Source organism: Pararge aegeria, chromosome 17, assembly GCF_905163445.1.
Source record: "Pararge aegeria chromosome 17, ilParAegt1.1, whole genome shotgun sequence".
Lineage (NCBI taxonomy): Eukaryota > Metazoa > Arthropoda > Insecta > Lepidoptera > Nymphalidae > Pararge > Pararge aegeria.
Window position 1 is genome coordinate 4,339,494 of NC_053196.1, and position 220,391 is coordinate 4,559,884.

Below are 220,391 nucleotides of genomic sequence, written 5' to 3' on the forward strand. Positions count from 1 at the left end.
GCCAAGTGCGAGTCGGACTTGCGCATGAAGGTTTCCTTACTATATATATCTATGAAAACGGCCAAAAGAATCATGTCTGTTGTTTAGGAGCCCCCTTTTATATATTTTTATTCTGTTATTAGTTGTTATAGTGGCAACAGAAATACATCCTGATATACTCGTACTATGGGCCTTATAAGAAGGCTCAGAGTCACTCAGCGGGCGATGGAGAGAACTATGCTCGGAGTATCTCTTCGCGATCAAATCAGAAATGTGGAGATTCGTAGAAGAACCAGAGTTACCGACATAGCTCAACGAGTCGCGAAGCTGAAGTGGCAATGGGCCGGGAACATAGTTCGGAGAAAGGATGAACGTTAGGGTCCCAAGGTGCTGGAATGGCAGCCCCGAACTGGTAAGCGCAGCGTTGGTCGGCCCCCAACGAGGTGGACAGACGACATTAAGCGCGTCGCAGGTAGCCGCTGGATCCAAGCGGCTCAGAACCGTGGAACTCGGAACTCCCTACAAAAGACCTATGTCCAGCAGTGGACGTCTATCGGTTGATGTGATGATGATACTCGTGGAGCCTGGTCATAGACGGATAAACGGACAGACGGACGGACGGAGCGGAGTCTTAGTAATATGTCCCGTTCCCTCTTATTTCAAACTGTTTAACGGTTTCCGATGGACTTCTTTTACTCTTTCTGATTGCAGCTACATAAGTTGCAATTTCTTTTAATCTTGAGATCAGAGAATCTTTATTTTAAATAGAAAGATTTCAGCATAAAAGCTGAAAAACATTCATGCTCATCACACAAACATCTTCTAGTTGTGGGAATCGAACCCACGGCCTTAAGCTCAAAAAGCAGGGTCGCTGCAAACTGCGCCAATCAGCCGTCGAATGATAATTAAAAATGTTTATTAAGAAATGTAACCTGCTCTATCTCTCGATATGTTCTCTTACGCCTCCGCTTGCCTGAAAAAGTTTGCCATGTAGCGATAGGGCCACCATTTTGTAACCTCTAGCTTACTCTAATGTATTAATATTTTCTGATATTTTTTTCTGTACATTAGCAAATCTCATACGAACCAAGCGTTAACTTGATCGCTGAACCTCACAAACTGAAATTTAACACTAAATTTATTGGTAATTTTTGGTTTTTTCTAAGTGGAAAAACATGCCTTTTTTTATAGACGAAATATGATAGAAAAGAACAAGCAAACAAACCCCGTTCCCGGTCCCAAAAAAATCCCGTTTTACCCATTGGGTGCGGAACCCTAAACCTTGGTGTCGTCGGACTCGTATATTCGTAACCTCTCATGATATAAGGTATAAGCAGTAGGTATTTTTTCTTTACTAAAAAATCTTATGATAAAATGAGATAAAAAATTTAACAAAAGCTCGAAATGTCAATACGCAGCTCAGTAATAAACGTAACCTAATAAGGCATGCTTTATTGGAAACGAGGAAGTTATAAGACACGAGGTAAAACCCGTGACTTTATGCGTGTTACATTTCGTGCGATTTTAGTAGTAGTAGGAGGTTTTATTTTCGTTTGCCTCGGCAGGTTCTTCTTGGTGAGGTGGCGCATGCTAAAAGGCCAGCGGGCCGAGACTGTGCCAAGAGGGACATGACCGAATTCAACATCGACCATAGACATTGGGAGCAGTGGCGTGCACTACATACATGCACAAAAGTAATGCCTACCCTAAAATTCTTCCCATTTTATGGCATCTTCCTTCTTTATGCATACCCTGATCAAAAACCCGTGCACGCCACTGATTGGGAGAGGCTTGCGGAAGAGATGAATGGAGCAAGAGCATTAATGGAGATGCCGTATTTGTGACGAAGATGGCTTGGTGTTCTTGCTCAAAAAAGGATACAAGGGCATAAGGCCGTAAATGTCGCTCGCGCATCGGATTTTTTAGCCATACAAAGATGTGTCGCTTAGACAGTGTTTGAAACGTCTCTCAAGACGTACAGGCCATTGAGGGGGTTTTTTCTTTGTGCTCTTCGGAGGAAGTACTACCATGCCTATTATTGTCGCTAAGCAGTACTGTTTTCCGATCAGAACGGCGTGGTCGCCTGCGTAGAAGGCATGTTTCTGTTAATAGACACATACTACTACCTACTACCTACGCCTCAGATTGATGTACAAAATGGAAACTACTGCGTTAGGGATGTTATACTTTCTGGCGCATTGGTCAGCGCTGTGGTCTTATAAGTGGAAGGTCCCGAGTTCAAACCTCAACCGGGACAATTTAAGTCATATCTGGTAGAAGGCTTTGCTTCGGGCATGGCTTATTACCACGACAAAAAGATTTGCTTCCAAACGATTTAGCGTTCCAGTACGATGTCACTTAGAAACGGTAGGGGTATGGGTATATTATAAAACCTAAAACTTCACACACATCATCAAGTGAGATTGCAGTCAAGGACTTTTAGTGGAATAAAAAAAAACATAATGCTAATTTCCGTCGCGTTGTCTATCAGACACAGCCAGTCGGAAAACTGTTTTATATGTATATTTATAAAAATGTTACATCGCAACCGTTCTTATTTCTCACTCAGTCAAGGTTGATTTGAGAGTAAATAAAAAATAATAAGGACATTAAGGCCGAGTGACATATTAAACCTTTAAAGCAATACGCTGACATATATTATGTAGGTACTAAAAATGTACTTAAAGATTAAAGGAAAAACCTTTAAGTTTGCCCTTTGTACTTACTTAGCTTTTGTATTATTCATTACTAGCTTCTTCCCGCGACTTCATCTGCGTGGACTTCAGAATTGGGTCTAAAGCTTCGCTCGTAAAAAATGTTTAATCCTCCCGCGGGAATTATTTGAAAGATCGGTATAGAAAGTACATGCCCATTTCCATATCATATGTTACATGCATACGAAATATCAAAGCTGTCTGCCCGCGGCTTATCTCGTAAAAAAATTTCAATATTACCTCGGGAACTACTTAAGGAATCGGGATAAAAGGTAGCCTATGTTATTTTCAAAGACAAATTTCATCCAAATCCGTTCAGCCGTTTTTGTGTGATTGAGTGACAAACATCCAAACATCCACACTTTCACATATATTAATAGGATTATATGTTTCACTTTATTTCTTAATTGTTGTACTTATTTATCGAATTAGGTTAAGCCTGTAAATAAATAAAGTTTTGTTACAAAATAAATGTTTTTCTTCCGTTTTTTTTCTCTAGATCTTTAAGATTTAATTGCGGTTTTTGGAACAGGCTTATGGATTATAGTAGCTCGATGGGTCTTATCCATATTTCCCTCTTCCCTATACCTCTTTCTTATGCCCAGCTCTGGATATAAGAATGATCATAAGAAAACAATTAAAGACCAAATACTTCGCAAAATATTTTATACCTAACTAGCCGTTTCCAGCCCGCTTCGCTGGGCGAATTGAAAAAGGAAATAAATTACATTTTATGTTTCATTTTTATTTATTTTTTTCATATTTTTATTATTCTCCTTTTTTTTATTTTTGTATGAACATAAATAGGCCCCGCGGATAGAACTGTAAGCATCGATATTGTTTAGACTTACTCAAATTCCAAATTCCATCGATTTAGCCTGTATCTTTCATCCAGGTGATTTTTCTCACTAATATTTATTGTAACTTTCAATGTGCAATCATTTCCGTGCCTTTCTTCCAAAAATTAATAATAATTGACATGAAGAAAAAAATTTGAAATGAGCATTGAAAGTTTAAGTTAAAGTCATTGCAAGTCTCATATGTGAAGTTGAAATCTGTCTAGGTTCAAATGCGACGAATTTTCTGTTAACTAAAATTTTCTCCGTGACATCAATTTTTATAGAAAATTAATTGTGCATGTTTTTTATGAATTCTATTGGAATAAGTAACTAAATTTCTTTTCCACATCTCATGTGCTTGGAAAATGCATTCATTTTAATCTGTTACATTTCCGCGATCCCGCAATAAAAGAATTCATCGGTTATGTAGTCTGCAAAAGTAAAATGAATGTAAAATTCTTAGTCCGTTGATTGGATAGCTACATGTAAAGTTAAGTTTTTGAAACCTCTCAATGACTTTTTCTCCGCTGCCAAAAATACGATTGTTGTAAGGAAATACACAAATATCCCTACATACACGAAGATCCCCACCAAATTTGGAGTCTGTAGAAGATACAGGTTAGAAATAAAAATTTTAGATTTTAACACCCACCCCCGCAATTCCTGTCGGAAGTAGACTTTATTGAAATCCATTTTGAGATGTTCTTTATGTGAATAATAAAAGATTCCTACCATATTTAGAATGTTTAGAAGCTATATTTCGAAATTGAAATTTTTTATTGTTAACCTAACCTAACCTTATTCATTGTAAAATCCGCTCGAAGATCATTTTTATATTGCATATAGAACACTCCCACTAAATTTGGAGTCTATAGGAGCTATCGCTTGGAAATTGAAAATTTTCATTGTTAACGCCCCCGCAATCTTCTTTGGGGTGGGATGTCGTAAAATTTGTTCATAAATCATTTTTACATCACTTATAGAAAATTCCTACAAAATTTGGAGCTTTAGCTGGAAAATTAAAAATATTAATTGTTAATACCCACCCCCGCAACTCCCTGTGGGGTGAGCTATCGTAAAATTCGTTCATAGCCTATTTCTACACCTCTTACAGAAGATTCCTACCAAATTTGAAGTCTATAGGAGCTATACTTTAAAAACGGGAATTGTTCATTGTTAACGCCCCCGCAATCCCCTTTGGGGAATGAATTTCTTAAAATCTATTCATAGCTGACCTCTACATAGCAAAAGTAATATTCCTACCAAGTTTCACGTTTCTAAATCTTATGGTTCCCAAGATTTCGTGGTGAGTGACTATATAGATGGGAATTCTTCGATTATCATCGAAATTTTTAACTTTTTATCGGGCTTTTTTAAAATTTTCTTACATACAAAACTTTCTCCTGACAATTCTGAAGATAAAAAAAAGCCCAATTGGTCCAGCCGTTCTCCACTACCGTGAGTAGATTCTTAGCTGAATGTAAAAAACCATAATCCGTTTAATACACTCTGTTGAAATCCATGAAAACAAAAGAATCAAGAGAAAATGCTTATCTTTTGTTTTTATTAGCGGGATAAATGTTCATAAAAGTAAAACAGCAATAAAAAAATGAAGGAATGTTGGAATTCAAAAAATAGATAGCCATAAACCATCTAGGAAAAATTTCGCATCGAATGGTGGTAGTTTCATGTCGATACGATCAGTGGTTTAGGCGTGATTGAGCCTCAAACGAAGACCATTTTCATTATATATATATAGATTATATTTTTTTCAAAGTAAAAACTTCGGGCTTATTTTCAAGTAGATAGAGATCGATTCCGGCCTATAACATTTCTGAGTTAAGTGCGTTTAAAGCAAAGACTTCAATTACACTGGTCTGCAAAAAAAAAAAAAATTTTTTTTCTCCTTGTTTTCATGCATGAATTCTTCATATTTTGTGCTCTATACACGGAATCTGACATCCAATTAAGTACCACACTTAGATTTCCAATATAATATTTATTGAATTAACAAATAATATAATTAAAACATCAATTATTATAGCGAAATGATTAAATTTACAGTCCAAGTTTTATATCGAAAAATCCTAAATTATAGTCACAAAATGAACAAATATTGGTCAGCTATCTCATTATATGGTGAGAAAATTTGAAAATTTGAGGTGAAAAGACGTGGCGATCGGCCAACGGTATCCCCGTTGGCCGATTTTTTCCATCATTTCAGATTCAGAAGATGCAGAACATTTGAATCGTCGAATATTTATGTAAATTTTTTTTAAAGGAGGATTTCATTGCAGACCAGTGTTCTTTATTATCGATGGTTTATTCTTACACTTGCATGCCTGAGAGTTCTCTATAATGCGTGTAAAGTCTACCGATCCACACTAGCCAAGTGTGTTGTGGACGACGGCCATTCTGAGTTAATAATTGTGAAGAAATTTCTAACGAAAAGTTGCTTCAATTTCCAACCTTTTTAGTTTTTTTTCGAGAAAGCGACCTCAAGTAGAACTCAAATGAAGTGAAAACGTTAGATAACAATCAAAAATGTACCTACTTATTGCAATATTGTTTTACGTAATTACTTTATAACTAAGAAGGTAAATTGATTAAATCTTTTGAAATTAAGTTTCTTTGCGGTCAACGTAAATAATTGTTACCGTGAAATCTTTGCTTAATTCGCAGCTGATTAGGTTAATGTTGAATTACATAAGGTTTTATTGAGGCTTACAGTTTTTATGTATCTGAGTACTTACTTATTTAAGTTTAAATAAAAGTTGCAAGTTTGATCCACTTTCGAGATTTCTTTTTGTATTTTAGTGTTTTTTTTGTTTGTTTACCTATTTATAGAGTTTATCTGTATCCCATCAACTCTGAGTTTCTTAACCTACTCAGAATGACCAGTATGGTGTGATCCTATTTCTAGACCATTTTCAGATCCCTTATTGCAAATATTGATGTGACTGAATGATTGATTGTCTCTTTATTTATTAAACTTAGAATTTCAGCTGTATTATACCACCTTTATATGTTTTCTTTAATGTGCTGCCATTTTATTTATTACGCTACAAGTTAGCCCTCGATCTCTCAATCTCAAAACGATAATGCAGTCTAACCTGTATAGCAGATATATTTAACTCATACCTTTAATCTTTTTCTACGTTACATAATACCGTAACGCTAAATCGCCTTAGCGGCACGTCTTTGCCTGGAAGCCCAGACCAGACCGGAGGAAATTTTTAAATAATTAATTCCCTGTTGGGAATCGTATGCGGGACCTCCAACTTAAGACCGCAGCTCCAACTATTGCGCCAGGGAGGTCGGTCTGCCTTTCCTCGGATCTGCTGATTACACGTGCGGTTAAACGTTTGCAACGCTCAGATAGACAAAAGGATATGGTGTAACTGTTAGATAGATAAATATCTTAAGTACTTACATAATTGCAGATAAGTGTTTTGAAATTTTTATTTTTTACACTCAGGTATCTAATGTTCAACGGTCTTTGAATCCGTTTTGTTATACGTCCTCCATCAGGCCTCACCCTTAGGTTTGCTGATAACAATAATAATGATAATTATAAAGCCTTTTATTTCTAACCTTTTTTTATAACAAAGGTACTCATATCATAAAGAGATATTAATTTAACAAATAAAAAATCATCATTTTCCTTTTTAATTTAATTTTAGTTTGAATTAAATAAAAATATGTATATATTTTGTGTGATTGTATAATCACCATCACTTTCACGCATGTTAGTGGCTCTGACGTTATTAAAGCCTTTAAATTATTAATTAATAAAAAAACAAATGATCTGTGGGGCATTTCCGTAAACGTTGTCAAATCATTAATTGATATTGTTGCACCCGATTTATAATATTTAATAATTGTATAGATTGTGGTGTGTTTCCTGACTTAATGAAACTTAGTAAAATAGTTCCATTGTTTAAATCGGGTAGTACTTCTGACCCCACTAACTTTAGACCAGTATCCGTACTACCCACTTTCAGTAAAATCTTTGAAAAACTCATTTTAAATCAATTACTTTACCATTTTCATAAGTATAATTTACTTCATATTAAGCAATTTGGTTTCACACGGGGTCGCTCAACAATCGACGCAGGTGTTGAGCTAATACAAAACATATTAGAAGCCTGGGAGGAGTCACGTGATGCACTTGGTGTGTTCTGTGACTTATCTAAGGCGTTTGATTGTGTTCAACACGAAACGTTAGTTAGGAAACTACACCACTATGGAATTCAGGGTGTAGCTCTAGACTTAATGAGTAACTATCTACGCGATAGAATTCAGAAAGTCGACGTGAATGGAAAACGGTCTAATGGATCTGTTATGAAAATAGGTGTCCCACAGGGGTCTATATTAGGACCATTTCTGTTCCTTATTTACATTAATGACCTTCCTTACCTTGCCAAGGACAAACACGGGATAGTTCTGTTTGCCGATGATACATCACTGACTTTTAAAATAAATCGACGTGAACTAGCTTTTGACGACGTAAACAACTCTCTCGCTAAAGTGGTACAGTGGTTTGAAGCTAATAATTTGGTTCTTAACGGAAAAAAAACCAAGTGTATAAAATTCACTTTACCTAATGTTAAACACGTGAAAACCACTGTACTACTTAATAATGAGGAACTGAAACTGGAGGATACGACAGTTTTTTAGGAATAACGTTAGATTCTAAACTTCAATGGGGCCCTCATGTAAATAATTTATCGAACAGGCTTAGTTCTGCTGCCTATGCGGTAAAGAAGATACGCCATATGACCGACGTAGAAACTGCGAGACTGGTATATTTTAGTTACTTTCACAGCATTATGTCATATGGAATTTTACTTTGGGGTAATGCTGCTGATATTAGCACTATTTTCGTGCTGCAGAAGAGGGCTGTTCGTTCTATCTATAAAATGGGTCCGAGAGAGTCATTGAGAGATAAATTTAAAGATTTTAAAATAATGACAGTGTATAGTCAGTACATATTTGAAAATTTAATGTACGTTCATAAAAACATTTCTAAATTTAAGAAAAAATGTGACTGCAATAATTTAAACATTAGAAGTAAGAATAAACTTACAGTGCAATATACTAGGTTACATAAAATTCATAATTCGTTTAAAGGAAATTGCATACAATTCTACAATAAACTACCAATTGTCATCTTGGAGATGTCTCTTAAAAAGTTCAAAGTTTGTATTAAACGTAAGCTTATAGAAAAGTCCTATTATAGTATAAAGGACTACGTAAACGATAAAAAAGCTTGGGTGTAAATTATTGCTCTAACCAGGTTGCTCTTCTAATAATTTAAAATGACATTGTGAGATGGTGATAACAAAAAAAAAAAAAAAAAACCTCCGGCTAAGTTTGTTGTGGGCTTCTTCTTAGACCAGGACGCGTTTGGAACCCTCGTAGCTTTAGTTTTAAGTTTACGAATGTGGTTATCGCCATCATCTCACTACCGTGTGGTTCTTATGTACGCATCAAAAGTGCCACCTGTGGGCCTACTTGAATAAAGATATTTTTGACTTTGACTTTGACTTTTGACCACTCAAATCCAAATTTAGAAATGTACCTATTTTACTTAGATATTTAACAAAGGATGTGCGAAGTCTCAATTTTAACTGAGAGGTACTTAAAATAATTTATTGAGCTCAAGTTATTTTAGTTTTGTTTCAAAGAAAGTTAATTAATAAAAACTTATCATACTAAATTCTTAATTTCTATCATTTATTTATAAACTTTTTTTTTAAATTTTCAACAGTGTAAATTATAAAACAAAAAACACTATTAAAAATTTATAAAAAATAAAACCATTTCGCCGCTTGCGGGGCATTTTAGCCTACCCAAGCAACAGGCGCGGCGGTCAGGTCTCCAGATTGAAGATCCATTTCACAATGATGTTCAAGTATTTCCATACTCGAAAACGAACCCTCGATTGTAGGCAAGAAAACCTTGTAGTTTGGACTATGGTACTGCTTGCAATCGGTAGCTGCGACAAGTCGCCCGTGAATGGAGCCCTCAGTTCCGGGAACATTATGCTATAGAAAACCTTGAACGTAAATAAACTCGTATCTGTTAATTACATCTATGTCGGGCACGTACCTAGTTACCAATACAATTAACTGTAGTTACCTTATTATTATTTTTACATAATAATATATCAACTCAGAAACAATTATAATAGAACTACTATAACTATCGAATACACAACACCGGCAATAAGTAACCTTTTGCAGATAAAATAGTTTGACAAGAAGGGTCCTAAAAGTAGTAGAGCCGTTCAGTATCGGATATATTAGAGACATAGAATAGAAAAAGAATAGAATTTTATTGTTCACTGTTTCCACATAGAAAGGCAGTTGACAAAGCCTACAAAAGCATTACACATACACATACACAGTGGCGTGCTCATCATAGATGCACAAAAGCACTGCATACCCAAATTATTTTATATAGCTCGTATCGGAGGGGAATCTTTCTATTTTATGTTATATATCTGCTTTATGCATACCCTGGATGAAGACCCTGTGCACGCCACTGCACATACACACAGCCGGGCTTACTATTATAGTATTAAATAAGTATAAAAAAGTCTAAGTAAGTATACTTACAATGTAGAATCAATATATCATTTATATGATTATTAATTAATACAAAAATGTAGATGTATTTATCGTTACTTAGTATTATAAATGGAAGTGTGTTTGTTCGCTTGTTTGTTTATTTGTCCTTCCTTCTCGCCCTTACCAAGAAACCAATTCACAGGTTTTTCTGGCAGAGAGCTAATTGAAAGGACGGAGAGTAACATTGCTATAGGCTACTCTTTGTACCAGCATGCCGAGTGTCAGATTTTCTAAATACAAATGGTTCCCATAGGATTTGAAAAAAAACTGTAATAAACGTAGTCTTTTTAAGAGCCTAGAGATCTATTATATTGCTGACGCTGTATTCCATATCTGGGCAAAAGCACTACAGTCTCACAACTACCTATTTCAGTCGATTAAATAATGACTCCAAGAAGTTTTGGTATTAAATATAGATTTATGTATTCAATTGGTACAATCATCAAATTCATCATGTCAGCCGATGGACGTCCTCTCATGGAATAACCTAGTACAGGGTTTTACTCGGTTTCATTGACCAATGTCCTTTATGCACGTTAAGTACGTTTCGTATACAGGAAGCATGTGACTTTTATGCAAGTATAGTACGTCTCGTATACAGGAAGCATGTGACTTTTATGCAAGTATAGTACGTCTCGTATACAGGAAGCATGTGACTTTTATGCAAGTATAGTACGTCTCGTATACAGGAAGCATGTGACTTTTATGCAAGTATAGTACGTCTCGTATACAGGAAGCATGTGACTTTTATGCAAGTATAGTACGTCTCGTATACAGGAAGCATGTGACTTTTATGCAAGTATAGTACGTCTCGTATACAGGAAGCATGTGACTTTTATGCAAGTATAGTACGTCTCGTATACAGGAAGCATGTGACTTTTATGCAAGTACAGTACGTCTAGTATACAGGAAGCAAGCGTCTTTTAAGCAAGTTTAGTACAACTCATATACATCTTGTATAAGAGTTGTACTAAACTGGAAGTATCTCTTATGCAAGTTTAGTACGTGTCGTATACAAGACACAAGTGTATTTTATAAAAGTTAAGCGTCCAGTATACGACACGTACTAGTGTCGTATACTGGACGCTAGTCTCCTTTATGTAAGTTCAGTTCGGCTCTCATACAGGATTTAGAGTCTTTTATGCAAGATTCGTATGTCTAATATACAGGAAGCAAGTGTATTTTATACAAGCTTAGCACGTGTCGTGTACAGGACACAAGTGTCTTTTATGCAAGTTTAGTACGTCTCTTATACAGTCGCAAGTGTCCTTTATGCAAGTGTAGTACGTGTCGTGTACAGGACGCAAGTATCTTCAATCGCCTTAATCGGATGCCTAGTTATAACTCCAATAAAAAAATATTTGTAATTAGTGATTAAGGTGATTGGTAGAAAAAAGGCGCCATCTAAAGTTACGTCACCGATTCGGCTTAAAAAGTCTAGCGGACTTAAAAACTGACACTTGACAGACGAAAAAATATAAATTTGGTTTTTTTCAAATAACCTTAAATCACTACGAAAGATGAAAAATATGATAATACAGACGCAAAATACCAGACCTTGTGGCAAGAACCATAGACAAGTTAGGTTACTTGAGTTGCTCACTGAAAATCGATTGGTGAAAGGTAAATGTCTACCTAGAATTTGCCTTGTCCGACGGTAGTGAAAAGAGGTATTAGATTATAGGGTATTCATTTTAAACGCAAGCAATTTTTAAATTGTCAAGCAATTCGGACTGAAAAATCACAATCCAAAAGTGGGATTGTGATTAGATACAAAATATTTGTAATTTTCCTCTACTATGTATTTTGAACAAGCTGTTGGTGTTCCTTTAATAAATAAATAAATAAGAGCTTCATTACTCTCTTAATAGAATTATATGGTAACTACTAACTAGCTGTTGCTTTCTTTTGGGGACCATTTGTAAAAAAACCTGGTCATCATCATCATCATCATCACATCAACCGATAGACGTCCACTGCTGGACATAGGTCTTTTGTAGGGAGTTCCAAGTTCCACGATTCTGAGCCGCTTGGATCCAACGGCTACCTGCGACGCGCTTAATGTCGTCTGTCCACCTCGTTGGGGGTCGACCAACGCTGCGCTTACCAGTACGGGGCTGCCATTCCAGCACCTTGGGACCCCAACGTCCATCCTTTCTCCGAACTATGTGCCCGGCCCATTGCCACTTAAGCTTCGCGACTCGTTGAGCTATGTCGGTAACTTTGGTTCTTCTACGAATCTCCACATTTCTGATTCGATCGCGTAGAGATACTCCGAGCATAGCTCTCTCCATCGCCCGCTGAGTGACTCTAAGCCTTCTTATGAGGCCCATAGTTAACGACCATGTTTCAGAGCCATAGGTCATCACTGGCAACACGCACTGTTCGAAGACTTTCGTCTTCAGGCACTGAGGGATTTCTGACGAAAAGATGGCACGGAGTTTCCCGAACGCTGCCCATCCGAGTTGGATTCGGCGGTTCACCTCCTTCTCGAAATTGGACCTACCTAACTGGATCGTGTGTCCTAGGTATACGTATTCGTCAACAATTTCGAGTGCAGTGTTCTCAACGATTACTGGTTGAAGCGGAACATGAGCATTAGACATAATCTTCGTCTTGCTCATGTTCATTCGTAGGCCAACCTGTTGAGAAGCTCTGCTGAGGCCATCGAGCATCGTATTTAGGTCTCCCAGAGTCTCTGCCATTATGACTACATCGTCGGCAAACCGAAGTTGAGTGATGTACTCGCCGTTAATGTTGATGCCAAGTCCGTTCCATTCCAGAAGCTTAAAGACGTCCTCCAACGCAGCGGTAAATAGTTTCGGGGAGATAACATCTCCCTGTCGCACGCCTCGCTGCAATTGGATTGGTCTCGTAGTCTGATCCTGTATACGAACTGACATAGTGGCGTTTTTGTACAAACACTGCAACACTTGGATATACCGGTAGTCAATTCGGCATCTCTGCAGTGACCTAAACACAGCCCAAGTTTCCACCGAATCAAAGGCTTTTTCATAGTCCACAAACGCTAAGCAAAGTGGCCGGTTATACTCTTCAGTCTTCTGTATAACCTGCCGCAGCGTATGAATGTGGTCTATGGTACTAAAGCCCTTACGGAAACCGGCTTGTTCGGGAGGCTGGAAGTCATCAAACCTACGAGCGAGACGATTCGTAATGACTCTCGAAAACAGCTTGTAGATATGACTCAGCAGCGAGATGGGTCTGTAATTCTTCAACAAGGTATTATCACCTTTTTTGAAGAACAGAACCACCACACTCCTGTGCCATGCCTCTGGCGTTGTGCCTTGGTGAATAACGGAATCAAACAATCGCTGAAGGACTTTCAGTATCGGTTTTCCACCTGCCTTCAGGAGTTCTGCCGTTATTCCGTCATCACCCGGCGCCTTGCCATTTTTAAGCTGCTTGAGAGCCACACTAATCTCGTATAGGCTGACGTCTGGGATATCTTCGGTATAGTGTCGAGTTAATTTGGCTCTAGGATCCTTAGCCAAATCTTCAACAGGCGTCTGTACTGTGGTGTACAACTGTCCATAAAAGTTCTCAACCTCACCCAAGATCTCAGGTTTGGAAGAGACAAGACTACCATTATTGGTCTTCAGTCGCATCAACTGGCTCTGACCGATAGACAGATCTCTAGCGAACACTTTAGAGCCTCTGTTTTGCTCGATGGCATTTTTAATACGCTCTGTATTGAAGTGCCGCATATCACGAGTCTGTGATTTAGAGATCTGCCTATTAATCCGCCGGTAAGCGGACGCGTCTGCTATAGACTGTAGTCTCATCTCTTGCCTCTCCGTCATAAGCTTGAGTGTATTGGTTGAGAACCTATTGGCCTTGTTTCTACGGTGGGCCTTGTAGAATTTGGACCCGACTGTTTGGACAGTTTCCACCAGCCTGTTGTTCAAATCGTCCACAGTGTCGCAATTTGCTAGGCAACCGAACCGGTTCTGTAGTTCTAGTTGAAAGCTCTCGGGGTTTTGAATATGGGCACGAGTAGGCCGGAGTGTAGACTTCACCAGTCTGACTCTTTCAAGTTGAACGTTTATACTCAATGTGCCTCTTACCATACGGTGATCACTTCCGGTTTTAACCCTGTTGATCACAGAGACATCATTGAATACATGCCGTTTGGTCGACATGATGAAGTCGATCTCGTTTCTCGTGGAACCATCGGGGCTTATCCAGGTCCATTTCCTGTGTGGCCGCTTCTTGAAGAAGGAGTTCATCATATAAAGGCCCTCCTTCTCCATGAAGTCAGCCAACATTTGACCCCTGTGGTTCCGTTGCCCATACCCAAATTGCCCCACCCTCAACTCTGAACCAGTTCGCTCGCCAAGCTTCGCGTTGAAATCCCCCATCACAATATTGTAGTAGGTGTTCGAGGCATGTATGGCTTTTGAAATGTCCTCATACAAAACCTCTACATCCTCGTCTGTATCGGTCCTCAACGTGCGTGCGTTGTATGTTGCCAGGTCAAGTCGTCGGGGTTGGCAGCGGAATCTCTGCCGGAGATTCTTAACACCCCTTGCCCCGCCGTTACCATAACCGCTGCCAGAGCCAGGAATAGCGGGGCCGCCGGGAACTAGGGGCTGTGGTTTTTTTCTCCTTCCCATTAAAGATATGCCCGATAATGACCACGCTGGGCAGGCGGGTTGGTCATCGCAGGGCTAGACTGATCGCCCCGGCGTCGCTGCTGCCCGACACCGGTCTGTGCCATTTGTTCAGCCTAGCCAATTCGAAGTGGTTATACCGCCACTTGTCGGTCGCCAGAGCCTCGTCGGTTAAACGGCAGGGTGCACCACGTGCAGGTGAGGTTGGCAATTTGGGAGGCTGACTGGTACTAGCCACACCCACTTACACCCCCTGGTACTCTATGCTAAAAAACCTGGTACTCTATGCTAAAAATTAAATTGATTTGTGCTCAGTTAGGGCGTAAAAGAAGAACAAACAATCTAAATAATCATTTGTGTCTATTTGAGGAGCATTTTTTTGTAGTTAATTTTATTATCATTACCAGATCCTCCTAAATTGTAGCAACGTTAACTAAAAGGCCGCAAATGACAAAAAATGATGCAACGAATTACGCGCTATTTGAACAACACACCGCTAGAATGTGCAGGAGACAATTTTTTCCCCGGGGAAAAGAGACTTTGTTAGCTTGTATTTTTAAAACTGTTTAATTATTTTTTTTTTAATAGGGTAGTATGGTTAGTAAATATATCTTTTTAAAACATTTCTTTTTATTTCTTTAGTCAAAAATGAAAAATTTGGGAATTAAAAATCAGTTCAAAGCTTTTACGACCCAGTTATTTAAAAATTATAGATATTCCTATAGATGCTTTCTTTTCAGAGTTAAGTGCATTTGTAATCAGTTCATTTAAAAATCACTTGCATTAACGGTAAAGGAAAACATCGTGAGGAAACCCTGGCCTGTCTAGTCTATCAACTCGCACTTGGCCAGCGTGGTTGACTACGGCCTAAACCCTTTTCATTCCGAGAGGAGACCCGTGCCCGATAGAGGGCCGGTATTGGGTTGATAATTATATTATCTAACACTTTACTTGTACACCACTATGAAGTTAGGAAAATAAAAAAAAACAATAGAAATACAAAGACAGAAGTAGAATACAAAAGGCGGCCTTATCGCTAATTATAGATGTTTTACCGGCAATTAAAACTGATGTACCTAATTCTGATCAAAGTCAAAGTCAAAAATATCTTTATTCAAGTAGGCCCCATAGGTGGCACTTTTGATGCGTACCTACATAAGAATTACACGGTAGTGAGATGATGGCGGTAACCACATTCGTAAACTTGAAACTAAAGTTACGAGGGTTCCAAGCGCGTCCTGGTCTAAGAAGCCCACAACAAACTTAGCAGAGTGTTTTTTTTGCTATCACCATCTCACAATGTCATTTAAAATTATTTGAAGAGCAACCTGGTTAGAGCAATAATTCACACCCAAGCTTTTTTATCGATTACGTAGTCCTTTATACTATATTTTCTATAAGGTTACATTTAATACAAACTTTGAACTTTTTAAGAGACATCTCCAAGATGTCAATGGGTAGTTTATTGTAGAATTGTATGCAATTTCCTTTAAACGAATTATCGATCGAAAACCTTACTCAATTTAAATTTTAAAAAGTTTTCAGTAGTGGTTTTTTTTAAATTACAAGATAGACTTTGACTACAATGTTACCTGGTAATTAATAAGTGATGATGCAGTCCATAGAATAGCCAAAGCCAAAAACTCCCACCTGGGCAGCACAGGGAAAATTTAGAAATTATAGATTCCTAAATTACCCTTTCCGGGAATCGAACCCGGGACTTCTTACTTAAAATGACAGCGGTCACAGCTGGGAACTTTTAGTTGTTTTATTGACGGTACGATACCGTCGATAATGTGAACTAGCCACGACCGAAGCCTCCCACAAAAGCCTTTCTTACAGGCCAAACTACAGCCCTCCTGTTGCACGCCTCATAAGCGAAGCGTTGAGGTTGTGCTCTACTCTCGACATTTCAAAAAAAGCAGTTTTCTCGAAACTGAAATTGATTTTTTGTTATTTATATTGCACTTACAGGTTAATTTGAGTACACTAATATCAAGTCAAATAATTTGTCAGGCACATAAAATACATTTCAATAACAATTTTTTTGTTTAACATAGTAAATAATAACATTAAACATAATCTTTTCTGGACGTCCGTGTATGGACGGGTGTATGTGGCATCAAAATTGGTCGAAAAAATGATCGTATCGGAATAATTTTTTTTTAATTATCTAAAGAAACACACGAAGTAATTTCTTAGTTAATATGAGCGTTCAATTCACTGTCGTTAAATTTCCATGTAATTATTCTAGCTAATATTAATTGTAACTTTCAATGTGCAATCATTATGACATTCCCGTGTCTTGTTTACAAAAAATGAATAATAATTAATATGAAAAAAAAAATTTGTAATGCGCATTGAAAGTTTCAGTTAAAAAAAAAAACAATTTTATTGTGAAAAAAATGAGATTATGAGGCGTGCACTTTTGGATTTTCCAAATTTTTATTTAATATCAGGGGTTGCCTTTGTACCTTTAAAGGCGTAAAAAAGTAGATCACGTTCGACTGGGCCAGTAGAACTAGAAAGTGAAACTTTGAAAGGTTGCTATAAAAATTGTTGCGGCAGCTACGTGCAGTTCAGTGCGGGCACAGCCCTGTTGTGAAGTGGTTCCACGCGAAACATGGTCAGTTTTGGTTTTGTGATATTTTTTTAAAGATTTCTCGTGAAAATTTCGTAAGTGATTAAGTTTAGGAACGTGTCTTTGTTTTGTTTAAAGTAACATTTTGTTTAAAAAAGATAGCTTGTTAATGGAAAATGTCTGAAATTCTGATATTTATTGCTTAAATGGAATTTTTAAAACACAATCTTATTTTTCCGACTTATCCTTTTGCTTTTTTCTTGACAAGACAAGTGACATTCCAAAAGATACTTTACCAGCCATTTACATTTTCAAAATAGATTTTACTCTACAATTAAACATTACTAAAAACTTAAGAAGGCAAGTCAATAATTTAGATCAATTAAACATGACTACTTAATATATTTTTTATCTATTTAAAACCACTTGCGGATACTATTTTTTATTTAATGAAATATTGTGACCCATTATTTTTAGATAATTTTTTTTTCTAGATCTTTTTTTAATTTAAAACTTACAGCAGAATATGTAAAACATGTCCTTTGGAATGTTGGCAAGAATGCTTTCTGTATTTCCACGCTGAACAGCCAGGCTGATCCTCTGTGATCCTTTGTCAGTCACTAATAATAAACGTCCTGAGGTAGCCGGAAGAGATCTCTTTTAGAGATAAGCTTTCCTTTGTACACTTCATGTTCACATGTTCACAGTCACAATTTATGGTTTATACATAATAAATAAATACATAAATAAAATAAATGGCAATGAGTCATATTTAACTTAGAGATTTGTATACCTAACTGTCTTAAAAACTACTCATTCGTCAGACTTAAGTCTAACTATCTTTATGCCCTTTGTCACTAAGCCTACGAATCGCCTTAATTAATCGCTTTAGGCGAAGTCTAAAAAAAAAAATTACACCAACTCTCAGGTGATAAACTATTAGTTACCTTGTTCTTAGTGAAATGACTTGGGCATTAGTTAGTTTGCACAATTTGATTTGCTAACTTCCTGCTGCCTACGGAGAGAAAAGTAAAATTTTCAGAGTAGGACCAAACCAGAATAAAGTATTATGAAATGTACAAAATTACGCTTCCTATATAATATTTGCAAGATAATTTAAAAACGAAAGTTACTGAAATCAACACATTAGCTTGTGTAAATAATGCATAAATTTAAATAATATCATCACGCATCAAAAGCAATTGTCTAAGTTCAATTAAATATTGCTATTAAAACTAACAAACGCGTAATTTTTAGAGCGTAAACCAATTAGTTCACAAGGCCAATGTGTATTTTCTTTCATAACTGAAATTAGGTGAAGTAGTTTGTACAAAAAAGAACAATAAACTAATTAGCAATATTATATGATTCTAGGTGGTAGAGTCACACAAACATGCATACTTGACGTGTCAAAAGTGCTTATAAAGTAGGCCTACTTGAAATAAATGAATTTGAATTTGAATTTGAATTTGAATCTAGAGGCCTGCGAAAAGCTTTGTGAGAAATCATTGTGGGGCAGGAAGGAGCCTTCTTAAATTCTAGCCTAGGGTACGAGATTTACAAATTATTGGGCACATATAAATTAGAGAAGAAAGCAGAAAAAAAAACATTTTTTTTTCATATTTAAATATTGTGTTTTATTGTATTCATTTATTGTTATCTTATCATCCATCAAACAATCTATACTAACACAAAAATGCTAAAGAGTCCTATTTGTTGAATACGCTAATCTCAGGAATTACTGATTCGAGTTTTATTTTTATAGTTTACATAGCACTACAAACAATAGGAGCACCAATGGAAAATGCTACAAAAACGGAAAAAAATATCCTTTTGAGAGCTTTCGAGGCGTGCGCTTCATAAACGGTTACACTGTGCAAAAATGTGTAGGCATATAAAGCAGACTATGTTTTAAGGTGGATAAAAACGCGGACGAAGTCGTAGGCAACCGTTATTAACAATATAATTTCAAATTCAAGGAGGCCCTCCTTAAGAGCTATAGGTCCGAAAGGCACGTTCAAGAAGAAACCGGAGAGAAACTTGGCGATTGGCCATTCTCGACGTTCATGTCTTTTACTATCTTTCGCGAGATAATTACATTCTTCTTCCAAGCAATGTTATCACTAAGAAATTTATGAAGTGTGTATTATTTAACTATGAAAAAAAAACCTTGATCTTCCATTTTCAGTAAACAAATAATACTGACGAAGGAAAACCCCTTATTTTCACATCAGCCTTTTTTCTTGGTCCAGTATAAGATTTGATGGCGTTAGCTTTTGAGGCCAAATAGTTTTACACAAATAACTATTTTACAAATATTTTCTCGATTATTAAACAAATTATAACTTAATTTGTTTATTGGTAAATTGATTTAATATGTTACTCTTGGTAAAGGTGAATTGGTAAATAATATGAAAGTGTACTTTCTAGCCCCTAAATAATTGAATTCCAAGGTTCGTACGGCTTCTACTTATATAATTAAAAATTTAAGAATCATAAGAAGAAATCAAATAACTAAAAGCAAACCTAAAAAAGAGCAGAATATAAAATTGCCAAAGTTTAAGTCAATTTGAAAACTAAGGGATTAGACGTTAGGAGGTTATTTATTTTCTAAACTTGCAATCCACAAAATTCCCATAAATTGGACGAAAACATATTTTCTTAACCGACAAGCAATGAAGCCTTTCGCAAATAGCCTTGAGACATAATGGCATAGAATAAATAGGATATAATGGTAGCCATGCGAACAAGAAATTCCATAATGCGAAGTAAATTGCCTTCAAACCACTGTGACTATAATCCACGGTAAGTAGATATGATCGATGTTCTACGACAATGAAATTTCAGTTGTGACACATAAGAGTAGACCCGCAACCTCTATCGTTGTTTCATTGCTCATTTTTTAATACTACTACAAGTTACCTGGTGGTAAGTAATGATGCGATCTAAGACGGAAGCGGGGTAACCTGTGGGGAGTATGGCATTTACATTAAACCGTACACCTAATCGGTTACTAAGCGACATCGTATCGGAACGCTAAATTGCTTTGCGGCTCGTCTTTGCCGGTAGGTTGGTAACTAGCTACGGCCAAAGCCCTCCAGACAAATGGAACGTGCATGAAATGTTATTGTTCTTACGACGATGACGCTATCAACCCGTCAACCAACTGATCAACCCGTCGCACGACGTATCCCATAAGTAAAGCAATCCCTGTAGGCACGTAAATAAAACTGGAAAACAAAAGTATCTGCTTAATTTAAACAAACAAACCTAACTACTTACCGAATACTTACGTATAAAAACATTTAGTTGCATTGTCACGATTCGGTATAAATGTAGTATAAAAGTAAAAGTGATTTGGCAATGGACCTTGATTTTGTTACCGACTTAAATGTTTCATTGTAGGAATAGGTACGTGAGTTTTACTCTCGATCGGTCACCAACCAAGCAGCATTGAAGCCTTTCACTTACACGGAACCTTTCGAAGGTTAACCGGGTTGGGCGGACAGCCCGAGGCGGTTCTCTGTTGATATATCTTTGAAATTCAAAATGTTAATTGCTCCCAATACGTAATGCCAGCTGCTATAATACGTAAGAGTATATACAGTTGCAGTTACTTTTGCTTTCTTTGTTTGTGGCTGACTCGTTCAGAAAGCTGTGATACGCAACATTTGTAAACCTTGCCTTGGCCAATCTTATGACGAAGGAATTAAACACCTATTAGGTTTAATAAAATATCTTAAGCGATACTAATATGCTATACCACTGGACCGATCTAGACAAGATTGGCTTGCATCCGGGATACAAGTTCCAATGCATAAGTTTTAAGATTATGTTACATTTATAACAGCGAGGTTACTATACAATTGATGAATTTCTTAATGACAAGGTTGCTTGGAAGCATCCGGCTCCGCGTTCATCTCTCACAATATAGATAAATGAATGTTAAAATTTAAAATGTAAATTGTTGATGTTGGAAAAGAGCAACTGCTGAGTTTCTTGCCGGCATGTTCGCGGTAGAATCTGCCTTCCGAACCTGTGGTAGAGTCACTACAAACAGACAGAGTTTACGTTTCGAAAGTGCTTATATTAGGCCTGCTTGAAATAAATGAATTTTGAATTTTGTATTTTGAGTCGACGTACAAAGATTACTTTTTCCCGTGGCATTTATTTAATAAAACTTTGTCACCTATGTATGTTTGTATCTATGTATGTATGTTTTCATTGCGAAAGGAGACCTGTGCCCTGGGTTTATGATGAGGACTTTTTTATTGAGGATAGAAAAGATGAAAACTTTGCTTCCCTCAATTAAAACAGGTCCTAAAGACGAAACAACGTGGATGATAAAAAGTTTATATGTGTTTAAAAATTTATTTAGTTGCCAAAATAAATCTTTAACTTCAAATTTAATGGATACATAAGTAATCAGATAAGAGCATTTTATTGAATGGCATGAGATTAAAACTGTACCTATTGGTATGCCGTGTCGAATTGCTTCAATCCTTTTTACTTTCTAAAATAATGAGCGCAAGTAACGTAACGTCCGATCCGATTTCAAAAACAACTGCTTCGATTAGGGCTGTCTACCTGAAACAACCAGACCTATGGATAACATTCTTTTTTTTTTTGTAAAGCGCTGGCTGTCTATTATATAGTCCCTGTCAGAGAGACCGAGTTCAAACCCCGGCATGCACGTCTAACTTTTCAGAGTTATGTGAGTTTTTTAATTTGAGAAATTAAATGTCACTTGCATTAAAGAAACGATCGCGAGGTGCCTGCATACCTGAGAGTTCTGCATAATGTTTTCAAGGGCGCATTAAGTCTAAAAATCTGCACTTGACCACCGTGGTAGACTACGGCCTATACCCTTCTCATTCTGAAAGGAACACGTGCCCTTTAGTGGGCATTTAATGGGATAAAGATGACGACAGATTATAATATAATAGATTTTCATGATGATATAGGGAGTCATCCCTATAGAATAGCAGAATATTAGAAAAGGGATTCATCATCTTCATATCAACCTCTTAACGGCCCACTACAGGGTCAGTCAGTTTGGTGACTTGGGATTACCACTACACAAAAAATTTATGTCCGATATGTGACAACCCTAACTAGTCTAACAAAGCGTTTAGTGCCAAACGTGGGGTACAAACGGTTGCATAACAAATTTCGCTTTTTCGTACTTACCCGATAATTCGGAAGGTGAAATAATAACACTTTGATAATAGTTTTGACACGTATGTAATAGATACCTGTTATATTATATACATATTGCTTATGACTCAGTTTTTTCGTTTTCATTTTTATAAATACCTCAGTGTTATTAAGTTTGTTTGTTGTTTGTTTTAAGTCTTTATTTCACACATTTACAGAAGAAACTTAAAAAAAAAAAGTAAGTATATTCGTACATAATTTAACCACGCAATTGAAATTTTACAAAAAGCGCTTTCATTTGATACCCACATTGAAGGAGTTTTGAATGAAAAAAAAGCTGAAATTTCCCTACACAAGTCAGACAAATTAGAAACAAATCAGATAGAGAGAAACATATTGAAATTAATCAACACAAATTATAAAAACATGATTTGCGACTCTAAAACGAGTCAAATTAGCTCCATTTTACTTTGACAATACTCGAAAACGACTGCAAGTATTCAAGCTTTTAAAATTTTGTGTAACACGAACGTACGAGACTAGTCTTACAAGTAATAATAGTAACTCTCACTACTGAGTTCGAGTAGGTAGGAACCTCATGAACTACTGACATAATCCGATGAATCTCCATGCTACCTGAGCCTTGTACCTGATCGTTCTGTCACGCATTGCTTATTTAACATTAAAATCTTTATTAAATATTTATTAGTTTAGTGGTGAGGACTTCGGTTTTACTTTCGGGGTGCGAATGAAATTAAAATATCACTTGCTACAACGATTAAGGTTAGCCAAAACAATCTATCACGGAATTCTTCCTCTTTAGAAATTATATAAAAAGTCCGCGATAGCATATGTTTATCTTTTGAGGTTGACTCATACGCGAACGAAGTCGCAGGGGACCGCTAGTTAAATATACACGGGGTTACCTAACCGTATCTTAATACTGAGTAATAGGTTTCAGAGGATTTCCGAGTCGTGCTTAGCTGTCCGATCGCTCAGTCACGCATTGTGGCTAACGAATTACAATGCTATAAAGTATAAATAGAGTGTAAACATAGGAATTGAAAAGCTATAAATATATTATTGCACAGTAACACGATTTATATCGATATTAGCGATCCCCCGAGGTTTTGTCTGCGTAAGAATTGACCGTTTACGCATCGCCCGCATCGGTAGCTCTCAAAAGGAATATATTCAGTTTTACAGCATTTTTCATTGATGCTCCGCTCCTATTTTTTCAATAGGGAGCTTGCCTGTTAGCAATATGACAGTTTTATTAAACCCCATAACCCATTATCGGTTTCACGCGAAATCTGACCAGTGCTAAATTACTTAGCGGTAACTAGCCACGGCCGAAGCGACCAGACCAGAGAAAATTCACAAATTATAAATTGCCCCTACCGCAGATCGAAAGCCTAACGTCACACTTAAAACAGCATCACACTGCGCCTGGGAGGTCGTCAAAAATTATCTTTAATTAACGTATTACTTTCCTTCGTTACAGCATATCATAATCTTCACAGCATCGCTAGCCATGGTGTACGCCATGCCATCCTACATAGCGGTGCCCGCAGACCAAATAGCCTTCGTAGACCTCACAGAATTGAGAGCTAGAAGAGTCACAAGGCAGGCCCTATCTGAACCTCCGTATGAAGTAAACTACCATCCAATACCGTTGCAAAATTATCAACAAGGAAGTAAGTGCTAATTCACTATTCAAACTAAGTTGGATCCAGTTCATTCTTCAAATATGGCATTTAATTTTATTATAATGTCTTATAAATAAACAAATAAATATACTACTACATTATAAAAACATTAATTGAATAAACACTTTTATCGGAATCATTCCAAATATAGTTATATCTATTTTCTTTTTTGGAAGCAGATCCCTGCTTCAAATCAAAATTAAAATTGTGTTTGTTAACAAACAAAATTTAAGAAAATATCGCCAACGTAAAAGTAGTTGTTATTGGCAAAATAATTTCTGAATAAAAAAACAAGTAAGTTTAATTAATTATTCTTTATCAATTATTCGTTAATGGTTTGGGGTTCTTTGCCATTTTTTAATCTTTGCTCTTTAGCCGGCGATTGCGAACAAGGTTCAGGATATTTTTTTAAAGTCTTTCACAGATGATGATGACGAAACTTTACAACACTGTTAGAAAAAGTAGTTACCAGAAGAAGTATAATATCATAGTTTTCTTACCCAAGATTTCATTTTATGTAGTCTATTACTTTTTAGTATGAATGTCTACCGTTTTAACAGATGTTTAAATGATGAAATGATAAAATATATTCAATTCATGAAGTCCGAAGAGCATGCATTACCTAAATGTCAAAGAAAGCCCAACACTAGAACCGAGGGCTATCAATCGTCGATTACTTTCACTAAGTAAAGGATTAACTTTCTAAAATGGAGTAACTAGTTTCATATTCATATTGAATAACCTATTTGTAAAGCCACGTTTTGCAATTGTAACTTTCTTCAATTGTTATCGATTACATAACGTATTTAAAACATTCCTCCATAGAATTTTACATAGGGTTATGCAAAAGAGGTCTTGTTTGATGCAACGTTTCTACGATGGTGTAAACCACTTTCAATTTGATGTCGACAGTAATAATTATAGAATGTACGAGTACCTTTGCAGTAGATTTATTACCTTCCGCAACATTCCAAGTAAATTATGTACGAATATTTAAGCATTTCAATTATATGGTTGGGATAGATTATAATCCGAGAACAATGTAGCTGCAATACTTATTAGATAATCTATTTTCGAATAACTGCCACGGCTTCATTGTGAATGCGTACCTTAATTGTTAAATTTCAATGTAGTTAATGAGAATTCTCTCACAATAAAGGTGATATTATAATTAGATCATTGCGAGATAATGTGATTTAGCGTCATTGCTGTGATCTACATATCTTTGTTATCTGCGTCGGGGAAGCCCAACAATTTTTTTTTATACATTACAAATATCCTGCTCCTTTTATATTCTCTTACACACAATCTCTTAGCTCTTCTTTGGTTATACCTTTACTTTTTCTCCTTTCACATAAATATTTAACATTCTGCTGCTAACATGATTGCCGTACCATGCCAGTCTACTCCCATATTTTCTGTCACTGTGTGTTGCTTTTAAACTGCCGCTAATTTATTCATTAATCATTACTGTGATCTAATATACCTATTTGTAAGTTAAGTTTAAAAGATGATCATGACATATTATGTAATGCAATTCTTCAGATAACTCTTTCCAATGTTATTCCAATATTTATGTTTTGAGACTCCTGAGTGTATGACCCGATGATTACGCCAAAAATCAAGTTGGTTGGTTCGTAAGGGCATGAAACAAAGACAAACAAACAACCTTAGAAGTTTTTTCCCCAGGAAAACAAACGCTTCCTACGGGATTTGTGAATAAATGTGGACGAAGAAAGCGGGCAACAGCTAGTAATTAATATTGATGTTTGATGAGTTCTAAAATGAAAAAATGATTCTTTGAAAGTGTTAAAACTCTACTACTTTTGTTTCAGCTGTAGCTCTCGCCCCACCTCCTGCGCCAAAAGCTAGGTTGCAAGCTAAACAACAAATCGAAGAGTCAAGTCCAGCAAATCTAGGTGCGGTTGCACAAATTGCAGAAAGAACACCAGACTTCGGAGAATATGTAGACTTTGGGGCCCATACTGGAGACAATGGTGCTTTCGGGTGGTACGCAGACTACCCTGTAAGGAAATAAAGATCACAAATCCTTTTTGAATGTTAGTGCCCTTAAGTCCTAAATATGTTTGGAATGGACATCTAATGTTAAACAGTTTAGGGAAAAGTGATCAAATACTATATTGTTTTGAATGTTTCTTGCCGATATATTTATTTGGCGTATAGGTTAAACTCGTGTTACCAAAGAATTATCCTTGAAAGTTCTAGAAATTAAAATATGTTTCAATAAATCAAAGCCGAATTACCGCACATTTGTTTAAGACGGTGAATTCCGCTACGCACGTTTTCATTAAAATAATGAAGTTCCTTAAAAACCTAAACGTTTAAGTTAACAAAGTACACTGTGATATATGGCACTAAGGTAGTTCATACTACAAACACGTCTTCTTTAGATTTATGTACTGTTAAGTTTCGCCTTGTTATGTATGTATAACATGATCTCTACATTTCGCACTTTTATTATCTTCTCTTGATCTATCTATCTATATATTTTTCTTCTATATTATTTATGCCTACTCTTCTATTGCTTCTGCTTTATTCTATTCTGCTTTAATCTTTATTTTCAACTATTTCTTTTTCTACTTGGATATTATTAAATGTTTAATATTTTAAATACTTAAAATATTATTCTTGTCAATAGAAGACAATGAACTGACCGGTAACCTAAATTTAAGGGAATACTTAATGGCAGTTTTATAAGCATAATAGTTATACTATATAGGTAACAATTTTTACATAATTTCTCATTTCCTTTTTATTTAATATTATTCCACCACTATCTTTAAAAAATATCTATGTACTATTCACCCAGAATTAATCTGTCACTAAAGTTAACAGTATATTGTTACCGCACCAATCCAATCATTACTCTATCTTTTCTTGAACTTTGACTTAAAAAAAAAATTTCGTTATCTTTCATAACTTAATTCTATCTACTTGCTTGTATATATGCTATTCAATTTATTTATTTATATTTAAGACCTATATGTTTATTTGTTATTAGTGTACATTCCTTATTTGTTTTCCTTTCTTTTTCATTTTCTTATATCCTACATCTATTTGTTCTTAGTTTCTGGTTTCTATAAAATACTTGTTCCTATGTTATCCCGTCTATTTCTTATAAGAACTCATATTATATCTGCGTTCATTGTTTGCATCTGTCTCACTTCTCTTATTTAATTCAAATAATTTCTTAAATCTTATCCTTTCTTTATTAACCGACCATTCTGTAATGTAGCAAATTTTTCTGTATTTATTATCTTCATCTTTTCATATACTATAGGAAACAAAATCTTATCTGCGTACTTTATTTGCTTTTTCAGATAGTTTTCTGTGATATTAAGAAAGTTTTCTAAATGACATTTCTACTACTAGACTATCTTTGACTCTATCACAATTACGCTTACATTTCTATCGTAGTTAACTTTACTAGTATTTTATATTTATATTTCTTTTTAAATCAAAACTCACTATTTAACTATCCATTTAATATTTCTAAATGAGCATCTAATCATAATATTATTACTTCTCTATTAGCTATTCTGCACTTCTTATTTCATCTTTCACTTTTTATTTCATTTCTTGTTTTATACAGTTAAAATAATATTCCAATTAAATCTTATGCTATAACAATCTATCAATGTGATTTTGTTTCCATTCAATTTCATTATCATTTAATTTACCTACTTTTATATTTCACTTTTATCACTTTTCCTATAAATTTCCTTCCTAAACTATCGTTATACTAAATCTATGTTTTTCTTTGCTGTAATCTTCTATAAAAGAATATTTGTTTATTCGATTTTCGTCACATCATCACTATGTTATCATCATATTTTCATGTTCTATCTGTCATCATAATGAGAAACTAATGTCCTATGTAATCTAAACTACTTACTTAACATATTTTTCATAAATTTCCATGTCATATCAATAATGTTATTGTTTATTTTATCTTCATCACATCATTGTTATGCCATCTGTTTAATTTGCAGTTTAATTTTGCATCGAAACTTAACAACTCCACGGAGTTTTCTATTACTATGAAATGCTTATTATTTCTTCTCCTCAAACCTTTCTTACCTATCTCTAAAATCCTTAAGCAATCTGATTCTTCGACTCACTGCTTTCTGTCCATGTCATATTTGTGTATCTTCGAATATGTATACCACTTTCTTTTTAAATTTTTTCTTCTTTTCCTTTTTACTATCACAAATGTTTGCGACTTTTCGACTATACATTATCAAGTTTATTATACTTTATATAACCTATGAAGTACTTGATTTTTTCCATATCTATTTATATTATGTTACTATTATTTCTTACACAACTTTATCATTCATCCACTAAAACATATGAATACATATGCAACTCACCATGTTTTTGTACTTTTATTCTTAGAATTATATTTGAAATGTTTTTTTGGTGTAAAATAATTTAACGCATGATGCGTTTAATTTTTTTCGTTAGTGTGATAATTTTTGGGTTTACTTGAAACCAACAATATTATTTATATTTACTGCGTATTATTCAATGCTTATTTATTTATTGTTTATGTACTTCTTATAATTTCTTATGATTAATTATTTTAATATTAACACCACATGGTTCATAGGGTTCGATCTCAAGAAATCTATCTACATTTCACGAACATTTTTAGTTACAATAAAGTTCTTCTTCGTGTTCTTCATTCATTATTCATTCTTAGTATATATTATATTATTTCATAGTCTATTTATATTTTTCATCAAGAACCATTTAATTTCACACCATATTCTATTTTCTTTATCATAACTTTCGAAAACTTTAATACACAGCGAAATCAAATATTTTATTTTAAAGTATTTTCTAGCGTCTTCGTTTATCCAACTCCTCATCTGTAATTTGCTTTAATTTAATTTATCTTCATCTATAAACTTTACTGCCTTATAATTTTTAGTGAGTTAATACTCTTGCCTTCTTATAAAATCGTATAAATTTCACTTGTTTCAATTTTCGTAAATCTTTTTTTTCTTCTCATATGACTTTCCGATTCTATATTCTTCTTCTCACTTCCACTTCTTCTTCATTATTCCTTCTTTAAGAATATTATAAAATCGTATAATTTTTTCATTTGTTATTTTGTTAAATCTTAATCTTGCACTCCATGCATTCTTTTTCTATACTATCTTATTCTCTTAGTTTTTAATCTTGTTATCTTTTCTTCTCTTGTCTTCTCAACTATTATTAGATCATAAAAATATCTTGAGTTTTCGTAAACCTTTTGATCTTCCTTTCTTATCAAAAATTTGACTTGGATATATTTCTTAACTCGTTCCTTCTATTGTTAAATTCGTCAAAGTTTTACTTATTTATACCTTCTAATTCGTTTTTCTTTCTTCATATTACCTTATTTACTATATTAGCCTTCTTCTCTACTATTACAAAATCGCAAGAGATTTTTCATGACAGTTTGCTTAAATCTTAATCTTGCGTTTTCCTTTTTTTATATTTCCTTCTATTTTCCTATCCTGTATAATATTTACTTTAACTTTGTTATTATTATTTCTTCCTCCTACTGTAAAATCGTTAATGATCTTCCTTCAAATCTGAATCTTGAAATCTTTATATCTTCCCTAACTTATATTCCTTTTACTACCTTCTTCTTATTTTCCTTTTATCTACACTTTTATTTGAAGATTTTTTAAAAGACTTTCACACAATTACTTATCTTAAGCTTGATCTCCAGATCTAGATTCTCTTTACTTATTAATTTAACTGTTATAATTTTTGCCTTCTTCTCTATTAAAGATTTAGAAGTTTTATTTTACTTATACTTTTGTAAAATTCTAATCTTTATATCTAGATATAGATTCCCTATTCTATTTACTTATTAACTTAACTTTATTATTGATATCGCCTTCTCTTCTACTATCATACATATTAAAGTTCTCTTTCCTTGACTTTACTTGAATCATTATATCTACTTCATACTTAACTCACTTGTCCTTCCTTCTTATTACTTTGTTTTTTTTTATATACACCTTACAATTAGAACTATTAGAAATAGTTCTTAGTACATATTATAATACTTTGAAATAGTCCACCAATCCGCACTGGGCCAGCGTGGTGGACTACGGCCTAAGCCTATCAATGTGGAAGGAAACCCGAGTATGGGTCTTGATCTCCCACTATTTCTAAATATTTTATTTGGGGCAAAACTAGACAGCGTGCTGCTTGGTGGGCCTAAGCTCAATAGCTATAACTCGCTTACGCTCGAGGAGGTCTTTACCCAGCAATAGGAAATTACCTAGAATTCTAATAAAGTTTTTTATTCGTCTTAACTTATTACCTATACTCACTTTCGTTTTTCATTTAATTACTTTATAAGTTTCATTCGCCTCTATGCTTTGTATCTTCTACTATCTTTTACAATATCTCATCTTTACTGTATCTTTCTATGTATCTGCTTCTTACCTTTTCTTTCTTCTCATATTTTTTCTGCTATATTTCTTATCTATTTTTCTCATGAACTACCTGGTGATCTTAAGAACAAATTAAGACAACACACAAATGTTGTTATTTGTTATTGTTATTAAATGAATGTTGTTTTTACTAATGCTGTGTTTTTATTTCCACCATCATTTAGTTATAATTAGCTATCCAACACCAGTTTAGCTCTTCCATTGTATCGAACATATAGTAACAATTTTATTTGGAAATTTGAACATTACAGGTTTGCTTTTTTTTATTCTTCTACAAGCCCTTGACTGCAATCTCACGTTCTGGTAAGTGATGATGCAGTAGAAGATGGTAATGGGCTAACAATTAGTGGAATGGCAGTTATATTAAACCCATTTCTCTCAATGGTTTCTAATACCATTCTAGGCACGATCCTTGAGTGACAGCCTGTGGCCACCAAATTGTAGAGAAAAATATGTACGATTTTTGATACAGCAAAAATGCACGACCATTTTCTGAGAACGTACTTCTTTGAAGGTTTAGTTTGTTTTATTCTCGAAAATTTATAGAAAAATATTATATGTATGTATTTATTACAGTTATATTATCGCCTAAAAGCCTTGTGGATGATGAGCAATGTAGCACACTAGTATCATAATCTACTATTAATGCGGATGGTAAATAATGAACTCGCTTAATTTCACTGTTTATTATCATACAGTTAACATATATTCTTACGAGTATATAATTATATTTAAAATAGATTTCTTTTTATGTTTTATAACAGATTTTCATGATTGTGTAAGTATGAGTTCTATAATATTTAAAGTGAACTGATTATTACTATTTAAATGCGATACAATAAATTAGACATTTTAATGAAAATATTACATATCAATTTACATAATGAAAAACAAAATGATAAGCCAGTCATTTGGCACCTTCATTTGAACACAGAATTAGCTTTAATACTTGCATCGCTGATTTACACATTTTAAAATTCTGTATTAACAAATAACCTACACTAATATTATTAACATCGATTATTTAAACATATTACTTTGTGCTACACAATTATTCAACTATAAGTAATAAAAAAACATCTAAGTACTTCATTTTTTTAAATAAAATCTTTTGTTTATACCACCATGTGTCTGAATACCATATATGGTATCAGCTAAACGGTTATATTTGCTGAAAACATCTGGCTGCCATAGTGGTCTGAGAGACCGTGCAGGTTAAAAGCGTAACATTAACTAAAAGCAGGAATATTTACATCGATATTTACCAAAAAGATCTATTGATTTAGTTTCTTATGAATAATTTTCTCATTGCCTACGGATTACTTTAGCCATTATGTGTATTTTATAATTTACATAAAAATATCCATTTTTTATTTTAACACTGCAGATACTTTGGAATAAAAAGGTATAGATAAAAACACCGCTTAATCTTTGTACACTGAAATTTAATATTATTTTATTTGTAAATATTTAATAAGTTTTTGGGGTTTATGCGAATGACTTTATCTTAAAACTAATAAGACGACTAAAAATAAAATAACAATAAAGTGTACTTAAATAATTATTGATCAAATCAATTTTTGTAAAGACATTAGAGCATTTAAAAAATATATTAGTAGGTTTTTAATTTATAAATTCATGTCTCTTTTAAATATAATTTAGATGGGTTCATTAATAGGTTCGTTAAAAAACTATACAACGTGTAACCGAATTACGAAATAATGTTAAAGGAGGCATAAGTATATTTCATAAGAAATCACCCTGTAAAAATAATAAATCAAAGGAACCATTGTTATTTTTCCATACAAACTAATTCAAAACATCCCTAGTGTTAACTTATGGCAACCCTATTGTAAATAAAAGACATGCACGCGCATAGTAAATACGCTACGCGTCGCGTCCCTATTCAAGGGACGGGAGCCACATCATTTCAATTTTGCATGTGATGTTAAACATTATCTGATTTCTTCAAAAATTGTGGTTTACTCAAAAAATAATAGGTTTTCGGTTTCACAGATAAGTCTCAGAGACAGTACATAATATACCTCTAAAGGCCATGAAGTTTTAACGGTGTAGGAAAATACCCTAGCCTTTTATTAGAAACATAACAAATAAGTAATATAAGTTAATTATTTATTTAATTGCTACGACGTTGTCTGTACATTAGTCGATTAAATTTCGTTTTAATAAAATAAATTTTCATTAAATTTAATTTAATAAGGACCACAAAAATAAGGAAGTAATTATTGATTTCATGCACACTGTGGTAGTACATGCATTGTTTTAGTTTTAACTAAAAGGTATATAGAAAACTCACTATTGAAAATTTTAATTCTAAATCAAAATATATAAAAAAATGTCCTCAAGATCATTGCTCGGGGATGCCCCTTAAATACCTACTACGTCCGATATATTTTCACTGTCAATATGCTTACGAACTACTTATGGTTAAACCTTTGGTTCCTATTGCCTTTAATACAACCATTTAACAATCATACTGTATTTATCTATTTAATACGCTTACTGAGGGAAAATCGGAAACTTTTTTTTTATTCCATACGAGCCATTAGGCCCTAGACCACAGTCTCACCCTGAGGTTATTGGATGATGCAGTCTAGGATGGTAGCCCTGTCTACGAGTATGGCAGATATTACCCCTAACCGGTTTTTAGGAGACATCGTACCGGAACGCTAAAACGCTTAGAGGCGCATCTTTGTTTGTAGGGTGGTAGTAACCACCCTACCAACAAAGATGCGCCTGTAAATGTGTTACGTAGACAGTAGACATATACCTTTCGATTTACCCATTTCCTATTTGCAATTCCTTTAATTTGCTCATTCATTTTCTCATATTCAATTCCATTAAATCACTTTCTTAGTTATCCGCCTTTCTTTATTTTTCACGCTCGCAATTGTAGTCGTTTCTTAATATCGAAACATTATAGTTTCAAAGTAATAGTTTTGAAGTCGTTATTTTTGAGAAACCAACAAAAATGTGGTTAAAAAGCTGAAATAACATTATAATTTTATCAAAGGCGGCCTTATTGTGCATGCAATCTCTTCCAGACAACCCTTGGTTATTTTGACTGTAACTTGAGAGTTTTGATTTTAAATTAGACTAACAGCGAAGGCCACTTCAAGGCATCCAACATATGTACTAATTGGCGTTTATAATTGCGTCTTGCGTGCGACCAATCACAGGACGCCTGCTCAAACAGGCGCGCGTTATTGGTCGAACGCAGGCCGCAAACTTGAGAGCTGCGTAGGAGGCGCAGATTGGAAGTCACGGTTTAGCCTTCGCTTTAGACTATACGATTGCAAACGTGAAAATTAACATCTGCCCGTTTAACTAACTCTTCCTATAGTTGCTAAGCGGTGGCCATGGCCACCTGTTTTCCTTATACAAAAAAATGTGGTGAGTTGACAGCTGTAGTTTTAAAAAATTCCCTTTTATATGGAGACGACGAGTTGGCAATTTGTTGAAAAAATTTGTTAATCAGGCAGCTGGACGTACTTGGGAACCAACCTGCCTCGAATTAACTGTGATTACTATTTTTGCATAGTAATACTAAAGTAGGTAATAATTTTACAATTAAAAAATGACACTAATACATAATTCACGATTAAGTATCTATGTATGTTTTTTTTTAATTTTCGAAAAACTAGCAAAAGACTTTTTATTTATGCACTCGTACTATGTACGTATGCGCCTAATTAAAATACATTTAGAACGTACAATACATCATCAGAAAATACATTTTGCTAAACAGCTTATTTATGCGTAGGTAGAGTTGGATGATATGGAAATTGAAAAAAAGGTAACTATTTCGAAGCCACCAATAAAAAATTCATCTAAAACACTTTACATAGTTCTGGGAGAAATTCTAAAACCCGTATGTCATAATAATTACCAAGATCCCGTAAAAAATAATAAATAAGCAGCTGCTTTTTCTAGGTCCTATAAGAACATCGAATGCTGTCAAAACATAATACTTAGAGTACGATAAATATTCGATTTATATTATGTACTGATAAAATATTCCAAATCGATAAATAAAAAAAATAGTTGTCTGAAAAGTAGTATATATCGATAGTTAAACGTGACAACGTCGTAAGAAAATACTGATGGAATGGATGCATTTTTCAAAAGAAAATTTAATTTTAATTGTTTGATAGATATTATCGTTGCTATAAACAATTGACACCACATTCACTTTTCACTGCACTTCATCCTTGCCGAAAACATGTAAATGTATTATTGTATAGAAGCTGTCCACGCAGACGCATCGCTTACTCAAGTAGGAGAGAGACAGATGTCGAACGCGGAGGCCGACTGTGCCTCTTTGTCGCTCGTTCCGCGCTCTCCCTTGCACTTCAAGCCTTGAATGGAACGCCTCAGAGCGAGGTAACGCCGCATGCGTCATGTTTGCTTCATGCGTGCAGCCGGCTCCATCGAATTATAAGACGTTGTCACGTCAAAAACCAAAATAGATAAAAGAGATTGATCAAAATGTATAAAATATCAACCAAAAATGAGAGCACCATAATTATTTAGAAGAGGAGTGACACTTATAATAATTTATATATTATTAGATAATATGCATAATTACAAACAACATTAATTGCACATAGTTTTAGTTCTTAAGCCTAATACTTCACTAAAATACGCAGTTTATCTTTATTTCCCTTATTACCTTTATATGTTAAGCTAATACGAAGGAAAAGGGAAAGAGATAAGATGAAGGAAGATTCAAAATATATTTATACAGATGTACTTACCTTATTTTTTTAGTTAATATGTATTATAATACACTTTTTTTCCATTTTCATACGTTAGACTAACATGAATCTAATAAAAATCTAAATTTTGAATCTACCCGCATTAGACACTTCCAGGCATAAGTTTATACACACAATATACTATGTATATAACTAGCCTACACAGTACATGTAACTATTAATCACACAGTTAAAAGTCCACTTAAGAAACTTTACAAAGAGTATAAGATCTCTACCAAAAAGAAACTATTCGTAATAAAAAAAACGTTGCATCCGGAAGATTTTGCCTGTTTAAATGTTATTACAAAATACGTACAATCAATATTGCTATTGGATTTAAGTGCCGTGTGGTAGGCAGATAAGAATACAGTTGTCACCACCCCTCTCCTTTCACGTATTTTAACGCAGGCGTCTTCCAAGAATGTAATGGAGAACGGGCCCCAGCGTCCTCTTTGATCGAAAACGACCCCACGATTGCGAAAGAGCAGATCTCTTACTATATTTATATTATTCTGGGTATCGCTGGAGGCTTTTCTTTTACAAAAAATTACTTCTACTGATAAGTGGATGTATATAATATTCTATTATATCGTTATAAAAAATCCTACTCAGAACTGTTAAAAAAATTTATAGTTATAAAGTGAATTCTATGCTAACTGAAATACTCGCGGCTTATTTGTTTTATCAAAAATAAACTTTTAACACAAAAGCAGGACATTTTTTTTTTAGTAAATCTGCTTTCGTTTCTTTTTATTTCTATTAAAGAAGAACTCCTTAGGTTATCGATACATCATCTGTGAATGGACTACAAATTATTTAATCGAATATGGGTAGTGAAAAATTCCACCGTATTTTATAAAGTTCACTTTGGTATTCAGTTCCTCATAAATTCCATCGTTATTAAATCACTCATCAGAAACTTCATATTTCTTATTAATTTAAACCGTAAGTCACGTAACACATTTTAACAACTTTAGTTTTTATTAGGCCCTTTTTATTATACCGTCACTGAACATAAGTATAAACACTGTATAGTTTTTTTTATATAAATTTTTTACACAAACATATAACATTCACGTTTTGGAAGTAATATTCAATATTTTTATATAACGGTCCTTCGCGCGGGATCTTTAAAAAGTATTCATTTTTAATTGGCCCATGCCATTACAACTTTAGAAAACGGCACGAACAATGCAGTATGTTGTGGTGGCGTTAGGAAATATCTCCTTCCATGGTAAGTGCCGTCGTTTCGGGGAATGCCCGGGTATTGGAGCATGGAAAACTCTGCACCAATCATGACACCACTTTTAGCGGCCGTACCACCCGCTAGGCCAACGTACCTTAAAAGTAAATATGATCTGAAATTTATTTTTTCTGTAAGCAATGTATACATTTAAATTAATCAAACTAACCTACAGAGTTAGCACTAAAATATAAACATTTAAAGCTTCTTAATATTTAAAATTACTCCTGTAAAAGTACCTCACTCTTCCTACAGCGAGTCTTCCCTGCGGCGTGATAAGTTTGACTGCATGTCCTAAGCGCAATTGCCTAGCTTCAGCAGGTATATATGGATGTCCTGTCCTATCGTCACCACCGTCTGTAAAGGAAAGGGCTGCATTAAAAATGGACTTAGTTACCTGAAAGTCAACATTTGAAATATTTCAGTTATTCAATTACCTAATGGCAGTGTAGTTCTCTACCGACAATGTCCTAATTGAATCATATGCATATTTTTTAAGGCCGTGTGGTGACGGCAGATCAGAATATAGTTAGCACCAACCCTCCTCTTTTCGCGGGTCTTTTACGAGGCGACTAAGAGAATAACCCTCCCATTAGGAGAGGCATTTAGTCCAGTTTAGAACTGTATAGGCTTTCGATCTTATCATCATCATGATGATAAGATTTTGATAATGTCTGATAAGAAAAAACTTTTAACAATATCTCTAAAAATAATGTAACATAACTTCTTAGTATCGTAAGTTTTTATTTTTGCCACACCCACACTCGTTTTTCTCGCCCGACCAAAAGTTGGCTAGTAAGGCAAGTCCGCCTTTGTAAGCCGGTTATTGCTAAGCAATGAAAAAAAAACAAATTTTAACTGAAGGGGTGCCATTGTCGGTGATGATTTTCTTAGATCAACCGAAACGTTTTTTTTAAACAAGCTAATTTTTAGGTGACTACACATTCGAAATAACAGATAATTAGCGTGCTTCCGATAAACACACCATATATAACAGCAATACAAACCATGAAAATCAGATGTCTGTAAGTTGTCGATTGACCTTCGCAGAAAAGCCTCTGTTTCCTGTAGTAACTGATCGGTGTCATCTCGGCGAACATCTGGTAATGATCCTCGCCATGGTACACCTTGACATAAGTATCATATCAATCACCAATTTGTAACAACAACAAAATTCATATGGTTAAAATTATTATTACCTCTATTAGACGATGCATTGCTTTGTTGAAACCAGTCATTACTCCGGTCTACGCTTACACACGGCGAACGATAACGGTACCTGTCGATCACAAAAATTGCGACATAATGAGAATGTCCAGGAGCTTTCGACCTAAATACTTGAACTATTTTAATTGCTTTAGGAAAGTCAAAAAAAGCTGTCCAGCATTAGATAAGAAAGGAATAATTGAAGAGGAGTTTGAGCGTAGAAGGTTGTTAAAATATTCCAGAATAATGATTGATGAATTGATAAAAGATTCACCATCAAATTACAGCCAAACTTACCGCGATAATGGTGAATGTGGCGTCTCAGGAACTGGTGCGGGAGTAGCACGGCGTAATGTCCACAGCGGTTCGGCTGAACGGGACAGCTCAGGTACCATGGATGTGAAACCTGCACCCGTCACTCATAAAGTTACAAAGAATTAACGTAAAGTTCATAATCGTGTGTGAATGTAACTTAACGTGTCACAACACAAAAAAGTAATTCTGAGAAAAGGCATGACTCTGAACGTTTCTTGATAGGTACAATGTTACACTTTTTAGAATATTCGGGAAACGAAGACTCTAGGTCTCCGAAGCCGAAGCGGATGTCCGACGCAACCGAGTGGAGTATCATGTCAGTGATATTTTAGTGAGATATGAGTAAATGGTGAAATATATTGACCTCGGCTACCATTATGGACTACAAGCGACCTACAATTGGAAGTGTGTTCTGGAACTTTGTACCTAAGAAAGGATTAAAGTATTACAAGAATCATCAGGTGTTTTTATTCAAAATCAACGAACCTAAGTGCTTAAAAATATTGTTCATTTTCAATAACAATATAAATCTTTAAAAAAATTGGAGGAAGTTCTCTTGTAGGCACTTACCAATATCACTGAGAAGGACCCTTCGAGCCTCATCGGTGCGTCGTTGTAAAGGCGTTGGCCGTGCATCAGGAACCGTTAGCCGTCGCGTGGCTGCCGTGCGCTGAGGTAATGTTGGCACCACTGTAGGCGTAGTTGATGTCATCTGAGATAAATATAAGACTACTGAGGATATACTAAAAACTAAGAAATTAAGTGTGTGTGTTGATAAAACTATAAATCTTCAAACCTTTAAAGCACTTGTTGGACATGTGATTAGTGAAACTAATGTCCCATCAAAAGTAGTCAGAAACAGATTTTTCTCCCAACACAAAACTTGCAAATGTTTTCATTTCTATATGAATTCTAATTCGAGTCTCATCACCAATCCAACAACTTCTAGATTCTCCGAAATATTCCAGTTCGTTATGCAGCCACTACTTCAGACCAATGGCATTATCATCAGTTTCTTATTATGCATAGTTCGTGATAGAAGCGTGATAGAGATCACTGAAATCTTAGCATTCAAGTTCTATTCTGTTGTTTATAAAATACTTTGAATTTAAATATCTATTAACGAAATTCAGGTCCATTAATACTTAGAAAAAATAGTTAAATATTAGATCCTAATAATTTGCTAATTAGCAAGAAAGTTACTGAACTTAAACCTATTTAATTATCTGATACTTATAAGCTAGTCAACCAAATCAAAACTGGCAAAGCTCTCCAAAACTCATCGATTAAGACTCATCTTTTTTTAAGTATACATCTAAAGTAAATATCTAGGATCGTCAAAAATTATAATTCTAATTCCGGAGGATCTGAACGAGCATGCCACAAAGATTTTCATCCAATGGATGTTGTGTGGTCACACTCTACGTTTGTAATAGGAACCAGATTTTAGTCTTATATAACAGGCTCGGTTCCACCCGTAATGGAGAAATGTTTTGATTTCCCTTGGCACTGATGATAGAACGCAAGTTCATTTTATGTCTCCTTACCTTATAAGCAAGGTATCCATCTGAAGTCCAACGAGGGGGCAAGGCAGATACGTCAGTCTGTGCGGCGCTCTCTCGTCGAGGCCCGTACCCTTGGTATATGACGGGACGTGGCCGAGATGTGGGCTTGTTAGCAGTACGAGGAACGCAACGGGCAAGAGGCCTAAATAAAATATTAGAATAACTGTTAAGGCATGGCGAAACCAACGCATCTAACCCACATCCCAAGTGTCATGCTCGTATTTGCGTCCTACACTTGTCCTTGAAGTCCAAATCACAGAAATCTGATTAAAACCAGCTTATTATGATCAAGTATTAGTAAATTTTCGTGCGGGTAGTGGCTGTTCGCGTTAGTTTGACCTAAGCAATATCTGTAGTTATATTAATACTTTAACAGGTCTAATTCGGCATTTTGAAGATATTTTGAAAATTGTTTTTGGATATTTTTGAGGCTCGATTTCTGAGATGTATCAGGAGATATACAATTAGTTGATCTTTTAAAGCCCAATTGATATGTAGGTGTGTACTATTATTCCGAACTAGCTGTATTCTTTTAGAATTTTCAATTTGATTTAAAATAAAAACATTTTACAAAAAAAAACTGACTTTGTTATATAACTAAAAATCAAGAAATAAATATTTTCTCCAACATTTTTAATTCTGTGCCAAGACAATGTTGAAAATTACTATCATAACCTTCGTATTCCCTTTTACATAGTACGTAGCAAGGAAAGTACCAGTAATATATCATTTCCTACATTTTTTTTTATCTGTCCATAATGAGTTCTAAGGTAACAACCAAAAAAAATACAACAGAATTGATAACCTCTCCTTTTTGTAGTTTTTTAATAAAAAAATACACATAGCAAGATATAATAAAGAGTTTTCAAGTCATCTATTGATGGTCATCTTATGGCCTACAGAATGAAAAAACATTATTGACTGTAAGTTGTTGCAATTTACCTGTATGCAAAGGGGTTTGGACAAGTATTCCTTCTCACATTCAAGTTACTAGCAAGGTCGTCCTCAGAAATTCCACACTTTGATATATCGGTCTCCGCAAACACTGAAAACCTGTGACCCATTCTTGTTTTATGAAAACTGTCTACACTTTCCTCTCTATGCAAAACATCTAAGCTAGAGCCAAGTTCAAAACTAGAGGACTTTGTATTGTCAAAACTAAGCCCTTTATAATTATATTCTCCAGTTAGACTATCAACACTGTCTAATCTTCTTGAACTATTGTTAGGACTTCTTCTGTATAGCATGTTATCAGATTTATTATCACAGCTTTTAAGAATACCTCGACTTGGCAAATCTAGGCTCCCCTTTTCCGTAAAACCAACATGCCTGATCTCCTTATCATTTGGAAGCGATACTCTTTTAATTCTTAGGGAGGACTCCGATATTTTAGGGTTATTCTCTTGGTTCTCCTTTGTGGCATCAAGTAATTCCCTCCTTGTTTGGAAATCCGGGTCTAACGTATGGAATTTGATTAGTACAGGTGTCGAATGGGTTGTGGATGCAGATGCTGGGGCCCAATGTTCTGTCTCTCGAATCGAAACCAGGTCTTCCTGCAAAATAAAATAAAATGGGTAGCCGTAAATCTAAATAACCTAAAAAAACTTAAATTTAGTTTAAGATTTGAAATGTGATGATGAATGAATGATCATTCCATTCCATCATTCCATTATTTCAAAATCTCACAATTATCTTTGAATGTGTCCTTTTCTTTTAAACATAACTTTTGAACAGGGTACGGAATTAATTTTGGGCCACTTCCTTACTCCCTAGAACCTAATCTAAAAAACTAAACAGCTAACTTAACTTTGCTACAATAGCAGTTTTTAACGAAAGATTTGAATGAATTTTATTTTGCATGTTTAGTAAGCCTTAGAATCGGTCGTTGTCTATATTTTCAACCCCTAGCAGATAAGAGTGGCCAACCGAAATATTATTTTCTTTATGATTCAGCATTTTTGGGTTCAAATCATAGCGAATGAAGTCGCGTCAAACAGCCAGTAGTCGTATATTTGTATGTTCCAACTTGTAAACGAGGCGGAAAGTTCCTGGATGACGAAGCACAGTGGGCCCAGTGGCCAAAACACGACCACTTACCTTCGCCAACCAGTCAAACCAAAAACACACACAAAATACAATTTTAAGTATTTTGTGTCATCATAAATAATCAAATTGATGATAAAGAAGTGTAATTTTGACTTATTTGTTTATAAATAAAAAAAACAATATAAACTCCAAACTAAGCTCCTGTTAAAATGAAAATTGTTCACAACAGTTTCTCTAAACTCCACCCAAATTCAACGGGGAATCCCTGGATGTCGAATGCTAGGGGCCAAAGCACGGGTATCAGCGTTAGAACCCAGAGTGTACCGGTGCTGTCAAAAGCAGCATCGCTACAGTGAATTAAATAAATTCATGATAACATATTGATAAGGAATAACATATACGATCAAATAAAATTAGAAAGTATGCTAAACGCAGTAAATATCCATTAAATTAATAGTATACAATCGATAGCCGTTACCTACCTATGGTTGCCAGATCGATCATTCCTGCTATCGGGATCAATAACCGATTTTTCGGGATTTTAGGGCTTTGGTCGGGAGAAAAAAAAATAAGTAAATAATATTAATTATACATAATATATTAAGTAATCAAACATTTTATTTTTGCATAGCACTGTAGATATAGAAAAAAAAAACATAGTAGTTATTTGTGACACATAAGATAAGAACCGAATGAGCATGTTTATTGTTTTGGTTCTTGCCATAAGTATTTGTAATTTATTTTTGTGTGTTGTTTGCAAGTTTCGTTTGACGAAAATATGAACTTAAAATTATCGACTCTTGTTTTTCGGGAGATTATTTGCTTTGTCGGGAGTCGGGAGGACATACAAAAATTCGGGAGAATCCCGCTAATTCCCGACCGCCTGGCAACCCTATACCTACCTCCCGGTACAGTCGGATAGTCCCTGGATGTCGAAAGCTAGTGGCCAAAGCACGGTCACCCACCTGGATGGCAGAGTCTCCTCGTGCCATCCAGGTGGGTGATAGAAAACATATTGTAGCTGATAACTACGACGACGCACTAAATAAGATTGATATTTTTCGAAATAAATATTGTTGGACACTATAAATAATAATAAATATACTACGACAATATACACATCGCCATCTAGTCCCAAAGTAAGCATAGCTTGTGTTATGGGTACTGAGATGACTGATGAATATTTTTATGAATAACTAGCTGTTGCCCGCGACTTCGTCTGCGTTTGTATTTGTTTTTTGATATGGCATTCAATTTAGTAGTAGTTCTAAAAAAAATTAAAGTATTCAGTATGGCTAAGCCTTAAATGAGGGGTTTGCTGCTGTCCGCTGAGGAGTTCTGTCCGCTATCTCCAACCACATTCATCAGATCTACACAAAGTTTGGGCAAAATTAAATACATATTGTAACCTCTATAGTACAAATATAATTATTTAAATCGGTTATAATTTGTCGGAGTTATCCCCCTCCCAAAGGAACCAAGCTTAATATCGGGATAAAAATTATCCTATATTACTTCTAACACTTTCAGGAATATGTGTACAAAGTTTCATGAAGATCGGTTAAGTAATTTTTGAGTGAAAGCGTAACAAACAAACTTACATTGACATTTATAATATTAGAAGGGATAGGGATATACATAAATACTTATAATATACATATAAACACCCAGACACTGAAAAACATTTAAGTTCATCACACAAATATTTTCCAGTTGAGGGAATGGAACCCACAGCCTTGACTCAGAAAGCAGGGTCGCTGCCCACTGCGCCAATCGGCCGTCGTTACACTATACAAACTATAACGCTATAATTACACGATTAGTTACAAAAACTCCATCTACAGTAGCGGGGAGTCCCTGGTTATCAAAATATTCATTGTTAGATATAAAAATGTCTTCACTACACACACACTCTATAAGTAACATCACATAATAAAAAAAAATTTAATCAAATTGTTAACGAAATCTAAAAACCAAAATAAGAACTAATATTACACAGGATAAGGCTTATAGTTACAATTAAGGTGACAACGACCTTACTTTGATTCATATTTATTAAGTAAACAGTTTATGAAGATTCCATCAAAATAGTCTGTCTTAAATAATAATGCATTAAAAACTTACAATTCACTTGAAAGCTTGATTAAATATGAATAATTAACGAAATTTAAGAAGGACTAAAACTGTACACATCAAATTAAATTTAAGCGTTAACATTGCATTACCTTTACCTTCCAATGTAGTTAGGTAAAAAGCAGCGGGGAATCCCTGGATGTCAAATGCTAGTAGCCAAATCGCGGATACCAGCATTCGACACCCAGAGTCTCCTCGTGCAGCCACCAAGCAGCAGCATGGTGTCAGTAGACATGCGATAAACATTATGATAACGACTTTAATGAGTTATGAAATAACATATGTACAATCAGATAAAAATAAAATAGTAAGCCGAACACAGTTTATATTATATCTATTAAATCGGAACTCTAGATTGTCCTTTGACAACAAATTATTAATATATAAAACCATCATGGACATATAGCCTCCAGTTATGGGGCTCGGCGTGTGACACAAGCACACATAATACAAAGGGCACAAAATTACACCCTAAAGCAACTTTCTAACGCTCCATGGTATCTTAAAATAAGTGAGATACATGAACATCTAAATATCAAAACCATTAAGGAGGAAATAAAATATAACAGTTTTAATTACAAAACCAGACTTGCTAACCACCCGAATCACCTAGCGGTGCAACTTACCATGACTGAAGTGGTTCGCAGATAAAAAGACGGCATATATTAGATAACCAAATGTGGCACATGGGGGATCTTCCCAATGGGGAAGCAATCTTACCTTATCGCCATAACCACTTACAAAACATCTGCTCATAGTCCACCGACTGATTGCATGATAAACACAAAAAAAAAATATCTATTAAATGCAGGATACCCTCGAAAACATTCGACCTCGAACTCCTTCCATTGCAGTCAGGCAAAAAGCAGCGGGGAGTCCCTATATGTCGAATGCTAGTAGACAAAGCACGGATACAAGCGTTCGACACCCAGAGTCTCCTCGTGCTACCCAGCAACAGCATGGTGACAGAAGACAATCTTGCGGGCACACTAAATATGATAGAAGATCATTGGAGATTTATTATCAACACAGTTCCATTTTCATAAACTCCAACAACGCAACGGGGAGTCTCGGGTTGTCGAATACTATTGGCCAAGGCACGGGCACCAGTATTCGGCACCCAGAGTCACCTCGTGCTTCCCAGCAGCGGCAGGATGACAGACGACAATCTTGCGGGCACACTCAAATACGATGGATTTCAGCTTTCGATGTATGTTGTAAATTATTTACAACAGTTTCCATACATATATTCAGTTTTCCCTCGAAAAACTATGACCTCGAACTCCTTCCAGTCAGGCAAAAAGCAGTGGAGAGTCCCTTGATGTCGAATGCTAATGCCCAAAAAATGGGCATTAGCGGTCGGCACCGAGACTCTCCTCGAGCTAGCCAGCAGCAGCATTGAGTCGGTAAAATATCTTGTGGCACATTAAAATACAGTGGACTGTAGCTTTCGATGTAAAATGGAAAATTGTCCAATACAGTTTGCGTAAACTCCAACAACGCAACGGAGAGTCTCTGGTTGTTGATTACTGTATGGATCTGGTTTCCTCCTGCAGCAGTTTGGTGACAGTAGACAATCTTGTTTAAACATTAAATACGATCGACGATTTTTTGAGAATTGTTCACAACACAGTTCCCTTCTCATAAACTCCATCCAATGCAACGGGAAGTCCCTGGTTGTCGAATCCTAGTGGCCGAGGGACGGGGACCAAGATTCGACAGCCTGAGTCTCCTCGTGCTTCCCAACAGCAGTAGGATGACAGACGACAATCTTGCGGGCACATTAAAATACGGTGGACTTTTGCTTTCGGTGAAAAACGGAAAATTATCCAAAACACTTTCTATACAGTATATCCTCGAAAACCTTTGACCTCGAACTCCTTCCGTTGCAGTCAAGCAAAATACAGCGGAGAGCCCGTGGTTGTTGAAAACTAGTGACAAAGGCACGGACGCCAGTATTTAAAACCCAGAGTCTCCTCGTGCTATCTATTAACAGCATGATGACAGTTGAAAATCTTGCAAGAACATTTAAATATGCTGAATTGTAGATTATGATATAAAATGGAAAATTGTGCACAACAGTTTCCGAAACTCAAACAAACGCATCGTGGAGTCCCTGGATGTCAAATGCTAGTTGCCAGCGTTATGCACGGAGGATCTGTCGTACTTTTCAAAAGCAGCATATTTAAAGTAGACAATCGGTGTGTAGGAATTAATATGATGACCATGATAAGATAAATTATAAAATTCATGAAAATACGGTAAATGGTCGCTTATTAAATAGCATCAAATAAAAAGAAAATTGTTTGTGGGTATGCAATGCAATGCATTTAATGTACACTTCACATGATGTACATTAAATGCATTGCTTACCCTCGAATCCAATTTAGTCGGGTATAAAGCAGCGGGGAGTCCCTGGATGTCGAATGCTAGTAGACAAAACAAAGGCACCAGTGTTTGGCACCCAGAGTCTCCTCGTGCTACCAGCAGCAGCTTGGTGACAGAAGACAATCTCACGGGCACATTAAAATAGGGTGGGTTGTAGCTTTCGATGTAAAATTGAAAATTATGCACAACACAATTCCCTCTTCATTAACTTTATCCAATGCACCAGGGCGTCCCTGGTTTTCGATTCCTAGTGGCCAAAGCACCGTTACTAGCATCCGGCACCAAGAGCAACCAAAACCAGTATAAACCAAAAGACAATCGATGTTTGGTCATTATTACGATGACGATTTTGATAAACTCATGAAAATACGATAGATGCCTAAGAAAGAACATACTTATTGGTACAATCATATAAAATTAAATTATGTGCTATATAGTTAACATTATCTTTGCTGAATGCAGTGCTTACCCTGGAATACCATGGCCTGCCTTGCGGTGTGGTCGGGTAAAAAGCAGCGGGGAGTCTCGAGATATCGAAAGCAAGTAGCCAAAGCACGGGTACCAGCGTACGGCACCCAGAGTCTCCTCGTGCTACCCTGCAGCTGCATGGTGACAGTAGCCAATTTTGTGGTCACGTTAAAATACAATAGATTGTAGTCTTCGAAGTAAAATGAAAACTTGTTCACAAAACGGTTCTCTCCCCATACCCTACATCCAATGCAACGAAGAATCCCTGGATGCCGAACGCTACTGGCCAAAGCACGGGCACCAGCGTTAGGGACCCAGAGTCTCTTCGTGCCATTCAGCAGATTAGTAGCGATCGGTAGTTGACGATGACGAATTTGATGAATTTATTAAAATACACAACACATTTGAAGCACATATAAAAAATAAAATAGGTTCAATGAACACTTACAAATCACGCATTTTTTTTTATGTAAAAAATCTATGGCGGCAAATCTGATTGTTGGCGTGGCGATACAGGCTGCGGCGACACTTCGCCACGCTATATGATGTAATATATGTACTATACGTAGTCTATATGTCATAATTTTTAATTCCGATAAACATAAGTGACCATTTATTTTGGCTGGGGATTTTAATGTTAATTAAAAAAAAAAAAACGCATTCATTACATTTCTACAAGAATAATTTCAACTGAAAATTAATAACAATCCAGAAGAAAGTACGACAAGATATGGAACAACAATAGATGCTGAGTCGATATCTTCATAATGTTTTGTCTAATACTTTTGTAACATGTAATATTTCAGCTATGATCGACAATCTTGTGAGTCAAGTAAATACACATAAAAAAAAATATTGATGTGTATTTACTTGACTCACAAGATTATTATTTATTATGTGATTTAAGACCGTAGCGGGCACCCTTAATGTTCGATGGCTTTAAGTACCTATGTCACATTTCAGTTCGAAAATAAAGCCAACTATTATAAAAAGTCAAACGTCTAATCTATACTGAATTTGTTTCAAGCTTTAAGTTGCTGTTAAAAAATCTATAACGTGATTAACTGACTTGACGTGACTTAGTTGAAAACAGTTCAGGCATTAGAAGTTGCAAATTTCCAACTTCAATAAATAAAGCCTTTTGGATATGAAGTGTAGGTACTCGAATGCAGAACGAATGCAGCGTCGACACGCAATAAACTTGAACGGTATCTATTTACCTGAATAACATCGTGTTTGCGAATTGCTCTTTCCCATAGTTCCATCCCACTCGAGGAATTGAATATATTAAGTGAACAAGGACATTAGGTCACGCCCTTTTGTTTATAAGCTATAGGTTTATGATTCGGGAACGACTGGCCTGGTGGTTTAACGAGGGATCATACGTTCTACTTCTCACAATAAACAACTTAATAGACAAAATCTTAAGCAAAACAGCCAAAAGTCAAACATTAAGTAACAATAAGAAAACAATAAATAAGACCTGTTCTGGATTTCTGTACCTTTCTAACCTCTATAATCGAGACTTATCTACTCTTAACTAATTGACAGATTTTTGAATACAATATACAAAGAAAATGCTGACTGAGGTGGTTGTATATGGGGGAGCTAAATTTCTGATAAAAAATATTCTACACCTACCTGCAAATTGCTCATGTCCTTGGACTCATCCGTCGTGAATATAAGTTCTATATCGTCCACTTCCTCTGACTCATTGCCGCTCGCGTTTTCCTGATCTTGTTTCTCATCAGAGGTCGCATTATGTTCTATTGGCGTTGTTCCACCTTCGGAAAATACCGAGTTGTCGCCGTCGGAGAGTGAGCTAAAAATTTTTGTGAGCGGTATTCTTTTTGTAAATTTTCAGGGTTAAAAAACTATATTGCGCAAAATCTGTTCTAGAATGTTGTAGTAAAATCCTTTTAATTGATACCTCATTTGGTCTAGATACCTATTACACCTTATAATTCGATTTTAACTCCTTATAAAAGATAATAACAAGCTGCCGAGGGTCGTGGAACTCTCTGCAAAAGTCCTTTGTCCAGCAATGGTAGTGAATCGGTTGTTGATAAATTGTTGTTGTCGGTGATGATAAAACATGAAATAGACGAATGTTTAAATAACGAGGTTGCTTTAAAGAGGATGTTTTAAGCAACCTCACCTCGCTTTCATCACTCCCAAGATAGGAAAATGATTATTAAATTGTAAATGTTAATAATGTTGGAAAAGCGTAACTGCTGAAATTCTTGTCTTGCTTCCTCTTTAGAGTCCGACATTTTAAGAACATCTATAGTTAAAGTACCTAATTTAAGCTAAAAAATATCACCCATAAGCAGCTTTCGGTTGTCACATAAATCTTAACTTATCGAAAAAAATATATAATGTAAAAAATAACTTTCCTATCCGAACATCTTAACAATTAATTGACTTAACAATTATTCATTGTAAAGTCAACATCTCCTTAGGATGCTCCAGTTTCGGAGCGAAACGTCCGTAGAGAAGATCTGTTGCCGAAGATCTGTTTGGTGTGGAGTTGGTAAGGATTGAAAATATTATAAATTACACTATAATATAACTATAATATAATTTCTATCCAATATCTGAACATCATAAACAAGATAGAGACAAGATAATTATATATTAGTTTTGCTAGACTTGTCTGGCATTTGATTGGATTGCTCATAGATACATTTTGAAATAAATGACACATCTAAAAATGAAATGCATGGTTCTAAAACTACTTGGTTTCCTTTTCCCATAAAAATAGTAGAGCACTGCTTGAAAAGTCTTCTGCCTACCTCATTTAAGAAGTTCTGTCGCAATCTTTTATTGCTGCGCTAAAAAGAGGCTAAGAATATTAACCGACAGAAAGACAGCTAAGAAATAAGCAGATAATCAGACAAAAATTTTAAAAAGTGTGTTTAAAAGTTTAAAATAATCATAAATTATAAGAGTTTATTGGGAGGTATCAAAACAAAGATAAAATCTCGCAATGCCACAGTTAAATGTTAATCAGAGAAGAAAGGCCCTTTAAATCATTTATGAATTTAATTAATAACATTGCAATGCATCAAATGTATAACAATGGCACTTTTTATGCAAACGTGTTGAATTTTAAAATCCGACATTGCGCTTGAAATTGTATAAGGCGTACCTGTTGCATTGATCGTAAGCGACTTTACTGCTATACGTTAGGATAACTCTCTTTCATCTACGATAATCTTCATTATATTTGATAAAATTTATCCTGTTTTATTTATAACATTTAGCTTTAAATTTGACAAACTTACAAACACATTTATTGGCCGAAAAATAAATAAAATATTAGGTTTCGTATTTTTTGTAGTCTTTTCATATAAGTCCATGATGTATCGTGAATAATGGATAATCATTAAATTTTGTTCCGATCTCGTCATCAAATTTAAAAATGAATGGAATGATTGTGCTTTTAAAAAAATATGGAGATGGAAGTAAAAACGCAAGCTGTGAAATTTAACTTACCGAAGACTTAAATTGTCGACATCCAAATTAAGTGTGTCTTTCCTTCGTGTTCCCTCTGCAGTTTCTTTGACGACCAGATTCTCTTCGGATGTTATACGTACTTGTACGTCAAATTTATCCGCTTTGGATTTCACCTCTGCTTCATTGGGTACCGCCATTTTGATATTCTCACTTGATGCAGATTTAAAATTTATTGTATCGCCTTTAGGATTTTTAAATTTTTCAAAGTGTTCTCTTTTTTCTTCAAACTGAACACTAGATCTCGTTTCACCAGATTTCTCAAGAACCGTCTCTTTTTTATCTTCCAGAGTAGAGTCACTGTCTGAAGTTGTGTTTGATATTACACTTCCTTCTTTAATAGTCCTTACTTTAATTTTTACGTCAAATTTCGATAGCAGTTCTAATCTAGTTTTAAAATTGTGACAATTTATGTCAGGATTATCTTTGGAAATAGGAACTTCACCAACAGGTTCCGGCTCTTCAAAATTCTGAACTGGACTACTTGTTGCATTAGGAGAATTTATTTTTTCTGATACAATTGACTCTGACTTTGATTCTTCAAGGATTTCTTCTAATCTTTCAGCTGGTTCTTCAAAGGGGGACTGTATGTCTTCAAATGTTTTATTTTTTTCAGTCGAAGCAGTTTTAATTATAACTTCACTATCACAATACTCATCAATGCGACCTGTTCTGGGAGTATTTAAAGAGACCTCAAAATTTATATTTTGGTAAGGGTCACTGTTAACACCTGAATCTATTATTTTACGTCTCAGAATGTGATTCTCTAGAGAAAGTTTTTCTATAATATCAGTGTAATCTATGCAGCGTGAATGTTCTTGATACTTCTCTTTTAATTCCTTCAGTTCATTCTTGGATATTTCGAGAGCAGTTCTCAGAGATACTACGGTTTGATGCAGCGTTCTCACTGTATCCAAATGCACAGTCCCAGGAGGGACCGTTTCAAGCTTACCGTTTTCCATTCCACCTTGTTTCCTTCATTCCATCCAACATTCAACCCATACATGACTGTTGCTCTTTCAGACACACCCTAATTATTCACAATCACATTCTTCGTTGAAGAAATAAAAGCAATCCTATAAATGAGAATTCTAAATTCAAATATTTATTGACATAAAGTAAAAAATATTTAGAATATATCATTTACCGATCAGTGGTTCCTTTGTAGCTACTGGCACTCGCAGCTAATACGCCGTGCATTTTCAGATCACTATCGAATTACAAGCGAGACAACGGGCGCGGCGGCGCGGCGCAGCAGGGATGTGCAATCGATATAGCGACCCGGGCCCCGGAGGGTAATTAAGCTTTTAAGCCCCTTTAAAACTTTGCTCGAGTCGAAGCTAAACTAGCACGATTCACTGATAAACACGTCGGCACGTAAAGAAGCAATTAAGTTGGAATATTATCTTGATCGTTTCTACAAGGTTTTAGGACCTACATAATATTTTAATATGCGTGACCTACGAACACCTGAGAATCTATGAATTCGCTGGGGTTCCTTAAAAACAAATCAATACTCGAGGATTTGATGTTCGCGGGGGTGCTGAAATTTGAATACGCATCATATAGCTGTCCCTGTCTTTGCTGGTCAGAAATAACTAATTCTTAACATTGAAAAATTCAAAACATATTTTACTTGAAGCTATATGAATTTAGGAACACATTTAATATTTTGTAAAATGCTATGATTTATTAATTTGCTAATTAATATCTTTCAGAACTTCTTCAAAAGAAAGCTAACTGTCAACTGTCAATTCTGTCAAAGGCAGTTGTCAATAACCCCAATGTCAACATAACCTTAATGTATCCTTAATGCTAAAAATCATAAAAACTTTCATATAACATTTAATTTGTAACAATGATAACAATTTCAAATATATGGAGGAGTGCACCATCAAATACCGTTTTAATTTTGCAAGCAAGATATAAATCGAAGACCCACTGGGTAAGAAAAATGGAACTTTAAATTCAATTTAAACGTATTATTTTATACTATTGACCACTTATGGATGGATTTTTATCCCTAGGCTAAATTAAAAAAGAAGAATAGTCCAAAATACAAGGCGTTAAATCATTTCGATGAGTTCTACGGCTCAGTTTTCGGTAATAAATGGGTATCGATGAAGGAAGCCCTTTTGCGTAGGTCCAAGTATGTAGCTGTAGTCAACAATTACGGCGACGCAGAACAGACCATGGAGTATCTTTCTAATAGAGGTAATTTTATGGATACTCCTTTTTTTTGTCACTAACAGTAAATTGTTTTATTTAAGGGTTTAAAATGTCACTGTTCTAACTGTGAAAGATAACATAGTGAGGAATCCTGCATGCCTGAGAGTTCTACATACCGTTCTCAAAGGTGTGTAAAGTCTACCAATCCTTACTTGGCCAGCATGGTGGACTTTGGTCAAGATGTGAGGAGACCTGCACCTTGTAGTGCATTAGCTCTTGGCTGCAATAAATGTATTTAATAAACACAGCCTAAGTAGGAGCGTGTTTACCTAGAAGAAGCCTATTCACTCTTAATTTGAAGGTTTCATAAAAAGGAAAGGTATTATTCATAATAACATTCATCTGTCATCTTAGTACCCATAACACAAGCAACACTTACTAGGTAACACTCGCTGAACTTATGACAAATCTTAAAAAATCCTTTATTTCAAGGACTTATTGTCTTAAAAAAAGAGTTTTACAACCAATCATCCCATCAACCCATTACCAGCCCACTACAGGGCACAGGTCTCCTCCCACAATGCTTAAATGGCTAAAAGCTTAAGTCCACCATGCTGGCCCAGTGTGTATTGGTGGGCTTCACACACATTTATTAACATTATGGAGAACTCTCCGGCATACAGGTTTCCTCACAATATTTTCCATTACCATTGAAGCATTATATTTTAATTACTTAATACTCAAATAACTTAGAAAAGTTAGTGGTGCATCAAATAAAAATTCAAATTTTCTTTATTCATGTAGGCCTATCACAGGCACTTATGAAGCGTTCATACATACTTGTTTACATAATTGTAAGGGGATGGTGATAACTTCTTTCGCCAACTTAAATCTAAAGCTACGAGGGTTCCAAACGCGCCCTGGTCTAAGAAGAGCTTACAACAAACTTAGCTGGGTAATTTTTTTTTTTGTTATCACGGGGCTATCGGGTAGCCCGATAGGCTTCAACAGACAAATATTGAAAAAAAAACTTTTTTCCAGGAGCTCATTGTCTGAAAAATTTAATGTCAATACAAAAGGAGTTTCACAACCAATACAACCCACAAACTGAAACTCCTCCAACAGAGAACACAAAGCAAAACAACTTGGATAATTATATAGCCAAGTTGCAAAGTGAGGAGATATCTAGTATTTATCCACAAGGGGAAGATGTTCCAGATAATATAGAATATAGTGATAAAAAGTTTTTAAGAAATAGTATTCAAAAGGACGCTAAGGAAAAACAGTAAGTAATAATAAATCCCTATCCCTACTAATATTATAAATGTCAATGTAAGTTTGTTTGTTACGCCTCATGAAACTTTGTACACATATTCTTGGAAGTGTTTGAAGTAATATAGGATACTTTTTATCCCGACATTAAGCTCGGTTCCTCTGCGAGTGGGGATGAAAGTGTTTGATGATTTTACACCATAACTCCGACAAATTATAACAGACTTAAATAATTATTTTTGTAATATAGAGGTTATAATATGTGTTTAATTTTGTGTAGATCCACTGAATGTGGTTGGTGATAGAGGACAAAATTCCTCAGGGGACAGCAGCAAACCCCTCATTTAAGGCTTAGCGATGAATACTTTTTTGAAACTACAACAAAATTGAATGCAACATCAAAAAACAAAATCAAACGCAGACGAAGTCGCGGGCGACAGCTAGTAAATTGTATAATCATCAACTTACAACACATTAACAACCATCTACAGCCTACAGGGCTAGGCTCTCACACCATAATGAGAAGGGTTTAGGCTGTAGTCCACTAAGCTGGCCCAGTGTGGATTGGTGGACTCCACATGCCTTTGAGAATATTATGGAGAACTCTCAGCGTGGCGGTCTCAGCATGCAGGTTTCCTCACGATGTTTTCCTTCACCATTGGCAAGTGATATCTTAAGTTCTAACTCTGCCTCCCAAAGATAAGCCAAAGTCCTGCTATCAACGCTTTATGTTTTTGTAGTTGACACAAAGAAAATTCTCACAAAATGTTTTAGTAAATTCTCAGAAAATATTCCAATAAATTCTCCGTCATTTTTAATAACGACGTTTTTGATAGGGATGGACAGACTTACACCATAAATAACCTACACTTTTAATATCTCCTGGGAGTATGGAGTGTTCCAAGGCTGGGTATGATTTTCACAACTGGAAAATGTTTGTGTGATGAACATGAATATTTTTCAGTGTCTGGGTGTTTATATGCATAGTATAAGTATTTATGTACATTATTCATAAAAATATTCATCAGGCATCTTAGCACCCATAACACAAGCTACTCTTACTTTGAGGATGGATGAAGATGTGTGTGTATTTATTTATAAACACAGCGTAAGTGGCCCCCCAACGAGGTGGACAGATGACATCAGGCAAGTCGCTGGGAGCCGCTGGAGGCAAGCGGCCCAGGACCCTAGATTATAAAACTCCCTACAAAAGTCCTATGTCCAGCAGTGGAAGTCAATTGGTTGAAATGATGATGAGGATGGTGATTTATCTATTTATTCACTATTGCACTTGGATAGTTTTTAAATACACAATTCTTCCACAGAGTACGATCCACCTCCCTCAACCAAGCAATAGAAGAAGCTCAGATAGATCATTCGAGAATCATTGAACCATCAATGGGCTTAACATCGGAAGCTTTATATCAGTACGTGCCAGCAACAAAACTTAAAGGATTAGATGAATGGGTGCCAGAATCTCTGCATTACTCCTTTATGACCAACAGTATGTATGTTATTTAAAGTTGGTTAGATTCAAATATGTATCTATTATATATTAAAATTATAAAGAGGAAAGACTTGTTTGTTTGTAATATAAGGAGGCCAGGAAAACCAGAGAATTACGCTCTCAGTTGACGTTTATATCACTTAAATTTTGTTAAATGAGTCAGTTTATTGACAGGTGTCAATAATCTAACTATTTCATTACAAATCATCAAAATTATGTCTATAATGTGTAAATAATACTAATATTCATAAATAATTTAATTAATTTTGTCAATTAAATATAACTTTTACGTACCCAAATATATTTATAATATTTAAAAATAGAACAGAGAGAGAGTGTTTGATACTATTGTGAATTTTTAATTTAGGGAATTATGACGCAATTTATTATAACTAATTTACACAGTTCGTTATAGTAACGAATAGGCACCGAAGCTAATGGACCGATTTTAAAATTTTTTTCATCATTAGAAAACTTGATTATCAGGAAGTAACATAGGTTATAATTTAATTTTGTAAAAGTAGGGATCCTTAAGAAAATTGCAATAATTTGACATTGAGAACGCGGGCAACAGCTGGTACGAATTAATTAAAGTTTTATTTTCGTAGATGTGGACTTCCCATTGGCGATTGAACCGGAGACAACATTTTCATACCCCGAGCATCTGAAAGTGATGTCATATGAAATGAATAGCGACTACGACAGGTTTCCGGAACCGAAGAGATGTAATACAGGTAAGGTACTGTGTATGAACTCTCTGGCGCAACGGTGACCGCTGTGAATTTATGTAGGAGGTCCCGGGTTCGATCCCGGCTGGGGCTATAGAATAGAATAGAATAGAAAAACATTATTGCAACACGACACAATAGAAAAAATACAAGGACAACACTAATAGTATTTAGTGCTAGGGTGCAAAGGCAGCCTTATCACTAAAAGTGATATTTTAAAGGCAACCTGAGCGTGCGAGGCCGATAAAAAAGTGGAAAGTTGGTGGTGCATAAAGTATGTTACAAAAAAAAATAATAAAATAAACTTACATGAACATACATACTCCATTTACATATTAACTACAAAAATAACGATATAAAATTATAAATACTATGATAGATATTTATTTATTGATTATTTGATTTTGACGGCCGATTGGCGCAGTGGGCAGCGACCCCGCTTTCTGAGTCCAAGGCCGTGGGTTCGATTCCCACAACTGGAAAATGTTTGTGTGATCAACATGAGTGTTTTTCAGTGTCTGGGTGTTTATATTAAATATATTATAAGTATTTATGTATATTATTCATCTAAATATTAATCAGTCATCTAAGTACCCACACAAGCTACGCTTACTTTGGGGCTAGATGGCGATGTGTACATGAAGCGATTTTACCTTTGGCCGTGGCTAGTTACCGAAAAATACATGAAGCGATTTAGTGCTCCGTTGCGATGTCGCTTGGAAACAGATTAGGGGTATTGACAGTGGCGGATTTGTAGTCCTAGCCGCTCTAGGCCCCAGGCCATGTGCCGCCATTTCTCAGCAACATCATTATAGACTAGATACTTAATTGTCCAGTAAAATTTACCACTGTTTTTTTTTTCGCGCGATTCGCCCTTCATATCTGGCCGCCCTAGGACCGGGCCTACTGGGCCTCAGGGCAAATCCGCCACTGGGTATTGACTACCATACTCCCTATCAGGTGTGATTGCAGTCAAGCGCTCTTCTACAGGCTCATATAAAATACCAGAATACTCTATGCCCTGTAGGTTCCTATCATTACAACTTTATTTCTACGACTTTTAAAAATTAATAAATTCTGTTATTTCTGTAAAGTGACATTACACTGTGCAACGATGCGACAACGTCGCGTATTCGGGTCAGTGACCGCACCATAGAGTCGTGGTTCGCGCGCTGTTGTTGATGTTACATTGCAGAGTAGTAACAAGCACAGTATCTATGTAAAATATTGAATAATGAATATTTAACCCTATAAACAAAGTGTAAATAAAAACGCGTTTTAGGTACGCGTCGCGTAGCGTAGGTACTATGCACGTGTCGGCCTTTTATCTTCATTAGGGTTGTCATAAGTAAATACTTAGAATGTGTTGAATTCGTTTATATGGAATATAAATATGCTTCTTTTAAGTTAATATTATTATATGGTTATTATTTGTGAAATATACTTATGGACCCTTCAATAGCATTTCGTAATTCCGTTACACGTTGTATGTAAAAATATCATTGCAGGAGTATTCAACTATTACCCGATGGACTGTGGCAGTGTGCTATCCGTTTTGGCGCTTTGCCTGTCCCCTGGAGACAGGGTGCTTGACCTGTGCTCGGCGCCTGGAGGCAAAGCCCTAGTCGCACTGCAGACCCTGCTACCAGATGTTCTGGTGTGTAATGACGTATCCATATCCAGGTGTAACAGGTAACTTTCTTATAACTTTATCAGGTATTTATACTTGAGTGTTGCTCATCAAAAGTTTCAGGAGTGTCTTATTGTAATATAGAACTTTGGAAAGTAGATCGAAACGACAATATTTTCTACTAGATGGCGCTACAGTCACATAACATAAAAAAGGCAAATATACTAATTTCAGGCATCGGCGTTATGAGATACGTAGCTTAGTGGGAAAACGCTCATTTCCATTATTCAATTAAAGCAATATAAGATTTTTGTTAATTTATATGATTTTCATCTATTAATAGTCGATAATAGTTTAAGAGAAACTAAAAACCACGCTTTTATAAATAAACTAAACTAAAAGGTAGAAATTAGTTTGGTTTTTTTTAAGTATTTTGAGCTATTTTTTATGTTATATCAGGATGGACAGGATATTCCGGGATTACTTGATGGACTTTGAAACCGGCAACAAATGGCACGAACGAGTTTTGATCACCAGGCGCGACGGCAGAGATTTCACAGATGATCATGGATTTGATAAGGTATACTTTGCACGCCTCGCTCGTCTATACTCCATTTTTAGTTAGTTCCGTACCCAAAAAGTACTTAAAGGAGGAAAGGCAAGCGTGATTAGCGTGTGTTACAACGCATCACGAGGCCATGGGTTCGAATCCCGATATTCAGTTCTTCTTTTAAAGAGTTCTCCGTACCGAGGCAGAGTTAGAAAATTGGTGGTTAAACCGGCGGTGGCTCAGAGAAAACTTGACAACCTCCATGGTGCAGTGGTGAGCGCTGCGGTCTTATAATCACAGGTCCCGTGTTCGTTCCCCAATTTAGGAATCTTTAATTTCTGAAGCTGCTCTGGCGTGGTCTAATGGAAAGTTTTAGGCAGCGGCAAAAACCATGTCGAAAAAGTCGTGCCGCCACACGATTAAACGTTGGCCTCCAACTTCGCGTGGAAAATTGTTAGGGGTAATATAACGGCCGTAGCCCTAACATATTACCTCCTTACCATCTTATGATCCATGACCATCTAACATGATGATAAGTGATAAACGCTTACCACCAGATGAGATTGCAGGCTAACTGTAGTGGAATAAAAAAAACGTTAAACCACTTGCGGGGAATCCCCAAGTAATTGGTGAATAACACAAACGTTTTAGGGGAACTCCTGGAAGCATGAAAAAGTTATCAATTAAAATACGCCCTTTCCTATTAAAGTCATGATTTATCATGAAACACTATGGTTCTATGGTGGTATACAAATCAGTGATAGCCTAGTGGCTAGGATTTCGGCTTCAATTTCGGGGGGCCGAGTCTATCCTAGCAAGCACCTCTTAACTTTTCCAAGTTATGTGCGTTCTAATCAATCAAAATATCACTTGCCTTAACGGTGAAGCAAAAACCTCGTGCGGAAACCTGCTTGCCTGAGAGTGTTCGTAATGTTCTTAAAAGGGCGTGTGAAGTCCACCAATCAGCACCGGCCCAGCGTGGTGGACCTAAACCCTTGTCACTGTGCGAGGAGACCCGTGACCTGTGTGCCGAGTGCGAGATTTCTCTCTCTTTCCCTCTATATCTATCTCTCTCTCTCTCTCTCTCTCTCCCCATCTCTCTCTCTCTATCTCTCTGGTGCCTAGATGCCGCTTATTCGACGCCCTACAAATCGTAATTAACTGTTACGTGATCGAATAAATAAAAAATCTCGCACTCAGCACACTGGAGTGGGCCGGTAATGCGTTAACTATGGCAGTTTGAGTTTATATAACGACTATGGTAATATTTTAGGTGTTGGTAGACGTACCGTGCACAACAGACAGACATTCGGTGATGGAAGATGAGAACAACATCTTCAGAGCTGACAGACTCAAGGAAAGACTGAGGATACCAGAACTCCAATCGCAATTGTTGCTGTAAGTAAAAAATCAAACCTGTGTCGATTATTAGCCGTCAAATCGACGTCCACTGCTGGACATAGGTCTTTTGTAGGGAGTTCCACAATACACGGTCCTGGGTCGCTTGCGTCCAGCGGCTCCCAGCGACTCGCTTGATGTCATCTGTCCACCTCGTTGGGGACCGACCTACGCTGCGATTATCGCCATTCCAGCACCTTAAGACCCCAACGTCCATCGGTTCTCCGAGCTATGTGCCCCGCCCATTGCCACTTCAGCTTCGCGACTCGCTGAGCTATGTCGGTAACTCTAGTTCTTCTACGGATCTCCTCATTTCTGATTTGATCAAGTAGAGATACTCCTAGCATAGCTCTCTCCATTGCCCGCTGAGTGACTCTGAGCCTTCTTAGGAGGCCCATAGTTTCGTATCCTCGTTAACGGGTACAGTGGGACTTAATAAACTTGTAAAAAAATGGTCCAATCTTCCCCGTTTCGTATCCTCGTAAGCGGTTTCAAAGGTGTTCTGGAGAAATGTTTAAAAGTAGTCCCTTCGTCCCCGCTATCTATCAACGTTAACGGGGACAGTGGGATATGAATAAAATTGTTAAAAAAATGGTCACGTCGTCTCCGTAATCCATCCATGTTAACCGGGACAATGGGAAATAAATAAAATTGATACAAAACGGTCCCGGTTTCTCCCAGGAAATTTATTATTATGACTAGCGTAATATACGCGTAGATGGGCCATTTTCTTGTCCCGTCAATTATGATTTTTTTTAAAAACCGATATCTGCTCCAAGTTCTTGGATATATTTAAAGTAACTTACTATTAGTTTTACTCTTTCAGCAACGCACTCCGTGTGGTTAAAGTGGGCGGGGCGGTGGTTTATTCTACGTGTTCGCTGAGCCCCGCACAAAACGACGGGGTAGTGCATTCTGCTCTCAAGATGGCGTTCCAGAGCAATGGCATTATAGCCACTATCAGGTATAACGAAAAACGCAAAATAGTATCATCTCCCACAGCTTTCTTAAATCTGTAATATTATTAACTATCATTTATTGATTTTCATTTTTAATTAAAATTTTTAACAATGTTAAATAATTTACATAAAAACGGAACTATTAAAAGATATTTTAAAAAGCATCCTTTTCTCCGCTTTCGGGGTTTTCAAACGGCGGCCAGGGCTCCAGAGTGAGAAACCTCCTCACAATACGCGCCGTTTCCATGGACTACTGCCTTCTGCATTTGACCCTTGATCCAACAACCAAGCTACAGCGTCCTAAGATGTTGGTCGAAGCTTTTCGTGAGAAGACCATTGACTGAAACTACTATCGGAACAAAATCGGTCAACTCTACACTCCACATGGCGGTAATCTCGTGAGCAAGGTCCGAGATACTTTTCCATTTTCAGCTTTCACCAGATCATTGTCATGTGGATGTCAACGTTTAAATGAAAACCGATATAATACTTCACAGGTTTTAGAGGTACATTATGTACTGTCTTTAAGATTTATCTGTGAAACCGAAAACCAAACAGTTTTTGAGAAATCATTGCCATAGTTTTTACTGAAACGTTAGCAAAGTTAAAACTTAAAATTAAGTGACTCCTGGCACTTTATTTGGTACGCGTCGCGTCGCGTAGGTACTATTCGCGTTATCTCTTATTTTATGCATATAACTATAATGCATATAATAAATAAAAAAAAAAAATTTATTTCAGTTCGGGGACCCATATACAAAATTGAGGGATTAACATAAAATTAATATAAAAGATTTAAAAAATAAATTAAAAAAAACGATAATTAATTGAAAGCAAAATTAAAATTAGAATAAATTAAATTATAATTAAAATTCAACTATTTTATATTATTTAATATTTGGAATCTGGTGCACTTTTTGTATTATAAATTTCGATGTTGCCAGGCGTCTTTTGCCGGCTCACACATTTTTCTATATTCTTGTTAAAAATATACTTTTGTGTTCCAGGGACATATCGGCTCCATTCAGAGCTTTAAGCAGCACATTAAACCTCGGATCAGGGGTCGTCAAACCGAAGTACGGTCAGCTCATAGTACCGGATATAGCTGCCAATTTTGGACCTGCCTACGTTTCAAGACTTGTTAGGATCAAGTAGAGTCACGACACAACAACTAATGGTTAAATTATATTAACAAAAAATTTATAATTTTTGGTTAATATGTTATTACCAAAAATGTATTGATTATATATAATACAACTCTATGAACATATTGACAAAAAAAAAAAAAATACAAACTAACATAATTATTTACAAAAAGATATAAGCTGTCTAACTGTTCACTTATGGGCATGGTACCCAAAATCCTGGCAAATTGCCTCTTTGCTTTTGTTTTTAGCTACACTTGGAGGAAATATCTAATTTTGAATATTTAAAATGCATGTTAAAATTTTGAAACCGACAGGATTTGAACTTGCGACTCTCTGGCTATCGCGGCCTGAGCGCTTACTCGCTAATCTACGGGTCTCATACCGCATCCTAATTTAAACAAAGCATATATAAGTATAGCATTGACTTGTGACTTAATATTGTCTATTAAGGAGATCCGTCATTTTTATGTGATCTCTGTTTTGTTCGTTTTTAAACAGATTTATCACAATCACTAAGTATTATATGTTCCAAAAGTGTTGTTTAAAGATTTGTAAATACAAATCTTTAAACTTTTTTAAGTAAAATATAGATGTATAAAATGAATTTATTATTTTATTTATAAATATATATATATGTATTTCTGACGAATACATTTCAAACCTGTGATGTGTAATTCCTTCAAATTAAGGCAACTATTTTTTCTTTTTTCATGAAATAATATTTTTTTTTAAATTTTGAGACTCAACTGCTGCACAGATTTTCAATCAATTAATTAAATTTTATTTGGAAAGATTTGTACAAATATAGATCTTAAGTATATATTGAGTTAGTACATTCATAACTGTTCGTTACCGACGTTCAAATATTTAAAATGTTTAAAAGAAACACTAAAAATGAAGGATTATTAGAATGAATTATTAATTTTTCAGCTATTACTTCACATTTAAACGGCGTAGTTTACAATTAGAATTACAATTCGAATCATAAAATATATTAGATCAATTTATGTGTCTAAAATATTCTTTTATCGAGTAATAACAATGGTCAAGGAGGTGTATTACACGGGTATTTTAAAATTGCGTTAATTTATTACATTTCGTGAAAATGTAATAGCAATTCCGTTGTAGAGTTGCTTGATGAAATTTGGCACATAAATACGAGTAGCTTGCCGCCTGAAGATGGGATACTATTATCCCCGAAAAGCTACTCGAAATCATAACCATGGTCTTTATGGAGGACATATTTTTTTCGTGTGATATCGAACGATTCCCGCTGGATTTACCAATAAAGAATTGAAAGCCGGAGTTGTGGGAGAAAGCCACAACTCCGGAAGTTAAATAAAGCCTTCTCCATAGTTAGCAAAACGTTATCGTTCTGCTAACTATGGAGAAGGCTTTTACCGAAATAATTAAAGTAGCTTTATTTAACCGAATATATTTATTTTACGTTTCCGCGAATTCGACTCAATCTTGGTTGGATTCATTTTGGTAATAATTACTTCTTATTAAAAGCGTGGCGTGGTGATGGCAGATCAGAATACAGTTCTCACCACCCCTCCTCTCCCAGCGGTTGTCGTACGAGGCGACTAAGGGAATATAACAGTGTATACATTGACGGCCGATTGGCGCAGTGGGCAGCGAACCTGCTCTCTGAGTCCAAGGCTGTAGGTTCGATTCCCACAACTGGAAAATGTGTGTGTGATGAACCTGAATGTTATTTAGCGTCTGGGTGTTTATATGTATATTATAAGTATTTATGTATATTATTCTTAAAATGTTCATCAGTTATCTTAGTACCCATAACACAAGCTACGCTTACTTTTGGACTAGATTGAGGTGTGTACTGTCGTAGTATATTTATTTATTATTATTATTTGGAAGTGTTTGTATTTCTCAGCTCTTGGCTGGTTTTAACTGCATTTACGGGCCTTAACCAAGTAAATGCAGTGGTGTGTTTTTATGTTAAACCTATGCTTTCGTCAACCTGCAAAAACTTTCTTACATGTATTTAAAATGGCAGCTTTTTGCAAACCGATGTAGAGAGATTCTTCCAGACCTATTATTTTTAAGCTATGTAGAAGATTATTGGGAATAACCCCTGTAGTAGAGGTAACAATAGGTACCACATACACTTTGGCTTGCTTGACGTGACGTCTATGAAAAAGGCCTTTAGTCCAGCTGTGTATATGGTAATGATGAAGAATATAATAAAAGATTCACCATAGCGTATAAAATACACATTTATTAAATCAAAAATAAACAGTTCATAAGTACAGTGGTTTTTAACACTATATACTTGAGCATTGATATAAAATATAAAAAAATATAAAATTTTGGTAAGTACTGTAAAATCTATAAAATAATTAAGACATTTATGAATTTTCGTTATACAACGTGTAACAGAATTACGAAATAATATTGAAAGATGCATAAGTATATTTCATAAGGAATCGCCCTGTAAAATATTAAATCAAAAGAAGTATATTTAATTTTCCATACAAAGTATTTCAAATCATTTTAAGTATTCACTTATGACAACCCTGTTGAAGATAAAAGACCAACACAGGCATAGTACCTACGCTACGCATCGCGTTCCTAATAAAGTGATAAGAGACACTTGATTTTAATTTTGTATGTGATGTTAGGGCTGTATCTGATTTCTTTCAATAAAAACTTTGGCAGTAGTTCACTCAAAATCTATTAGGTTATCGGTTTCAGAGATAAGTCTCAGAGACAGTACATAATGTACCTCTAAAGCCTGTGAAGTATTATTTCGGTTTTCTTTTACACATTGTATACATTTTTAATATGAGAAAAAATTGTAAATGCAAACAAAATGCTTTTCAAGCTTCACGATATCGAATGTTATAAATAAAATTAATTTACGCTCATATTAGAGATTCACGGCTCATAAAGTTTTATTTTAGTTATTAATTAGGTAAATAAATATATTTAGGTAAATAATTAATGTTTATCTACTTATCCTAATAATAAAGCTGTATAGTTTGTTTGTTGTGTACCGCGCTAATCTCAGGAACTATTTATGACTCGATTTGAAAAAAATCACTTTTGAAAGACCAAGTTGAGAAAGGTCGTCACGCTACGACTCTTCGGAGCATAGCACGGACGTGCAACGCGACGCAGTGGGTCAGGGTAAATTGTGTAAAACAGTAGATAAAAGTTTGTATGAGAAAATTTACTCAACAGAAGTCGCATACGGACATCCCCTAGTTCATACATAGTATAGTTATTTATTATCTAAGTACTGGCAGACATTGACTATATTATAATAATATCAAAAATACATATATAATTGTTACGACTATAGTTTAAAACATACTTAAGTATCGCTTATTAAGGTGGTATTATTTTTTTTTTTTCGAGAATTAATTGAGCCCCCAGCACGGTTAGCGTGGGCAGGAGACAATTATCTCCCCGGGAAAGGATAAAATAGTTGGAAAATCCAAAAGTGCACGCCGGTGATTATTTGTAAATTTGTTAAAGTATATGTCTATATATATATACGAGTAAAAGAGAAAGTGTGTGGGTATGTTCCGTATAGGCTCCGAGACGGCTGGACCGATTTCAATGAAACTTTCAGGGAATCTCCGGATTGACCTGGCGAGTAATCCTGTAAAGTTTGGTGACGATCGGAGCACTCCTATTTTTGAACTGTCAAATACAGCTTTTATTTACTATGATGATATTCTATTGTTGGGTGTACATGGTTGTAAATAATGACCTTAGAATAGAAAAGAATGAATACGGAGAGAAATAAATGATTTAATATATTATGAGACTTAAATTAAAAATTTAATGATGTAAGTTTATAGTTTAAATAAAATAAAGAAAATCTAGCCCGGCGAAGCGGACTGGGTAAGCTAGTATGATATAAATTTGTAGATACAAACGTTTTCATATATAGATATACCACATTACTAAAAAAAACAGTCGATATTTAATTGCACGACTCATGATGCGAAGCATCAGAGAGTGCTTTACGATCGAAAAATTTTTTTCGCCTCATTTCGGCGGCTATTTTTATTATTATAGCCTTGTTAGTTCACGGAATCAAGATATTTTGCATACTATTGTCGAGATAATTTAATGGAGATTAATTCCATACTTCTAAAAAATTGATTTACTGCAGAATTGGAAAAAAACACCAAAATAGGTCAAAAAAATTTCCTGTCCGTCATGTGTAAAACCCGAAAACACTCTAACTTGTGAAAAAATCCATCTTATCGATAATTTTTTTTTTTTAAATTCTAATCGACGATTGTAGGTCACTGAATGCGAATGATTAATTAATTCAGTATAGTTTAATTGCAATTAATAAAAAACGAAAACTGCAAGACTGTATATCTATATTTATCCATGTAAAATTAACATGGATGGTGATATATCTATATCTATAGATATTATGTACATTTTATTCCACCAGCGGCGCCTGTGCATCACTTTCCTAGTTAAAAAAAGTTGTTTTAAAATTATTATTTTTTTTTTTCAATATTTGATAATTAAATGAGCATTGAGTCGTGCACTTTAGGATTTTCCAAATTTTTATTACATAATAATTAAACTACATCTAATTATACCGTGAAAAGTTATAGGTTTCTATTTCGCTCGTTATCGTGACCACAAGATACGGGATCCGCACATACAGACACACGGACGCCCAAGACAAAACTTTTTTAAACAATTTTTTAATTAGTCTAAATAATAAAAAGGATTTAAAAATATCATGAGTGTTAAAAATAGTGTTTTTTTCTCAACATTTGTCTATTTATATTCACTTATAAAAGCAATAAAGAATAAAAAAGTGACATTTTAAGTTGGAGAATCACTAGTGTGCGTAAACTGACAGTAATACCCACCTCAACGCTTCGCTCATGAGGCGTGCAAATGTATTTTCTCCCACAGCTTTATCAACTCTCAGAGCATTGGCGCACAAGTGGAAATAATATCAAAATCCCTACTAATATTATAAATGTAAGTTTGTTTGTTACGCTTTCACGCAAAAACTAATTAACCGATCCTCATTAAACTTTGTACACATATTCTTGGAAGTGTTAGAAGTAATATAGGATACTTTTTATCTCGACATTAAGCTCGGTTCCTTTGGGAGAGGGCATAAGTGTTTGACGCTTTTACAACTTTACTGCGACAAATTATAACCGATTTAAATAATTATTTTTGTACTATAGAGGTTAGAATTGCCCAAACTGTGGTTGGAGATAGAGGACACAACTCCTCCGCAGACAGCAGCAAACCCCTCATTTAAGACTTAGCGATACTGAATATTTTAAATTTTATTAGATCTACAACTAAATTTAATGCCAGATCAAGAAACAAAATCAAACGCAGACGAAGTCGCGGGCAATATATATATATATATATATATATATATGTGTTTAATAATAAACGGGGGTAAACTTCTCGTATTCCTTGTTAACGTGCTTTAGCAGGTGGACTTGTTAATTATATCCCCTGTCAGGGGATGTAAACGGGGGATCGGGGGATATAATTTTGGTCCTTTGCCTGTACTAGCCGGAGTACGTGATACAAAGAGCCGCCCTGTATCCAACCGGAGGCGTAGGTGTTAAGCCTCAGGTGCCGTAATTACACCGGAAACCATGCCCTTCAAACCGGTACACAGTAATGCAACATCGCTGGTTGCCGGTAGAAATAAATATGGCGGAAGTGCTTTCCCGGAAGAGCTCCGTCACAAAAACCTCTAATACTAAAAGCCTAGGTATACAAAATAGAATTTTAGCTTAGCTACGAGTATGAGTATATTATCTGTACTATAATTATTAGTAAGCTGCAATTCGATTAATCTCGACAGGTGGGCCTTCGTATGAACATGAGCAAGACGAAAATTATGTCTAACGCTCATGTTCCGCTCCACCCAATTACTGTTGGGAGCTCTGCACTCGAAATTGTTGACGAGTATATATACCTAGGACACACGATCCAGTTAGGTAGGTCCAATTTCGAGAAAGAGGTAAACCGCCGAATCCAACTCGGATGGGCAGCGTTCGGGAAACTTCGTGACATCTTCTCGTCCAAAATCCCTCAGTGCCTGAAGACTAAAGTCTTCGAACAGTGCGTGTTGTCAGTGATGACTTACGGATCAGAGACATGGTCGCTAACTATGGGCCTCATAAGAAGGCTCAGAGTCACTCAGCGGGCGATGGAGAGAGCTATGTTAGGAGTGTCTCTACGTGATCAAATCAGAAATGAGGAGATCCGTAGAAGAACTAGAGTTACCGACATAGCTCAGCGAGTTGCGAAGCTGAAGTGGCAATGGGCGGGGCACATAGCTCGGAGAACCGATGGACGTTGGGGTCTTAAGGTGCTGGAATGGCGACCCCGCACCGGTAAACGCAGCGTAGGTCGGCCCCAAACGAGGTGGACAGATGACATCAGGAGAGTAGCTGGGAGCCGTTGGAGGCAAGCGGCCCAGGACCGTGCATTGTGGAACTCCCTACAAAAGACCTATGTCCAGCAGTGGACGTCAATTGGTTGAGATGATGATGATGATGAATTCGATTAATTATATTAAAATGTAGGGTAGGCAGTTCTTTAACGCTTGTATGCACGCCACTTTTTATGATAAACTTAAGCAAAAGTAACTGTGAAGTATAAAAAAAAAAAATCCTACGACAGTACACACATCGCCATCTAGCCCCAAAGTAAGCGTAGCTTGTGTTATGGGTACTAAGATAACTGATGAATATTTTTATGAATGATATACATAAATACTTAGAATATATTTTTCAGTGTCTGGGTGTTTATCTGTATATTATAAGTATTTATGTACATTATTTCTAAAATATTCATCAGTCATCTTAGTACCCATAACACAAGCTACGCTTACTTTGAGACTAGATAGCAATTTTATATTCTATTTAATATTTAAAAATTATAAAAATAATCAGTGGCGTGCACAGGGTTTCTTACCAGGATATGCATAAGGCAGGAAAATTGCATAAAACGACAAAAATCCTCCTATACGACCTATATTTAAATTTTTGGGTAAGCAGTGCTTTTGTGCATGTATGAAGTGCACGCCACTGAAAATATTAAATATATAGTACGCTAGGTCTTAAACTGCAACTTGGTCATTTTTGTCAGTCTCGTTCTTAAGCGGTTTCTCCTCATGGTTTTCGCCGTCGTTCTGCGGCACGTTGTTCCAGGGCTGTTGTTCGCCGGAACCGAATATTGTATACACAACTATCTCGATGACGTACAGACCGATTGTGACGAAGAAGATCACCCGCCACGCCGATATCGTTTGCTGTGAACACGAATAAGAAATTAGAATAATAAAACGGTTGTTAAAAGATTCAAATGAATAAAAATCAGTCAAACAATGATTTATGCACGTATCCGGCTCGAAGGACCAAAATGATCTACCTAGAGACCTAGCTTGTTATTTTACATTACGCTTTAAGAACATTACGTATTGAGGTGTTTTAATTTTATATATATATCGGCGCAACGACATATGAAGTTGCTAAATTGATTACCCTAAAAACTAAATTGATTAAAGATAAATTGTAATTGTTATTCTCATAATTAAAGATCATTAGCTAATTGATGTACACCACCTGTAAACAATAGATTGCTTATCACCCCACCTGGGTGTTCTTTATAAATACAGAGTGTTCAGTGTCTTGCGGATCATTCTGGCACGAGTAGCCAAACCGAGCAGAGCTCTATATTGTTGTGATAACTTTATTTAAGTGAAATAAACAATTATTTGGAAAAACTTATTTTTATTGCTGACGTCATTGTTTTTAAAAATAATATCGCGTCAGAGGCGCCGTCATATATATTTTTTTAATATAAATTACTTAAAGATACTGAAATGGTTTCTTTCTCGCTACTTACATTGCCATGGGTCAGGACGCCTACGAATATGGGTACAACGATCCCGGGAATTGTTGCCACTGTATTTGTCATGGCCATGAGGGTACCTGGAAACAATCAACAAACACTTACCATCAGGCAGGTATGCAGATGATATCCATTAAAGAAAATCTGCAGTACAAATTAAAAAAAAACTTAAGAATAGGCATTATAAGAGTTATAAAAAGTCTATCCTCAAGTATTCATAACTCGTACGGGAGAGTTTCTTCATTTAATATCATCTGTATACCCTGTGAGTATATTAATTATCTGTACTATAATTATTAAAATGCTGCAGTGCGATTAATTATATTAAAATTTAGGGTAGGCAGTGCTTTTACGCTTGTATGCACGCCACTGTTTATGATAAACTTAAGCAAAAGTAACTGTGAAATATAAAACAATAAATAAAATAAATAAATATCCTCCGACAATACACACATCGCCATCCAGCCCCAAAGTACGCGTAGCTCGTGTTATACACTCTACGCACGCTACTGCCATCAGGTGAGATCGCAGTCAATTGTCTATACTATTTCAAAGTTTGTATTAAAAGTCAGCTTATAGAAAAGTCCTATTGTAGTATAAAGGACTACGTAATCGATAAAAAAGCTTGGGTGGAAACTTTTAACAGGTTGCTCTTCTAATCATTTTAAATGACAATGAGAGAGTTACACGGTAGAGAGATGATGGCGATAACCATATTCGTAAACTTACTACTAAAGCTACGAGGTTTTCAAACGCGTCCTGGTCTAAGAAGAAGCCCACAACAAACTAAGCCGGGTGTTTTTTTTTTGTTATAACCATCTCACATTGTCATTTAAAATTATTAGAAGAGCAATAATTCACACCCAAGCTTTTTTATCGATTACGTAGTCCTTTATACTATAATAGGACTTTTCTATAAGCTTATGTTTAATACAAAATTTTGAACTTTTTAAGAGACATCTCCAAGATGTCAATGGTTAGTTTATTGTAGAATTGTATGCAATTTCCTTCAAACGAATTATGAATGATGACGATCAGTCGCGTGCATAGAGGGTATGCACAGGGTATGCAGATGATATAAAATGAAGAAAATCTCCAGTACGAGTTACAAATACGGGTAAGTTTTTTATAACTTTTACAATGCCTATCCTCAAGTTTTTTATAACTCGTACTGGAGATTTTCTTCATTAAAAATCATCTGCATACCCTGTGCATACCCTCTATGCACGCCGCTGATAATGATGTTATAGTTTTATAAATTAAAAATGCATATAAAAATTTTCGGAACCGACAGGATTTGAACCTGCGACTCTCGCAATCGTGGCTGAGCGCTTTCTCCAATTAAGCTACGGCTCTCCTACGTGGATGCCGAAATTAGTATATGCCTTTCACATCAGTTTTATAGTGACTGTAGCGTCATCTAGTAGGAAACGTTGCAGTTTCGATCTACTTTTTCAAAGGTCCATATTACAATGAGACACGTTTGAAACAAGAGATGACCCATTGCTTTTTTATAATTTTTATTAGTGTTTTTACCATTTAGTGTTTATCCAAGTCTAGATAAAAACACAAATAAAAATTATAAAGATGTTATAGTTACCGGCGAAGTTGGGCGCGATGTCGATGTGGTTGGACAGAAAGCCACAGAACATCCCCCCGATGGCGGTGACGCCTAGCGCCGTGAGAGCCACGGCCAGCCCGCGATTGCAGCCCACGTAGCACAGACCGAGCAGACAAACAGCCGGCACCGCAGACGCTGTACCACACCACAGAAGTTTATTACTTATTTATAATCTGCATTTGCACAATACAAGTTAGGGGGCGCCCATTCAAAATTCATTTATTTCAAGTAGGCCTAATATAAGCACTTTTGAAAGGTCAAGTCTGTCTGTGTGTAGTGACTCTACCACCGGTTCGGAAGGCAGATTCTACCGAGAAGAAGCCGGCAAGAAATTCGGATGGATGGATGGATGGATGGATGGATGGATGGATTTATGGATTGGATGGATGGATGTATGGATTGATAGATGGATGGATTTATGGATTGGATGGATGGATGAGCGTAACAACGCTTTAACGCCACAACCAATGAACCAACGAAAGATCTGGTAGGTGGCGCTGCAATTAGTTTCTTGATTTTTTTTTTAAGATATTAAAACCGATCATAACTGATTCGATGCAGACGAAGTTGTGTGGGTCAGCTAGTACTATAAACTTACCAAACAGCGTGCCGACCTTCCTAGCAGTGGTGGTGGTGATGTAGGACTTGCCGCGCAGCCAGTCCAAGCTCTTGCTGAGCGCTAGGCTGAAGAACCACAGCGAGAGAAACGGCAGCGCCGTGGCCACGGCATTCTGCAGATTACACAGTTTTTGACGTGACAATGTCTTATAATTCGATGGAGCCGGCTGCACGCACGAAAAAACATGACTCATGCGGCGTTATCTCGCTCTGAGGCGTTCCATTTAAGGCTTGAAGTGCAAGCGGTACGGCTTTCGTCGTAATCGACGAAGGATCTTTTAGTGTATGCCACTCACATCTGGACCATTGGCAAACGTGGTGAAGCGCTAGCCGTTTCCCTTGACGTATCAAAGGCTTTTGACCGGGTCTGGCATGAAGGCCTTTTAAGCCCAGCTACGGGATACCCACTAGTCTCATCAACTGGATATCAGATTTCCTGAGTGGACGACCTTTTCGAGTTGTCTTAGATGGCTGCTCGTCAGATCAAATAGTGGCGCTGAAATTTTAGGACATAGAGAGGCTTTGGTAGAACGCATTAATTTGACCTTAAATGAGGTGTCAGATTGGGGAGACGCCAATCTGGTCAAATTTAATGCTACCAAAACGAAAGCGTAAATTAAATTTAAATTTTTAAATTTACTGACTATCTGGCTATTATCTACTGACTTTCCGAGGTCTATCTTTATCTATTGCCGTCAGTGTAGAGATTTATCGCTTACCATCAGGTGTGATTGTGGTCAAGCGCTCGTCTATAAACATAAAAAAAGCAAGAGCGCGGAACGAGCGACTCGACGAATCGGCTTCCGCGTTCGGCAGCGTTCGACATCCCTACAAGTTAGTCATTGACTGCAATCTCATTGATGATGCAGTCTAAGAATGTAGCGGGCTAACCTGTTAGGGAGTATGGCAGTCATACCCCTAATCAGTTTCTACGCGACATCGCACCGGAACACTAAATCGCTTAGCCGCATGTCTTTGTCGCACCAGAGAGCATTCAGAATAAACTTATGCATCCTTCAATTTATTTCGTAATTCAGTTACACGTAGTATATGTAGATATGTTCTCAACTATGTACTTGAGTTAAAACTCAAATTTGCCTACAACTCTTTAGCTCGGGCTTTTGACTAAAAAGTTTATCAAACAAAAGTACTGGATTTGCGACTGTAACACTAGTGGCATTAGGTCCATTTTCCTTTGACGATACAGCGTTTAACACTCGAAAACGACTCTTCGCTTGCGAGCGAGCAAATTCAGTACTAAGGCTACATGAACTCGTGGTTGGTTGCGATCGTGCCTCTTACCTCCGACATGTTGAACTTGAGCACCTGCTTCATATAAAAAGGCAGCTCTATGAGCAGCATGTACCAGCCCCAGTTGGAGCACGCGTGCGCGACCAGGATGGCCAGGAACGGACCTGAAGTCAGCACAGCTTTCCATGGCACCGGCAGTTTCTGACACAAAAACATGTACTGACACAACTCCAATGTAATACTAAGTAACTAGAGGACAGACAAGAAAAAGACTAATGGGTCTGCCTGGTAGACTATCGCCTGAACCCTTCTTATTGCGGGAGTAGACGTGCCCTGTAGTGGGCACGATAAAGATGAGATAAAGATAAATGGGCCAGATTTGTGAACTTTGGCCTAAACCCTTCTCATTGTAGGAGGAGACGTGCCCAGTAGTTGGCACGATAAAGATAATATAGATTTATGGGTCAGCCTGGTAGACTATGGCCTAAACCCTTCTCATTGTGGGAGGAGACGTGCCCTGTAGTGGGCACGTTAAAGATAAGATATGCATAAGTGGGCCAGATTTGTGAACTATGGCCTAAACCCTTCTCACTGTGTGAGGAGACGTGCCCTGTAGTGGGCACGATAAAGATGAGATAAAGATAAATGGGCCAGCAATTTTTACGTGCCCTGCGTGGGCACGATAAAGATAAGATATACATAAATGGGCCAGCGTTTTGGATTATGGCCTAAACCCTTCTCATTGAGGCGGGAGACGTGCGCTGTCGTGGGCACAATAAAGATGAGATAACCAGCCTGGTAGACTATGACCTAAACCCTTTTCACTGTAGGAGGAGACGTGCCCTGTAGTGGGCCGGTTGTGCGATGAGGATGAGATGAAGATTAATTATTATTCCTACCTTATGTTCATGATCGTCGGCCTTCCCCCCCAGGGAAGTGACGATCAGTTCCCGCTCCTCCTTGCTGATGAGCGGCTGCTGTTGGGGGGAGTCCTGTACCAGCCACACCCACAGCACGCACCACAGACACGACAGGCCACCCATAACGTAGAACACGCTCTCCCATCCTGAACACATGGAGATTCACCGTCAACCCATTACCGGTAACTACTAACGATAGGCCAGACGCTAGACGACAATTATGCCTGTTAGAAAGCAATGCGGTCTAGATTGCAGCAAGCTTGCCTAGAAAAAGCCCATTCACTCTTATTGGATAGAAGCAGGCGTTACTTTGCGGAAATCCATGATATATTATACAAATTAAGCTATACTCCGCAAAAAGCAGGAGAAACCGTATGGTATAATTAATAAACTCTTCAAATATTTTCGGCAATGTACCCTCTACGCATGTTTCGCTACGAAACTGGAGCATCCTCAGGAGATGTTGACTTTACAACTAATAATTTTGAATAAAATAATTATTCATTGTAAACAACAATTATTCAAGATGTTGACTTTAAAATGAATAATTGTTAAGACGAATTTGATTATAAATTACACCATACAGATTCTCCTGCTTTTCGCGGAAAATAGCAAATTAAGCTTAATTTTCATACTATTCACTATTGCCTTGAAAGTACTCAAGTTACCGGGAGGCCGTTCCACATTCTAGCGCTACGTAACAGAAACGTGAATTAAAAAACGTTTCGTGCGTGTTGATGGAATATCAACCACATAAGGATGCCTCCTTCATTTGACTTGTCAGGGTTTATTTTATTTATTTATTTATTTATACTCTTTATTTGTACACCACTCAGAAAAACGAGACAAAAAAAAGAATAAACACATGAAGGATGAAACAGGATACAAAAGGCGGCCTTATCGCTAAGTAGCGATCTCTGCCAGGCAACCTTAGGATTAGGAAAACGAAAAAGAAAAACGAATAGGTAGGGTACACAATTTAGTTCATACATACAAAAATCTACATACTAATACATAAACAGCATACAGACCAGGGTTGGGCGTATTCCACTACGCTAGCCCATGGAGAGTGCGGATTGGTAGATTTTACAAGCCTTTGAGGACGTTATGAAGAACTATCAGGGATAGAGAACTATCAGATAGGCCTTCCTCATCAAAAATGCTCACACAAAAATAAACAACTCTGGCCTCGAAGACTTTTATACACAATCTGTAATCACCAAAACGAGTAACTAAATTGTCTTCTCAGGCAGCTTTTACCTACAGGTTCAGTTTACACGGTAATGGGTTGATATAATAATGATCATTCCGCAACTTACCAAGGTTGGCTGTCAGTACTCCAGCCATCAGCATAGAAATGACGGTCCCCAGGGAAGTCCCCGCGTATACTAGCGCTGCCATCACACTCCGCTCAGCTGGCGGTGCCCATTTCGATAACAGAACGTGCATTGCCGGAAATGTTACACCCTATTAGAAACAAAGTGTTGTGATGTGACAGCAGTTTACGTAACTCGTGTCCGAAAAGAATTAAACTCCATCTAACTTGTCTTATAATGTAATAGTGGATTGTTCTAGGGGGTAAAGCAATTTCTTACGCTCCGGGGGCTGGGATAAATCACAAGCGAACGACGGATTTTAGAGTAAATCCCCAGTGTAGCGATGGTGTTGCATTTAGAATTCTGAGCGTAGCGAGAGTTTCAGGGCGCGAAGGCAGCTATCGAATGAGTCGAATCTAGTTTTCACACCTTGCGAGGCAATAAAAACAAGTCTTGGAAGGATTTTTTTTTACAATCTTTAATGACAAGGTTGCTTGGAAGCATCCGGCTCCGCTTTCATCTCTCACAAGATAGAAAAATGAATGTTAAAATATAAAATGTAAATTTTTGATGTTGGAAAAGAGCAACTGCTGAGTTTCTTGCCGGCTTCTTCTCGGTAGAATCTGCCTTCCGAACCGGTGGTAGAGTCACTACACACGGACAGACTTGACGTTTCAAAAGTGCTTGTATTAGGCCTACTTGAAATAAATGAATTTTGAATTTTGAATTTTTTGAATCTACCGCGTACCTGACCGTACCACATTTTTTCATATGCCTTTGGTAACCTGGAAGAGATCGCGATAAGGCCGCCAAATTGTACCTTCTACCTCTATTGTATCTGTATCTCTATGAATTTGCAATGAAAAAAATCATTCAATCTATATTCTATGGTTCGAGTTTCATAGGCTCTGATGAGTGACAGGGACGCTATACACGCTTGAGTGAGATAGCAATATTAGAATGAACAGATTTTATTCTGATACGCCGTGCGCGATGTTCCTTATTCAAATCATAAAAGCCCCTAGGGACTCCAGTACAACGTTACTTACCCGCTAAAACTATAGGATGTATCGACGTAAGTTCTTGAAATTTCGATACTAGGCTATGGTATAAGGCATTGTCGAGATAGTAATAATATTTTCATTACATTTTAGTGTAAAGTATGTTTTAAAAATAAACTAGTAAAACAACGAAACGAATAAATAATAACAAACTCGAGTCAAATGAGATATTCTTTAAATATAGGTGTGTTTTAATTTTCCTTTCAAAGTAGGAAATAAACTGTAGGTACACTAAAGATAACAAAAATATAACGGTTTACATTATAAGACAAGACTTTAGAACAACATAGGATAAGCCAGCAATTGTAAGGTTTTTTTCTAGAATTAAAACGCTGTTACGGTAGAGTAAAATGGAACTTATCTCCCTAGTTTTAAAGCTCAAATTTGTTACAGAGTTATAGGATAGGGTCTCGATCGTCGATTAGGAACGTAGAATACAAGGGATTTTTTTACCAGAGGCGTGGTTTAACCTCCGTAAACCTCTGTAAATCCTTCTACAATATTCATAAAACAACTTACCCCTCCAATCCCTTCTCCAATTCTCATAATAATCACGGCGACATAATGAGCTTTGGCCATCACTGGTGTAAAAAGCGTGCACACAACGTTGATTGACACGCTGAAGAACATAACCCATTTTGCAGAGAACAACTCTGATATGCGGGCACCTTAAAAATCATTTGATTTTATGAAGCTGGCTTAATTTGCGGAATTGTATGATATACAATGAACATAAAGCTTAACAATAAAAAATAATTTTTTTTTATAAATTTTTAATAGTTTTTTTATTTATTTTTAAGCATTGTTTATAATTTAAAAAAAAAAAAGAAAAATAATAAATGATAGTAGTAAAGAATAATAAAAAAAAAACGTATGATCTAATTGGGCGTAAGAACGGCCTCATCACTGGAAGTGATCTCTTTCAGGCAACCCCTAAAGGTGAACTGGTACACAGATGTTAAAAAGAAAAACGATATATAAATTTTAAAACATACAATATTTTTACATAAAATGAAATACATCGCTTTATTTGCTATACTCCGCGAAAAGCAGGAGAATCTGTACGATGCAATATATAATTTTCTTAATCTTTGTACTCCACACCAAACATATTTTCGGCAAAGGAACTTCTTTCTGCGCACGTTACGCTCCGACACACAGGAGCATCCTCAGATGTTAACTTTACAATGTATATTTTTTTTTTTTTTCTTGCCTGTGTATGTTTCATTGATGCACTGTCCCTCTTGTTTTCTATTATTACTTTCACCAAGGGTTGTCTGTAAGAGATTGCTTTTGCAATAAGGCCGCCTGTGCACACAACTGTATTTAACTTTTTTATTATTATTTTCTTTAAATTGTTTTTAATTTTACTTATTTTTTTTTGTTTTCTTGTGTGTGTTTTTGTATTGTTTCTAAGTTTGTGCAATAAAGTATTCTAAATAATAAAAAAAAATGAACGATTCTTAAGTTAACAATCGTTCATTGCTTAAGTCATTATCCTCATCATCGTCAAGCCACTACCGGTCCACTACAGGTCTCATCTCAGTGAGAAGGGTGAGGACTGGCCCAGTGCGTATTGTTGGACTTCTTGAGAACATTCTTCCTTGCGAACATTATGGAGAACTCTCAGTCATGTAGGTTTCCTCAAGATGATTTCCTACCCCGTTCGAGAAATAACTCAAAGTACTTAAAGGGTAAAAAATTCTAAGGCTCCGGGACAGGGGCGTAGGGCAGCCACGACTGCAAATCCACCAACGCAATTAAGGCTTAACAATATGATCAAGTAAAAATAATCGTTTATCTTATCTTACCGGGAATCTGCGAGACGAAATATCCCCAGAAATAACAGCTGAGTATGATTCCCTGTATTTCGGATGACCAGAGAAATGGACCATCTGCCTCCTGGAAAGAAACAGTAAGTAAATATTAGCTATATATCGTACAGTCTCAGTTGACACTAATAACGCAAGTGCCTATCCTTATGATCGTACTCCGACTGGTATTTCCGAGGACGTTTAGACAAATAAAAAACTTTTCAGCTTTATTATTAGTTCATTTACGGATTATTCGACCATCGTAAATATCTTGAATGGAACAGAAATGTGTTCTATAAATAAACAATCACGCAAATCACGCCAGGCTGCGTGAATAACAAATCTGTGCTCGAATTTGCGACAACAGAGTTGTTATTCTCTAATCGAGTTCGTCGTTGCATTCGCCATAAAAACTTTTATTCGTAGATAGTCCCAAACATAATCCATAAAATATTTGTACGCTCTCAATCGTGTAGTTGTTTTCGCATATGCGTAAAACGTAAACAGCACAATCCTAGTTCCGGTTTCCAAAAGCCTATGGATTCATAATTTTTTATTTCCTGAATAACAGACACTTTTCGGAATTTCTGTTTTTGAAAATAACGAATTAGAAAATATCTTGTGTAACCATTAAAGTACCAGTATACATTTTGTTTTATCCGTTTAGCTGCATTGCTTGCCTGAAACTCAAAGTCAAAGTCAAATATTTCTTTATTCAATAGGCACTTATATATGGCACTGTTGATGCGTACATTGCATGACAAATATAACATAGAAGTGAGTTGATGGCGATAACTAAATTCGTCATTCGAAAACTAAAGCTACGAGGGTTCTAAACGCGCCCTGGTCTAAGAAGAAGCCCACAACAAACTAAGCCTTTTGTTTTTTTTACTTGTCACTTAAAACTATTAAAGTAGAAACCTAGTTAGAGCAATAATTTACACCCAAGCATTTTTATCGTTTTATTGTGCGTTTTTCACGTAGTCATTAATATGAATAATAGGACTTTTCTATAAACTCTGAAAAAACATCCATACATCTAAACATCGTTAACAGTCACACTCGTTAATTTAGAGAATAATATTTCTGACCACCATCATTGTGATTGAAAATGATTGTAAAATAATCAAACTCAATAAAAATCACTTCCGAATACATTGACCTGAATGGATCAAATTAAGGCTAACGCCACTATATTAATATAGATGCAAAATGAAAAATAATGATCCAAGCGATAGCAGCTTACGGCTAGAATAGGTAACCTTAAATACACGTCCGCCAGTGGAGTGCATTTCATACATGCACAAAAGCACTGCCTACCCAAACTGTTTTATATAGCTCGTATTGGAGGGGAATTTTTCCATTTTATGCTATATAGCTGCTTTATAGCTGCGTCCGCAATGCCTGTATCAAGACGATGTTATTCTTAGTTAACATTTAGGCCTCCTATTAGGGTCTTTAGGTTTACGTCCGATTTCTTGGCGCACATATTTGGGTCGCTCTAAAAATAGTATTATAAGGTTGAACTGTAGCGTTATTAAGTTACAAAACTCGGTCAAAAAAACAGAGGCCCAAGGGAAAGAAAGTCCTTTACATTGTATAATCTTATCGTTACAATGATGACGGTTAAATTGTCAGTGATTTCCCTAGGGCCATAAGGTATTAATTAGTTACTTTGAACTACTATACCTAGGGAGCTGAAAATATGTTAAAGTAATGAAATGTTTTAATGCTGTTAACTTCATTTTGTGCTAAGCCTTATAGTTTTAATTCCCAAACACAAAATCACAATGCAAATTGAGATTTGGAATCGATCCAAAATTCCATTAAGAATTTTAAATACACACCGAAATCCATTTGAAGTTTATTTGAATGACAACTACCTCTGACAAGTATGAAAGTCGGTATACATATAACGGAATCAGTATATTTTGTCCTACCGTTCCCCCCGATGTCACGCCCTGGGGCTCTTCTCATGGCGAGCTTTTGCATCTCGCCGGTTGCAACCCTTAAAGCTACTATCTTACTACTTCCAAAAAATTAAGTATATTGACGTGACAACGTCTTATAATTCGATGGAGCCGGCTGCACGCATGAAGCAAACATGAAGTATGCGGCGTTACCTCGCTCTGAGGCGTTCCATTCAAGGCTTGAAGTCCAAGCGAGAGCGTGGAACGAGCGACGAAGGGGCACAGTCGGCCTCCGCGTTCGACATCTGTCTCTCTCCTACTTGAGTGAGCGATGCGTCCGCGTGGACAGCTTCTATACAATAATACATTCACATGTTTTCGGCAGGATGAAGTGCAGTGAAAAGTGAATTTGGTGGCAATTGTTTATAGCAACGATAATATCTATCAAACAAATAAAATAAAAATTTTCTTTTTAAAAATGCAACCATTCCAACAGTATTTTTTTACGACGTTGTCACGTTCAACTATCGTCAGTAAGCCGACTTTACAGACAACCAATTTTTTTTTTTGTTGAATTTAGGTATACCTAAGTACTTCTTGTCCATTTATATACGTTCTTAAGTAACGCCTTTTCAAAGAAGACTCCCAGTCCCATGCATACATTACCCTTCACCAATCGATTTTCACTAGGCAGCTCATATAACCTAACTTGTCTATAATATCATTTTGGTTGATTCTTTCCAAAATGTGTGATTTTTTGTGTTTGTATTGTCATATTTTTAATTTTTTGTAACAACTAACAGAAACGAATTCGATTTTTACTAAGCTTATTCCTTACACCTTGAAGAGCGAGTACGTTACATGTTTGTATAGTCTGGAATAGTTACATAGTTAGTTAAAGAATATTTTTAATTGCGAAAGAACTTTTTCCGTGTGATAAATAAATAAATAATAAATAAATATACTACGACAATACACTCATCGCCATCTAGCCCCAAAGTAAGCGTAGCTTGTGTTATGGGTACTCAGATAGCTGATGAATATTTTTTATGAATATAATACATATAAATACTTATAATATGCAGATAAACACCCAGACACTGAAAAACATTCATGTTCATCACACAAACATTTTCCAGCTGTGGGAATCGAACCCATGACCTTGGACTCAGAAAGCAGGTTCGCTGCCCACTGCGCCACTCGGCCGTCATAGATAGATTTGTTTTTGTTTTTCACGAAGCAAAGGATAGACATGTATTATAGTGCCGTGGTAGTTCGGGGGCCAGAGAATAGCGTAGCAATGCACGTCATAATATCGGGCAACAACAAGTATTTGGATATAACCTCCATTGGTCTCCCCGTTTTATTGATACAAATAAACGTACGTTTCAGCAATTTACGATCGTCCCATATCGCTATATAAAGATTTGCGTGTTATTTTGCGCATGCCAGACATTATAATGTAGATATTTAAATGGAAAAGCCCCTGGGAAATGCGAAAAGTATGTTGTTTTTGTGCCGATGTCACGAAAATTATTTTGTAGTCGGAGCTTGTCGGAGGGTACGCAAATCTGTCAGCTTTACGATCGTGTCGAACTATGAGAGCGAGGAAAAAGAGTGCACCACACACACATTCGTGCGTGTTGTGCGTTTTCGCACACATTCGTGCGTATGGTGCGTTTTCGCACGCATTCGTGAGTGTGGTGCGTTTTCGCACACATTCGTGCACTTTAATATAGACGGCCGATTGGCACAGTGGGCAGCGACACTGCTTTCTGAGTCCAAGCCCGTGGGTTCGATTCCCACAACTGAAAAATGTTTGTGTGATGAACAGGTATGTTTTTCAGGGTCCTGGGTGTTTATATTTGTGTATTATAATTTATGTACATTATTCATAAAAATATTCATCAGTCATCTTAGCACCCGTAACACAAGCTGCGCTTACTTTGGGGCTAGATGGCGATGTGTGTAGTGTCGTATTTTTTTTTTTAATATCTCCCGCGTAGTAGGAAAATCTCCCTGCACGGCTATCATGGGCAGGATACAATTTTATCCCCGGAGAAAGAATAACAATTGATCTCCTCCCACAGCTTTATCAACCCTCAGAGCACTGGCGCACAAGTAGAAATAATATCCAAATAATATATGCGTCATAATAAACGGGAGTAAACTTCTCCTGTTCGTGCCCCTCGCTTTAGCAGGTGGACACGTTAATTAAATACCTTGTCAGTGGATATAATCGGGGTATATCATTTTTGTCTCCTGCCCGTGCTAACCCTGCTGGAGATTGACATACGTAGCTGAAATAGGTCAGAGAAACTATGTAAACTGTGTATACTTCCGACATCATTCACATAACCAAACCGGATGCTATGAACAATGAACTCTAAAATAACTCTACTGTAGCCAGTCTACCTAGTAAAGTCGATCGCTTTTTGCAAGATTTGTAACAGTTAAATCAGACGTGTTGTATCTATAACTTACCTTAGCATGCCCAGAGCTTGTTGGAGGTTCGCATTCCACTTCAGCACGCACTGTAACATTATGACTGCCATGGTCAGACTTCTGTTCATTCATCTTAATGGCTGTATGGTTCAGCATGCCCACCAAAGCGACCGATAGGTTAACTTTCAACCCATACACTATCGCCATGCCGATAGAACCCAGCACCGCGAGAATGTAGCGGGCTGAGACGAAACCTGAAAAAAGAAAATTTAAGAAAATATTTGAGTACCTAATAAATAAAATTAAAACATCATATTTTGTATATGCGAGAGAACCGTCTTCTTAAACTGATTAGTAAATTACGAATCCACTACCCTATTGAACTAATATACCTATAAAGCTATCTATCGGGAAAAACACTGCCAAGGTAACAGGTCTTCAAAAATTCTAAATTCATTTATTTCAAGTTTATAAGCACTTTTGAAGCGTCAAGTCAGTCTGTTTGTAGTGACTCTACCACCGGTTCGAAGATTGCTCTTTTTCAACATCATTTTACAGTTTACAATCTATACTTATAATAAAACTGTAACTGGAAGATTTCTGTACATTTAATATATTTTAAAAATTTTGACCGGGGGATGCTTCATTATCGACACTGAGTCCAAAACAGATTTTTATTTAATTTTTGTCTGTCTGTCTGTCTGTCTGTCCGGGCATCACGTGAAAACTACTGAACGGATTTAAATAAAATTTGGTATAGTTTTAGCTTATATACCGGGTCAACATATAGGATATTTTTTATCCCATATAAACAATAAGTTTCCTCCGGGAAATGGGCTGTAATTTTTTATAAATTTCACTTCATAGCTCTGTTAAATTTCGACCGATTTTTATAATTCTTTTTTATTTAAAAATGTATACTATCAAGTGAAACGCGAACTAAATATAATATGTCACATTTTTACTTGATATGTAGTAAACAGATAAAAGGCCTTGCACATCAATGTGGCATAACGTCGCAATCATTATTTTGTGACTCTTCAACCGACAACACCTTATAAATGTCAAAGCGTGAAAAAACACTACATAACTATGCCATGTTTTTAACGTTAGACCGTAGTTACGTCTCTATAAATTGCGATATTATTATTATTATGTAGGCAAGTACCTATTTATTGCGTAATAAGTATATCAATTGATTTCTCACAACAGGAGACAATAAGGAAAAAACATAGTAAACTAATACTTATATATACACTACAACTTATTTACTATTATTATCTTAGAATTACTACGCAATTACGTGGTTAAGGTACCTAATATATTCACTTAGCTGTAATATAAATACATGGTATGTGTAAAATTTCTCTGTTGGAACATATTCAGGCAGTTGGGCACTTTCATTAAAATCATGAGCATTTTGGCTGTATATTTTGCAAAGAGGTTATAAATTGGATCCATGAAGTCTGTCGATTAAGTCTTATATCCACCTGAACGGGCGAAATCCCAAAAAACAGTTTGTTAAACCTCTATTAGCAAGAGGGCGGTCGCCTACTCGTTGGATAGGTACGGTGAAATTGTTGACTAAGACAGCTGTGGTGGAATGCTTCCGACACGCTACCAACCGCTAAAAGTGGAGAAGACTCCCGCGGGAAGCCGTACAATCTCATGATACCTTACGCCATATGAATATATAAATTTTACACCTAAACTTTTTCAAAGAATCTGCAATGAAAATTGACTTTAAAGTATCAATAATTTCTTTAAGTCATCATCATCACGTGTTATCATGCGATGTTGATGAAGATGACTGCACACTACAATGTACGGGTCTTCTCCCACACTGAGAAGGGGTTAAGGCCGTAGTCAGGTTCGGCGTGGCACCAGTGCGGATAGGTGGACTCCATACACCTTTGAGAACATTATGGAGAACTCTCAAACATGTAGGTTCCCTCAAGATGTTTTCCTTCACCGTTCAAAGCAAATGATTAAATTGCACCTCTAACTTTATTTAAACACATGACTTAGAAAAGTTTGAAGTGCGTGCTGGGATTAGAAACTCGTCCCCCCCAATTTGAAGTCGAAGTCCGACCTACTGGGCTATTACCGCTTTTAGTACCCGTTTTCGTAAATTTTTTCTCACATTCAAGGACTTCTGGAAGAAATCTCTTTTGAGATTTAAAGTTGTCGTTGTGCACTTCCTGTTCCATTTCATGTTAAATTTAATTTAATCTTTGGAACTAAATAAAAGGACAAATAAACATCCAGTAATCTATCCTCATGGGCACACATAGGATTTAGATGTATTTACTCTATTTTTTCTAAATTTAAACTCTACGATAAGGGACAGATGTTTAATAGTAGTGACCGGTTTTCGGGGCTATTGAACTTTTGTGGACGTCACACATTCTTGGAATTAAGCAAATAACCATGACACATATTTAGGTAGATTTTACGTTAATGCATATTCTATATATAGATCTCACGCTATGATGAATAATACAAGGAAGAAATTGTGTAAATACCTAAGTCAAATATACAACGTGTAAATAAAACCCGAAATAATATTTCTTATCTGTGAAACCGAAAACCTAATAGTTAAGTAAAGTATAAGGAAATCAGATAGAGCCCTAACATCACATGCAAAATTAACTGTCACTTTATTAGGTACCTACGCGTCGCGTAGCGTAGGTACTATGCGCGTATCGCTCTTCTCATATGTAAACACTTGAATTCGTTTGTAGGGCACAATAAATAAGCTTCTGTTGATTTTATATTTATGCAGGATGATTCCTTATGAAGTATACTCATGCATCCTTCAACGTTATTTCGTAATTCGGTTACACGTTGTATAATTATTGCTTGACCACAGCATATGAATGACATTCATATTAACAACAAATATTGTGAGACGGACATTTTTAATGTCAAAATTGGCACGTTTAGAAAATTTATTTTGACAAAATAAGTACTATAGCTTTAAAGTTTTTATTTTTCATTTTTGTTTTACTTACATTATCATTATTTTTTCTTTTTTTTGTATAATAATTGCTTGCTAGGTACTTACTCCTAAGCAATTGTGGTTAATGTTATCGTGTTATATGTATAACCAAGTTGTGGAAACTTTATTGGTCTATGTGATACAAAAGTACGGCATTACTTTTATGTATAATTATACTGTTTGTTTCCCTTGAAAAGCTAATAAATAAATAAAAATAAATAAAATAGTACTACAAAAGATGAAAGTTTCGAGATTAAACCGTTTTTGAGTTAGAACTCAGGACAAATACCTCTAAAAATTGGTAACCAGGTCAGTGTACCAAATCATCTACCCACTTTTAAGCCCTCCGAATCGTCAAATGATTACCTATTGCAGTAGGTACAGGTAAGTGATGATGCAGTTAAAGCTCGTAGCGGGCTAACCTTGGGTATGGCAGTTATAATAAATCCATACGCCCATCATGCGCCGCTCCGACATTCACGGCGTATCGAAACGAAACTCTAAATCGCTTGCCGGCACCTCACAGTCGCAGGGGGTGGTTACTAGTCACGGCCGAATCTACCCAAAAAATCAGGAGTAGAATAGAGGAGCTTTTTGAAAAAGAACTCATGCCGGTACAATAAATAAATGAATATACTACGGAATACTAATAAAATAAATATAAACATACAGACACTGAAAAACATTCATGTTCATCACACAAACATTTTACAGTTGTGGGAATGGAACCCACGGCCTTGGAGTCAGAAAGATTCCGAGGACCTGGATTCAAATCCTGCGTCGGGCCATAAATTGTCAGGTACTTTTTAGTACCAACCTGCAGTTAGGAAATTGGCGGTGTCAACACCCGTGGCTCGGGCACAATTTTGAGTCCCGGTTATTATCAATCACTTTTGATAATAACAGTCGTTAAACCCACAAACCCATATTAAAGCAGCGTGGTGGTTCTATGTTTTTAAACCGTCTCTCCTGTCCAGCAGTGGAACGTTACTGGGCTGCGGATGATGATAGAGTTTTAACTCTTATGTTTGTGTCAATTAATATAGAGTTTAAACTATGATGTTTCGATTTGACAAATTCAAATTCATTTATTTCAAGTAGGCCTACTTTATAAGCGCTTTTGAATCAAGTATGTTTTTAGTGACTCTACCACCGCGCCGGTTCGGAAAGCAGATTCTACAGAGAAGAGCCGGCAAGAAACTCAGTAGTAACTCTTTTCCAACATCAACACAATATATACTCATTTGTTAGTATTTAAAATTATTACATTAGGTTTGGTCATTGATTATATTAGGGATCATAAACTACAGATATATATTTTTTAAACGAAATACCTATATACAATGTCAGAACAAACCAGTTTTTTTCAAAAAATATATTGTTATTTTCCCATTGTGTGAAAGTGTGTTTGTTTGTTTTTACTTTATGCCGTAACTAAGAAACCAATCGACCTGATTCTTAGCAAAGAGTTACTTGAAATGATGGAGAGTAACATAGGCAACTTTTTATCCAAGAAAACGACCCACGGGATTTGTAAAAACCGTTATAACGCCGACGAAGAACGAAGGCAACTGCTAATTTTGAAATATAGGTACCTACCTAAAAAGCTTAGGTATATTTTTTTCAGAAGTAACACTTAAATAAATCGCTATTTTATCTCTAATGCACATTGCAAATTGAAAGAAAAGAAGAGAGAAAGAAAAATCGACTTTATTTGACAATAAAGTCGATTTTTGTAAGATTGTTAAGATTGTGCAGTTGTGTAAGATTGTTACATTTTAATATCATTAATTTGTTAAATTTAAAATAAAAGCTACAACTACGGGCGTGTTGAATAATTTAACGGGGTCGCTGTTGTGTGCGAAAGCGTTTTCGTGGCACAGTAAGTATATAAGGTAGATTTTTACTGTAATTTATATAAGCTATATATTCACTATTTCGTGGCTTCAGGCTTCAGGCGGTATGTCGGACCACTGCACCGTGGGGTTTTAGCCAGTCGCCATAACCAAGGAGGTATCTATAGTCTACACTTACCTAAGTTGTGGAAAATTCATTGGTGTATATGATATAAAAATACGGCATTACATTTATGCGTAATATAGTGCTACTGTTTGTTTTCCTTGAAAAGCTACTAAATAAATAAAAAAATCTATGAGAATTTCGCAACAGAGAAATAAGAAGGTATTGCTTTAAAAATTAACAACTCCATCCACGAATATTACTAATCTTACATCTTAACACAGCCACAACAAATAATAGCAGTCTAGTATAGGCTGCTATTATCTAGTCGAAAATTAAAAAAAATATATATATTTTTTCTTAGGAATGTTCCTAGTGTTTACTGTACTTTTAAAACGACTCTTTGTAGGTATGTTTCTACTGTTTACTAATTAATAATCACAAATGTGAGCGATATTCCTGTTAAAGAAGTTCCATTTTTCATCTCTGAAGACTACTATTAACAGAGAAATTTGAGGTAAGTATGAAGTGACATTACAAAGACAGAAGTTAACAGTAGATCTAACCCTCCACCGCATAAAACTTATAAAAATAAGGATAATAAAATTTACCATTCATAAATATCAATAATAGAAATACATATTCAAAAAACACTTACGCCCCAAAATATTTCCTTTCGCCGGCACATCCATTTCCACTAATAATTGCGCAAAACTTTAAAAACAATCAATGTTATTAGATAAATTACACTACAATAGTTCAATGCACGCGTCCAATCTTGAGCGTGAACGGAAAATTCTGAATTTAAAATATCTACGGGAACAGTCACTGGCAAAGACTATTCCAGTTAAAACGCACGCAACATTATGAAATCCTTTTTATCGCTTCTCTTATATTTACGCGGTGCAACGTGCCAGCGTGCATGCACCCAAAATCATGCTTACGATTTCAGTCGCCTGTTTGAGCTTTCCCGCTCTTTCAAGGTGACCTTCAGAACTTATCAGGATCAATGAAATTGGGCGGTGAAAATACCTGTTTGTGGTATGAAAAGATTTCTATTAAATGAAACAAACTATTCTAATTTATATGAATTCATACATCAAAATTTCTTTATAAATATTTGAAATAATAATATCGATACTCGGTAGTTATTAACATCATTTACTTTTGTTTGTTTAATTAAGAACGTCCTTTGACTTTTCTTTGTTCATTTTCATATTTTTAGTGGTAACATATAGGTACAATGATCTTAGAGTATACCTAGATCGGTAGTCTGCAGTGCGTTCTGAACAAAGAGGAATCAAAAACTAAGAATAAAAAATCCACTAATTTTAAAACAATAAACTAACAGAGGTTTGCGCTACATACATCTTTTGGTAGCGTTTTTACCTATTAATGTCCCACTCATGGGTACAGGCATTCTGTCTCGTAGAAGAAAGATGATTATAGAGCTTCAAGGAAAGTTGTTGAGTTTTATATTATTTCTCTGTAGTTATTATAACCGGCGATGGTTTGGAACTAGTTTACCAACTCCGGTTTTTAGATTTTTTCTGATACTATTGTTCTAAGTGTTAAAAGTATTACCAGTATACAAACATTTCCCATTATTAGGGTAATTAAACGAAACAGCAATTATATTTTACATAGTGTGTTGTAATATGAACGATATTTAATTTTTTAAAGTTGACCCTTGACTGCAATCTCATCTAGCCACGGTCAAAGCTTCTCACCAGATCAGACCAGAGAAAAGGTAAATTCCCTGATTGCCCCTGCCGGGAATCGAACGGGAAATTCATATTATTTATACATCTTATTAGATGGCTAGTTTCCTTGCAACTCTTAAGAAAAATAACTTAAATTATACTCTTTGCTGTGAAAAATAACTTAAATTATACTCTTTGCCTAAAGGTTATAAAGAAAACGTAGCACAAAACCAGACCCTGAAAATACCGTGTATTAGTATAATTGACTTTGATGAAAATCTCTTTTTAATTTAATATTTTACTAAAATCCACCAGTAAAACTTTGAAAGCCTAGATCTCAGAAACACGACATGACATGAGATGATATATGTATATACAACGTGTAAATTTCGAAAAAATGTTCACGGATGCATAATACTTCATTAAGGAATCACCCTCTAAAATATTTAATCTCTGGTTAGAGCAATAATTTACACCCAAGCATTTTTATAATGGACGTAGTCCTTAGTATTATAATAGGACTTTTCTATAAGCTTACGGTTAACACAAACATTGAACTTTTTCAGAGACATCTCCAAGATATCAACTGGTAGTTTATTGTAAAATTGTATTCCTTTAAATGAATTACTGATTTTATGTAAGTAGTCTTGTATATTGCACTGCAAGTTTATTTTTGCTCCTAATGTTTAAATAATTGCAGTCACATTTTCTCTTAAATTTAGATATATATTGTATTTAACTTATGACAACCCTATTGAAGATACCATACCAACATGCGCATAGTATGTAAGCTACCCAACGCGTACCTAATCAAGTGAGAACGAAGACAGGACATATGATATATTTAACATATAATTTTGCATGTAAAATATGGCAGTGCTTAACTCAAAAACTATTAGCGTTTCGGTTTCACAGATAAGTCTCAAAGACAGTACTAAAACCTTTGAAGTATTATTTCGGTTTTCATTTACAAGTAATATATTTAAATATGTATATCTTCTAAGAATAAGAAATTTATTATCTATCCCGTTGGAATATTGTTAGCAAACAGTGAAAAATGTGCATCTACACAAGACTTGTTACATTTTTTGTCAAATTAAGTTTACATGAAGCTTTGTCAAAGCTATGTGCACTTGTAGTTGACGTGCATATTAGTCCATGTTTTTGTGTTTGTGCTATGTTCAAAAACGTGTAATATGCATGTTGTTAGTGCTCGTAATAAATAAATAAATAAATAAGACCTTAACGTTAAAAGGTAAATTTTATTCAGAAAGCGACAACACAACCTCTCTCATGATACGTTGACATTTGACAGTAGACGTCAGTTAGCCGTCAGAGTTTAATGCCGACAGTGTGGATGTTGGAATGTTGATATTTTATTCATAAACTAATTTAATGTAAGCGAAAGTGTATTTGTAATTACTGTAACAAAACTGCAAATATTCTAAAAAGTGCTTTGGAATAGACTATAAAGCAACAAACAATCTCTTATTTTTCGTTTGGACGTCGTGACGTCATTTAAAGTTTGTGATGACCGTTCGAAGAAAGTTTTGTTTGCAATAATCAGAGGTGAAAGTTTGTTTAAAATGTTGCGTGCCAAATCGTGAAGAAATGTCCCAACGCCCAACGATTCGTCCGTAATTAATGTTAATTAAGTAGGTGACCGACGATAGTCATATATCTCGAAATTCCACGAAGTTTTAGAAAGGGTCAAGTTTAAAGATAGTTTGCATTGTTGTATAGTCTAACAAAATAGCACTTAAAAATGGCTTTAAAAATGGAACCAAAGAACGACCTCGATTTTATACTCAAGAATTTATTGGCTGGCGGTAAGTTCACTTTTTTAAATAAATTGCTTTTTAACACATAACTGACACTATAACATGAAATAGTCGTTTTTCTATTTTAACTTATAACATTGACTATTTCATAGACCTTATTACTAGAAAATTATACTAATACCAGACCAGAATAAAAATTTTTGTTTTATTTCCTGAAACTAAAAGTTAAATTTAAGTTCATTATCAGTTTACCTTGTAATACAGTGATACAAAGACTGTAGACTGACTGAGTAAATTTCTAGTAAATTTATTACTAGATATTTACTAAAACCTAATATTTGATACACAATTAAGTAAAAATAAAATAATGATTAAGAAAGAAATCACTCATATACAAGTTAAGCACATGATAAAATAAAGCGTGTAAAACTGAAAGTCCTGTTGGATACTCAGTACTGTAACTCACTTGGACCTGTTTGATGTTGTTGATCCACCTACTCAGGGATCTCACCTACTCAGGATCTCACCTACCCATGCTGTGTTTACTAATTGGGTTGCCAGGCCCGGGGAAATATGCAATGTGCTCTTTGCCATTTTAGCTGTGTAACTTTTTAAAATGGCTTTTCTCCCAAATCTCTTTTAATTCCTAATTAATAATGTAGAGGCACTCTAAGCATAAGTCTCTCCATGGACCGCTAAGGAACTGAGCTTGTTAACGAGGCACATATTTAGCAACCAAGTTTACTCGGCATATCATCATCAACAGCCCCTAAGTGACAAGGTCTATTGTCAGCATCCATTTTCTACTCCATATGTCATCACAGGTAGGTAACATATACCTTATTATATACCTGTAGGCATTGGGGTCTAGATTACTTGAACAACTGTCTAGGCAACTGACAAACCCAGCTTTCTTTTCAAATTTATTTCTACCAAGCTTGACCTAGGTGGTAATAGTATTGAACAACTTCAACGGTAACAAAAATTGGGATGACATAAAAATTCAAAATTCATTTATTTCAAGTAGGCCTAATTAATAAGCACTTTTGAAACTTCAAGTCAGTCTGTTTGTAGTGACTCCACCACCGGTTTGGTAGGCAGATTACACTGAAAAGAGCTGGCAAGAAACTCAGCAGATTGCTCTTTTCCAACTACATTCTCCATAAGACATGATTTTTGTTTTTTTCCTGTTCATCTTGAGACATATTTAACATATAGAAGTCATCTTTGTATCAACAGGTGTAGCAGGTATGTGTGCAAAGACTACGGTTGCACCCCTTGACCGCATCAAGATTCTCCTCCAAGCGCAATCATCCCATTACAAACACCATGGTGTGCTTGGAGGTCTCATGGCAATAGTCAAGCAGGAGTCCCTCATAGCATTATACAAAGGCAATGGAGCGCAAATGGTCAGGATATTTCCTTATGCTGCGACGCAGTTCACAAGCTTTGAGATTTATAAAAGGGTATGATGATTTGAATATTTTGTTTCTCTACCATTAAATGTATACTTGTGGTTCTAGGGAAAAACTATTTTTATTAATTAAGGTATGCATGGGGTTGCCGGGGCGATCAATCGATAGCTAGGTTTTATTTTAAGAAAGAGTGTTTTTATCAATGTTTTCAGACAGTGAAAATCTGCTACAATATCATTATAATACGAAGGTGAATTTTGCAGTTAGGTTGGGCGGTCCCGAGACCAGAATTTTCAGTTTCTAGTCCAGATGCATATTTTGTGACTTACTTAATTATTTTTTTTTATATTTAATTCGTTTTTGTAGTTAAATTAAACTTCATCACCTCAAACCATTATTGGCCCACTATAGGGGCACGGGTCCCACAGTGAAAAGGCTTGTTCGGTGGGGATTTGTGGGCCTTTCAGAACATTATTGAGGACTCCCGGGCATGCAGGTTTCCTCACGATGTTTTCCTTCACTGTTAAATTGCTTATTACGCACATAACTTAGAAAAGTTAAAGGTGCATGCTGGTATTCAAACTCGGCTCCTCGAAAGTGAAGCCCCAGTTCCAACCACGAGGCTATCACTGCGTTTTTTATTTTAACGTGTATGTATGACAGTAATTCATATGAATATCCGTCCCGCGGTTTCAACCGCGTTAGTTTGGATACCGCGGGAATGTTAGGGAAAAAAGAAACAGTACCTATAAAATGAAGCGATCGGTTCACTAATAAAACTAGCTATTTGAATAAGAATTAATGCCACGATACTACACAATATTATTTTTTTGGAAAAGAACAGCTGCTTCTTCGATTTTATGCATCGGCCGGACTGTTCTTCCGAAACACATTGATAAACTAAAACTATAGAATTTACACACTTATAATATTTATAACTAAAAATTGATAATCTACTAAGTATTGTTAAATTGCTTGAGGCAATTCAGGATGAAGTTTACAAAGTTGGTGTAAGATTGCAAGGCAGTTCTTTTTTGCATCAGAGACCGCAGATCATAGAGGGACGCCCCAAGGTGCCTGCAAAGGAACTAATCATCCATATAATCATGTAGTAGGTACATTATTTATGTAAAAGATTCATAGTATTCTCAGCCAAATAAATAATTTTATAGGCAAATTTTTGCTTCTTGGTCTACATTATTGTAAGTTTCTCAAGGATATCTAGTTTATTTGTTAATCAGTTATAGCCAAGGTATGTGACTTCCTAATAACTAAGCGGTCTATTGATAAAAAATGGTTAAAATCAGTCTATATTATGAAAATTTTGCTTAAATTGCTATACTCAACGAAAAGCAGGAGAATCTTCATGGTGTAATTTATAATTTCTTCAATCCTTATCGTCCACACCAATCAGATCTTCTGCAATGTACCCTCTACGCACGTTTCGCTCTGAAACCGGATTATCCTCAGGTGATGTTGACTTTACAATGAATAATTGTTAAGAATCCAATATATCCAATATTTCAAATCAGTAGTAGTTTTGATACAAACAAAAAAAGTATATCTATAATCTTTATTATATTAAGTATAGAAAACATTAGTTACAAGAAAAAATGTTAGGTAGGTACTTTATATAATGTTAATACCTACTAGCGCTATACCAAATATAATTATTTTTTCATGCAAATACCCAGTTTTATATATAAACTGCATGAGAGTTTAATCTCGTAAAATATTATTTGATAAATGATAATATTTCCATGTCAGCTTACCATTGGATTTTATGGTTACTGCGGTATATACATTGTATGGTTACCTAATCATTGTTTTAAGACTGTAGTTTAATCTCAGAAGCGTGTCCTAAGGGGCTTTCACTTTATCCGAGCCAAGTAGAACTAATAATTTTTTTTATAAAAATACTGTATTTTTGAATGTTTACTTGCAAAGCTATGGTTGATTTAAAAAAATTAAAAATCATCTTGATATTGAATATAGGTTAATATCACTTTGACTTAAAAGCTGTACAAAAACTATTACATCTATACATTGTATAAATAAACTACGACAATACACACATCGCCATATAGCCCCAAAGTAAGCATAGCTTTAGTTATGGGTACTAAGGTGACTGATCAATATTTTAATGAATAATATACATAAATACTTATAATACACCCAGATACTGAAAAACATTCATGTTCATCACACCAACATTTTTCCAGTTGTGGGAATCGAACACACGGCCAGAAAGCAGGGTCGTTGCCCACTGCGCCAATCGACGGTCAGTATATAGTACCGTCAGTGTATAGTAAAATAATAAGTAATTTGCAAATATATTACAACGTTAGTTGATTGCAAGGTTACTTACTCCACAACCCTAGTAATAATATAACATTACATTTGAAAGAAAAACAAATCGAGATATTTTTCTCTAAGTGCTATACCATTTGATACACATTTAGTTAAGGACCTAGTTTCCAATCGCCAGAAAATATTAATAAGATAACCTAAATCAGACATTCACATCTTACACATTTAATAAAAATCGCTCAGTCGTATATTATGGTAAAACTTGAATCCCTTGTCTCTTACAACTCCTACTCTCTTGCAACTCCCGGGAACATGTAAGTACTATATGGTTCCCAAAATCGGATCGGAGCCAAGCGACGGTATCGTATCGTATGATGTGGAAAGGCTGTAACAGTATATTGTAACGGCAAGAGTGACGAAACGTAACGTTTCAGTCACGGTATAAGAACTCCTCGTATCGCATCCATAAACATTAAGAAGTAATCATTCTAGATAAAATAATCCACAGAATTAAAAACATAAAGAATCCTCATTCAGCCATTATTGTATGCATTGTGTCCAAAAACAGTAAAAACGTGCCTCCACTTTGACAAACTCTTTTTTTTCCCATTTTATGGTAAACGTTTAGAACATTAGAGGTAAAATAAATTCTTTCAACTGCTAAATGGCAACAAGTGACTCACCGATTCAATATTAGTCGTGTACCGTTTTCTCTAAGTTCTTACTTTTTAACACGCTTTTATTAGCTTCACCTGTATGTTTGTATGTATGTTTGTAACCGACTTCTTTAGACGCTATTTTGACCCACTTTAAACGCCCAGATTTCGTTCAAACTTTGTAGACATATCGAGGACCGATGACAATACACTAATTTGAGAAGAATATTTCCGAGATATAAAAAATAAGATTTTTTATTTTTTTTTATTTAGCGCGACGTTGAGCGCTGTTAATTTAAGTAGGAGGTCCCGGGTTCGATTCCCGGGCGGGGAAAATTCGGGACTTTATAATTTCTGAATTTTCTCTGGTCTTTACCACCCTATCGACACAGAAGTGCCGCTAAGCAATTTAGTGTTCAGGTGCGATGTCGCTTAGAAACCGATTAGAGGTATGACTACCGTACTCCGTAACAGGGTTGCCCGCTAACATCTTAAGACTGCATCATCACCAGGTGAGATTGCAGTGAAGAGCTAATCTATAGTGGAATAAAAAAAAAACTAAAATAATCATTAACCTACTTATTTAACATCCCACTGCAATGGTAGCATAGGCATTATACAAAAATTATATCCCCCGACAAGGGATAAAAATAACCCGTCTGTCTCTACTTGCCAAGAACAGGGCATAGGAGCAGTTTAACCGTTTATTAATGAATAAATAATAAATAAATAAATATACTACCACAATACACACATCGCCATCAAGCCCCAAAGTAAGCTTAGCTTGTGTTATGGGTACTACGATGACTGATGAATTTTTTTATGAATAATATACATAAAATACTTATAATATACAGATAAACACCCAGACACTGTAAAACATTCATGTTCATCACACAAACATTTTCCAGTCGTGGGTATCGAATCCACGGCCTTTGACTCAGAAAGCAGGGTCGCTGCAAACTGCGCCAATGGGCCGTGTAACTAGGTCTATCTAGGTACACTTATTTTACTTGGACATTATTTCGTGAGATTATAAAGCTGTGAGAATAGAATACTTTATTTGCTGGAGTGTGCTATATATTTTGATCTTACAATAATTATTTGTGACTTCTAAACATTAGACTAATTTAATAGTATGCAGAAATTCAAATCAAACTGAATTATAATAGAAAGAAGATGTTAAATTAAATGCTTCCCTCAAGGCCAGGGAAAAATGTCCCCTGCCGGTTCTATTCGTGCTGGACTAAAGTACTCTCCCAACAGTAGGATTTGCAACTACGTTAGACAGACGAGTCACAGAGATCACAGTAGATGGTAATAGCCATATGACCCACGTAGAAACTGCTAGACGGTATATTTTAGTTACTTTCACAGCATTATGTCATATGGAATTTTACTTTGGGGTAATGCTGCTGATATTATCACTATTTTCGTGCTGCAGAAGAGGGCTGTTCGTTCGATCTACAAAATGGGTCCGAGAGAGTCATTGAGAGATAAATTTAAAGATTTTAAAATAATGACAGTGTATGGTCAGTACATATTTGAAAATTTAATGTACGTTCATAAAAACATTTCTTAATTTAAGAAATAATGTGACTGCAATAATTTAAACATTAGAAGTAAGAATAAACAGTGCAATATACTAGGTTACATAAAATTCATAATTCGTTTAAAGGAAATTGCATACTATTCTACAATAAACTACCAATTGACATCTTGGAAATGTCTCTTAAAAAGTTCAAAGTTTTTATTAAACGTAAGCTTATAGAAAAGTCCTATTATAGTATAAAGGACTACGTAATCGACAAAAAGCTTGGGTGTAAATTATTGCTCAAACCAGGTTGCTCTTCTAATAATTTAAAATGACATTGTGAGATGGTAATAACAAAAAAAAAACACCCGGCTAAGTTAGTTGTGGGCTTCTTCTTAGACCAGGACGCGTTTGGAACCCTCGTAGCTTTAGTTTTAAGTTTACGAATGTGGTTATCGCCATCATCTCACTACCTTGTAATTGCGTACGCATCAAAAGTGCCACCTATGGGCCTACTTGAATAAAGATATTTTTGACTTTGACTTTGACTTTATAGTAGCACAGAGAACGCTGCTGGCCGTGCTCCGTTATATGTCCTTGGCCGCCTCGTATGACACCCGTGGTAAGAGGAGGGGTTGTGAAAACTATATTCTGATCCGTCACCAATTAGCAAACACGGTTTATTGCTGTCGCTCAACAAAAATAGAATGCGAGTTCTTTGCCTATACTATAGACGCGGTTTCCACATATGGAAATTTGTTTCTACATATGGAAATGAGTCGGAATATCCGGATCTCAAACATGTCTAACATAAACCAGTTACACCAATATATACCATACGGCTGCGCCTCTGAAAACAGTGTCAGTGTGCCAATTGAGCCCAACAAGCACTCAAGCTCGACCTCCATGGCTCAGCGAAGAGCGCTGTTGTTTTAAGTGGGAGGTTTCGGGTTCAAACCCCGGCAGGGGGGAATTTATAATTTCTGATTTCCATGGTTTGGTCTGGCTTCGGCCGTGGCTATTTACCACCTTACCGACCAAGGAAGTGTATCTTAGTGATTTAGCGTTCCGGTACGATGTCGCGTGGAAACTGGGTATGGAATTAATCATTGAATCAAGAAAATCCGGAATCCTCATTCAACCATTATTGTATACAGTGTATTGTGTCCAAAAACAGTAAAACGCCCCGCGCAAGTCTCACTTTACACCCGCGGAATGTTGCTAACTCACAAACTTTCCCATTTTATAGAACATCAGAGGTCAACTATCAGGTATTACTGTCAACTGCTAAATGGCATGAAGTTACTAACAGTTTGTTCGAGAAACCATTCTAAGGTGGAGTTGTTTTTGATGCTTCAATAAAAGTCGTGTACACGGTTTCCAATTAGCAAACACGGTTTATTGCTGTCGCTCAACAAAAATAGACCTGCCAACCCATGTACCGGTCCTTATTAAGAAACCTAAGCATGCCACGCATGATTACGTAGCCTCATAAGTACCGAGGTACCTAATCTGATGAATAAAGGTTTTTTTTTTTTATTTGCGGTCGTGACATTTATATCTTAACATATAATCATCATTATATTACTTACTTACCGACTTACATACTAAATTAATGTTATAAAACAATAGTTTACTCAGCTTCTTCAAATCCAAAAGTAACGTTGATGAATCCAAGAAAATGTCTTGAGTATGAGAATAAAGAAAACGATACAAATTATCCAATGCCGGTTTTAATGTTTGCCTTTTTTGCAATTCTCTCAAATTAATCCAATCCATCTAATATTGGACCCAATCCAATACTGGATCTCTTTTTTTTGTCAAAATTCATTTCAATATAAGCACTTTTGAAACGTCAAGTCTGTCTATGTGTAGTGACTCTACCACCGATTCGGAAGGTAGATTCTACCGACAAGAAGCCGGCAGGAAACTCTGCTGCACTTTGAATTTATGACTATTAAACATTGATGGTGATTATGGGAAAACCCTGCCATTGGGAAAGGCCTTTAGTCCAGCTGTGGACTGTTGCATGCAATTGGTGTTGATTAATCAGAATAGAACCGGTTTTTATTTTTAATAAAACAAATATAAATAAATATACTACGAAAATACGCACATCGCCATGTAGCCCCCAAAGTAAGCGTAGCTTGTGTTTTGGGTACTAAGATAGCTGATGAATATTTTTATGAATAATAAACATAAATACTAAGAATATACATATAGACACCCAGCCATTGAAAAACAGTAATGCTCATCACGCAAACGTTTTCCAGTTGTGGGAATCGAACCCACGGCCTTGCTCATAAAGTAGTGTCGCTGCAAACTGCGCCAATCGGCCGTCACCTGTAGACATTGATAGAAACTGATATAAGTTCAGCTCGGAGCAGCCTAGAAAGTAAAAATAAATTTATGACAAGCGATCGTTGAAAGATAAATAAATCCTTGTCAAAATAGAATTGTATTTGCATGACAAAACCAGACGAACAATATTACTCTAATAGATGTTTCCTTTGTTGAATCCGTATGAATATTATAAACTTGCCGTTGCCCACGTCTTTGTGTGTTTTTTTTTTAATTTGTAGTGAAGAAGAAGCAGCTTAGTGGCAAGTGACTCACTATCTAACAACCTTTTTCGTATGAGAGGCTTATCAGTGGTTCGTGAGCTATGGTGATACGCTCGAACGTAACAATAGGAAGATCTTCTCTTCTTTTTCTCTTAATTTTTCTGAACACTTCTTTAGCGCGATGCAGGATCTTTGTGCCGCCATCTAGTTTGGTAATGTGGAAACATATTACGATTACGTCGTACTGAGTACTGAGGATTCTGATAAAATTGAGTTAAATGGTTCATCCCTCTTTAGCGCAGAAACGCACGTACAACATTAGTAAGGAAGTACATATAATTAAGATGCAATTATACAGAACCGTGTATAAGTAAGTTACTAATGAATGATCATGTAAATCATATTATCAGATTAAGACTTCCATGTCAAAATACCGATAAATTATGATCAATCACAGCTTAATGACAGTTGCAAATTGGTCTAAATCGCAGGCCACTTCAGAATTCACCGCCGGCGCGCCGCCGCCAGTCAACGACCTTGGCCACTTGTATTTTGTTGTTTTGATATGCACATGATCTTTACTATTTATTAGGTACCAAATAAGAAATGAGATACGTAGAAGAACCAGAGTTCCATTGCTTTTAATGACAGACCACCGGTGTCGCGCCATCAAATGAAAGTTTTCTGTTGCTTTAGTAATCATAAACATGACCTTTAACTATAAGCCTGATGGCAAGACTCAGATTCAGATAATGGAGAGAGATATACCCGGGAGTATCTATCGGTGATCTCAGAGTAAGAGTACTATGAGCCTGATGACAAAGCTCAGATACAGACAATGGAGAATGCTATACTCGGGAGTAGGAATCAAATAAGAAATGGGATGCGAAGAAGAACTACACCTCCATTGGTCTAAATCTCAGGCCACTTCTAAATTAACCGAGGGTGCGACATCCAATGGAAGTATTTATTGCTTTGGTAATCAATAACATAATCTTATACTGCCTGATGGGAAAGCTCTTCACGCGATGGAGCGAGTTATACTCCGAATGGTATCAAATCAAATATGAGACGCGTACCAGAGTCACCAAACTGGTATAAATCACAAGTTACCTCTGAAGCGTCGCGCCATGAAATGACCTTGGCCATTTGTGTTTTGTTCCTTTGTTATGCACTAACAATGGAATCGTTTACTATAAGCCGGATGGGAAAACTCAGAAGTAAGCCTATGAACAGAAAACCACACCTTTTTCGGGACTGGTTTAGGTATAAAGTTGGTACCTGTACTAATTAACAAAGTTAGTGGTCTCCTGAAGAACTGAAAACGCGTGTAATCGTAGGCTAAGGGCACTGAAGATGCTAACTAAGCCAAACCAAACTTTAGTAGTTGCAGAGCTTTACATGCCAAAGCTCGTGCGGGAAAGAACGAAGCCATTCTTATTCCTGCCGCTAAGTAACATTGATGAAATGAAATGAAAATAACTTTATGGTACACCTAACAGAAATTAAATTATAAACAAAAACAACACAATAAAACATTGGTACAATGGGCGGCCTTATCGCTTAAAAGCGATCTCTCGATCTCTCTCTGATAGATGGTCATGTGGAAACAAGAAGGATATTAGGTAAAAAACTAATTGTGCCACGAAAACGGAATTATTTTGGTGGTTAGACAATGAAGTTTCTCCGTCTCAGTCTGTTTAACGAACTTCCTGCTAAGTTTAGGAAAACAAATGTCTCTGCATTTCTTGCAGGAAGGCTTTAAAAATAATCCTATAAAATAGGCTTAGAGATTATATGTGACGGACCTGTAAATACTATTAAGGTAACCATTATTTGCAGCTCCATTATGAAACCATTCATAAAATATCATTGTTCTTAAACACTATCTACTCACCTATTTATAAGTCGAAATAATTTTAGCATCTAAACATATTACTACGTTAAATTATAAGAGAGCTGATCCTGTTAACCAGTGGCGTACATAGAGGGTATGCACAGGGCAGTGGCGTGCACTTCATACATGCAGAAAAGCACTGCATACCCAAATTATTTTATATAACTCGTTTTGGAGGGGATTTTTTTCCATTTTGTGCCATGTACCTGCTTTATGCATACCCTGGTCAAAAACCCTGTGCACGCCACTGGCACAGGGTATGATAACTATAAGTGATAAGGCCGACTTTGTTACACAAATTTAATTGACTTGTACCATTGTTGTGTTTGTCTCTTTTTTTTTTCTTGTGTGCAATAAAGTATTTTTGATTGATTGATGATATAATTTAAAGAAAATCTTTAGTACGAGTTATAGAAAACTTAAGGATAGGCATTGTAAGAGTTATAAAAAGCCTACCCTTAAGCAGTGGCGTGCACAGGTTCTTCGGCCAGGGTATGCATAAAGCAGATATATAGCTTAAAATAGAAACATTCCCCTCCTATACGAGCTATATAAAATAATTTGGGTATGCAATGCTTTTGTGCTTGTTTCTAATGCACGCCACTGCCCTTAAGTATTTAAAACTCGTACTGGAGATTTTCTTCATTTTATATCATCTGCATACCCTGTGCATACCTTCTATACACGCCAGTGCCGTCAACAAACTGTTCTACAGTTTGACGGAATGTAGTTGTAAGTAAAAAAAAAAGCAGCTTTGCTGTATTTCAGTCTAAAGTAAATGCACTTGTAATAACAGGCATATAAGCCTTAACACCTACGCCTTAAGTTCATGGACATAGGACCTTTGCAGGACGTGTTGCTCGCATAGGTACCCTGCGGAATGTTGATCTGTTTATAGGCAATGGGCCTCTTACCATAAGGTGGGATATCTCATTGGTCCGTCAATAATTACTATAAAAAAGTATTATTATTATTATAATAATAGTTATATTAAATAATGATATCTGAACTTAATCTTGGTTTACTTAATGTTAAACGTGACTGGAATCCTTTATTCAGCTTAACACACAATTGTATACCGTATCCCTTCAAAAATAAAGATAAAAACTGCATACGGAAAAAGATAAATCTCTGTATTGTTTAACATTGTATGCTCTAAGCTCAAACGTCACAGATTTTTTAAACACTTCATTTAAATTTCAAAGACTAGTCCCTGAATATAAAAGAACCAAAAAACAATGTGTGTCTCAAGTCTTGGTATCGAAGGATCTTGTAGTTATGGGTGTCTGCAACAATTGTTATAACTGTAGCCTTAGTACGAAATTAGCTCACTCGCAATCGAGGAGTCGTTTTCGAGTATTTAAATACTGTAACGCCAAAGTAAGATAGATTATATGCTCAACAAAGCATATCATATCAAAGCTAGAGCTTTTGGCAGAACAATAAATACTTAAAAATCAGAGGTATGGGATTTTTCAACTCTTATTCTGCTCGCTCGGCTCTTTTATTAAACTACTTATTCTGCTTGTTTTTTTTTATATAAAACTCAATAAAGTTTGATATACGAAAATCACTCCTCAATTGCGAGAGAGCACATCTTGTACTAAGGCAACTGAGTTGCGCACGTCCTGTCCTTACTTTAGACTTAGTTATATTTACTTAGTGGCTGGCATTATCTTCTCGAGATCACCATGTTTGGGATAAATTTATTTTTAATTTTACTTTAAACTATCCTTGACTTCTGACGTCATCCGGCTCGTAGGCTCACACCGTCACCGCGTAATCACCGTCCGAAACCCTTTCACTGCAATCATCGCCTGAGCCTAGGTTCAGCGTCACATGAGGCGCCCTCAGGCCTTCGATCCCTTCGCTTCTTCGGGCCCTAGTGTTCCCACTCTCCCTGGCAGAGCCCCTTTTAGAGGCACGCCACCAAGCCCCGTTACACTGCTAAAATCATCAGGGTAAATCAGCTTTACGCAATGCAAAAAAAAACTAACTCTTGACGGCAAATGATATATGGCTGTTATAAGCCATAAGTTTTTGAAGCCATGAGGAGAAAAGCCCCCTCAAAGGACGACAACAAATACTCTCGAAGGAAGACGTGAATTCTTGGATCCAAAGCAGCTCAATGTCGCAAGACGTGGTAGATATTGAAGGAGTTTGTATATAATCAACGCATCAAAAGTGCCATTTTTGTGCCTGTTTGAATAAAGAAATATTTGACTTTGACTTTGACTTTGGAGGCCTACACCAATATGGTTGAAAAAGGCTGCAGTCTTCTTCCAGCCATGAGAAGAGAAGCCATATCCGTGAAAATCAGTTTCTACACGGCATCGTACCGGAACGCTTGTTGGCGGCACGTCGTCTGTAATAAGCGACACACTACCAGAACCTCCCACCAGACCAGACCAGACAAAAATTCGGACCACCTGGACCCCCTTTTAAGACCACTGCGCCAGGGAGGTCGAAAAAGATGATCTCCCTGTCTCTACAAAGACCTCGGGAAATTTATGTTGTCCACCTCCGTGGTTCGGCGAGCACGTTAAGCCGTCGACGGTCCTGATTCTTATTTCTAACACATTGTTATTATAATCGTTAAAGCGCTGCAAAGGGAGAAGAAAATTTTAGTAGTATACAAATTCAAATTTCATTTATTCCAAGTAGGCCCAGTATATAAGCACTTTTAAACGTCAAGTCAGTATGTTTGTAGTGACTCTACCACCTAGTAAGATTCCACCTAGATTTGCAAGTTTATGTCGCTGCCCCTGCTCTCAATGTTTCTGAAGCAATCTTTCAGTTAAATAATGACCTGCGCAGTATCTACACATGGAGCAATTCACATGGACTTTGCGTAAATCCGCATAAGTCTCAGGTTATTATTATAGGCAGCCGTCAGCAGTTAGCTAAGGTGAATTTCTGTACCTTGCCCTCTGTCCAGTTTAACAACACAAATTTGATTCCGAGTACTTTTGTAAAAAATCTTGGCCTCGTCATAGACAATAATCTGTCGTGGTCCCCACAGGTAGCTGAGGTGAGTCGAAAAATCTTTGCTTTGATTGGGTACTTAAATCGTTGGAAAAATTTCCTTCCTATTAAAACTAAAATTTCTCTTGCCCAATCTCTTCTTCTTCCTATACTGGATTATGCAGACTCATGCTATCCTGACCTTACCGAAGAACTTCTTAATAAGCTCGAGCGCCTTCAAAATTTATGCATCCGGTTTGTGTTTGGACTGCGTAAATTTGATCACATATCGGAGTACCGAGCTAGACTAAAATGGTTGCCTATCCGTTTACGCCGTGAAGTTCATCTACTTTCCTTCTTTTATTCTATTCTTTATAGTCATTTATCTCCCTCTTATTTAAGGGATCGTTTTCGCTTTATTTCTGACTCATCTTCTCATTCCAACCTTCGATCCCGCCTTGGTAACCGTCTGGTACTCCCTTTTAGTAAAACGAAGTTCTTCAGTAATTCTTTCACCTTTAAAGCAGTTATGCTCTGGAACAATCTGCCTGCTGAAATCCGTGGAAGTAGTTCCCTTCCGATATTTAAGAGTCGTCTGAAGGACTACTACCTCTCTTTGAGTGATGAAATTTGAAGTAGATTCTTTATATTCTTATTTTTTTTTTTTTTTTTTTTTTTAACTGTGTGTTAAAATCTACTAATATATATTATGTTTGTTATATATTTATTATATATATTATGTATATTTTCTATTTATATATCATGTAGGTATATTTTATATATTACGTATATTTATTTAAATTATATATGTATTTGTATCTTTACATTTTGGTATTTATGTATATCTATCAACACTCTTGGCACTATCCCGTTCTCTTGCTGTAAGTCCTATCTACAAAGGTTGCCTGTAAGAGATTGCTTGCAGCAATAAGGCCGCCTTTGCATGTCTACATTGTGTACTGTATACTCCTTACTGTTTCTTTTCCTGTATGTTATACGTGCAATAAAGTGTTTCTTCTTCTTCTTCTTCTAGTACATAGTAATAAATGTAACAAATTAATAAATATACTACAGGAATACAAACATCGCCGTCTAGCCCCAAAGTAAGCGTACCTTGTGTTATGGGTACTAAGATGACTGATATAATAATATAAACACCCAGACACTGAAAAACATTCATGTTAATCACACAAAACACTATTTTTTTTTCTTTTGGTAATTTTAAGAGCTATTGTTGTAATATGTAATTGTTTTCTGTCCCAAATTAATAAAAAAAAAAAAAAAAAAACTGCGCAAATCGGCCGTCAATAGTAGAGATTTCATTGACAGAGCTCGTCAGGGCAAGTAGGTACTACTTGCCCTGACGAGCAACTACTACTACTTGCCCTGCGTATTTTTGTCGTGAAGTCGCACTGCTACGTTGATAATGATGAAGAAGAAGAGGAAGAAGAAAAAGTCTTTACTGCACATACAAATATAAAGCCAGGTTAACAAAAAAAAACGATAATAAACATATGCGCAAAGGCGGCCTTATCGCTTTAAGCGATCTCCTCCAGACAACCTTTGGTTGAATAAACATATTAGAGAAAACGGTAACGGTTGATGATAATCTGAGGCTTTCTTTTCCAGTACCTAAATGGTTTAAGCATTCCGATGATCCAGCACGGCGATAAGTTCCTGGCGGGGGCGGCGGCGGGGGTCACAGCGGTCACTCTGACCTACCCGCTGGACACCATCCGCGCCCGGCTCGCCTTCCAAGTCACCGGCGAACACCGCTACACAGGCATCGTGCATGCCGCCACAACCATATTCAAGACTGTGAGTACAAATTATTCATTTACCAAGGACACTAACAATATACATATAGAGGGCTAGGTAAATAAAAAAATCGTGTGTTTACTTATGTTTACGCTTTAGAAGTTATACTTCTTTGGCGTAACAAGATCAAAGCAAAAAAAAAAAACAAAAAATCTTTTCAAAAATTTCATCTTGTTCTACGTTTGTAGAGAAAACGACACTAACAATAGAAAAAAGGTATTTAATACATTGAAATCTTTATTATAACGCATTATCTAGTTATCTCATTATCGGACTACCAAGTTTCACTGAACGAACGAAAAGATTTTTGTAAAATTGAATCAATTAAATCACCGGAATGAGCCCGTAGACTTTGATAATTTAAACTGTACACTGTCAAACCTTTCTCTGAAAATCTAAAATGTCGAAACTCAGGAGATATTGACTTAATAATTATTAAGTACCATTATTAATTGTTAAGTCAACATCTCCTGAGTATGCTCCGGTTTCGTAGCGAAACGTGCGTAGAGGGTACATTGCCGAAAATCTGTTTTTTGTGACTATAATGGAATATAAGGATTGAAGGAATTATAAATAACACCATACAGATTCTCCTGCTGCTCGCGGTGTATAGCAAATTAAGCTTAATTTTCATAATATTTCATGGATTTTCCCAAAGTAACGCCCGATTCTATCCAATACCATATATAATATAAATAGATACAATATGTACAACATTTAACACATTCACTTTTATTTATATCGATAAAAAGTGATCATGACATTCACAATTAAAATAAAACCTATCTAAAAAACCTATCTTAAATGAAAACTCACTGATAGATAATCGATGACCTTTTTTAAATAACATGTAAGTATTTTGCTTCTGAAATCTGGTTTTGGTCTTGTGATAGGTTTCGGCCGCGGCTAGTTACCACACTACCGACACTAGTAACAAATAAAACAAAAAATGATCAACACGTCCAACCCAATCATCCTCATTGGAGTTTAACTTACGACCAATCGCTGTTGTCTATTTAGCGATAAGGCCACCTATTATATTTTGTTTTTCATGATACACGACTAACACACCGGGATCACCCGTATCTTTGCATCGTTCGAGTCAATGTAGGAGTGGAATATAAATGAATGAATAAATATACTTTTATAGCACACATCAAAAAGTACATAGAACAAAAAGAAAAGTAAAACAATACAACGTATACAATTTGGCGGCCTTATCGCTACATAGCGATTTCTTCCAGGCAATCAATGGCGAAGATAAAAAACAGTTACAGAAAATAGTTAGGTAGTGCGTATATACATCTTCTTAATATATATAAATCTCCTGTCACGATGTTTGTCCGCGATGGACTCCTAAACTACTGAACCGATTTTAAATTAAATTGGTACACCGTGAGCAGTCTGGTCCAACTTAAGAGATAGGATAGCTTAGATCTTTAAGTAAAGTCACAATTTTATTTTATTGCAAATTATTTGTCTATAATTAATTGACAGTCACATGTTATATGTATATACAACTATACTCATTTAAGGCTTAGCGATACTGAATACTTTAAAAACAAAATCAAACGCAGACGAAGTCGCGGGCAACAGCTAGTACACCTATAAAATACATATCGATAATGCAGTTTTATTTGTATCAAAATACCTACCAATTCAATGTCATGAACATTGGTTATTAGTATTAGTAACATTTAACATGAGGTGTACAAAAAAGCCCTTCATTTAATTACTTGGCTTTGTTCCCAGGAGGGTGGTACCCGGGCGCTGTACCGAGGTTTCGTACCCACCATGGTGGGCATGGTGCCGTACGCGGGCTTCAGCTTCTACTGCTTCGAGTCCCTCAAGTTTCTGTGTATGAAGTACCTGCCCAATGCACTGTGCCGGAAGTGCGACAGGAATACTGGTAAGTTATAAGCTGTTCTCCTTGAACTTATGATGAAATAATTGGAACCTTTATTGGATCAATCCGCTGACTTATTTTAAAAAAAAGCTAAGATTTACCTTCCATCTCAACAATGCATATGCACCGCCTTTATGCATATGTTCTGTATTACCGTTTATTTTGTTAAGGCTTTCTATTTATATGTGCAATAAAGATTTGTTCTTCTTCTTATTTTTTCAAAATTCAAAATTCAAAAAAAAAACAAAGTAGCAGTAGTAGTTGGGCTTTTTGTGACAGAGTTCGTCTGAAGAAGTACTAATGCCATGCTTATTTCTGCCGCTAAGCAACATTGTTGCAATGCTGTGTTCCGGTCTGAAGGGCGTGGGTGCCGGTGTAGTCACGTCGCAGGACGTGTGCCTAGCATGCCCTGCGAAGTGCTGCTATGTTTATAGGCGAGGGTTTTCACTTAACATCAGGTGCTCCATTTGCCTGATCCGTCATGCAATACAATACATAAAATCATTTCGGCGGATCGTAAAGTTTAGGGGACCCGTAAACTGACACTTGACATATTATGACCGATATAAATTAATTAATTTTTTCGTATAGACCGATATACGAAAAAAAAAAAACGTGTGAGCCGTCACGGGATGCCTGGCAATGTGAAAAATCGAAATTGTTTTCTGTAAGTTATTGCAGATATGCCTAATGAAAAGATAAAGCATTACAAATTTGTCCCACAGATAAAAAAAAAATAAACAACCAAATGGATAACCACTCCTTTTTGTAAGTCGGTTAATAATGTATGTTTTATTAAAAAATTAATATTCATTTTTATTGTTACATACGAAATACAAAAATTCAATCATATAGCGTGGCGAAGCTTCGCAAAGGCCTGTGTTGCCACGCCAAAAATCAGGTTTACCTTCCGCCTATATAAATGTTTACCATCAAAATGAAAATTTAGAAAAAGCAAACACAAAATGTAAACAATTTACAACAAAACAGTTTTTATGTGTAAAAAGAACAAAAAAAACAGTAAAGCTATGAAGATCATTTTGTATGGTACAACTCTTAGCCTTGTGGCAAGAACCATAGACAAGTTATGTTATATGTAAGTCTAGGAATCTTCTTACTTTTATTAATTATTCATTCCAGGTGGTCTAGTGCTGACGGTGCCCGGCAAGCTGGTCTGCGGCGGGCTGGCGGGCGCGGTCGCTCAGTCAGTATCGTACCCCCTCGACGTAACTCGGCGCCGCATGCAGCTCGCATGCATGACGCCAGAGACGGCGAAGTTTGGGTGAGCCTTTATACACTGATGCTAGTATACCTCACGTGACTAACATTTCTCTAAATTTTCTTCACTTGTTGATTGCCATTTGCGCAGGGGACAGCGACTATGCTTTCTGAGTCCTAGGCTGTTGGTTCGACTCCCAAAAATAGAAAATGTTTGTGTTATAAACTTGATTTTTTATCAGTGTCCGGGTGTTTTTATCTGTATATTATAAGTATGAGAGTATATTTGTTATAAAAAAATCATTTTTTTTTTTGATGAATGTTATATTTTAATACTTATTATCCTATTCAGGTCTTGGAGGAATCCAAAAAATTAAATATCATAAAAATTGGTCATTTAAATTGGTCATAAAATTCAATATATATATATATAGATATTCATCAGTCATCTTAGTACCCATAGCACAAGATACGCTTAATTTGAAACTAGATGGCGTTGTGTTTATTGTCGTAGTATATATATTTTTTTGAATTATTTTTGGTTGTACTTGAGCTTTTTGCGACAGAGCTCGTCCGGGGAAGCTTATTTCTAAATATTTCACCATGCTTATTTCTACCTCTAAGCAGCATTCCAATGCTGTATTCCACTCTAAAGGGCGTGGTTGCCGGTGTAATTACGTTTACAAGAGTTAACACATACGTCGACATGTTGCAAAAAGCGGCATGTTGCCAGACGCGTTCCTTTCAAACCCTGCGAACGGTTGCTCTATTTTATTGACAATAGTTTTTCACTAACCATCAGGTGGATCATATGCTTGGACCGTCACTTAGTACCATAAAAAAAAGGTAGCTATAGCTGGCGTGAGACTTTTGCTTGTCAGGCCCAGTCTGTATCTTGGTGAATATGAAACTATGTTGGAATCTTTGGAAAGTTGCCTTAATTACTGTTCTCTAAATGCTATATGCTATATACTAGTAAAATTTACTAACATTTCTCTGCACTCAGTAAATAACTATTTATTTTTATATCTATATCTATATTAATTATATTATGAAATAATATCTCTGTTTCTATTACATATTTCTTGCACTGGTGTTGGCAACACTGATAGAAGGTTGGTATTATATATTTTTTTAAGTTTCCGTTTTATGTGTTATTATTTAATTTATTATTTTTTATTCCCAGTTTTGTAACTAAATTCTATTCAAATCGTAGTTAACTTTAACGCGATCGAATAGAAAATCTGACTCAAGCTGTTAAAGAACTCTTTCTCCAAATAAATAATGACCAAAAGTAGGTACTCATAAAATACCCAAGCCTTTTTGGCCTAAAACCTATTCAAATAGTGAACTTACTTTTCGATTGAATACCGTATGTTTTTTCACAATAAATTATTTATATATAAAAAAAAAACATGCAAATACACTTCTTTTAGTATTCGTTGTAAACAATTTATTATAAGAATGTTATAAATGCAAAAGTGCGATGCGTTGCTTTTTTTTGGGAATTTATAGTTATTTATGGGAATTTATAGTTTCTGAATTTTCTCTGGTCTGGTGGGAGGCTCTTAGGCCGTGGCTAGTTACCTACCTAGCTACCGTGATAGACATGTTGATTTGTTGTTTGGGAGTTATTTTTATTTTTATTTAACTATTTATTCCTAAAGTGTACACCTTAATATTCTGTGAGTATTTGTAACTAATATTCTGTGAATATATATAAAATACAACTTAATATTCTGTGAATATCACAAGCATCTCACCCGTCGCCTTTATCAATATCTAGGAAAAAGAGCAAAAAATAAAGTTTGTTGCATCAGAATCAGCATAAATATTTATTTATTCTGTTTTGTATGTGCATTTGAGGTTATAGCGGCAACTATCACGGTTCATGGGATACATCCTGGTGACGGACGGACAGACGGACAGCGGAGTCTCAGTAATAAGGTGCCGTTGAGCCCTTTGGGTACGGAACACAATAAAACTGAAACAAAGTCGCAGAACAGCTGTTTCATCATCATCATCACATCAACCCATTATCGGCCCACTACAGAGCACGGGTCTCTTCCCACAATGTGAAGGGGTAAGGCCGTATTCCACCTCGCTGGCCGAGTGCGGATTGGTGGACTCCACACACCTTTGAGGACATTATGTAGAACTATCAGGCATGCAGGTTTCCTCACGATGTTTTCCTTCACCGTTGAAGCAAGTGATATTCTTATAACTTAAAACGCACATAACTTAAAAAAGTTAGAGGTGCGTACTGGGATTCGAACTCCCTCCCCCCGAAAGCGAAGTCGAGCTCGTGTCCAATGCGCTATCACCGCTTTAAAAAATTCAAATTCAAAATTTCTTAATTCATGTAGGCCTATCACAGGCACTTGTGAAGCGTTCATACATATATGTTTACATAATTGTAAGGGGATGGTGATAAATTCGTACGCCAACTTGAAACTAAAGCTCCGAGGGTTCCAAACGCGCCCTGGTCTAAGAAGAGCAACAACAGCGGAACAGCTGTTTAATCCCTACTAATATTATAAATGTTAATGTAAGTTTGTTTGTTACGCTTTCACGTAAAAACTACTTAACCGATCCTCATGAAACTTTGTTCACATATTCTTGGAAGTGTTAGAAGTAATATAGGATACTTTTTATCCCGACATTAAGCTCAGTTCCTTTGGGAGAGGGGATGAGTGTTTGACGATTTTACACAATAACTTCGACAAATTATAACCGATTTAAATAATTATTTTTGTACTATAGAGGTTATAATATGTGTTTAATTTTGTCCAACCTATGGTTGGAGATGGAGGACAGCGAACAGCAGCAAACCCCTCATTTAAGGCTTAGCGATACTAAATTTTTTTTAGAACTACAACTAAATTTAATGTCACATAAAAAAACGAACGCAGACGAAGTCGCGGGCAACAGCTAGTATTATATAATGATTGTTTCAGGATGGGCATGGTGCAAACTCTTACCCTCATTTACCGTGAGAACGGCATAACGAAGGGTTTGTACCGAGGCATGACTGTCAACTATATACGAGCGATTCCCATGGTCGCCACCTCCTTCTCCACATACGAGCTGATGAAGCAACTTCTCAACCTCGACACTGGAATGAAGATCTCATAATGGGGTACGGATTTCGTTATCTGGTGGGAGGCATCGGTCGTGGCTAGATACCACCCTAATGACAAATACGTGCGTTCCGATATGATGCCGCGTTTAAACAGATTAGGGGTTACGGGTTTATCATAACTGCTGTACCCCAAACAGATTAGCCCGTTACCATGTTAGACTGCATCATCACATACCAGGCGATAAGGCGGTGGTGACATAGCGTAGTGGTACAAAAGGTTGCTTTATCATCATAATCCTCAGACCATAAGTATACCACTGATGTAAACAAGTATGCTCTTGATGGAGATAGTATTTTTGAGCTAAAACCCCCATTCTGCTCTAATGCGGCTTCGCGGGCTTTATTTCACCGGTTAGTAATAAAAACTGGTACCGACGTTTTAAATTGCTGTCCCTTAAGGTAGACCCAAAATAAATTTGCGCGACCCGATATCAAACCCAAAATCTTGCAAGAGTTTCGAACCCTGTAGTCCTCATATTTTTTTTTATTTGGAATACTTTATTGCACAAACTTAGATACAAAACAAGAAACACACAAGAACAGTTGTGTGCAAAGGCGGTCTTATTACAGACAACCCTTGGTGATAGTAATAATAGAATACACGAAAGTGAGACAGTGCAAACAATAAAACATGCACAGGCGAGGAAAAAAAAAGAAAACTACAATAGAAATAGAAATAAATTATATCTTATAAACCAACGTGGCAGTTTTAAAAAGAAGTGCAAATATGAAGATTTTATATCGGAGCGGGTGCCAATAAATATTCACTAACGAAGGTTCGTGAATATCTATTTATTTATATTTTTAGGTTCTGCCCCCATGTAAACCACTCTACATACGTTTTGGTTGACAACAAAACAGTTTTTGTGTAAAAGAAAAGAAAAATAAACAGTATTTTGTATGGTGTGTACCAACTCTCAAATGTTACATCTGCACCCATCCTTCTCCTGTAATGTTGGTATTCCTTATCTGTCACCCGAGAGAGCGCCATGTGGAGAAATTGCCTTATAGGGATAACATTTACTTTTCAACCCGCCAAAGCACGGCAATAATAATATAATATAATGGAGAAGTTTGCTCCCGTTTAATATGACACGTTTATTATTTGCATATTGTTTGCCCATGCTCGAGAGATGATGGTAAAAGTTTTGTCTCTTCCCCATGAATAAAATGTCTCCGTAGCCGTGGAGTGCCTAAATCGAGGTCCCTTAATGCAGCCTTTTCAGTATTATGAATTTACGAGTACATATATATTAAACAACGTTCCGCTTAATCTTATTTTATATGTTTTTTTGACTCGCGGTAATACGACAGCAGTTTTGATTACCTATTTGTATCAGTCCTGTAGACCCTTGATAATGTTAAGGGGGAATTAAAAGGACCCGCCGGGTGATTACCGGACTCACAACAGTCTTGCGACAGGCGAAAATATCGAGGTCTTAGCTGTCAAACGTCACATTTGTATACAAAAAAATACAAAAGATAACGTTTGACAGCCTGTCTGATGCCAAGTCTTTTGTGAGATCGTACTCTTCGGATTACCGCAGAACAACTGTACTCCATTCAAGCCGCAAGAGCGGCACAAACGATGAGGTCCTCTCGAAAAATCTTGGGTAGTCCTCATATTTTGTTCCATGACATCTGTCAACTGGAGCGAACTCGTCTATGACGCGACGTCCTGGTACAAAATGGTATGCTAATTGACAAATTGTTCCTTTCTGCATCCAATGTTTCCTCTTGATTTGTTTGTTTTATAGAGTAATGAAAAAACGTTTTGTGCAACAAATAAGAAAAAAATGTTGATGACGTCATGTCGTTGATAGTACAATTATGAGAACTACCTGTAATCTCGAAGTTTTTTACGGATGCACTGAGGCTTCATAGTATGGTTGTGAACAAAATTTTAACACTTTATTAATAGGTGTAAAGTGACCTGTGTGCAACTTTAATCGGCCAGTATTTGTGACATGCTTCATACTTTTATATATTTCTAGTCTTATTTAGGCAAGTGGTGCATTCCATTTATTGACTACATCACATATCATTTTATTTAAATGCAAATATAATTATATCAGAGGTATTACAAAGGCTTTTTATTTTATTAAAAGCTCTCTAATTATGACATTTCTTTTATCAAATATTTATAGAGAAAATTTTTAGGAAGGAAATATATTGTAATATGATTTTAATTTAATTTACCCTCTACATTGGTAAACGTTACTTTGTTCTAAATTATGTTAATTATAATTTTTGTCTGCGTCGGCATGCAAATTTACGACCAATCACAAACCGCTGCGCTTCGAGCATGTGTGTGATTGGACAAGTTATATTATTATTTAAAAAAAATGTTAAATTGAAAATGCATAGGTAATTTTTATGGTGTAAGAAAATACAATATATTTTAATGTATGTATATTGGGTGAGATGAAAATGAAAGGCGAACAATAAATTTGTATAGTAGTTAGGATTACAAAGAATAATTATAATTTGTTATACGGTGAAGAGTTGTATTTATTTTACTAAGTATGAAATAAAGTATTCTTAATTTTTTAATGGTATTGTTTTATTTTTTTGACATGAAAAATGGTTTGGATCGACTTTCTTACACCTCTAGTTTCTCATTATGTACCATGATATCGAAGTGTTCCAAACATGCATTTCAATTATTAATGATTGATATACGGATGCAAGAAAAAACATCCGTGTGTATGAAAAAATTACATGTAAAAAGGCGTCAAAGTATAGTTGAATGCCCACGCAGGTGGCAACTATTGCCTATAAACAGAGCAAATCTTCTAAGGGAGGTGCCGCCCTGTGTCTATCAATCTGAGATGTAGGTGTTGAGCCAGGCTCGTGGCCTGTAAATACACCGACACCACATCAAGACCAGAAGACAGTAATGTGGCATGGCGGAAGAAATGGGTGGCGGTTGAACTGCCCCGCACAAGCTCCTATCCTAGGGGAATTGCAACGGTTAATAAAAGATTTATTTTATAATTAATTTTATTTATTATCTATTTCCTATCAATGGGCATAGTACAGAGTTGAAAGAACATAATGTTTAAACAGATTTTTATTCACATATAATTGAAATAATGAATTAATATCCCATTAAAATTAAATGGGTAAAAGGGTAAAAATGGAAGAAAACTATGTGGAATATATTAAAATCCAGATTAACTAAGTCTTAGCGCGATATAAAATTAAAAAAAGTATATAATACAGACATAGATATAAATAAATTGTAAATGCTTTGCTGCGTATTAACTTTTTTATTTAAGTAGTTTAATTTTCAGGTAATTTAATTACGTAAATAACATATTATCCATATTTCATTCTTCCATTTTTACTTTGTTTTATCATTTCAGTAATTATGTATTAGCATTGGGAGATTAGATGTCTCTCATAATATTGCATAACGTTATCAACTTCAACTTTGGATATAATATAACTAATCATAATTTAATTATAATGTATATCAATAATATTTTACGCAATATTAATGGCACGGGCACTTATTTTGTAACACGCCACCCCAAACAAAGCACCGCCATGCGTGTAGAGTCAAAATCCATTTGAGTAAGTAATACATTCCCCCGGTCTTTCGTATAACGTAGTGGCTTATTTAGAATGTTTTTAGTTGTTAAAACTCCCTACATAAGTCTCACGCCGGGAAGGTTTGTAACCACTTAAATGATTTGACGCAACACTCGTGTCGTCGCGTGGGGTTGTATGGCGTATAGCCAACGTTTTCCCGGCTTTAGAATTCACTCGCACAACACTTTTTTCAATATAAAAGTTATTCTTTCGCCGATATCTTCTCCCCTCAACGTTTGCATTATACCTATGCGAATTGTCAGGAAAGCCTTAATTATAATCGAGCTTCGATTGGGTGAAACAACCGTGTATCCAACTTAAATTAAATTCTAAGGTGTGCCAAAAATTAATTCGAAACATTCAAAATTCATTTATTTCAAGTAGGCTTACTTTTTAAGCATATTGGAACGTCAAGTTTACTTCTTGGTTGTAACTCTACCACTGGTTCAAAACACAAAAAAGATAAAGCTCTGAAACGTAGTGAAAACGGTCTATAACATTAGTGTTTCGCTTAACGAAATCTCATTAGGGTTGGTTGGTGTACTCAACAATTTGAAAGACAGTCGAGTAAGAATTCATCAGAATTTGCGCCACAAAAATTTATAGCAATTACAAAAATTAATTAGGTAGATTTGTCTTGTTGGATAACCCTTTTTTCATTACATTAAGTGTAAAGTTTCTTTCAAAAAGGGAGTTTAACAAACAATCAATTTAGATCCTATTTTAATGTTGCAAAAAGTGAAAAAAAATGCTTGCGTTTTCACTAAAAAATAACTGAACGACTGTTTGATGAGATTACACACACAATTTTATTATTTCACCCAAAAGAAGCTCGCATTAATAGTTTTTTTTTGTTTTTTTATGGGTTTATTTTTATCTATAACTTACACATGTAGGTACATAGTTATAATACTTGACGAAACGTGTGGCTTCCGATGTCGTTGGTGGGTAAGTCTTTGTATTTAAGTTCAACACGCTTTTATTAAAAACTTGGTTCATATTCGGAAATGCATCTCAATATACTTTCACAGTCCGTCCCGAATTCAAAATTCAAGTAATTTATCTGGAATTATTTTTTCGACTATTTTATTAGTAAAAATACCTCTACGGCCGTTAGACATCATAACACGTTAATAAAGGGGGCTTGAATATTTTACTATTAGTACTTACCAAGCATCCGCCATTTTACGGTGATGGTTTACTAAGTTAGATTTTTTTAGGTACGTGTTTTCCAGTTTATTTACTTTTAAGGTAAATCTGGAGTCAATGAAATGAAGAATTCAGCTTAAAAGCAGCAGCACAATAATTAAAATATAAAACAAAATTTCATTTTTCATATAATAAAAATCATCTTTGCCGAAAAATAATGGTATTGCAAATAAATTAAAAAATATATATAAAATAAGTATTCTACGTCTAGGTCTTTTTGTATAAGCATAGTTAAATTTCCAAAACGAAAAGTATAATCATAAATTTATTTTTGATATAAATAAAAATATTTTATTTATCTACATACATCGTTAATCTTTACCGCAAAATGATTGTAATGTATTTAAAATAAAATCATATAAACTATATAACGTCTTCTTTCGGTAATAATTACAAATTACGCGTGATTTCAGCTATTGGCTGAATTTTCTCAAAAGGCAAATTCTCAGGATTTTAAGATATATGATGCACTTGGGCAGAAGTTTCAAACATTATTGTAGTACAAAACTAAAATATCAAACCATCATTTTAAGCAGAGTAAGTTTTAAGAGGATGAATGCAGAATGCAGCGTGCGTTTATTGCGCCATTTATGTTGTACACAAATCACCAAACTGAACTAAATTACATGTCTTTAGTACTTTCCTTTTCACAATGATGGACTTTTTGCGGCCCAAAATTAACTAAACATAAAACTAACTAATTAAATAAACTAAACTGGCAAGTTAAGTTTAATATTGAGTTTTATGTGCAGGATTTTACCAGATACTAAACAACCTATTTTTGTGATTCTTTTACTGTGTTCTTTATGTTAATACATATAAAATAAAAACTACCATTAATAAAATTCAAACCACATATCCATTGGGGTGATACAATATGAAAAATAATTAAATATATAAACATTCGTCACCCTGTCATAAATTTAAATGCTTCACTATTATTCTTGGGTATGTATGTGATCAGTACGTATTATTTTACGCAGTACGCGACGTGCAGTGTTAACCAAAAGGGCTACGCATATGCGCCAGGAGATAGTTATATTTGTCTCCGTTCTTTTTTTAATAGTGATAGAAGAGCTAATGTGTAGAAAACTCTCTCGTGGCGCGCATGCTAGACCTACAGGGCAGGCTTAGTAGGAAGATAATTCAAAATGGAAGAACTTTTGGGTAGGCAGTGCTTTTGTGTTGGTGATCTTATGACTGCGTTCCACAGTATAATAATTTCGCAAATATCGATTATCATTGATCGTCTTATGGGTTTTATTACTGTACCCACTTTCCATCTATCGTCTGCTTGCTTAGTATGAATAATGTGGCCACACTAGGATTGGTTAAAGCAGTATAATTTAGAAATATTATTATACCTTGACATTTTAAAATAAGGGTTATAATTCTATAAGCCTTTTTCATCTTCACGACATTGGAGAAGTACCTCCAGTTGGCAGAACCATAAACAAGATATAAATTTAAGTGAATAATTCTGTAACAACACATCAACAATATTAAAATAATACTGCTTCAAGCGATGGTAGGAAGCCCCGGACTCTGGGCACGGTTCTGTGTTGTTCGTTGTTGTACGTTCCCTCGAACTAGCAAGGCTTATAACTTAAAATAAGAAATGATAATAACTTATTTTTTAAACTAATCACAGGTAATAAACACTGCGCATTTAATTTTTTTACGTGACGAAAAACGCTGCAGTTTTATTGAGAATCAAATGTTTTTACATTTAAATTATACCCACTTTCAGTAAAATCTTTGAAAAACTCGTTTTAAATCAATTACTTTACCATTTTCATAAGTATAATTTACTTCATACTAAGCAATTTGGTTTCACACGGGGTCGCTCAACAATCGACGCAGGTGTTGAGCTAATACAAAGCATATTTGAAGCCTGGGAGGAGTCACGTGATGCACTTGGTGTGTTCTGTGACTTATCTAAGGCGTTTGATTGTGTTCAACACGAAACGTTAGTTAGGAAACTACACCACTATGGAATTCAGGGTGTAGCTCTAGACTTAATGAGTAACTATCTACGCGATAGAATTCAGAAAGTCGACGTGAATGGAAAACGGTCTAATGGATCAGTTGTGAATATAGGTGTCCCACAGGGGTCTATATTAGGACCATTTCTGTTCCTTATTTACATTAATGACCTTCCTTACCTTGCCAAGGACAAACACGGGATAGTTCTGTTTGCCGATGATACATCACTGACTTTTAAAATAAATCGACGTGAACTAGCTTTTGACGACGTAAACAACTCTCTCGCTAAAGTGGTCCAGTGGTTTGAAGCTAATAATTTGGTTCTTAACGGAATAAAAACCAAGTGTATAAAATTCACTTTACCTAATGTTAAACACGTGAAAACCACTGTACTACTTAATAATGAGGAACTGAAACTGGAGGATACGACAGTTTTCTAGGAATAACGTTAGATTCTAAACTTCAATGGGGCCCTCATGTAAATAATTTATCGAACAGGCTTAGTTCTGCTGCCTATGCGGTAAAGAAGATACGCCATATGACCGACGTAGAAACTGCGAGACTGGTATATTTTAGTTACTTTCACAGCATTATGTCATATGGAATTTTACTTTGGGGTAATGCTGCTGATATTAGCACTATTTTCGTGCTGCAGAAGAGGGCTGTTCGTTCTATCTACAAAATGGGTCCGAGAGAGTCATTGAGAGATAAATTTAAAGATTTTAAAATAATGACAGTGTATAGTCAGTACATATTTGAAAATTTAATGTACGTTCATAAAAACATTTCTAAATTTAAGAAAAAATGTGACTGCAATAATTTAAACATTAGAAGTAAGAATAAACTTACAGTGCAATATACTAGGTTACATAAAATTCATAATTCGTTTAAAGGAAATTGCATAAAATTCTACAATAAACTACCAATTGACATCTTGGAGATGTCTCTTAAAAAGTTCAAAGTTTGTATTAAACGTAAGCTTATAGAAAAGTCCTATTATAGTATAAAGGACTACGTAAACGATAAAAAAGCTTGGGTGTGAATTATTGCTCTAACCAGGTTGCTCTTCTAATAATTTAAAATGGCATTGTGAGATGGTGATAACAAAAAAAAAAACACCCGGCTAAGTTTGTTGTGGGCTTCTTCTTAGACCGGGACGCGTTTGGAACCCTCGTAGCTTTAGTTTTAAGTTTACGAATGTGGTTATCGCCATCATCTCACTACCGTGTAATTCTTATGTACGCATCAAAAGTGCCACCTGTGGGCCTACTTGAATAAAGATATTTTTGACTTTGACTTTGACTATTAAATTGTCAGATTTCCTATCCAAAAACTGTTTATACGTCAATTATACTTATATTTCTCAGATCTTCGTGTATGGCGATTTGAAAAGTCATTCCCTAAAGTTATTATGTTGACAGCCATACACAGGGGCAGAGTGGTGGCTCTTATGACTCTTGTGGCTCTTTTAAAGAGGCCAGTGCCAAGTGTTCTGGCCTCCTTAGATGGCTCCAGTGCGTGTTACCCCTACTTTGCCCTATCAGCTGGTCTGTTTAACATGTAAACTCGGTAAAGCATAACACTCTAGGTGTGTCACAGATTATATTAGTATGCTTACGTCCAAGTATTTCCCGGAAATACCGAAAACCAAACCCTATTTCCTCTTTGTGTAATATACCGCACAGTCCCGTAGCCTTAGTACAAGATTAGCACGCTCGCAATCAAGGAGTCGTTTTCCCGTATGGATATACTTGAACATCATACATTGAAGCTCAAATTTGCCTACAACTCTTTAGTACGGGCTTTTGACAGAACGCTTGTAAACCAACAGTTAGAAGTACAGGATTTGCGACTCGAGTTACTAGACACAGATAGTTTCTAACGTGAGAGTACTACAACGCGTCGCCAGAAGCCGGGAGTTACTGCTTATCATTAAAAAGCGTAAAGTTAAATATCTGGGCCACGTTCTGAGACATAAGCGATACCAACTGCTCCAGCTCATAATGATGGTCAAAGCAGAGGGCAAACGACGTATTGTAAGGAGGAAGAAGTCATAGTTGCGCAACATCCGTGAATTGACCAATATTGTAAGCTTGGAAACATTGTTTCGCTTGGCGCAAGACCGCGGGAAGTTCGCTGAGCTGACGGCCAACCTCCAGTAGTGGAGAGGCACAAAAAGAGAGAGAAAGAGTGACATCAGGTCCATTTTACTTTAACGATACAGAGTTGGACATGGGAAAACGACACTTCGATTGTACTAAGCTATTAGGCTAATGTGTACACCATTTACAATTAGGACGAGAGAATGGTTGACATAATTATCTCATGGTGTGAACGTTAACCCTAAAGCATGCGGGGCCAGATCAGTTTGGTGCCACCCCCTCTACCCTCAAGATTATCCAAACACGACGTCACACTCCATCGGTAAAAAGCACTCCTGGCTTATATTTGTTAGCAAAACCAGCCTACATAACGAAACTTGTATATTTATATTACTTTAATACACAAAAATGATTCGAAAAACTTGCACTATTTTGCGTCCTGTGAAAAATATACGCATTGCTGATACATGCAAACTATACTCGAATCGGCATTTAGCGACTGTTCACAGTGAGATGTGACACCGAGAATTTCATTATGTATCAGTGATAGTAAGTAGTAAGAGATGACTCGTCGCTTTTGGTTTAGTTAAAATACGGCCCTTTAATTTAGCCAGATTCGCGATATAGAAAATGTCTGGGCACAAAGTCTGCTATTACAATATTTGTATGCTAGTGGTCGATTTATTATGAAAATTAAGCTTAATTTGCTATACTCCGCGAAAAGCAGGAGAATCTGTATGGTGTAATTTATAATTTCTTTAATCCTTATACTCCACACCAAACAGCTCTTCGGCAATGTACCGTTTACGCACCTTTCGCTCCGAAACCGGAGCATCCTCGGAGATGTTGACTTTACAATGAATAATTGTTAAGACACGTCTAAGACTGCTTCGTCGAACTCATAGAAATATTGATAACAAAGACACTGTAAATGCCCTTTAGCAAGTATAGAACACTTTTCGCAGCATGACAGCTCTCAGCGGCCGTATCACTAAGAGTTCAAAGTGCAAATACTACACGCTTGGAGTCATACATTTCTGTTTTTCACAAAGGCCGACACTAGTTAGCGTAAAAGGCAATGTAGTTTGAAATTTACAATAAAGTCGCTAACTGTTTTAAATGTTTTTCTAATATCAATTTGAAAATTTGTGTGCTCAGAATCTCGTTCGTGGCGACAAATAGACGCGTACACAACTTCTGGTGTCTTGTAATTAAGATCAATATTGTCGGACCTCTGTATTGCTATCCTTACTCAACGATGATATTTTATGTTTGAATCCCGGAAAATTGTGCAATCACTGTGAACTGTCACTTAAAGCTAACAAAACATTCATTTATCAAGTCACCAAAGATTATCATGGTGGTATGTCCATTCCTGCCGTACTAAAGTTGTAATACCGCACCACCAATCCATGGTGACTTTTGTTGGTTTGACGGAAATAAAACTACCTTTTTTTAGCAAATGTACGCTGTTTAATGAGGTCTAAGTGTCTTTGATACATCGTAAGTTTACATACAATAGTGACAACCGGATAGCGCCGTCCGCGTAATGGACATACCAGCATAATTAATATAGCGCGGGCGAGACCATCGGACGTACTGACGACACACCGATGTCCAAACACACACACACATACATTTTATTTTGACATTCAACACGTAACGATGCGTTGGAGCACATTATCGGCAGGCGGGGCTAACGGCCGGTTCACACGATGCGTTGCGGAAATTTTGCGGTGCATCGTCGCCACGCGTCTTGCAAACCAGCCGCTAGGGCCTGTTAGAAAATATGCCGATAAGCTTAACTGATTGATAAATTTGACATTTTATTAGTTTTACTGATCAAAATTTATATACATCAGTTAAAAAGTTTAGTGGGCGATTGCAAAATAAACCTTTAAAAAAATTTTAAGTTAACAAAGTGGCAGTTCATTACAAAAGGTTATTAGGGCTACAAAGGGTAAATGCGTTAATAATTTGTACGAATGCTGCAATCATCTGTATGATCTGAAACTTATCATACAAATGGCAAATAATATATCATAGTTCTCGCGTATCATTTAAACACTAGACAAGTAGCGTTCGCATTTCAAAAATTCTGCTTCTGTATGTAACTGGGCGCCAAATTCGAAAAGTAGCCAACAGATTAGTGGAAAATTTATGCATATATGTTGCATTTCTATGTATGAATGTTTGTGTATACTTTTTATTCGTAAGTTCTCACGGGAAAGGGAATTAATATCACACCGCGCTTTAGCAAAGCGTGGCCGGGTAAAGATAGTTACATTCTGTTCACATTCACAACTCGATTAATTTTCGCTCAAACAGACCGGACTACTTATTTTGCACAACCTGTGATAATAGCAAATGAATTGTTATTGGCCAAAATAATTGTACTCTCTTTCAAATTGAGTATTTCAGCCAATAGTGGAATAGTGCCAACCAATCAGAAAGCATGGCAACGTCACATTGTCGCTGTCATTCTGCGACAATCGACGCCCAGTATCAAGAACTATTTATAAAAAGCGCTATACACGTTACGTTTTGAGTATCATCACCCTCAGATAATCAGTGGGCTGACCCACGTCAACCTTATTGCCCAAATACGAGACCGACATTTACTAAACAGCAACGTAACGAACATCCAAGGTTAAAAAATCGGTGAAGCGCGAGTATGTCCGACAGCGGTTGGGGGCAAGAACCTAAAAATTGCGGTGACTTATATATATTTATATATAACGTCGGTCGCCCGTCCGAATGGTGACATACAAACGCACCCATATACTTTACAATTTCTTAGTATGAGATTTAGACGTTCGCAATCACAAGTATCGAAACGATATAACGACAAAGTAAATTAGACCTAATAATGTTTAGTTTTAAGTCATAAATTCTGTACCACTGATTTTTATTTTACAAACCTTCCGAAAAGAGCGCTTGCTGTAGTTATACACAAACGTTGAGGTGTTTTTTTTAATCAAAAACGATACTACGATTGCAAACGAGCAAATGTCATACAAACTTGTTACTACTGATTTACACACGAGTCACTGACATTTGTATTAGCCATTTAATGACACAATGTAAATCTTTAAATTACTTGGCGGAATACTAAAGTCAGTTGTGACGCGTCAGCATCTATACTTTTCCATCCAGCGCTTGTTTGAAATAAAACTGCAAATTATAAACTCCACAGGTCGTAGGCATCCCGAGAATGCTTTTTCAAGTTATATCAATGTCAATGTCATAGTTATTAAGGGCGTTGACTTGAAACCATTTTACTAGAACCAGTGCAGACTTGCCAGTTACTGACATAATGTGTATCCGCCATAATGTACACACACAACCCACGTTCCCCAAATAGCTTATTTTCGCTTACAATTTTACATTAACAAGAAACGACACTATCCTTTATAAATGTGGCTTGCTCGCTTATACTTTAACGGATAATACACACGAGTCGGCGGCTTATCAGTTCGCATAGTTATGCCGGCGGCAGCCGCTCGGTACTAGATGTATATTATCCATTAACGTCGTGTGACTCTAGTGATACGTCAATGATATACTAAACTGAAGACCAATAGTGTAACGAATAGGTATGTGCTAATTGCAGATAAGCATTTCTTGCGCGCAATAACAGCTAGACAAATATTCATTTAGATTTTAGAAAATGCTTAAAATCACGTCCATCACAATATCGAATCGTAGTTGTATATTCTCGGTAAGATTGATTCATTTGTTAGCGAGCCAATGGAAGTCGCACTATTTTTGCAATATATAATATGATTCGACACTTTTAGAACGATACATTTATGAATAACTCTATAATCTTTAGTTTTTTATATCATTGGACTACAGTCAATTTTTCTTTATATATATGTTACAATTAGAAGTGATGCTCCAAATGACACACTATTTATAACGTATCGAGACATCACTAGTTTTTGAAACTTAAGATAATTATATATAAATATGTAACTTAATCCCTCTCTAAAATGTACTACTCATTACTCAAAGTATTAAAATTATAATATGTTTCATAAGGATTACAAACAATCATAAAAGAATTTTTTTTTGTATATTTTAACATAACATAATAAAACCACAGAGTAAAAAGAAGCAAAATGGGTCGATAAAAACATAGACAAATAATACTAATCCAGAAATGCTTGTGTAAACTTGTGAAAAGAAGTGAAATTTCTTTGCAGTCATCCGTTCATCATAGTACAATAAACAGAAATCAGAATCGGTTACTTTAGGTCAGATAAGAGGCACAAATACACAACTGACTTCAATATTAAATGAAAACGTTTGTTCTCGAGAGTTCCTTCTGTCTTTATTCTTTAATCTGTGACTATTCTCTATTTTAGGCGCATTTAAACATTTCATCTATGCTCCGTTAATGGCGTTTTGTCGTTCCGGCAAATAAAACAAATAATGAAACGAGAATGCATCGTCTAATATCGCCCTTAAGTTCATGCATAAACTGATTACAATCACACCGTAAAAGAAAAAAAGGCAGATACAATTTAAACATTCTATTGATATATAGGGCTAAGTCACAAGACAATCTATGTTGTACAATCACTGACGGTCAATATGTACGTGCCTTTGCACAAGGCGATAGTTATAAAAACGCACGACTTTCCGAAAACTAGATTTGGCAACTGTGGCAACTGTATCGCGATTGCAACTATTTTTTTTTAATTAAAGATATTCTTGCTGGTTTTAGTATGTAGCATGCTTGGTAGAACGCACTATTGGTGTTAAACTCGAGGCCAGCATGCTTTGAACATGCATATAAAACTTATACTTACATTACTTGTATAGTATGTTATTGTTTAACGTAAGCAGGAAAGATATGCAGCTCAAAACTTTGCAGCTCAAAAAAAAGCGATTATCATCAGAGACGTGGATAAAGAATATTTTAGTTGCATTTTAAAAACTTCGTCGTGTGCAAAGGCGTTAAAAGGGTCGTGTAACGTTTAGGGTATATCACACAATGGCGAGCCATAGCGCCACTCTACACAGCGCGTCCAGTCTCGCGAGCGTATCGGGTGTCGGATGTGTGTGTATGTAGGGGTGGTGGCGGTGTGGGCGGGGGGTGCGGCTGCGGGGCGCGGGCGGGCGGCGCGGGGCACGGGGACGACGCCGCGACTGATGGTGGTGCGCCGACACTGTGTGAAAAGAACAAACATTGATTTTCTTTATATTTTCCGCTCTAATTTTTGAAAATGGAAACATTTCATTTATATTTGGGGAATGTACAATAGAATCACCGTCAAATACAATGATTGAAAAGAGCAATTGCTATGTTTCTTGCCGGATTCTTCTCGGTAGAGTATTTGAGTAGAAGTCACTACACTAGTACTACTGACAAACTTAAAATGTTTTAAAAGTGCCTAGAGTAAGCCAACTTGATATAACGAATTTTTAATTTATTAATTTTACTGACAACAAATTTACGACCCTTTTTTATATGGGCCAGCAGAACAAGTGAGTCATATACAAATTAAAATCTTTGTTTTCCTTCCACAGCACTATGTTTGTATACACACCAACTGTATTAATTCATATCTGAAAAACATTATTAATTCTACTAATATTATAAATTCGATAGTGTTTGTTGGTTTGTTGCCTTTGTGCTAGATATCGAATCGAGGCCTACACAAGTCCACTAAAATTAGATCATGGAAAAGTGAGCTCTATATGTCGTGCAGCATATTATATTAAGTTGTTTATAAACTGTAAAAAATAGTCAATGACGTGTGGACCCTACCACTCCCTTGCCATTCGATGGCAATATATTGACCGTGCGCTGATGTAGTCAGAGCTATAGTCGATTCCGAATTTTAGACTTGTTGACGACACGTTTTGCATCGTTGACTATGAAGCTATTGTTGGAGTTGAACCGAGATTGAAACAGTGTAAACTCGACAAGTGAGCGAGTTATCCTTGTATAATGCGAGATATAGACAAGTACTCTTCTATAAATATAGATATATATTAAATATATTATATAAACAACTGGAAACAAGCGGCCCAGAATCGTGAAGTTCGGAACGCCCTTCAGATGACCAAAGTCCAGCAGTGGACGTCAGTCAGTTGAAGCGATGATGATGAATAATATAATTTTTCATTATCATTAGGTTTCTGTTTTTTGTCACACCCACACTCGTTTATCTCGTCCAAAGGTTGGCTGGTAGAAAATGGTATAGCATTCAGTCCGCCTTTTTTATAAAGTATATTGGTTGAGAAATAAAAGGGGAAAAAATAAATGAATGAAGGATACTCACGTGCAGCCTACATGAAGTAATCGGGCGTCCGCCGCGTAACATGGGGCTCGCCGCGCCGCGGTGCGGGGTCGAACTGCAGGCTGTAACACGATAACAAGACATTACACAAAGATGTACCAACATGCGTCGTCATTTAGAGTGTCAAAAAAAGTCATACATCTTTTACATCCACTTGGTGACTCAAGGTCACAAGGTTTATGATTTATTTGATACAAACAAATCATTGTCATCACTTTGCGCTAATAATCATACTTTTACCAGACAGATCTTACCTAGCCGGCCTGTAAGCTTGGTAGAGGATTTGCAAGCTCACAAGTATCAAGACACTGTAACGCATATTCTGTAATCCTGTTCTTAATTTCGCCTTATCAAAAAAGTTTGGTTTCTCCAAATCAGCTTATATGCATATAACTTTAAAATTACTGTAAAATGTTTTCGTGAGAGATTGTAAATTTTGAAATTAGTGGTATTCTATCCTTCCATTTACACTTATTTTCAATAACTTTGAAAATTGACAAATCCAATCCACCTTATTAATAGAGTGTATATAGTTTTTATGGTAAAATTGAATTCTTCTCTGCATATCATTTGCGACTTATTCTTGCCGGCCAGTTTAGAACGTGTTATAACAGTAAATACGGCCGAGATCGAAATACAAAATAATACTTACAATGAATACTTAAGCGCATCATCCAATTCCATTATGGCAGCTTGGTTACCGCATCTGCAACAATACATATACATAAGGTACTGTAAAAAATTTGTTCATGTTATAAAATATCATCAACTTTTACCTGTTACTTGCAGCATTATTTATTTGGGTTACATGTAAGCTTTATTTACTACTACAAGCTTAAACTAATTTGCAGCAATCAGCAGATAAAGGTGACATCTAGCGTCAGTACGTTTGTCTAATAGATTGCAAGTTTCTGGATTCAATTTTTAAATTGGGTCAAAACGTGTTAAGATATTGCCAACACATTCTTGACATTAAACCTAATACCATGTTGGGGTTTTCTGCTAAAAAAATACCCGTAATCGCCGTACAAGGTCCCGAGTTAGAAAATTGGTGGTGTTTAATCCAAGTAACTCAGACAGAGTGTGAAACCGTCGGCCCTGATTATTATCACATACAAAACGGGTAATAGTAGTTAAAAACCGAAATGGAACACGTCTAAGACTGCAAGCCTGTGACTATGTGATATGCCTGAATGCCTGCCTGCCTGCCTGGTATGTAGATCGGCGATGAGAAAATGTTAAGAAGATTACTGAGTGTGTACCAGTTACCTGTAAAAACAATTATGGATCTTACCTGTAATAATATTGATATGCCTTACCTTTAGGAATACTTATAAATATTACCTGTGCCTATATTTACAATTCTTACCTGTAGCAATAGTTGGGCGCAGAGAAGATGGTGACGACGTTGCGGTCGTGGCACCAGTTGTAGCCTTCCATCACAAGTTGATGCGCGCGCGACACTAGCGTCAGCCCGTTGCTGTGGTTGAACGTCTCCGATATATCCTGGCCGAACGTGTAGCCGGCACCACGGGGCGATATACCCCATCCACCTCTGTTCATAAAATACAATTAACCGGTTAATTTACTTAATAAGACTCTGGCATAGACAATAATAGTATCAATTAAGTTTGTACTCGTATGTCTATGGTAAATAACAAGTGACATTGCTTGTTATCTTGTCTTGTCAATGTGAAGTAACCCCTAGTCTTAAGAAAATGTCAGCAATGTACAAGACCAATAATAAAATCCTGAAGCACCCACCTTTTTCAACTAGAACTTAGAAGCATGAAACTATTTATAGCGGAACCCTGTTGCGATGTTGCCTCTATCGAGTAACATTGAACTTGATGGCAGGACAAGTATAAGGCAGCGATGATAGGGTAGGCTAGCACAGGCTTGGGACAAAAATTATATTCCCCGATTATATCCGCTGACAAGGGATATAATTTACGTGTCCAACTGCTAAAGCACGGGAACATGGGATAGGAGAAGTTTACTACCGTTTATTATTACACATTTATATATTATTATTTATTTGGATATTATATCCACTTGTGCGCCAATTCTCTGAGAGTTGATAAAGTTGTGGGGAAAGATAATAGTCTCCTGCAAATTCTAGCCGTGCCGGTGAAGTTGGGGCCTAAATATATAAATGTTACCATCTACATTGGCAAATGTTCGAAAATCAAACTTATATCGTACTATTTAGTGCAATTTATTTGGACGGCCTATTGGCGCAGTGGGTAGCGACCCTGCTTTCTGAGTCGTGTCGAGGCTGTGGGTTCGATTCCCACAACTGGAAAATGTTTGTGTGATGAACATGAATGATTTTCATTTTATATTGTAAGTATTCATGTATATTATTCATCAGTCATCTAAGTACCCATAATACAAGCTAATGCTTACTTTGGGGCTAGATTGCGATGTGTGTAATGTCGCAGTATATTTATTTGTTTATATATTATTAAAAAAAAAAAAATTTTGCTCAAAGGCCTTAAGGATACTTTGAAAGTCCATCTCTGTGGGCATTCTACTGATAATTATGTAAGTTTCAAATAATTATCACGAGGTTGCCATTCACGCGTGCCAATGACACATTAGAAGGAGACTTGTAACATTAGAAGTTAGCGCTTGACAGCGGTATCTGCTACTGATAACAGACGAAGCATGATGTCTATGCTGAAAACACGCTAGTTTGGGTTAGGGGCATTTTGTAACCCGTCCCTAGTACTACTAGGGGTATGTGTAACGGTTCGGTTCGGTATCGGTTTTAAAACTCTATACTGAAACCATCACTTGGCGACCAAACAAAATTGGCACACCAAAGTTATGTTTCTAAAATCAACACATATTCATGATTTATACACCGTTTAAAGTAAATAACGCTTACTTAACGATACTTTTACACGAGGTTAAGCAACGAAAACATGGAAACAAATGAGCCCCAATAATAGTTGTTCCGAAAGCCAGCCACTATTTAGTTTCTAAAACCCATAAGCGCTCATACTGGAACGCTACAGAAAACGCTTAGCTGTTTTTAAGAGTTCGATCATAAAATGCGAAGCCTTCGACCAATTAAAAAAATTAACTATACTTAAACACGCCAATATCAGATAAGTACCTCTTTTAAATTTTCATTAAATGTTACGCATCATTGACCATAAAAACGCTTGGTAATTTTATAAGTTCGGTCATAATAAGCGCGACCAAAGCCTTCTTTCCAATAAAATTACTACACCAAACTTAAAAGTCGTTCGTCTTGAAATTTCTCTTTCGAGGTTTATTTACGCATGATTTAACCATCGACACTTTTTTTTTTTTATTGCACTACAAGTTAGCCCTTGACTGCAAACTCACCTGGTGGTAAGTGATGATGTAGTCTTAGAAGGCAGTGGGCTAGCCATTTAGGGAGTATGGTAGTCATATCCCTAATCGGTTTCTACGCAACATCGCACGGGAACACTAAATCGCTTAGTGGCATGTCTTAGTCGGTAGGGTGATAACTAGATTAGACCAGATCAGAGAAAATTTAAAAATTATGCCGATGGAAACAAAGCCGTGTTTTTTTAACCGCCGGTGATTTATATAGATATTAATTATACACGAGGTTACCCTTAATGCGCGCCCTTGTCGTAACATTACAAGTGATTCACTATCGCGGTTAAGATAAAGCTATCAATAGAGTAAATACTTACTTTGTTTACATGTTCCTATCATCTTAGCCCGTTTTATTTGCGGATATCGATTTTTGTACCGATAAACCTAGGTGACCCAGAAATAGTAATCGGAACAAGTTAATGCTAGGTTCAAAGTTCTAACGTTAAAAGAGTTAACAAGATGTATACAGCGTTCGGAAAAATGGAATACTCAATGTACAAGGGGACTTTGGTGAGGGCCCTTTAGAACAGTGTCAGTAAGGATTTTTGTTATTTTTTAACGGACGACTAAATGTCATTTTTTTATAACTATAAGTACTCATTACTGGTATTTAAGGTGAAGAATGGGTTTTTTATATGAACGTTTAAATCTCTGGTTCAATTAGATTAGAAAAAACTTTATTTGTATTTAATAGCTCAAATCGTAAAAATTACGTAGAATAGGCTGGCTATTAAATATTACGAACAAAACTAGAAATAGCGCGAGCGTAGCGGTGGCTAATATTCAAGGCAGAGGCGTGCACTTCATACATGCACAAAAGCACTGCATACCCAATTTTTTCGTATATTTATAAAGGCGAAGGATTTTCACTTTTATGCCATCTTCCTTCTTTATGCATACCCTGGTCACAAACACTGTGCACGCCACTGATTCAAGGGTGTATTCAAGTTAGTACTGGAGAAAAATAAGAACACGCGGGTAACTAAAAGCAATTAAAAATTACAGTTTACCTTTAATTTGTAAGTTTAATCAATAATTACGTATCTCCTTAAAAAAATTGAAAAACAACTTCTCAGTGTAATACTTGTTATAGCAGAAAGTACAACTGTTTAAAAAACTATAAAAAAAAGACATGCAAGGATTGAAATGGTATCATGGATTCTGCAAATTAAATCAATCTTATGAAATATATATTTACTTGGATAAAAATTAGAATGTTACTCTCCATCCTTCAAACTAACTCAACGCTAAAAATCAAGTTAATTGGTTGCTTAGTTAGGACGTGAAGGAAGGACAAACAAACGAACACACTTTCGCATTTATATTATTCACTCCATTTATGCCTTTATGGGCTTATCAATGTTGTTGACTACATCGGTAATAACAGATCGTAACAATTTTAGAACCTATGCTAATATCTGGATATAAAATATTATTATATTAACGTTAACAGCAAACTATTTTAAGTTTCACTGATACTAATAGTTAAAGCCCGCCAATGCAAATTGGAGAAGAATGGTGGGCCTATGCTCTAAAACACTCTTTTCTATGAGAGGAGGCTTGCAGCAGTGGGACTTTAATAGGCTAAATAATTTATTTAGTTATGATGATAATGATGCAGTATTTTTACGAGTCTTCGCGTATGATTTGTCCTTACGTTTTGGTGCGATTTTCCAATCGCCAAATAATCTTTGACTGAGGATTGTAATAGGTAAATTGTTAAGTTGGTTGAAATTGTTGATCATCATAATGTACCCTGAATTTATTAACAGTAAACACGCGAGGAATGCATTTTTTGATTTCAAAGTAGACAGTTGTTACACAAACGTCTTCAGAAGTTATAGGAATGGAATGACAAGTCCTATTTTTTGAGCGGTGAATTGTCAAATATGCCATTTTCCACATGACATCGGCGCTTGAGCGTTCAGGGATTCAATCAAGGAAATTCAAACTTTCTGCACAAAATATAGTAAGTGACTTTCCATGGAGGAAAATTTCCTTCAACTAGAGATCTAAACTTTTGGAAAACTTATTGTATATCTAGACATCATCTGGAGTCGCCAGCGATGAGCTAAATCTACCGGAAAGGCAGAAAAATATCTAGCGAAAAATTGGACTAGACAGCGTTAGAATTTCTAACAATGCACAATTTTTCACGGCCGATTGGCGCACTGGGCAGCGACTTACGCTTACTTGTGGGCAAGACGGCGCTGTGTGAATTGTCGTAGTATATTTATTTTATTATTTATTTTAATTAGTAAGACTGTAAGCTTACCTATCATCGGGGTCACTCCACAGGAGATCGCACATAGGTCCTTCATGCGGGACTTCTTGCACGCGGTCGAGCGCGCGGATGTGATCCAGGGTGTCGATGGACGGGCTGAGACCGCCGTGGAGGCAGAATATCTGGCCATCAACCAGCGCAGTCAGCGGTAGGTAGTCGAACAGGTCCGTAAAGTGCTTCCATACGGACGCGTTGCCGTATTTACGCAGACACTCGTCGTAGAAGCCGTATACTTGGGTGATCTGGCGGGATTCGTGGTTGCCGCGCAGGATTGTTATTCTCTCACGGTATCTGACCTGTAATGAAACAATGGGATAAAAAAGCTTGTTTACAAATACAAGTAGAGTTAAAAAATACTTTGAATTATTGAAAAAAAAATCTCTATGACCACTAGTTCATTTTTTTTATAGCTTTTCAAACCTTTTAGTACTAGATATAATTTTTCGAAAGTTTTAAAAACTGAAAGAAAAAACTCTTTATTTTAAAAAAATAAGGAAAAAAATACGCTCCGTACAGATTCTTTAACAACAACTTTGAAGTATGAATTTCAAACTAAGAGTTCTATTAATTGATATTGAGATCGAAAATAAGCTCAGGAACCTGGTTACGTAGCCTAGGCTCCAGAAAATTAACAATTATAATGATCGTCATCTTCAGACTAATGTCCCACTACTATAGAGTGCCAAGTGTGAGATGAAAGTTTACTACGATTTATATGGTATCGAAAGAACGCCATCTAGTGACAATACTGTTTCCCAGTATTGTTACTGGATGGCGCTCCTTCGATATTATATAAATCGTAGTAAACTTTCACGCGATCGAATAAGTTAACGTAGAAAGAATATCTCACACTTGGCACACCGGCAAATTTTCATAGAACTTTCCTTACTTTTATGTAAAAAAATAATACACACTCATAAAAATATATACGATTTAAAGAAAGATTTAACGATTTAAATTAAGAATTAAGTTTGTTGAGCCACTTTTTAACTCATAATTTCTTCTTAAAATTACGGTAAAGCTTATTCTAGATACTTCTTAGGCATAGGCCAACTGATCTAAAATAATGATCAAGGACAGGCCAATTACTTGCTACTGACCCAACTAGAATGTACGCATGAGATTACACCGCAAAGTCACTTTAATAGGCTTTCTAGAATCCATTTACTTGTAAGGTCTAAAAAAATGGACCTAACATTTTTTTTAACCCCCGACGCAAAAACACGGGCGTTGTGACGTAGTGTTACAACGCTGCTTCAATGCGGTTTAGCGGGCTTTATCGATAGGTGATCGGGAATAGCATTCAGGACTTCATAGTCCGTAGTCGAACACGCTAAGCAACGAGACAGTATCAACAGTTATTCATTAAACTAAATATTAAAAAATAGAGAAACTAAATTTATAAACGATATAAACTGACGACTATATTTCAATTCAAGCCTGCGATACTAAAGAAGCATCTAGAGAAGGCTACAAATTCAATTCTAGTTCTAGAGAGCGATCGTAAAATCCATTCCTAATAGAATTTTCTACATCTTCGCTTCATTTTCGGGCGGAACCTTCATAATTGTTTCCTGGGGTTTTTATTCCATCTCTTAAAGCAGTATTATTTTAGAATAAAACATTGATTCGCCATACGATGACTTCCCTAAAATATAGATTATAATTCGGAAAGAAAAGCGCCAACCATATAAAAATAATAATGTTTTAAGCGACAGTGGTAAATCCCTGTTCGAAGCCACTTCAGACTTTATACTAGACGACTATAAAATAAACAAATATACTACGACAACACACACATCGCGAACTAGCCCCAAAATAAGCGTAGCTTTTGTTAGGGGTAATAAGATGACTAATGATTTTTTTTATGTATAAAATACACAAATACTTATAAAATGCATATAAACACCCAGACACAGAAAAACATTCATGTTCACCACACAAACATTTTCCAGTCTTGGGAATCGAACCCACGGCCTTGGACTGAGAAAGCAGGGTCGCTGCCCACTGAGCCAATCGGCCGTCATACATTGGCAATATAAATATATAAAACTTGGTTCAACATCATCATCACCTATTTATCAACACATAAACTGCCAACTGCACTGGCTTTAAGTGCCTGGAGCGATAACTTGTTCAATATTCTTGTTTCATGTTATATATATACATATATTATTTCTATAGTGTACAATAATTAAAGTGCATTCATTAATTCATTCATTCATTTATTAATTTATTCACTCATTAATTTATTCATTTATTCATTCATTAATTCATTCATTCATTTATTCGTGGGCACGTGGTAGGTCTCTTTTCAGAATGAGAGGATTTAGACCGTAGTCCACCCCTTAAGAAAAACTCAAAAGCATGCCGGTTTGTCATCTCACGATGTTTTTCTTCACCTTCGAAGCAAGCGATATATAATTGCCAAAGCGCACATAAATGAGAAAAGTTAGTGGTACGTGCCGGGATTCGAACTCGTTCCCTGGGAACTGAAGCCTTAAGACCTAACCAATAGACTACCACTGCATACAAACACATAAACGATCTTTTCCAGTTCTTACAATACGGTCACAATTACGCAACGGTATCTAGCTAGCAGCTGGAATCTTTCCCGTTGTTCAAAATAATCGCGAACTGAACATTTTACCGTGAAACGAAGCACCGTTCGTGGAAACAATCGCTATTACGATCAGGTGATGAAACTGCCCATCGCTTTGATCAAACTAGGTTTAAGAAGAAAAACTTTATATACTAACTCGTTGATCAAGAGGTTGGCATATTTAACTTCTATTGACGGACGGCTCGAATACCGGGTCAAGCCAAAAATTATATAAGTACCTAAGCTATTGTTTATTTTCTATTAAATAATATTTAGTACCAGACCGGAATTACAAAATTAGCGGTGTCAACCCCTAGTGCCTCATTAAAGACGGGGGACGGTTATTAACACTTTCTCGTGGTAAAATTAGTTAAAGCCCACAAACCAGGACGAGAACAGCGTGGTGACCATGTCCTAAAGCAGTCATTGATTTTAAGTACAGTTTTGTTCGTTTGAATTATGATAGCTACTCTGTACCGTATATAGTGGTAGATATAGGAAAGGAGGTCGGTATAAGCCGCCGGCATATTAAAGTGTTCATTATAATGAAAGCTTTTGTTCCATAACTTTTACCTGAGATAAATAAATTTTGAGAAATAACAACAAAGTACAAACATAGTACTGCGATGTAAAGTAGAAATAAAAAATACGCAGTGACAACCAAAACACCAGCTGTGTTTACATTTAAGGTTAAATAGGGTCAAAGATTACCATGGGGTCACAGAAAAAAAATTACACGCGTTCTTACGAACACATACAAGTGTAAATGCGATTTTAAGTTATTAGATGCGTTCAAATCTCAGGTAATTTTTTTAAGGTTTTCTTTTTATATGACAACTGAAAAGATAGAAACAGTACATAATGTACCACTAAAGCCTGTAAAGTATTATTTCAGTTTTCATTTACACGTTGTATACAGTCTATAGTGGCTCCATTTTGTTTGTTCTGGTACGTTACACGAATAAATCTACGGGACACAGCTAGTTACTAGTAATGTATGGCAGACAAAACAAAACTCAATTCGGCGCTATTCATTGCGTCAATTTTTTATTAAAAAAACTACTTTCCTCTCCTTAAAGTACCTACTTAATTAAAAAAACTAAAGTAGACTAAGTATTCGATACTAAGTCTAGTTTTCTTTTCTCGATCAGTCTTTTGGAATTCACATTGGTCGATACCATTGGTTTTCGGGTGGCCAATTTTATTTTTGAATGAGTTTACGTGATCAAGGTCATATGAGTTTTAATAGTGCTAATTCCTCGCGTTGGCACGTGAGTCACTCCGTCAGTCGCTTTTACGGCTTGAGCCGGTTGTAAAAAAAGATAACAATCAATTTGAAACTTTTTACTCTTCCGAATTTGGCTAATGTAAAAAATGGTACATCACTGGAACACTGGAAACATGGGACCTTGCCATCTGAAATTTATATTGATATTGGGACCACCTTTAGCCTGCTGGGAGGCTTCGGCCGTAGCTATTTACCACCCTACGGACAAAAACGCGCCCCCAAGCAATTTAGCGTTCCGGTACGATGGTTGAGTATAATTATTTAGCTGCCCCTAATAAGTTGCGACCCACTAGGAGAGATTTAAGACTTACGGCTGGATCTTCAATCACCAAGGCGAGAATGCAGTCATGGACAAAATAGTAGAAGAATAAAAAAACTCTCTAATCTTTATGACCCACCACACATATCTGCCAAAACGCACGTTTCGCTCTGACACCGGTTCATCCTCAGGATATGACTTTGCAATACATATGCATTTTATTACTGCTTGCGGATTACAGCACTTAAGCTTTATGTTTAATGTATATCACGGAATTACGCCAAAATATCACCTGCTTCTATCAAATCTATCAAATAGTACCTATAGTTTACTTTTTGAACGTGGGAAGCTAACTCTGCTTTTTGTATGGGAAGTGGCAAAACACATAAATTAGTAGGTAGTTTTTTTTTTTTTGTATTAACATCTTTACAAAATTATAGAACTTTGTACTTTTTACAATACATTTTTTTATAAGCGGTGACAGCCCGCCCAGTGGTTCGACTAGGGCAGAGTTCGAATCCCAGCATGCACCTCAAATTTTTTTAAGTTCTTTGCGTTTCAAGCAATTCATATATCACTTGCTTCAACGGTGAAAACATCTTGAGGAAACATGCATGCCTGAGATTCCTCCTTAATGTTCTCGAAGGTGCGTGCAGTCCACCAATCCGCTGTAGGCCAGCGTGGTGGACTACGCCCTTAACCCCTTCTCATTGTGGTAGGAGACCCGTGCCCTGTAGCGGGCCGGAAATAGGTTGATATTGCAAGACGGTGATAACTACTTAGGATATGTTCTTAAATAAATCTATGTGGATTCCAAGCGCGACCTTGTCTAAGATGAAGCATTATTTATTTAGTAGTGCTATTCACATGGCCTTGCAATAGACAATAAAATTGTACAGGGAATATCATATCATGGGAGTCACGACCCCAAATTTGAGGCAACGATGCGAGAAGAAGAACAGTTTCTGTAATGTTACAGATTATCACTTTTCTTCTCTAATTAAAAAGGCCAAGATTATGAAAAGTTACATTTGCGTAAACCCATTGTTCTAAACACGAATGACGCAACCAAACCAAAGCATGAACATAAAATTACGCTTACCGCATCGTTATTCGTTACCCTACATTAAACATTCTCCTACATCTACCCTTTGGTGCACTGTCCATTTCAATGTCTAAATTACAGCAGTAATTACACGTCTTGTTACGCTTATTACAGTTGTAATTATTATTAACAAAGCGGCTCGTTTAGTACCTACTTACGTAGAAGCTAACTCAATATGATAGCATTAAAAAAAAGAAAATACATTTTTTTTGTAAAAATTAAACTTGAATAGTTTGTGATACAACTGGCTTCCAGTCTCGAAATAATATGCAACTACTACTGATTTTTATAGAAGATGTACTGAACTCCGATATACTGAATATAATATCTGATCCGAAAAAAAGGTTTACATAAGACGGAGTTGCATTAACTCCGTCTTTTCGAGTGTACAGGCATGATTTTATGTTGTCTGATTGCTTCATCAATGCATATTTACGCGATAAAGCCTTTCAAACTAGAAAAAACACCTTTCTAACTAACTCTATCTAACTTCCTTTTTTTTAAAGTAAGTCGGTTAAAAATGGTCTAGTCTATCTAATGCATGATAGAACAGCTCATTTGTGAAAGTAAACTACTTGATAATCTTGATTACAAACGTAATACAAACAGTGACCCGCGCTTATCAGTGATACTCGACGATAACGGCTGTTTTCTCTCACACAAAGCTACTTTTACCTCGATGGAGACGTCATAGGCGACGTTTGCCTCTGTCAAAATACAGGCCCATCCGGTCGATTAAATGTAAAAAGCTAGTGACCCGCGCTTATCAGAGATACTCGACGATAACGGCTGTTTTCTCTCACACAAAGCTACTTTTACCTCGATGGAGACGTCATAGGCGACGTTTGCCTCTGTCAAAATACAGGCCCATCCGGTCGATTAAATGTAAAAAGCTAATTGGTTGGAAGTACTAAGACACCAACCACACAAAGTATAAGATTTATTTCCGAACTATAAACATTTTGTTCTGGACTAGAATCTTCTTAGTTATCTCTTCTCTTAGTGTGTTACTTATTGTTACCTCTCAACACAATCTAGTGATATCACTAACAATGGGCTATGTTAAACAGATTCTGACATATCTTGAGTACAGTGAATGTAAGTTTATGAGTTCGTCGTGCATTTGTGTACCATTTTTTGGGTTTAATTGTTTGTTCGTTTGTTTGTCCTTACTTCGCCCTACTAAAGCAACCAATCGGCTTTATTTTCGGCATAGAGTTAGTAGAAAGGGCGGAGAGTAACTTAGGCTAATAGTAATTTTTATCCTACGAAAACAAACTGTTCCAATGGTAAATTGTTAAAAACTGTAATAAACGCGGACGAAGAACGCGGACAACTGCTAGTATTTTTATATATATTTATTTTAGCATGCTATTATCAAATTTGCCGTGTCACCCAAAGTTGATGAAATATATATATAAATGTTTGCGCACACACTTGGACGCTATAATATCTCATGCGTAGTAGGGCTATCTCTCTGCACGGCTAACATGGGCAAAAGACAATTATCTCCCCAGGGAAAGGATAAAAATGTATCTTCTTCCACAGCTTTATCAACTCTCAGAGCATTGACGTACAAGTGGAAATAATATCCACATAATACTGTAATAATAAAAAACGGGGGTGAACTTCACCCATTTCATATTCCCGTTCTTTGGCAGGTGCATACTTATATCAGCAGCATAATTATATCCCCTGACAGGGGATATAATTATGCTATACTATGCGATGCTGTGGGGGTGACAAACGTAGCAGAAATCGGTCATATAAACTGTTAGAGCATCATCCCAAAGCCACGCAAAAAAACGTGTGTGTGTGTGTGTGTTAAGTATAAATAAATCAAACTATTTATACAAGCAACCTGATCATAATAGACCAATAAGATAACTCTGACTCAGTTAAGTAAACTTTTTGATAGAAGATGAAGAATATTTATCCTTATAAGCAATACGATATGTAAAAAAGATGTCTATTTTTAAATCACGAATTGCTCACTCACTCTTTATATGCATGGCGATTGACGTAAGAAGTTTATATTTCTCATTCAGCTCATTAAAGAACATATAAAGTGTTTCTTTTTAAGTTTATTGGCTGAGGACCGTAAATATTTTCTATATTTCAAATATATCTACTACTTTTGTCTGGTGGGAAACTTCGGCCGTCGCTAGGTATTACTCTACCTACAAAGACGGGCCCCGCTCAGCGACTTAGCATGGTTAGAGGTATGGGTTTATACAAGGGAGGCACTTGTGTGTTTCTAGGAGATCCCGGGGCTACCCAATACGTGCCGAGGGTTGCCACCGAAGGTGTTTTAGTGAGTAAAATTCCCACATAACCCAAGCTTTTCCCCCAGAAAGCTGGGTATCTCACCCGGAGATTTCCCACCCATAATTAAAAATAAAAATGGATATGGGTTTCATATAACTGCTATAAAGGACCTCAGCAAGTTAGCCCCTACCATCTTAGACTTCACATCATCACTTACCACTTACACAAGGTGAGATTGCAGTCAGTGGCGTGCACTAAGCTATTTACCAGGGTATGCATACAGCAGGAAGATTGCATCAAATGGCATAAATCCTCCTCCTGTACGAGTTATATACCAATTTTATGGTAGGCAGTGCTTTTGTGCAGTATGAAGTGCACGCCAATGAATGCAGTCAATGGCTTTCAAGTTTGATTAATAAAAAAAAAACTACAAAGTCAGAAATAAAAGACACAAATCCACCATAAAGAGGCGAAGAAATTGTTATAATGCCGATCAAACTACTTTTGGATAAAGTATAAATGGATGGCAGGCAACTTGCTAAACAATGCAGATTCATATCAAAAATTACTATGAAAGCTTTGTGAATTATTAAAGGGTAGCCGAAGCTTTACCCATTAGGCTATCGCTGCAACCTGGTATACAAATAAGCTAAGAAAATACTTGAAAACAAGCTGGTACGTTACCTTTAATGCAACTAGCAATGTGACTGTCTCCACACTGTAGTAGCCGCGGTCGACGTAGTCCCCCATGAACAGGTAGTTGGTGTCGGGAGAACGGCCGCCGATACGGAACAGCTCCATCAGGTCGTGGAACTGACCGTGGACGTCGCCGCACACCGTCACTGGGCATTTTACCTCTTGCACATTTGACTCTTTAGTCAGGATCTCCTTTGCCTGAAACAAAAAAAATTATGAGACTGCGTCGAGCAAAACCGAGCAAAAAAAAACACGTTTGTTTCATGGGCCCCGTTAAATATTTATTTAATTCTCTTTTTTTTGTATTTGCTATTATAGCGGCAACAGAAAATACATTATCTGTGAAAATTTCAACTGTCTTTTCCATCGACAGATTAAACAGACGATGAGAGTGAGTCTGCAGTGTCGGGTCAAAGGTTTAGAGTTATCCATACGAATATTATAAATGCGAAAGTATCTTGTTTGTTTGTTTATTTATTTATTTTAAACGAGCCATATTTATAAGGAGAGTACTGTCGCCTATAACACAGGTTTATACCTAGCTTAGGGACAGTTGATTTCTGTTAATCCGTGTTAATTTTAACATTAATATAAATTATACCTATTGTGCAGATGTAATGTAAATTGTACCTATGTTTTATTGAACAATAAACAAAAAAAAATATTATTATTATTTGTCACGTATATTTGGCTCCTATCAGGGTTCATGAGATACAGCCTGGTGGCAGACACAGACAGGGTCTGGGTGTTTATATGTATATTATAAGTATTTCTGTGGATCATATTAATAAAAATATTCATCAGCTATATTAGTACCTATAACACAAGCTACGCTTATTTTGGGGCTAGATGGCGATGTGTGTATTGTCGTAATATATTTAATTCATTCATCAAACCCACCGGCTGCTAATTTTATAGGGAACTGAACAAAATCTTCACACATAGGTAATGGAGTTCCAGAGAGTTCTCAAATGCAATCTACTCGCAGTCTATCAGCTTAATAATCATAAATAATCATTTTAGATTTTCCGAACCAGTGGAAAATATAAAATCGTGTCTTGCGCGTTTCCAAATCCCGAACCAACTATTGGTACGATCGTCTAGCAAAATAATAGTCCGCATTTTAAATTACTCTTGACATTGGAAGATAATTTACAAAGTGTATAAAAAAAACTTGTCTAATTTTATCTGCTTGTAGAACTGTATCAAAATTCGACACGTTTTGGCCCACTTCAAGGTTAAAAACTTGACTTACGTTATACGTATAAGGTTTCCGATCCTCACGACCATCTTTTGTAGGGCAAAGATACTTGTTAGATTAATTGGACTAGTTACAATGAAACAGACTTATTAAATTAATTGCGTAGCGTAGAATATTAATTTTATATTGTTCGTAATAAAATGATTGTAGATAAATACTCACAATCATACTATTTAACTCTAAATCTTTCTATTAGGTCTAATATGGAACTATAAGGTAAATACTCGGGTGTAATAAGTAGGCTTAGGGTCACTCAGCGGGCTATGGAGAGAGCTAAGCTTGTATCTCTACGTCATCAAATTAGGAATGAGGAGATCCCTAACGACTTATCTCAAGTTGCGATGCTAAAGTGGCGGGGCACATAATAGCTCTGAGAATGGTGCTGGAATGGCGACCTCGCAACGGTAAACGCAGTGCTGGTGGACCCCTCACAAGATGGACGGCTGACTTCAAGCGAGTCGCAGGGAGCCACTGGACCAAAGCGGCACAAGACTGTGGTATTTAGAACTTCACTTTGACATGATGATGATGAGGCAAAAACTGGATGACTGTGATAACGATGGTTTTGTGTTTCAATACCCGAATAACGTTAGTAAATAATAACGCTAAATCGCTTGACAGTAAAGCTTTGACCGAAGAGTGAAGCCAACAAAGAGGAAAAAACAAAATCAGAAAATATCATAATACGAAATGTCTTAGCAACTAACTTAGTTTTGTGTGCTTTTTATTTTGTTCGTGTGAATTTAACCGCAAATATTATTGTCTATTTATACATGTCTTTTGTTGCGTAATGCGTATTAACCGAATGGCAGTCGCGTTCATAGAGGGTATGCACAGGGTATGCAGATGATATAAAATGAAGAAAATCTCCAGTACAAGTTATTAAAACTTCAGGGTAGTCGTTTTTTTATAACTCGTACTGGAGATTTTTTAACGTTCATATCATCTGCCCGCTTAGTGCATACCCTGTATGCTCGCCACTGCCAAATGGGATTCCAAATTAATAATTTATTCCTTCACTTTGTGCTATAAGACCAAATTACTAATTAATAGATATATATATATATATATACCTATATTCAGGTTGTTAGTCATCCAGGAATCGTACAAACAGACAAAAATGTCATTTCACATGATGTTTCACGGAGCAAATCAAATTGTTGTTAAAACAAAAACTTTTATTTTATTTGTTAATTTTAATAAAGTATTATAAATGTAGCATGGGGACACGAAATCGGAAACCTTAATCTCATACCGTATCAATCGGCGATAGCCTGATGAGCGGTGATAGCCTGGTGGTTAGGACTTCGGTCTCTCTTTCGGGATAAGCCAGTTCGATTTCTTCTGCGGCCGAAGTTAAACCGAAACTTTTAAAAGTTATTTGCGTTTATAATTTAAATGCAATTGGTGTCACTAGCTTTTACGGTGAAGAAAACCTCGTGAGGAAACCTATTACACACCTGAGTTCTCCATAATGTTTACAAAGGCGTGTGAAGTCTACCAATCCGCACTTGGCTAGCGTGGCTGACTACGGCCTAACCCTTGTCATTCCGAGAAGAGACCCTATAGTGGTTATACTATATGATGAACCGGCGTATTTAAAATAAGATACCTACCCTAATAACATAAGCCAAAAGTCTTTACCATGAGCTTTTCGAGCATTTGTTATCATTTTATATCAACTTAATCATACCTGTTTTGTAATGATTATATTTTCAACTACTATAATATAGTATATGCTTTTTGTAAACATGCAAAACATAACTGATTGGAGACGATGATTAACCAGCGTTTTTATCAACATCATTATGTTTGACAAGCTCATGGTATTAACGAATACATTATTTATTAACGAATATTTCCATGAATGTTCAAACATCGGCGTTGAATTTTACAGTCCCCTCTGTGGCTTCATAAGTCTTATCCCTATCCCTACTAATCCCTACTAATATTGTAAATGTCAATGTAAGTTTGTTTGTTACGCTTTCACGCAAAAACTACGTAACCGATCTTAGAACTACGTAACCGAAGTGTTAGAAGTAATATAGGATACTTTTTATCCCGACATTAAGCTCAGTTCCTTTGGGAGAGGCGTTGAAAGTGTTAGACGATTTCAAACCATAACTCCAACAAATTATAACCGATTTAAATAATTATTTGTGTACTATAGAGGTTATAATATGTGATTAATTTTGCCCAAACTTTGTGTAGATCTGATGAATGTGGTTGGAGATAGAGGACAGAACTCCTCAGCGGACAGCAGCAAACCCCTAATTTAAGGCTTAGCTATACTGAATACTTTAAATTTTTTTAGAACTACAACTAAATTGAATGCCACATCAAAAAACAAAATCAAACGCAGACAAAGTCGCGTGCAATAGCTAGCGTTTATATAATGTAGTGTTAGCCGCGATATCAATAGAAGGTCATTAGTAGCCCATTTACGGCCCACTACAGGATCACCGCTACAGGATCAAGCATTTTTTTAATTATTATTTTTATTTATTTGTTTACTTATCAAATAAAACATACACAACAAAATAGTTAGTATAAAAGTACCGTAAACACCGCAGAGCATTGTCCTCAGTGCCTGATATTTACTTAAACAATAAAAAATCCAGCTGTGATAAAAAAAACAGGTGCTACATTGTGTGCATAGCTTAATGCCATAGGTTTTGTTTTTTAGTAGTGTGTTCAAAAAACTAAAATTTAGTTCGGTTAGCTTTGACCTATAATAGGTAGGTGCTAAAAAAAATTGTACGATTTTGTGATTTCTTTGCTCTAGCTCAACCTTAGAGTCAGCCGATCCGATATAATCCCCAGTCAAGGTATACAAATGACAGTAGTAAATACCTCGTCATATGCATTGCATAATATCTCCAAATCCTTTCCAGTTTATTAGTATGATGCTAATAATTACAATACATTATCGTTACCGCGCAAATGATTTTCTCAATGATTTACATGTCCGAACCGTTGATATGAATAACTTAGATGTGAACCAGCCTGTGTCGTAAATAAATGATACATCAACTTACCGGCCTTACTACTTCATACGTTTATTAATTTCCTGTAATTCAACTAACTTTTCAGTACCTAGACTTAAAATGAATGGTAACAACTCACGTATCCTCATCCCAGAGAGTAATCAAACCCAGAAACTGCAAATAAATTTAAAATAATAATACAACAACGCGTGAACAACTAGATAACGAGGCCAGAAAACCACTACAAGTTAGCCGACTGCAATTTCGCCTGTTGGTAAGTAATGATGCAGATGGTTACAGAAGATGGTTACAGGCTGACTTGTTAGAGGTATCGCCGTTATATTAAGCCCATACCCCTAATAGGTTTCTACGCGACATCGTACCGGAACGTTAAATCACTAAGCGTTACGTCGTCAATAGGCTGTTAACTAACCACATCAGACCAGCGAAAATTCAGAAATTATAAATTCCCAAATTGCCCCTGCCGGGAATCGAACCCGGTACCTCCCACTTAAAACACAGCGCTCACCGCTGCGCCAGGAAAGACGTCGAAAGTCTCCAATCTAGGGTATTATAAGTGAAAACGAACTATACAAAATTTGTTGACATTTTCATATGCTAAGGGAAATATTGATGTTACCTACTGGGAAATAGGTAGGGTACGATAAAATAGGTGACTAATTACATCGAAAATGTACCTGGATACAAAGAGCGGAACAAACCTGTGCCGTGTGGAATCGCTACAAACGACCTATGCCCTACAGCGGACGTCATGCAGTTGAGATGATGAATGACGTGCATTAAAATTGAACAAATGGGAACCTGTGTATCTTTTGTTTTTCCATATCACTGGTTGGTTGCAGTAGCTGTGTTCACTATTACTTGGTTACCGTTCACCTTGTAGATTTTAAACATGCAATCGATGGACGACCTCTGTTATAAATCTATACGCATGTAAACATGCCTGGTTATAAATTCATCACATATAATATGTATATAAAAAATAGCGGAGTAGTATCATCAAGTTTATCCTATAAATGTACCAATGCTCGGAACAAGCCTCCTCTCTCAGAGGACAGGGGAATTAGAACACTGACCCACAACGCTGCCCCAATTCCAATTGGCGGGTTACACGATAATTATTATCACATTTTACCCAAACCGACTTAACGAGCATTCTGAAGCATTTACCTAACTTCAGACTTGTATTGAAAATTTATAAACAGAAAAAGTCAACACCAGATTATTGATCCGATTGTGTATTCGAACCCAACACTTTTTGATCTGTAGTCGAACATGGCAACATATAACATAACATCATAAGTTAAACTTTTGTGTAATATTAAATTACAGAATTTTCAATTTTGATATTGAAAATAGAATTTTCTTTCTTTCTTTTCATTCAATGTACGCTTTGTAAAATTTTTAGTTACAGTGAATGAAAGGTATTTAAAATAAGCCCTGAATTACAATCGTCCAGAAAAAGTAAACTCAACGCGAGAAATTTTATTAAAACCGGCCGGCGCGGCAGCCAGATGTTGGGAATAGGAAATTGTTTATTATTTCATCGCAAACGGGCACGATTAGGGTTGCCGCTAGTGCCGGCATTCCTAAATAGTTCGGCATTCCCTTTCAATTCACAATCATCTTTATTTAAATCAACTCTAATAGTTCCATGTAGATACATATTTTCATTAATATTTCTACAAATAGGATACTCTGTGTTATGCAGGTTTGACGAATTGATGTACTTTGACGCGTACATTCCAGTTTTGTAAGGAGACTAGAGCGGTAATAAGATGCTTTTAGGCTCCCTGAACACACGTCAATATTATCAACAATATTCTGCACATAAATGGACACTTGTGCCACTGTTAAACAAAATCTCTACAAACTAAACTAAATTGACAGGTCTAAAAGAAGTAAAGTTTAGATATTCTAGTAAAACAGAAGTAGCAGTTAGCACCAATGTTATCTAAGTTTCACAGACACCGCTCTTTTTAGCATAATATAATATAATATAATATAATATAATATAAGATTGTGTTAACTGACTTCGCAACCCTAGATAGCGCATTCAAAGCAGCATAACAATGTTCTATCACCAATCGTGATATCATCAGCAGTAGCCTCAGTACAAGATTGGCTCGATTGCATCGAGGAGTCGTTTTAGAGTATTAACTCTGTATCGTCATCGTAAAGTGCACCTAATTTCACTCGTTTTCGACTTCAGATTTTCTTTTACAAACGCTTTGTCTGAGCTAAAGAACTGTAGGCAAATCTGAGCTTTAATACAATGCAAATAAGATCAATTTTACTCATGTTTAAGTATTTACATACTTGAAAACGACTACTCGATTGCGAGCGAATAAATCTTGTATAGTATGTACAAGATACTCGCTCGCAATATACAAAACTAAAACGAATGAGGCGAAACAGCAGGAAAATGAGCAAGTTGTGGTGTAAAATTAATTATTGTAAATTCAGGCGATTCTCACGATATTACAAATAAATAAATTTTATAGGCGACTTCGCAACTCTAAGAAGCTATTATATTAAGTCAACGATTGTAGTTATAACAATCACCTAACATCATGCAAAAATATACTTATGAAGTACATTTCCTATTCAAAAGATGTTGTATTCATTATCATCTAACAATAGATTACAATAAAATAAATTGGTCTATTTAAATATAGAATTTCAGATTAGATTATAATCCAAATCGATTCCTACTGCATAGTACCGGAACGCTTAGAATTTAAATTCACTCTAAGGAAGGAAGTATTCGTAAAAGGAATTCCCCAGTGTACGGGATATGTTTATAGACATTACGTATCTAATACCCAGATAAGGTATAAATGTCGTTCGATTCATGGAAACAACCTTTTCCCCATTTCTAGGAAAGTGTCGCTTCGAACATAACTAATTAAAAGTTGTCTTGCTGGTAGCTAACTTAATGGCTGAATCAGAACCATGTATTATTGGATATGCTGACAATTATAATTTTCTATTATATTTTGACATAAGACAAACTTTCCATAATCACATCATCATTTAACTCATCATCGGCCCACTACTTGCCACGGGTCTCTTTTTAAAGTGAGAAGGGTTTAGGCCTTAGTGAACACGCTGGCAAAGTGTACATTGGTAGACTTTACGCGCCCTTGAAAACATGATGGAGAACGATGTTTTTCCTTTAACGTTAAAACAAGTGATATTTAATTGTATAAATTGAAAACGCACATAACTCTGAAAAGATAAGAGGTGCGGGCCGGGGATCGGACTCGGTCCCCCCAAAAGAGAAACCGAAGCCCTAATAACTAGGCTATCATAGCTTCAACATATTAGTACAAGTATTTTGAAGTCAGTGGAAAAAACGATGTATGTAGCGACTTTGAGAGTTGGTTTATGAAAATAATTTAATTGTGAAAATATTTTAACAAGCAGGGTAGTCTCTGATTTCTAGTGGGTGACGGTGCGGTGAGGTACCGAATTCAGTCTTCTTTGACTGGGTTGCTATTTAAATAAACGGCGATGTTAATAACAAAAAATAAATGTTAATAACTACAGACAACTCAGAAATCGATAACAATATTCATGAAACCTCTGTTCATTTTACAGACTGGTTCAAGTCAAAGACATCAACTATGGTATGTGGGAATCAGGCTACGACTAATAAATATAGGGGGATACATCTTTCTCTCATTTAACACTTGATGGTATACAATAGAACAATAGATCTGTATGCTATGAACATGTGGGATTCATTTTAACAGTCCGTTACGTAGAAAGAGTCGACACACTCGTGGAAGCCTTTTGAGTCTTTAGTAGCCTTAGTACACTATTTAATCGCACGCATTTGAGGAGTCGCTTACGCATTTCAAACTCTATACCGTCATAGTAATATGGACCTAATGCCACTCCTCTGTCAGTCGGAAATACTCGTGATTTGTATTTTACAAACGCTCTGTCAGAATCCCCAGCGTATTGGCATAAGATCCATTTTACTCAAGCATTACGTTCCTCGAAATGACTCTTTGATTGGGAGCGTGCATGTCTTATACTAAGGTGTACCCTTAATAATTGACGTTTATTGAACGGAAGTGATGTGTCGATTCACCTAGTCGTATTGTATATACCCTCGGAAGTGATTTTATCTTTGATTCATACAATATGACACATACATATTGATAAAAGTTCGATTCATTCATAGCACTTGCATTCATTCATACTTAATGATCGCCCACCAACCTCGCGCAATTGAGATTGGTAAGGATCTTTAGGTTTTAATCACTCCCTCCTATGGGAAAATCAATGGAATACTAAAAAGTAGACAAAGTTGCGAGTCGGGAGTCGCGCACGCCGGGCCCCGTAGTCTATAAAAACGGCAAAAAAAATTGGGTATGAGGGCCCAAAGTCTGGTGACAGACGGTCCTTGTTAACCCTTTAGCTACAGAACCCTAACAATGAACATGATGAAGGCTGACAATACAGTCAGTCTAATAGTACTAGATATTTTTGTGACAGAGCTCTTGTGGGGAAGTACGACCGCCTTGAAGCATTGTTGACTTACACCACCACCCTCATGTTGATGGAAACAGGGTGGTAGTTTATTATCTCATAATAAAAAGTAATCCTTCTACACAATATAAGTAAGTTTTATATTTTCTCCCAAAATTTAATTAAATTACAAAGAAAATTTGTGCTAGATTTAAAGAAAGTTTTACTTAGACTCTATAGCAGATAACCAATGAAATAATTCAGAAAAATTGTCAAGAATGTTATATATTTTTTTCGCGATGAGGAAGTTCATAGGTTTAATTTAATAACACACAATACATGTAGTTTTAACTTCGTTTTTGAACTCAGCATCTTAATTATAGAAAATATAAAACAAATAGAAAAATAGAAGTTTGTTCTTATTAATAATAGTCAAGGTTAGTAAAAATTAAATGCAAGTCTACTTAAAATGGACGCGACAACTTCCTGAACTATTTATAAATCTTCGGCATTTTAGTTTTTTAATATCTATATGCCAGCTCACCTTAGCTAGCTGATTTATTATTTCGAAGTGGACACACACAATTGAATTCACATGGCTGCAGAACCACAGCTCGAACTTTGATTTCGTGTCCAAAATTATCTAAATTACTTAATTACCTATTGATATTTTATATTTGAATAGCTATTTCCCGCGTTCTTCGTCCGCGTATATTGCGGTTTTTTACAAATCTCGGGGAAACTGTTTGTTTTTCTGGGATTCTCTATGCTTTAAACTTAAACTAACTCAAGCCATAAATAAAGTTAATTTTGTAAGTTTGCTTAGCTGGGCTGGTTGGTTTGAGCTACCGTGAAGGTAAACACAAGTTAAAAGTTATAATATAAGGTAGGATTTCACCCCGAAATGTTTTTTTTTCTCCTTAAACATTCGCTTAATACCAGCAAAATCTCTTTATCAATCTCGCAATAAATACAAAGAACACAAACAAAAATACAATTTTAGATCAATACGCTAGATTGAAACCCAAATAGCAATCGACTAAAATAGCGATCCCACTTCTGATGAATAGGTCGGTCAGTCGAGCTTTTGTTACGTTAATAATATTAAGGTTGGATGTCCATCAATTAATTAATGAGGGAACTTGCTGTTGTGATTATGGGAGTGGGGAAGGATGCAAATGCACGAAGTTACTCCGACAATAAATATTGCCGTTCACAGAAAAATAATATGGTACGTGTTTGGTGCAATTCTTACAGCTTTTTAAGGCGGATAAACTATTTCGGTTAATTTTTTTGACGTGACAACGTCTTATAATTCGATTTAGCCGGCTGCACGCATGAAGCAAACATGAAGTATGCGGCGTTACCTCGCTCTGAGGCGTTCCATTCAAGGATTGAAGTCCAAGCGAGAGCGCAGAACGAGCGACAAAGAGGCACAGTCTACGCGTTCGACATCTGTCTCTCTCCTACTTGAGTGAGCGATGCGTCCGCGTGGACGTCTTCTATACAAAAATACATTTACATGTTTTCGGCAAGGATGAAGTGCAGTGAAAAGTGAATGTGGTTTCAATTGTTTATAGCAACGATAATATCTATCAAACAAATAAAATTAAAATTTTCTTTTGAAAGATGCAACCATTTCATCAGTATTTTCTTACGACGTTGTCACGTTCAACTATCGTCAGTAAGCCGACTTTACAGACAACCAACTTTTTACTAAAATGTAGACCTTTAGTAGCCTCTCACTAAAGATAAGCTATGATGTAGTGTAAGATAATAGCGCGCTTACCTGTTAGAGTGGTATGGCTATATATCTATAACACCAGACGGTTACCCGGATGCTTAATCGATTAGTAGCGCGTCTTTGACTAGTGTTCTTGGCTCATCCTCGATTTATAAATACGGACTTAAGGCTGTGAGATCTATCTTCCATCCTATTAATGAGGGAAGTCCCATGTTGGTTCTTTTTTTTAATTGTTTAAATTCAAAGTAATAACGCCAAAACTAAAACTATACTAATAGGAAAGTATGGGTGGAAAATCCATCAAAACATTCTTATTATTTTGGGTGTGGGGTGGTTTGGGGTTTCCCAATCATGTCAGAACGGCCGAACTGTTCTGGATGAAATTCAACACAGAGATGAATTATAATCTGGAATAGCAGATAGGTTACTATTTATCCCGGAAAAATGGAAATTTAGACAGCCATATTTAGACGCCATGTTAGACAAGTTTTTTTTTTACGAAGCAACAATAAGATTTTTTTTGCATAGAAGTAGTTTAGGCAGGCGTCAGAAAAAACATAAGACTTTATTTTATCCCAGAGAAATGCATTGCATCTATGTAATAGCGTTTTGAGGAACCGTGTGTATAAAAAGTTTAACCTTTATTAATGCAGAAAGTTTAAAAAGGAAACTTAGAGAATGCAAGCCAGACGCGTGGAATCGATAGTCAAAAATACTTTTACAAGGCTGAAAGGAAAGAAAAAGGAGGTAGTGCTAGGATACAGTTGTTTTCGTTCCTTTGATCGTATTTCCGGTGTCGTACGGATGGAGAAATAATCACTCATTTTCTATTTAAAGACACTCGGCACACGCCCTTCACGCGATTAAATGAAACTAAACGAACGAAATATGAGTTGGTTATTTAACAATTTCCACTTGTCACACAATGCCCTCTGCCCTCATTATTTAATTGAAATTATTTTTATCAGAAAGGATGTTACACAGTCGGATGGACGGTGCCATTATATTCACACCTACGGTGTATTGCAGTAATAAAAAAATAAAGAATAAATCTTTTGCAGAAAGCTAGTAGTTTGTATCATTAAAACTTTACCTAGAACCCGCTCTTTAAAGCTTTTATTTATTTATTTAAACTGTTTATTCGTACACGGTAAGTAAAATAAAGTACGAATAGAGAGAAACAGTAAGACTGGAGTTGAATATAAAAGGCGGCCTTATTGCTTAGAAGCGATCTCTGGCAGCAAACCTTAGGATTAAGAGAACATGAGCGAGAAAAAATAATGTTACTTATGTCATGCAAAAAAAAGCATCAAATTCAGCTAAGTATTCTTTCAGGGTAAATAGAAGAGCAGAGATGGCGCTGAATGAAAGTGAAGGAATACAGAGTGCACCTGTTTTAGCACACACACTTGTGCACTAAAATACATCTAGCGTTTTTGGATATCGTTTTTGGATATCCTCTTTGGAGATTGACCACCGAGGCCGAAATCGGTCAGGGAAACTGTATTTTTTTCCTGATCAGATCACCATGTCATTCGAAATACCGTATCATGCTTTGTATCTCACTCATAACGGATGCCTTTCAGTTAACTTAGTATCATATCGTCAAATAGTCCGCATTTTTAATCCTCTTTAATTTAGCACTTAATCTTAGCCCTGGTGGTAAGACAGCAACGGAATACCTGTCAGAATATGGCAGTCTTAATAAACACCGTACCGGAAAAAATATATGCGACATCGTACCGGAACGCTAAATCGCTTGGCGGTACGTATTTGTCGCTAGGGTGTTAACTAGCCACGGCTCAAGTCTCCCCCACCAGCTCTAATTGCTGATCGGACAAAAACAGACTCTACATAGAACGAAATATGATCATCCCTATTAACCTTCTCAAATTTATTACATACGACAACCCGCATTAAAATAAGCGAATTACTTTTCCAGGATATTTAGAGACAAAAGCGTAAACAAAAAAAACACTTTCTAACGCCAAACGCACAATGCGCCTACGGTCTTCTCTTCGTGTATAAACAAAAGAAAAAAACTGAGCTTTTAAAAGCAGCGAAAAAATGACCTGGTTTCAGCCGCATTTCAGGCTAATCCTTAACCTGGGGAGTGCACTCAACAGGGTCGAACATAGGCCGGTGGAGGAGTTGGGGTGCAATGGGGTGAGTGGGGGATTGTTATTGAATCGCGGGGGAAAGGATACATAATATTCCACTACTTTGCTAGATTTGCTATTCGCTTACTGCGTACCTATTTCCCTACTTGAATGTTATACCTACCTTTTTACATTACGTAGTTTATGCAACTTTGCATCGCAAGGGTGAAACGTATGTAAGTAGAATTGAAACGTCACACCAGCCAGCCGCTCGGCCGCCGATTTTTAATACTGATATCCTCTAATATGTTTATTTTAATCATAATATGCTGTAAACAGCAGTTTTCATCTCCATAAAATATCACAACGTATCTAATGTATTTAATTGGATATTTTTTTAATTACAATGTAAAATATAAAGATGTTTTAAGATATACAAATAACTTGATGTAGAAGCATTAATTTGATCTATCTCGTGACCAAACCAAACCAGTGATTGCAATGTAAGCGCACAAAACTATGTTTGTTACGTACGACATCACATAACAAATCAATATATGTTGCTGAAAACTGTATTGAAACCCGTCGTGTAGTTAAAAAGATCTAAGCGTACAACTTTGTTTTATACTAAGTAAAGATATACAAAGATTCGGAGGTATGAGGTTAGAATCCTAACATCATCCGAAGAGATCCTACGATATTATAGTCAAAAGTGTAAATTTTTCATTCAAAATTGACCTATAAAATCTACTTTTCATGCGTAGGTATGAGATGAAGCTTGTCAACTAGATTCGTTAAATTTTTTTTTTATTCCACCACAAGTTAGCACTTTATTGCAGTCTGACTTGGTGGAAAGTAATAGTGGTTTAGACTAAGATGGTAGCGAACAACAATGTTAGGGGTAAGGTATATTAAACCCTAATTTGCTCTAAGCGGCATCGTAACAGAACGCAGAATCGTTTGCGGAACAGCTTTCTTGGTATGGGGGTAACTAACTACTACCGAACCAGACCAAACCAGAGAAAATTCAGATATCATAAATTCTTAATCTCAAGGTTATCGAACCGGGGACCACATAGCTTAACCACTACGCCAGGGAGGTCGTTTAATCGAAACTAAAGCTACGAGTACAGATATATAATTTTACCAGTACTTCTCTCTTCATTACGCAATGTTAATGGCAAAATGCAGAGTATTGTCAATTATATTGACGTGTGTGGGGGAGCCTTCAGTGTAGGAAGTATTGTATGCGTTCATCTTTGTAACAAGGTGCAGGATTAGCAACGCACACTACTCTGTTTACAAACCCTGAGTTTGAGTGGCGAATAAGAAAAGGCATAAGCACACGTTTGGCCGTGAGGTGTTGAGTGTTTACTGAGCGTTAGGAAAAATGTACATTAAAATATGCGAAAAGGTCGACTTGAGTAGCAAAAAGATTTATTTATTCACCAGCTGCACACCGCCGTTTCACTCGTGTTAAGTTGCAGCGTAAAAGAAAACTGGAATACTTACTAATAAATGGGTAATTGTGTTTGTTTGTTTGTTTGACCTCCCTTTACAACCTAACTAAGCAACCAATAAACTATTTGGCATAAAGATAGAAGCACAGAGAGTAACAATCCTTTTTAGTACTTTTATCCCAGGAAAACAAAATGTTCCTATGGAATTTGTAGAAACCGTAATAAACAAGGATGCGGGATGTATGGTCAATTAGCCTGTAGCTCACTGCTGGACTAAAGGCCTCTTTCAACGGGAATTTGCCCATAATCCCCACACTGGGAGGACTAGCTGGTGATTGCAGTAGATATGAGTAGTAAGGCACAGTGGAAGCTGCTGCCCATTCCCCATTATATTGCCATTGTCCCCTCGTACGGGAAGTGGAGGGTTGGTGACAATTGTACTTATTTGCCATCAACACATGGTACAATGGAGGTTCATTGGAATCCAAAACACACAAAAGAAATATGAATGTTTGTATCACCAGTATTCCTAAGCATTAATTTTATATCTAATGAACATAATCCAATATACATATCTTAATATATATAAATCTCCTGTGACGATGTTTGTCCGCGATGGACTCCTGAACTACTTAACCGATTTTGAATTAAATGGGCACACCGTGAGCAGTCTGGTCCAACTTAAGAGATAGGATAGCTTAGATCTTTAATTATAGTCGCAATTTTATTTTATTGCAAATTATTTGTCTATAATTAATTGACAGTCACATGTTATATATATATATATACTACTACAATCGTTTAAGGCTTAGCGATACTGAATACTTTAAAAACAAAATCAAACGCAGACGAAGTCGCGGGCAACAGCTAGTATATATATAAACTTCTCAACTATTTAAAACCTTATTATTTGCCAATTGTACAGACACTAATGTCTTAAACTGAAATGAAAATGAATTGAAACCTGTCACAGAATGGATTTACTGCATATTAAATCATTAAAATTTAAACTTTATAATCTTCAAGCAAGGATTGTTAATTCCAAGGTCTCGAAGTAATATTATTTAATGTTCCTATTTTAAAAAAAAAATCTGTACTTTTTTCAAGGTAACGCAACTGAGAAACATGAATTGGGTATTATATGTATTAAAAAGTAATTTTATTGATCATGTATAGAGCTGATCCACCTTTGTTTTGATAAATTAGCATCTTATAATCCCTAGTCACTAGTCACATTGGACACGAGTTTAAGAGGTTAGAGATTACGGTTAACATGAATTTAAAATATTCCTAAACTAATGCACTGATTGCGAGCAGTATGAACCTGTAGTTCAAATGATCTTCTTTAAACAATAATAAAATTAAAATAGTTTCAACTTGATTGTACAAGTTTTTAATTTGAATAATTAATGAAATAATAAGCTTTGATTTTAGGGAGTACAACTCTTTAAGGAGTTGAGAATCTTGCATGTAAAGCAATACTCCTTTTACCCTTTGGTGTACGGAACTACTTGGCAACTTGTTGGAGAATGTACTGAATCAAGGCAGCTTTAACTTTGCCAGGAAGTCTATTGTTAAGTCCTGTGTTTATTCTACAATAACTTCTGGAAGCAAGCTCCAAGTTTCATGGAAGGATTAAGGTAAAATGAGAACATAAAATGTGTCACATCTATTTAAAACAAAAAGTAGACTCAAAGATTAGACATATAACCATACCATAGTAAATAAATAATAAGCTAATTGTTATTATTTAAATAGTAAGTTAGACAATTTATCTTTTGTATTCAGTACAATAAAGATAGCATAACCAAATACAGATTTCAATAAGCGAAAAAATGATCTAATCTCTTTGAATAGGTACTCAGTTCATTTAATTTTCTGTAACTTAGCACATTTTTGTGAAATCTAAATGTAAGACAATTAGATTTCACATTTTTAGTAAATAAATGAAAAACATAGTTAAGACAAAGTGAACTAACAATATTAAGTCGGCCATTGTTGCCCAAAAGAGTAAGAAAGATACAAACTTTCATATTCTTCATTTAAATAACTATTTAATATTCTTCAAACTAAATTATACTACTACCAACTACACTCTTACTAAACTCTTGGTTTCTATCATAGTTATGTATAGGTGTATCCCAATACAGATATAAAACAGCTAGTAAGTATATTCAAAGGCTGGATTATCTACCTAAATACATAGCAGATTTTGATCATCTACCTGGAGCAGAGGTCTTAACGTGGCCCCAGTGGGAATTTGAAATTTTAGAATTTTCTGGAGAGCACTTCTGCCTTGGCTAGTTACTACCCTACAAATAAAGACTGCCAAGTGTTATTAGGCATATGGGCTTATAACTGCCATACTCAAACAATGATAAGTTAGCCTGCTACAATCTTAAAACATCACCATCAGGTAAGATCGCAATCAAGGGCTTACTTATAGAAGATGATACAACTGCAGCTCACATGCTTTATTCCAGACTGAACTCTGAAGTTTTGTCAGATGAAATTACGCCGCTACTAGAATAACTAGTAGAATGAAAAAAAAATATTCTACTCGGTTATTTGAACATGAATCCTTATCTAAAGGATCTAAGTGTGATCCTTTACCAATTGGAGAGAATATATAGTTGCTTTTGTGAGAACCTATATGTAGAAGCTATATGTAGAAATCTCATCACTTTATTGTGATCTTTTTTTACTTGCCCTGTATATGTACTGTATGTATGTATTTCTGCCGAATTTGTTGTGGGCTCTTCTTAGACCAGGGCACGTTTGGAATCCTCCTAGCTTTAGTTTTAAGTTAACAAATGCAGTCATCACCATCACCAAACATTAGGTTAACATGTTAAATGTGTGAACACTTCATAAGTGTCTGTGATAAGGTCTACATGAATAAAACATTTATGAATTGGAATGTTTGAATTTAAATTTATTGTATAACTTGTATGATTTTATAATATATGCATTTTAAAAATGGAAAAAGAGTAGAACCATATTAATTAAAAAGATATTTTCTTTATGAATATATGTTTTTAATCTTAACACATTATTTACAGTGAAATGTAGTAAAAAGATTGTTTACTACATGATAAGACAATTATGAAAAATAACTATAGTAGGTGTAGTAGGAAAGGCTTATGACAGACTCCATACCCTATATCTAACATAAATAAAAGCAGTTATGATACAGAATAATTATTAAAGTACAGGGAATATAGTCTTTAAAATATTGTATTAGCTTAAGCAGAACAAAATAAAGCAATAATATCACACTAACAAGATAAATGCTGTGATGAGAAAATTCCAATACATTTATGTTTATATTGAGAGTCCTAACATCAAAGCAATATGTTGGAACCTAGACAAACACCTAAACTCATTTAATGAACACCCATTCACAATATTAAATATCAAAAATCAATACTGGTGACACAAATAAAGTATTTTGAAACTTTTCCTAAAACTGCAAATTTCAGTGGGTATTTTGAAAACCAGCAGTGTATTAGCCTAGTAACTATTCTAGACTATAAAGACATAATAGAAGTAATTGTTAGCATGATTGTATCTATTCTATTAATATCTCATTCAGTTCAACATTCATGATCCATCTAACCATGTACCTGCTACCTGGGTGTGGTACAGACAGTCGACGAAACTATACTCCCGGTTATCACCTCCAATTTGCCAACAGGTTCAGTGGTTACTACTCTCGTACGCTATACGCGTTTATGCTTGAACATCGTTATAAGACATGAATCATTCACAACTAAATCACGTTATAGCAACCTACACTTCGGTTTGCTTTGGTAAACAAAACATAAGCTAAATGAATTCGTATATAGATTAGTAAATATAAAACATTAATTACCTTATCGCATAACGTTTTCACTTGGTTTTCTGTCAATTGCTTGCATTCATTTAGTTGTTCTATCCATTGATCCAGTTCCTTTAATGATGCCTTGTCCTCCATACTTTGAGACTGTGAAATTAACGCCCTAGACGTTAACTTGCTTTTAAGATATCTTTATCTATTAAATGTACACAAAACCATGCGAATTTTGTATTTTACACTTTGCCCAGAAATACTGATTAGGGCAGAAACTTACAAAATGGCGTAGGTATCACTTGCGTGACGTCAATTTGGTTCAAAAGGAGCGACCGGTAGCCCCCAAGCGGAATACAATGGCACTACGAATGATGCCAATTATTGATGCATTCAGGATAACCAACAATTTAGTTCTAAATTCAGTCAATATTTATTATTGATTATAAATTAATTAATAATTGTAATATTTATTCAAGTCTACCCCCTAATATTTGCTTGTTAACTATTTGAGGTGGTTTTATTAATATGTTTCAGACAACTTGCTCAAATAGAATGACTAATGGCAACCAACCTCTAATAGAGAGATACGGAGGTTTAATCACGATGTTTTCCTTCGCCGTTGAAGCAAGTGATATTTTAATGTCCTAAAACCATATAAAGTTCACTGGCAAGCTTGCAGCTTATGATCCTTGTTGCTGCATTTACTACTTTACTGGCGGTTTCCACTTGTTAATCGGTGCACTACGGAGATCATTCTTTTTGGGACTAAGGCTTAAGACCTCCGTAAAAGTATTATTGAAAAATAAAATGAAAGACATACTTTTGAAGTAGTAGAAGAGACAATTTTTGTTTTTGCCATTGATGTGTCTACAATAAAATCCATCGACCAGATTATTAGTACTTATTTTGATACCTAAAATAAATTATGTTTTATAAACTTCGTTATTCCACAGTACTTTTGAATATTTCGTACAACTTTCAATTTCCATTTCGTTGAAATTAGAAATATTTTTTCTTGAAATTGACATTTTGAGTTTTGAAAAAATTGATTTCACTAAAGTTTTTATTTCATTCGTCACCTCAAAGAAGGTTAAGATTATTATTTCAGTGCGGTTTCTTGATGATAAATGGGGAGAATACAAACACTTTCACAAGTACTTCATAGTTGGCCTGGATTTTTTGTTTATTTCATTCAGTCTATGTTGTCTATGGAATCCGATCAGATCACGATCAGCTAAATTTTGTATGTAGTCTGTGAAATCATTCATCTGATATCGTTCAGTGTTCACCTTCAAAAATCAATCATCTATTTAGTTCTTTTCTCTTTGCCCGGGTCGACTGCTTGGTCAAGTGGCGCGGGCCGCAGTGAATAATAAATTGTAAAAATGACGGAAACTTTAAAGCCGAGAGGTATCCTTTGCGGACACAATGGGTGGGTCACCCAAATCGCGACCAACCCAAAATATCCTGACATGATTTTATCGTCGTCTCGAGGTAAGTTTTCACTGCATGTGATTTAATCTCAAGTCATCGTCGATTGTCCATTAACATTCTGAGTTTTAAAGATGTTGTAAGCAAGATTAAGTACTAAAAATCAGAAGTTTTCATGTATTTTGATGTTATAATCTATAATAAGTAGCATATGATGAGCATATATTTGCCACGCGATACCTGAGCGGCAAGCGGATATGGGGCTGATGATAAACTCTTGTTTATGACTTATTACTTGATTTTCTTAGTAGTTTGACCAAATATCACTATTTCAGACAAAACATTAATCGTTTGGAAACTGATGAGGGACGAAACCAACTACGGAGTACCTTCGAAGCGTCTTTACGGACATTCCCACTTCATCTCTGACGTAGTTCTGTCCAGCGACGGTAACTACGCCCTATCTGGATCCTGGGACAAGACTCTCCGACTTTGGGATCTCCAAGCCGGAAAAACCACCAGGCGGTTCGAAGACCATACTAAGGTGTGATGGAACATTTAATTTGTTAGTGTTAGCGCCTTTGCGAGGCAGAAGATATTAGATTTTAAGCGCCTTTGCGAGGCAGAAGATGTTAGTTTTAAGCGCCTATGCGAGGCAGAAGACATTCCTGTGGCGCAGCGTGAAGAAGCTTACATGTGTGTGCATGAGCTGAAACAACTCCTGAAGACGATGCAATATCATAACTGTTTGAGGTCCTGTAAGTAGACTATGGTTGGGAAGGGTAACCTTTGCGTCTGTTAAATGATTGTCAACACATAACCCTAGATTATTGTTGTTTGTATGTAGACTGTCTAAAAGTAATTTGCACACATTTGCTCCTCTGAAGTTAGGTCCTAAAAAACATTAACAGCATGTAACATGTACAGAGATCCGCCCAGACAACTTTATCTAAAATCTACCTGTGTGTAGCCTGATGCATTCACTCTAGCTAACTTGGATCATGGTTACTGTGTATTAAGCTTTTGTAGTCTTTTGTTATATTGGATTTCCAGGGTAACAGCTATGTGCTCATAATTTCTTATTCCCTGCTCTTGGGTTTACCATCCCTGCATTTTGTAATCTTCCATAATATCTTGTTGACAGTCTACTTTCTAGATAAAAGTTAATTTATTTTTCTATGAATCTTATTGGGCCACACATATCTTTAGAGAAATGAAACTTCAATAATGTCATGGTAATCAGGCAAAAAAGTTCACAAAGTAAGCCTTGCCTTGGTACTAATATGATCTTTAATGTAAAGATTAAAACTTACATTATTTAAGGATAATTACAGCATTAGACTCCATTACATAGCTGTTGAGCTTACAATTATTATAATGATTCTTTTTATAATACAGGATGTACTATCAGTTGCCTTCTCAGTGGACAACCGTCAGATTGTATCTGGCTCCAGGGACAAGACAATCAAGTTGTGGAACACCCTTGCAGAGTGCAAGTACACCATTCAAGATGATGGTCACAGTGACTGGGTGTCATGCGTCAGGTTCTCACCTAACCACGCCAATCCAATTATTGTCTCTGCTGGATGGGACAGGACTGTTAAGGTTTGTATTTTGCTCTAATCTTTATATCTGCATTTGCTTATCTGGAGTTATACTGTCAAATATGGATTTAATACAACACACAACAAAGCTAAAAACAAATCATCTCTCCACTGCTAGAAATCATCATCATCATATTATAATTAATGATGATAAATCTATTTGCCATGTTCACAATACTATCACTTGAGATTTATAACTAAATGATAAATGTACTATTTTAAATGAAAGGTACCTTCAATTTACAACACCTTAGGATACATTCAAATTATCTGGAATATATATAGATAGACCTTTCATAACATTTTTATCATCTATTTCAAGGTTGCCATCCTCAAATGTACTTTAAGAGTTAATTAATCTTAACCTTTAAAGAAGCTTTGTGTTTGTGTTAAGATTTAATTTTTACGTGGACTACCAAGAAGGCTGTTATTTGGACATAGATAATATTTATCTGTAATTTGTATTTCTTTTTTCTCAGGTCTGGCACTTGACTAACTGCAAGCTTAAGATCAACCACCTTGGTCATTCCGGTTACCTGAACACAGTGACTGTTTCTCCTGATGGCTCTCTATGTGCATCTGGTGGCAAGGACATGAAGGCGATGCTGTGGGACTTGAACGATGGCAAGCACCTTCACACCCTTGACCATAATGACATCATCACAGCATTGTGCTTCTCGCCAAACAGATATTGGCTGTGTGCTGCATTTGGACCCTCAATCAAGATCTGGGTATGTCACTCTTTTATTTCATTGCATTTCCTTTGTCTCCAGTTTATTCTGTGATACTAGGGAAAATTTAAAAAAAAATGTTTATTATACCAATTAATGTAGCTCTGACAAAGTTATCTTGACATCTTTAAATTCAACAATTTAAAAGTAAACTGATTACTGTTGCACTTGTTTTATAGAGAAGTTTGGTTTGAAAGGCACATAGCAAGATTAGGAACATCAATAATTGACTTCCTCTAATTGTTCGTCCCTTGAAACGTCTAAAACAGTCTTGTGTAATTTATAAACTAATAAATATCTTTGTTTTTTATCAGGATCTGGAAAGCAAGGAGATGGTTGAAGAGCTGAAGCCTGATGTTATCAACCAGCAAACACCTACAAAGACAGATCCACCTCAGTGCCTCTCGCTTGCGTGGTCTACAGATGGGCAGACACTCTTTGCTGGCTATTCCGACAACATTATCAGAGTCTGGCAGGTTTCAGTCTCAGCGCGATAAGTTATATAAGGACAAGAATTTCATTTATTTTTGTCCTCTTGAAATAAGTATAAAAATAAATGGAATTGGCTGACTATGTTAAGTGTTTTATTATGATCTCCATGTACAGATAAATGATAAGATTTGAAATGCAGATGTGTCTGCCTTTACAATTGTATATTTTATTTTTTATTGTTATGTAAATAAACTTTGTTGTAAGCTATCCTTGATAGAAATCTTTATTTCTTGTTCCCATTGTAAATAGAATAAATACATACATAACAATGTTCAGTTCAAGGTATTACATAAATAGTTCAAATAATTCTTAAACCTACAAGCCTTAACAAATTTAATCAGATTCAATGAGTGGAATTAAATAAAAATTATATCTTTGCAAATAAGTATAATTGGGGTTTTGAAAAAAAGAAAATTATTGTTTTTTTTTTTATGTATTTTAAAACTTTGTTATTAATAATATTGATATTTGATGTAAAAAATTTTTTTCAATAAATTATAAACAATTAAAAATTGATCAAATTAAAAAAAAAATCAGGTGACTATAAACGCGCCATGATCGGCCACCATAGTTGTGACTTCAATGTTGTAGCTAAAACAGTACGGCGTTTACGACTTATACGTGGCTAGACAATAATATTGAAAATTTAATGCTAAAAAACGAGTTGTTAGTTGGTTCCGATTAGCTATGTGTGATAAAGGATTTATGAAGGCAAAGTCTGATAATATTCCTGATGTTGATATTTTTATGATAACCAATTTTTTTAAAAATGACGTTCGGTTTAATTCTGCTGAAGTTCGAGGTGCCAAGGCATCAAGATAAGTCTGTTAAAAAATAATATAATAAATAAAAATATTTAAGTATTAATTCACCATTATATTAAATATAATTAGTTAGATATTTCATAAATTGTAGAGCATCGCGTGAGAGTTATGGCGACAAAGCTATAGGTTATGTTCAACTAAGGGCGCTTTTAGTGTCACGCGGATTTGCTCACGCACGCGGGATTGGACCGCATGCGTAGCATCCGCAAAGAACAATTTCATATAGGTATCTATTGTAAAGCGTGATAAACGCACGCGGGACGCGGGGCGCTGTGCGGGGCGTCACCCCGGTGCGGGGTATCCGCATGCGTAAGCGCTGCCTACAACTTCAGTGCCCATTTTAGAGTCGAGCGGGGCGCACGCGCCGTATTGTACTACCGAAATGAAAATCGATACAGAACGAGTAATCATTGAAGTTCATCTGCGGCCCGTTTTGTGGGATAAACGCAATGAATTATACAAAAACAGGGACGCGAGGGAGGCTGCATGGAGAGATATTTTGAAGGAATTGGCACCTAACTACGAAAATTTGAGCGAAGAGGAAAGAAAAGAGGCGGGTATGTGTTTGGTTCATTATTTTATTTATACAAGCATCATTACTTTATTAATATAAGCATAATTATTTAATTCACAAATAACATCAAAAACCTTCTAAAACCTTTTGAGTTTAGTTAATTAATTATATATCGGTGTTGCCAGGAGACTTTTCCTTCATTGATAAAGTAATCTGCAAATATATCTCTGATATTACTTGCCGACGTATTACTACTTTCAGTCTGCTGCCTGGGTAGTGGTCCCGTAAAACCATTTGTGACAAATGTATGGCTGACCTTGTAGCCATCCCGTTTCCTTATGAAATTGTGAAGTACACATGCCGTCTTGACTATTAATTGTGCTAGATCTAACTTGACATTCATGGATCTGTGAAATATTCTAAATTTATTTGACATAATTCCAAAAGTGCATTCTATGTACCTTCTAGCTCTGGACAGACGGTAATTAAATATTTTCTTTTTGTAAGGTAAATTATCACGAGCATAAGGCCGCATCACATGTGATGATAAACCAAATGCCTCGTCTCCCACTATCACGAACGGCAACTTTGCTCTTACACTAGATGGATAAGCTACTTCGGGGCAAATAATAGGCAACTCTTGCGGGTCAGGGATACCCAACGTGTTACTTTCCAGTTTCGTATACAATTGACTCCTTCTAAAGATGGTTGAATCGGCGTTGCTTCCACTGGTACCGACATTAATATATGTAAAATTATAATCAGCATCACACATTGCGAGGAGCACTACAGAATAATATTTCTTATAATTAAAATATAGTGATCCACTGTGCGGCGGCCGAATCACTCTTATATGTTTTCCATCAATTGCACCCAAGCAATTAGGAAAATTTGTATATGTGAGAAATCCCTCTGCGATTTCTTTCCATTTGATCCCATTAAGCTGTGGAATACATTCAGACTTTAGTTCAATCCATATTATGTAACAAACTTGTCTTACTATTTCGCTAATTGTTGCAATTCCAATCACATAGGAATAGTGTAGATCAGTGAATGTATTACCAGTTGCCAAATATCTGAAAACAAAAACAATATATTAATAATATGATAACATAATATATTAATAATGCTGACATCAGACATAAGACAGCATGCACCGCTCGAATTTTACTTCAGAAGAAAAATAAATACCCTTAAGGTGAAAGGGCACGGAAGTAGCTAGCGCTAGAAGTTTTTAATTCGTTTTAACTACAGTACTATAGCTACGTTAGATTTTATTGGTACTGGTTTTGGGTAACTTGATCTGAAACTGTGTGTACTTTTGCCACTTACTTATTATATTTTGTCATTTCAGACAAGAAAATACAACAACGCTGGCGAACAGCAAGGGACACTTACCAGAAAGACAAGATATCTGAAAAAAATCAGCCATCCGGCTCTGGGAGTAAGAAGAAGAAGAAGAAATATTCTTACTATGACATTTTGACTTTCTTAGACAGTACAACGGAAACTGCTGGAGAAGAGTCACTCTGTGAAGAAATGTCTGAACAAAGTAATTTAGAAACACCTAATGAGTCCACGCAACCAGATACTTCACGTCAAGAAAGTTCTCACCCAACATCAAAACAAAAACAAGTAAAATCTAAAAAGCAAGCACCATCTGAATTTGAGGCACAGTTATTAGAATGCTTAAAGTCTAATCAACTGGAGCTAGAAAGTGAGGATTTGGCTTTCTTTCAGTCTCTGCAGCCTTCATTAAAAAGATTCACTAGATATCAAAAACTAATGTTCAGAACAAAAGTGTTAAATATAGTTATGGAAATGGAAAGTCAAACACAACCTGCATACTACAGTCCCATACCTACAACAAGTTCTAGTGGTTTTACTGAGCTTGACAGTTTGTCACCGATAAATCAAGATTACCAAACCAATAGTATAATCCAGGATACTTCGAGTCTTAACGACAATGCTATTAGTTCTGCTGCAGTGAATGACAATGAAACTCTTATTTCGACTGAAAGCGGCCTGTTTAATATCACGTCTTATGACGTAATTTATACCCCAGCAACAACATCATCTACAGGCGAAAGTAATGTCAACGCTCAGGATACAAATTTACAAAGAAATGAATGATGTAAAATTTGATTTTTTAATTTATGAATAAAACTCTTTTTATTAAAATGAGTACGATTAACTTTTTTTCTCCAGTTTCTCTCTAATTGTTTGTTTAGTCATATGAGTGCGGTTGTACACACGGCACAGATCAAGTTACTCAAATCCAGTATAAGCGGGACTCCGACGGGTTACCTAAGTATGATAATACGCAAGGCGCGAGTTCCATTTATGCTGGTTTTGGGTAACTTGATCTGTGGCCATGTGTACTTTATCAGATAAAAAAAAGGATTGTGTATGTAGGTTGAACGTACCAATCCCAAACCAATTAAGGACTTTTTTTGACTTTAAATTACTGTCATGTGCAAACCTATAACTTTTATCTATATTATAATAAGTAGCGTGTGATGAAAGGTAGGAATGATTCCACTTTAATGGCGACATTTTATGAGTGAAATAATCTTATTTAATGAAATTTCAACATGAAATTGAATGAAATTATGAACAATGAAATTTCAGAGTACATGACAAAATTTTTTTTTTGCACATGTAAATTTACACATGACAGTAATTTGAAGTCAAAAAACGTTTATCCTACCTGTTCAAATCCCTTTCCACTAAATCATAGCAGGAAATTAAATATTTAAAATTTAAAACTTACCTTAATGTAATAGCGAGCCTCTCAATCGGTTGTATTGTAATCCTTCGTAAACTGCTTTTTTGTAGCTTATTCTCAATTTTACACAACAGTTCATCAAAAGAACGAATGGACATTCGAAAGTAATTTTTAAATTTACGTTCATTATTTTGTAGTTTTCCAAAGCGTGTAACAAACGCCCCAGCAAGAAGCCTATTTTCAAGAAAGGGATCAACATGTACTCTTGTCTTCTTGTTTCGTCGTTTGTAAAGTATGTAAGCGACACATATTCTTCTGACATTGATCATTTTTGAACACGTCTATACCGTTACGCAGCCCGTAGAAAACTGAAACTCATGCTGCGTATGATCCGCAGCGTGAAATTTTACGCATGCGGTCCAATCCCGCGTGCGTGAGCAAATCCGCGTGACACTAAAAGCGCCCTAAGTCTTAATAAAAATATTTAATATTGTAAAAGGACGGGTCTGTCCAGAACACCGAGTTCGGAGTAAAGCTTATTCAGTTACTTTAACTATTGATGAAAAGTCAAGAAAAATTCAGGATGTTCAGTGCCATGACTGCAGCTTCCGCAGGTAATTTATACTCCTATTTAAGTTGTTTGATGTTATCAGCAATAAAATCTTTTAGTTTATGTCTACAGGTGGTTGCAAACATGCATTAGCATTACTTATGTGGACCCATCGCAGAAGTGAAGATCCGACACCAACAGAAGTCGATTGCTATTGGAAAAAATCGCGATTATCAGGCATTGGTACAGTTATAAAATATATTGTATATATATTATATTACAATTATAATATATGCACTGCTTGAAACCATTTATTTCGACGTTTGTCAACTTGGGGAACATTTAAAAACATTTTGTCAGGAGTTGTTTGTGTAGTATTAGTACATAATGGTACAAAACAAGAACGATAACTTTGAGGTTCGACATTTTCAATATAAATTTAAATATTTAACAATGACAACAAATTTTTTTTTTTTTCAATAACCCAATTGTAGAAGCGATGTGATAGCCGCCTAGAGCGCCTAGAGGTTCGAAACTGCACTACCTCACGCACCACGACCATTCTTTAGTAGCGTTTCTTGCGAGCGTTCATGCCAATTTTTTTTTTTTTTACCTAAGGAAATGCGTTCCTCAGTATTCTCCATGAGGAGGCGTGTGAAGTCTTCCAATCCGCAATCGTTATACAGAAAATGACTAACACAAACCACTCCTTTGGGGGATAACAGAGTAGATTTATGGGGTCTTGCACCTCCCACTTAACATAGGTTCGACCTACCAATGTGTAGCGGGTCCCACCATCGGCTGCAGGTCTGTGTCGTGCCGAACCCTCCCAGAAGCGTTGCTCGGAATTGAGTTCCCAACCAACCGCGTCGCAGACTCGTTGGATCTATTTTTCCCGTCGAGGAACACTGTCCCATGGGTGTGACTCGTGGGGAACCGGTAACGTGTAACATGATTGGGTGTGACTCGTTAGGATCTCTCCTGCGGAAGGTAGAGGAGGATCATGGAGGCCGGGGATCATAAATCGCCCCGCCAGGCCCGGTGCGTTTCCTCTGAGAGGGAATGATTATGTCCTACTATCTTTCACTCCCAGTGAGCTCCGCCTTATATAAGGGACATAACCTCGCAACCTGCTCGCAAAGAGGCAGCGGTATTCACACTGTCTCGAGAAGCAACCAAGCTGCCATATTTTGGCACTGCCCCGCTTTAGGTGCGCTGTGCCATCCTCAAGGCACTATAGCGCCCCAACCAGTTCACCTAGACGGTCCTTACCGCCGCTAGCTACTCATAATGACTATTGATTTTCGACATAAAACGTCTGGTGACTTATTTTTATCCGATATGTAAATGAGTGCGCTGACTGTGTATTATGTACGGATGTTAGAACATATAGCAGATAAAACAGATCGCGAACATTTTTTGTCCGGCTTGTTTTGCAAATCCTATTATTTCAGGCTTAAATATAATGTATTCTTATAATAAGTATTAATAAAATTAAATATACGCTATATTTAAATTGGTTCAGTGTTTTAAAGTAGCTTTAGTTTTAAGTTAACGAATTTATTTATCGCCATCAACTCACTCCTATGTCTTATTTTACATGTAATGTACGCATCAAAAGTGCCATCTATGTGCCTATTTGAATAAAGAAATATTTGACTTTGACAAAGAATCGTTTATATTACAAATAAATAAATAAACAAATATTTTCTCAATATAATATCAATGCACCTAGTTATTTTGTTTACAGCATGGCTGGCATGGGCAGGAGAAAATTATCTCACCCAAAACGAAAGGATAAAAATTTAAACTTCTCCCAGCTTATCAAACCCCTTCTCATTGTGGGAGGAGACCAGTGCCCTGAAGTGGGCCGGTTATGGGTTTATATAATGATAGCTTTATCAACTCTCAGAGCATTGGCAAACAAGTAATAATTATATTCAAATAATAAAAGGGTATAAACTTCTCCTATTCCATGTTGTCATACATTACCAGTTGGACACGTTAACTATATTACCTGTCAGGGGATATAACTTTTGTCTCCTGCCTGTGCTAGCACTGCTGATGTCATTATGTTTTGCACGCCTCATAAGCAACGTGGTGGGGATCACCTCACCGATTTGCTATATTTAGCTTTACTCCGGATATATGAGTCAAGAACTTTTATATTTAGCTTTACTCTCGACATATTTAGCTTTTTTCTCCTTCTGCCTTTTATGAGTTTATTTTTTAGGCTTGTAAAATAAATAAAAGTTTTGTTAAATAAGGTGGTATTTAATGGTTTTCTTAATAATTTAAATGCAAAAATGCCCATGCCCTTACAACCCTCATTATAACATTATAAATATCTACTATAAAAATTAATAGTTAAATTCCATAAAATTTTAAAATACACAGCTCCGATTAGGTACAGAAAAGATATATATCTGCACAATAAAATAAATTGTTAATACAAAAATAAATAAATTACTTTGATTAATTTACTAACTCTCCTTCACAATAAAGTTATGTGTGTCATGATATTCCCATTAACCCATTTCTATCTTGTATCTAATTAATTGGATTTCCATTAACATTTAGCAGATGACTACCATCAGCAATTTCTTGCGGTCCATCTCCAACTTTAGTGTAAATCAAGTATTTAAGCAAATCCTTGTTGAAAGGCTGAATTGGAAACAGATTCAAGAAATCAAAATCCGGAATCTCTGGAAATCCCTCCAGAGATTCCGGGAGACCTTTGACAAAATCTTGTTTAGTAGTAGGGAACACTTTTTTAATAAGGGCTATGACTTCTGGGACATCTTTCTCCAATAAATACAGGCAAGCATTGGGTCCAGCGTCAAATGTGTATGCTACTTTAGTCTGACCACAAATCTCATTATACTTATGCATTACTTCAACGATTTTATGAGATACATCTCTCATATAGACACATGGTGGATATGTATCCAGACACACTGCGTGGAACTGGTTACTGTCTTTCATAGTTATCTCCGCAAATGTTGCAAAGTTTTTATCCTTAATAGCTTTACAGATGTCATTAACTCGTTTCGGTACAGAGTTTTGAACTCTATATTTAAGCAATTCGGATGTGGCTACAGAACACTGCATACCTTTCGACGAACTTGTATGTTTCTTTGTGTCTGCAACAACTAATACAAGCACTCTCATTTCTGGCCAATGTAACGAATTTACTATTTGTGTAGCAACTGAGTCACTCCCATCAGGTTTTACCCCAGCGTGCCATCGTACGAAACCACCATACACGCTTCGACATGCGCTACCTGATCCCAAGCGAGCTAAAGCGCTGATATCTGTCTTAACTTTGTACAACTTCGCCAGAGCAGTTACCAAGCAGGCGTAACCTGCCGCCGAAGACGCCAATCCGGCTGCAGTTGGAAAATTATTCTCTGAATAAATACGAACGTTCCACGACAAAAATTCTTCGTCGACACTTTTCTGCGCTCTCGCTATACCTTTAATTTCTCCCAGGCAATTCTGCAGCCGCTTATTATTGAAAGGTTCTTTGAGTTTATTCAACCAAATTTCATTTTCATTAATATCTGGTCGAGCGCAAACAGAAGTTTTAGCACACATAACATTTGTATCCAAAGTGGCACTAACGGAATCGTTTAACGGTAAAATTAAGTCTTCATCACGTTTTCCCCAGTATTTAATCACTGCTATATTCACTGGAGCTGTTACTGTAATTATACCGCTCATTGTATTTTATTTGAAATATTTTACTTTATGAACTTTCAAATAATTTAGTATTTACCGCGCAGTACTTGACAACACGTCTGGTATTTACTTGGTGGTCTGTGACGTCTGGTGTCCTGCCGCCTGCGTACAGCGTGCGGGTAGGTACCTAACATACAACTCTAGAGTCTTGTCTACGCCTCTACGGTACTGTATCTACGTTCCAATTCCTACAATCCATTGCCACTCATTGGTACGGATTTATAGTAATTTTATCTCATATCTCTATCTTAGCACACACATTAGCACATATTAAGGGTAACATTTTCTTATTATGTCAATGAGTCAAGTACCTACTCTAATTTTTTTTATTGTTTATAGTGTTGCAATCGATTAATTTAATCTTTTTAATATGGCTGAATCAGTTATAGTTAAATAATAAATATATAAATAAGAAAAAGATTTAGGCTTGTTTTCCGGGAAGTAAATATGGTTGTAAACAAAAGTTTAAAATGACAACACAATGGGTGTTGTCATTTTAAACTTTTGTTTTGCTTAGAAACACGGCATTTTATTTAAATTTGCATTAAATCTGAAACCGTCCACGAAACTAATCGAAATTAACGAATAATAATATATCTGTCTTTTTGGTACGCATTGCGCTTCATAGACAAAAAGAAACCCAACTATATGTTCACTAATTCGGCTGGGTTCCTATGAGCGATCAAACAAATCGGAACAATTTGCTTGCTTATTTGATATAAAAATTGATGTGATTTTTTTTAGTTATATTATTTTGTACTTCTATTTGTATGGTATGGTATGTTTAATTAATTTCAGTTTCCTTTCTATACGTTGCTTACTATGAAAAAAAACATTATAGCTCGATCGCAAATTGCTTGCTTTTTACAATGAAATTGAACAGACTATACAAGCTGCGAGATTAAGGAAGCCAAATGAAGGAGCTACTATACTGAGAAGTAAGCGCAACAAGGAAGAAGGCTCTAAGATATTCTTCTTCTTCTTCTTCTTTTGCTTTTTTTTGGCTTTTAGGTGTGCCAAATCGGCACGTTGTATTTCGCCAATGTACGTATACTCTCTAAGATCTTACAGTGACGGGTATCCTTTTGTATATATTTTTTGTTTAGGATCTGTCCCCCTTCCTGTAAAATGCCATGTTGGCAACATTGTTATGCGTAATCTACACTCTCGTGCTAAATATTGTTTAGTAAGGCTTGACGAGAATGTGTAGCGCACCAACTCTTCATTCTTGTTAAAATAAGGCAGTGGAACTTGCCCTTAAGTAACAAAGATAGCACTATGTGTGTTTCACTTTCAAACAGACATTTTTAATTTTCCAGTATAAAACATCAACGCTGCCATTTTCGTTTTGTGGCACGGTTATAGCGGCAGTTAAAGTGAAATAGCTCTTATTTATCTACAAATATTTTATTTTACAATTTAGTGCACGGGAAATTATAAGGTGTTTGTTTGCCGGTGTAACAAAACTTAACATCTTGAAGTGTCTTCTGTCCGATCTAGTAATTGTTGACTTCCTTGGGTGGAACTGGTGAGTTCTTGTATCAATATTTCGCTTATTTTCTGACTTAATACTGATATATGTGCAGTTTTTGGTATGTCCAACTCTTGTGATTGACTAACTTGTGATTTTTGTGTTTTACAAAAAGAATAAACAGTGTCCTGTGACTTGAATGTGTGCTTCAAGAAATGGGCGTAGCGATTTAACACTTTAACATCGTCATTCACCTCTTACGGAGGCTGATGATCATGTTTCATAATCAGAACTTACTCATAGTTAACTCATCATACCAGAAAATTTATATCATTTTAATTTAGTCCAATTGACAACTATCAGTTTCTGTGTGAATATTTACTATAGTGTTGTCTATTTATAATTTGGCATCACCATGTGACCAATAATCGTAGTAGCCCCGGTTCAAGGCAGTTGTAGCTCCTGCTGTACCCAGGTTTAGGAGTTCAGGTATGTAGTTTGCCAAGGGAGTCTGCTCAAACATATACTAATTTGACATAATGAATCACTTTTGTTGATTAGAAGCTCTGGCATATTGCATTATCTTAGTACCAATAACTCATTTTTGTAAATTTAATAGCTTAAGTAATTCCTGCTAAACAACATCCATAGATATTATGTAGATTCCTGCAATTCTAGAGCCATCTTTTTTTGTGGGGATATGCACATGGGCACAGCTCTATTAGGAGGCACGATGGTTATGTTAGATACCTAAAAATTAAATACTTTTGCGCACATCCGCGAAACGCTAGATGCCCCTAGCCCAGCAAGAACAATAAATATTCAAATTCAAATTCAAAATTTCTTTATTCATGTAGGCCTATCACAGGCACTTATGAAGCATTCATACATATTTGTTTACATAATTGTAACGGGATGGTGATAACTTCGTTCGCCAACTTAAATCTAAAGCTACGAGGGTTCCAAACCCGCCCTGGTCTAAGAAGAGCCCACAACAAACTTAGCCGGGTAAAACAAATTTATCAGGTCTAGTCTGTTATCTCACTAATCATCAACCACCGTAGTCTTTCAGATATAATATATTGTAAATTCAGGCGTCTGGTCAAGTCCGTAGGTGCTATCAAGTGAGACAAATATATACTCTAATTAAGATATTGTCTTCACTTTACCTGATTACTGCTCTTACCAAGCATAATTCAGTGCAACTCACATGAATCAATTTTCTTACAAAACATATGTGTTTTCCATCTCCCATTATAAGTTATCACAGCATTAAGCAGCTTGTTAGTATTCCATTGTAATATTCTTAAACAAGTAGAGCATACTTCAAATGTAAATATATTTTATGGGCTGTATCAGATTAATCATTATACTTACATAAACCCTAATGCATCTAATAAGGTTATACTTTTTAAATAGAAAAATTAGTATTTTAATTAAAGTAATTAAATAATAGGAACTGTATTATTGTCTTTAATCAACCCTTGAACCTCTCAGAGCAAACACTTACCCGCTTAATAATAAATGTGGCATAACATTAGAATAATTATGCAGTGTTTTGTTACACTTAAACTGACAGTACCTTTTAATGATGGAATGTGACTAAACACAGTTTACCTATTCTAATGCTACACCATATTTATTAATATGTGGTTTAATACACCCAAATAAAATTTGTGTTTAGCACCATAGCAATAGTTTTTTATTATAGAATGAAGTGTGTAACGGTAAATTTAACAATATTATAATAATATATATAAAATTAAATAATAAAGTCTGTCATATATAAGTATCTACATCATTTGTTTACCTTTTCTTAACAAAAGTAAAACCAAGTGGGTAGTTTAATTAACACATGTATAAACTGTCAAGTTTTGCTACCTAGCTCAATAAACGTGTTACTATGCAATATCGTATTATTTATACATAATAGTGGCGACGAGGCGAAAATTTAATTAAAATGGACCACAAATCAGTGAAATTTAATGAATTTAATCAAAAAACGGATGTATGGGACAATTACATCGACCGGTTAAAGTTTTGTTTTGAGGCTAATGGCATCATGTTAGACGGCGCCAAACGAGCGAATTTCTTTACTGTGTGTGGAGCGGAAGTCTTTGAGACTCTTTTGGCCTTGATTACACCAAGGAAAGCTAGTGATGTGACATTTGTTGAAATTGAAACAATTTTAACAAAACATTATAGCCCAAAGCCAAATGAAATCTCCATGTCATATAAATTCTACACACGGAACCAGAATACTAATGAAAATGCATCAGAATATATTGCACAGTTGAGGAAAATTAGCTCAAAATGTAATTTTATGGAATTAGAACGGATGCTACGTGACCGGCTTGTGTGTGGTATGAAAGATCGTCGTCTACAGTATGAACTCTTGAAAAAAGATAACCTGCATTATCAAGATGTTATTGATGCCATGTTAGCAGCAGAGACTGCAGGAAAAGACTACCATATGATTCATTCATCTATGGGTACAGAAAATAGCAGCACAAGTACAAACTGTGCAGCAGCAACAACAACTCAAAGCTCCTCAGTGGAAGAGATGGACATAAATGCAGTACAAACTAGATCAAATACACGACTATGTTTTCGGTGTGGTGATCGTCATGGTGGTGAATGTAGATTTATAAATGCCACCTGTCGGTTCTGTAAGAAGCGAGGCCATATTGAGAAGATTTGCTTGGTAAAGAAGAAATCTTTAAAGAGAAATATTAATTTCACAAATGATGAACACACAGATACACACTTGAATGGTATTTACAGCATTAACTGTGAAACCAAAGTATTACCATTTGTTGTTGAAGTATCATTGGAGAATATACCTGTTGTGATGCAGGTAGACACAGGTGCAAGTTTTTCATTAGTAAATGAATGCACTTGGAAGAATATAGAACATCAGAACCAACATATAACTCTTCAACCAGTGAACCTTACTCTACGTACATGGACAGATACACCTGTAATCTTACTTGGCCAAGCTAAACTACAAGCTCAATACAGAGACATCAAATGTTCACTAAATGTTATTATAGCAAAGGGTCGGGGCCCCAATCTTCTGGGAAGGGATTGGCTGGGCCCATTGAATATCGCATTGAATATCAATGTTATAGCTAACAATGATCTTGTGAACATTGAGAAGACAATTTTAAAATACAGCAACATCTTCAGGGATGGACTGGGCACATTTAGGGGAGATCCAGTGACCATACATCTCAAACCTGGTGCTACACCTAAGTTTTTCAAGGCTCGTCCAGTACCATATGCTATCAAGGCTAGAGTTGAAGAGGAAATTGATCGCTTGGTGGCTGAAGGTGTACTGAGGCCTTTATCTTATTCAGAATGGGCAACACCTGTTGTGCCAATAATAAAGAAGTCTGGAGACATTCGGTTATGTGGAGATTACCGTAGTACTGTCAACCAAGCAACTGAGTCGGACACCTACCCCATGCCAACAGCAAATGAGGTATTTGCTACAGTTGCAGGTGCGAAGTTCTTTACAACCTTAGACCTTGATAGAGCATACACACAAGTGAAAGTTCAAGACAGCACTGCTAAAATGTTAACATTAAACACATGCAAGGGTCTCTACTCCGTACATCGGTTACCTTTTGGAGTCAAAGCCTGCCCTGGAATATTCCAGAGACTCATGACAGCATTGCTAGCAGGAGTTCAAGGAGTGGCAGTCTTAATTGATGATATAATTGTAAGTGGTCCTACAATGCTGGAAATGCAACAACGACTTGAAACTGTTCTAGACAGGATACAAAAGGCTGGATTTCGTCTTAACAAGAGCAAATGTAAATTTGCTCAAGAAAAAGTAGAATTTTTAGGTTTTGTGATTAATGGAGAAGGTATCCACCCAGCTCCAAGTAAAATAGAAGCTGTAGTGAAGACGCCAGAACCACAGAATGTCCAGGAGTTACAGGCTTTCTTAGGACTGTATAATTTTTATGAAAGGTTTATACCCCACAAGGCAACTATACTTGAGCCATTACATAGACTACTAGATAAGTCTCAAACATGGCAATGGACTCAACGGGAACGAGATGCATTCAATAAAGCTAAACAGTTGCTTACATTTGAAACCACATTAGTTCATTATGATTTATACAAACCACTAATTCTTACGTGTGATAGTTCACAATATGGCGTTGGGGCAGTGCTATCGCATGTGATGGAAAACGGACAAGAAAGACCGATCGCAATGAGTTCTAGGACATTAAATTCCCACGAACGACGGTATTCACAGTTGGACAAAGAAGCGACTGCCATTATGTTTGGCATTAAAAAGTTTCACAATTATTTAGCGGGGAGGAATTTTACTGTGATAACCGACCACAAGCCCCTACTTGGAATATTCGATCCAAAAAGGCCAATGCCATGTATTTTATCACCTCGTTTGACAAGAATCGCAATAGCATTAACTGCGCACGATTATAGCATTGCTTATCGACCAGGAACTGAAATCGGCAATGCAGACAGTTTAAGTCGATGGCCGCTACCTGTACCAGATCAAGAGGAACAACCTCTCTATGAAATACTACTGATGGCGGAAAATCTTAGTGATTTCCCTTTTACCGCGCTTGAGATATGCTCTGAAACGAAGAAAGATCAAACTCTCTCCCGAGTTGTTCACTTTCTACAAAGCGGATGGCCAAACAAAGTTAACGATCGTGATTTACGAGTATATTGGTTACATAGATCAGAGCTCTCTCTACAAAATGGTTGTGTATTATTAGGTGGTCGTGTCGTCATACCACGACCTCTTCGACAAACCATCTTACGCATGCTGCATACTACGCATAATGGAATTGTGCACACAAAAGCATTGGCCCGAAGTTATGTGTGGTGGCCACAATTGAGCGATGATATAAATGAATTAGTAAATAATTGCACTCGGTGTCTAGAAAATAGGCATATGCCTCCAAGATCATCACACGAGTGGATCGTTCCTTCAAGACCATGGTCCAGAATACATATTGACTTTGCAGGACCATTTATGAATAAAACTTTTCTTATAGTAGTTGATGCTTTTTCTAAATGGCCTGAAGTGCTAGTGCAGAAAAATGGGAAGAGATGTTAGGAATACCTAAATCAGCTGAAATTGAAACGTCAGGGGGGAAGATCAGAACTAAACGAAATGTTCATTCTAAAGTTCCATATTCTAGACCCAGTTGTTTTAATGAAAATAATGATTAAATTGATTACTTTATTTGTTTAATTTTATGTTATATTTTTAATAGTGTACTGTGGATTTCTTGATTTAAATTGTTAAACTTTAGTTAATTTACATGACATACTTGGGGGAAAGGTATGTCATATATAAGTATCTACATCATTTGTTTACCTTTTCTTAACAAAAGTAAAACCAAGTGGGTAGTTTAATTAACACATGTATAAACTGTCAAGTTTTGCTACCTAGCTCAATAAACGTGTTACTATGCAATATCGTATTATTTATACATAATAAAGTCATTACATTACAAGTGTACTTTTGAAAAAACAACTAAAAATGAAATTAAAATACCCCGCTGCTTAGGACAACCTATTATTATATATTAACAACTTTCCATAATGCTTGTTTTATCTTTCTCTTAATAACAAAGTGGTACAAAGTTACTTTTGGTATATTGCAAAACTTGTGGTACTTCTGCTCTCATTTAGTATTTTAGTTAATAGCAGAATCAGCCTGTTGGAAAGCAATAATAACATGAATCCATTACCAACATAGCCCACTAGAGAGCACGAGTATCCTCCCACAATGAGAAGGGGTTAGGGCGAAGTCCACCATGCTGGCCCAGTGTGGATTAGTGGACTCACAGGAATGCAGGTTTCCTCTCAATGATTTCCTTCACCTTTAAAGCAAGTGATATTTTAATTACTTAAAATGCACATAACTTGGTAAAATTAGAAGTGCATTCTGGGATTGAACTTGGCCCCCCAAAGTAAAGTCAAGTTCCTACCCAATTGTTATCACCTCTTCAAGGAATTCATTAGGAAGGAAGTTACAGGTTAAACAAAGTCTTGCATCAAATGGGCTAAAATTATACACTAAAAAAAATAAAAAATGTACTGCTATTATTGGTTGGTTTCTTGTTATTTCTTACTTTGTAAATGTTTGAATTTGTAATCAAGGAAATTTTCATATTTTTCTTTTAGTGTTTCTTTGTTATAATTGAATTGAATTAAATACTAAAATTTAGTCTGAAATGTACCAAGATTAAATAATACCATTTTTATGAATCATTCCCCCTTGTGTAGGGTTGATTTTGATTTAAATATTTGTGCGATGATCTCATGGGTTATTTGTGTGTGAGGGTGTAGGTAAGTAACCTTTATTAATTTATTACTTGTTGGTCTCATTCTTGGTGTGCCTTTTTACGAATTTTACAAATCCTATGAAAACATTTTGTTTTCCAAAGCTTAAAACCTCGGAACACAAACCGTTCCCACAGTATATGTTAATCTCCACCCATTCAACTACATCTTTGCTTAGTTATGGCGTTAAGTAAAGACAAACAAACAAACACACTTTCGCATTTATAATATTAGTATTTATTTTATAAAATGGTAAAATTCAGCCTACATTATTAAATTAAGTCATTCTTTGTTAAAAATTACTAAAACTCAACGCAACTAAACTAAACCCACGATAAAATTCCACGATAAACCCCAAGTGGTAAATAAAAAAAAATTGGCTCATTTCCCCACTTAATATAAACATATAAACTTATTGCCATACCATGCGTGCGAGAGAAAACAAGTCGTGTTATTAGTTTGCCAATTAAAAAACAATACAAAGACGTAGACTGTGTGCGCCCATTTTAAAATTGTTGCGTGTCGTATGCTTGTAAAGTGAATTAAATGTATTCGTTACTATTAGTCATAAAGACATGTCACAGAAGGAGGCCAAAACAATAGCGTTTATGTAACAGCTATTTCGTCAGCTGTTCTGCTGTTAGGAGGAAGCGTAAATGTGCTGTTTTTCTACCGATTTCCATTAGGGTTTTACATACTACATGCATACTATAGTATCCTAAATTAATGTGCCCAAGTAGCAACACAATTCGTCCGCATTTGATAGCCCAATTTCTGAGGAAGGGAGGCGAGCGAATCGACGCGCTGGGTCGGGGTATATTAGTGGGATAGCGTATAAGAAGTTGTACGCGATACAAGTGGTCGGGGCCCGCTAGTATAAGCTTAAAATAATTTAGAAGAGCAACGTCACGTCAAGTAGAACACCTTTCTTATTTTTCGTATCATTTTCATATAATTTTATTGGACTACTTTCTCAAATAAAAATTACATGCTTTTAGTTGGATCTAGCTTTGCGTACTGCATTTGAAATCTAAGGATGCCTAACTTCAACATCCATAATTTCGCTTTAGATTTTAAAAATAACAACATAAAATTGTTTTCGAAAGAGTTTGAGGTTTCTTCGAAGTTCGCGCATGACTTGAATGATATTAAATTATCATACTTACATACGTAGTTCCGGTACGATTATTAGTATAACCATACTAATAATCGTACCGGAACGCTTTATCGCTTGGCCGCTTTCTCATCATCATCACGATGAACCCATTACTGACCTTATATAGGTCTCGGGTTAGAATGAGAAGGGTTTAGGCCATAGTCTACCACGTTGAAAAAGTGCGGGTTGGTGGTAGTACCCACTTCGAGAACATTATGGAAAACTCTCAAGCATGCACGTTTCCTCACCTTCACCGTTAAAGCAAGTGATATTTTACTTGCTTACATTAAAACGTGCCGCGTATCGAACTCTGTACCCCGAAGAGGGAGGCCGAAGTCTTAACTACTTTGTTATTACCACTTAAAACATTACACGTCAAAGCTAAGAGACGTTTTATACGGTAATTTCGTAAAGTGGGTACCTAAATAAATAAACCGATAACTATAACTTGATATGTGCCAGATATTTTAATAAATTGATGAGCACTTTAACGCCGATAATTCTTATTTATTTAATGAATAATTTCAAGAAATATTTAAAACTAGCTGTTGCCCGCGACTTCGTCTGCGTTTGATTTTGTTTTTTCATGTGGCATTAAACTAAGTTGCAGTTAAAAAAAATTAAAGTATTCAGTATCGCTAAGCCTTAAATAAGGGGTTTGCTGCTGTCCGCTGAGGAGTTCTGTTCTCTATCTCGTCTCTCTATCATATCTCTCTATATGGTTTACAGTTAACAACTTACTTTTAAATGCAAAAAAAACAAAGTGTGTCGAATTTATCTTACCAAATGTAACGAAAATTGATAAAAATATAATGATAAATGGTGAATCACTAAAAATAGAGACTTCCACAGTTTTTCTGGGCGTGACCTTGGATAATAAGCTACAGTGGGGTGCCCATATAGATTCACTAGCGGGTAAACTAAGCTCGGCTGCCTACGCAGTCAGAAAAATTAGACAGATTACTGACGTTGAAATAGCTAGGCTAGTTTATTTTGCGTACTTTCATAGTGTTATGTCCTATGGAATCTTGTTATGGGGTAAAGCAGCTGATATCGAAACTATATTTATATTGCAGAAAAGAGCTGTACGGTCAATATATAAACTTAAATCACGCGAATCCCTCCGTGAGAAGTTTAAAGAAATAGGCATACTTACTGTAGCTTCACAATATATTTATAACAATATAGTATTTGTAAGACAACATATTAGTCTTTATACACAAAAAGTGGACATAAAAAGTCGACTTACAAGAAATGGTCATAAATTAGTGTCATCTGCATATCGTCTGCGTAAGGTACAGGGATCATTTGTGGGATTGAGTATACGCTTTTATAATATGATTCCTAAGGTGATTTTGGACCTGCCAATGCACAAGTTTAAAGAATTTGTTAAAACACATTTATTAGAGCGAGGTTACTATACAATTGATGAATTTTTTAATGACAAGGTTGCTTGGAAGCATCCGGCTCCGCTTTCAGCTCTCACAAGATAGAAAAATGAATGTTAAAATACAAAATGTAAATTGTTGATGTTGGAAAAGAGCAACTGCTGAGTTTCTTGCCGGCTTCTTCTCGGTAGAATCTGCCTTCCGAACCGGTGGTAGAATCACTACAAACAGACAGACTTGACGTTTCAAAAGTGCTTATATTAGGCCTACTTGAAATAAATGAATTTTGAATTTGAATTTGAATTATCTCCAACCACCGTTTGCGCAAAATTAAACACATGTTATAACCTCTATAGTACAAAAATAATTATTTAAATCGGTTATAATTTGTCGGAGTTATGGTGTAAAATATTCAAGCACTCCCAAAGGAACCCAGCTTAATGTCGGGATAAAAAGTATCTTATATTACTTCTAACACTTCAAAGAATATGTGTACAAAGTTTCATGAGGATCGGTTAAGTAGTTTTTGCGTGAAAGCGTAACAAACAAACTTACATTTATAATATTAGAGTAGGGATTAGTAGGGATTATATTTGATTCACAGTTCATGATTTAAGTCTTGAATGAGACCCGGACGATGCAAAGATACCTTACGGTGTCTTAGTCGTTATCACGTTTGATCGAATGAAGTTATGAAAGTTGCAATCACGTTTTCAATGGTCACTCTAGATGGTGTTGAAAAAGATACCGCAAACGCCGCCGTAGAAAATGACCCACATCCAGTCGACAATTCACATTGCAATAGCCTTAAAGCTTCGTGTTTTGTACAGTGTAACTAGCTGTTGGTATAACCAGCTGTTGCCCGCGTTTATTACAGTTTTTGACGTGACAACGTCTTATAAATTGGTTTGCCGGGTGACACTTCAAGAAACTGCGTTACGCTCCGCTCACGTTATGCGCTCACAATGAGAGCGAGTGAGAGGCACGCGCCCGCCTAAGAGCGAGAGAGACAGACATAAAAAGTGAAAGGCACGCGTCCCTTTGTAGTAAACGCTGTTTCATTGTACGCAAATGTATTGCAAGTTATTGTATGTATATTTGTATATAAATACGTATGTATGTGTAAAGGTAAAAATAAAATTTTGTTAATATGAAATTCAGTGCGAGATTCTTTGTATAAATTAATGTTTTAAATATAATTCTTTGTATAAATAAATGTTTTAAATTGTTACTATTATTTCATCCCTCTTCCTACTATACGAATGAATATTCACATTAAAATTATTTTACCACTCAAAGTCGTTGTCACGTAAAACTTTCGCCCGTATACCGACTTTACAGGCAACCAATTTATATATCTTTTTTTTTTGTTTTGGCGGGGGATGATCTTTTTAAAAGATACCCGATTCTGTTCTGGAGAATTTGGGTTATGTGAACCACTAAAACATCCTTTGTTAGCCAGCCTCAGCACGTATTGGGAGGCTCCGGGATCTCCTAGGAACGCACCGGTGCCTCCCTTGCACAACACTTGTAGTTCGTCCCAGGAAGATTAATAAATATATAAATATACTAGCTGTTGCCCGCGACTTCGTCTGCGTTTGATTTTGTTTTTAAAGTATTCAGTATCGTTAAGCCTTAAATGAGTATAGTAGTATATATATATATAACATGTGACTGTCAATTAATTAAAGACAAATAATTTGCAATAAAATAAAATTGCGACTATAATTAAAGATCTAAGCTATCCTATCTCTTAAGTTGGACCAGAATGCTCACGGTGTGCCAATTTAATTTAAAATCGGTTAAGTAGTTTAGGAGTACATCGCGGACAAACATCGTGACAGGAGATTTATATATATTAAGATATACTACGACAATACACACATCGCCATCTAGCCCCAAAGTAAGCGTAGCTTGTGTTATGGGTACTAAGATGACTGATGAATATTTTTATGAATAACATACATAAAAACTTATAATATACATATAAACACCCAGACACTGAAAAACATTCATGTTCATTACACTTTCATTTTCCAGTTGTGGGAATCGAACCCACGGCCTTGGATGCAGAAAGCAGGGTCGCTGCCCACTGCGTTAATCGGCCGTTAATTAATGTCTCGCGAATTCGTGTAGGTACGTCGTTGGGAAGTAAGGCAACACAGGTGGCTTTGCTTTGCCATTTAGCAAGCGGCTTTCTTCCCGGGGTTGTAAGTGGAGGTGATGACGTGACTGCTAGTCCCCGTCGGACCGTTCGCGACCTTGATGTCTCTTCGTCTGGTACTATTAAGCAGGCGAATGAGCGCGGTCTTCTCCGAGCGGGATTGTATTTTATCTGTCCCTTAGAAACGTTTTGATTTCAAAAAGTGGACTATGTCACTCTCCGTCCTTTCAACTAACTCTATACCAAAAATCAAGTTGATTGGTTAAATAAATAAATCGAAGCCGGTTCCGAACCCTTGTTACAGCGTCGGTATTTTGGGTACGCAACCCTAATGAGGTATATGAACAGAGCACTTAGCAGGGCATGCAAGAAAAGTCCTATCTTGTGTCGTCCTGTGTCCATCAACCCTAGACATAGGTGTTAAGCCTCATGTGCCTGTTATTCCACCGGCAACCACGACCTTCAGACAGGAACACAGCAATGCTGCTTGAGCCCACCAAAAACTTAGCCAGGTGTTTTTTTTTGTTATAACCATCTCAGATTTTCATTTAAAATTATTAGAAGGTGAACCTGGTTGTGAATAAGCCATATGAACGCATTTTATGTTAAACAAAACATGTCAAAAAAATATTTTAATGAGAAGACAATCTTATTAAGATAAACCTTGCCCTTCTAGAAATAAATATTATTCGATAGCTATAAAACTCTACCTGGGGTTTGATACTTAATATTTAACCATTAATCCAACGCAATATTGAAATCCACCTGGTGTTTTTGGAGATTAGCGCGTTCTAACAAACAAACTCTTCATCTTTATTATTAGATTAGTACAGTAATGGAAACGCCAACGAAATCGTCATCATCAACCACTGGGCTGTCACCGCTTATCAGTATTAAGTTAGCACCGATTATCGTCAGTTATTGTTAAATGTTAAATTATGCAGATACGACACGATATTTCGTTCGAACATTGAACGAAAGCGTTAACACACCGGATGTGTCAAATTTATTCCACCCACACGTAACAGCACAGCACTGCTGAATGCAACACGCATTAGTTACAATACCTAAAGATACTAGTTAGTGGTATTAATGTTCCTACGGTTATTTTGTTTGCTACTCTCCTTAATGGAGGAAGGAGGAATGTAATAAAAAAAAAAAAAAATTGACTTAAAAGTCAAAGCCCTATTATGACTACTGGTCTCCACACTTGAACTCTCCCTCTTTCTTAGACCAGGACGCGTTTGGAATCCTCGTAGTTTTAGCTTTAAGTTGGCGAACGAAGTTAATATATATGTATGATGATGAAAGCTTCAGTGCCTGTGATAGGCCTGCATGAGTAAGGAATAATATTTTACGATAATAAATTTAAGAATTTGAATTTAATATCGTAAAATTTCATTGTTGTCAACATAGTAACCGGTATCTGAGCCTATAAAAGTAGAAGCACTGCATTTTTAACGAATATTTGTTAAGGGAATCTCTGCCAGATTAAAAATCAAACGAGTATTATTCAAGTCCCATCCCCACTTACTCCAACACATGGTACCACTTGCATGGTACCGAAAGAAACAATATTGTCACTCATTTTCATTCGGTTTTCACTAATAAACAGGTTCCTCGTGCGGAAGGTTTAATTATATATTTTATCATGGTTTCCTGTAAATTTTCTGAAATATAATGATGTTTGCTAAAAATGCCATAACGACTTGAAGCTTTACTGGCGTACGCCGAGGAAATGTTTGATGTTGATAAAATTAATGTACTACATGATTACTTTAATCATTATTATCTACAACAAAGTCCGCGAGCCTATATGTCGAACTGTTATAGTTAAGTCACAATAACAGTTTTTTGTTATTTTTCAATCAAAACACGGGTACAATCTAAAGACGGCGACATTCCTATCTGTATATCCAAATGTACAGTTTTAAAATTAAGAATTATTATGTACATGCAATTGCAAATCGCTTTTTAAAATTGGACCTATCGTTTAGAAGTTACGACAGGTATAGAAATGCTAATAGTAAGAAAAATGCCGCGGGCCGCCTGGCCGCGTATTTAAAATTTTGGAAATAAAACTGAACCCTGTAGATGGCGCTGCAATTAGGTTCTAAAACCAGTAATAACCGATATAGTGCCGACGAAGTTGCACGGGTCAGTTAGTAAGATATAACTCGTAGTTAGCTTTTACGCGATCGGATAAGTAAACGTAGTTAGAAAATCTGACTCTAGGCACCCTGGTCCATAGTTAGCTATTAAGTTTCTTACCGAGTGAGCAAGACAATTTTGAGTCATTGATTATGATTGGATAGTTTTAACATTTCTGAATTTATTGTTACGATGAATATTGATGAAGCGAAAGCTAGAGTTGCAGGTTTAATGCTTTTTTAGTAGTAAGATGCACGATATAATTATAGTCTGGTGACTATTCAAACAACGATACTCACGTTTGCCATTAACATTTTTGAAACTGACTAGGTATGTCCCGCGGTCCACTTTTTTTTTTTTTAGTTTCGTCTATCTGTGGAGGTAAGCTATGCATAGGTTTTTATATACACCGGAAACGTTGCCCTATTTCTTGCCAGCGATTAAATAAATTTGGTATTTTCTTTGTAAGAACGGTAGGTAGTTCCTGAGATTAGCGCGATATAACAATCGAAAAAACTTCAGCTTTATTGTTAGAGTATATATAAGTAGATCTATAGGTACTATAAATCCGTTAGGTATGCGTAGTTTGCGCGCAGTTTAAGGTTAGAGATTATGTCATAATGTGCTAAGTCGTAATATCTCGGCTGTACATTATGAGGTCAACATCCAACATAGAAGTCATACAGAGTACATATAGATAGCAACTGGGACGAATTGAATTGAAAGTAACAATTAAAAGCCTTGACTTGTCGAAGTAAGTGGCTCCTGCGAAAAAATATTAAGGCAATTTGTAAGGATAGATTTAAACTGTGGTGTTTGTTTTTTTTATATATATTCCGCGGGGAAATGCGTTGACGTACAGTAGGTACTATTTTGGAAGCAGAGAAAAACTTTCGCCGTTTCCGAAAGAGTGTGTGTACTACTAACATATAATAAGTTACCAAAGATCGTAAGGGAAAATAATTTAATTAATTTTAAAAAGTGTTTTAAATTTTTAGTTAACAATACATTTTATAATATTAATGAATTTTATAATAAGTTTAAAAATGTCATTTAATGTACTAGTTCTAAATAATTAACTTTAGTCTGTAAAATATAATACTCTGTAATTGTTGCACGCCCAAAGAGGCAATATACATTGGGACTTCATACTTATAATTCTATCCAACCTGACCTGTATTATGCAATAAATAAATTTGAATTTGAACTCCTGGTATGCCAGATACGATACGATATCGGCAGTATCCGCGGGGTTTGTGTGGGTAGACTCAAACCCCGCGGATACTGCCCTACTGTTGCTTTTATAATGCGACATCTTTTTTACATGTTATTTTTATATCTATGCGCCATTCCTTTTTTTTTTACTGATTTTGTACGGATGATTTTTTTTTCTAAAATTATAAGAGGCTACTTGAACTTAGGATACAATACTTATATACTATTATTCATACAGTAATTTTTTTTTTGTTTTTTTTATGCATTATGCCGAACGTGTTCTTGCTTGTCCCAAACTGTAGTGTGTGTAGTGTGTGGTAAAACTTTATTTGATAGAGCTCGTCCGGGGAAGTACCACCGCGATTAAGGTTAATTTTTTGTCAAAAGTTACGCTCATTTTGTACTCCGGGGATAGGAATGCCATACATTTTGTACTCATATATCAAAGGATTCTGAACTCTACCAAAAATCATCACTGAACATTTATAAGTGTGGAACTCCATTTTATTGGCTTCACTCCAGTTCTTCTTCTTCTTCTTCTTCCTCTGGGCTTGTCTCCGTACTTGGTCGGCCGGAACCTTCCGTTGTACGTAGTGCCACTGGTGCGGCTCCCCGCTGGGTCACTCCAGCCAGCCGAGCTCACTCCGAAGCTTAGCAGGCCGCCCAGGTCGCCAAGTGCTTCAGGGAGTGATGCTGGGGAGCCAAGGTATGCTGCGCGTTGTTCCTTTACTCCTCTACATTGGAGAAGTACGTGAGTCGGTGTTTCGTCTGCCTCCATGCATGCTCTGCACAGAGGACTGTCGGTTATACCTAAAAAGAAAAGGTGTTTGTTTAGTGAGCAATGCCCTGTTATCATACTTACTACCGTCCTTAGTTGTTTCCGACTTAGTTTTAGTAGTTTGGTTGTTAGTCGTGTGTTTAGGTTCGGAAAGACCTCCTTTGTCTGTTTACACTCATTTCCGTTAATCCATAGCTCTGAGTGTAAGGATTGCGTCTGTTTATGTAGCCATGTTTTGTTTCACTCCAGTTACATACAGCAGTAAGATCGCGTTGTAACTTGAGGTAATTTCAAAAAAAAAAAAAAAAGTTTTAAGTCCTCAGCGTATAATCAGTGGCGTGCACTTGGTTTCTTACCAGGGTATGCATACAGCAGGAAAATTGCATAAACGGCAAAAATCCTTCTGCTATACGATATATATAAATTTTAAGGTATGCAGTGCTTTTGTGCATGTATGAAGTGCATGCCACTATGTATAATAGACATGTTTTACACGTTCCGGAAGATCGTTGATTATGATTAGGAAGAAAAGAGGACCTAAAATAGAACCCTGGCTAACACCGGAACGCGTATAAAATAGCTTTATACTGCCAAGCTTAATATTGCCGCGACGCAGCATTGCTGTGTTCTAGCATTACTATGTTCCGGTCTTAACAAACCCGTGTAATTTGGAAACAAATACCTATTTCGGTGGACGTCTAGACATGATGACGAAGATGAGTCTTAATACCTCCACGCCACCACCACCTTAACTACCGCCTTAACCACCGCCTTAACGCCCTGTAGTTGTCCAGTAATCTTCCTGGGACGAGCTATAAACGTTGTGCAAGGGAGGCACCGGTGCGTTCCAGGGGAGATCCCGGAGCCTCCCATTATGTACTAAGGCTGGCTACCGAGGGGGTTTTAGTGGGTAGAAATCCCACATAACCCAAATTCTCCCACAGAGATTTTAAGAAGATTTCCCCCCACGTCAACAAAAAAAAAAAGAAAGTGGTCCAGTAAAGGGTGATAATCATAAATAGTCAACTTGACTTGATCATTTGATACGAACTGATGGCATTATTAGCCATATAAAATTATTATACAACGGAGGTGATACGTTAAGTGTCCCTAGCACAGCAGGGCTAGCACGGGCGGGAGATACAAATTATATCCCCCAGTTCGATTCCCACTGCTGGAAAATGTTTGTGTGATGAGCATGAATGTTTTTCAGTGTCTGGGTGTTTATATGTATTTTCTAAGTATGTATTTATGTACATAATTCATAAAAATATTCATCAGCCATCTCAGTACCCATAACACAAGCTACGCTTACTTTGGGGCTAGATGGCGATGTGTGTATTGTCGTAGTATATTTATTAAAAAAAAAAAAAATTATATCCCCAGACAAGGGATATAATTAACGTGCCCACCTTCTTAATCACTGGAACATGGTATAGGAGAAGTTTACCCCCTTTTATTAATACACATATATTATTCAGATATTATTACCACTTGTGCGCCAGTGCTCTGAGAGTTGATGAAGCTGTGGGAGAAGATAAATTTTTATCCTTTGCCCGGGGATATAATTGTCTCCTGCCCGTGCTAGCCGTGCTGTTTGAACACTGCAGGAAAGAGATGGCACTGTTCTGGAACATTAAGTTAATTGTAGATTTGTCATAGTAGATATATTTTTAAAATACCTAAGGTTATTTTTTTTTAATCCACTACAAGTTAGTCGTTCACTAAGATGTTGGGATGCTAGGGGTTTCGCAGTTATATTAAACCCTTATCGTTTCCTAAGCGACATCGTTCCTGAACGTTTAATCGCTTGGTGGCACGTCTTTGTCGGTAGGATGGTATTCAGCCACAGCAAAAGTTTCCAACCTGACCAGACCAGAGAAAATTCAGGAATTATTAACTCCCAACCGAACCCGGGACCTCCTTTTTATAACTATAGTGCTCACTGCTGCCTCAGAGTACACGTACTCAATTGCAATAAAAAAATAAAAATCCGGGACTAAAAGTAGCCTTTGTTACCCTTCGTCCATACAACTATATCTATGCCAACAATCAAGTAAATTGTTTGTTTTGTTAGGAAGTGAATGAAGGAAGATTTTTCGTGTGAGAAGTGAATACTTGTTAATTTAATGGTTTTTCCAGGATTAAAACTTGCCTTTAATACTATACGTCGTTTCAAATAACTGTATTCCAAAAATCAAGTCAAATAATTGCTTAGTTACGGCGTGAAAAAAGGTCAAACAAACAAACACACTTTACTACACTCGGGTCGAATTTATAATTGAATGATTTCCTCATTCATAGTTACATATTGAGTCAAAATAGTGATTCATTTTGACCGCAGCGTATAAAACGAGTAGTTACCACATTGATAAGATAACATATAAAAATGCATCCGATAATACTATTTATGTTGGCAAAAATATAATTTAGTTAGATAAAATGTGGTTTATCGTTGTGCTAGCTTTTTTTATTTAGAATGAAGCTGAAATGTGTAATTTGCGTGGGTTTGTTGTGCGATTAAGGCCCAGCGGGGTAGGGCAGGCGTTTTCATCTTTACACAACGAAAATTTTTGCAAAATTCGTGTTTAGAGACTAAATCGGAAAATCCCCTTTGATGCTTCCACGTCGATCTATGAAAAAGATATTTAAAAAAAATATAAATGTGAGTAGGACTCGCACACCGAGGATTCTGTACAAATTTGTAGGTTACACATAAAAAAAAAGATTTGGTCACCCATACAAATATCCGCCGCTCATCTCTTTGCTTATACCTCGATGATTGATAACGCATTTTAAATAAAGGCCTTTTTTTATGGTTTAATTACTTACTTATATAGTTCCAGGTCAACGGAGAGTAATCCATAAATTGAAATAACCGTTTTTTATGCACCTTGATATTGGTTTTAATTTTAATTCATCCCTCCGCGTTTCTCAGATAGAGTCTTGACAGACAGACTGACGACAAAGTGATCCTTTATGGGTACCGTTTTATGTCTTTGAGATATGAAACCCTTGAAATATCGACAACAAAATCTTTAAACACGGTAATTGCCACTCTAGACACAATTTCCCTAACTACAAGCACGTCATCATCATCAACACTATAACCGATAGACGTCCACTGCCGGACATACTCGTAGGTCTTTTGTAGGTAAATTCAAAATCCACGACCATGGGCCCGCTCGTTTTCAGCGGCTCCCAGGGATTCTCTTAATATCGTCTCTACACCTCGTTGGTACGCAATATGTACCGAAATTGCCACTCTAGCTACCTATCTCCCTAGCTACAAGCACGCCCAGTAACTAGCTGCGTACATCGTAAGTACAGGATAAACGTAACGAAAACAGGATGAGGACGGTTTGCGTTGCACAAAAAGACCTAGTTATTAGTAAATAGTGTAATGCAACCATGTGAAATGAGCGTTCATTGTGATTGATTTAACGTCCGTTGCATTTATTTTAATTGCAACACCGATTAATAGATCTGTAATTCAATTTTTTACACGCTTTAAGCCACGGATACACTAGGGGACAAATGGAGCAACATGTTGCGGAACATGTTCCTCAACAACTACGTGGAATGTGCCGACATACATGTCGCGGAACATTTCGTCGACCACACTTCTCAGTGTTTATAGAAATGTCGCCCGAGGAGGTTGTGGCTATTAGTGCTGCGTACATAGTAATTATATCGAGTGTGTTGAAACGTAAGAGAAAGAGAAGGTGGTGGATGCGGAATTTCTTATTACAACGAGATAGAAGAGTTAATATTTTAAGTGATCTCCGAATGTCTGACGGATCGTTTGTGAATTTTACTCGCATGTCATCATCTGATTTTGAAATATTATTGCAAATGATCGCACCTTCCATAGCCAAACAGGATACAATATTACGGAACGCTATTAGTCCTCATATCAGACTAGCCATTACATTGAGGTACTTGTCGACTGGAGATTCTTATGCTTCTTTGTCGTACACTTTTCGAGTGTCAAAACAACTAATACGTAAAATAGTACCAGAAGTTTGTAAAGAACTGATAAAAAAATTGAAGATATTTGTAAAGGTAAGTTGAAGAAAACGCATAATTTTATTTATAATTGTATTTTAATCTTCAGTAAAATAAATTTTAAAGAGTACAAGATGGATATAGCGATCAACGTAAATTAATTAGTATTAGTGCCATCAATGCTATTAGTGCTCGAGGAATCCATATTTGCAAGTATATTTTGTATAATATGCTCTTCAGAAGGCTCGGGGCTAATATCACTGGATGCAGTGCTATAGCCCTGTTGAACAACTGACTGGCTTTGATTATTATAACTTGTACGGTATTTTCCTAAGCGTGCATCTAATAAAATATTATTAATATAATATTTAGCCATAATTACACTATGTTCGTCATTTAATGCACGTAACTCAGTTCCTACGTACTGTCCATAAACATCGAATTCATCTCGGGACATCATTCTGTTTTTAGCAGCATGCAGAACTTCATAAGCCTCCTCCAATCTATCTTCATTGGGGTGGCTCCTCTTCCGAGTTGGTCGCGACGATGAAGGTGTTAGTGCAGGGGTTGTGGGTTGCTCTGCTTGATCAATGGTACTCGTAGATTGCGATTCTAGTTGATGAGGAGATTGAAATTCCGGAACGGAAGATTGAGAATGTATAACGACATCTTCATCCGGAGACGAAATCGAGTTTTGGCTTTGTGGACTCTGAAAAATTAATGATATAAATATTAAGTCAATTATTATAATAAGAATATACTAAGTATAAAACACGTAGTGTATTATATCAAACATCTGTTAGACATGAATCCTTAATTATTAGTACGCAAAAATAGTATTTAATGTATCATTATTTCTTTACAGATCCCAGCTACTCCAAATGAATGGAAAACCAAGGCTAAAAGCTTTGAAAATATATGGAATTTTCCGCATTGCGTTGGATCTATAGACGGTAAACACGTTTTAATCCAAGCTCCTTCGAATTCGGGAAGTGACTATTTTAACTATAAGGAACAATTTAGTATTGTCCTATTGGGTATTGTCGATGCAAATTACAATTTTATCTATGCAAATTGTGGTGCTAAAGGAAAATCTTCTGACAGTGGAGTATTCCAAGAGACTGCTTTTTATAAAGCTTTAGCTGATAACCAACTCAACTGGCCAACTCCAGACCCAATACGACAAGATGGGCCGAATATGCCTTACGTACTTGTAGGAGACAGCGCCTTTGCACTGACAGAAAACATGATGAAGCCATATCCCGGTAATCATGACGTGGGTACAACAAGACGCATTTTCAACTATCGATTGTCAAGAGCTAGAAGAATTGTCGAAAATGTGTTCGGTATCTTAGGTGTTGTATTTCGTATATTCCGAACTCCCATAACCATCCTACCCTTTAATGCTGAAGTTGTTGTAATGGCGTGCGTATACCTCCATAATTTTTTAAGGCGAAATAGTCAATCGAGATCACTGTACAACCCACATGGGACTTTTGATTCTGAAAATGTGGATCACGATATTTTAGAAGGATCTTGGCGCAGAGAAACTGGCTCTGTTAATATGTCGAATTTAAATGCTATGGGAAGACGCTACCCTGAATCTGCAATGGAAATAAGAAACAAATTTGCTGAATATTTCATGAGTGAAGAAGGACGTGTTCCCTGGCAGAATAATTTTTAAATGAATAAACTAGTATTGTACTATATTTTTTCTTTTAATGTTACTGAACAACGTCAATCCTTTTAGAAGTGAAGTTTTGTGGGTGAGGTGTGTACAAATCTTAGTTTATGTAAATAATATAGGTACGTATTAATTTGTTACTTTTCCTTTCCTTGTGTGTCCGTACAATAAATTATAAATAAATAAATATAAATAAATTATAAATAAAAATAAATCCGTTTGCGCTAAATTTGTCGCAAGTGATGTGACCGTGATTACTGATTACAAATGACAAAATAACTAAAGTATGACTTACGTTTGTGTCCAAAGTGTCCAAGCTTCCAGAAGTTGTGGCTCCCTTTAGCAAAAATTTCATTGCATCGTACGCAAACCATGCACTGGACTTCACGTCCTCTCGTCCACTACCAGTAGTTTTTGACGATTTCACTTTCTTCCTTTCTCGGACAAATTGCGAACGCAGGGTATGAACTTTGGTTTCTATTTCTTTTCTAGGCAATTTAAGCGCCTTGGCAATATCCTCCCATGCATCATTTTTCTTTATTTTATTTCGATAGTCACGGTGTGAAGTATTCCACAACAAGTCACGACTTTCGTAAAGCTCTATAAGCAAAAGCACGGTATCATTTCCCCACACTACAGACATTTTAAAGGCACGTTGCGTACGCGACTACACTCAGTGACAAATGGCGCAACACTGACGCGGGACACGTGCGCTCGCTCTCGAGGCGGGAGCAAGCAACATGCCCCGCGTCACGTACAATGTTGTGGGTCATGTTGCGGGACACTATGCAACGTTGCAGCGTCACGTATATTTTGTGTTGCGCGTCATGTTGCGGGACAAAATGTTCCCTAGTGTATCCGGTGCTTTATATTAGCTTCACTTGTATGTTTGTAACCGACTTCTTTGCACGCTATTTTGACCCACTTTAAACGGTCAGATTTCGTTCAAACCTGGAAGACATATCGAGGACCGATGACAGTATACTAATTTGATAAGATTATTCCATTTTTTAATTTGTAAAATAAGATTTTTGTTAATTTATATAATTTTCAGCTATAGTCACTAAGGCGTTTAATATAACTTACGTTGCTTACTAAGCGGGACTATACATCCCAGCACTGGCTTTTGTTTCATTTCACTACCAGTTAGTCCTTGACTGCAGTCTCACCTGGTTAAGGAGTATGATAGTTATACTTAACCCTTACCGGTAATCGATTTCTACGCGAGATCGTACCGGAACGGTGGCAAATTACCGTTGTTTAGTCCAGTCCCTGGTGGAAAATGGGAAAACGAGTGGTACGGCTTACTTCGTGAAGACTATGTAGGCTATGTAGCGATAAGGCAGTCAAATTGTATACTTTGTATAAACAATTTTTTTTACAATTCAGTCGTTCAGTCATTAATTCATTTATTTAATCATTCATTCATTCATTCCAGTCAACTTCCAGTTTACTAAGTGAAAAACAAACGCCTATGACCAGGGCTACACATCGCAGCGCACGCATCCACATCCCACAAAGTTTCCCAATGTGCTCATCAACCGGAGGTGTTTAAGCCTCATCCGTCACGAAAAGCTCTAGTACTACTTCAGTCCTCCAGTAGGTACTTTGCCGAATTTGCAGTCCTCCCGAACTTCTCGTGCTTTCCCCGAATTGCGGCCACCTAAACACTCAACTTGTAACATATTCATGGAATAAATTTCGAACCCAACACCGCACCTTTCCGGATTCCGGTGTAGTGGTAATCTTGTAGGCTGCGTTATAAAATATTCACTTGTTCTTACATCGAGAGAATGTGAATCTTTTGCTAGTTTCTGACGTTTTCCCCGTCCTAGTTTTTGATTTTTTAAGAAACAAGAAACCAGAAATGTGCGAGACGGACTCGCGCACCAAGGGTTCCGTACCATTATCTATTAAAACGTCAAAAAAATCGTGTCTGTTCTATAAGAGCCCCCTTAAATAATTGTTTCATTATTTAAAGTGTATAAGCAAATATTCTGTTAATACTTCAAGCAGCTAGAATATGCCGTTTCCTGTATGGAAGTCCCGTTAAATATTTTTTTCTGTTTTATATAGCGCCAACAGAAATACATCATCTGCGAACATTTTAACTATCACGGTTCATAAGATACAGCCTGGTGACAGATGGACAGACGGACAGACAGACACAAACGACGGGCTCACGGTCGTAATAATAGGGTTCCGCTTTACCCTTTTGGTAAAACACCCTAAAAATGAGTATATACTTTCAGTATTGCAATTTCAACTATTTACTCCATTTACCATCATAAATTTATTATATCCTTATATAAATGCATATGGACACATTGTACACATGTAAATTTATTATTTTAATTTTAATACAGTCTTGTATTTTATTAAACATTAAAATGGAATAGAAATAAAAAAATTAACAGAAAACAAGAATACATATTGTAGCAAGATAGATAATAGCTACAATTTAGATTTACGTATGAAAAAAAAAATGTCACTTTCTGATTTATTCACTGTGAAGTGACTTCTCTAAGTACTCATATAAAATTTTACGGATAACATAAATTAACAACTTTCCTTTTTACTCGTACATGTTAACTATATATTCAATAAACATTTTATTAGAAGTTTCACTGCAAATGTTATTCAATTAGCATCTAAATTGTCACATTTCATTGCGTTGCAAGACAATAATTATTGGCTTATACATAATTATAATATATGTTATTCAATTCTTGTAAATATCAGTGAAAGCGTAGTTATTTTGGTACATCCACGAAAATGAAGTCAAATTGACTATAAAGCTGTACTATCTCTCTCTCCTTTCCCTAGCTCTGTATTCGTTGTGAATGCAAAGGTATTTTGGTTTGTTTGTCCGTCCTTTACGCCCTAACTAAGCAACCAACAAACTTGATTTTGTGCCATAGAGTTAGTTGGAAAGGCGTAGAGTAACATAGGCTAGAGAGAGTAGAGTAGCATATAAACAATGTGGTTTTAATAAATTAAAAAAAAACCTACTCCAACATACGCCCAGGAATTAAAAAGCAAAAAATACTTGTTTCTACCGGCGTTCTAATTAAATTTTCGAACACATACGCTACAATTGTGACCTAAATATGATAGTTAGATATATTCCCTAGAGGACTTTTTTGTAGGTAATATTGAGTACTTTAATCATGTAGTACTATTTTTTATGTATCATCAGCGCCTTTCTCAGCGCACGCCAAATATTGAACATTATGGGCAAAAATTTGCTACTTTGGGATACATTATTGTTGATTTTTGAAGTTATACTTTTTTTTGGCGCGTTAGGGAAAAATGAAGAGAGTAAATTTTTACAAAGCGCGCGCACACCGTCACGAAAAACCGACACCCTGAAGTAAGCTATAGTCAACAATTTTGTTTTTCAATAAAAGGTTTGACACAATTCAATTGTACAAAAAATCTCAAATTTTAATGAAACTTGGTTTTCCCCTAATGAGATAACAACATAATGGGTTTATAATAAATCTTTCAATGTATGAAATACCTTTTTCTATTGTTAGAGTAGTTTTTTCTACAAACGCAAAATTAAGCGAAAGATAAAATTTTGAAAAGATTTTTATCCTGTTACGCCAAAGAAGTATAACGTCTATCACGTGCATATAAGTACACACACGTTTTTTTAATAACAGCTCTAACGATTTCGTTAAAATTTAAATGGGATAAAAAAATAATTTTACAAATCGGTTCAGGCGTCTTCGTGTAATCGGATAACATACATAAAAAAAGGATTCCGACGAATTGAGAACTTCCTCCTTTTTGAAGTCGGTTAAAAAACATAATAAACGCGGACGAAGAACGCGGACATCAGCTAGTAACTAATAAGGAAAATTTGCATAGACATGTAGACTAGAAAAGACTTGCACAATTATTTTCGAATGGATCATCTGTCCCCATGGCACTTGGAAGCGCAAACTAGGTTACCAGTTTTTAAGTGGAGCGCGCATCATTATTATTTTTCCTCTCAGCGTTTTGTATCCTTCTGTAAAGGATTTAAAAAAACATTTGCAGAAGCTTGGCCGCTTTTACGGAATGGTATTAATCGAAGCGGTGATAGCGCATTGGGTAGCAGCTCGACTTCACTTTTGGGGGGCCGAGTTCGAATCCCACAACGTCTAACTTTTTTAAAGTTTTGTGCGTTTTAAATAATTTAAATATCATTTGCTTCAACTGTGAAATTAATGGTCTTTTACTATGCGGATTTGCAGACCATTTTTATTAGTAACACGTCAAAGAAAGCATTTTATATTGCCAATAACATTCCAATAGTAACAAACTCTTACCATAATTTTTGTTGTTCAAATTGATTTTCGAGGTTCAGAATAGAGATATGTCTATTCTCTAGGTTGATAAGTTATGCACACAAAATGCAGTTGCCATAAAAAAGTAGTGGAACCTAACAAAGGTTAGGTTACACCTTCAAAATTATTAATTTGGCATAGCATGGGACATTTGTATGACTTTGTCTACAGGATGTCGATTGGTTGAAATTATGATTTTGTCTGTAGGGTGTTAACGAGCCACGACCGAGACCTCCCACCCGACCAGACCAGAGAAAATTCAGAAATAATAAATTACCAAATGCGCCAGCCGGGATCGAACCCAAGACCTCCAATTTAAAACCAAAAATTACACTAACTAGATAATATATTACCACTTCTTTAAGTTAATTGTAATTTCTCATTAAGTTAAACTGTTTCTTTCGAGAATAAATGTCTTTAAATCTAAACCTTCAGCGCTGCGCGTGAGGTCCTCATACGATGATGAATCTAAAATTTAAACAATATGTATACCTACGATTTTGATTTTCGTATGCTTACTTTGAGTGTATTTCACAATATGTTATACTAATTAACTTAGTGATTTCTTGCAAATTTTTACTTCCACGTGCAATGAAAATTTTACGCACGCTGAGCATCGTGGCTGGAGACGACTAATTTGCTAAATTGCTAGGAACTAATGGCGGAAAACGGCCGACTAGGGAAATCGTCAAGCGTGGATTATTGAATTTGTTCACCGCAGGAAGTTGTTTTACTTATCGTTGTGTCGATCTATCTCTAGCTGGCTTTTTCACGGAAGTTTAACTGTAGAAACTAAATCACATCTAAATACACGAAATGGGGATAAATTAAGATTACCCGAGACTAGAACTAAGTATGGCAGTTAAACTATACAGGTTGAGGGAGCACTACCATACAATAGTCTACCCAAAGAGATTTCTTGCGAGAAATCTTTTGAATCATTCAAAAATAAGCACTGTTTAAATTTTTTATAAACTCGCCACCTTTTGTATTTTTGTGTTTGTTTTGTTTTGTATCACACTAACTAGATAATTATGTTACCACTTGATTATGTTAATTTTAATTTCTTATTAATTGAACCTGTTTCTTTTGCGAATAAATGTCTTTAAAGCTAAGTTTAAAGACAACAGAAATACAGCGAACCACCGCGTAGCATCGCTTAATTGCACTGTAACTACTTTTACTCGAGAGAGTTGAACCATGTAATCAAATACCATAATATAACTCTCCTCAAGAATAGAGCTAACTAATGCCAGAAATGATTTTAAATCCTACCGGTAGTTCCAGAGTTTGTAGCAATATAAAAGCATGTTGAAGTAGCAAAATGTTGCAAATAAAGCAATGCCTTTCAGTATCGGCAGTTACGCGGATACTGCATCTTTTGCCGCATCCCACCGGGCATTCATGACCCGGTCAGATACAATTTGGCAGTATTAACGCTGGTGTATATTTACGCTGTTACATCTCTGACTGTAGGTTAGTGAGATAGGTATATACCTAACTTAACCTATGCAGCTTGGCAGGTAGCTCTATCTCTCTCTCTTTGATCGAAGTTGGTATCATTCTTTTCCATTTACAAAACGCTCGTATTCTTCTTTTCGAGTTTGCATAATCTGACATTGGATGTCCTTGAACTGAAGTTAACCTTTGAAGGCTGTTTGAATGAATTATTGCGGTTACGTACGTCCGTCGCAAAGTTATTTAGATTAAATGGGTCTAAAGGGAATATGAGCATAACGCATATACGTCCTACGGTCCCACCGCGTAAATAACGTTTTTTTTAAAACTTTACTAACATTCACTGAAAATCGGTGGTAGAAACTTAACAAAAGATAAATTTGACTTTCAAAGTTGCAAGGAAAGCCTACTTGAAATAAATTAGTTAGTAATAAAGTTAAAGTATAATGTATATAAAGTACCGTGTTATAGCATATTCATATTTGTGTTGTCTGTGATGTCTTAGGTTAAGAACTAAAAAGCGAATCACATCTATTTATTTCTTGGTACATATTCAAAATTAACTTTTTATTAGTTTCACCGATAAATCTCCTTCGTGCCTTCTCCATCTACAAGACATTGGCGAAGTACCTTGTGCCCAGTTGGCACAGACAAAAGCCATAAACAAGAATTTAATTGAATTTAGCTTTTTTTTTCTAAAATGTATTATAGAGACCCATGTCCATTGCTGGACATGGGTCTCTAGCAAAAATCTTGCATAATGAAGATAAGCGTAATGTAATTGAGATCTAAACAACCATGTATTTTTTATTTATAATAAACAGATTTAATTAAATTTAAATTTAAATTTTAAAAATGTCATGCAAATGTATATGAATTCATAAATTCATTATAACTAGCTGACCCGTGCAACTTCGTCTGCACCAAATCGGCTATTACCGGAAAACACGAATAAAATGAATTCTAAAAATGAATCTTAGCTAGATCGATTTATCGCCCCCGAAATCCCCTGTATACTAAATTTCATGAAAATCGTTGGAGCCGATTCCGAGATTCCTTATATATATACAATAATTGCTCTTTTAGAGATATAAGATATATATATTTAAGATAAGATATTATTCTATAATAACAAATAAGTAAAGTCAATCTTCACAATATTTTACTTTCCAAGAATTCAATATAACTGTAGAAAGCCTTATCGACAAGCCAAGTCTTCAGTTTTTTCCTGAATAAATTATTATTTTTTGCATATCTTATACTACCTGGTATCCTATTAAAAGCTTCTGGGCACATGCCTGCTACAGTCTTTGTTGCCTTTGTTGATCGCTTGATCATCCAACGGGGCAATTGTAATAGGATACTAGGGGGGCTCAGCAGTGTGACAGTAATGGCCTTCCAAATACACGTGGAATGAATTTGTAATAGTTCGTAGTGAGTTGATGGCGATAACTAAATTCGTCAACTTAAAGCTAAAGCTACGAGGTTTCCAAACGAGCCCTGATCTAAGAAGAAGCCCACAACAAATTTAGCCGGTTGTTATTTTTTTTGTTATCACCATCTCACATTGTCATTTGATAAGGAGTCCTTATCTACTTAGTAAGCCAGTATTGACGGAGAGCTGCTGCAAGCCTGTGTCGTGCCGTACCCAGTTTCGTAGTTTTACAGTGGCTGCAACGCGACACGCGTATTGCCACAGATTTACTAAATTCTGTCATGAGTTGGTTCAGTAGGTACCAAATCCTTTTCCGCTAATTTAAATCGCATACCGACGATAAATAGATAAAAAAGTGTTAAATAGTTTTTTATAGAGCGCTTTTATCACTAGTCGCTTTAGATACGGGAATCCTTTGTTGATATAATAATGTAGGTAGGTATGTCCATTATACACGACGTTTATTTGAACATTAGCGTCCAATGAACTCGTGGTGGTTATACAGTGTAATGTTGTAGACAGTTACTCGGTATACCTGAGCAAAAAACGCTATAACGAATAGCGTTCTTGACACTTTCGCTGCTAAACTTTGTAACATTTACAATACTAACATTGAATATACAAATCTTTGTGATGTTGATAGTCGATTATTTAAACGATTGACGAATACTGGAATTAAATAAGTCACTTCCGGCGTTTGACAGCCTCTCAAACCTTTAAAAGATTGCTTCATCATCAGTTTCAACCCATTACCGGCCCACTATACAACAGCAACGGGTTTTCTCGCAAAATACCCTGAAGTTACAGGTCCGGAAGGCAGAAAGGCAGATAGAAAGTAATTGGTATACTCAGATTTTTTAATAGGTACGAACGACTGCCCAATCAAATACTGAGGCATATGCTTGAAGCAATTAGCGGATATGTATTTACGAACATGATTCCTAACACACTATTATATTATGCTAATTGATATCTATTGCATAATGCTTCCGGCATGACCAAAAAGTATAATGCAATGCAAACTAAGTGTTTTCTTTTGGAATCCTTCCGAGGATTGCGTTGTAATAAGTTATACGTATATATATGTTGGTCGACCGCCAGCGAGGTGGACAGACGACATCAAGCGCGTCGCTGGACACAAACGGTACAAAACCGTGCAATTTAGAACTCCCTTCAAAAGACCTATGTTCAGCGGTGGACGTCTATCGGTCGATATGATGATATATATAAATAAATAAATATACTACGACAATACACACACCGCCATCTAGCCCCAAAGTAAGCGTACCTTGTGTTATGGGTACTAAGACGAGTGATGAATATTTTTATGAATAATATACATAAATACTTAGAATATACATATTTGTATTCACACTAGACAATTTAGAAACTGGAAAACCGATACATTCAGTATTTTAAGAGACCCATGTGCAATGGACATGGGTCTCTATAATACATTTTAGAAAAAAAAAAGCTAAATTCAATTAAATTCTTGTGTATGGCTTTTGTCTGTGCCAACTGGGCACAAGGTACTTCGCCAATGTCTTGTAGATGGAGAAGGCACGAAGGAGATTTATCGTTGAAACTAATAAAAAGTTAATTTTGAATATGTACCAAGAAATAAATAGATGTGATTAGCTTGTTAGTTCTTAACCTGAGACATCACAGACAACACAAATATGAATATGCTATAACACGGAACTTTATATAAATTATACTTTAATTTTATTACTTACTAATTTATTTTCAAGTAGGCTTTCCTTGCAGTATACTATATATATATATACTATGTATATATTCAGTTCAGTCTAGTGGCAAGCAAAAGAAAACCTCATAAATATGATGTACTGAGTTACACAGAATTCATCAAATCGTATGAAACCTACATACCTCAGAGCTCTCCACATTGTGGTCAAAGGCTCAAAGCGTGGTGGACTATGGCCTTTACCCCTTCACATTTATTATTTAATAATTACTATGTGACGTGTAATATTATTATTTATGAACTGACTATTGACTTTGGACTATTAACTATCAATACAAAAAATCATTATAAAAACCAGTTAACTAACTAATGGACTAAAGACCTTTCCCAACGGGAGGGTTTGCAAATAGTCATTACGCCGGGCAGACGGGTTGGTTTATTATATTCCATTTGGCAAAAAGTACAAATTAAAAAAAATATTACAAAACTGAACTATTTAACAGTGAATAGGATTTCACTAGGCAAGCGTGGTTATTCAAAATGTGTTCGCGAATTATTTTCACAGTGAAATAATGCGCAAAAAAAATTGCACTGCACTTTTTGGAAACACGCTGGAAACCAACTTCCTTGACTATTTGTATATCATACTTCAATAACAATTAACGTTTTCTCATTAAAAAAAACATAAATTAGTTATTTTTTCCATTTAAGGAGCACTAAGACAATTGCTCTAGCTGACTTGGACCCCTCTGAACTGGCTATCTCACAAAAGCAAAAATTAAGATGCTTCTTTGCTGCCTATAAAATGCTTCAATGCAGGTTAGAGGTCTTTAAAGATTACTATACCATTTAGTTGTAATAACCGGAGCCGATAACAATTTCCTAACTCCGGACTAGTAACAACTATTCATTTATTCCGTTAACTACACTAATAAGAAGTCTTATCAGCTAAAAATGGTTCTCGCAGTTGGCATTACACGCGTGCTATTTTTTATAAATTAATCAATACGTCTAGTTAAAAGGATTGACAATTTCTTGTTAGTTTTTTTTATTTACTACATGTTAGCCCTCGACTGCAATCTCACCTAGTGGTAACTTGTTCGGTTTCCTGGTAGCAAAGTAGTATATACCTGGTATGGCTTTTATGGTACTGAATTGTCCAATTAGCAATTCCATTGATTTAGTAACGAAGTACCAATGAATAAACATACTTTTTCATGACTGGAAACCACATATGATTCTGTTAGACTACGTCTCTACTCTCTGCTATGTCTTATCATCCTCACCGGAATTCTAAATCGCTTGGTGGCACTTTATTGTCGGTAGGCTGGTAACGAAGCACAGCCGAAGCCTCCCACCAGACCTGATATCTTCAACAGCTAAACCGATCTTCAAATCAAATACAATTTATTGTACACCAAAGATAAAACAATAAAAAAAGAAGAAATTTTCCATGCCAGAGAATTGCATCATATTGAACACATATTTTAATTCTTGAGGGAAGCTATCCGTTCGTCAAGAATGAAAAACAAAGTGAAGCAATCGCGGGCGAAGCGCAACTTCTAATCTATTATGACCAAGTGTTTCAAAGTGTTTATTTTTGATTACAGTGATGCACACGAGGTAGCCAGTGGCTCTCGCGCGCAGCAGCCATGCCGCTGCCGAAGCGCTGCGTGGAGCCGGTGCACGTGTCGCGCGGCACCGTGCCCGAGCGCCTCGCCGTGCCCTCCGAGCTCGAGGCCGTCACCAACGGCACCCTCGCCAACACCGTCAGGTACGTGCTAGTCCTCCGGACAATGCAGGTGATAGTGGCTCTAGCTTCTGAGAGTCAAAGTATCGTAACCAAGTTCGAGGCCGCCTTTTAGAGAACCCTCGCCAGCACCATCAGGTAATTACAATGTAGCCGGCAGTGCCATCGCTGCTAATGTGCCCTCATCAATAGCATCCTCGCTAACACTTTTTGGGTTGCGATGACTTCCCCAAACATAAAATTAAGTATGGTATGGTTCGGTGTAAACTATTGGTGAAGGTGCTCATTGAGTGCACCTCAATGAGCACAGGTATTCACACCCATGACGAATTCCTGATCCCAAGTAATGTGACGGTGAATTCAGTCATGAAATGGTAAAGGCCACTGTCCACCACGCTTTGAGCCTTTGAGCACACTGTGGAGAGCTCTCAGGCATGCAGGTTTCCTCACATTAATAAGGTATTCTTTTGCTTGCCGCTAGACTGAACTGGAATAGGGTTTGGAAGTACTTATCTACCAATTATCTGTCCCGAAATTATTTTTCTTATTAACATGCATTTCGGGCGTGGATGACGTGATGAAACTTTTTCGTGCCACATCTTAAAAATACTTATTCGATGTTACAGACAGCTGTCGTCGCTGTCTAAACATGCGGAGGACATGTTCGGCGAGCTGACACGCGAGGCGACGAGTCTGGCGGACCGCACCAATGTGCTGCAGGCCAGGATAGACAGGCTCGCTATCAAGGTCACGCAGCTCGACTCTGGCGTTGAGGAGGGTAATTACATTTTTGTTCTATCCCTTGTGTTTCTATAAAAACATGCCAAATTGCATGACTATGCAAACTATTTCCGCAAAAGCTATTAAGACATTGTTGTCATTGAGTCATCAGGAACAAAAAGGAGGCATATAATTCGCAATCTTCGTCAAGCTCCTTGCCTTTCGTTTAAAAGTTGTACAGTCCTCAAAATGTAAATTATTATATTTTTTCGTTTCTGTACATGTGTAAGTGCTCAGTTAGTCAAAACTATGGACCGTTTCTTGATCATCCACTATGACAGTCCACTGCTGGACTTAGCCTCTCCATAGAGGACGGTTTGCCGATAATCACGACGCTGGGTAGACGGGTTTATGATCGCTATATTTGTTAATAGTAGAACAAAGGACGCTGCCTTCCGTTCTATGTTATACTCCCTTAGTCGCCTCGTACGACACCTGAGGGAAGAGGTGGGGTGACAACTGTAATCTGATCTGCCGTCACCACGCGGCATTGTTTCTCATTCATTATCATCATATCAAACCATTACCGGCCCATTACAGGGCACGGGTCTCCTCCCACAATGAGAACGGGTTAAGGCCACCACGCTGGAGGCACGTTTCTTATTAGTAGATTAAAACTATTAATTATATAGGTAACAGAATGTACTTCTCTTTCCAGTGTCGCTTCAAGACATACAAATGCGTAAAGCGTTCCGTTCAGCGAGAACGTTCCAACAGCAGTTATTCTCTCGAACTACGATGCCATCAGCCATGCTTGCGACGTACGCGCGTTGCGATCGACCACCGCCCCTCGAAAGGCTCAACGAGTTCAGAGACGATGGCCGAGATGCGAGAAAGTTCTATACAGATCCGGATTACTTCTTCGAGCTGTGGCGTAGAGAGATGCTGCAGGATACCGAGAGGATTCAGCACGACCGGGGGAAGAAGGTATGGCACATTTACAACATTAGAGACACCAATTTTTCGAGCTGTTATTTTTTAAGAGGCGAGGATGTTCTGATACAGATTAAATTATGACAGAAGTTCTATAAAGATCCCGAATTTTTCAATTTTAGTGTAAAGAATTTCTGCCGTGTATGGCAATAGAGTTTAGCAAGAACGCACAAGGTAACACTTATGTAACAGACTCGAGAGCCATCCTCTCGAGTCTGTTCCGTCGTGTTGCGAGAATATTTTGGAACATTTCTTTAAATTTTGGCGTTGACAAATGTTTAAGGCAATGGAAAGTATTTTTCAAGATGGGCAGAAAATAAGAGGGTTGAGAGTACCCTTTATTTAGTGGTAACAGTTTTTTAACTTTGGTTCATATGTGATTGAATTTAAAGACATGCCGAAACCTTTACGCGATATTACCATCCATGCCAATTTTACTCATCAATGCCCTCCTGGCACTTCGATCTCTTGGCTCTTCCTTTGCCTATCTGCCCTCCGTTCGGACAGTAAAAAAGGAACACCTTACCATTTGTCCAACAAATTTTGCGAATAAATGGAATGATTGAGCCTTAAACATTATTCCAGGCCATTATACATTAATGACACAACACTAAACTTTATACTCCCGGCATAAAGACGCTTAACTGTAGTTCGACGCCTTTGATCTCTTGGTAAATTAAATGCCGATATCGTTTAGACAGCGTCGTGACTTGTGACTGTGTATCGGGGCCAGGAAAAAACCTCCACAATACCTCCTACTAACCACACGATTGCTCTGTCCAGAAGACTTCGTCGAACCTTTGTATGATATCCTTACTCTGTAATCGCAGGTTCGCCAACCTCGCAGCAACAACACGGAAGGCCGTGGCACGAGGCGCGTCCGAGTACCGCACTCTACTCGCGATCGGCAGAAGGCGGAAGTCGTAACGCGTGGAGAGCACATCATGTCGTCAAATCAACTCACTCGATACAATATCCAGCAGTACCGCCCCGACCCACTATACCAGAGTAAGTTGACCATTTTCAGGTGTGGCAGTTTAGCGATCAAAAGGGCTTTGTACCATCGCAAAAGTCAGACACAGGTTCCAATATTTGTAGATAGTCTCTAATGCACCAAATAAAAAAAAGTGGATTTTCTAGATCGGTGTAATTAAAGACACATTAGGCCTAACCACCTACGCCACAGGTTCATGATCACAGAGCGTAACTTTGTAGGTTGGTTTCCTTATATGTGTTTTATGTGTTTATGCGACGGTTTTTTTTACTTATAATGAGGGGGCCGTCAATCATTAATGTGAAAATCTTTTGCGTGCTTGTCCCTAAAAGGTTTTTTTTGTAGCAGCAATCCAGCTGTATTATTACTTATTCTCTATTTTAAAATAATACTGAACGAATGAAACATTATTGACATATATACATAACATTTGGCGGAGCACTCAAGGCAATAAAAAAAAAACAAAATAGCATAACCATATCGCGACAATCTTGAGCTGGCACTTATTCAGAGCAAAAGTCGCATACAGAAGGTTTCTGACATCATGTCAGAGGAAAACTGAGTGTGAAACAAAAACCTAAACTAATTGATACATACCGTTTTATAAGCCTGGCGAGCAAAGTTTTAATTAGTTTTAAATATTTTTCAGCTACAACAGTTACCGATGGAGGTTACAGAGCTCCCGCAAACCGGCCCGCGATCTCGCAACCCGCCAGGCCCAACTCGATCGAGATAGAGAACCAGCAGAACAGAACGCCAAGGCTTACGGGAAATGGACATAGTAAGTCGTATACCACTATCCTGATTTTATAGTCTAAAAATAAAGACAAATTGTTCTATCATAACCTTAATACCATTTTAAAGCAAACATTTTGTCACAATTTATAGTACATCGAATAAAATTCAAAAAAAGCCGCGTAAATGCCCCGTTTAAAAAGGGGAAAATTTATTTATGAGAAAAATTGGTTCAAGAACTATTTTTACTACTTAACTATTCTTACAACGTGTAAATGAAACCGAAATAATACTTCTCAGGCTTTAGAGGAACATTATTTAACTGTCTTTAAGACTTATCTGTTAAACCGAAAACCTAATAGTTTTGATTAAACGACTGCCATAGTTTTTACTGAAAGAAATCAGATACATTCAAAATTAAAATCATATAACACAAATCACTTTATTAGGAACGCGTCGCGTAGCGTAGCTACTATGCGCGTTTCTGCTTTTATCTTCAATAGGGTTTTCATAAGTGTTTACACTTAGAATGTTTGAATTCCTTTGTACGGAAATATACATATGCTTCTGTTGATTTAATATTTTTACAGGATGATTCCTTATGAAATATCCATCCATGTATCCTTCAACATTATTTCGTCATTCGGTTACACATTGTATATAAGGAATGTTTTAAAGGTTTGATAGGTTTGTAAGGTACTATCCGAAGATCCGTTTGTTGCACCTGTACCTTGTCACGTGCCATTATGATCTTTAAATATCTAGTAATAAAGTTCGTTCTAATAATAGCGACACATCATTGTTTTACTTCTTGTGATGTGATAGGTAGGTTTACAGGTATATACATATAATCTGCGAAGACTTCTATCAACGGTGGTGAAAACCGCATCAAAATCGATTGTGTGGTTTAGGAGGTTATAGCGGACAAACAGACATACGTGTACTATCTAAAGATAATTAAGATAAAACATTTCGTTACACTTGCAGTTGTAGGAGAGGAGAGTCCATACGGGCCGGTGGAACCGATATACGGTGGCAGTATCGCGGGGACTCCGCGCAGAGCGAGGCCATCTATCCCGCCGCCTGCCCCGCCCGCGCCCTTGCAGCCTGACTCTCCCCAGCATCATACGCCCACTAGGTGTGTATAATAAATATCGTATTTGAAGTTATACTTCTTTTGACGCGTCAGGAAAAAATGGTGAGAGTAAATTTTACGACGCGCGCGTAATAGATTTTTTATCAATTTAGGTAGGAAGGCCTTTGATATAATGATCTGATTTAAACGAATGGACTATTATTCTTCTGATTGAAGTAATAATTAAACCCAAATTAAATGAGATAAAAATAAAACAAGGAACTCTCTGTTAAAGTATGATGGTAATATATTTCACATTAATCTCTTCGTTAATATTTTCTTTTTAAACTACTACCACTTCGGAAGGGGTCATATATCATAGAGAAGAAGTGGCGAAAGAAACTCCAGAGCAACCCTTCTTTTTAAATATCAGATTTACAATATTTCATTATTATTATTTCTTATATATCTTTAATTTTATAACACACATTTTATCGTATGAAAGTAATTAAATGATATAGTAATTTTGCAAAGTACTTAACTTTAGTATTTCGGCCAGCGTGGTGGCCTCAGTAACCCACGTGAAGGACCAACTGTTTGCTGGCCAAAAACAGAGACTGCTCTTTTTTTGACAAGGCACATTAGTTTTATACTTTTCGACATCACGTGTTTTTTACTAATATCCATTTCCGGAAAGCTTTAATTTTAAAGTATAGTGACACAATTGTATGAACAAATATTAATACTTAAAGTATAATAACATCATTGTATGATGACTTTAATAACAATGGTTTTATATTAATTTCACTTACTCTAAATATTATTTTTAAAATACAATTACAAAACTGTATAATGACAGTTGTGTATTAACAGCGGTATAGTGCCACCTTTATTCATTCTTCAAGTACAGTGACATCACTGAATGTTGACTAATAAAAATGGTCTTTATATTTAATGTGAGGATATTAATATTAACTTCGAAATATACTTTTCAAATAAATCATAATTAAATATGATAAATTTCAAGTTATTATTTTAATGATATTCTAACACGCGCACACCGTCACAAAAAACCGACACCATGAAGTTAGCTATATTTTATAGTCAACATTTTAGTTTTTCTAAAAAAGGTTTGACAGTTTCGATAATTCAAACAATACCTTTTTTCTATTGTAAGTGTCGTTTTTTCGATAAAATTTTTGAAAAGATTTTTATCTTGTTACGCCAGAGAAGTCTAACTTCTAACGCGTGTACATTCTCAACACGGTTTATATTTTTTTTTTTTTTTTTACATAAAACAAATCATGACGTTTCAGAAACATGTACAATAACCCGAATGCTGCCGAAGTACCGAATATTGTCCTGATCACCATCAATAACAACAAAAGCGACAATTTCAATGTGATAATCACGAAGTTTTCCCATCTACCCACAGGTCGTCTCTGCCACCACCGCCGCCGCCGCCCGAGGGTACGTCATCTCCGCCCGCAATGAACGGCGCGTCCCCACCGCACCGCACCGCACTCGATGCGCACTTAGATCAGATGCACGCTGTTATAGGTAAAATCAAAGTCAAATATTTATTAGACGGCCGATTGGCGCAGTTTGACCCTGCTTTCTGATTCCAAGGCCGTAGGTTCGATTCCCACAACTGGAAAATGTTTGTGTCGTGAGCATGATTTTTTTTCAGTGTCTGGGTGTTTATATGTATATTATAAGTATTTATATATATTATTCACAAAAATATTCATCAGTCATCTCAGTACCCATAACACAAGCTATGCTCACTTAGGGGCTAGATGGCCATGTGTGCGCTGTCGTAGTATATAAATTATAGTGTATAAATTATTTATTCAAAGATGCCATTATTTGATGCGTACATACAAAAAACAATGCCAGAAAAGAAATGTAATAAACTTTGACCCACATATAAAAAGTCGTTTACAAGAATAAAAATAATGATGAATTTTATTCAGGCTAAAAATAATGGATACAAAATTTGCATGTATGCCCTAACATCTGCGGAAGGAAAATCTGTGTTACAGAGGGTAGGTCCTTCCTGATGTAACAAAGGGTGCTTGTTTATTTTAAACCTATGTTTTATCAAATCTACATATAACAATTTAAAAGTTAAAAAATAAAAATTGAACTACAAGTAAAAAAAACGTGTGTGCCGTCACGGGTCGCCTGGCAGATGTGAAACATCGAAATTGTTTTCTGTAAGTTATTGCAGACATTGCATAATAAAAAGAAAAAGCATTACAAATTTGTTCCACAAATAAAAAAAAAAATACAACCAAATCGATAACCACTCCTTTTTGTAAATCGTTTAGTAATGACTTTTATTACAAAATTAATATTCATTTTTATTGTTATAAAAGAAATACAAAAATTCAATCACATAGCGTGGAGCTGCGTCGCCACGTCAAAAATCAGGTTTACCCTCCGCCTATAGATGTTTCACATCAAAATGAATTAGTGCCGGTTGTGGATATCCGATGATGAATGGTTCCAGGCATGATGTCATCAGACGACCTACCCCCACGGGCCCCGACGCCTCCCCCGGCGCCGCCCGCACCTCCCCCGCCCGAGGATGACCGGCCTCGACCTCCGTCGCCCGCCTCTCTACTGCGGGGCGCCTCAGCCCTCAAACCACCGCGCCCCGCCGCCGACCCTGCGCCCGACCCGCGCTCAGACCTGCTCAAGGCCATACGAGAAGGTATGTTATTTGCTCTTAAGTTCTTGTAATTCCTATCAAAAATTCCGTTACCTTTGTAATTTTTTTTTTTTGACCACTTGACACCGGTTCTATCGCTCAGCGCAGAGCCAATAAACCAAAGAAAAATGTCATCAGATTTTTAATTCTTTTATGGTAATAATTGACGGAACAAGCGGATGGCCCATTTGATGGTAACTGGAAAGCCAACGGCTATAAACAGTGCAACACTTCACAGAGCATGCAAGGAACACGTCCTGCAAGTTAAGTGGGTGGGGTACTTGCGTGGAAGTAGGTAATGATAATACATAATGTAGACACGGAATATTTACTAGTATATATTGAATCGTAGTTAGTTACAAGTAGTGTAATGAAGTGACAATAGTGGCATAAAGTACATTACAGAGGTTTAGATTAATCTTATATACTAACAATATTGAGATTGTGTATAAATTCCATCACCAATGTTTTGATACAAAATCACGTAAGTATAATAATTAAATGAAGATGCAATATGTGCTAACAAATATTTCCTTACAAGCCCAGTACTTTTAACATACATAAATTAAGCTTCATGTGAACGTTATTACACCGGAAACGACACCATTCAGACTAGAACACAGCAATGCTGCTTAGCAGCAGAAATAAGCTTTATCATAAAAAGCTCTTCAACTGCTATAGTGGCGGTACTACCGTAGAAGCCGAAAAGCCGGGCTTGCGTACAATAAATATGTAATTAAAATTTTGCCCGACCATTCCAAACAATTATAAAAATAAATCATATTTTATAGCAATGAGATAATAAACACTATATTTTAACATGACAATGAGTATACAACCTCCACACCTTCACAACCTCCAACATAGTGCACGTTACTCTGGCTCAAAGGTGTGGAGCGACTTCAATTGTTTTTATTCATGCACATTCTTATTTTCTTATAGGAATCAAACTCCGGAAAGTGGACAAACGATGCGAAGACAGTGCGGGCAAATACGACACCTTACGCGGCGTTCCCGCGCTCCACGACGTCGCGTCCATTATAGCGCGGCGAGTCGCCGTCGAGTTCAGCGACACCAGCTCCGACAACGACTCTGACTCCGACGACTCTGCGCAGTGGACCGACTCCCGCGCGTGACGTCGCGCCTCCCCTCGCACGCTGCCGCGCGAGAACACACCCGACAACAACCACAACGCCAACAACACCGCTGACGCTACACCCACACCCGAAAACAACACGGAGAACACAAACAACGCCAATAACAAACCAGACTCAACAACTGAAGGGGAGAATAACACGCGTAGACCCTCATTCGACATCGATAGCGTTCCACTACCGACGCCAGTCACTCGTTCAAGCGAAAATGTGCGATCGAATGTCCCGACGCACATTGACGTCCCGGAACACACCCACACGTTGGCAATCAAAAGCACGGTCGTACCAACAGTTGATAATACCGATCAGTGCTACGTTAGAAACTCGTCATTCCTCAGTCGTGATATCGAAGCTAAAAAGGCCAAGGTCGACCTTGCCAAATCCGACTCCCCGCCGAAAACGAGTCCGCCCAAAAACGTTTCAGCGCCCCCTAGGATAAGTAGTCTCGTCAAAGAACCGTCACCGCCCAAAAACGGCCAATCACCGCCGAAAGCTAACTCTCCTCCAAAGAAAGTAACTTCACCCCCTGTTGAATTGCAAAAGAATTCTTCTCAACCTATGAAAAATAATATTTCATTAACGCACAAAAAAGAGACTTCTCCTCCACTGAAAAACCATAGTTCTAAATCGCAAAGAAACGAAGTTGCCTCCCCTTCAAACAATAAAGTCAGTCTTCCATCCCAACTTAAAAATAAAGTTTTGTCTCCTCCTGCAAATAGAGAAGTTACTCCAAATAAAAATGACGTAACTTCACCTCCACCGCCATCCAAAATTGTTTTATCGCCTCCTATAAACACGTTCAAGTTTAACAAAACTGATTCGAAATCCGAAGAAACTTTTACCTCGAAGATAAAAAAGGAATCGGTGCTGATCAAAGAAGCTCCTATTAAAACAGATAAGCTTTCTTTAATCGTGACAAACGAAATTATTACTGACAAAAGTATTAATGTAAGTGATTCAAACAGTTCTAATAAACCCGATGGTGAAGGTAGTGCTGATAAAGATGCAAAAACTGCTGAATCGAATGGAGTGGGTGATAAAATTAGGAAATTCGAAAAAGCCGCTGAAGATGCCAGCGCAGGGAAACTGTCTAGACCAGGTTCGGTCCGTGGTCGTCGAGTCGAACGACTGGGTTCTGATAACGATTTGCCACCGCCAGCTACGCCGTTCAAAGACCACGTGTTCTTCGATCTCGGAAACGGAGATAAAGTTGCCGATCCGCATATCGCAAATAACGCGGATCCATTCGAAAAACAGCACAGCATTTTGAAAGGTACGGTGAATTCCGCGGCGGCTAAATGGCAACGCACAGAAAGTTCCTCAATTGAAGAGAAGATACAGAAACCTGAGCCGCAGAAGATAATCAAACCAGAGTTCAAACCGATGCCATCGCCTGTAGACGTCACTATTAGATCTCCTAGCTTAGGTTCCAAGTTGCCAGATCAGTTCCCATCCCACGGCACTGCTTTCCGAAACGTCGCGTCCCCGGATACGGCCCGCACGACCGCTCTCAAGTTCAACGACGATGTAAATACTCAAAATAATTTTAAGACTTGTAAATTTAAAAATAAGGAGAAGTACTCCGTTAGCAAGGGCTCCAGCTATTTCACCCGGGGCTCCGAGGAGATATGGTTGGTAAAGAAGAAGGATATAGAGGAGATTGAGGAGCGGGTTTTGGACTCGTTCCGACGGGCCGGGGGGAACATGTGCATGCGGAGCGAGTCGGTGCGACCTTCGTCTGATAGTGGGCAAGGATCCGCTACGTTTGCGCACGCAACCATGGGCCGACCTAAGCGTCAGATGTACGCACGAAGCGAGTCCTTGGATCCGCAATGGGCTGGCTCAAGAGCTCAGACGTTAAAACGCCAGTCGTCCGTCGCATGCACTTGCGGGCACGATAAAAAGACTCGGGGGAAAAGCGCAGGCGCCGAGGCAGCCCCGCGTCCGAGATCACGCTCACACGGTGATGAAAACAATCAAGGTCACGTTCTTGACAAGTACGAGACCCTAGTTTAGTCTTTTAACCGACCTATTCCATGCATTAATTATAAATTTGTGATAACCTCTCGTATGTAAGACGCGTAGGGACCTCGTGTCCTATATATCATTGATAGGGATGTGAAATCTTTACGGAATATCGTTTATAATATTTATTGTACTCGCATAATCGGTTTGGGAGTGAATGTACGGTTTTTCTTTCATGGGAGGAGGATTCGCTAGTTGTAAAAGTTAGTTAGTGTTCGAAATGGGATAGCAGTAGGTGGCGATATTGAAACTTTTTACTATAAACCAAATAATATAAATATTATAAAATAAAAAAGACGCGTAGTTACAGAAAATGATTAGAAGCGTAGCGGTACTGAGAGTGTATGTTATACATAGAGTTTGAACGTTGGCAGTTTTGGTATTTTATGTGACGCTTGTGTTGGTACTTGCCTATTTACGTCCTTTGTATTTTTACGTATAATGCTGATCGCGCATTATAACCGTGCCAGTAGAATTAGCTTAAGAAGTGCGGATGGAATCATCATACCGTTTCAACTACGTAGTAAGGCTGGTTAAAATAAAAATAATTGCTTTAGCTATAATGATCACCGGTATAGCCATCATTTGAATCATGGTTAGTTAGACGCAAAATATGTAATACGGTATAAAATAAGCGTATAACATAAAAAAAACCTAAATCGTTATTACATTCACGTATAACGAATTCATTGTCGTATCAAACATACTTATGCATATACGTGGTAAGGCATTATATTACGTATCACAAATATTAGTATTGGTGTTACTGCTTTACATTAGGGTGTAAAATAATCGACGACATTATTAGCGTATATCATAATTATTAAGTGATGCGGCATTATTTGAAAAACAACATTACTTGTGACGGCTTAAGCCGAAATGAAACAATCATAATACAAATTAAGTCTACGCGACGGAGATGCCATTCGCATTTCGCAATATGATCTTATGCGGACTCAGCCTCTTTGCGGACTCGGACACTTGTGCGATCAGCTTTAGGATACGGAATCCATGTTTGAGATCGCGACCTGGCCCACCCGAGCACAACATTTGTGAATGGTGCTTTTTGCTTGTTGCAATCGATATATTTCGCGTAAAAAAAATCTTCTTTAGCGGTTGTGAGGAACATGTTGATATAATATTTTTTATTTTATGTTTAAATTAAATGCTCTAAAAATACGTTGACTGTATTATGACCTAGCTAGTCCGTGTGTTTCAATTTAACAAGATAATAATATATGGTGTGTGGAAAATAGGGTATTACACTCTAAACATAAAGTTTAGATTTTTTATATATCGCAATTAGATGTAGAAAAATGAATATAGAAATGTAACAACGAAATGATAAATAATTAAAAATATATGACCACCCGAAGGTTTTAGATGTGGCAAAATCTGTCACTTTTCTTTGAAACGGAAAGTATTGTCAAAGTGTGTATAGACCATAAGCATTATTAGGTTATTTAAATTTACTGAAACCACATTAAATTGGTTTAGAAACTTTAGAAACACTTGCCTTATAAATAAACGAGGCATAACGTCGCATTAGTTATGCAATTATTTTGTCACAATTAATCAAATGCCAAAGTGACTGTTGTAACTAAATGTTTCAAAACTACCTATACTACCGTCCAAATGCAATAGTTATTTGAGGCGTCCGCACATCCTTTCTCCTCTTAAACGTAAATTCTTATGAAGTTTTTAGGTATTCTCATGTCGTTCATGAACATTTTGGCGTAAATTATTATCGCATGATATCGTATATATCATATCGTATTATACGATATCATGCGATATGCATATATATACTTCGTGTGCATTTCATTGTTATACGTGAAAAAATTACAGCTGTCATATAAACGCCCTTACGTTACAGACCTTCAACGTAAATGTACTCCTGTACCCACTTTGTCAGATGTTTTTCGTTTTCACTTTTCATAATAGTTTTTTATAATAAATGTGTTTAATGAATAAACGTGTTATTTTAGTTGAATAAATAGTGTGTAATACCCTATTAATATAACTTAATCATAAGATAAATTTTACTCTGCCGATAAAGTATTCTACCGTGGTGTTAGGCCGGTCGCACATTTAAGGTTCGAAGGAACATTAAAGCCGTCAGCAGTATACTGGCCTGCGTGTGGAAATCCCGTCAAATCCCGACGGTTTCGGCTTTACTCCATTAAGACCCATAGCCCATTCAAACAAAATGTTAAAAGAAAACTTATGTTTTAGGTTTTATATCTTGCCAAATGGTAGTCATTGTGTGTCATATAATTCGACTATCTGTTCACTATTTGCATATACATTACGTTTTATCGTATGATTGACTAAACCGCAAAAACTGAAGAGTATCCTAAAAATTATGGTATATGGTATTCTTTTATACAGCAAACGTCAAGAAATACTTTTATATATTTATAACTGTTCGGCATTCGCCTTAATAATTTATTTATTTTTCAATATGTATTTATATATATAAAACATAAACTACCTTATGCATTAAAAAATTCGATTTAGATGAAAGTTCGACAGTAGGAAATGTGCGGCCGGCTTAATGAAGAATGTTTATATTGACATGTTTATGTTTAGATGGTGAATATATATTATGTAATTTAAATGCATTTACAATAAACACTACAGGACAGTCATTTGGGTAGACCACTTTTGACAGCTGATACCGCAAATTATGCTAAGACTTAAAGCTAGAGACAGACTGGTCTCAAGTTCGCAACCTAAGCGATGCAAAGTTGGAGAATATGCGTGAACATTTACTTGAAGTGAAACGCTTTTGTAGTTTTCAAAGCTTATTGAAGATTATAATAATACTGCTTTAAACAATGGCAGTAAGACTTCTCTCCTATGGTTAGTGTCAAAAGTAGCCTATCATAATATCTAGGTGCCTGCTTGTGAGATTTTCTACTCTATATTTGATCACGTAAAAAGTTAACTACAATTTGTATCGAATCAAATAAGCGCCATCTAGTTACAATACTGGGTCGTAAGGTAGAAAATTTTACATTAGGCACCCTGGACAAATACAATTCTGTAATATCATATTGTAATGATATTGTGAGTATGACCTGTGTAACTATGTAGTGCCAACTATCACAAACTGATAATATGTTAAATCGGTAACTTCCATTCTGTAAGAAATTATATCCTTACCGTTCTATGTGAGGAATTTGACGCGACGTAAACTAAGACAGTAGATATAAGAAAAAAAAAACACTACCAGTCTATGGGTGTCTCCCTTTATGAAACGAAATGTCTCACAACAGTTGTCGATACAAAGTATAAAAAACGTTCTTAGAAATGTAGCGTCTGAATGTAGCGTGAATCCATCGACTATAAAGACATGTTTTTAACTCAAGACTTAAGACCCAAAATTTAATTGATTTACTCTTAAAGCAATATGGTAGAATGGTTTTGTTATTTTTGGGCATTACTTTAAAAACTTTACTGTAAAGTTTACGTTGAAATGTAAATATAACAATTATGGATGTTCATTCCAAAGGCATTGACAGACCTCATTTTAAATTGAAGATTGATCGATAAAGGTTAAGACATTGTTCATCACGTCTTCTGAGACGCAGGATAGAGGATTTTTTATCAGATTACCTGTTTAACTGTGGGATGTTAATCAGAATTAAAATAAGCGTCGATGGCAAATTTCTCACATCGAACGAAACTTTAGTATCGCACATTACTATAAATAAATAATTTTATACTAGAGGGTTTGATAGCGAATGGGATAAAATATAATTTAATTTGTTATCTTCATGTAATAAGCATTCCAAAATGTTCAGTTGCTCGCCCCAACCCACGCAACTATATAATGAATACTATTAATGGAAAATGAGCAACGAATGTGTACCAAATTTGAATAAAGTGTAGAATTTGTATGTAGTTAGTTTTAAGTTGACACTTCAGTTAAGTACCTTATTTTTTTTCTTATTAAGTGACGAAAGAAGTCAATACACCGAAACATTTAGAAATAAACAAAAATAAGCTTTCTAACTAATCAATATCACTTATTTGCTATGTATATTATATTTCTTTTTTTAAATTAATTGTGGTTTATTAGTTTTCAGTTGGATAACTCTGCTATTCAATATAACTTTGGCTGTTAAAGGAAAATAGGATTTTTTAATAAGTCCTTAAGAAATAACACCTACACCTTTATCGTCTAGTTAAATGCTTTTTTGCGTTGATTGCGAAATTATATTGAAAACTGATGATACCAATTTTGACTATGAATTTTTACGATGTCTATAATATTTCTTTTGTTTTTTTTTAAGGCGACTATTATTTATTACTTTATATTTACCGGCAAATAACTTGAACATTAGTGGATGCAAAAAAGGCACTCGGTAATAGATAATTAATGTAAACTTTGAGGTAATTTGCGTGCGGTAAATGATACCCGAAGTAGTCTACAGAGTCCCGCAGTGGTAACAAACACCTTCAAGGGGTCAATGTCAGCGAATAAAAATTCACCTGTGTTATTCTTCCTATTCTTTGACGGCCGATTGGCACAGTTTGCAGCAACCCTGCTTTCTGAGCCCAAGGCCGTGGGTTCGATTCCCACAACTGGAAAATGTTTGTATGATGAGCACGAAAGTTTTTCAGTGTCTGGATGTTTATATGTATATTCTAAGTATTTATGTATATTGTTCATAAAAATATTCATCAGTCGTCTTAGTACCCATAACAGAAGCTACGCTTACTTTGGGGCTAGATGACAGTGTGTGTATTGTCGTAGTATATTTATTTATTTATTCTAACACTGATCAGAACAGAATACTTAAACCCAATGCGATAGTGTCGCTATAAAATAAAAATCATATCCTTATACTATATTCTATGCTAT

At 36.2% G+C, this 220,391-nt stretch overlaps 14 protein-coding genes across 16 annotated transcripts; 8 read left to right on the forward strand and 6 right to left on the reverse strand.

Moving 5' to 3' along the window:
• Positions 1 to 17,389: 17,389 nt before the first annotated feature.
• LOC120631128 lies at positions 17,390 to 26,637 on the forward strand. The gene is made up of 3 exons (XM_039900576.1): positions 17,390 to 17,424; positions 24,041 to 24,233; positions 26,081 to 26,637. The coding sequence occupies exons 1-3, from the start codon at positions 17,422 to 17,424 to the stop codon at positions 26,281 to 26,283; spliced, it is 399 nt and encodes a 132-aa protein (XP_039756510.1). The 5' UTR covers positions 17,390 to 17,421; the 3' UTR covers positions 26,284 to 26,637.
• A 9,986-nt stretch (positions 26,638 to 36,623) lies between these two features.
• LOC120631049 lies at positions 36,624 to 51,396 on the reverse strand. The gene is made up of 10 exons (XM_039900449.1): positions 50,368 to 51,396; positions 48,511 to 48,691; positions 40,777 to 41,387; positions 39,817 to 39,976; positions 38,840 to 38,981; positions 38,252 to 38,360; positions 37,948 to 38,027; positions 37,756 to 37,875; positions 36,988 to 37,105; positions 36,624 to 36,845 (listed from the first exon to the last, which is right to left on the reverse strand). The coding sequence occupies exons 1-10, from the start codon at positions 51,345 to 51,347 to the stop codon at positions 36,653 to 36,655; spliced, it is 2,694 nt and encodes an 897-aa protein (XP_039756383.1). The 5' UTR covers positions 51,348 to 51,396; the 3' UTR covers positions 36,624 to 36,652.
• A 775-nt stretch (positions 51,397 to 52,171) lies between these two features.
• On the forward strand, positions 52,172 to 61,860 carry LOC120631203 (5-methylcytosine rRNA methyltransferase NSUN4). The gene is made up of 10 exons (XM_039900682.1): positions 52,172 to 52,330; positions 52,413 to 52,599; positions 53,596 to 53,839; positions 55,152 to 55,330; positions 55,942 to 56,067; positions 57,570 to 57,753; positions 58,151 to 58,271; positions 59,515 to 59,639; positions 60,466 to 60,603; positions 61,606 to 61,860. Exons 1-10 carry the CDS (start codon positions 52,244 to 52,246, stop codon positions 61,751 to 61,753), a joined length of 1,539 nt encoding a protein of 512 aa, XP_039756616.1. The 5' UTR covers positions 52,172 to 52,243; the 3' UTR covers positions 61,754 to 61,860.
• A 6,952-nt stretch (positions 61,861 to 68,812) lies between these two features.
• LOC120631029 (sialin) lies at positions 68,813 to 88,381 on the reverse strand. Its single transcript, XM_039900422.1, has 11 exons — positions 88,226 to 88,381; positions 82,647 to 82,861; positions 78,250 to 78,340; positions 76,958 to 77,106; positions 75,381 to 75,528; positions 74,041 to 74,207; positions 73,193 to 73,342; positions 71,871 to 72,003; positions 71,252 to 71,407; positions 69,646 to 69,731; positions 68,813 to 69,049 (listed from the first exon to the last, which is right to left on the reverse strand). Exons 1-11 carry the CDS (start codon positions 88,257 to 88,259, stop codon positions 68,858 to 68,860), a joined length of 1,521 nt encoding a protein of 506 aa, XP_039756356.1. The 5' UTR covers positions 88,260 to 88,381; the 3' UTR covers positions 68,813 to 68,857.
• A 2,232-nt stretch (positions 88,382 to 90,613) lies between these two features.
• LOC120630935 (graves disease carrier protein homolog) lies at positions 90,614 to 114,995 on the forward strand. Of its 2 annotated transcripts, XM_039900296.1 has the most exons (7): positions 90,614 to 91,099; positions 92,291 to 92,517; positions 106,021 to 106,209; positions 107,962 to 108,118; positions 109,256 to 109,397; positions 110,446 to 110,448; positions 112,291 to 114,995. In XM_039900296.1, exons 1-7 carry the CDS (start codon positions 91,036 to 91,038, stop codon positions 112,466 to 112,468), a joined length of 960 nt encoding a protein of 319 aa, XP_039756230.1. In that variant the 5' UTR covers positions 90,614 to 91,035; the 3' UTR covers positions 112,469 to 114,995. The 2 variants fall into 2 exon arrangements, with proteins under 2 accessions (XP_039756230.1, XP_039756231.1); XM_039900297.1 differs by lacking the exon at positions 110,446 to 110,448.
• Positions 114,996 to 122,819: 7,824 nt separating this feature from the next.
• LOC120631304 (serine/threonine-protein phosphatase 2A catalytic subunit beta isoform) lies at positions 122,820 to 159,774 on the reverse strand. 2 transcript variants are annotated; one of them, XR_005659052.1, is made up of 8 exons: positions 159,495 to 159,774; positions 141,555 to 141,764; positions 133,340 to 133,644; positions 129,053 to 129,238; positions 128,336 to 128,389; positions 127,666 to 127,745; positions 123,655 to 126,546; positions 122,820 to 123,382 (listed from the first exon to the last, which is right to left on the reverse strand). XR_005659052.1 is itself a non-coding variant. In XM_039900791.1 (7 exons), exons 1-6 carry the CDS (start codon positions 159,594 to 159,596, stop codon positions 127,673 to 127,675), a joined length of 930 nt encoding a protein of 309 aa, XP_039756725.1. In that variant the 5' UTR covers positions 159,597 to 159,774; the 3' UTR covers positions 122,820 to 126,546; positions 127,666 to 127,672. The 2 variants fall into 2 exon arrangements, 1 of the variants encoding a protein (XP_039756725.1); XM_039900791.1 differs by having other exon boundaries at positions 122,820 to 126,546.
• A 978-nt stretch (positions 159,775 to 160,752) lies between these two features.
• On the forward strand, positions 160,753 to 163,791 carry LOC120630991 (guanine nucleotide-binding protein subunit beta-like protein). The gene is made up of 5 exons (XM_039900376.1): positions 160,753 to 160,946; positions 161,219 to 161,427; positions 162,282 to 162,488; positions 162,967 to 163,218; positions 163,533 to 163,791. Exons 1-5 carry the CDS (start codon positions 160,838 to 160,840, stop codon positions 163,713 to 163,715), a joined length of 960 nt encoding a protein of 319 aa, XP_039756310.1. The 5' UTR covers positions 160,753 to 160,837; the 3' UTR covers positions 163,716 to 163,791.
• A 1,100-nt stretch (positions 163,792 to 164,891) lies between these two features.
• On the forward strand, positions 164,892 to 167,194 carry LOC120630825. The gene is made up of 2 exons (XM_039900119.1): positions 164,892 to 165,091; positions 166,403 to 167,194. Exons 1-2 carry the CDS (start codon positions 164,917 to 164,919, stop codon positions 167,179 to 167,181), a joined length of 954 nt encoding a protein of 317 aa, XP_039756053.1. The 5' UTR covers positions 164,892 to 164,916; the 3' UTR covers positions 167,182 to 167,194.
• LOC120630823 (protein ANTAGONIST OF LIKE HETEROCHROMATIN PROTEIN 1-like) lies at positions 165,086 to 168,246 on the reverse strand. The gene is made up of 2 exons (XM_039900116.1): positions 167,822 to 168,246; positions 165,086 to 166,124 (listed from the first exon to the last, which is right to left on the reverse strand). The coding sequence occupies exons 1-2, from the start codon at positions 168,103 to 168,105 to the stop codon at positions 165,206 to 165,208; spliced, it is 1,203 nt and encodes a 400-aa protein (XP_039756050.1). The 5' UTR covers positions 168,106 to 168,246; the 3' UTR covers positions 165,086 to 165,205.
• Positions 168,247 to 170,297: 2,051 nt separating this feature from the next.
• On the reverse strand, positions 170,298 to 172,200 carry LOC120630824 (diphosphomevalonate decarboxylase). The gene has a single exon (XM_039900117.1). It carries the CDS (start codon positions 172,047 to 172,049, stop codon positions 170,877 to 170,879), a length of 1,173 nt encoding a protein of 390 aa, XP_039756051.1. The 5' UTR covers positions 172,050 to 172,200; the 3' UTR covers positions 170,298 to 170,876.
• A 1,200-nt stretch (positions 172,201 to 173,400) lies between these two features.
• LOC120630827 (titin) lies at positions 173,401 to 219,335 on the forward strand. Its single transcript, XM_039900121.1, has 11 exons — positions 173,401 to 173,595; positions 204,967 to 205,130; positions 205,733 to 205,884; positions 206,545 to 206,813; positions 207,650 to 207,827; positions 208,463 to 208,594; positions 209,536 to 209,686; positions 211,059 to 211,183; positions 212,139 to 212,342; positions 213,282 to 213,471; positions 213,697 to 219,335. The coding sequence occupies exons 2-11, from the start codon at positions 205,009 to 205,011 to the stop codon at positions 215,507 to 215,509; spliced, it is 3,336 nt and encodes a 1,111-aa protein (XP_039756055.1). The 5' UTR covers positions 173,401 to 173,595; positions 204,967 to 205,008; the 3' UTR covers positions 215,510 to 219,335.
• Positions 175,499 to 178,642, forward strand: LOC120631235 (uncharacterized protein K02A2.6-like). The gene has a single exon (XM_039900716.1). It carries the CDS (start codon positions 175,499 to 175,501, stop codon positions 178,640 to 178,642), a length of 3,144 nt encoding a protein of 1,047 aa, XP_039756650.1.
• Positions 192,245 to 194,572, forward strand: LOC120630822 (protein ALP1-like). The gene is made up of 2 exons (XM_039900115.1): positions 192,245 to 192,794; positions 193,603 to 194,572. The coding sequence occupies exons 1-2, from the start codon at positions 192,267 to 192,269 to the stop codon at positions 194,419 to 194,421; spliced, it is 1,347 nt and encodes a 448-aa protein (XP_039756049.1). The 5' UTR covers positions 192,245 to 192,266; the 3' UTR covers positions 194,422 to 194,572.
• On the reverse strand, positions 192,792 to 195,279 carry LOC120630826 (transcription factor Adf-1-like). Its single transcript, XM_039900120.1, has 2 exons — positions 194,717 to 195,279; positions 192,792 to 193,446 (listed from the first exon to the last, which is right to left on the reverse strand). Exons 1-2 carry the CDS (start codon positions 195,062 to 195,064, stop codon positions 192,895 to 192,897), a joined length of 900 nt encoding a protein of 299 aa, XP_039756054.1. The 5' UTR covers positions 195,065 to 195,279; the 3' UTR covers positions 192,792 to 192,894.
• Positions 219,336 to 220,391: the final 1,056 nt, after the last annotated feature.

Excerpts from the sequence above, each read along its gene's own strand:
- LOC120631128 (XM_039900576.1), top strand. Across the intron at positions 24,234-26,080 it reads GCAAAATTATCAACAAGGAA|CTGTAGCTCTCGCCCCACCT; the intron begins GTAAGTGCTAAT and ends CTTTTGTTTCAG.
- LOC120631049 (XM_039900449.1), bottom strand. The coding sequence starts at position 51,347 with ATGGAAAACGGTAAGCTTGAAACGGTCCCTCCTGGGACTGTGCATTTG. Across the intron at positions 38,982-39,816 it reads ATGGATACCTTGCTTATAAG|ATGACATCAACTACGCCTAC; the intron begins GTAAGGAGACAT and ends TATTTATCTCAG. Across the intron at positions 37,876-37,947 it reads CAATGCATCGTCTAATAGAG|GTGTACCATGGCGAGGATCA; the intron begins GTAATAATAATT and ends ACTTATGTCAAG.
- LOC120631203 (XM_039900682.1), top strand. The coding sequence starts at position 52,244 with ATGATAACAATTTCAAATATATGGAGGAGTGCACCATCAAATACCGTT. Across the intron at positions 52,331-52,412 it reads ATAAATCGAAGACCCACTGG|GCTAAATTAAAAAAGAAGAA; the intron begins GTAAGAAAAATG and ends TTTTATCCCTAG. Across the intron at positions 59,640-60,465 it reads CTCCAATCGCAATTGTTGCT|CAACGCACTCCGTGTGGTTA; the intron begins GTAAGTAAAAAA and ends TTACTCTTTCAG.
- LOC120631029 (XM_039900422.1), bottom strand. The coding sequence starts at position 88,259 with ATGGATGTGCCGGCGAAAGGAAATATTTTGGGGC. Across the intron at positions 78,341-82,646 it reads CAAGCTCTGGGCATGCTAAG|GAGGCAGATGGTCCATTTCT; the intron begins GTAAGTTATAGA and ends GTTTCTTTCCAG. Across the intron at positions 74,208-75,380 it reads AGTACTGACAGCCAACCTTG|GATGGGAGAGCGTGTTCTAC; the intron begins GTAAGTTGCGGA and ends CCATGTGTTCAG.
- LOC120630935 (XM_039900296.1), top strand. The coding sequence starts at position 91,036 with ATGGCTTTAAAAATGGAACCAAAGAACGACCTCGATTTTATACTCAAG. Across the intron at positions 91,100-92,290 it reads CAAGAATTTATTGGCTGGCG|GTGTAGCAGGTATGTGTGCA; the intron begins GTAAGTTCACTT and ends TTGTATCAACAG. Across the intron at positions 106,210-107,961 it reads CCACAACCATATTCAAGACT|GAGGGTGGTACCCGGGCGCT; the intron begins GTGAGTACAAAT and ends CTTTGTTCCCAG.
- LOC120631304 (XM_039900791.1), bottom strand. The coding sequence starts at position 159,596 with ATGGAGGACAAGGCATCATTAAAGGAACTGGATCAATGGATAGAACAA. Across the intron at positions 133,645-141,554 it reads CATTGCTAGTTGCATTAAAG|GTCAGATACCGTGAGAGAAT; the intron begins GTAACGTACCAG and ends GTTTCATTACAG. Across the intron at positions 127,746-128,335 it reads GATGCGCTTAAGTATTCATT|CCTGCAGTTCGACCCCGCAC; the intron begins GTAAGTATTATT and ends ATCGTGTTACAG.
- LOC120630991 (XM_039900376.1), top strand. The coding sequence starts at position 160,838 with ATGACGGAAACTTTAAAGCCGAGAGGTATCCTTTGCGGACACAATGGG. Across the intron at positions 161,428-162,281 it reads GGTTCGAAGACCATACTAAG|GATGTACTATCAGTTGCCTT; the intron begins GTGTGATGGAAC and ends TTTATAATACAG. Across the intron at positions 162,489-162,966 it reads GATGGGACAGGACTGTTAAG|GTCTGGCACTTGACTAACTG; the intron begins GTTTGTATTTTG and ends CTTTTTTCTCAG.
- LOC120630825 (XM_039900119.1), top strand. The coding sequence starts at position 164,917 with ATGAAAATCGATACAGAACGAGTAATCATTGAAGTTCATCTGCGGCCC. Across the intron at positions 165,092-166,402 it reads AGAGGAAAGAAAAGAGGCGG|ACAAGAAAATACAACAACGC; the intron begins GTATGTGTTTGG and ends TTGTCATTTCAG.
- LOC120630823 (XM_039900116.1), bottom strand. The coding sequence starts at position 168,105 with ATGATCAATGTCAGAAGAATATGTGTCGCTTACATACTTTACAAACGA. Across the intron at positions 166,125-167,821 it reads AGGCTCGCTATTACATTAAG|ATATTTGGCAACTGGTAATA; the intron begins GTAAGTTTTAAA and ends TTTTGTTTTCAG.
- LOC120630824 (XM_039900117.1), bottom strand. The coding sequence starts at position 172,049 with ATGAGCGGTATAATTACAGTAACAGCTCCAGTGAATATAGCAGTGATT.
- LOC120631235 (XM_039900716.1), top strand. The coding sequence starts at position 175,499 with ATGGACCACAAATCAGTGAAATTTAATGAATTTAATCAAAAAACGGAT.
- LOC120630822 (XM_039900115.1), top strand. The coding sequence starts at position 192,267 with ATGGAGCAACATGTTGCGGAACATGTTCCTCAACAACTACGTGGAATG. Across the intron at positions 192,795-193,602 it reads AATTGAAGATATTTGTAAAG|ATCCCAGCTACTCCAAATGA; the intron begins GTAAGTTGAAGA and ends ATTTCTTTACAG.
- LOC120630826 (XM_039900120.1), bottom strand. The coding sequence starts at position 195,064 with ATGTCTGTAGTGTGGGGAAATGATACCGTGCTTTTGCTTATAGAGCTT. Across the intron at positions 193,447-194,716 it reads TGGACACTTTGGACACAAAC|AGTCCACAAAGCCAAAACTC; the intron begins GTAAGTCATACT and ends TTAATTTTTCAG.
- LOC120630827 (XM_039900121.1), top strand. The coding sequence starts at position 205,009 with ATGCCGCTGCCGAAGCGCTGCGTGGAGCCGGTGCACGTGTCGCGCGGC. Across the intron at positions 207,828-208,462 it reads CCCCGACCCACTATACCAGA|CTACAACAGTTACCGATGGA; the intron begins GTAAGTTGACCA and ends AATATTTTTCAG. Across the intron at positions 213,472-213,696 it reads CAGTGGACCGACTCCCGCGC|CGAAAATGTGCGATCGAATG; the intron begins GTGACGTCGCGC and ends CACTCGTTCAAG.